Source organism: Pseudochaenichthys georgianus, chromosome 3, assembly GCF_902827115.2.
Source record: "Pseudochaenichthys georgianus chromosome 3, fPseGeo1.2, whole genome shotgun sequence".
NCBI classification, from domain to species: domain Eukaryota; kingdom Metazoa; phylum Chordata; class Actinopteri; order Perciformes; family Channichthyidae; genus Pseudochaenichthys; species Pseudochaenichthys georgianus.
Genome location: NC_047505.1, coordinates 23,621,765 through 23,865,557, shown reverse-complemented (window position 1 = coordinate 23,865,557; position 243,793 = coordinate 23,621,765). Strand labels below are relative to the sequence as shown.

At 40.3% G+C, this 243,793-nt stretch overlaps 4 protein-coding genes across 10 annotated transcripts; 3 read left to right on the top strand and 1 right to left on the bottom strand.

Moving 5' to 3' along the window:
* Positions 1–3,674: 3,674 nt before the first annotated feature.
* On the bottom strand, positions 3,675–5,902 carry senp8 (SUMO peptidase family member, NEDD8 specific). 2 transcript variants are annotated; one of them, XM_034106081.1, is made up of 2 exons: positions 5,813–5,902; positions 3,675–5,034 (listed from the first exon to the last, which is right to left on the bottom strand). In XM_034106081.1, exon 2 carries the CDS (start codon positions 5,011–5,013, stop codon positions 4,348–4,350), a length of 666 nt encoding a protein of 221 aa, XP_033961972.1. In that variant the 5' UTR covers positions 5,014–5,034; positions 5,813–5,902; the 3' UTR covers positions 3,675–4,347. The 2 variants fall into 2 exon arrangements, with proteins under 2 accessions (XP_033961972.1, XP_071058138.1); XM_071202037.1 differs by lacking the exon at positions 5,813–5,902 and adding an exon at positions 5,490–5,805.
* Positions 5,903–7,188: 1,286 nt separating this feature from the next.
* myo9aa (myosin IXAa) lies at positions 7,189–132,126 on the top strand. Of its 6 annotated transcripts, XM_034107031.1 has the most exons (45): positions 7,189–7,503; positions 40,918–41,880; positions 80,770–80,864; positions 80,951–81,013; positions 83,112–83,211; positions 85,122–85,175; positions 86,792–86,889; positions 87,081–87,207; positions 87,660–87,749; positions 91,005–91,121; positions 91,394–91,528; positions 102,232–102,353; positions 103,929–104,070; positions 104,733–104,928; positions 106,106–106,225; positions 107,556–107,631; positions 109,923–110,063; positions 111,501–111,540; positions 111,625–111,747; positions 113,057–113,137; positions 113,338–113,448; positions 116,208–116,330; positions 117,202–117,351; positions 117,834–118,168; positions 118,776–120,494; positions 121,065–121,164; positions 121,382–121,576; positions 122,501–122,598; positions 122,727–122,854; positions 122,972–123,192; positions 123,573–123,689; positions 123,907–124,095; positions 124,216–124,266; positions 124,387–124,498; positions 126,194–126,255; positions 126,519–126,711; positions 127,349–127,477; positions 127,623–127,728; positions 127,820–127,951; positions 128,395–128,518; positions 128,714–128,761; positions 129,370–129,387; positions 129,625–129,833; positions 130,041–130,183; positions 130,591–132,126. In XM_034107031.1, exons 2-45 carry the CDS (start codon positions 41,005–41,007, stop codon positions 131,067–131,069), a joined length of 8,088 nt encoding a protein of 2,695 aa, XP_033962922.1. In that variant the 5' UTR covers positions 7,189–7,503; positions 40,918–41,004; the 3' UTR covers positions 131,070–132,126. The 6 variants fall into 6 exon arrangements, with proteins under 6 accessions (XP_033962922.1, XP_033962935.1, XP_033962953.1 ...); XM_034107044.1 differs by lacking the exon at positions 85,122–85,175; XM_034107062.1 differs by lacking the exon at positions 106,106–106,225.
* Positions 132,127–135,215: 3,089 nt separating this feature from the next.
* Positions 135,216–144,262, top strand: scamp2l (secretory carrier membrane protein 2, like). Its single transcript, XM_034077710.2, has 9 exons — positions 135,216–135,351; positions 136,101–136,178; positions 136,280–136,366; positions 136,993–137,122; positions 137,235–137,363; positions 137,918–138,077; positions 139,068–139,169; positions 140,345–140,462; positions 142,602–144,262. Exons 1-9 carry the CDS (start codon positions 135,295–135,297, stop codon positions 142,743–142,745), a joined length of 1,005 nt encoding a protein of 334 aa, XP_033933601.1. The 5' UTR covers positions 135,216–135,294; the 3' UTR covers positions 142,746–144,262.
* Positions 144,263–144,443: 181 nt separating this feature from the next.
* On the top strand, positions 144,444–160,462 carry bbs4 (Bardet-Biedl syndrome 4). The gene is given in 16 exon segments (XM_034103021.1): positions 144,444–144,503; positions 145,460–145,502; positions 150,192–150,271; positions 151,679–151,742; positions 151,965–152,076; positions 152,331–152,403; positions 152,656–152,709; positions 152,802–152,929; positions 153,835–153,889; positions 154,013–154,081; positions 154,268–154,420; positions 155,504–155,654; positions 155,657–155,729; positions 155,835–155,979; positions 156,653–156,857; positions 159,747–160,462. Coding segments are annotated over 16 exon segments (1,620 nt in total). The 3' UTR covers positions 159,902–160,462.
* The last annotated feature ends 83,331 nt before the right edge of the window (positions 160,463–243,793 follow it).

Here is a 243,793-nt window from a genome sequence, read left to right as displayed (position 1 = left end):
GTGTTTATTAATCAAACAAATAAATAAACACAAGGATAATTATGTGTTATTGTTGAGTAAATGGAGAATTGCACAGGGAAAAATAACGTAGGCTATCTATGCCACAATTTTAGATGCAGATTTTGTTAAACTAATACGTTTGCGCTGTGGACCAACACTATACATTGACGGGGAAGGGGGTAGCAATAACGATAACACCATTAAACATTTACACAACATAACAGAAATAATATCGATAGCAGTTTCCCTAGCAACAAGTAACAAGTAGTTAATAATAATAAAAGACATTAAGAAAAAGGCATTTTAAACAGTCATTAAAAAGCAACACAATCTTCCTGCATTGCATTACTCTAAACGTGCTTTAACCAGTAGGTAGTTTGGGTTAAAAAGCTGTAAAGTTGACAGTGTTAACAAAATTAAATATACTGCTGTTTCTGGTTTAGTTTACGACGGATATATTTAGTTATTGTTTTGATATTTGTAACACAAACGCGATGGAAAAAACCCACAGCAACACAGAAAAGATGGTCTTAACATGACCCAGCGGTCTAGTAGTTAATAAAAAACAATAATATCAAAACAATTGTACTTTCGTATTGTCATACTGATATTCTGTACACACTGTGAAGACCACTGAGACAAATGTAACATTTGTGATATTGGGCTATATAAATAAACATTGATTGATTGATTGAACAAAATATTACTACTAACTTTATTGTGAAATTCAAACTGAACGGTAAAAGAATAGTTTCCGGTCTATTCTGAGCCCGATCTCTGTAGATAAATAAAGAACTACGACAGATGTGTAATATTTAATGCAGCCAAACCATTTATTACAATGCATTCATGTGATGACTTTCAAAGAGTAAAGCAAGCACTGCTGAATAAAGTATGATTTTCTCTTTTACGAAACGTTTTTTCATATGGAATGCAGTTGGAGGTCAACCAATCAAAGAGCTTGAGAACTAATCACGGGGTTTGTCAAACAGAGCACATGGTGTAGTCCTAAATGATAGCTGGGGATTCTGCCATCCTTTACTCTCATCCTTTATATTTGTTTCTCCGAATCGAAAGGGAAAAATACAAAAGCATTGCACACAATTTAAACCAATCAATGTTGTGTAATTAACAAGGATAATCTGGTGTTTTTTAGTCGATGAGTAGTGCAGATATCACTGTAAAATCAATCGACAGTAAGGGGAATACTTACTTCCCGGTGTACAATTCTCCGTTTCAATGGGAATGGACGCTCACATTGCCTTTAAGGGCAGCCGACACAAACAAATGCCGTGCTTCCATGAGCGTCAAATCCCGCTGCAGATGGGAATACATTGCAATCAGTTGAAAGCTATTTGCGTCCCTTTATGAAGCTGAAGGAGCCTAGGAGCGTCACAACTGCACGCCACAGGACCCTGACCAAACGTCGCTCCTGGACGATTATGGAGTGAGAGTGTGTTGCATATAAAGTCAACATTTCACTGTGTTTACTGAGCTCTGTGGGGTTTGTTCAACTTTTAAAAGATGTTTGAATGATGATATACACAGTGATAGATGTTAAGGACTAACGTTTATAATAAATACATTTGTATTTATTTTAAGATATTTTCATAGTTCATACAATCATACGTATTGGGATCATTTGTATTAATGTGGATCGGAGGAAGAGGGTGATGAGCATACGTTTCACTTTCCTTTTTTATTTCAATTCCAATTTTGGTAATGTGTGTGTGTGAGACTGCCGCATAGCCAAGACCGGAAGCTGTGATAACTCTGGTGGCTACCATTAGCAGCTAACTTTTACTCTCCGATTTTTACATAAAAATGGAATTCTCGTTTTAATGCCATTGAACCAGTTTTTTGATCAGATTGACAGCTACGGTGAGACGATCTCCCGTAAAAGCTCCATAAAGGTACGTGTTGTATGTCTGTGTTTGCTTCCCCTGTCAAGAGTTCGGATCACTTAGTGATGATATATATACCTATATAATCTGTGGAACCTCAGCTTTAATCGGATATCTTGTATGTGCAGCTACGATAAGTAATAAGGGTATCTTTTATCTTGAGTTCTGTGCCAAAGTGCGTTAACATTTTTCGCTCAGATGTCATTTAGATGCTTCTTATGAGACTTGTGTTTTGTTTTGGTAAAAATGGTTTGTATCGTCAGTTAGCTGAGATTATTCCCGTTAATCTGGTGTAACACATTAATAGGTTCTTAAATATTAAGATCCCCCTGAGACACAGTGTCGTGAGAAAAAAAAGTACCCACCGGCCGGGACCTTGGGGCTTAGCCCGGGGGAGAAATGCTAACACTAACGCTACATTAGCATCGGCGTACTGTTCTACATCATGCTATCTGCACAAATGGTTGACATTAAACATTACAAATATTAGGCAGTTCAGAGAGATTCAAAGGCAGGCAGGCAACTTTGTATGACATTCTTCTGGACGTGTTTCATTGTGGTGATAGTGAGGGTAGTTAATCACTTTTTTGACAAGACAGTAGTGACGGCCATGTTGGTGACGTGTGTTGTTGTGAGAGTCTGCGAGATCAGAGATGTAGTTCATTCAGCGTTTCACACAAAAAATGGTGTTACTTCACAGTTTTACGACGCATTTTAATTTTTTTGACTTGTAAAATTGTCTTTTAAATTGACAAACATCATATGTGTAATTCGTGGCACAATTCAAACGGGATCGAAAGATAATCTTTCTCTCCCCATTGACTTCAATACATAATTTTTCCGAAATAAGGTCCCATGGAGCTCGACCGGACTTCGCCACTCTATTGACTGTTTTCCCATATGGAGCACAATTACAATGAGTATTCCCAATTAATACTGGTCAATTGATTAATGTATGTTGTAGTATGTCAGATCAGCACACTAGTACATTACAGATTACACAATACAAGACAGGACAATCGTATTAACTCATTCTCACTCCCTCTCCCGTCATTACGAGACATTTCTGTGCATCATAGAGTTCATCCCACTCCCACTGTAGGAGTCATGATCACTATTGATTGGTTGGCTTGGGTCACATGGGTATGGGTGGCACTCATTATAATCCTGTTCACCTGCGTGAGGTGTGGGTGTGTGGAAGAGAGGGTGACACAGGGCCGTTGTACTTTTTTGTTGACCGCAAGATTAAAATTGCTTTGATTATAACAATGTATATGTCTGATCACCGAGTTTTTTCATTAAACTACGAAACAGAGCTTTTGATCTCAGCAAGTACTTTTTTAGCGTGTCATACAACATCAAACAGGCCCGGCCTCAGCCTCTCAGCGACTTTATTTGTTTCATGCTGTCGCTACACCCACGTTGCGATTGGTGCAATTTTGGAGAAATCATCAGAAAACCATTTCAAACATATCTATACCTCCCACAGAATGTTTTCATTTTTAAATAATACCCCCAAAATGTAAAGGTGTCACTTAGGTGGATCAATATTGGTTTATGTCTTTCCTATTGCATTTTGGTTAATAACGGGACCCAACCTGGCTGACTGACTGTTTGACTTTGAATTGCCTTGAAAGGTGCTATATAAATAAACTTGCCTTGCCTAACCTATAAACTACTATCAATTTTAACTGTAAAACACCAACATTAATACTTCTCTGATACAATTAACTATATAAAGAGAGCTGGGACTTCAAACAAAAAAGCAAATTAACAGTTTTGTCATCAAAAATATGACACCAACTTTATTAGACCATCAGACAGTGAATTTGACTTGCTTTTTGTGAGAACATAATATAATACATTCCACCAATCAAAATTATCCTTTGTCCCATAAACAGTCAGAGCACACAGGCACGTCTCACCTGCATACAGCAATTTTCCTAAAAATGTTTCAAAACTAAAAGTTTGTTGTTGTAGACATAGCCTGCTGTGCAAACTGAGAAACCAAATGTGCATGTAACATAAAGTAGGAGCCAAGGTTAAGATTCACATTCTTATCATCAATTCTAGTTCATTTAAAATGACCCTGAGCAATAATCAGTGTAAACATTTCTACATTCGCCGCAAGCTAATACAACAGAGTAAAGAAAATGATTTGACATCCATTCTTAGTAAAAATGTAGATGGAAGTACATTTCCTTATAGGCATGCTGGTGTTCAGGTCCACATATTGTATGTCGCTGTGCATATACAAGGCATAAACATGACACCAAGATTTGTAACATTGCGTTATTTTTTTCTTTTATGGAGTATTATAGAGAGTCTAATAGAAATATACTTCATATGTAGTTTTATACTGTATTGTAGGAGTGCATTCAGTTGCTCCAGCAGTAGATATGTAGAGAGGCTGTTCTTCATATAGTGAGGGCAAGTTGCCAGGCTAAGGAAAGGAAAGAGCGCAGCAGAGGTCATTCTGAGCCAGACTCTGGATCAGTCTGCACCACTCCACCCTCTTCTGAGTGATGTAGGCCGGGGTGATGATTTGCACAGGAAGGCGTGGCGAGCCCTCCACTCTCGCCTTTTCACACAAGGCCTCTGCTATACAGATAACGTACATGCCGCAGTCATAGCTGTTCTTCTGGGATGGGCAGGGCTCCTCCGCAAACTGCGCTTTTCTCCCTGCACCCAAGAAAGGCTCTAGATTGCGGGCGATGCGCTGTGCGTGTGTTGAATTGCTGCCGTTTTGAGAGTCATAATGTGCAAAGTGGTTGGAGTTGTGGTGGTAGACCAGGAGACTCCAGTGGGATCCTCCGGCGGTCTGGTTGGAGTTGTCGTTAACGGCCAGGAATACCCAATGACGAGAAGCAAGATTTAGCGGCTCCAGAAATATTGCTAACTCATTGGGGCAGGAAGCACACTTTATGTACTGGGTGACCTCCGGGCTGATGAAGGTGATGGTCTCCCCCAGGACTCTGAAGCGCTCAGCAGCAAAGTATTCAAAGGCAAAACCAATGACTTGGTCATTGAGCCAGTAAGGTCCTTCCAGCAGCGACACATCAGAGCGTCTCAACAGGCTGTCCTGGTAGTTCACCACCACAGGGTCCATCCCCCAGTTAAGAGTGCCCGTCTGCAAATAAACAAGATTTACAGTGCTGAATGTTTAGCTGATAAAGTTGTGCAAAATAAACACATCACTTATCTGTTTAAATTGTATTATTATCTGTTTTCATTTGTCTTTCCAAAACATGTTATGTGAGTTAATACAAAACAATTACTTAACAAAAAGACTCCACTGTCTCTTACAATTGCAGTTTAATCTTTAGATCTGGTGTATTTTTCTCAAATAAAAAAAGGTTTGTGAAATCATCCTGAAAATGATGATGTAAACCCAATTATTACAAATTCATTTGATGGTTGAAATGATTACTAACTTGCGTCACAGGGATAAGATGTGTGGCTGGGTTAAGGTCGTACAATGTAAATACCACCTTATAAACCCTTAAACTGATGTCTGGAGTTAAAGGGAACATTTCATTTGGGTTCGTTTACGGTTTGTTGCTGTTGGCCGTTAACGTTACTTACTGAGACACGTCAAATGGTTCATCATCTTATTAAGAAATCGCGTTATTACCGAGAAATTACAATAGCGTATGATTGGATATAAACCTCCAAATACTGTAACAGGCTGCCAGTGACCGGTGATGCCACTGCGGAGAGTATCACATTACTACAGTGCGTTTCATTTGACTCCCTGATGATGATCCATTAGCATGAGCTAGTTAGCTAACTGTCACTTCTCCCATCACACGAAGCGAAACAACTCCGCTACACGTTCATTTTATCCTGTATAACTTGAACAGTGTCCTGTAAAACTAACATATATGAACTTAATTAAATGTCCATACCTGTAAAAGACACACTCAAATAAAAAGTAGCAGGAAATCTGCAGTCTCGCACCTCATTGCATTGACTAACGTAAAGCACTACAGGAAGACCTTTAACTTGTTTGCGACAGGGTGTCGCGCAGTACACTCACTGGAAAGATACCAGCTGCTTCGTTACCTCCTGTCATTTAAAAGTTATCTTTTCTTACAGTTTACAGTTATATGATACAAAATACACCAACACATGTACAACATAACACATCTACCGTCACCAGAAATAATAAATACACTCAAAATACACGCTAAAATGTGTTTAAACCATCATTTAAAATCAAGTGGTGCAGTGTGTGTACCTCGCTACCGAGTCATTTAGTGCTTACTTCCTTCCTGTTGTTTCGCTACGTCCGTGGAACGACAACTTTCTTTTTATAAATAGAAACTACAAACTTCCAGTAAAAATACAAGCAACATATTACATTCACTTATAAAAAAAGGAGGGGACGCAAAAGGATATTTTTACCCATAATGATTCTGTATACATTTTAGTGATAGTAGCCTAAATTATGAAACAGATCCTTAATTCTTTATTTTTCCCCAAATTTACTTTTATGTAGCCTATACAGAATGTTCAAAGAATAAAAACTGTTTTGATTTTGCTAAGCCATCTGTTCCACCTGAATGTTAAAATATATATCAATAATCATATGTTTCCATTATAATTACAAATGTTCTTTAGACACAAAACTTTAGAACACATGTTTTTGTGTCAACATTTATTTTTGTTGATATTAACATTGTATATGAATTTCAAACTTTTGACTCTTTTCTTTAAAAGGAAAAGTATGATTTAAACTTGTCTATTTCTGAGAAATAATAAATCCTAAGTATGGTGTAAAAATAAAAATAAAAATATCAAGAAAGATTTTGGGGGAACTACCCACTTGTTTTTTTTTTACTTTTGTTCTTTGTTGGTCTTATATAGCCTATGCCTGGTGATTCCATATATAATTCTACATATTCGCTAATTGATTTCTTCAGTTTTTGGTAAGGTTTATTGATAAATGATACTCTTTAATATGTGTTTAATTCAACATTAAAAAGGCTGCACTCCATTCATGAGAAGTATACACTTCTTCGCACTTAAAGTTGAGAGTTTAGAAAACTGATTAGTCACCTATTTCCCAATAATTGTGTTTTTACCATAGACTGTATATATAAAGGTTTTTACATAAAAGTTTTCCGATTATGACGAACAGGGAAGTTGCAATTCCCCCATGTGGCCACTACGTTCAAATCCCCTCAGCCCGGTAAACTGTTTGGGTCTGTCCTCCCTCTACTTTTTAACCCCGCCCAGGAGCAGCGTGACCGCGCACTACCGCGCGCCCCCGGAGCGGCCGCACTGATTAGCAAAGCAAAGTGTAGTTTCCAGAGCCCGTCAGCGAGCTGCGAAGGACTGCGTTCTAATTACATTTTACAACAGCGGACACGCACGGATAAAATAGCGCTCGGAGTGGAGGTACATTTCGAGGAGTTGTTCGGAGTCGAGCGGCGGGAGAGAGAAGGATACACATGAATTCAGTGGGAATGCGGGGAATTAAATAGATACTTAGGCATTTTGTGGCTACAAGTGTGTGTGGCTCTGCAACCCATACTGAGAGCAGACGGAAAACTTACGTCCCACTTAGGACTGACTTCAGCGTTCACGTCTGGAGGTAAGAGTGTGATGTTTAGTAGTTATCGTGTGTGTGTGTGTGTGTGTGTGTGTGTGTGTGTGTGTGTGTGTGTGTGTGTGTGTGTGTGTGTGTGTGTGTGTGTGTGTGTGTGTGTGTGTGTGTGTGTGTGTGTGTGTGTGTGTGTGTGTGTGTGTGTGTGTGTGTGTGTGTGTGTGTGTGTGTGTGTGTGTGTGTGTGTGTGTGTGTGTGTGTGTGTGTGTGTGTGTGTGTGTGTGTGTGTGTGTGTGTGTGTGTGTGTGTGTGTGTGTGTGTGTGTGTGTGTGTGTGTGTGTGTGTGTGTGTGTGTGTGTGTGTGTGTGTGTGTGTGTGTGTGTGTGTGTGTGGCCCCCCGCAGTGGAAGAGGGGCTTTGGGGCTGCAAGCAACCAATGATTCAAGAAACTTGTTCCTTTAATCTTCACGCATTTGCAGGATGGTTGTCTACGCTTTTAGGTCTGTATGGGCTCAGTTGGTGTTTCTGTTGAATGAATAGTCACACACAGAAATGTTTGTTTGTGTTACTAGGCTATGTGTGTGGTGTGAAAGCTTGACACAAGTTTGAGTTGCAGCTTATTGTCATGTCATCTACAGACTGCCTGAGTCTAGACCTACATATCTGAAGCCACCAAAATGTTCCTTTGGAAACGTGACACCTTGTAAAAATGATGAATCATGGTTCTTGTTTGGTTTTTGTTGCCAAGGATTACACATCAGTTAGCATCAATATGATTGTGATGTGTCAGTTGTTGCCAACAGGTTTATTTTCAACGTCAGACCTTGTGAAGAGGGCTACATTAAAAGATAAAACGAGACATAGAAAATGCAGACATAAAGGATGAATGAAAATCATGGATGATGCAGCATAAATGAAAGGACAGTATTCTGTTTTCATGTTAGTAATGGGATGAAGTTCAGGTTAAATGTTTGTCTGCAGTAGGGTGGGGTAAATGTCTGAATGTATTATTTAGTGGAGGTCATAGAGTATATAATGCAGAGGAGGCAATAAAGACTGCAGTTACATGGAGGTCTAATGGGTTGAGGAAGCTGCTGAATCATGGAGAAGGCTCTGAGCAGTGGACTGAGTTGCCTTCATGACTGCAAACTGACAACCCCATGTACATTATATTTCTGTGCAAGATGACTTTGTCACTTTAGTATTCCCTTGAGGCTTTGGCCTATATTGTGTCTGTGCTGATCATTCTGAGTTTATAGTTGTAGTTTCTGAGGATCTTTTGGGATATGTTGTTCCTTTTTATTATAGAGTTGTCAGTTGAGTGTTGACAGGAAGATGAGAGTGTACCATGCAACAAAGCTTTCCAAGCTGGACCCGAACTGGGGACCTTGCAATTCATGGTCAGTAACTCGTAAACCATGCAAATGCTCCTCGTAATCTTCCATCTCTGTGTCTATGTGAGAATTATATAATATAGGGTTTTATACCAGTTTTTCATGTCCGATCCCGCAACCTTGTATCGTCTCGTCATCTTTTTCTTCTTTTCAAACTAAGCTTTTAATTATACAATAATGAATGCACCTTGTTTAGCTATCTTAAAAACATAACTCTCAAACTCTGAAATAAATACACATCTCCCTTAAAGGAAGACATGCGTACCCACAACAGATATGTCCTATTAGTGCTCTTTTTTGTATTCAAACCTTTTCACACATATCTTTTAAGTCCACAACTAACAACACAATTAACCGCATTTATTTATTGATTTGATCAAAAGTTCTCTAAAACTAAGTTTGTTCACTTATGGTGCATTTTCAATACAGCGCGGAGTTCGCTTTATGCGTGCCGAGCCGTGCGGGGCCCGTTTTTGGTTGCGTTTCCACTCTTCATGTACCGGCTAGCGGGTACTATTTCACAGTTTTTCTGGCCCCATAAAATCGAGGTTCTTTCCGGGCCAACAACCAGAGTCGGGCTGAGCATGCTAAACTAGAGCGAATCGCTGGCAAGGGGGCTACAACTACAACAAGATGAACATATTTGACCGTGATTTAATTGTAATACACGTTTCAAAATGATGCTGAAGTAACAACATACTGATACCGGTTAGTAAAAACCATGAATTAATGCTTTGACAAGTCTGTAGACAAACGACAGGCGAAAAACCTTTTAAAATGCGTGTTGTCTAAATCAGTGATTCACAAATGGGGGTACGTGGACCCCTATGGGTACGTTGGGGTACTGCAGGGGGTATGTGAGATAAACAAAACAAAATGGTTAGAGGAAAATATTCCTAGAACCACCAAGGGAGTCCTCATATAAACATGTCAAATGTGTGTATTGTATTTTATAGTTTTTCATAATATATCATTTTGTTCACTAGTTTGTTAAACATATTTACTTCAATTGAAAAACTCCTTGGAATAATCTGTTTACATTTTTTTTCGTAGTGTTCTTTTTTTTTTCATGCATACAGATGAAAATATCCTTAGTTTGTTGTAATTCATGCATGAAGGAGTTAATAAATCACACACTGATGGAACTATATTGTAATTATTTATATCGGGTTTTTCTATCAAAAATGTTCGGGGTCGGTCAGGGGGTACTTGCTACTAGCTAGGTAGCTAACTTGATCCAGCCAGCCACTCCTGGTCCTTTCATCTGACGTTAGCTCTTATATTTAGTGGAGTAAAACCATTGTGACATCACTTACGCAACTCTGGGATTTGTAGTCTTTCTAGTTGCGTATTTTTCATAGTCTTATATTTAAACAGTTTTAAGACAAACTGACTTTTTTGACATGGAAATTATTTTTTAAGATTGACAAACATCATATGTGTAATTCGTGGCACAATTCAAACGGGATCGAAAGATAAGTTTTCTCTCCCCATTGACTTCAATACATAATTTTTCCGAAATAAGGTTCCATGGGGCGGAAGTAGAAGGGCAGGACTTCGCCTCTCTATACTACCCCAGTTCCTAAACTGTAATGGAAATGCGCCATAAAGTGAGCCAGTCCTAAAAAGGTCTAACGAGGCCTAGCCATACTGAGCGAGGCCGAGCGAGGCCGTGTAGTGGAAATGCGCCATTAGAGCCTACAAAACACCACTTTAAAATGCTGTGAAGCAGTGTTCACCATTTTGAGCCAGTATCAGACCAACATTGAGTATTGAACTAGCACATCCCCAACATAATACCTTTATGTATTAATGACAGTATTTCTGAGAATACTAGGGCTACATATCAACCTCTCATGGGGTTTTCCCTTGCCCACATTTGGTCTTTAGCATTTTTTAAAACCTATTGTGGTTTTCGCTTTAGATCAAAATCCCTCTATCCTTTCATATCAGCAAAATTATACATAAAATGACTTTAATTCAAGTAGCTGTGAAGTTCCCCTGAGAGCTGGTCTTGCCCTCAGATCAGCACAGGTGATGAGGGTAAAGTGGGCCTGTCCTGCAGGAATGTGAGGTCTGAGAAGACACAGCTGCCCTGAGCATGAGAGGCGGACCAGGCCGAGACTCCGGCAACTGGTCCCTGTCGACATCTGACACCCCACAGGCCCCCTCTGTCTGCTATTTCTAAAAGACTGGCCTCAGTTTGTATCACATCAGGGTCTCTCTGTGTCGGGCCATATCAGCGACACCACCTGAAAAACCAAAGCTGTGCCTGGGAAGATTGAAAGCTCAGTCTTGAAGCTTTGCAGTAGTAGATCTGCCCAGCTGCTGAAGATTTTGTGGCTATGAACATTTAGCAAAATGTTCAGTTTTTCAGCTTCACTTCAGTCGGTGTTCCTCTCAGTGTAACAATTTATGATTCAGGTTCCGTCCCCTTGTACATCACGTCCTGTCTGTGTGGCCTTACATTTGTCCTGTACTTGAAGTTTACCTCAAGTTCATACACATTCATGTCTGTCACTTTGAATCTATGGCCATTGCCTGCACTTCCTATAAATCATTCAACAGTAAAGATGGTGGATTTAATGCAAATATGACTTTAGTAAGACTCCCAAGTGGCATGTTTTATAACCTTTCTGTCATTGATTCAGTTATATGTCCTCTCTGAAAAAAGGACGCCTTCTCTGTGTTTGAGTGTGTCATAAATATACTGCAGCACATTTGAAATGCAGACCGGCAGCACGATGGCAGAAAGAGTGAAACCACCACTCTGCAGTTTTAAACCCTCCTGTCATAAGATATTTATCAGCAGTAAAATAACTCTTTATATATAGCCTCGCATTCTTTTGACAATGAAATATGTCTTTGGGTTTTTGCAAATAACTGTACAGATATCCAAATTAGAATGAGGTTAAGAAAGTTATGGCTGCTATGACTACAGCAATACATTTCTATTCTTTATGATCAGAATATCAGCTTTCACTTCCATTTGACATTCATCATCATGTTGGGATCATCTCTGATGTTCTCCTCAAACATTCTGTTTTGCTCTCTTTATAATTGAGGTAACAACCTGCTCTGTGATGCCTTGTTGTACATCCCCAGCAGCTCATGTGAGCTCCTGTGAGCAAAGAGACTCTAACACAATCTGAAAATAATAATGACCCCTTCATCTGCCCCTGAGGTGTTACCTGCTGAACTGAACCGCAGCTTGTGTTTTGGGGGGGAGCACAGGAGTCACGTGGTCCAGGCTCACATGATCGGGATGTCCTGAAAAATATTGCGTCTGCATGATGGGATTGTGTGGTGTAAGTGATTGGCATGCCCATGAAGTCATTAAAGAGGAACCTGCTTGTGTTGCACTGAGCAAAGCTCCCCTTTCTTTAGTAGGCCATTATACGAGGCAGGCTTTGGCCTCAAAGGCTCAGCTTCCCTGCGTTTTGCATTGCCCCTCATTACCTCACTGCTGCTAACAGTAGCTGGAGTGAGATGGAGAGAAGAAAGTGCGTTGTGTTCCTCTTAACAATTTAGTTTGTTACGTGAGCTTAACTTGTGCTTTTTTTTAATGATTCCTTTTAACGTAGGAAACGGATTTTTTTTTAAACAGGAGGGATTTGTTTGCGAGCTCATTTTGTGTTGCCGCCAAGCTTTTGTTTTGGACAGAGATACAAGCCTTCAAAGTCTTGTTTTGTTTAGAGTTCGCTGACCTTTTTAAAACCTACATGTTTTAAATAACTATGTGATTCTATGATTGTAAATGACTTTCTTAATTAAATGATTGTGTTATATCTGTAAATGTGGATCTGGTTAATGGCTTGAATGGTCATGTAAAATCTGATAATCACTGTAAGAGGAATGTTCTTATTTTTTAACTTATTAGGTATTTTCAGGTAAAATAACAGAACAATCCAGATACCAGTTCCCATGTTACTGTAGTGTTTTGGGAGGGGAGCTCTGAAAACTAAAGTTGTGATTTGCAGAATGTGTGTGACACAGCTGTGACAATAGCTCCTGACCCCCTGCAGCCTCATGGTACAGACAGGACAGGGCCTTTGGTAATCCCTAGGCATGTGCTGTTGTGTAATGGTACACAATACTGCCCGTTTGCAGAGCAGTGCTGCTACAGCTTTAACCATCAGTCAAACGTGTTATTGACTTGTTGAAGTCTTCATATGGTAGCATTGCATTGGCCTTAAAGTATATCTTTGTCATCAGAAAGTCGTCATTTGCATTTAACCTTACAGTGCTATTGTTTTTATTTTCCTGCTTAACAACCACTCAGAGCTTTGTATGATATGACATTTGATTTCAGGGGTAAATAGCAACGATCAGCAGTGTGAGAAAAAGATTTTAGAGAGTACTTGTCCATGGACAAGTGAGTTTGGCAATTTACTTGTCCGAATACATTTTCACTTGTCCAGAATGAACAAAAATGTGGGGCCACTGGAATCTTCTTCTTCGCCATCGTATTTTACATTTTCCCACGGTTTTTACGACACCGCTAACGTAAGTGAGCGGTAAGATTTTACTGCATCACACATAGGGTTGGGTATCGTTTGGATTTTAACGATTCCGGTTCTGCTTTTCGATTCCGGTTATTTTTGTTTCTCGATTCCGGTTCTTTGAGAGGGTAAATAAGTCCCATGACAAACTGGGAGAAAAATATATTTATGAAAACATTAAGTCAAATCTGTATTCCTATTTACAAATCACTTCATACTTTTTAATTTCTTTCGGTTATTGAATACAATTATATAAAAATAATCTCTGCATTGTTTAGTTAGTTCTAAGTGGTGCAGTTTGAGAATGTACAGTTGGCCCAGTGTCCTTTGATGTTACACTGCAACCTGCCTGTGAGACAGAGTCCAACCACACATGTCCAACACATAGGACATAACCTAATAATAATAATAATGACACATTAGATGTATAGCCTAGAGGCTTAGCGCTTTTCTACAACTCAAAGACGCTTGCACGCTACACATGTCCTGCAATCAGGGCCGCTATTATTAATAGAAGTTGTTTATTTGCATTAATTATGTTTTAATCTTTTTGAGAATAGTATTTGGCAGGAAATGCAGACGTATTCACCTGTAAACGCATACTGAACGACATACATGCACAACCATTTACCTCACTGCATAAAAAAGTGTTAATAATAATAACAAACAGGAATTATATTTATATTATTATATTAGCCTACTTTGTTTCGAGAAGAAAAGAAAAAAAGTTCACTCCTGTCGGTTGGGGGGGGGGGGGGGCCTCATCTCACAATGTCACTTGGGGCCCCAAGTTTGCCAGGGGCGGCCCTGCCTGCAATACACATGCTGCAGCTGCCCAGCTGCTCACTGTTTGTAAAAGTAAATAAATAGTATTTTCATTTCAATAATGTACTTTCTATACCCTGCTTCATAAACAATACTGACATCCCTGTGCTCCTCCGAGTCTGGGGGTCCGGGGATGTGAGGACAGCGCGAGGACACAGACAGAGAGGCTGCTTTACTTCATAAAGGAAATGGCATCAATATTAACAACATAGGAGTTAAAACGCTTAATAACCTTCATTATGTGTTAGAGAAAGAACATAAGAAAGTTTGACAAAGATTAGGCTGTTAAACGGGCAGCGGATCCGCTGTGTGTAGAAAGAGAGAGAGAGAGACGCTGAGCTGCACCGCGCAGCGATCAGTTGATACGGAGCATAGAGAGAGAGAGCTGCGGTCCGCGGGGCTCAGCCTCGCCTCCTGTCCTCACAACTCTTATTAATCCCGGTACCGGACAATTGTTATTTGTTCCCGCCCCCGTCTAACTGTACAGAAAGCGGCGAGATGCATTTCCTTAGGAATCGACAAGCAGAACCGAAATAACATTTCTAAACGAACAATGGCGGACACGTACAATTTGCGAATGAGTTCTGCCTTTTGTAAACTGAATGTATCAATAATTTGTCAATAAATCAGGCCGAAAAGCGTCACTTGTCTGCCGGACAAGTCAATTGAAAGATCTACTTGTCCGATATTGTAAATAACACGTCCCGGACGGTGGGACGTGTACTTTTTCGCACACTGAATTCAGTTAAAAGTGGACTTTGTTTTCTTCACATTTGGACAAACTGGGTGCATAATACAGAACATTGTTATGATGATTTAGTACGTTTCAAGATGATATCATTTTGATTTTAAAGGCAAGAAAAAACATTGGAGGTAACGCGGCTTTATCTTAAAGTTAACATCCATTGACGTTAAGACTGTCTATTAAAAGAGAGACAAGGGAATGTGCCTGCTAGAAAAGATGAATATTAGGAGTGCATTTTGAATTACTGTCAAGGCTGTAAACAGTGAAACGCAGAGAAATATGTATTAAAACTGTTCTAAAAAGACATAAGATTGCTGTGTCATTTTAAAAAGTGCGAAGCGGACCAGAAAGGACAGATAAGTTAGCGTTGTGTCTCTACAGTACGCTGCCTCTTGTCTTTGAGGAATTCTGTCAGTTTACAGTAGTCTGTGCTCTGTCAGTGAGGCGAGAGGGAGGAAGAGGCAGATAGTTGTGGCTAACTGACAACAACCAGGCTATGATAAGCTGGATTTCAAATGCTGTCTGAGACATGCTCACTGCGAGCTGGAATGCTTCCCCTGTCTAATCCATAATGAAGTTATCAGTTTAGATAATGAGCAGATTACATTGGCTGCCAAGTCTGCAGAATAGTGGTGGATTAAAATATTTAGGTTTATTAAGAAAATGTTGGAAATGTATTTGGTTTCAGCTGTTCCCCAGCTGCCACAATAACCTTGTGTCAATCTCGACCCCTTTTTTATTTGTTTAGGAGGCTAAAAGTGTCTAAAATATATTTAATGGACAGGATCATTTTCTCAAAGGAAGTATTAAGGTCTGATAGTAGTTTTAATTTCATTTTTTTTTATATTTTACGAAAACTTCAGCATCAGATTTGCCGGGAGGAAGTTGATCATACAATGTGTTTTTTGTCTTTTAATTATTTGAATATCTCAATATTTTCAATGCAGATTTTAATAAAATGTTGTGGAGAGTCAACCTTTTATGTCAAATAACAAGTGACATGTCATTGAAGACCTGTACCCAGGCACAGATCCTTGTGTTTTGGAACTAATCTCTTATCAATGATAGATAACATTTCTGTAATTGTACCAGGAAATTATTCACATTACTTTAAAAAACCTCTAGCCCAAGGCTTGACAGTATGACGTTGTGGTCTGTAAAATGACTACATTGTAGCTGAAAATAAGATTGTACAGCTTTGGTTGAAGGTTGTGAGTGCTGAACAAACAGAGCCTTATATAGTCTTACAGGAATAGTTGTTTGATCATTAAAAACCATGTCATAACCTTCCTCATAAGAGAAGGGTTCCTGGAGGCTTCACTTAACTCTGAAGCCGTGTTGTTCGACCATGTTCACTTTAGGGCCTCTGTCCTTTGCCTTTGGCTCCCACCTGCCTTCATCCCGAGTACCACTGATGCTATTCAGAGGGGGCATTCACTGCAGTGACTTAGTAGTCTGGTTGAAAGATTATGGTCAGAGACCTTAGAGTCGATTAGAAGGACCCTTTTGTCTCCACAAGGTCCGAGTCCTCCACTCAGCCTGAAAAGAGTCCACTTAACACTAAAGAAGTCTCAGCTTAGCAAATAGCTTTGCAAATAGCTTTGCTCTACATGTGCCACTGGCTGAGCTGCACTACAGAGCAGGTCAGCTTTGAGAGGACACTCAAATGCTAACTGTAAGGAGTTTTCCTCCTAATCCCAAGTTTGATGGGACTGAGAGTTGGAGCCAGAAGGAGCTTAATATTAAGAGTTCAGATGGAGGGCTGACTGTTCTGACCTTCTGAAGTATTGCTTTGAGGGGGAGTTGACTACGAAGTGTTGTTCTTGATGCTATAAATTCTACGTGGTCTCTGTTGGTGAAATAAGAATGAAGGCTCTGTAGACTGTTGGGGAAAATATATATATATAATCAAACATTACTGTTACTGTATAAATTAGGAAATAATTCAACAATATTCGCTGCCAATAACTTTTAATATATAGAAATGTGCTGATTTTCTTAGTTCTATGTCATCGTCCATATCTATGATTTGAGTGCTATATGGATGGACAAATGACAACATGTTGGAACATGTCACCTCACTTAATGGCACATTTTGATGGGCATTTATAACTATCAGTATCCATAAACAACTTTTGGGCAAAAGGAAAGATTTGAGTAATGGAATAATAGCAGTGCAACCACTTAATCTACTCTAGAACATTTTTGTATGATGTTAAGCTTTTCCCATTATCACAGTTCCAATATGAAGAAAATGAAGCATTTCTCGGACTAAAGGGAGGAATAGGTGATACATATTTAAAGTCTAGTGTCTCCTCCCAGAATAACACATGAAAATCAGATGATTGCGAGGATGGAAGTTTCCTATAACCAAGAAAGCCTAGTTTGTTTCTTTTTGACCACCAAATGCAGCTCTCCACATCCTTGGGTGAGCAGAAAAACCATGAGGTCATAACATTATAAGAAGCCTCCGCAGAGACTCCCTGCCAACAGCTTCCATCATGTCTTTCAAACCGGAAAAACCAAACTTGCCTTATCATCACACTGCAGCTCTTACTGTCTCTCTCTGACTGCAGCACAGGATCACATTTCAAAAAGCCTGCGGTCTGCTGAAGGCAGAGAGAGAGCAGTCGTCCCCCATCCTCAGCGAGAGCCACCGAAACGCTGCCCTGTAATTACAGGTCATGTTTTTTTCCTAATACACTAAACAGATGTGCTTAAAATTATGCTTAACATTCAGACCCCGAGTTAGACATGATGACATGTCATTACTATCAGCTGGTGGAGACGTATTTCTGAGGCCTACATGACTTGTGATCCTAGAGGTGCTTATTGTATTCTCTAAAACTTCAATCAATTTCATCATCACAATAAAAGACACATTTTGCAGAAAAAGCCGTCAACAGAAACAAAAATTAAACAAAAATGTAAGTTATATAAATATATATTTTTAAATAGAATGACTTTTACTCTTTATCAAAATCCGGTTAGGGTTGCTAAGTAGGTATAGACATACAAGAAGATTTTGCTTTGGTGTATAATTGTGCATATGTAAACACAATAAAACAAATGTACGTACAAAATAAGAGCAAACGTTGCAAATGCAAAGAAATGTTAAATAAACTATAAAAAAAGAAGAAGCAAAACCAAAAAGGAATACAAGTCTTAAGTGAACATCATTAATTTAAAAATATAGTTGCATTGGAACAACTGAGCTGGAAACAAAATTGCATAAACCATAGAAGTAATTTGATATGTTGGAAAGACTTGGTCTAAAGTTACATTTTAAAAGGACGCATTGAAATGAATTGGACAGCTTACTGTATCAGGAGGTTGTCAGATTGTGTGCGATGGGTACATACAATACATTCTGATTGGCTAATATGTCCTCCATTCACAACGCGAAATGACTGTAGCATTTTAAATGTTCCTTTGATCACTGGTGCCCACTCATGTATCACATGATTCATAGTGATGTCTTTGAAATATCTGCTCTCGATGTAGGTGGCCTCAAGGTAGAAATCTTCCCTCCAAATCGTTATGCAATGCTTAACAAAAGAAAGCATTTGGCAGCTAATTTGATCAAACACACTGCAGCTAATTGACCATGAAGATGATGAGTCCTTGTACAAAAACATATCCTTGTACAAAAGATGATATAAGAGTTTCAACCTTAGGGTTCAAACTCTTATATCATCTTTTGTCTGTCTCTATGAATGCTTGACCACTTCCCAGGTATTCACAATAAGAAACGGTGATGATCTCTGCACGTTAGAGGACGTGTGTTCATCGTTGTGAGGTTGCAGGCATCTTGGCACTGCGACTGTGTGAGCAGCTACAGTCATTACCGCTCGTCTCCACTCAGCTATGAAAGACGAGATGAGTCCTTTTGGCTCTTGCAGCCTCGCTTGGTCTGAGTTTGTGATTGCAGACAAACCCAACCCCTATTACCTGTTCTGTACGTATAGATCACTTCATACACACATTGATGTTCACACAGCTTCCCTGCTGGTTGGTGTTTTGCATGTTGAATGTTTTCTGGAGGAAACATGTCAGTGTCCTGCTGCTCCTCAGCGCAATCTTCCCCCAGGCCAGGGCCGCCTGAATGGGTCCGTTTGGCCCAACAGACTTCCTTTCTGAGTGGGAAATGGAGTGTGCGTAATCTGGTTCAATGATACCTCCTAGTCCCGCACAGTCTTCCTCTCCTTCTCCACCCTCCTCTTCTTTTATCTACCCTCTCTTCCGATGCTGCTTCATAATACCTCAGTAACTTCTGCCTACATTTGTACCAGTTTGCTTAATTGATACTAAACTTTTTAGTATTGACCAACAGGTTTTGAGACCGGTGGACCCTTGAAAGTGAGACCAAGAAATAATAACCAAGCAAGACATTTCAAAGTTGAAAAATAAACATGTCCCTTCTTTTTGGTGGAAAAACACATATTTGATGACTCTGTAACCCTAATTCTTCATTTATAGTTGGTCAAATACGCCATTACTGATATCTGCATTTGGCTTCAATTGGCTGATATATCGGTAGGACTTCCTAGTGCCTTTAACATTACGAGAAACCATTTATGATGTTTTATTTCCTTTAACATTATTCTCAGAGTCTGATTAAACAACCATGAACTTTAGATGAATCATATTGTTACCAAGGCGTATGACCGAGTTCCCAGGGAGTTACTGTGGGAGGTGCTACGGGAGTATGGGGTGAGGGGGTCTCTACTCAGGGCCATCCAATCTCTGTACTCCCAAAGCGAGAGCTGTGTCCGGGTCCTCGGCAGTAAGTCGGACCCATTTCCGGTGAGGGTTGGCCTCCGCCAGGGCTGCGCTTTGTCACCAATCCTGTTTGTAATATACATGGATCGGATTTCGAGGCGTAGTCGTGGTGGAGGGGGTCTGCAGTTCGGTGGACTAAGGATTGCACCACTGCTTTTTGCAGATGATGTGGTTCTAATGGCTTCATCGGTCTGCGACCTTCAGCACTCACTGGATCGGTTCGCAACCGAGTGTGAAGCGGCTGGGATGAGGATCAGCACCTCCAAATCTGAGGCCATGGTTCTCAGCAGGAAACCGATGGACTGTCCACTCCAAGTAGGGAATGAGTCCTTACCCCAAGTGAAGGAGTTCAAGTATCTTGGGGTCTTGTTCTCGAGTGAGGGAACAATGGAGCGTGAGATTGGCCGGAGAATCGGAGCAGCGGGAGCGGTACTGCAGTCGCTTTACCGCACAGTTGTGACGAAAAGAGAGCTGAGCCAGAAGGCAAAGCTCTCTGTCTACCGGGCCATTTTCGTTCCTACCCTCACCTATGGTCATGAAGGATGGGTCATGACCGAAAGAACGAGATCGCGGATACAAGCGGCCGAGATGGGTTTCCTCCGCCGGGTGGCTGGTGTCTCCCTTAGAGATAAGGTGAGAAGTTCGGTCATCAGGGAGGGACTCGGAGTTGAGCCGCTCCTCCTTCCCGTCGAAAGGAGCCAGTTGAGGTGGTTCGGGCACCTAGTTAGGATGCCACCTGGGCGCCTCCCTAGGGAGGTGTTCCAGGCACGTCCAGCTGGGAAGAGACCAAGGGGTAGACCTAGGACCAGGAGGAGGGATTATATCTCTTCGCTGGCCTGGGAGCGCCTTGGGATCCCCCAGTCAGAGCTGGTTGATGTCGCCAGGGAAAAGAAAGTTTGGGGCTCTCTGCTGGAACTGCTACCCCCGCGACACGACCACGGATAAGCGGGAGAAGATGGATGGATGGATATTGTTACCAAAGTTCACATTTACTTGGGATCAAAGCCCCCCTTTATTTAAATGTTTCTATTCCACACACTGAAAACACGGCGTAAAAACCGCCTGTATGGATTGAATGGACCGTCTGGTTATGTTTCAAGGAAATAGAAGTCATGATTTACATTTCTGGAACCATATCAGAGCGAAACATTAAAGTTAAACACTTAATTCCTCTTTAAAACAACAGATGTTTATGATGTGCCTTCCATTTGCCGTCCTTTTTTATTGCGGGGCGGTGTATTTTTCCAATTCCACTGGCCAAAAGTAGACCGTGCAGCGTCATATTGATATTTCCAGAGTCTGAAAGGAAAAACAAATTTTTCCGCTCTCTAAAACAATACAATTTAAATGTGAGGTCAGTCAAAGAGCAACGGCCTTGTTTTAGACTCAACAGTTTACGTTGTCGTTCAGCAGTCTAACATTACATGATATACACATTTCTCCAATTACAGTAGCTTAATCAGACTCTAATTCAGGCAATGATAGAGTATGAGTAAAGGGAGACACAGGAAAACTGCACACACACTATTCCCCATAAAACAGCAATACATCTGTGAAGATTAATGACGAGAAGTGTTTTTCATGCTTACCAGATTTATTCGGAAAACAACTTTTCTCTTTCTATAATTATGAGATGTATCATGCTCTTGTTCTGTTACGTGCTGAAGCTTTTCATTACAATCACAAGTGGTTTCCTTGAAGCACACTATACAAGATTAGCTTCTGATAGCAGTGAACCAAGCATTAGGTCACATTTCTTTACGTTTTTGGGCTTTAAATAACATTTGGTTTACTCGAGCATTGTCAGTCTTTATATATCTTGCTTTGTGCAAGTGTTATCTTCGTTATTTGGTTGGATAAATATAATTTTATGATATTCAAGAGACTTAGCTGAGAGATCTTACTTTAGAAGTGCGTAATCTAAATAAAGTCTGGGTTGAGCAAAAAAGACGAGTATTTTCGAGCAAGACGGCAGCAGACAGAGGGTGTTTCTCAATATCGAGGACGCTTGCTTGGTAGCACATGTCTTCCGAGTCACTTGTTTCAGAAGCGAGGTAAGAATCCTTCCTAGCCTCCGAAAATGAAGAATTGTGGAACAGGCTAACAGGTGTGCGTCATATGCGAGGCCCCGCCTTAAATGGAGCACGATTTCCTTCACAGATTTGGAAATTGGTTCGTGTGCAAAGCATTGTGGAGTCTAAACATGTGCAGCCTCAACATTTCCCGCAACAAAGTACGCCGGCCTCGGTAGAACTCCAAGTATCCTGGACATTGGAACAGTCCCTCGGCGGGACTCGATGACGTAGTATCCTTTAAATAGTGGCTCTGGAGCAGCTTTCCTCGCAATTGAGAAACAAACAGAGTCGGAGACGGGCAACTGGTTTAGAAGATGTGTTTCAGGATCAGCTGAAATGGACGTATCCTCCGTTGCGTCTGCACCCTAGAAACAGGAAAAACTGTATGAAACCATCCTCAAAGCTCGAAAAACATATTGCAGCTGGATAATTGCTTTGTTTGGGTGTTGGTTTATGATGAAATTGTGTCCTAATTACAGGATTTTACTTTAAGGTTGTAAGCAAGACCAACGTGTACCCTGTGGAGTCGGCAATCCTGTCACACCCGTTTTGTTATTATGTTTCTATTATTTTTGTTCCAGGGGTTTCCACACATAGACTATACTTGGGGGGGCCATTTAGGTATTTTTTAAATTTATTTATTTTGTATAATATTTTATTTTATTTTTTTATTCGACGGTGACCACGACGCCATCTGCGATCGATTAACTTGTGGACAATGATCCCTCGCTCTACGCCTCCTGTACCCAGTCCCGTACTGGCCATCAGGAGGACCGGGGGGTTTCCCGATGGCCTGGCCTGTTAAGTGGCCTGCCTCACACAGGGTGACTGGCTGTCTACATGATGTGGCCTGCCGAGGAAGAGGAGGTGGGGGCCGCATGCGGCCCGCGGGCCGCCATTTGCCCATCCCTGCCCTAGAGGATATGAGGTCCAACCCCACTTAAAATCACATTGATAGGTTCCTAAATACATTTACCATTTTTATTTTTTTTAAATAGTAACCCATGTCCATATGTTTATTTGGGTAGTACCTGCCTGTACCTGTTCGCTCTGCCATCGTGTGAAGGGTCTGCTAACAAGCGATCAACAGAAAGATTAATGTTGTTGCACGTCACCTCAACCCTCCCCCCGCTACCACCACCCCCCCAAGTATATTTCAGATCTGTGGGAAACACTGTGTTCCCTAATGTTTACACTCAGAAGTGAGAGTGCTGCAGTTAAATATATACACATTTGTATTTGGCGCCGTTTCAATGTGGCTCAAGTTTGACTCCATTGTTTGCCTCCAAACTTGGCTGCATGTAAGGTCTTGAATGCCAATTTTATCCAAAACTCATTAGTCATATATGTGTCTCATGCAGAGTTTGTAATCAATGCTGCAAACAAATGCTTTTCATCAAGAAGTCAACTCAACAAACAACATCTATCTTACTTAACAAGAGACTTTAATGATCAATATGACATGGGCGTCTTTTACAAATAGAAATAGAAATGTCTCAACAATGCCATGATGGGGTTGTTATGGTGTTGTTATGTTGAAGCCCCGTGAACTACACTTCCTGTCTCACTCAAAGCTACTGTCATTGTCCTGGGAGTGGACACAGGAAGTGGAATTCTCCATGGCAACAACAGAGGAGTGGTGCAGTTGACTCCCACAGTGTCTAGTGCTCTTTTTTTGTAATAGAAACTCCCAAGTTGCATTGCATAGTCACCATTATTAACCTAAATGAATAATAATAGAAGTACACCGACATGTCCTCATTTCATCCAGCCTCTATCCCTTATTATCCTCCATTTGTCCATTAGCACTAATCTAACGGAGCTTTTTATTTAACCTTGCAACGGTTGGATTTAGAACATTTGTTACTATATTATTCTTCCAGCCCGATCTGTTAAAATACTGCGTCAGACAAAACAAGACACACGTTTTGGGTATTACAGCACATAACAGTAGCATGCAATGTTTTGCAACTTCTTTTAGCAATGTTGTCCTTGGAACTGCTGCCCTGTATTAATTTCCTTCCTCTGCTTTCTCGCTCCACTCTCTCTAGTCCACCTCAGGCAACAACAATGATAGGTCCTACACACCAAAGTTCGCCTATTTATTTAGCGCACACACACGGCACTTCCTCCAGTGTCATATTTTGGTGTGGGTGGAATGTGGAGGGAGTTGGTGTCGGCCCAGCGCTTCATTAAGAGTGACCGGCCACAGTTATCCTCTGCTGAGTGCACAGGCGGGCCGGAGAGGCCTTCAGTCATTTTTAATTATGGTGTGGACAGTGATTCCAGCGAGGACTTGTTCCAGCCAGGCTCACTGACTCTGGGGAACACACCTTCTGTAACCTTAAATACCTGCAGAAAAAAGGGGAACGCGTTGTAATTTACAATTTTTTTTTTCCATGAATCCAACTCGGTAAACATTTCCTTTCATCACCTAATTGGTTTCCTGGTTCCTGTAATAAGCTATGAAGCTATCCACATATCTTACCTATGTTTAAAATGCTGCAGTGATCTTAAACAATGAACTCAAACTGAAGCTAAATAAAGCAATACAGTACACATTTATTTCACCCACCAGAGGCCTGTACTACGAAGCCGGTTCAACATAACCTGATATGTTTGAGTTAGCCGGTTAGCTTAATCCAAAACATATGCGCTAGGGGTGTAACGGTATCCGTATTCGTCCCGTACCGTCACGGTTCGGACGTCACGGTTCGGCACACGCAGTCACACGGCGAATACGCCTTTTTTTTTACGAGTGGGAAAAAAGTCTGTCATTCAGGGCAGCATCCACTACACTATATATAATCCAGGGGGCGGTATTGCGCCTAAAAGCTGTTTGCCAGCCGCCCTTAAACAACAAGTGAAGAACAAGAAGAAACACAACAACAAAACGAACAAAATACAAGAAGAAGAAAAGTTAGTATGGCGATTTCAGATAACAGGAGCTAGAACCCACCTGCTTCTTTTAAATCAGCTGTGTGAGAACATTTCGGGTTCCCTGTGGACTACAATAACGATTAAGTGTGCGAGTGGTGGATCGGACGAGTGGTGGATCGGACAAGGACTGTGTGTCGCCGTTGTTCTACAGCGGTGCGGTATGCTAATGGAACACACGCCAAACATGCTAAATCATATCAGAAGGCATCACCCAGATTTGCCAATCACCGGAGCCCAGCAAAAGACAACAGCAGTTCAACAGCTGATCCCCGCTGTTTTTAAGAAGCCAATAGACATGAGAGCCGAGAGACCAAAATAAATAAATAATAGCTTTTGGCATATGTTTTTCAACGACTTTGCGCTCTTGAAACACTTTCTTATTATTTATGATGTCATATTTTCAAGACATTCTTTTTAGTTTTACAGCTTGATGAAACCTTTTTGTTTGACATCAGCCATTATAGATACTATGGCCATCTGAGTGTGTGTGGTGCTGTTTGTGGTTTGTTTTTAACTGTTTAATACAGTTAATTATTCAAAATGTCAGAGTTCTTTATTTTTAAACTGAAACTTGCAGTACTGTTCAAACATAAATAACAACAAACCTGGAATTATGCATTTGGGACTTTTTTTTGCTTTTTCTTGTTGTACCGAACCGTGACCTCCAAACCGAGGTACGAACCGAACTGTGACTTCTGTGAACCATTATGTCCCGTCCACACTACAGCGTCGACAACTCCAATCTGCCCATTCACTTTGAATGGGGTGACGTCACGTTGCCTCGCTTTTTCGCCGAACTGAATTGTGGGTAGCAGAGCGGTCCGTCTCCGCCGGAGACGGCGGAGTAGCCAGCGCCAGCCAATCAAATCCCGTTTCGGAAAATCTGACAGCTCAAGCCGTAGCCAATCAAACCGTGTCTAAGCTGGGAGAGATATCCCGCCGTTCATTTCTACATTTCAAAAAAAGTTGGAGGAGAAACTAACTAACTATCGCCGTAGCAAATCACCCGGTTTTGTATGACCAGGCCCTCTTCACCTACCGGGATACAAACCGGAGGAACCAGGCATGGAGGGAGGTGGCAGAGACAGTGGGGGAAACTGGTAGGTTTTCGCCTGTTTGGGGAGTTTATATATATATTGCTCCCATACAATCCCCGGGGTTTTTTGCTTTGTATGTCGGGGGCGGGAGATTCATGTGATTGGTTGTTGGTCGTGTTGCTTGAATAAAATCCCCAAGCTCCAGACACGCCCAGCTCCAAGCTTTTTTTGAAGCTGTAGTGTGGACGCTCCGTTACACCCCTAACGGCCCCTACACACGGCGGCGTGCGTTGCCGCTTCAACACTTCTGCCCATTCACTTTGAATGGGGTGACGTCACGATTCGCCGAACTGCATTGTGGGAGCAAAGCGTAGCTTCTCTCGAGGTGCTCGCTGCAAAAGTAGAGCAATGTTCTACTTTTGCCGCCTCGACGGAGGCGTCAGCCAATCAAATCCCTCGTATGTAAATCTGACAGTACAAGCACTAGTCAATCAAACCGGGTGTATGTTGGGAGAGCCAGACCGCAGTTATTTCCCATATGTCAACAAAGGGACATTATCGTGGCGGTAGGGAATCACCCGGTACTCTATGACCCGTCCCTCTTTACATACAGGGATACAAACCGGAGGAGCCAGGCATGGGGGGAGGTGGCAGAGACAGTGGGGGAAACTGGTAGGTTTTCGCTTGTTTGGGGAGTTTATATCCAGTGTACTTCGTTTGAATGGACAGCTAGCAAGCATAGACAGTATATTTAGCCAGCATGGATGTAGCATGAATGCTTTGCTTTGTATGTCCGGGGCGGGACATTCATGTGGTTGGTTGTTGGTCGGGTTGCTCGCGTTGACTCCCCAAGCTCAAGACACGCCCACCGCCAAGCGGCAACGCACGCCACCGTGTGTAGGGGCCATAATACGCGCTCTCGCTAAACGATCCTATGACACAGGTTATCAAGTGGATCGCTCAAGCCAGCAGTGTCCTATCTAGTTAGTTGCACGTTCACATGAAAGGGGTGGTATCTGGAGCATTCAACCAATCACAAACATGGAGAAGCGTACTGACAGCGCAGCGTCATACTTCCTGAATGAAAAGTCAACTATAATATTAGACATATGAAGAAGTTAAACTTTAAACATCCATGACTTAAACACTTTATCCAGGATAAAAGCCACAGAGCTGCACCTGCAAGGTGAATACAGCTGGTAACAGAAAAAGTGTTTGAATGCGTACATTAACAGGTTTATGATATCACTGCCACGACACGATCAACGATCAAGACACGATCTGACTTTAATTACATTTGTCTCGAGTGTTTCGTCAACTTCATGTGTTGCTTAAAATAATACTTCTGCATATGTGACACTGAGTGTTGCACGGCCAGATACGGCTCAAGAAGCTGACTCAGATAAGGAAATATATGATACATTATGATGTGATATGCCGCGGACTGTACTGATATGCCGCGGACTATACTGTTACTTATGTTGTGGCCGATATTTAAGTAAGCTTTCTTAACGCTAATGTTATAATAGTCAGATTGCTCTGAAGATGGGAGGTGATATTCTATTAATGTTCACGTTCACACAGTCTGTGATTTGTGCCGGCCGTCTTTCCTGCAACGGCAGTTTAAACTGTAGGCTATTTCCTTTCTCCTGTAATATGACTTGATCGCTTTAAACTCCGCACACTGAGCTCTGATTGGTCAGCAGGCAGTGTTTTCACTGAGAGTTGAGCTCTTAGCCTGCAACCTAACCTGCTCCGGAGCAGGTTAGCCGCTCGCTCAGCAAAAGTTGCCATGGAGATCTAGCCCGCTAAAAAGAGAACCAGCGTCGTAGGATTGGAAACCCAGAGTTTTCCCTGAAGTTAGCCGGCTAGGCGAAAATCCGGCTTCGTAGTACAGGCCTCTGGTATTCCTCAAGGCTATAGCTCCATAGGCACGGCACGTTTATTTATATTGCACCTTTCAACACAAGGCAATTTGTAAAAGTGCTTTACAAAAATGAAAGACATTAAGAGCATTAAGAAACATATTATAAACACTCATTTAAAAGCAAAGATATAAAATGGCATTTTAAAAACACAAATTTAAAAGCAAAGATAATAAAACATGAATAACAAAGGTACATGAATAAAAGTTACAGTGCGGGGTGAGATACACACACATCTGAAATGTTTAGGTCTGACTCTCAATCATTGCTAACTTTTTAGCAGAAATAGTTTTCTATGACCTCACTTTCTTTTACTTTCTTTTTTAACTCATCCTGTAGTTATTTCAAGTGTTTCATGCTAAACGAACCCCCCTTTGGAAAATTCTAATCTGACCCCATGGTACTGTACTTTTTTAGTTTTCGCCGAAACTATTCCTCTTTCTTAAATGCACATCAGTTAAGTGTATCGGTTCAGTGTACCTTGTCTTCCTAGGTAAAAACCTGTATGTAACCTATTTGCTTTACATTTTTGTTGATCATTTCAAAATTCAGTCTGTAAAATACTGTATAATATTTATACAACATCTGAAACCTAGTAGCATGGGCTGCAAGTGTAATATAAATGTTATCTTGGTTGTTGGGCTACAACCAAGTATTCGTTACATTATCGAATAAAACGTCAACTGTCCTGATGATAAATCAATTCACAGTTTAGTCAAATAGAGTCCAAAACCCAAAGACATTTATTTTATAATGTGATATTTAAAACAAGTCCTTACATTTTGACACACTGAATGTAGCAAATGTCGTGCTCTCCAGAAAGGTTTTATATAAATAATGAAATGTGTTTGGATTGAAAATGTGCTGATGAAGGGGAAATGTATCCTTACATCAGGTAGTCTCCCTTTTGTTTGCATTAAGGTGACCTGTGGTCAGAATGTAGGTGGGAAATGTTGGCTTTTGCTGTGGTTCCTGGACATCTTCTCATAATCTCTCAGCTCTGAGGGTACAACTGATAGCCAACATGGTGGAATAATCTGGTTGTTAGACAAATTGTTGAACATTATATACAGCTATGTCTTGGCCTGCAGCTAGGTTGTCTCAACGTATTTTTCACTCACTTTCCCACGGATCAGATTTCACTAACATCCTCTTTGCTCTGATTTTTTCTTCTTCTTCTGACTCTGACTCTGATTCTGACTCTGACTCTGACTCTGTCTCTTTTCTCACTCTTTGCTGGTGCTCTGAACGTTTCGGTCAGAGCTCATGTTCCACTTCCTACTCATTAGTAGTTAGAGAGAGACCTGAGAGCCGTGTGAGTGCACAACACAGGTAGTAAAGCATGTGAGACTGTATTGCACTGCAGGCCCTGAAACCATGTTACAGTCAGTGCATGAACAAATAAAAAGACAAGTCTTCCTTGTGGGCTTTAATTGTCAACAAACCTAGGAGGGATGCTCACTTCCAGTCCCTTAAAGCTTCCCCTACTCATATCTCTTTAATGGTTCATCAGAGTGGTACATCTAGCTGAGCTACAAATTAGGGCGTTATTGATGTTTTTATTTTCAGGTGATATTGCTCTAATTGTTTGAGGCTTGTCTTAAGAAGCTCTGTTTATTTGTCACTGTGAAATACTCGCTGTGTAGACACTTCCTGTGATATGAGGTCTGGTTATTTTTACACCATGAAAGAAATGCCCAAATTTGCCCAAATACTGTTTCTTTGGAGTGCTTTCAAACATTTGTAATTTTTGTTTTAAATTATAGGAAATGTTAATTTATCAATATTTTATTAAAAGAACAAAATAGATTCCTCTAAGAGTGCACAGAACTTACAGATCAGTTGTCATCATCACTTTAAAATATAATTTCAAGAAGGAGAGCTGCTTTTAAAGACTGTAAAGACTATACTCCGAGAAAGATATTCCCTTGTTGGCAAATCTACTGGTGCGGGGAAAAAAGCCCAGGTTCTGCAATGAGCGTATTCTATACATATGAGCTTTTAAAGAAGCATTAAGTGTAATTTTGAAATGTTAAAGACGCTGACTACAGCGTTGGCATCCTGCACTCCCCGTTTCCATTGACCGATATTAGCGTCAAACATGGTCATTCACCAGTGAGTTAATTACAGGGAGAAGTTACACTTGGCTGCTGTGCCATATCCTCATGTTACAGTCAATTTACCACACAGTCTAGAAAATAAATAACATGTCAACCATCCACTTTGGAGCAGCCTTATTGGTATGGTCCACTAATGGTGTTTACACTTCATCAAAGGAAATGGTTTGAAAACAGTAGGGTCCACAACTATAGTCAGAGCTACAAATAATTAAACGAATCACCTTTACGCTTTATATTTCTGCTTCAATTCAAGGTGACCCTTGGGCTATAAATAACATGTTTTCATTAATTAATGTGTTGATAATTTACTACACCTAACTGATTTTGTCTAACCTATAAAAGGTCAAAACATATTATATCTAAGGTAACCGTCCAATCATGTAGTTATTCACAATACATTAAAACATACAGTAGATAAATTAAAGGTCCCATGACATGCTTTTCTGGTTATTACCCGCCCCCTTGTGTGTTATGTAGCTTTCTGCATGTGAACGGTCTGCAGTCACAAACCCTCTAAGAATACCCTGTAGCGAGTACAACTCTAACACATCTTTTGTCTTCCGGGGCATGCTGACGTAACGCTGCGGAGCTCCACACACACACTCACACTCACACTCACACTCACAATCTCAGTCTTATCTTTTCTCAGCCTCGGTGCTCCGCGGAGCTCCGTACACACACAGGGAGGGGGGGCAGGAGCTCCAACAAGCCGTTTAGGACTAGGGCTGCAACAAACGACTAATTTGATAATCGACTATTCGGACTATTACGCCTTGCACAATTTCTCAAACGCTCTTATTTAGCCATCAACTTTTAGATTTAGCTTGAGGTTGTTTTAGGCATGTGGAAACTAACAATGAAGACAATAAAGATGAATACTTGATTCAAAAATACATATATTATAAATTAACTAAACAAATTGTGAACAAAATTAACATAGGTTTTTATTTAAATTAAATAAATAATATTTCACATCAAAAGAAAGTGTTTTAACAAATCGTATTAAATAATGTGATGACAGAATTGTAAACAGAATAGCTGCAACTTTAACAAAATAAATAACTCAGTTACCTCTAATCATTAACCCATGTTTGTATAATGTAGTTAACTCTGTGTGTTGCTGCTAGCATACATAACACCTGACGTGGAAACTTTACTCGTGGACGGGGCTACAGAGCTTCTAGAAAGACAGTTGAACCCGGTGCATTCCTCCGTCTGGATGTGGAGCACTTTTGCTAAATGTTTAGACAAATTGCTGGTGTTACCACCCTTACATGCTAAAGTCTTATTGCACTTTTGGCAACGAGCATTGTCCACATCGAGACGGGTAAAGTTTAACCACACCTCGGAGCGCTTCTCTCCGCCATCCCCGCAGTGTGTTGCTGCATGTAGCAGCCGCGTGTGTGTAAACTGCCCCGCCCCCTCGCACACAGACGGGGAGAGAGATCTCTCGTCTCGATTGGAAAGATCGAAAATACACCATAGACGTATATTTTTGTCTTTTTGCATATTAGAAACGAGTTGGCGACACTAAGACTGCGATATAATGCTTTTGTAGCAATAATACATGACATATTTTTTTTAAATGTCTCCAGTACCGATAAAAAGACCAATAACGTTGGAGCTTAACGGCGCGTAAAACACACGTGATGACGTCACCAACGAATCGACGACTGAATTAGTTGGCAACTAATTTGGTAATCGATTAAGTCGATTAGTTGTTGCACCCCTATTTAGGACAGAGTGAATACACATGCTATACAGAGATGCTGTATGAGAAACCAATGTGAGTTTGGAAAATTGCACAATATAAATCTATTCTAGTCGACCTCAACAATGGAATTATGATCAGTAGAAATGGCCATGACATGGGACCTTTAAAGCTTTTCATGCCAACAAAGTGACGGTGAAAATAAACGGTGTGTCCTCCTGAAGTGTTTCTTTCTAGAGGCTTACTGACGTTGGAACTTGGCAAACTCCTTTTCATGAGCCAACAGCTAACACGCTAGCAAGCTGGAACAGTAAGTAGCTAGCTTTGAGAGATCTCTCAATCACCTTTGTGGTTTTTCTCACAAAAGTTACTCGTTTCTCAGTTTGTTTATGTAGGCGAACCAAAATAGTCTGTGTTCTTGTTTTGAAGTGACGGCTGTTGCTGTGACCAGGCCAAAAAACAGAAAATCCTCACATTCGAGAAACCTTTTCCTTGGTAAATGTCTTCAACTATCGCAATTGTTAAGGAAAAGTTTGATCTAATAAGCTAACTAGTTGACTAACTCTGTTTCCACAACTATCATCTTGTTACAAGAGGTTCAAAACACGCAGAAGAATTGTAGCTCTTTACTTGACAAGGTCAACGCCGCTCTCTGTCGGCTACAGTGTCGCCTCCAGGCTGAAGGTGAACTCTTTCTGTGGGACATTGCAGCGGCAGAGTTGGGTTACACATTGATACATTCGGGGCTGGGAATGGTGAGCTGTAATTATGTGTGTGTGCGCAGTTGTTGGACATGTTGGTTCTCGTATGGCCCATCCACTGCCACTCATCAATCAGCTGACCTCTCTGTTCCTTTCATAATACAACTGCACTCTGAAGCAATGTCCACACTATAAAGGGATACATCTGAAAATGATGTTAACATGTGAAAACTAGAATGGCACTCAGTCCCAGTTTGCTGTTTTTCTTTATTTCAGTGCGTTCATGGACTTTAAGTCTTAATGTTAAAATGACATGGACACTACAAAGAAGATGGGTGAAATGCCTTTTTTAATGCTCAGAGTACCCTATTCCGAAATGTTAACAAAGATTACATTTGTGCATCAACGCTGTGATTTGGATCCACTCCAAAATGTAATGGGTTCTTTCTTGGCACATGCTTCATCCTTCCACCATGTTTCATGGAAATTAGGCCTGTCATTTTTCCATAATCCTGATAGCAGAAACACAGGTCACAATCCTTCAATGGTTTGTTCAAACTGGATGGAAACACCCTCAACAGTGTTGGCAAAAAGAGAAAAAGACAGTTACTTTTGGCAATCTCACCAGGACTTGAAAGTAAGAAGAAAAGAGGACAAATAGCTAGAAAATACAGACAACATGGTGTCTGTTCTGCAGGAAGTTCAGTTTAAGATGTCAGTTTATCTTCTCTGGTAAGAGTTTTATACATCAACAACTAAATATTGCAGAAATGAAGCCTGATTCTTAAATTAGGGGTACAACCAATCGGACTCAATTCGTCCAAGGAATACCATGTTTTAACCGTCTGCTCTCAACATGTCTTCTTAGTAGATTATGTGAAGTTATTTTACAGGAAATGCTTCAGGCGTCATTTTCTTTTCTTTGTAGCATGTTCAGTATATCTTCCATATGACAATCAAAGTACATTCTTTTTTTCAGCAGCTTGTGTTCGTTCCTTTTTTCTTTACAGTTGTTTTTATGGCTGCTCATACTGTATGTGTTTTATGTGTGAAGTGCAATTTCCTTTGCCTGTAACATTGAGGGGGGTTGGACCTGTTTTTGAAGGCAGTGTAGCCCTATTAAAAGCAGGGAAATTAGTTTCTCTGTGGTATGTGTACTGCATAACATAGTCTGCCTCTCTGTGCCTTATCTGTGTGTTATCTGTGCAGAAATGCACTGCTATAATGAACACCTTCTTTCACACATACAGGTAGACACCAATAAACTAATAAACCAATAAACACACCCTTCTGTTTCTGTTTTACAAAATACTTCCTAAATGAAAAAGAGGTATACAGGAAACAACTTACTCAGCTAGCAATAAAAGCAGCTAAGAACATCAAACACTTCAAAGTTACCTGTAGGGTTTCAAATCATGTTGCTTCATCAAGTGTTCTTAAGTACTTATGGTGTAAATGCCTTATTGTCTAATGGTTGAAATGAAAACCAACAAAATCTACAAACTATTATTCGGAACAAGCTTAAATTGTCTGGCAACTTTGGAAAAATATCGTATCTAGTGTTAGAGCTGTTCGGTGGATGCAGTAATTATAAACAAGTCAAATGAATATGGCCAAACGGGTCTTTAAAAAGTTTTGAACACTCATCCTTGTGTAATTCAAGAAGCACAATAGTGTCAATTATTTAATTAATTATGAACACACCCAGTGAAACTTCAGCTCTGCTAAGTGCCCCGATACACATTCCTGTTTGTCAACTTGCAATATTCTTATTTATATAAATAGTTATCCGCGCAATAAACCATACATTTCATATTCTGCTCTTGTACATATCATATTCCATTCACATGTATATAGACTTTTTGCTCTACTTTTTATTTTGTATTTTTGTATTTTATTATATTGTTTGTAGCCTTTATTTAACCAGGTGAAAGCCCCTTGAGATCAAAAGATCTCTTTTTCAAGGGTGACCTGCAGGACATTAGTTACACATGTAACATAAAAACAACAGAACAACAATAAGGACGACATACAACATAATGTACAGGGTTCAGTTTACAAACTCTATTTACAGTGAAAAACTCTATTTACAGTATATATGTTGGATTGTTGGAGGAGCTCAGGTCATAAGATTGTCATTGCCATTTCTACACTGTAGCTATGTGCATACAGTATGACCATAACACATTTGAATTGAATTTAAGTGGCCTCTAGCTTGGCTGCATTTACCTTTTTTTAATTAATCAAGGTTTATCAAATGAAGCGTATACAACATTCCTGGCACATAAAGACATATTACATTATATATGGTATCCTCTTTATTGGAACTGTTTTGATTGCACCATTTTTGTCTATCAATTAAAAGAATAAATGGAAAAACAAACACTAACTTATTTACTTGTTTTTTGGACTTTGGCTTAAATAGTTGACCTTACAGAAAGGGTTTGTTCAGTCTCTTGTGAATTTCGCATGAATGTTAAACTGTGTGCAGATGGAGTCAAAAGAAGATTATTATAATTACCATTTACCCCGACACCAATGAGGTAGGGTTGCCAGAAACTGACCATGATCAAAATCGATTATTCGGCAGCCCTGGCGAATAATAATCGATTATTCGACCGACCCCCCACCCCCCCCCCCACCCCGCGGGAGAAAAAAAAAAAGGAATTCCGTTGTTTTCTTTACTGGAACATGTTCAACAGTACAAACAACAAACAAGCATGTCATCACAACGACGTGGCCTTGAAGTGAAGTTGGTAATGGCCAGCTGTGCTGCGTCTTTCTCTGTAACCTCTTTGGCGTGCTTCGCACTCAAATGCGAACGCATTGTTGAGGTTGAGCTGTGATAGACCAACGTCTTTTCGCAGAGCTTGCATTTAACTTCCTTTGGACTTGTAAGTTCGAAGTAGTTCCACGAGGAGGAACTCTTTTTACCTGCCGGCTTCCGCTTTGTTCATCTTTAGTCGCACGTGTGAGGGAGAGGGGGGGTGGGGGCGGTGTGTATCTGCTGCAGCAGCAGTCTGTTCTGCACGCAGGCTTCCTCCAAGTTTACAGTAAAACAAACTGGTGGTGTGACCAATGACCATTTACAATTATTAATACTATTACTATTAGCATATATATATTAATATATATTTTGGTTGAAACTAAGCCAGAAAAAAAAACATAAATAAATAAAAAAAATATATAAATAAAATCGATTTTTAAAAATAATATTCGATTATGGAGACTGTAGCGAATATTCGAATAATCGAATAATCGCTGGCATCCCTACAATGAGATCAGATCTGAGCTTCAGCTTTTAGCAACAATTGTTTGCAGACTCATTTCTATAACTGACACAAAGCAAATAGACACAGTAAGAAATGATCTTTGACATATAGCTAATAAACATCAGCTACAAGTGGCTCCACATTTGCAAATGGACCCATACAAACTATGTAGACCAGACGTGAAAGTTCACAGTCCAGTGCCAACTCGCACGCCTTAGTATAACACATTAAAATTCCTTGTAGTTAAAGGTACAATTAAGAGTCACCACAACATTATGAGCCGTGCATGCAAAAGCTCGGCCCTGATGACGCTGACACACAAACATGTGAGGCTTTTCAGAAAGATGACTTCACATCGTAGAAAGCTGACCAAACTTGATCCTTGACTGCTGTGCAACAATGGCAGCCATTGAAGAGTCTGACTCACATGGTCCAACCTGTTTAATGTCACCAATGACAATAATGCAGAGTGTACTTGTCTACATTTGTACATACATTAAAATAAATTAAAATAAAATGTATTTTATTTTCAGAAATCACATTCTCAGACCTACAAAAGCTTTACAATGTGCAGTTGTTGGTTATAACACTTCACAAAGATGATTTGATGAAATGCAGTTTAAAAATCAGTCCACCTGTTTAATGCACACTTTACAAAACCCACTGCATATAAAGAAAAAGGGAGCCTTCCTTATGTATTTCCTAAATACAACACACCATTGTTTCCATGTTTTGCTCAGGCTTCAGGTTTTTTTTCAAGCCACTGATCCCAGTACAGATAAGTTCAAACAACTCGGATAACATGTGACCGAAGTTTAACTCAAAGCAAAAATGCATGTATTGTTTGTTTTACAAATCAGGTATTTGCTTTGTGGGATTTCCAGCTTTGTCATTATCTTAGTTGAGATTGAGCCTGTCCTGATCTGCTGAACAGATTCCTGTTCCGATTACTTGACAGCTATTCCTAATCTCTGAGCGTTCAGGTGATGTAACCAGAGCTGTTTCTGGTTCAGTTGTTCGTGGAGGGCTGAGATGAAGAAGAGGCCGCTGCAGGTCTCTTCCAGCTGTTCCCCCATTCTGCTTTGTCACTTCCCTCCGGACACAAACTTCGAGCTTATCTACTTCAAACCCTTTTCTTTTGAATGCACCGTGCAGACACACATGCACAATGACATCATGCTTCAAACATTTTCTCTTCTTCGTCCACTGTAGCTCTCCGGCTGTAGATTTGCTACTTTAAATAGTTTTTTTCATTGCACAATGTGAGTAATGCTGTTAATAGAGGGTGTGAATGTGGGGGTTTGTGTGTAGGTGCAGAATTATTTGTTTGATTTCCAAAAAGTGCAACAAGTGTGATTTATGGTTGAAAGTTTAGTTTGTCGGTTGCCCTTCACAGTGATAGCCTTTTTTCTAGTCAAGGGCACATATATTGTTTTTGTACATGCAGGCCTGAAGAATATATCTTATCTAGGGAGGCATGTGGCGCAGTGGACTAGTGCGTTGGTATTGGGATCAGGGGGTCACAGGTTCAAACCCCACTGCAGTCAGCATGTCGTTGTGTCCCTGGGCAAGACAGTTCACCCCAAATTGCTCCTGTGGGGATTGCCCACAGTATTGAGTATGTAAGTCGCTTTGGATAAAAGCGTCTAACAATTAACATGTCATCTAATCAAATATATTTCATTCTCGGACACATAATTAGCATTCACAATGACTTTGTACAGGGGCGCCGTAAGGGGGTGAAAACTTAGGACGATTCTAAGGGCCCGTGACTGACGGTAACCTTTCATCAATCCTCAATAATTAACATTAATAGAACGTTATATTGATAAATTACTCACTAAACTTACGATTCATTTAACTTATTTTCTTCCAAAAGTTAATGATCCAAAGCCTCTGTACAGCCCCCTCTATTTACATGTAATGGTTTGGTCCTGCCTCCAAACGCAGTGCAGCACCGGCACTTGCAGAGAGTGAATTGGGGCCCAATGTGATATATGTTCATGGGGCCGCCCAAAATCCCTGGCGGCGCCCCTGACTTTGTATGATTCCCCTGAAGAACGGCTACATTTGGGGCGGTTGTTGTCACTGATAGGACAAACGTTTTGTTGACAGCATGACCTCTTTTTTTCGATACTACAGGAACAACATGATGTATCCTGGCTGATAACCACTCCTTCCTTAATTGTATATCTATTCAAACTAATCCTCCAAATATTTGTCAACAAGGATTAAGTAAAAACACAGTTTGACTGCTCTGTTTGTCTGTCGTCAGAAGAACAGAGCAGCCCATTGCATTTTTCTTCTTGATAATATATATTTGTCGTTGTTGTGGGTGATGCTTTTAGTTCCCTGAATGCAATTTATTTAATAATAAAGTGCATTTGTACAGCATTATTAAATTCACCTAATCATTCAATCGATTTAGTTAAATAAAAATCTACCTTTCCATCACATCATCCCACCCCCAATATGTGCTGGATTTTTCACACATGACCTTCATTCTTGGCTGTAGTTTTATGGTAAAGCATTAACAGACAGATATACTTGATAGTTATCGTGAGATGTTCAGTATTTTCTTTCAGTCAGTTGTTTGTGCTCGTGTGATGGTAAACAGAGAAGCAGCCAGCATGGCCACAACCCTAAATCCCTCCTCCCTATCCTTTAAGCAGCGAGCTGGCCATCTGTTCCCTATAACTCGCTGCTCAAAACACACACATACATACAGACACACACATACATTAATCACAGTCAGTTAATACTTGCCATTGGCTCCAGCTTAATTCAGTCAGTCTGGATGCATTGTTTGAGGTTAAAAGAGGTGATGAGTGTGTTTTTGTCTCACATGGGTGTGTGTCTGTGTGTGAAAAGAGGAGAGGTCCTGTGCATGTGTTTGTGCGCATCATGGTCATACTAAAGTTGCTGAGGCGACACATGGCATGAGAGGTTGGATAAGGGGCGACAGGAAATGACCAGGGGTGCAGGAGCCCTTTGTACTCCACCAACTACGCTAGTCCTTGATCCATTTCCTGTTTTCACCTTTTCTTCTGCTGTGGTCCTGCAGCTCATCCAGTTTGGTAGCAGAAGAGGATAACTATTATGTTTCTTCTTAATACATTCTGATATTCACAATATGTTAATATAATAATGATGCATGTAAAGTAAAAAGGGTTGTTAAAGCTATGAATAATTCAATACGACATATCTATAGAAAGTAGAGGTTGCAATGGGCTTCACTCTTGAACAGACTGTTTGGTAGACTCGGCTCATCCAGCTGTGATGTGTTCAGTCAATCACATTGTGCATTGATCTTCTTGTCAAATTCAGAAAGTAAATCACTCGATGGGATGCCTGTGTTTCATTATTATAAAGAGATGTAGATAAAGGAAACAAAAACTAATAAGACTTCTTAAAGGCCTGGTGAAAGTAAAATTGCCTAATATTTTCTGGTTCCCAACTTCCCTCTTCTCAAATTGTCTTTGTACATGATAGTCAACAAGATATTTGTTGGACTGTTAAGCAGAAGATTTGAAGACACAACCTCAGCTGTGTATACTATAAACAAAACAGGCGTTTTCACGATGTTCTGACATTTTATAGAGGAAAATATAAAATGATTTCCCAGTTATCGACGTATACAGCATCAGCAATTTAATTATTCTTTAAATAATCCGTTTGGAACAGAGGCTCAGAATAAAACAACTTTTAAAAAGAGGGAGGGATACTTAAGACACACATTTAGCTCTTTATAGACCAGGAGGAAATGCCTCCACAACAACGTCTTTCTTTGTTAGGGGAAACTTAGTAACATAGTGTGTTGCCATTACCTACCTAGTACCTACCTTCATGAAAAGGACAGCCAATAGCCACAAGTTAATGCCCATTGTTTGACAATCAGGAGTTGGCGTAGAATTTGACGAGGCGAGTTGACAGAACCCCTTTCTGTCAACTTGTCGTTCAACATAATGACAGCGTGACACACAACAACTCCTGGAATTCATTGAACATTTCATACTACACAAGACTGCAATGCCATCAGGCTTCATCTGTGGTTGACAGACTCGTTTTGGTTTGAATGAACACCAGCCCCTTTTTTATATGTCTTCCTCATCAGGGCATCACATGTGACACAAATCATTATTCTCTCAAAGCAACATTGAGCTTCATTCAATGATAGCCTTACGGCCCGTCCACACTCCAGCTTCAAAAAAAGCTTGGAGCTGGGCGTGTCTGAAGCTCGACCAACAACCAATCACATGAATCTCCCGCCCCCGACACACAAGCAGCGGTTTGATTGGCTAGAGCTTGTACTGGCATATGATTTGATTGGCTGACGCTTCCACCGAAAGCTTCAGAAGCTTCAAAAGTTGAACATTGCTCAACTTTTGCAGCCTGAAACGCCAGGAAAGCTCCGCTCTGCTTCCCACAATGCAGTTCGGCGAAAAGTGACATCACCCCATTCAAAGTGAATGGGCAGACGCGTTGGAAACCGTTTTTGAAGCTGTAGTGTGGACGGGCCGTTACAGAGCCTCCATAATGTTCCACACAGTCAACGGCCCACCTGCAGCCCGGCACTGTGGATTGTTTTTGAGACATTAGATATTTGGTTTAAAGGCTTATTTTTGGGCGTTCTTAGACGCATATGGCCCTAACCTCCACTTTGATTCTATCCAATGCTGAATATAACCGTTATAATTGTTTAAGAGATAATGATGGCCAGTAAAAGTATTTGTGCCCAACCTTTATCGACTGTATGGTTGCGGGTATTGTATGAACATTCCTATTGAATTGAGATTTCAAAAACAACTTTATTTGAATCTTTTCGATGTAGTTCACTGTATGCATAATACAGAACTGTCTAAATGCAGATGAAAGCGTATAAATCACAGAGCAGCAGAGTTTTTTTCTGTCACTCGTCTCTCTCTCTGTGGCCTCTCCTCACCCCGTGACGCCCCTCCACTGTGTATTATAGAGAGTACTTGTGAATGGCGTGATTGTGTCTTCAGTAAAGAGTGTGGCAGCTGCTGTTCTCTGTGTTGGCAAAGGCTTAAGTGTGTGCTTGGGTGTGTGTTTTTGTGTTAATGGTAATCCTGTAGATCCCGTTGACTTATCCTTTATCCTTTATGAGTATGCATGTCGGGGCTCCTGCTAAAAAAGATGTGGCCCTTCCAGTACATTACATAATAGCACATCGAGTCCGTCATAATCTGACATGTTTCGTAATCTGGCAGACTGCAGAAGGTTTGATTCAACAGTTGGTAGAAGTCTGTTTTTGTTGCAGTGTCGGATAAGTCCTGCTAGTGCTTGGATGTGTTTATTTTGTTGGATCTATTTGTGTGGAATCTGGATGCAGTGTTCTTTTAGAAACAAGTGATATTTCTCCCATACTTAAATCCTCAGGGTATTAATCAATCTTTTGTCTTCTGCTTTACAGTGGTAATGTCTTGACTCGGTGGACTCTCCAGCCCAGTAAAGGACGAGTCTGTGCAGAGTTGCTGCTAATGGGAACTCCTGCTCCGCCATGAGTGCTCGTGATGGCGTCGGGGGCATGGGCACCCTGGGCCGGCGGCCGCGCTTCGAGAACTCAGAGTTCACCGTGCGCATCTACCCTGGCTCCCTAGCCGAGGGCACCATCTACTGCCCGATCAGCGCCCGCAAGACCACCACAGCAGCTGAGGCCATCGAACGCGTCATTGAGCGCCTGCAGCTGGACCGCACCAGGTGTTATGTTCTGGCTGAAGTGAAGGAATTTGGTGGGGAAGAATGGATTCTCAACCCCAGCGACTGCCCCGTGCAGCGGATGATGCTCTGGCCCCGAGTGGCACTAGAGCACCGGCCACTGTCTGGTGGAGAAGATTACCGCTTTCTTCTCAGGCAGAAGAACCTGGATGGCTCGATTCACTATGGGGGCAGCCTCCAGATGTGGCTGCAGGTCACAGAGGAGCGCCGGCGCATGGTGGAACGTGGCCTGCTGCCACAGCCCGAGGCTCAGGGGGACCACGCCGACCTTTGCTGCCTGCCGGAGCTCAACGAGCGCTCGCTGCTGGACAACCTGCGCTCGCGCTTCCGCCAAGAAAAGATCTACACGTATGTCGGAAGCATTCTCATCGTCATTAACCCCTTCAAGTTCCTGCCCATCTACAACCCCAAGTATGTAAAAATGTATGACAACCACACGCTGGGAGATTTGGAGCCACATATTTACGCGGTGGCGGATGTGGCGTACCACGCCATGCTGCAGAAGGAGAGAAACCAGTGCATTGTTATATCTGGGGAGAGTGGATCTGGGAAGACGCAAAGCACAAACTTTCTCATCCATCATCTGACCGCTCTCAGCCAGAAGGGTTTTGCCAGTGGAGTGGAGCAGATCATCCTGGGGGCCGGGCCAGTACTAGAGGTAAGTGAAACATGAGCAATCTGGGATTCAATACAAACCTATATGTTGTTTGCTAATATGCTCTGCTGTCAACAAAGCTGGGAGACTTGGCCTCGAGTCCAACCCAAGTTAAACAAATAATGACTTGAGACCTGAGTTATGTGAGACTTCTTGACTGATTGACTCCAAAATTAGACCTTACTTAAAAGGAAAAGCATTTGTGTCAAGACTGTGAGTCTTAGTTTTTGCTCAATTTAACCAAGTGTTAAAAGGACAGAGTATCAACTCCTGTGCGGATTGTAAAGCCCTTTGAGAGAAACATTTGAATTGTGATCTTGGTATGAATGAAATTGACTTGACTTGGGACTGGACTTTGAGTGATCATGTCAGCAGATTAGTTGCCACACCTTATTAAGAAGCTTTCATTACTCAACCCTTGTGTGGTGTTCATATTTTTGTTACTCAGCCAGTGTTTGTGGGTCTGATGGACCCGCTGCCTTTTTGGGTTTCAATTCAACACAATCAAACTATTTTATGTTAAAATACTCAATACAGATGTTTACTTCATCCCAATTACAAGCAATATAAACGGCATGTACGGTATGGTTAATATTTGCCCTTTTACATTTGTCAGATCACATTAATGAATTAAAGTGCTACTTGTTCTTCTGCCCGCTGACTGGCTGGTCCTGTGGCTCGTCTTTTTTTGTAACTAGCTGATGCTCAATCTCATCCTCTTCTTCAAAGTCACTGTCAGACTCAGAATTCTCAGAAATGTGATCCTCACATTCTGAAACCTCTTCCTCTACATCATCATCAAATGGTTCACTCTCTTCCAAAATCATTTGCAAGGCCCTCTGAGCAGAGAATCTTTTGGCCATCTTGATCAGTTGTGATAAGGACCCAAAATGGCAAAGCTTTATTTATTGTGTTCCCCCCAAAATTTGCAGCTGGGATAGAGGTAAAAAAATAAAGATTGGTTCCCGCAAGACAATAATGCGGGAATGTGAGAGCAGACAGGTTTCGGTTCTTGAATTTATCAACAATGTTGCAACCTTGTGTGGGAATGGCAGGGACAGAAACACAAACGTCTCACACACGCACACACACGCACAGTGTGACTGTGAAAAAAGAATTTATGATATAATTTCTTTTGGATAAATAATGAAAATGGGTCCCACAGACCCCAACACCAGACAAGGGTTAAAAAAGGTCTGCTCAAGACTTCATTACCCAGATCCCGTCTCAGATATCTCTGCATGCTTTTAGTTTCAAGTTGGCTGGAACAAAGTTAATTAATACTTGCCTTGAATGACTGGAGACTTGACTTTGATTCACATTAAAACATAGTACACATTAGTTTAACCATAACACAAAGGTGAAGTATTACGTGTGGATACATTTAGGTTGCATCAATGTGTGTGAACCGTAGTGTTGTCCTGTATGAATCGATTGATTCCTTCCACCATACTCAACATGACTCGCTGTGAATGTATTTCCGTGTGGCTTTTAACATCAGTTACACAACACTGCCACAACTGTCTCTATGGTTGACCCCGGGTTGTGTCCCCATACAGAGGTTTCAGTCCAGCTGTGTGGGGATTATGTAGCACACACAGAGGATCTCTCTATCTCCAACTGCCAGTGCTGGCTCAGTGGTTACAGTTGTGGATTCTTGTTTTTGTGATTACAGTCTTTATTTTTGTTGCACAGTGGAAAGGTCGTCTCAAGGTAGACCCTGTAGAGGCCCAGTCAAAGGTTGTGAAGGAAACTGCCTGGTTGTTTTCATATCACTCAAAACATTCCTTTTATATTCTTTTGCCTCTTCAGGGACCTGTCACTTTAAGGCAAGGCAAGGCAGTCAAGAGTCTTTGACAAGTTCACAACCACACATTGTTTTCTCATTTGTCTTTTCAACATCAACTGAATTCCTGACCATTGCATGACACCCTTGAACTGTATGCACAATGCTTCCAGTGTACAGTGTTGTAATTCGTAAGGGTTTGTATCATTCACTGTCAAGTCAACTGACCACCTGCTGTTTGCACTTGTTTAACTAACCAAGAACAGGGCTGGATCACAGAAGTGCATACATTCATTCTGATATTTATTATGGATATAAAACCAGCATTAACAATTGTGTTCAGCCAAAAAATGAATAATATTTGACTTAATGGCAACTCAAGTTTTGTCTGATTTACTATCACAGTCCAAAATCAGATTTTATTTATTTCATTTCCTCCCCATGTAAAGAAATAAAAAGGCTCCCAATTTCCTCTGCATCAGTGTCAAGTTGAAGATGGCAGCTTAGTAAGAAGCCAAGTTCAAAGTGATCTGGCATGAAAGCACCCTTTGCAACAAGTAGCTCTACGCTGCGATTTATTGCCTTCGGTTTAGCAAACACAGTTCTCAGGAATGCCATTCATCGGTGTGACTCCCGGGTTAATGAGTAAGCATATTGGGTTAATCCTCAATGGAGCAACACGAGTGAGTAGTTTTGAGTGCAGAGGAGCAGCCTTTAATTGTTTGCACAGTAAGATTGCGTATCTGCCCGCTGGTGATTAATGCCAAGACTGGAGCTGCGGTGCTACTGAAGATCGAGATAGAGCAAAGGAGAGGAGGAACAGCAGCCAGAATGACCTCATGGGAACAATTAATCTTCATTTCCTTGTAGCTCTTCATTCAGGAAAGTCGACAAGCAGCACAGGAGGAATGACACGCGTCATTTTCAATACATGCTGTTGATTGGTTCTCCTTCTGTAATTGTGTGTAGTTGTATTTCATCACAGAGATTGATGCCCGAGTCGCAGTAGAGAGTTTAACTGGAGTTAATGTTCTTAAATTCTAATGTAAAGAGCTTTCAATTTAACCTTGAACTCTGACATGGGCCATTGGTTTTCAAGAGCTCTGCTTCAGTTGGCTTGAAGAGATTTTTAACGTCAAAGTTGTAGGTGTTTGGGAGAAGAATGTGAAAAAAGTGGATTAAAGCTATTTGTGGCGTCAGAAAGATTCAGGTTCAATATGTTAAGATTCTAGCTTAATGTCAGTGATTTGGTGTTTAATTTAGATTAGAGATGTACAACACGTTTTCTTACATGTTTGTGACTCGGCCAGGTTAACATCCAGAAATGTCTGATATCGAAAACCAGGATAGTGTTGAGCCATCCCCCTAAAGTCAATAGCAGCATAGCAGACAGCCGCTTCCTGCTGACTGTCAGTCGCAGGGCAAGCTCAGCCCAAAGCCTAAAGCGTAGAGAGAGAGGTTTTTTTTTAAACTCCATAGAATATCACTTACAAGAGGTTTTGGTCTTTCTGGAAACCAGCAAACAGCTGCTACTGTTACTTGTTAAGATCCTGACACGCCCTGTCGCTCAAGTGCTTCAATTAATAAAGCTCAGCTTAAAGGAGATGAAAACATAAACCATTGTCTTTATTCCAAATGAAGGAAATCAGAGATGTGGAAGACTTCAATTGTGGGTCAGAGATTGAAGGGGAAAAGACAGATTTGACTGATCCTTCAACACCTTTGAACTTCAATTGACCTTGCACAATGAAGACGAGTACAAACATTTGTGAAATACGACAAATACTTCACCTGATGTTGGTTCAGTGCTTATCTGCTGTCTGTCATTCCTAAAGTTGATTTCCTTCTTGCGCAATATATGATTACAATTGACATTAAGCTTTACATTCCTGTGACTACGTACAGTACTTGCACATTGGAATTTATGGTGTGAAATAGTTTGGCTCTTTTTTGTCTCCATGCCAACATCAAAACATTATATACAGGAAGTTTTGTACACAAAACAAAATGCAGTAACAATATATATAGAAACTCTTTCACCCAATCCATAACCTTGTGTGGTTATATTTTAATTGAACAACACTGGCTTTTACTGTAGTGCAATGGATAATAGACGACTTTGAAGGAAGGCTTTGCAGCATTGCTTCTGTAGCATTAGAGGTGTAAAAGCTGCTTGATTCTCTGCTTGATGTCCATTTGTTTTTGACAGTGCTAATCAGTAATGCTCAGTGCAGATGTTTCATTTCATTTAATCATTTATTTGGCAGGGACAATGCACAGTAATGAACACTTAAAACATTCAAATGTGTCAAGCGTAACAATGCCAGATTTAGCTTTCAGTTTTGTCTTCGCTTCTTTGCCATAATCTCTACAACGACCAAATATCTGTTGGATTGATGCATTTTTGATAAAAAAAGTTGTTATCTTGTGTGGTTCAGGGATGGATTCTTGTTGGTGCACTATAGTTATTTGTAGTTTTCTTGTGCTAGCTAGTCATCATCTAGTGTTTAACTACCACCCAGGCTTTGTATCCAGATGTTAGCCTGTTACATATTTTTGTTTCAGGTGGCTACCTGACATTTAGGAATGATTTAAAGCACAGTCTGGGAATGAATGTCCAAATTAGGTATAATAAAGAGAGATGTGCTTAAAATGGGGCGTCGGGTTGAAGAATAGTTAACATAATGAAACTTTTTCTGCTTTACTGTCTACCAATGTTCGCTGTATATATAAGAATTGACTCGACAAATAGGTAAAACCACCCAAAAACAGTTGTTAAAAAGAATATTACAGCAACTTTTAATAATGTATTTTTATTCTTGAATAGAACACATCAATATTTAAATTCACAGTATTGTATGGTACCAATACAGAGCAATAACATTTAACTATAATAAGAAGGAACTGTCTGAACTTGGTTGTTGACACTGCTGAACAGTGAACACAAAGACTGTTCACAGGAAGTGTGGTCATTTGTTTTTACATGTGAGCCAATTGGCATCTTAATGAGCTCAGCTGTCTCCCCCCCCCCCCCCCCCCCCCCCCTTGGGTCAGAAAGGAGAGTATGGGTTTACCTCACGCTGCTCACTCTGACACTGCATCATCACAATCTGCTCTACAAGACCATAGGCGTCATAAGCCATTAGTGCATGAACAGAGCTAATTGTTCTCTGGTGACTGCTTGGTGTGTCAGGGCCTTGAGGCTACTTTTATTGCTGTGTTTGGCTTCAGTATTCAGTAAATCTCTTAATCAAACGATTAAGAGATTTACTGAATACTTGTAGTTGTTTCTTAGAAGTTCTCATCAGCCCCAGTAGGCGGCTGTTCCAGTTAAAAAGCAGTAAGAAAGAGCTGTACCATCTGGGCGCCAACTTTTTTGGGCATACATTTTTGTTGTTGGCGACTGGCGAGCAAAACACAGCTTTATGGAGAGTTAATGTTCAACATGCATTGATCACGTGACCATAGACTGTGTCAAACTAGAACAACTGTATAAGCCATTATGTTGGCTCTGTCAGTTTGTTTTTATTTTTCCAAACCCTGTTTAAGGTTTGTCTTCTTTAGAAAACAGCATCATAGCAGAGAAAACATGTCAGACATTTTGCAATTCTTGTAGTTCTGTACAACACATCTCGATGATTAATACCACATACTAGTTGTTTCATTCTTATTTTGTGCATGTAAGGGACCTGCAGACCTTGATGGCTCGGTAAGGTCTGGAGCTCAACAGAAACACTCCTTTGAGAGTCTAGGTCTGAAGTTTCACCTCTCAGCATCTCCTTCACTGCTACTCAGAGATGGCAAAAGTACACACATCCTTTACTCAAGTAGAAGTACAGATACTCGTGTTTAAAAATACTCTGGTCAAAGTAGAAGTACTCAATAAACTAAACTTTACTCAAGTAAAACTAAAGAAGTATGGGCTTCGAAATGTACTTAAGTAAAAAGTACCCATAACTACCAACAGTTTTAAAGAGTAAGAGTCTTTGACTATTTCTAGGCAAATCTGGGCATTACGTGAAGTCCGCAAAATCTGCACCGCATTTCGAGTCGATTGTGATTTATAAAGGGAAACCGGCGTAGGAAGTGCTGTACGCACTTTCCTCGCCGGTACGCAATGTTTGGTGAATCGGAAAATGTCGGAACATTTCTGTACCTATTTTTTGGATTTCTACTACGTAAGCAACCTTCCCACGGCGTTATAAATGAGGCCTCAGGAAGTGATGGACACACGGATCGTGTTAAAATCAATAAGCACGCAATGACTCTAAATAATAATGATCACGCCACCAAACACAGATTAAAACTAAAGTAACAAACCTGTTTTGAAAATGTAAGAAGTAGAAAGTACAGGTATTTGCGTACAGGTATAACAGTCGTCAGAAAAATAAGTAGTGGAGTAAAGTACTGATACCAGAAAAATGTACTTAAGTACAGTAACGAAGTATTTGTACTCCACTACATCCCACCTCTGCTGCTACTTCAATACACCCAGAGATAGAAATGCACACACATGTAAAACCATCTCCCCAGACACTCTTACACTATTTAGGATTAGTGTGCATTACTGGGATCTCCACAAATTGGGCGTGGTCGAGAGAGATTTAATGTCCTTTTTCCTTCGGCCGGGGTGGAAAAAGAGACAAGAGACGGGAAATGTTGGAGTGTCATTTATGTGCAGTGTTGAGGACCTATGGTTGAGGATGAGGTGTTAAGCAGCACTGTGTGTTTTAATTTAGATAAAAACTGGTTGGTGTGAAAGCTTATATTGGGGCTCGGCGTATCAGCATTCTCTGATTGAGTAACATGCAGCGTGCAACTTTCGAGAGCCTTGTTATCTGTGCTGTACTGGACTGAGGTAGCCTACGGACATTATTGTTATGAGCAAAACAAACACACAGTAGCAAGTTACTCAAGCAACTCACCACAGGATTGTTTGTGTAGCAACTTGAGGCTAGCGGTGACATTGCAGAATAGTTATATTCGTTTCTATGCTCAAATTGTCCCAGATGATCGAGGGAAGGCTGATCTGTCACAGAAGTTAGTGGTCGGATCAATCTAAGAGATCTTAGTTAATCTTTTTATTATCTGTGTTATTATTTTTCTGTTTAATATATTCTACTATTTGTTGTTTAATTATCTCAGCCAATATGGAGTAAAAGACTTGACACTGAATTTAAGCCCCTGTCCCCCTTGGGTTTACTTTCCCTATGCATCAAATGCATCCCTTTTTATTGGAAGTTATAATATTTGGTATTCAAACCGAGTTAAAGAAATATTTCTTTGTGAAAAAACACGGATAACTACGTTATATCATATAACCATAAAAGCCCCCAAACACCTTCTTTTATGCTTGAAGTTTTTCCATCTTTTTAGTGGTAATCTTTGTTTAAAAACATATTTACTGTTCAGTCCTCATGGTCAGACTGGAACATTTAATCCTGGATTTGTAGTTATTTGTGTTTTTTCAAATGTCAGGAATTTCTGATGAGGTTTCTTGCTACTCTTTAACCAGATGCTAAATAAACTTGTCAAGACTTCACATGCCAACATTGTTTGGCATTTTTCCTTAAAAAGCCACATCTTTCCATCAAATTGAAGCAGTGACTTACATTCTCTAAAACTGTTACTTTGTCATTTTATTTTAGTAAAATCTTACTTCAGCTAGTTTAATCTGGTCAGATCTTTAAGAAGTGTTAACAACACCAGTGTTATTAACTGGAGATGACAAATGCCAACAACAGCTGCTACTTTTCACCGACTATTTATCTCTCCCACCCGGTGCCAAGCTGTTATTCTCCTCTGAAACTGTATACATGAAGCCTGGTAGCACTGTCTGGAAAGAGGAGTACATTCTGTTCCTGCTTTGTCAACTACAGAGCCGAGGCTCGTGTTGATACAGCTTTCTACTCTGACTGTAACAGCTTGAGGTCAGAGGTCAAAGAAAGATTTGGTGAAGCTTCATCAAAGGGTCACTGTGATTGGTTTGACTTCCAAGCTGACGTTTGTTTCAATGTGTAGCCGGTCAAAGCAAACTTCAATTAAACTTTACTTTAATTTAAATACATCTGTTGACACAGACTCTATTACTTAACATCGATGTATAGCTGAGCCAATTCACTTTTAGATGATATAATTTGCAACTATGTTTGTAATCAAATATTTCAATCATTGGTCAAGCAAAAAACCTTGTTTTAGCTTTTCACGTGATACTAAATGCATTTAAATTTCTAGGGTCTTCTCCCTAAACAAGAAACTCCCGCCCGTAGCCCCCGCGGGACACGAAACGGTGTCTCAGCAGGGCTTCTTAACATTTAACAACCTATTAATGTGTCATACCCACTTAACGGGAAGAAACTCAGCTATCAGACAATATTAACAATTTTTACCAAAACACAACCCTAACCCCGAGCCTCTGAATTAGCCTCGAGCGAAAAAATGCTAACGCACTTAGCACAGAACTCACGGTATAAATACTTTATTACTTATCGGATCTGCACAAACAAGATATCAGATTTAAAGATGAGATTCCACAGATTCTAGTGGTGTAAGTATCATCACTGTGCGACCAAAAGTTGCGGCAGCTCAGGCAAACCCAGACAACACACAGCGTAGCTTTACTGAGCCAAAACGGCAAAAATGTCTTACCTTTGCTGTTTTTCTGATCAAAAGTTGTGTTCATTGGCATTAAAACGAGAACACGCTGCTGAAGGTTAATCCAATGTGTCTGTGTCACTTTGAAATTATTAATGATAATCCATCCTTCCATTTTTGACAAAAACGGAGATTTCATATTAGCTGCTATTAGAGCTACAACCCAGCTTCCGGTTTTGGGCAAACTGCGTGGGCATCACTCTCACTCCTCAATGGAAATGTTTAGATGGATTTAGGAACTTCCCCTCAATTCTATTGGCTCTAACGGTTCAAAAGAGGTGTCAATTATCAAAATCGACCAATGGATTCCAGACATATGGCAAATACACCCAAATCATCCCAGAAGTGTTTTTTTTTTCTAAATCTCTCTAAAAAGGTCACATTTCACTTGTTTTGCATCAATCTTGATACACGGTGTTATAGTTTGGATTCCTAAAGCTTTTAGTCTACCATCCCATCATTCAAGGGTGGTTTTCACTATAAGTAATGTTTTTTTTTGTACGGACACTATAATTTACATTTTTTTTACTATGTTCAAACAGGTTTATCATTGCTTTGAGAACAAATATTATTAATTTACCCCTTTTTAGAAGTGAAGATATAGTAATTTGTTCTAGGAATGTCATTTCCGAGCCTGAGGCCTGAAAAACATGCGTGGGTCTTAACAGGTTAACACCTGTGCAGATCTATGTTATCAGCATAATAGTACGGCCGATAAAGTAACCTTTCTTACAGGATGTGAAAGCCTGTCCGTTGTATCTCTCATCACACGTTTTGAGCCAACATTTTTGTCTTCAGCAACAGATGTCTCTGCAGCAGCCCGACAATGAGGCTGTTTGTGTCCCCTCACAGGCTCTTTATTTATGCTGCGCTACGCCAGAGTTTGCAGGTGCCTCATCAGCAACACACACACACACACACACACACACACACACACACACACACACACACACACACACACACACACACACACACACACACACACACACACACACACACACACACACACACACACACACACACACACACACACACACACACACACACACACACACACACACACACACACACACACACACACACACACACACACACACACACACACACACACACACACACACACACACACACACACACACACACATATACACACACACCTGTCTTGTTAATGCCCTCAACTACTGTTTAGATTTTTTGGTTTTTCTGATGATGGGTCTAATTTTTTCTTGTTCAGTCAACAAAATGCTGAATTACATAGGTTCCAGCTTCTTATAAGTATAACAGTGTACGATTTTCTTCAGGGATCATTTTTTTTTTACATTTTGGAGATTTGGACTGTTCATGAGACTAAAGAGGATATCAAGATTTATAAGTTGTGGCTTTAGGTTATTGCGTAACTACTTCTTTAGTTGCAGTCCTCGTAGTATTTAAATTCAGAATGGAAATTCCTGGAAGTAGCAGTAAAAGAGTTGAAGTGAAATTGTTCCGGTTTTCTTTCTCTTTGATGACAACCACACGCGCATTGTCCTCCCTTCTCTTGCTGTGACTTTGTTCATCTGCTGCTGGCCAGATGTTGTCTTCCCGTTGTCCTCCTTCCTGAAACACTCTGATTTTTGAAAGAAGCGGATGTTCAGGGTTGTTAAAAAACCCTCCCCTCTATGGTCCTGGCAACTACAGAAAGAAAACTGTCCACAAAATATTCTTTTGATGCTTTTTGCAAACATATTCTGATTCTGAGATACCAACAGTTCAAATCTGAAACCTCCTCTCCTCACATAGCTTTTCACATTCTCATGATTTTGAGTATCAGTCAAGTATTACATTAATGCTTTAAGCACAGCCTTCACTCTGTGTGTGTGTGTGTGTGTGTGTGTGTGTGTGTGTGTGTGTGTGTGTGTGTGTGTGTGTGTGTGTGTGTGTGTGTGTGTGTGTGTGTGTGTGTGTGTGTGTGTGTGTGTGTGTGTGTGTGTGTGTGTGTGTGTGTGTGTGTGTGTGTGTGTGTGTGTGTGTGTGTGTGTGTGTGTGTGTGTGTGTGTGTGTGTGTGTGTGTGTGTGTGTGTGTGTGTGTGTGTGTGTGTGTGTGTGTGTGTGTGTGTGTGTGTGTGTGTGTGTGTGTGTGTGTGTGTTGTGGTCATCTTGTGTATCTCTTATGACCAGATGTGCTGTAATAAAGCAGAGTGTGAAAAAAGCACACATCTGGAAGAGAGCAGAAAACATGAGGGATGTCGCCCCCAGAGCAATAAGTCGCTGATGGAAAAATCATCCCAGCCGGCCATGTGCTGCTCTGAATGTCTTTCTGCTAGTTTGTCTTTGAGTTGTTGCTGCCACGTTGACGAAAGTTAGATGGCAGGTGGTCACCTCTTCTGGGCATTTTTATCAAAGATAACATTTGACTTTTGTACTCCTGATACGTTATCACTGCAAGAAATAAAAAGCAATTATAAAGTGCCGTTATCATCTTCCTTTATCTGTGTCACTCTATTAATGTCTTCCTCTGTTGGCCCATAGCGACAATAGCGGTCTGTCTATCTCCACTGGCCCATCCCACTGAGAAGATAAGTGTCACGGCTAAGAATACATCTTTGTGCCTGTTGGAGTGTGAATGAACCATTAACTATCCCGGACAAGTGCTCTGAAGAGGCGTTGTGGTGCCTTTTAGGGTACCACTTTACAATAAGACTACCCTTATAAAGGGTTTACGAATAGTTTGTAATTCATTTATTAATTAGGTTGTGAACACTTTATAAATCATTAATAAGCTTTTATAAGACATGAGATAAACAGGGCAACTGTGACCGGTTGCTTGCCAAATAGTGAGCCCACATTTATCTGTACTGCTAAGCCTTATTAGAAACATTACATTACATTACAATGCATTGCATTTAGCTGACGCTTTTATCCAAAGTACATTCGACCAGGAAGACACAACCTTGAAGAAAACACAATCATATAAGTACATCAGGTTTCATAGAGCCAAGCATTTCAAGTGCTACTCAACTGGCTATAGATAAGCCAGTCCTTTATTAGTATATAAGTGAGTAATTCTATCGCTCGAGGTGGAGTCGAAAGAGATGAGTGTTCAGTCTGCGCCGGAAGGTGTGTAAGCTTTCTGCTGTCCTGATTTCAATGGGGAGCTCATTCCACCATCTTGGAGCCAGGATAGCAAACCCACGTGTTTTTGCTGATGGGAACTTGGGTCCCCCTCGCAGCGAGGGTGCAGCGAGTCGTTTGGCTGATGCAGAGCGTAGTGCACGCGCTGGGGTGTACGGTTTAACCATGTCCTGGATGTAGGAAGGGCCAGATCCATTCGCAGCATGGTACGCAAGCACCAGTGTCTTGAAGTGAATTCTAGCAGTTACCGGAAGCCAATGAAGGGAGCGGAGGAGCGGAGTGGTGTGGGAGAATTTAGGAAGGTTGAAGACCAGACGAGCCGCTGCATTCTGGATGCAGAAACGGTAGTAACTCATTAATAAATGGGAATGTGTTTTACACTTTACAACAAGGCTCCCTTTTGGCAACTATAAATGTTAGTAACTCCTCGTAAATAAATGGTCATAAAGAGATGCCAAGAAACATCAAGATGGAAGGGGGGGAAATCAACTCGGTAAACAACAGATACCAAGGATGTGGGCTGATGAAGAAGACGAAGTAAGCTAGGTAGCCAATATAAGGCTCAGTCATCTTGCCAAAACGGTTAGAACTGGTTTATAAATGGTTCTTAATGATTAATAAAGTGTTTACAACCTAATTATAAACCCTTTATGAATCCTTTATAAGGGTAGTCTTATTGTAAAGTGGTACCCCTTTTAGTAAGTGTGGAGACTATTCTTCCCTTCTATCATAAAGCCTTTAACAGCAGGTGACTTGCAGACACCACTGCTTTGCTCAATTAATGCTGACCTTGGGATTAAATCATTAAAGGACAGGATAATGATAAGTACAGTGGCAACCTCTTCATAATGTATATAATGTGACATTTTCACAAGTTACCTTTGCTTGATAATTATATTACATTAATTGAGTTTTGAATTTGTAGGACAGGTAAAGTCAAGATAATTTGAAATATAGTTTCACAAATGGGTAACAATAATGGAAGAAGTGTGATCCCAACGTTGTCCTTGAAGATGCCAAAAAAGGCACAGTTCAGTGTTTTCAGGTCAATCAGCTGTAATATGAGCACCAAGGTTTGGTACACACATTTGGCACTACAGTACATTCCCCTTTAAATAGTCTGTTCTGATCAACTTCACTATCCTCTGCAAACTTGGAGATCATCTTTCTGTGGTCTTATCAATTCAATTCAAAGGAGCTTTATTGGAATTAACATATACAAAACATAGTATTGCCAAAGCATGATGTACAAGGTGTTACAACAACAAAATAATAATAAAGAAATGACATACATGCCACTGACGACAACTTGTCATGGCCACACGTTGCACCCCTTAAGATAACATAAGAAAATATAAGATTTATTTATCCCTATAGGTTTCTTAGCAAAAACATAGAAAATGCTATTTCTAGTTTGGATACGGATCCTTGTTCAGACTTCTGGGCCTTGTATTAAGTGGCTAACAGACCTTCACCTGGCTGATAAAGGGCTTCGACTTGTCTAATTCGCTATTTTTAAATAGACATGATGAAATGGACAAACCTGCACATGTGCGGCTTCTTACACAAAACCACCACCCGATGTAAACAAGACCGGTTTCAAAGTATTCAAAAAATGTGCTTAGCAACTTTTTCATGAGGGAGGAAATTAATTCAACATGCCTGTTAAGCCTCAAGGATACACACTGAATGTAAACTTGACTGTTTGTTTACAAGAAAACACCACAGGGTACCTTCAGAGTACGACTGTGATGTGTGCAGTGTATTCTGACTCGCTGCCGGATATAGACTGTGAATACAGGCCTGCCACCGGCTGTGTATTCAAGGGCAACGTTGCTGCATCCTGTGCAAAACATCCCCCAAACAATTGTGATTGGTATGGAGAAATGCAAAACAACCCAGAGCGCTTCCCCCTGTACCGTAATGATATTGTGTGGAGCCAGACTTTTCTCCAGCGCCAGCTGACACAGCGTTGTGGAAATAAGTCTGGCTATGTGAGACTAAGTGCAGTGTGGTAATTTGCTTGTAGCTTACTTAGCACTACATTCAAGTGAGCTGAGGTCAACGAATGGGGCCGGACAGTTCTGGATTGGATTAGATAATAAACCACTTAATTCCAGCCAATGTATAACAAAACATGTGTTTGTATTTTGACGGTTTACTGACGGTTTTTGGGGGCTGGTTTAACCCATCTTTGTGTAGTGTACACCAGGGAGCTGGAGGGGACGGACATTCCAGGACTGTCATGGGATGGACAGAGCGCCAATGTTTGTCTCTCAGATGTAACTGATTGGATTGACCTCCTTTCTGTTCCGACCACGTGGCGTAGCTTTAGTGTATTGATTGTGCTAAGTCACTCCCTTCACCTGGCTGCATTGTTTGGCCTTAGTGTTAGCCTAGCTCCGGCCAGCTAATGCTTGACATGTGGCCTACATATGGGCGAGTTGCTGATAAGACCACCTGTTCCGACTTTGCTCCACCATGGCTAACTGTGTTGAGGCCGGAGCTTTACAAACATGACCTGGGTGTCGGCTAATGACAGAGGGGTCACAACATGCACACATATACACTCTCTCACACACATAAAGTTTCCTCTGTCAGCTGAAGTTAGAGGTTAACTGAGGCTTACTGTGTGCATGTTCAGTATTTGTCATAGCAAGAGAAAGCTTTCAAAATTGTGATTACCAAAGCTGTAAACTATTATAGGTAACAGTCAGTGTGATGAGCGGGGGTGCAAGTGTAGTTCTTGAAGGATTTTTATCAAATGAATACAAGGGGAATGTGTGTGTACACCTGTGTGTGAAGGACATAAGGATCCAAGGACTTGATAGAGTGGATACAGTAAAATTGGGCCACTAAATATAGTGAGTTTTAAAAATTATGCGAGGAAGATCATATGCCATAAAAAGTGCTGTTTAAAAGAACATTAAAATGTGCAATAAAAAGAACAAAGAAAACATACCTATGACAGTAATTAACATCAGTATTAAAACACAGCATTTGAGACATGATAAGAGATTGAAGGCTACAAATCCTGGATTTAAAAACAGATATGGAAGCAGTACAGCTTTAGGCCCTAGCCACACGGAGACGGTAACAAAAACAAACCAAATTCGATATCAAAAAAGTCTTACGTCCACACGCAATAGGCACCAGAAACGTGTCCGTCCACACAAGACCGCTCGACCCGCTGGAGACGCTGTAGTACATATGCCGGGCCTGTAAGTGCCGCTGTAAGTGCCGCTTTACTTCCGCGACAAAATGCACCACAATCAGCGAAGAAGACTTCCCGTGCATGCATGGTTGCCATTTCATTTCATTTCAAACCTTTATTTATACAGATAAAATCCCATTGAGATCATTGATCTCTTTTCCAAGGGAGACCTGCTCAAGTAGTTCCACATGAAACATAAAAACATAAATAGAACAACAAAAGGACATCATACAGCATCATTTACAAAATTATCCACATAAATAGGTACCAATAGCTTCCGATTGAGTAGCATCCAACCGAGCTTTAAAAAATGGTTGCCATGGTTGCCCTTCTGTTTATTCTCCACGGTGGATTTAGCAGCAGAGGTTTCTCCCTCCCCGAGGCAAGGGTGTTCTCCTGCTGTAAATTTCCCCGGTAGTCCACCAGCAGATGAAAAACACCCACCTCTCCGCCTCTCCCAAGGGACGAGGGGACCGTGCGGCAGAGTTTCAGTTAGATTTGTTTTTGCCGGTCAACATGTCCGTTAAAGTTTAAATCTTCCGGACAAAATTATAAAAGTGCCGGTCAAAGGTCTTCTTTGTTATTTATTGAGCTTTAAAACAAATGAATAATGACTCTATATAATAATAATATAAGATTAATACACGGAGTCTCTCTTTTCTTCCCTCTCTCCTGACAGCCCGTCAGTATTTTCGTTATCAGGAAATGATCGTATAGGGCGTAATCACGGAGCCGTTTGGCCCCCCAGAGCGTTGCGTCCGCAGATCTACCCACCTTGGGACCCGTTATCGTTATCTGTGTTTCCCAGTCGGCCTCATGTGGCCGAACCGTCTATATGATAGAGAACTGTAGCGGATACGACCCGTTTCGTCTCCGTGTGGCTAGGGCATTCATCTAGGGCAGGGGTACTCAAATACAAATCTTAAAGGTCCAAAATAAACGTTTCAATAAGACAAAGGTCCGTTTATTACGGTCATTCAAACTTTTAAACAATTGCAACAAGATTCTTAACACGAGGTTGCAAAAACAAAAATAATCTTTATGCAGCAGTTTTCATTGTTATTGTGTCTGTGCTTGACCCCTCAGAGTCGCAGTGTAAGAACTGTTATGAATAAAGGCAGCTGCACTCTTTTTCATTCAGCATTCCCATTATTGCTTTATAAATGTCTTGCCCCCTTGTGTGTCCACTGAGGTTCGTCAGGCCCAACACATCTTCAACAAACTCCCCCTTTGCCTCATCATAAAAACTCACAAACACCAGCAACTGAGCATTGTCAGTGATGTCAGTGGACTCATCCACAGCTAAGGAAATGCACTGTGCATTTTTTATTCCATCACAAAGCTGATTAATCAAATCACCAGCCAGTATTTATGTTCTTCTGGTTGCTGTGGAATCTGAGAGGGGGATTTGCTTGATTTGACCTGTTATTTTCTCTTTTTGTTTGCCTTCAACATGGTCTCCATCACTTCAGTCATGCATTCTTTTATACTTCAGTTATTATCCAATGGAATGTCCTTACCTACTAACCTAGTTAAATCAAAGTGGTTACTTTTTTTGGCTGGGCAGTGTAGTTTTACACACCGTCTTATTTGACTTTCTCAGGACTTAAAACTGTTTTTGGGGGCAGACCCCCTCAAAGAAAAAAATATATTTACACACGTAAGGTCATCATCTTAATAGTTTTGTATGCTCATCCGTGAGCAGAGCATCAAGTTGACGTGTATTACAGCTGAATGCGGCGATTACCATGTTGTTCAGCAAAACGCCTCACAAACGTATTAAGATCAACAGCTTTAGTGCGTTTTGATTCAATGCTGAGTGCAGCCACACTGACAGTCTCTTCTCTGTCAGTGTAGACCGCAAATACCTCATTCCTTCAGTGCTTGGGTCCGAATGCTTCTCGTTTTACGCCGTCCCATTCAAATGAAATCGCCGCCAATCATATGTCCACGCTCGCGCCAGGACCGGGGGAGGGGTTACATGACGTGCATCTTGTGCTGCATTCACTTGCACTCGGACATTAGAGACTTTCTCTCATAAATGTCCGATGAGCGCTGTTTGCAGTCTATGGACATAGCGGATCATTTTGACTCGTTGCGTTGTGGCGATGTCTCGCAGATAACACAGATAATACAGATAATACATATGAAAAGTATAATTTGCTCAGAGTCCAGAGACAGTTGTGGTTCGGTCCGGATCCGGACCGGAGTCCGTACTTTGAGGATGCCTGATCTAGGGCAACTGGTTCCACAGTTGTTGAACATTGACTGTAAAGGCCATCTCCCCTTTTTTGGTTTTATCGTCACTGCGGGACATTCAAAAGAGTTAAAAAAAAATCAGAGATTCAACAAAGCCTAACCCAAAAAAGGCAAATAATGCTGCATTCAAATGTTTTCTTCTAAAGTCTGTTTCCTTCTTTAGCTTCACAGCTGTTGCTTTCTGGTATTTCTCGATGAACAGATAAATATTGATGATCTCCATTACCAAGTGCACAAGCAGCTTAAACTCAAACAGTGCTGACAGTGTCGGGTACACAGCTCAGATTTATTATTAGAAACATTTTTCTAGATTCTCGAAAGCAAGGCCAAGCCCTCAAAATGAAGGCAAATATTTACAAACCTATCTCAACAAGTTAAATGTTAACTGTCACCCTCCAATGAATTTATTTTAAAGCTAGCATGAATATATTTGAATGTGCTGGTCAGCTTTCTGTCCCCAGAGTCAGAACTAAACATGGAGAAGCAGCGTTCAGTTATTATGTTCCAAATATCTGGAACAAACTCCCAGAAACCTGCAGGTCCGCTGCAACTCTTACTACTTTTAAATCCAGGCTGAAGACTTTATTTTTGTCGCTGCTTTTAATTGAACTATTCATATCTTAGACTGCACTGTAACTTTTATCCATGTATTTTTTCTTTTAATGTTTATTTTATTAGCTTTTCTTTTTAATGACTGATTTTAAATGCCATTTTCTTAATGTCTTTCATTTTTTGTAAAGCACTTTGAATTGCCTTGTGTTGAAAAGTGCTATATAAATAAACTTGCCTTGTAAGATAAGCGATTAGGAATGCTACAGGACTGGATTCCTTCATCTATTAAGTCTGCTCGTGATTTGTAACTTTAAAACCTGCTTTAATCGTCTAGCTCTGTGGAATTTAATAGCCGTTACATGAACAACATGATCATTACAACTAGGGATGCACGATATTGTTTTTTTGAAACCGATACCGATAACTTCCTGCTTCTCAAGACCGATACAGATACCGATAACCGATAATAAAAATGTTACGCCACTAATTATTTTAACGCGATTAACGCATGTGTATTTTTTTTCCTCGGCCTCCCCGTAGTTCAGAGCGCATCGAGTTTAAAATACCATCTACAAGCTGATGCTGACAGCCCCGCTCCTGCTGCCCGCTTGTGGCAGACCACACTTCCACGCTCACCGACTGGCTATTGGGAGGACCAGGAGGGTGTGTGTATGTGTGGCCCGAGCGAGCGAGAGAGAGACCTTACGTGCATTGTTGTTGTTAGCATCTGGTGCTAGCTAGCTGCGCTAACGGATATAAGGAGCCGTTTAAATGAAAACAGAGGAGCGACATTTCGCCACAACTGCGCCGAGCACTTGACTTGATGCAGGAAGCAGACAGTGAGACATTGTATGAAAAGTCAGCACACTCAGCAGCACGGATAGTGCAACATGATTGCAGCGTCCAGGCAGCTCCGGTTCGAGCATATGCCTTGAGTTGCTCCAACGTGCGCGCGCGCGCACACACACACACACACACACATTGTATTATTGTCTTCGTACGCTTTTAACACACCATCGTAGCGATGGCGATGTTTCAGGTGACTGATCAGGTTCGAAGTATTGGGGAGCGCTGGATTTGTGAAGAACTCCCCTCTTCCTAAACCACAGTAGCCTACTGGCAAAACGGGAGGAGCCGAGTGAAAAACAAGCGCCCCTCATCCCAATCCACCTACACCGCAGTATTTTTTTCTTTTTTTTTTACCCAAAAAATATATTGTATATTATCGGGGCTATTAATACTGGTATCGGGTTTATCGGGATGACGTCATAATTCCTAATATCGGACCGATAATTATCGGGCCGATAATTATCGTGCATCCCTAATTAAAATGCATTTAAATATCCCAAGCAAATCATGTTTGTTACTAATTTCCCATCCAGACGGTTCTACTATCCTAAAGGCCCGGACACACCAATCTGACAACAAAGAACTGACACAGATGGACCCCGACTGTTGCGTCGCCTCGCATCTCTGCGTCTTTGCCATGTGTCGCACTGGAACACACCGCAAAGACTTCAGCCGACTATGGGCTCAGAACAGTCTCATAATACACACATGCACACAGAAGGATTCACGCTTGTATTTCAATGCACACACAAATGTGTTCCGTTTCATATACATGTAAATAAAATCCAAATACAGAAAAAAGTTTTACATTATGTATTTTTATCCTCACATATTTGTTTTCCGTTTAAAACCGCTGAACCTGCAAACACAAACCGCTTTCTGTGCCCGGATCGCTGTGCATTCGTGTGTGGGTTTTTTGAGACTCCCCTGACGGTCAGCCGATTCGTACTTGTAATTTTTTCTATCTATAAGATGTCTCCTTCATTCTAAGCCAATCACATGAGCGCGCCCCTACGAGGGTATGATTTCTTGCGTTCATGACACTTCATATGCATTTTGCGCAGTCCGTTCAGCTCGCTAAACAGAGGGCGGAGCTTCAGGTGATCATGCAGAGCAGCGTGTCTCCGTCAGACTCAGCAGCTGATCTGATCTCTCTCGCGTCCGGTTATACTTCACTCGCGTTTATGTCTAGGGATGTCCCGTTCACCTTTTTTTGCTTCCGATCATTTGATTTTGACAATCTGCCGATACCGATTTTTCCCGATCCGATCTTTATGCAATGCATTGAGAGAAAAAAAAGGTAACAGATAACGGCGGGTCATCCAACGCGATGAATTCAGCTATCTTGGCTGTTATTGTGTTGGCCAAAAGGCTGTTCTGGGGCAGTTTCTCTTTCCTTTTAAAAGTCTCTGAAAGTGTCGGTTGTTTCAGTGCCGTTACCTGAGTGGCCGCTGTGTACTCGTCGTGTTGTTGTTGGTGTTTGTTTCTCAGGTAGCGTATTAGATTGGTCGTGTTGAACGTAGCTCTGTTCTTTCCACCACGCGGAACCTCTGCCTTGCAAACATTGCATCTGGCTGTTACACTGCCTTCGCTTTCAATTTTATAATACTTCCAAACTCCTGACATTTTCTCTGTCCCGACTCCCGAGTCACCAGCTGAACGTAGCCTCTCGTTAGCTTACTGCTACTATTAGACACTGCGCCCACTCTGTTGCCAGATTTCAGAGAAATAAGCAACCAGGTCTATGAAAACAAGCCCAAAGAAAGCAACACATACATGATGTTGTGTAATTTTAAACCACAACTAAGTCCTCAGGATGACTTTAAGACGTGAACATGGTCATTTTTGTTTTGTAACATTAAATAAATAAAAAATTATAAATAAAAAAAATCCCGATCCCCGATTTTTTGAAAATCACGTGATCGGCTCCGATCCCCGATCACGTGATCGGATCGGGACATCTCTATTTATGTCCATATCGATCAGATCCAGCTCTCCTGATCGGCCTTTATAGAGAGCACCGATCAAACTATTAAGAGTGAATATCGGCCGATGATGACCGGCGGGGCTCCCCCCCCCCCCCGTTGACAGTTCACTGTCTAGCACTGGCTTCGTAGTGCACTGATCGATTAGGCTAAGCTAACCTGTAGCTGCTCCCTCCACACTCACAACAACTTCATAAAGACATAAATAAAGCAGCTGTATTCGCCACACATTTAAAACGTTTTTTCCTGCCGTTTTTGTGTACACAAGCATTCATCAATGATTCGGAAAGTGGCGCTGTACCTTAATAATATAAAGGCTTGTATTTGCGTGCATTTCCTGTTCGGAAAGTGGCGCTGTACTGAGAGTGGAGGTGTCCTGAGATTAGCGCCTGCAGGCAGGCTCCATGGACCTGTCAGCTCCGGACTGCGCAAAATGTGTACATGAAGTGCTACGTCATGAACGCAAGAAATCTACCCTCGTGGGGGCGTGCTCATGTGATTGGCTTAGAATGAAGGAGACATCTGATTGGCTATAGATAGAAAAAATTACAAGTACGAATCGGCTGACCGTCAGGGGAGTCTCAAAAAACCCACACACGAATGCACAGCGATCCGTGCACAGAAAGCGGTTTGTGTTTGCGGGGTCAGAGCTTTTAAACGGAAAACAAATATGTGAGGATAAAAACTACATATGGAAAACTTTTTTCTGTATTTGGATGTATATGAAACGGAACACATTTGTGTGTGCATTGAAAAACACAAGTGTGGATCTGGAAATACAAGTTTGAATCCTTCTGTGTGCATGTGTGTATTATGAGACTGTTCTGAGCCCATAGCCGACGGCCAAGAAGCACGTACGAACTGCACATGCGTGAGTGGCAATAACTCTCCTTTCCAGCAGGCGGCGGTAGTGTGTATTCGTCATTCAAAAGAGGCAACAACCGGAAGACAGACTGCGTGATAACCGAGAGAAGAAGAACAGACAACAAACAAACAACAATAAACAAACAACAAATAGCGTGTGCGTTCCATTTTCACTCTACAACGAGAAGCTCATGGGGCTTTCCCGAACATGTGTCGAGAGCTGGAGTTAAATGAAATCTCAGATTTGCCTTCTTAATAGTTTGTTTGGGTCCCTCACTTCCGTTTCGCTTCTCATGCACTGATTCGCTAAGCTGAACAGCCAATCAGAGTGATTTATTTTGCCGACTGCCGAAAAGGTGTCGGCCAAATACCAATCTGAGTAGGGCGTGTCGACGCTCATCGTCGGCCTGACGCCCACCGACGCCAATAATCGGCCTGGTGTGTCCGTGCCTTAATATGTAATGGATCCCTCACTTCACTGTGGGAGGCTGTGGCACAGTGACCTAGTGCGTTGGTGCGTTGGTGTTCAGATCAGGGGGGCACAGGTTCAAACCCCACTACAGTCAGCATGTCGTTGTGTCCCTGGGCAAGACACTTCACCCCAAATTGCTCCTGTGGGGATTGTCCACAGTATTGAGTATGTAAGTCGCTTTGGATAAAAGCGTCTAACAAGTAACATGTAATGCTGTACTCATGCTGTGTGCATTCAGCTCTCTGTGATAACTTGAGCAACTGGGAGAGCTGAGGCCCAGCGAGCAGTGACTGATCTGTAATAACAATTAGCAGCAGCTTCACACTGTTAGTGCGAGGAGACTGTTGAGATTATAAATACTTGTAGAGAGTGAGGTTTATGTTTCTGCGGAGGAGTAATCCTCTCTGACCTGCAGTGTAATGCCCGTGGCCATTTTTTACGCAGCTGGTACCGTGTGACTTTCTGCATTTTGTCTGCGTTTCCAGTGTTTTATATTGAGTTTCATCATTTAAAAGATATTAGGGTTATGTTACAGCCGATAGGTACAGGGTGAAAAAAGGAAAACGGGTCTGTGTATTTACCCCTTTAACCTCTATTTGAAGAATACATATTTCTGATGCACATAAACTGGGGTAAGACTGTAACAAATTATAACCAGACATCATACATTGATGAATCATTTGGTCCCTAAAGTTTCAGAAAACTGTGGAAAATACCACATTATATCAACGTTTCATAAAGCCCAAGGAAATGTCATTAGAGTTCATGGTTTTTCTCCAACAACACAATACATTTTAAAATATTTGTTACCCTCTGTGCACTATACGAAGTTGCTTTACCTGCTACTAACTGTACTTGTACTCATACAGATACAGTACTCACATGTCACAGTCAGTATGCAGAGAGTTGGATTAAAGTTTCTAAAATCTGTCAGCACTCTATAAATCCACCCTGTGATCCCTCATGGCACGCCTCCACACCAAGAGACACACAGTGAACACACAACTATGTGTTTGTGCAACACAAAGCGTAGGAGATTTTATATGGGGATGTCTTTTCTTTGTAACCTACAATTGTCTTGAGGTATCTCATTCAACCTCTCCTGCACTCAGTTCTTGATTGGGTTTCTGCTAAGCCTTGCATTTCTCTTCTTCTGTTTCGTGACAAGAGACATGTGGAACAATAAATCATAGACAATTTCAAGTAAAAAATATAACAGACCTAAAAAGCCGGGAAGTTGGTTTTGGTTTCATGCTGCGTCCTATGTCTACTACAATATAGAGTAAAATTGTTTACTTTTGACAGCTGCAATCTTATATATAAGGACGACAAACATCAACATTTCTGATGTTCATCTGGCTTATTTAAACTGCAGTTATTTCGGCGTGTTAAGCGAGTTAACGCTTATTTTCGAGTTTAAAGGTATACATAAAAAGCTTGTATGCATTGTTCAAAGTTAAACCAGTGGTTCACTACTTTTTTTTACGTTGAACCTCTTACAAAAAATCAATAACTGTTCAAGTAATGGAATATTTCACAAACAAATTAAAATAAGAACATTTATTCAGATTTGTAAAGCTTTTGTTTCTTCTTTTTTCCTGCCCCCTCATCTCAGTACCTCTCAGATTTAACTTGTAACTTTGTAGGGGTCCTACTCATAAGTCAGGAACAACTGGACTAAGCTGTATATAAAATTGTTAAAACTAGCTCCACCTCGCATCTGCAACAGTGAAGCGCTGCTTACTCATGTATCGGTAATATCAGTGATAAATCATAGATGATTACTTTAATTTGTTGACTGCAGCACAAGTACTTTGCTTTTGATATTTTTGGGGGTATATTGAGCTGATTTTTATTTTTGAATAAAGGACTTTTACCTCTATTTTTTATAAATATAATACTGCAAGAAGTTAGAGGTGGTAGATATTCCCTCTGAAGCTGCAGCAGGTCGCTCACAACCTGCTGGCAGTGAGAGATTGCATATTGACACAGGCTTCTGGAGTGAGTGGGTTCAGTGTTTGCTCTTACAGATAGGCCTGTTTTCCTAATGGCTGAGCACATTTACTTACCGCTTGTCAAACACATCCTATACGGGGAGGCAAATTGACTCGGGTCACTCCGTCATCGTCAAAGCACAGCGCGGACTGGAATGTTACCAAATCTGCTCCAACTCTGACTCTGTTTTTTAACAATATCCATTTAGTCAAGTGTAACTTTGTGCAACTGTGGAGCATTAGTATGTGACTATTTCTTTTGGGAGACTTAACATGTTAACAGAGAGATATAATTCACCGTTTACTCATTAACTTCAGCTAAAATCTTAATTTGAGGAAATGGGGTTTTAATAACAAAATATCTATAGTAATAATCTCACACAATAAAAAAACTGTTGGAATTGAAATAAGCTAGTAAGCATATCAAGTAGTTAGTCAACCACATTATTAAAATACTCAATAACACATTTTGAAAGCAACTTTTGCAGAATTAGTCATTCTGTGTTTGACTATGTCTTTTGTGTATCAATGGGGAAAAAGAGGCTGTACACTGGAGATGAAATGCCTGGTGCTGGCTCAGTCTTGTACCTCTGTATCACTCGGTACTTTAAGATCGAAATCCTTATTTACATGTTGCAGAAATCAATCATGTAAATCAGTAAAAAGCACTAGTGTGACAGTAACTGACTAACTGACTAAAACGTCCTCTTCCTAAAGTGCACAGCAACACTGTAACCACACGTGATCCCCTCCCATCCATTAAGATAAACAGTTTGAGTGAGGAGGGCATGCAAAGGGACTTCACTGTGGAACGCTATTACATCACCAGAGCTGAGGCTGGAATGATGGTTCCAATACAGAAAGCCACCATGTTATTCCAATGTGTGTGAGATATCAACACGGACATTATCTTTAATGTACTTGTAGGGAACACACCCTTTTCTTATTTGTTGGTGTGACTTGTTGAGCTGATGGGTCGACAATCCGTTATCAGATAGTTATTTAGTTTATGAAATGCAAATAATTATCTAAATTAAAGCCATAAGCATTTAAAATATGAAATGTGCTTGTGACATGAGATGTGTGTTATCAGTGACGGACAGCTGTGTTGTTCAGATGCTAGTTGCCTTCATTCGGCAGGATACCACGACACTTGGATTTGTGTTCGATTTGTATTGATCCTGACTCATAGTGAAACGGAGCATTATGATCAAATATTGTGATGTGATCCTGCTTTTGCAAATTAAAAACCAGACATTGAAGTGAGCCATAAATATGTGCTATTCCATTAAAGTCTGTACAACAGCGTCACATTTATATATATTGATGAAGCGTCTTCAGGTCAGGCGACCACACCCATGTCTGCAGTGCTGCATCGTGCTGGCAGAGATTCAAGCCGAGGTGTGTGTGTGTGTGTGTGTGTGTGTGTGTGTGTGTGTGTGTGTGTGTGTGTGTGTGTGTGTGTGTGTGTGTGTGTGTGTGTGTGTGTGTGTGTGTGTGTGTGTGTGTGTGTGTGTGTGTGTGTGTGTGTGTGTGTGTGTGTGTGTGTGTGTGTGTGTGTGTGTGTGTGTGTGTGTGTGTGTGTGTGTGTGTGTGTGTGTGTGTGTGTGTGTGTGTGTGTGTGTGTGTGTGTGTGTGTGTGTGTGTGTGTGTGTGTGTGTGTGTGTGTGTGTGTGGCCTAGCATTACTATACTTGTGGGGACCTAAATCTGTTTACACAGTCACGTGTGGGGACTCGCTTCCCTTATGGGGACAAATTGGAGGTCCCCATAAGGGGGATCATTCATTTTAGGGTGAAGACTTGGTTAGGATTAGGGTTAGGCATGTGTTGGTTATGGTTACGGTTAGGGTTTGGATAAGTCTCCAGGAAATGCATGTAAGTCAATGTAATGTCCCCTGAAGTGATGTATACACAGTGTGTGTGTGTGTGTGTGTGTGTGTGTGTGTCCACTTGCGCTCTGTTTGCCCACTCAGATAAACTCCTTTTATTTGTTTTTAAGGCCCTAAACGGGCTGGCTCCGGCTTATATAGCTGACTTAATCCAGCGATACACCCCAGCCAGAGCTCTAAGGTCTGCCGACCAAATGCTGCTGGTAGTGCCGAAAACCAGGCTAAAAACTAGAGGGCACCGAGCCTTCGCAGCAGCTGGTCCCAGGCTCTGGAACACTCTGCCCTTACCTGTGAGGTCGGCCCAGACACTAGGGGCTTTTAAATCCTCTCTAAAAACACACTTTTTCTCTCTGGCCTTTTAAAAGTGAGCAGAGCATGACATTTTTCATTTTGTATTTTAACTGTGTCTGCCTTTATATTTGTTGTTTTTAACTTAAATGCTACAAATTGCAATATGTTCCGTATATTTTTTATTCATGTACAGCACTTTGGCGCGACCGAAAGTTGTTTTAAAATGTGCTTTATAAATAAACTTGATTTGATTTGATAGCCTCTGGTTTATTTGTTTGGGTTGAGTTTATGCCAGCTAGATGAGATAAGCACATTGAATTTGATACAAATTGTTATTTTTGAATTTTACATTGATGTGTATTTATAATATATTTAGATCAGCTTCAGTTGTGGGTGCATTTTATGGTGCTTTAGGATTAATTAACATATTAAGAGAATATAAGCCAACGGGAAAATCTATGTCTTGCAGAAGCACAAGGACCACAGATAAATAGATACAAGTAAAAAACAGTCAGTAAAGCTAATTAAACAAACAACAAACTATACTCAATCAATTCAACTTAAAATACAAGACATGCAGTAGCTATAGAATCAGTGTTTTACTTACATTACTTGTAGTAGTCATTATTATTGTCTAACAAGGACTTTAGTCAAGCTTCTAGTTTACTTACAAAAGGGTCTTTTCGATTTCAACTTAACAGTAAGAGCTGCAACTAAGGCTTATTCTCCTTGTTAATTAGTCTGCTTATATTCTCTTTATTCTGGTAAAAGGCAGAATAGACCACAAACAGATCGGGAAATTAAAACCCTCTAACATTTCTGCCTAAACAAGCTCTATTTGTGGTTTCCGTCCCAAATATGAATCTCCTCTCCATTTGGACTGTTGTCGTGGGCGCGTTGGTCACTGTGATATTTGACTCAACAATCAGGGCTTGTGTCTCTATGTGTTAGTGACTCACAGCCCTGAGCTTTAGCCCGTGGGCCGAGTGGAAGGAATGACAGCAGTGTATGACTATCAGACATCAGTTTCCTCCTTCTTTTTGGTAAAACCAAAAGAGAGCTGGTCCGATGGAGGACAGTGAACACATTATGTGACTACTGATCCGGATAGGCTTGGATTTAATATGGGATGGATAGTTGAACTATCAACTGCCCAGGGTTATGAATAAAGCTTTGTTTGTTTGTTCATCTATTTTGGTTTACATAAGTACATTAGGTATACAGATCCATGAAGTATAAACGTGAAACATTTGTGGGATTGATTGTGATTGTGGGATCTTTAACTGCATCCATAAAGTAATATATTTCACTTTACCTTTAAAACCTATATGAAACGTCTCAATCATCTTCAATAACATATGAAGGCCCCTAAATGTCCATCCATCCATCCATCTTCTCCCGCTTATCCGTGGTCGTGTCGCGGGGGTAGCAGTTCCAGCAGAGCCCCAAACTTTCTTTTCCCTGGCGACATCAACCAGCTCTGACTGGGGGATCCCAAGGCGCTCCCAGGCCACAGATATAATCCCTCCACCTTGTCCTAGATCTACCCCTTGGTCTCTTCCCAGCTGGACGTGCCTGGAACACCTCCCTAGGGAGGCGCCCAGGTGGCATCCTAACTAGGTGCCCGAACCACCTCAACTGGCTTCTTTCGACGCGAAGGAGGAGCGGCTCAACTCAGAGTCCCTCCCTGATGACCGAACTTCTCACCTTATCTCTAAGGGAGACACCAGCCACCCGGCGGAGGAAACCCATCTCGGCCGCTTGTATCCGCGATCTCGTTCTTTCGGTCATGACCCATCCTTCATGACCATAGGTGAGGGTAGGAACCAAAATGGCCCGGTAGACAGAGAGCTTTGCCTTCTGGCTCAGCTCCCTTTTCGTCACAACGGTGCGGTAAAGCGACTGCAGTACCGCTCCCGCTGCTCCGATTCTCCGGCCCATCTCACGCTCCATTGATCCCTGACTCGAGAACAAGACCCCGAGATACTTGAACTCCTTCCTTCACCTAAATGTCAAGCCTTCATTTTACAAACTAAGTTAATTTTGTTTCCCTGTGTGTGTAAAATATTAAACATGTGTGTGGTCATAAGGCACAAATACCTTACATGCTCCAGTTATTGATGCAGAGTTAATACCTACAAAGTATATTCTTTTTACTGTCGTTAATATTTACTATATACTATACTATATCATTTTAATAGATGATATGATTTCATACCCCCCCCCCCTCCTCCCCCTTATGAAAAAGTTGTTTACCTGACCTTTCTCTTTGTACAGGAACTGAGCCTGTAAATAAACAGAGTGCCAAATCACTCTCCTTAGAATTGTCGGGATAAATAGTCACATGATATTTGTTTGCAATGAACAAACTGGAACATTGTGATGAGACATTCCCTCTGATCTACATTTCTTTACATATTTGCCTTGTTTTCTCTGCTCTCTGTCCCACTCTCTCTGTCTTCCCCCTCCCTCACTTATGTTTCATCCTTCCCTGTGCCTCTCGTTTACCTCATCCTATTGCCACGAGAAAACACTGCACTATTGTTTTGTTCCGCTGAAGTTGATGCTGAAACAAGAACCTGGTCCGGTTTGTTCCGCCACACTTTGTTCCCCTTATACTGTAAGTTTCAAATAAAAGTACAGATATTCCGTCTTTGGACCACATCCCCTTCTTTCTTTAATAACCAAGCACCCTTATGTAACACTGGGTCAAAAGTTCAGCCGAGGAAAAGTTTTGTTTCTTTGAAATTGTCACATGGCAGAAATAGCTGGAGTAATGAGGTGAATGACTGAAGAACAGAGCAGACTGTGTGCCAGTGTGAGAAATGACATTGCGTCAAAGGCATCTTGACAATGTTTGAAATAAATCCTGTAAGGCAGCTGTGCAGCACCGAAAAGGAACGGGCCGTGGCTACAAATAGTTGCCCCAACAGAAAATAACTGTAAGCAGTCATCCACTGACACAGAGGAAGAATGTGGGTTGACTTCTAAATGAAAGAATGCAGAAAGACCCAACACAGTGAAACCTTTTTTGGTCTTATCTTTGTACTGTAGTATTATTATTTAGGACCTTTTTGAAATTCTTATAATGTGATGGCAACTACCCTGATTTTTGGCATCACCTTTAGGTCAACCACATTAGAACAGTGGCCCGTGGGCCACATCCGGCCCGCCAGACATTCTCATCCGGCCCGCATGGCGGGGGTGACTGTGGCGTTGGCGGAGTGGTTAGTGCGTTTGCCCCCCACTCATGTCACCTCGAGTTACATGGGTTCGAGCCCCACGCTCGTCAAAAAAACGTCGTTGTGTCCTTGATCAAGACACGACATTCCCAAAGTTGCTCTATAGGTGATATATGATATATATATTAGGGTGGTCCTTAAAATTGAAAGTCGGAAAGTCTAAGCTCCAACCCCCAGAATTCATTCTATTAGTCAAGAAAACTCTCCTGCTGAATTTCTTCCTCAATCTGACAACATTTACCCCTCCCTCATCGACCTTGAAGTTTAGCCTCAGTTGCAGGCCGTGGCTGCTGGTTTGGCAGCCCCGGTCGGTTGGAGCTTAGACTTTCCCACTTTCAATCTTAAGGACCACCCTACTGAGGCTAAACTTCAAGTTTGATGAGGGAGGGGTAAATGTTGTTGGAATTTTAATAAAATTCACCAGGAGAGTTTTCTTGACTATCATAACAAATTCCGGTGGTTGGAGCTTAAAATAAAAGAATTCGAAAATGTACATGGCACTAAGAACCACGCTAAAGATGATGATTACTTTTATAAAAAAATAATTTAGAAAAATATGAGGAGAAGTTTATGTTTAATCCGTATATATATATATATATATATATAAATATATATATATATAAAAATATTGACTACAAAAGTAATAATATTGACCTGACTAATAGAAACTTTGAAAACCACCATGTCCAGATTCAAGAGGTGAGAACAAACATTTTTGATTGTAAAGGATAAGTCCTGTAGCTTACCCTTTAGACTAGTTATGACCCCTCTAAATACATCACGGACCACTGTCCAATCTGTTCATCTACATAAATTGGATCAAAAACATTTATATATTTGACTTTATTATCCTAGGATGCTGAGCTTTCAGTTTCCAGTCGTGTGTGAATGTCACCTCCCTGCTTGTGGCTTCACGTACAGCTGAGCCCCGTCATCAACATCTCTAATTTTAGCTGTGTTTTAAAGAACACACACACACGCACACGCACACGCACACGCACACACACTTTTGATTGTATACCTGATTAGAGCTGTACCTCTGTGAGCTGTACAGTATATCTGCTGTAATGAAGCATCTGCTCTTTGTATGTGTTTACTGTCGGGGGAATTCAGTGCCGATGGGAATTTAAAAACAAAGAAGACCTCCAATTTAGCTGAGCTTCATATCTCCCCGCTGCACCTGTATACTAATAATCCAGACTGAATTGGACTGGAACGAAGCAATAAGAGAGCTGAATATGTGGATATCTCTTTGATAAATCTCTATGACCAAGATTTACCAAGACATTTATTCGTATTCGCTTTGTTAACACGTGATGGTATTAAGGACTCTTCTCTGCCTGTGTAACGGAGGTGATCTCTGGGGCCATAGATCTCGGCCTCCGTTACGGATTCTGTAGCTTCATTGGTGGCAAAGTGTATGTAGTTTGTGCATCTGTCTGTGTTTTAGTTTGTCTGTCTCTGTTTCCTGGTTTTATGTTGAAAAGTGTTCCCCTATCCCCATGTCTGTTGCTGATTGTGTGTACCTGGTGCCCGGTGTTGTCTCCTCCCCCCTCACCTGTGTCCTGTTGGTTTGATTAGTGTGGGTGTGTATTTAGGCTCTGTTGCCCTGTCTGTTTGCAGGCTGGTAGTGTGGTGGCTGGTGACTGTGCGCACAGGAGCAGCAGATTGAGGCTGTGTCATATCATATGTGTATGAGTTAATAAATGCCCACACCGGGTTGTATTTTTGGACGTTCTGCCTCCTTGCTTGGTCGGGCCGCTCAATTGTCAGCTTCACAGCCTGTTTTACCCATAAACCTTTGCAACGATTTTTGCAGAGAGTTCAAACTAAAAGTAACAGTAAAAAAACCTGTACCCCAGCAACAACCGGTGTAAATGTCTCGAAATACATCAATCCAGTTTGTTTTAAAAAATCTTATTTTTTTCTTTTACAAACAGATTTTGAAAACCGTTGTGCAGTTCAGTTATGATTAGCCAAAATGTGAATTACTTAGTACTGCAGTCGCATACAACTCATCCATATTCTTGAAACCATGTTAGTTGACTCTTTTTGTGTATACATTTGATCACACTTTTGAAAAAAAATGTGGTTTGCCTTGTAGTCTATATAACAAAAAGGGAAGCAGCAGAAACTGAGTTTTCAAAGGTCATATCAATATTATTATTATATTGCCTACACCAGAGCAATTCAATTCCATTATTTATTTTAACAACTTGCTGTTTTGCATTGCATTTTGCATAGTTAATAATCTATGTGTGGATGCAATGACATGTTTGAAAGTCTTGTAAAGTAAATATTTGTTTAAAATATGTGTTTCTCTGAGGCAGTTGTTCAGTCTGTGTTGAACTGTTCCTGTTCCTGTTTTCTGCAGTGAAACCTTTCACCATGTGCCTGATCACTCCACCACAGAGATAATGTGTTATTATAAGATGTCGTTACAAATATGTTTACGGTCAGGTAGTAGTAATATCTGATCGTGTTTGTTTGTCTGAAGATGTCTATGATGTGTAAGGGAAAGCAAGGGGTAAAGTGAAATCAGAAGACACGCACGCACGCACGCACACACACACACACACACACTGACTGGGCAGCGTACTGCGCTGACTCACTACTAAAGAAAACCAGTAAACATGCTGCCACCCACAAACTGCAGGGAGTTCTTTTGGCCGAATCAGCATTCCCTTATTTCTGATCTTGTGCCATGGAGGACAGATTATGTGAAAGATGTAGTGCTGCAACAGTCCTCTGATTTCTGCACATATTGTTTCATTGACTTAGAGTTATTGTCTGTTTCCAATTCATCTTTAATAGGGTTTCAATGCGGATCAAGAAAAGTTTCCTACCCCTGGGTTTAAAATTCTTTGGAAAATCAAGAACACAAACAACGTTCCTGTGTTCCTGGAAAGTGCTTTCTGCTTTCTGTGTTCCCAACTTTTTAGTCAAAACATATTTATTTATAGAGCACATTTTGAAATAACAAAGACCTAAATGCTCTACAGAGAGATTAAATAAAAACACAGGGATGATCAAATCAAAACACAGCCATTAGTAAGACAATAAGTAAATGAAAGCATAGAGTTTCAGGATAAAATCATAGCACAACAGTGTAAAATGGAAACTAATGTCTTCAGGATGGATTAAGTGATGGCAGGGGGGGGGGAAGTCTGTTTTTGGGCAAATTATTCCACAGTTAAGGTCCAACAACTGAACGTTGGACTTTAGGACGGTCTCTGCCATTTAACTTGACTCCTAGCAGTAATTATTGCAAATATCAACATCTCTTTAGGCGTTGTATCTTGCCTTGAATCTGTGTGTACCTTTCAGATCATTATCAGTAAACATAAGACATGGATTCATTTGGTTGCGTACATCTAATTTCCTTGCTTGTATAGTCTCACTTTTCAAACCCAGTACAATGATGGGGAACTTCTCACGCAGCCTGAGGAAAAGAAAAAAAGGTATTTTCATACGCAGTCATACGGGAAATGAACTCACTAATTTCAGTTTTTGATGAAAGTCTGCTTCTGTCTGAGGGGCTTTTGTAACTAAGGAATGTGGCTTTTTTTCCCACTCATCTTCTCTGAGAGGTTTGTGTTATATGATAGATGCCTCCGATAGCTGAGGAGTACTGCAGATCCGTGATTATATTTCTCTTAGGCCTGGCTTTCATCTCTATCCCTGTAACTAATGTTCACTTCCTTCTTACAAACTCAGGAGCACTTTCTGATTGAGCCAAATACTTTAGTCAGCCATTGGACCAATCAAAAGCCCACTGCTTTTTGTCAACAGGTTTTTCTTATTTTCTTTTGTCTCTGTCTCTGTTGGTCTGTGTCACACACATACTTGACTGCTATAGTGCAGTGATTCACAAACGTTTTCAAAGAGTTATTTTTGAGAAATTCACTCGTTTGCTTTTTGGCTGAGAGTTTGATTAAAATATGAAAACTGTTTTCACATGTGTTTGTGAAATATATGCTACAGCCAGCAGACGGTAAGCATAGCTTTGCATAAACCCGGTAGAGAAAGTAAAACAGCTGGCCTGTCTCTGTCACAACTACATATTTAACTACGTATTATACTTTTTTATTATACCATACCAAATAACTCAACATAATTTAATTCAATAAATTCTTCCTCTTATAACAAACCATTGTCTTGGTAAACAAAACATCTCTTGATCGTGATCAACTTATCAAAAAATCAGGAAACATTCTTTCTTATATCAGCAAGAGATTTAATGTGTTATATGTTATAACATGATGATTTGAAATGTCATTATGTTGTTAAAACATGAACAAAATATCTAGTCAATGCATTATTGTGGTATACATCAGAAAAGAAAATGTTTTATTTTCATGGTTTGAATAAGAAAAGCTGTGTGGGAAGTTTTAGTTCCTTTATTTATTTTCTTCTTAAGGTTGTAGTGTGAGAAATGTCATTTTTGGTACAAATATTCTCACATTGGTGTACAGAATTATGCAGTATAAACAGATGTGACCATCGTTTTATTAAAACCGCCCATCTCATTCAACCGCCCATCTCATTCAACCGTGATGCAAAATGGATCGTCAAGCTTGGCTGCTATGCAACTCTGGTGAGATCACCAGAGTTGCATAGCAGCCAAGCTTGACGTCCATTTTGCTAATTTCACTGGACCATCAGATCTGCTCCCAGGAGTGTTTGAAGCAGAGTAGTGATGAGCTTACTGAGAATTAAGGACAACACCTCTTCTAAGTTCTGACAGTGGGGTTTAGTGCTGTGTTAGAGAAAGCTTGAAGCTTAAACATTGCCGCCTCTTTTTGAATGGCTGAATCACAAAAACAAGCTCACATATGTTCATTCCTTTTTTATGGAGTAGAAAAGCCCCTTTTAATGTTTCAGTTAAACCTGCACACATCCTACCTCAAACAGTGTTTGGCAGAAGCAGCCTCTGCCAGCACCCACATCCCACCATGCTCTCACTATGCTGGGAACCATGACTGCAGATCCCCCACAGTCCACTCTGGTCAGCGCGGCCTGAGGTGTGAGATTACAAAGGGCATGGTCAGGAATTAGCCTCTGGAGAACGTTATTTGCCCACACAAGCTGTGACATAACCATGAAACATCTCGCCCTTTCACTCTATTGTTGACATCCTGTCTGCATACTAACGTGGATGAGTCAGTCTGGTACCAGGCTCAGTAAAGGATATGAATCTACAGAGGTCAAATGAGCAATGCCTCTGAGTAACCATTGAATTGCACAGATGCTCCGTAGCTACTGTCAGGGGAAGGAATGCTAAACATTTAGTGACAATTTCCTAAATCAATTTGCAGGCAGTAGAATGCTGTTTATTATCTCATGGCTCATTTCTCTTAAGTGACTTTGAGATTCCGACAAAGCGTCTCTTTGTGTAGTTTTGGACCATGCTGTCACATGACCTCCAAACACACCCCAGCATGGAAATGCATTTGGAACCCCCAAGCAATAGATGACTTACTGAAAGATAAATCCCTTTGTGAGTTAATCAAGCAGCTTATTGTCTGCACTTTTTTATATGAGCGCATAGCGTGGCCCCTCCATCCGTTTGAAACACTCCCTGCAGGCTCCACACAAGACAACAGCATGTTTTCCTGTTTCCACTCTTCTCCCCTCAAGAAGCTGCTAATGAAGTCATCCTCATATGATAAAAAGCCATGTGTCTCTGAACCACGCTACACGAGTTAGAGAATACAAAGGCAGTTAAAGCCCTAATAACCTCATTACAGACAGAAGCATTTATAGGATCTGAACTGATTACCTCGGTGTGAGGCGGCGCTGGACGTCTAATTGATTTCCAAGAAAAGAAACTTCTCCTGTTAGAGATATATTACCCTGCACATCATATATTCCTCCTTTTTATGCTAAACTAGTTACTGATCTGATTTAGTTCATATAAATACATAGATTTAATAACACTTTTCAACCCTGTAGCATTGATCACGCCCCAGTGGAATTCAGTTTCTTGTTCTATTTCAACTGAAACAAGCTTTCAGCAACTTGTACAAAAAAAAACATCAGCAGTCTTTGATAAAAAAATCAAGTGAGTAAACACTTAGTTAATTACAACTGCCAAAGTGAATTACAGCAACAAAGACTCCTTCCACTGAGCTTAGGTCTGTTACTTGCACTGCACACTGGGAATGACACTTTATGGTGTTGGTGGTTCTAAGAAAACCGAAAACACAATCTGCGATATTAATCAATTCTGTTTTAAATGGAAAGACCTGGTTGTGATGGGCATAAGTCATTACCCTAATGAAGGTATCGGGGTAAAGTTTACTTAAGTTAAAGGTTTTGAAAGACATAACTTAAAGTCATTGGATACAAATGTGTTCTCAGTGACCAGTTGGTGACCAGTCAATCGTCTCATGAGAACATCACATCATTCTCTCTGCCTGTGGTGACTTTGACCGAGCCTGTAGACACATTACGCCCTGAACACACTGGCACCATCTCAAGTCTGTCATTGGTCTGCTTTGGCTTGGGTCTGTGGTCTGGAGCCAAGAATAATGCTTTTGACCTGCCGGAGTGACTGAAGTGGTGTGAATCATGTCTGGACAAACAGTTTTAGCTCTGGTGTCCCTTTCAGTCTTTGTCATCGTTCAAAGGGGGAATAAATCCACCCTCCATCGTCGTGTGTTAGGAATCCTCTTCTTACTTTGGTGACTTAGATTTCCTACAATATCCTTTGATAACTCTCCTTGGAGAAGGCACAAAAACAAATTAGCATTGTCGTAGGTTGAACGTTTTTTTGTTATGTATTGTCTGCCGTTCCAGTACAAAACATTTCTTGTTTGCTCTACACTAAGAAAGTGTTGTGAGGACATAGTGGCAGATTTGACTGTTTTCTTATTTTCCTAAATTTAAATGATACTGTCTTAGTAATCATGACAGTGACAGCAGGTTTTCTAGTGACTTATCTCTATTTATTTAGCATGGAATTATATGTTTTTCTAGCAGGTTTAAAGAAACCATCACCTGGGTACTCCAGAGGTCAGATATGGCATATCACCCATTCTGTTGTGCTTTATTACCGTTAATATGGAGAGAGCCAAGTGTCGAAGGAATACAAACTGTCGGCTGTTAAAATGTCTTCCTTAACTATGCATCTTCTTTACACAGACCAGGTGGACGAATACACGGTGCCTGAACATAAATCAGCTCTCACTATCTTAGATTTTCCACATCCTGCTTCCTGCTAGCCTAACACAACATGTTGAATGTCAAGCAAACACTGAAAGACCTGACCCGAGTTCCTCAACATGTCTGTGAGCAGGTTTTCTTTTTTTGAGTGCTTGCATTTTATTGGCTGTCCCTTCAGGAAGTTCTTGGGGACGATGAGTGATGTTAGTTCGTCCTCGTCTGACCTGTAGTTCCTGAACCAGGTTAGCCAGTTCATAGACGGGATGGAGCAGTGAACAGAGTACCAGCCAATATCGAATGCATCAAGCACTCATTCTGAAACCCACATTTCTAGCTATGTAATTATATCCTCACTGTTCCTTAGTTTGACCTTGTGTGGTCTTTCTTTGTCCAGACAGATGAATTAAATATGTTTTTTCCACCGTGTCTGTTCCATGATTTGTTCAGCTTGGTGAGTCATAACTTAAGAACCGGTTCATTGCTGTGATCCAGCTGTTTGAGCCAGGCTGTGCCGTTAGTAGAGAAGACAAAGATTAAATATTAAAGGTATGATAAACTGACTGAGATCATATAAACCCTCACAATGTTTTTAGAAACTTTTACTTGAACTTTCTTGATTTATTTTCCTTTATAAACACATAAAGATGAAAAATAGTCTCTTTGCTAACTCTTGCACATTTACAGAAATGTTGTTTAATGACTCTCCCTGTTAAATAAATAAATAAAATAAGACTTTTTAACTTTTGTAAATGGCTACCCTACATCTATTGTACATTAAACAATGTATGTTAGGTCTGAAACACACAAAGCTTTCTCTAGCTGTTAAAGAGGACCAAACTAATCATTTGCATTTTTGGCTCGTTGTGTTGTCTCAAGGATTATTAAAAAACAACTGTCCTGTTGAAGGTTACACAAATTATTAACTGTGAATACTAAACATCTGTTGCTGTGTTGTTTAAACGCTATAAATAAGTCATCATTTTCTTAAATAGCTTCCAAGTTGTTTCCACATTATGACTGAAGTTGGCAAAAACACTGACAAGTGAATATGAATGCATCATTGGGCCTTGGCGGAGGTCTGCGCTAGCAGAGTGCCATTCTACTTTCTTCTGTGTTGTTTAAACGCTACCAGCAAATCATGGACTCCCTGAAACAAAATGGCAAGATGTTTTTGAAATTCCAGGGAAATTCAGCGTTTAACAATTGCCCTTAAATGTAGGCTATTAGCTTGGCATTAGCCTTCTCCTAGCATGCTTGTCTGCTAGTAATGGCATTGGTGATGGGTAGGGTCAAGGGGTGTTTCCCATTCCTCAGACGTAGGGCTCGGGCAGCTCTAAGTGATTCAGTGAGGAATTTGTTTACTTGTGGCGTAGCTACAAATAACTGCAGGGTTTATGCAGCCCAAAAAAAGGACTTCCCCTCCAGGCAGCCATACAACATAAACAGAGCTGCGAGGGGAAATACTGGACTGGCTTATTAAAGCACAACCACTACACATGTTCCACACGGCCACATGGATCCCATTACTTACTGAGGAGCTTTTTTCCATCAGGCCTGCTGGCCCCAGCGACTTCATCCCAACTCTGGCAATCTGTTTGACTGACTCAAATAGATCCTGTAGTCATGTTATTAAGCCTTCTCGGACTGACGCCGTTTGAAACTAGTTAACCCTTGTGTTGTCGTGTTCAAAAGCTGTTACCGTTCATGGTGTTCGCGGGTCAATTTTGACCCATGATTTATCTCAGTCCAAAACACACAAAAACAAGACTATCATCCAATATTGTTTTAACTACATCATCACTAACTTATTATGCATTCATAAACGTACACTCCTGTTGTAATTTAATTGTATGGCCCAAAACACATTACACCACATATTGCACACGTGCATATGTGTGTTCAGGTTCAAGTGTTAATGTACATATTCTTTGAGAAAGGTCGAGTTCCCGTGGGGGGAGGGGGGCAGATGGAGGGGAGACCAGGTGCAAGTTGCGAAAAATTATTGTTACAGTTGATGAAGGGGGTGGCGGTGTGGTGTCTAAAGTAAAAATGAATCTTGATTGGGCCAGATTTGACCTCGAGTCACCCAAAACTATTCTGCTGGGTCTCCCCAGACCCGAAAACCAAATGATACACCTTTTTTTTTTCTAGAGACCTTCAGACTTGACAAAAATTGTCAAAATCTGTTTTGTAGTGTTTATATAGTTGTTGTGGAGGATATCATGAAGCCTTTTTCCGATTAAAAAAAACAAAAAACTAGAGCGTAGTTATTATATAATTTTAACTTTAAACGGGTCACGGGAGACCCGAACACAACATAAGGGTTAAGAGGAAAAGCTTGCTGTCCAGGCTGAAAGTGTTTCAAGACAATGTTTGGCACGAGGCCAGAGACTCTGTGAGCTTGACCAACACAAAAATGATCCACACCTAAAGTCGACCCAGAACATGACCTTAAACATCTGTTGCTAAACTGTGTGTTAGATTTGTAATATGTGGCATCTTCCCATGTTTTGTTATTTACCTATCCTTTATTTACCTATCCTTTATTTACCTCCCCTTCAGGCATTTGGGAACGCAAAGACAGCCCATAATAACAACTCGAGTCGCTTTGGCAAGTTCATTCAGGTGAACTACCAGGAGAGCGGCACTGTGAGAGGGTAAGAACCCAGAGACATTTATTTTCAAAAAACAAATAGTTTTTGAGTTGTTTTGATTCCTTTTTTATTGTATTGTCCTTTTTCAGAGCATATGTGGAGAAATACCTGCTGGAGAAGTCGAGGCTGGTCTATCAGGAGCACAATGAGCGGTGAGCACTCAGATAAGCAGAACATAATCATGATTTCAGAAAGCCAAATTGTTTTATTAAGCACAAAGTCACTGCTTTAGGTTTTGAGCAATGACAAAAAGTGCTGTTGTGAGATGCAGTTTCTCAACAAAGATGTTGAGGAAAAATACATACTTAAATAAATACTAAAAGTCAAATGTTTGCCTCCAGATTTCTCAAAAACGTATTCCATAATCTTATCAAAGTTAACACTGCTGCTCTTGAATACACATTCATTTAACACAATTTATATAGCGCTTGTGTGAAATTTGTTTCACAGTATATATTTCAGCATGTTATTACTGTAGTAGTATCTTGTATTTACCTAAAAGTTATAATGGCACACTGTAAAAATATTTAAGTCTTACTTGTTTACGACGATTAGCATCCAAATATACTCAGAGTACTCGTCATGCAGAATGGCCCTTCTCAGAATACCAGTGCATTATTGATGCCTTCATGTGTTCATCAATCTAATCTTGCAGCTGGTAAATCTGAGCCTAATTTAAACTACTGTATATGTAATGTATAAGGTCCCGATCATGGGCAATACGTTCACAAACTAGTTATTCTATTTTGTGTGACATTTGAACTAAAACGTATTGACTTACATATGAGATACATGAAGTTTGAATATTGGCACACAAGTACATCTGAGTGAATTTCCCTCAGTAAGCCACCTGTTGTTTGAGTTTGCCAAAGTGTGATTCATGAGTGTATTGAGCTCTAAGTGGAGCTGACACTGATGTTTTGGTCTGGCTGGACGGCGTAGCGAGGGTTAACCTCACCACGGGGGGCTCACACTGGTCCCCCTGCGTTAGCCACCTCTCATTGAGATGGATTGCTTGTTTGTGTGTGTTTGTGTGTGTCCTCTGGTTACATAGCTGCTGCACACTTTTGACCTTTAACCTTTATTCTGCAGCTAAATGCTGTCAGGGAAGCAGTGCATGCACATGTACATACACATTTACACGCACAAACTAGTTTTTTCTTTGCTTTAGCTGTTAGCTTTGTGGCTTTTATATAATTAGTTAATACATTGGTTAATCAATGAACATTTTAGAAAGCCCCACCAACAGGTCAAACTAACTAATGAGAGGATACCTTTGAAATGTATACTTTCTAATTAGAAATAATAGAAACATTGCATGCTAACGATACCCTACTGACATGCTAGAATATTTTCTTTGGTCACTAAATGCTTAATGTAAGAATTTCACCATAACATCAGCCATAACATTATGACCACCTGCCTAATATTGTGTAGGTCCCCCTTTTGCGGCAAAAACAGCCATGACCCATCGAGGCAAGGACTCCACTAGACCTCTGAAGGTGTGATGTGGTATATGGCACCAAGACATTAGCAGCAGGTCCTGTAAGTTGCGAGTTGGGTCCGCCATTGGATCAGACTTGTTTATCCAGCACCTCCCACAGATGCTCGATTGGATTAAGATCTGGGGAACACCTTGAACTCGTTGTCGTGTTCCTCAAACCATTCTTGAACCGCATTTTTCCTGCTTCCAACATATCAACCTTGAAGTCAAAGTGTTCACTTGCTGCCTAACATATCCCCCCCACTGACAGGTGCCATTCTAGATATTCAATGTTTTTTCACTTCCCCTGTGAGTGGTCATAGGCTGATCGGTGTATACATCTTATGGTTTGTGTGATAACATGCTCAAAATACTGTAAACTGCTAAACCTTACCAGACTGCCAAGCTAAATGGACACATTAATGTCTTGCCGTTGCTAACTTATTGTATTTAAGACCAAATGTGCTGTGATTTTTTTTTTACGTTTTGTTTGTTTTTTTGACTGTACAGCACTTTGGTCTGGAGGTTTTAAAGTGCTTTATAAATTAAGTTGTATTGTAAGACACTTTTAGGTAGTGGTTTTGCTGATAGTTATTCAAGTTACAACATTATAATCAATAGGGAGGATCCTAGAAAGCTGTTTCTCCATTAGCTGTTGTTTCTCTGTGTTATAGTGATGTAACCTTTAATCTTGTTTTGAAATAAAAGTGCAACTGTCTTGTATTTTGGCTAACAGTGAAATAAAATTGTTATCTTTTTATTTTTAGAAACTACCATGTATTTTACTACCTGCTGGCAGGAGCAAGTGAAGAAGAGAGGACATCCTTTCACCTCATGAAGCCTGAAGAATACCATTACCTCAGTCAGGTGAGACCTTCTCAATACGACAATAATATTAAACTCTTTGACAAGTAATGTCGCCCGGGTTTGTCTTTCACTGGTTGTTGTCACTTTCTGTTTAGATTTTTGTGGTGTGTTATGCATGTTCCAAAGTGTTAATTAATGTGTAGAGTTATGTGTGTATGTATTGTTGCGATTTACCACTTGTTAGACCCAAGAAAACCCATAGAAAGTTATTTGTCCCTGCCAACAGGAAAGAGGGAGACATCGGCAAACAAAGGAATCATATTCTCTGGTGGTGGCTTTCAACATAATCTACATGCAATCAATAGTTTTAGAGAAACTTTTATTTTAAACATCTATGTGTATATGTTCAGAACTTTGTGATTTGTGGATGTCACTACATCCAAGTGGTTTTCGCATACATGTTGGTTTCCATTCACCTTTGACTAATGACCTCTCACGTCCTCATTAGTTCACCATCACTAACAACCACAGAGAAAAACATAATGTGTGTCTCTGTTGCTTGTGTTGCCGAAACGAAAAACAGGTTTCACATAACCACGAAGCAAAGCCACTATAAACTCACATTACATGTATGGAATGTGGATGTTGTGTAAAACTTGTTGCAGTCACGCCATGACAACCAGGGAGCCGCCTCCTCCTCATAAATCCTTTCCGCCTACGCAGAAGCAGGCAGGGAATTATTTCTGGCCACTGACGCAAACACACAAACATACAAACACACATGCACACATACATGCATACACTGACCTTGCACTCTGTTGTTATTCTGTCCTTCACTTGTATCTCTTCTTCTCTGTATTCTGTCAAGTTTACATAAAACCGTCCTAAAACCCGGAAGTAAGCTTCTTCCGGTTCCCTCGACAAAAAAGCAATGCAATTTCTCCATAGGATTTTGGAAAATAGCTCGAAATAAGGTCTGTGTTTGTCACACATTTAAGAGACGGATCAGGTTTTGTTCAGTCGGATAATATCCACATTTACTTTTATAATTTTCGAATCATAAATCTAATCGATAGATTTTAAGATTCACTGTGGCACTCTTTAATTAATTTAAACTCGCATTCAACTGAGTTTAAATAACATTTTTGAAGCCTCAAATATGACAACAATTAGATTAGCAATAAGTGCAGAATTAATTAAACATTTTTGTCCAAAGTTATGTTAGTATTGTGTAGTAATGCAGTTATAAGTTGAGACAAAAAGATGGTGTGTTGAAGGACACCCTGACAGAGTCTTGCTGGCTGCTTAAATGCTTTGCTTTGACCAGATAGGATGCTGAGAACATTAAGAAAGGCATGGACGAGCAGACATATGTAATTTATTCCAAATGTTGGTTTCATCAGCAGATTCATAAATCTTACATGGTGTCTTTCTCGCCTTTTTGAACAGGCTTGAAATAAACATGTAAAACAGTCCATCCTTCCAAACTGGAACACCATGCAATCCAATAGTTACCTTTACAGAAAACAGAGTTTTTGCGCTGTGGTAGATTTAATATTTCAAGCATGTTTAACCTTTTAGTTAATAATGAAAACTCATGATATGGGCTAAAAAAATTGTTTCTGAATCCTTTATGTTCATGAGTCTTTCAAACCTGCAGCTTTTAATCCACCATCTCCTCCTGCTTTATCGACTTAATGTTTTTAATCATGACATGTGCTTGTTATAAAGTGATTGCTTTCTCTTTCATTAGTGTCTAAATGCTTGTATATGTTATGTCTGACTGCTGGCCTGTATTTACCGAATAGAGCTGTAACGTCCAGCTAATGCTTATGTCTTAACAGCACGTCCCTCCATTGCTAATAGTTGCATATACGTTTGTGTTTAGTGAACAGTTTGTGTCTTCATTTGAATGCTGCTGTCTAACCGTAACCCTGCTCCCCATGTGAACTCTGCCCTAACATTTCCAGATGCCAAAGTCAACCCACCAACTGCACTGGGACAGTTACTGTGATAGTGAACCGGTCAGTATCTGTGTGTGTGCTGTCAGTGTGTCTGTGTGTCTGTGTGTGTCAGAGAAACCTCAACAAGTAGATGTTCTGATAACCTGAGCACCTTTAGATCAAGCTACATTTTCCATGCACAGTTGCACAATCCTCTCCTCCCCCTTCTGCTCATTTGTTGACATTTCCTGGTTTGGTGTGGATAGTGTTTATTTCAGCTTTGTTTGTTTTTGATGTGTTTTGTTGTTTGACTTTTTTGATCATTGACACTGCAGTGTTTTCTATAAGCAATAGTGACGGAGCAGGTAATGGTTCTCTCTTAATCTAATTTAATTTTAAGTGAATTCAATTTAAATGTTACTGTGAGATGCATTCTGTAGTTAATTTAAACTCTGCCATCATTAGTGAATGATAATAATACACAAAATATGCAGTAACCATACAAGGATTTTTTTTCAATACAGCAAGAACAATACCTGTATAATTACAGGTGGGCAAAGTTTATGTAATTCCAAATTGATATATAATGATTATGGACTTTGTTTGAATATATACATGCTCTTTATTACATTGACAGATGTAGGATAGATTGACAGATTGTTTTCAACTGAGAGAAGAATAAGTCAGAGCAACTTTTCTATTGTAAATGTAGATTTCCCTTCCTAGTATAAAATCAGAGTCAGAGTCACTATTAGGTCAGTGTGAGATTCTGCCATGAGAGCAGAGAGCGAGGGATGCTGAAGGGAGGCACGCTGGGGTAAGTGTAAGTCTCATGTTTGGAGTGTTTGTCTTCCTGAGGCCTCGGTATGTGATAATTATGGCAGCTATAGGGGAATGGGCCCATAAAGCAAAGAGCAGGGCTCACATTACGCAGGGTGTATGTGTAGTGAACTGTGTACTTATGTAGTTACATCAAAGCATGTGGTTCAAGTCTGGGAAAAGCTCTTCCTCTTTTCGTAAACAAATAATCCAGGTCCAGATTTATCTACAAGTATACCCCTTCACGTACTGTGAAGGGGTATACTTGCTAATTTAGTTGCTAATTTTTTTTGGATTATTTTTATAGAGTGACAGTCTAGGATTGGGGTTATTCTCCTGTCTGATGCCCTGCTCTTACTCGTATACTTAAAGGGGGGAAGCCTATACAGTACTGTATGTTACAGAAATGAGCAGGTGTAAGGTTTGCACGGCCTCTCTGCAGACAGCACTCCTGTTTCTCCCCTATGATACTTTAACTTGTTGTCCATCACTCAAACACAGTACAACATATAAACTGCTGCTCCTATCAGCTCCATGAGCAGAACCTGCACAAGCTGCTGTTCACTCCACGCTCTGCACATCAGACTGATGTTTGACCCCATCCCCCGCTCTTCTTAATGAGAGCTCATTTTAGATTGAGTCTTTCATTCTGTCTGCTTCATGCCACTGTGCTGTTTATTTGTTTCAGCTCCAAAGTTAACTAAGAAACAATTGTAAGCGTCGTTGCTGGACTCATCTAAAACATTTGGGCACTATATTATGTCAGCAGACGTACGTGTTTCATAGTAACTGTTCAGCAGCTCCTTTGAGATGGCCGCTGTCATAACAGCTGCTGTAAACCTAATGACACCAGGGTGCCGTTTGCTTTTTAAATGCAGGACTGCTTCAACGTTGAAGGAGAAGACCTGAAGCATGACTTTGAGAGGCTTCAGCAAGCCATGGAGATGGTGGGCTTTCTCCCTTCCACGCGCAAACAGTGAGTGACACACGACCAAAATGAGTGTGTGAAAAGATAAACTGTACTATGAAAGTCCCCACAATGAGAAATTGTTGTGTGTAGAGGAACGTGTTGTTACAGTTCAAACGCAAAAGGATTCCAGCTGCTGACAACCCCACAGTATTTTTCCATTGTGGCATTGCTAAAATATTACCGGAACTTTTGTTTAGGATCTTCTGCCTGCTGTCCGCCATCCTTCACCTGGGAAACATCCGCTACAAGAGGAAAACCTACAGGGAGGACTCGATAGACATCTGTAACCCAGAGGTGCTGCCTGTCGTCTCAGAACTACTGGAGGTACTGCCAAACTGTTATTCCTGCTTATTGTCTAAATGTGTGTTTGCATAAAAGATGGATGGTTCAAAGTCCAACATGATAAGCCTGCTCTGACTGGAGACTGTAGATTTCCATTGCAGCCTGAAGTAGTTAATAAATACATATAGGGGCCTAATGTTTACAGTTTAGAAAAGTTTAATGTAAGTAGTCTTTTAACATAAGTAGTCTTATGAAGAGACAATTTAGTTACTACTGTATATGTTTAACGCACTTTTTCCAGCTGCTAACCTCCACACAAATACTGAAGCACTGTCAGAGACGAAAGGCAACTTTAAAGTAGTGTTGGCCTTTCTCTTAAATTATCCAGGATGCTGTAATCACAGCGCAAACTGTTGCTTTTCTTTAAATAATGATGATGTTTTATCATCAGTTGTGATTAAATGTATTTTACTTTCTCTCGCTTTTCCAATCAGGTGAAAGAAGAGATGCTGTTTGAAGCTCTGACGACACGGAAGACGGTCACTGTCGGAGAGAAGCTGATTGTTCCCTACAAACTTTCAGAGGTGAGACTCTTCTCCTAATAGCAGTGCTAACCTTAAATATCAAACTAGTGTGACGTATTAAACATGGGGACTTTAGGAATGTGGACACAGAAATGCACCAAAACATTCCCTCCCCTTCGTCTCGGTGCTCACAGGCCAGTGGATTTATAAATCCTGATATTCCCTCAGTGATTGGTTGTGCAGTGCTACAGTACTACAATTTTCCAGTTCCCCCAAGTCATGATTAATGTCCATTACTTTCATGCAACATCACTTTCCTACGGTGTAAATAACAGACAACTTTTTAAAGTGATCTGAATACACAAAGTATTTATACTTATGTAAAAGTGTAATTCTATTTTCCCTGTAATGTCCACTATTGTCCCAGAATGCAATGCATATGAGGAAATTACGGAGCTGCTCACACCTGGAAAAAACAAACAAAATTACTGTTTAGTGCATACTGTTTACTGTAGTAGTGAATTGGAGTTAAATATAAGGCCATATGAGTTTTTGTATGACTTTTGATAATTTTTTAAAAGCATATAAAGTAATTATCAGTATTGAAACTGAAGGCAGTTTGCCAAGTCTATGACGTCGCTGCAGCCTTGGGTCTTCAGTCTGACCCGGCTGTGTTTACAGGGCAGCGTGCACCGGGGCCGGATCTCCGCCTGCACTCCTCTCACTCACTGCAGCTTTACAGTCTGTGGCTACACACAGTCACACGCACACATGCACCAAGTCCTTCAGTGTGTTTACAGAGACAGGAATGCATTTCAAGTCCCTCTACAGTTTTCATTGAAAACAAACGCACGTCACGGTCTGCAGATGAGAGCCATCTGAAAGTGAAGAGGGAACATGGATATAGTGCCAGTTTGAATTAAGGGTTTTTACTCAGATACTGTAATGCACAAGTATTTAGTCAACTTTTAAACTTGTCATGGTTGCTATATACATCAAATACCAATCATATCAAAGCTTAATCATTTTCATGATCACATACAGTGAGTTTCTTTAAATCATCTCATTATAATCCAGTACAAATAGCTCACAATGTTCACCAAGATCATCTATCCCAGCTGTTTTTCTTACCACAAACTCTCCTAGAAGATGGTGGTGTGTTACATATACAACCTCATAATGGCATGTTGGATATTTCAGAACCTTTTTATATGAAAAAACAGAGATTGTTTTGGTAGCTCACTGGGTGGTCTCTGTGTAAATATTTCTCTAACAGTCACAACAATCTCATTGCCTGTTAACTAAAATCATACACTTGAAAACCTCAAATAAATCTGTGCGTTTCTGTAATGACTTTTCTCCATTTGCTCAGAGTTATGAGACTGTTTCCCTCTGTGTTTTAAGTCCAGCTTCCTCTAAATAATGAAAAGCTTATGGGTCATTAGACCGCAGTATGTTCCAAATATTATCTGTCCTGACTCATGGAAGGCATGTTTGGTCTGAGTTTTCTAAAAAATATCCTTGTTAATTATTTAGAAACAATGGAATTTTAACATTGAGTAGCCATTTCATGGTTTGTTTTGTTTCTGGAAACCATTGCTCATCTTTGCTGCTGAAAGGTCAAATCTTTCCAGCGGATATGGGGATTAGAACAATTCTTTCAATAATCTCACAAGGATTTTGTCAAATAATCTCCTTGCTTTCAAAAAACACAGAGCATTTATCTAGCACTCTATTCTTTTTCATATCTTCCAAATATCCAAATGTCCTCATTATATGAAAGTGTTATGTCTAGCCCATTAAAGCTAATATTTCCATCAGGCCTGACTGTTTTGGCAGATTTCATAAGAAAAGCTGATTTGCTAATGACAATAATAAAGACCCGGGGACATCCTGCTGTGATAAGTGCAGTCTGCCAGCATGTCTGTGCCAAAAATGTAGTGATGTGTTTGGTTGATAGTGCTGTCCTGTTTTTCATTTCAATCTGAATTGTAGCTTTTTTAGGAACCATTATACATTTTCCAGTAAGAGTTCTGAGTCCAGTGACTGCTGCCAGTGCAGTGAGGAAGTGATTTACACTCAAGCTATAAATGTACAGTTATAAAGGAGAAATAGGACTGTCTGCACATCTTGGCTCTTCAGAAAACCTTTTTTAAACGGGGCCATTGTTGTCTGAGCTTCAAATATAGAACATAACATAAATCTATTTTATTTTCAATTTATCAATGCCTCCATTCACTGTGTTTTTTCTTTATGCTGGACCTGTAGAAAAGGGCATTGTAACAAGACTTAGCCCTGATGTATAATACATATAAATCCTGCTTTTTTAAAATAAGACTATTTGCCAAAACCAAGTCGTATTTATCTTTTAAAGACCTAGAAAGGGTTATTAATGCCTTTGTTACCTGAAGACTGGACTATTGCAATGCTCTGTATGTGGGTATGGACCAGGCCTCAATCAAACGCCTGCAACTAGTCCAAAACGCAGCTGCACGTCTTCTGACTGGCCACAAAAAGCGTGACCACATCACCCCAATTCTGGCCTCACTACTGGCTTCCAATTCGGTTCCGAATTGATTTTAAAATCCTTTTATTTGTTTTTAAAGCACTAAATGGGCTGGCTCCGACCTATATAGCAGAACTCCTCCATCGGGTTTTTAAATCCTCACTAAAAACACACTTCTTCTCCCTGGCCTTCTAGTCAGAGCGGAGCATGACTCCTGACTATTCCCTGTGTTTTTGTTTTTTTATATTTCTGTTTTAAATTATTGTCTTTTATTATGATTGTAGTAATGTGTTTGTATTACATGTACAACACTTTGGCTCGACCATAGATCGCTTTTAAATGTGCTATATAAATAAAACTTGATTTGATACAGATGTGTGGAGCGTTGTGAAACAGGAACGATATCTGGAGTTATCTTTTAATGTTAGATTCTTCAAACTCTTCAAGCTTTGCTCAACTATTCCTCATAAACCTAAAGTTGAAGAATTGTTGGACATGTTGGGTATAACGCTTATTTGCTTTTTGTTGCTGATGGTTAGATGAGGAGTTGACACACTTTTCATGTCCGACAGTATTATAAAGCCAGTAGCCTGTAGCTTAGCATAAATACCAGGAAGCACGGGAGAAAGAGCTCGCCCGGCTTTCTGCACAAGTAACACAACCCACCAACCAGCTCCTCTAAAGCTTACTTGTTATTACAATAGTGTATCTAATTTGTTCAATCAATACTCAAAGATAAATGAAAACATTTGTATTCCTCATTTACCGTTTTCAGTTTTGAATAAGTTGTTGTTTGTGTCTACCTGCAGGCTGGTACGGTGCGAGACTCCATGGCGAAGTCCCTGTACAGTGCTCTGTTTGACTGGATCGTCTTCAGGATCAACCACGCTCTGCTCAACATTAAAGACCTGGAGGAGACCACCAAGGTTGGGCAACACAAACACATCGACTCATGAAATCACCCATGAGTTAAACAAATACATTTTAGTATTGCATATTAAACTCTTGTTGAAAACACAAACACCTCTACACTAAGATGTATAACTTATACCAACGACACAGTGTCTAAGCATGTCTAAGTGTCTAAAAGCGCTATAGAAATATAATTTATTATTATTAAGCTTTTAAAAATCCTAATAATGATAATATTATTATGAGGAAATATTGTTTTCATGCTTTCTTTGTTTTTTCTCCTCAGATCTTGTCAATTGGAGTGCTCGATATCTTTGGATTTGAGGATTATGAAAACAACAGCTTCGAACAGTTCTGCATCAACTTTGCTAACGAACGTCTCCAGCACTACTTCAACCAGCACATCTTCAAGCTTGAACAGGTAAGACATTTCCTAAATATTCTTCTTTCTCAAGGTCCATCATTCCTAGTTAGTGGCTTCCTGTTCAAAGCTTTGACTGGGAGCTGCACTTCTGAACTGCTGTATTAGGCAAGGCAAGTTTATTTATATAGTACTTTTCTGTACGCGACAATTCAAATTGCTTTACAAAACAAATTAAAAGACTTTTTAGGAATAAATACAGTAAAACACATTATATAATGGCATTTTACAACAGGCATTACAAAGCAAAGATAATAAAATTATAAAAATAAACACCACAGGTATACAATACATTAAAAAGGCATACTGTAGTTCGAATATGAGCATCTCAATTAAATTAAAAGCAGCAGCAAAGAGATATGTTTTTAGTCTCGATTTAAAAATAGTAAGCGTTTCTGCGGACGTGCATGATTTGGGTAGTTTGTTCCAGAGTGTCGGGCATAACAGCTAAATGCTGCCTCTCCATGTTTTGTTGTTACTCTCGGAGCCGATGGCAGACCCGTCCCAGAAGACCTGAGGCACCTTGATGGCTCGTAATTATGTAGGAGTTCAACAATATACTTTGGTCCTAAACCATGTAATGATTTAAAAACTAGCAATAGTACTTTAAAATCAATTATTTGGCCGACTGGAAGCCAATGTAGAGATTTCAGAACCGGACTGATGTGATCCACTCTTTTAGTGTTACTGAGGACACGTGCAGCAGCGTTCTGAATCAGCTGCAGTTTTCTGATGGATTTTTTTGTCAGCCCTGTGAATACACTATTGCAGTAGTCGAGTCTACTGAAAATAAAAGCATGGACAAGCTTTACTAAGTCCTGTTGCGACATTAGTTTTTTAATCCTCGATATATTCTTCAGGTGATAATATGCAGACCTAATGACTGTTGTAATGTGGCTGTTGAAATTCAGGTCTGAGTCCATCACTACACCTAGATTTCTGGCTTTATTAGTGGTTTTGTAGTCTGCCGACTGAAGCTCTGTGATTACTTTTAATCGGTCCTTCTTTGCTCCAAAAGCAATGATCTCAGTTTTTTGTTGGTTCAGTTGGAGAAAGTTCTGAGTCATCCAGTCAGTGATGTGCTCAATGCACTTGCTCAGTGTTCTAATCGGAGAATAGTCTCCTGGTGTGATTTTTAAAATAAATCTGGGTGTCGTCTGCATAGATGTGATAGCTTAGATCGCTCTTTTTAATAATTTCAGCCAGAGGAGGATATAAATATTAAAAAGCAAAGGTCCTAAGATGGAGCCTTGAGGAACCCCGCATGACATATTTGTCAAAGTTGATGTGTAGTTGCCTATTGAGACAAAGTTTGTTCTGTGCTTTAAGTAGGTACTAAACCAATTTAGAGCTGTTCCTGAAACTCCCACCCAGTTTTCTAGGCGGTCTAGCAATATGTTGTGGTCAACAGCATCAAAGGCAGCGCTGAGATCTAATAATACTAAAACTGATATTCTGCCACTGTCTGTGTTTAAATTAATGTCATTTAAGACCTTTACAAGTGCAGTTTCAGTGCTGTGGTTAGGTCGAAAGCCCGACTGAAACGCATCAAAACCGTCATTTAAAAACATGAAATTACTCAACTGTTGAAAAACAACTTTTTCAATCAATTTGCTTAAAAAAGGAAGGTTTGATATTGGCCTGTAATTATTCATTACGGTTGTGTCTAAGTTATGCTTTTTTAGGAGCGGTTTAATTACTGCAGTTTTCAGGGCCTGCGGAAATACACCTGATTGAAGAGACTTGTTTACTATGTGTAGTAGATCTGAGGCCATGCAGGGAAAAACAGTTTTGAAAAATCCTGTCGGAATAATATCGAGGCTACAGGAGGAAGATTTCAGATGTTGAATAATGTCTTCCAGGTCTTTAGCATTTATCAGAAGGAATTGTGTCATGATGACTGAATTGGCTGTAGGTGAACACAGGGACAGTACATTTGCTGTACCTGATGCAGAGGCACTGACTGCCTGTCTAATTTGCATGATTTTGTCAGTGAAGAAGGAGGCAAAGTCATTGCAGGCCCTGGTGGATAGAAATTCTGGAGCTACTGACACTGGGGGGTTTGTTAGTCTGTCGACGGTAGCAAACAAAGCACGTGAGTTGTTTTTATTTTTGGTAATGATGTCAGAAAAGAAAGACTGTCGTGCCTTTTTTATTTCCTGATTATAGACAGTCTCTTTTTATATATTTCGAAGTAAACTTGGAGATTTGTTTTTCTCCACCTGCGTTCAGCTTTTCTGCATTCGGTTTTTGCTGTTCTCACAGTCATGTCTTTTCTCCATGGAGATATTTTCTTGCCAGATGCTTCCTTTGTTTTAATGGGAGCGATGGCATCCATGACATTTGTTATTTTAGAATTAAAATGATCAAATAGCTCATTTACTGAGAAGTTAGCATGGGCAATTGAGGGAGTAAAAATCTGAGCAAACATTTCCTCTGTATTTTCAGTTAAGTGACGTCTAGTGGTTACCTCTTTCTTAACAATTGTATGGACGGTAATAGAGCTCTCAAAGAAAACACAGGAATGATCGGAGAGTGCTACATCAGTCACCACAAGCTTTAGAGATGTTCAGACCGTTTGATACAATTAAGTCCAGGGTGTGCCCCTTATTGTGCGTCGGACCCTTGAAATGCTGAGTCAGTCCAGAATTGTCGATAACACAAAACAGTTCTTTAGCCCCTCTGTCCTCAGGGTTGTCAACATGGATATTAAAATCCCCAACAATGATTTGGCGGTCAAAGTCAATACACACTATAGACAACAACTCGCTAAAATCATCAAAAAAGCTTTCACTGTATTTGGGTGGTCTGTAGATGTTTAGGAAAAGAGCTCGAGAGGAGCATTTCAACTGAAGGGCCACATATTCAAAAGAAGCAAAGTTTCTATACATCTGCTTACATTGAAATAAATCATTAAACAAAATAGCTACTCCACCCCCTTTCTTATGCAGTCTTGCCTGACTCATAAAACTAAAGTTGGGAGGAGTTGATTCTATAAGAACAGCTGCACTGTTGTTTTGGTCTAACCAACTTTCAGTTAAAAACATAAAATCCAGATTGTGCTGGGTGATAAAATCATTGATTAAAAATCATTTACCTGCTAAAGACCTGACATTTAATAGAGCCAGTTTAAATGTGTTTGATATACTATCACTCTGACCGCCCGTGATAGACCGTGGAGCACGCGGAACTTCTGTTAAATTCGACAAACTCAAACAGATCCTTTTGGACTTTCTTTTTCCAACCTGAGTCACCAACCTTCTGTGTATGTTGGTTAAAATAGAAATGGGTCGCTGTACTGGCATAGAAGCCTCTGGTCGTTGGGTGGCGACAGAGAGCGAGATGGCAGGCGTCAGCGGCATCGACGAAGAAGAAAAGTTTCTAGCAGTGGAAACGGTGGCCTGAGATGACACGGCTGGAAAGGGGGGTGTGTGGAAATAGTCAGGGAGACGTCTGAACAGTGTGCTGCATGTTCGCCGCTAGCAAGCGGCTACCCAACCTGCTGGGCTGGATTCCATCAGTGTTGAAGAGGCAACTATTACGGCAACTGTTATTGTAACATATTGCAGATTTCTTTTTTTGGCTGTGACTGTGTCCAAGGAAATCCTTCATGCTTCATGCCACCCAGTTTCAATCAATCAATATGTATTTATATAGCCCAATATCACAAATGTTACATTTGTCTCAGTGGTCTTCACAGTGTGTACAGAATATCAGTTTACATACATTACAATGACACTTCCACAATGGAGGAATTCTTCATCACATTATGCAACAGGGTTGCTGACACCCATATGACTCAACTCCCTGTGACCACCCGACTATGATGTATGTTCCTTTAAGTGAGCTGATTGACTTCAAAGGGCTCCTTTAAGTCCTGATCTGTAAGATTTGCCTTTAGGTTAAACATTGTGTTTACTTTGCCATTGACTGAACCAGCAGCCCTGTCCTGACTTGTTTGACAAGCGTCCATGCTGTTCATGAAACACACTGTGACTGAAGGACTGTGTCCCCAAGGTGACGGGTCTTTGTACAAAGGCAGTTGTTCACAAACCCTGTCTAATCTCAATGCCCTAAATATGTCAAGACTTATACGGTAGATATGTCCTGACAAGAGTGTTGAATAACTTCTTTGTTTTGGGGGTTAGGACTACTACATCTGGACTACCTATGTTGCAAATGTATTATCTTTCAATTTACACATCCCTCCTCTGTTGCTCTCCCTGAGGTTTCTCCCATTTTTCCCTTTAAACTGGGTTTTCTTTGGAAGTTTTTCCTTGTACGATGTGAGGGTCTAAGGACAGAGGGTGTCGTATTGTCATACTGATATTCTGTACACACTGTGAAGACCACTGAGACAAATGTAACATTTGTGATATTGGGCTATATAAATAAACATTGATTGATTGATTGATTGATTGATTGATTGATTGATTGATTGATAGGTTAAATGAAAATGTAACACCTAATGATCATTTTTACATCAAGTCCCTTGTTCAAAACGCAATCTATTCTTCCATACCGCCATGATGAACTAAGAATAAGAAAATTGAGAAAAGTCAGGTCAAAAAAAGCCAAGTTTTTGTGAGGATTTCGAGATAACACCGTGTGTGTAACTGTTAAACAAATGTTCATTTTATGGGTTCAAGCATTGCTTTCAGGGAAATGCTGAATTATTGTGTTGACTTGTCAGATTCATCATGTTAAGCTGGTTTGTTCTTAATAAAATGTAAAGGTTTATGAAGCTTCAAATCGCAAACCTGTTGTGAAGCATCCATGTTTAAATGCAACCTCAGCAGAGAAGAAATGTAAACATGCACAGGCTGTGTGTAAAGTTTAAAAAAAATCTATAAACATGCGATGTGCAGAATTTTAAGAATACAATCAATAGGTACTTGGTTTGTCACCAAACTATTTATTTTAATTAAAGCAATTCTACTCATCCCTGTACAATGCTTCTTCCTTATGAAACACATTTGAGATCAGACTGAATATTAGTTGGCTATAACTAGTAGTTCATTGATTTCAATCTTGTACCAGCTTTTCACTTTTCTCTCTTTGAGGCTTCAGCTGCCAGTGTTTGCACATTACTTCCTGTGCTACTGGTTGCAGCATTAACAGGTCAGAGTAGATCCAACCTTGAACAAAACTAAATTGCCCATGGTGTTTGCCCTGATTTTCTCACTGCAGCAAATCATCTTTTTTATTGTGTTTAATGTTGAAGATTAAAATGTGTATTGAGTGGGAGTGGGATTGCGTAACAAACAGTGAACCCTATATAGAAAATGTATAGGGTGATAAGGCCATTTAAATGTTAACAAAACACACTTTAACCTTGAAAAAAAACATAGTTGATTTGGTCTGCTTGTGCGTACACTAGAGTATTGTTTATCATAGGCTCCCATTCAGAATGTGTGCACTTGAGCTGATGTATTGTCACTATGTGTTTTGTCAGAGACTTAAAACCCAGCAGTAAATAACCATTCAAACAAATAATGGCAGAGTTGACCTGATTTACAATATATTGACCCCCACTGCACCCAGCTACTCTGCTGGTGAACAGTAAATGTGTTTTCATATGGATTTCTAATGTTTTCCATGAATCACACTGCAGCCACAGTACTGTTTTCTATCGGACATCATTGATATTATCAGGAAAAGAGAATGATAATGGAGTTTTTACATTATAACATTGATTTAAACTGCTTCACAGTCTTGATCAGAGTATACTGGAGAGCTTATGATTTCGTAATGGTTTACTGTAAACCATTACGAAGTAAAGAATTAGTTGTATGTGGAAATATCGATGTGCACCACTGAAGTGGTCTGAAAGCCAAAATGATTCAACCAAGTGGACCAAGTGCTGGCATGCTTCATATTTCCGCTGAAGCAAGTTTAACACCCTCATCTACGGTTACATACATGCGGTACATTTCCATTCATCTGTCGAACAGTGAGTCTCTGCTGGGAGCACATAGGGGCTAAACGGTCTGCTTAAGGGCACATTGATGGTCATTCTAATGTGGAATAGTAATTATTTTATCACATTAAAAGTGTCATTAACTGACGCCTTTTTTTTAAAACCTTGTTTTTATGTCATTCTTAATTTCTCTATAAAAACAAAAAATGCGTGAAAGAGGATATTTTACATTGCAGAAAAAGAAACAACTATATCAGCCTTCTCTATAAAAGTGAAAGAATAAAGGACTTTTCAATATTTCCAGGAGAGGAACAAGTTCACAGATCCTTTACTTAATACTCCAATAAAATGTAAGATCCTGAATTAAAAATAAAACTAATTAAAAGTATTACCAGCAAAACGAACTTTACTGTAAGTAAGAAAGTAAATACTCATTATGCAGAATGGCTATTTGCACATTGTTGTAATATTTTAGAATATGGTTGTATTGTACATATGTAGGAACCAGTGGCGGCCGGCCCATAGGCCCATTTTTATTTTTATTTTTAATGTACAAGGTAAATATTATATAAATGGTATCAGTAAAATGTATAATCTACAATAAAATCTCGTTTAAAATTGTTTTACGATATCTAAAGTTACTGATAAGTCACATGTTTCCTGCCTGGCCGCAGCGTGTATCATTACCCTCTCTCGTCCGGGCGGTAGAAAGGAGCCCTCAGCCATGGTTTACAGTAAACCATTACGAAGTAAAGAATTAGTTGTATGTGGAAATATCGATGTGCACCACTGAAGTGGTCTGAAAGCCAAAATGATTCAACCAAGTGGACCAAGTGCTGGCATGCTTCATATTTCCGCTGAAGCAAGTTTAACACCCTCATCTACGGTTACATACATGCGGTACATTTCCATTCATCTGTCGAACAGTGAGTCTCTGCTGGGAGCACATAGGGGCTAAACGGTCTGCTTAAGGGCACATTGATGGTCATTCTAATGGGGAATAGTAATTATTTTTCTTCTTTTGCTCTATTTTTAACCTTTTCAAACCACCTCTTTGCCAGTAATCGCATAGTTGGAAGACATGAAATGGAAAAGGAGAATGTTAGTATAATAATACAATAACTATAATATTATTTTATAATCATGACGTGAGTTATCGGCTTTGCATTGCTCTTTACTTTTGGTGTAGGCCATTTTAACAGTCAATAGCTGTTATCCAACCTGTTAATCTGTTACTATGATGGTGAGAAGGAAGATTTCCAATATATATAAGTCCCAACATATATTTAAAAAAAGCATCTGATGAAAGTTGTGATGACTGACAGAGACATATAAAACGGCATTAGGAGGGAATAAGCTATAATTTACATTGTGATTGTTTCAACCAAAACACTATTATTACAAACTGTAAACAATAATATAAACACAATCTGAGATAAAGTTGTGTAGAAGCTGAATCCACACATTCAGGAGACAAGTGTATTGTTGGTTGAGTCAGTATAAGAGTGAATCACAGTAGTTGTTGGAAGATGATTTAAAGGCATGTCCAGGGGGCGGATACAGTATCCTGTACAACGCAATTTAATACAACACCCCCACAAACCGCAGTTTAGCGATTACCAAAGCCTCGAGTCAGCAGCCATCTGACACGCAAATGGGATGTTATAAGCTTCACAAACGTTTATTCCAGAGCTTTTGTATGAAATTATATTGCACAGGTGTTCCTTTTATAGTTTCCAGCCAGTGTGTGTTATTAAAACACACACAAGTAAAAACCTGTCGTTAGTCAAATATCACGATCTGAGATGTTGATATTGTGAAAAGATGAAAAGATGCACGTGTGGTACAGCTTTGACTTACTTATTATACTGAAGGAAAACTGGTTGGCAGCCAGATTAAACTACTAATTGAGTGAGTGAATAGATACAGATAAATAAAAGAATAAGCAATATTAGTTAAAAGTGTCATTAACTGACGCCTTTTTTTTAAAACCTTGTTTTTATGTCATTCTTAATTTCTCTATAAAAACAAAAAATGCGTGAAAGAGGATATTTTACATTGCAGAAAAAGAAACAACTATATCAGCCTTCTCTATAAAAGTGAAAGAATAAAGGACTTTTCAATATTTCCAGGAGAGGAACAAGTTCACAGATCCTTTACTTAATACTCCAATAAAATGTAAGATCCTGAATTAAAAATAAAACTAATTAAAAGTATTACCAGCAAAACGAACTTTACTGTAAGTAAGAAAGTAAATACTCATTATGCAGAATGGCTATTTGCACATTGTTGTAATATTTTAGAATATGGTTGTATTGTACATATGTAGGAACCAGTGGCGGCCGGCCCATAGGCCCATTTTTATTTTTATTTTTAATGTACAAGGTAAATATTATATAAATGGTATCAGTAAAATGTATAATCTACAATAAAATCTCGTTTAAAATTGTTTTACGATATCTAAAGTTACTGATAAGTCACATGTTTCCTGCCTGGCCGCAGCGTGTATCATTACCCTCTCTCGTCCGGGCGGTAGAAAGGAGCCCTCAGCCAGAGCAGCAGCAGCCAACAAGCTGACTGTTGCTATCTGTATACTATGCCGCCGAAACAATTTCAGCCAATCAGCGTCGTCAGATCTGATGCTCAAAGGGCGCCGTGTCAGCGCCCTGGCTTGTCTGTCTGTGAGTTGTTTGGACTCGTAACCAAGGTGACGCTACAGTAGTTGTCGAGGATGGCTGCGTCTCGGTGCTAGTGGATCACCGGAGCTGTAGATTAACATTTACATGCTTATTGTAGTTGTAAGGGCAATGCCTGTGGCACCATGGAGCATATGTGTGGGCTGGACCTGTATTTTACAGGAAAGGAGTGAGCAGAGGGTGGAGTTGTCGATTCTTGTTCAGTTTTCATATTCCTCACCCTCTCAAACTTTGAGTTGTGCGCGCTGCTAAGGAGACGCGCTACCATGGAAACCAAACAATGGTGTAGCTGTATTAAAGTCCGAGTGGAAACAGTCGTGAGTAAATCTGATTTAGTCAGAAATCGGGAGAAATATGACCCCGGGAGGAAACCGGGGAGAGGGCAATGAAACCGGGAGTCTCCCGCGAAAATCGGGAGGGTTGGCAAGTATGACACACACACACACACACACACACACACACACACACACACACACACACACACACACACACACACACACACACACACACACACACACACACACACACACACACACACACACACACACACACACACACACACACACACACACACACACACACACACACACACACACACACACACACACACACACACACACACACACACACACACACACAGTTCATACTTAGTCTCCTGATTTTAAATGGGAATGAAATCATTTGAGTGTTCCCAAAGCACCAGTGTTCTGCAGTGTGTGTGTGGGCCTACTGTACTGTTGCACAGTTTTGGAAGATTCATAGCTAACCACACTGAAGATTATGGATTATCTCATATTTTTAAGCCTCAATTTGCTGGATTAAATGTCATTTTCAAGAATCATCAAAACATTTAAGATGACGTAACTTTGGAAAGAAGAGATGACCGCATTCCTTTTTGCAATCATCCCATAAATGGCCGCTTTAAATGCTTATACAGAATTGGAGGTCAAATTGTTATTTTTTTGTCCACTAAATAAACCATTTAAACGTATCCGTTTTGTTTCTCAAAACCGCTTTAGTTCCTGCATTCGTAATGTCTCCAAAAGGACAGCCAGCTGCACTTTTCAGTGAGCGAGTAACTGCTGCCGTTGAAGGATGTATTTAAAAACAGTTAAATATAACTTTTGTTGATAAGGATGAGTTGGATAGTTTGAGTGGCGATAGCTCAGCACAAACTGCAAATCAGTGCAGAAGAAGAAGTGTTACAGGATGGTTATCTTGGACGGTTGTAATCTCAGTGAAATAAGGTCTACCAGCAATGGATGTCAATCAGACATTTGCTACATTCAAGTCCAGAACTAAAATCTTTACCCGTATATCACACACATGTATTTGTTTCCAAATAATGAAGTTCGAGGATCATCTCACCTTTGTTCTTCGCTCTCCTCTTTATTGTCTACAGTTGTGGAGTAAGCAACAGTAATTAACATGCTTCTGGCTGTAGAGTCACAAGAGAAGAGAAAAGGAGATTCCAGTGTTTTTTATTAAACTTCCCCTGGATTAAGGTCTTTATGGTTAAATCTCTTTCCCAGGAAGACAGGAACATAATAATATATGGGGAGGAATTAATGATAAATGCTCCGAATGAGATCCCAGGAAAAGATCTGAAGAGTGTTTTATAGCACAGGAAGACAACATGAAAGAGGGCAAACCAACAACATTATTGCTTTGTTTAAAATATTTCAAACAGCTTGTCCTGCATACTGTAGGATCTCTTGTCTGCTTTTGATGTCAAGTTAATTATTACATTTTTAGTGAGCATTTTATTAGTCTTTGATGCCACAAGCATCAATAATTCTAACCTAAAACTGAATTTGACTGGACTTGTTAGATGTTTTGTTGCAACAGATCATAAAACTGTATTATATATATATATATATATATATATATATAATTTTGCTTCTTTAACATTAGATATGAATAAATATAGCATATATCATTGTTTTTGTGCAGTAAGTGTTGCTGAAAACTTTTAAAATTCAACCAAAGATAAAGTCCTTACATCCTGTTACATGGCTTGAAAGAGAAGTATTATTATTACAGTATAACTGAAATTGAGCATCTCTCTGTGTATTGTTTTTCTGCAGGAGGAATACAGGGCAGAGGGCATCAGCTGGCACAACATTGACTACATCGACAACACAGGCTGCATCAACCTGATCAGCAAGAAGCCCACAGCGCTGTTCCACCTCCTGGACGAAGAGTGCAAGTGAGTCTTCATGCTGTCTGCTTTCCTGTTGGACCGCTTTGTTTCTTTGGAAGCTCTTTTTATGTTCCTCTGAGTCAAACCATCAAACGTTTCTGGCAGCAAACTTGGCGGGCTTCGTGACAGTTGATTGGTTTGATAATGTCAAAATACATGACAAAACAACAACTACAATTTTGAGGCCTAAAACGTTTTCGCACATGTAAAGAAAGCTGCAGCTAGGTAGTTCTTCCTCTCCGCATATCACTTTTTAAAATGTCTAATGTGGATGAGTAGATTGTAGTGTCACACACGCAGAAAATAGTCAACTAATCTCTTCTCTTCGGCTGCTTTTTCCTCTTCTTTCAGCACATTGTTTTGGTGCTTTGAGCACCAGGAAAAGTGCTATATATTATTAATATTATTATAATGGCACATCACCACGTGGCAGACAGACTAAACGGCTAGCAAAAAATATGAATATTAAGTATCTACAGACCAACATAGAGATAAGCAAACACTTGAAATGCTCTACGTCCGCTTGGCTTTTGACTTATTAGCTAACATGTTAGTCAGGCTTGTTTCAGAATTCCTATTTAGTGGTTTAAATACTAAGTCTTTAACTGGTGGCATTATTAACTTATTAGCGTAATAGCTTACCGGTATATGGAGTAGCTATGGGTCATTTCCATGCATTGCTTATCCAGGCCAAATAATTGCAATTAAAAATGAAATCCTGATTATCAACTCTGGCACTTAAATGGTAAACATACTGGAATCAATTTACTTTACTTTTTTGCCAAGTACAAAATATGGACATACAAACCAATCTAGACTTATTTCCACCCTGATGCAGGCGAGTGACAAATCAGCTTGACCCCCTGCTCATGCTCAAAGTGTGTGAAGAAAAACTATTAAAATCTACTGATAAAACGTAAAGCCTCTAAACAGTACATTTATTCTTGTCAGCTTTAATGGCTTTAATGTGACTATTCTTACAAACAATAAGTCCTTCTGTATTCCCCCCCTCTTCTTTATTTGGACACTGAATCAAATTCCTCCCACTTGGAAAAGCTGGAAGGAGTCTTTGGCTGTGTTGTCTTCATAGCTCAGGTTTCACCCCGCTCCAAAAAACCCTGGTGTCTCCTTCTTTCCCTCTCCTCTTCCTGTAAGCTGCTGATTTTCTGCAGAATCGCTGGCTCTCTATATTAAAGGATGAAAGGGAAATCTGAACCAAGTTCAGTTTAGAGTGATAATCCTCACCCTGTGGCGTCACAGGATAAAATGTCAAAACTGGTTACGGATCAGATGACTTGCCACGTTTCAAGGGTCCACAATAAGTGCTGTTGTTGTGATTTAGAGATTGGTGGAAAAGTTGTGTCTTTAATTGATTTGCTACATGTTGATGAGGAACATTTACAGTGATTTATACTGAAGCATTCATGACGTACTGTAGTTAAGAGCTTTAAAGCAGGTGCATCAACATTGTGATTTCCCCAGCAGAAGTCCTTTCTGGATATGCTTTCATATACAAAAAACAAATGTAAAAAACATAGTGTACTTCGAATTACTGTAAACACTCCTGTTCTGTGATTTCAGTTTCCCTCAGGCCACCAACCAGACCCTGTTGGATAAGTTCAAGCGGCAGCATGAGGGGAACAGCTACATTGAGTTCCCTGCTGTCATGGAGCCCGCCTTCATTATCCGACATTATGCCGGCAAGGTCAAGTACGGGGTCAAGGTCAGTGTCACCCACACTTCCTAATAGTCATTGATTAGACAGGAAGAAATTGGAAAGCGCCCCCAAAACCTTTTCTCAAACACATCGTCATTATTATTTAAAAAACTGATCTTTTGTTTTCTTTTGTTTTTCATACCATTTTAATATTATTGATATGTGTAACAGACTATAATAGCGCGACCCAGATTGTATTCAGTCTGCTTGCTTTCATAAGGAAAGCTATTTTTCTAGGCTTACCTGACTGTTTTTCAGCTCTATTGAAGTACTGGTCAAACACATACATATCCTTCTCTGTACGTATGTGGATTAATACAAATTAGATTAGACTTTATATATACATAGTTACAGTTATGCTTAGGGTTTTTGTGTACATATACCAATCAGTATTAGAGAATCAAAGAGTTCTTCAATTTATAAGTTTTAAATCAGAGAAAATGACATTATATATCTGAATTTATGATGCTTTTCGAATATTGAATAGCCAGATGAATTATTGGATCATCTTTCAATTTAATGATTTGTCCAGTCAAAGGTTATAGCCAAATATCACCAATAACACATTTTTTTCGGGGGGCATGAGCAATTGCTATGGCTGAAGCTAATGTAGATCCACAAAACTAGACCAATAATACAGTTCTTTTTTTTTCCTCTGCCACACACAGGATTTCAGGGAGAAGAACACAGACCACATGCGTCCAGACATTGTGGCTTTACTGAAGAGCAGCAAGAATGCCTTCATCTGCGGGCTGATGGGCATCGAACCCTCTGCCACTTTCCGCTGGGCGGTACTCCGAGCCTACTTCAGGGCCCTGGTGGCTTTCAGAGAGGCCGGGAAGAGACACACGCAGAGAAAGCCTGGTGAGCTCCCTGACTTAGCAAAACTCCACTTATATGCACATTAAAGCGGCGAGGCGGCATTCCCTCTATCTGTCATCAACAAATGTCTTTAACATTTTCAACTAGATTTTTTATTTTTTTTATTTTTCAGCAATCTTTATTAGAATAAATGATATGCTCACTTTGTCAAAGCAGCACTAAAGAATCGACGAAAAGGGAAACGACATTGACTTTAGTTAATGGCATGTGGGCATCTATGACTTTCTAGTACAACAAGAACAACGGTGAACTATCAAACTACTAAAAGAGAATAATGGTTATAGGATTATTTACCATCTCTTGCTACAAGCACATTTGATCCAATCAACAGCATGAAATGACAGTACTGATTATGTTTTAGTTTTCAGAAGCACAGTACTCTCTACTCACATGCCATGCAGACTTGGTTTAATCCTCTCCCTTTAACTTTAGTTAGCTTTATCTCAGCAATATGTGATGTTTCGGTAGTCACTGTTCTGTAGTGTGTGTGCATAGTGCTGCCATGTATTTCTTTCTCTTTGTCCCTCTGACCTTCGGCCTATGAATGCCTTCTTTTCCCTTGGATAAACGTGCCATGCTCTAGATATTACCATTAGATTTTCTTTTAGCACTGCCTTCTAAAGAATCAGACTTTGCACCCTCTTGATCCTTTCCTTAAGTATCACTGTACATGTAGATGTTGTTATGTGAAAATACTGTAGAAGTCTTGTATCCTTTGCTCATCCTTAGATATCTTTTAGAAATCCTTTTAACAGTCACTCGAGGTAACCCGTTACATGTCTTCTCAAACATTTCTGCAAATCAAATTAGTTTTGAAGTGTTTTTATGTATATTTAAATAAGAATGGGCTACTCCTCACTGCCTAAAAGGACTAAATTGTAGTATCAGAAAAAACTTCTTGAAGACATTGTAAGGGAGTGCCTTTGGGGGACGAACCTACTCACAGAACTACAATGACAAACATCTAATGCTGCAGCCAACTGCAGTTGTGAATGTCCATCATCTCCTCTCCAGAAGTCTTGCACAGGTATCTCTCCAGTAGACGACTGCATCTCTTTTTCTTCGCTGTCTAACCTGTCATCTCTCTCTTTCTTCCCCCCCCCTTTCTCTTTCCTTGTGTATTTTTTCTCTTGTTTTTCTTTTGTTTTGCTTCTCCAAGGGCATGATGACGCTGCTCCCTGTGCAGTTTTGAAAAGTGTGGATAGTTTTAGCTTTCTGCAGCACCCTGTGCATCAGAGAAGCTTAGAGATCCTGCAGAGATGCAAAGAGGAGAAGCACAGTAAGGCTGCCAATACAATAAAAACTCCTTCTTACGTTTTAATGTTGGACCATAACCTGGGAAACTGTAGGGACAAGGCTGACCAACATCATCGACTTTACTGCACCGTACTTGAGCAAAAGTCAAGAAAAAAGAGCTCAAAATAATATGAAAACTTTAAACACAGGTCTTATTTTCTGCTTTGTGATTTGATTTGCAACTCTTATTTTCTTTAATTAGACTAGATGCTTGTTGGCCTCCGCTCCCTCTGTTTCCCTCTCCCCCCTCTCTCACTGTATGCACCTGCATGCATTTGTTCTTAGTCTTGTCTTGCATGTTGTTCTTGTTTAGCATGCTTCAACCGATCTGTCTCTTACACTGTGCTAGTAAAAGGCTAGCAGAGAAATGCATGGGTTGTATTGCTCAGTTTACTTTGGTGTGGGGAAACAACACAGTAACACCTGTAGGTGTCCATCACTCTCTGTTTTGTCACACGGCTACATTCTCATGTCCTGTCCAGTATGTAGGGGGGGGGGGGGGCAGTGGGTGAAGTTGCTTGTCCACCACAGCACACATCTGAAATCAACAGGCTTCACCTCTCACTAATACCACGTTCACTGGTGGTGGTGGTGGTGGAAAGACTAAGGGATTTAAAACACTCATTTTCTTACATGTGGTCCAGGACACACACTTCTCTCACAGATCGCTTTTCCTGCACAATTTCATTTCATTACACCCACATGTGTTTGTGTGTTCTTGTTTTGGGCCACCCTGCAGCTCCTGATCAAAGTGAACACGGTATAATGTTCACACTCCAGATAACATATTTATTTTAGGTAGTTTAACATACACAGTAGATATCTGTATCTCTTCACTATGATTGATTGCTTAGGCGTATCACCACCAAAACAAAGCCACAAAAAGCTTTTGAAAACCCATTTGGCTCACAATTTTACCTTTTTTAAATTCTCTTTAGTTCAACTGAAATGTCACCTGCCTGCTTTACATCATTAGATAGCTGACTACTTAACAACATGTGTGTTCAATATTGGTATTTTTAAATAACTTGTGTTAAGCAAACAAACAATCCAGACCCAACTAGCTTCCATAGCATTTTACTATCTTTTAATATGAAATCATCTGCAGCACTTTTTATAAAAAGGCAAATAACACTCACTGGAATAACACTAGAGTGTCACATAGAGGTTATTTACATGGGAAGGGTTTAAGTGTCTTTATGTCTGTTGTGTTTGCGTGTAAGTGTGTGTGTTTGTGTGTAAGTCTTTCTTTGTGTGCGAGTGTGTGTTTTTGTGCTTTTTCACAAAATGCCAACCCGTTTGTTCGTGATCAGGTGTGACCAGAAAGAGTCCTCGAACCCCACTATCAGACCTTCAAGGAAGCAACACCATCAATGAGAACTCACCACGGTAAGATTCTGTTCTTTTTTGTTTAAAATGATTTTTTGTAATTTTGTGTTTTGTGAACCAGATTAGGAGAAATTAGGGGAGAAAGGTTCCCAGTTGAACTCAAACCAGTGCTCTTCCCAGTCCTCACCCCCTTGGCCTCAAGTGATTCTTATAAGCATAATAAAGTATATGATACCCTTTGATTCCCTTCAGCTGCACTAGCCTTCTTTAAATCTTTTTTTATTATCAATAATGTAAGTATATCATCCTCTGGGCATTGAGACACACATGGCATGCCTTGAAAAAAAGGGAGTGATAACTGTGCTGTGACCCGAGCATTTCTCTCACACCTCCCCACTGGTAGACTACCTCCTCTAATTAGCTGTGGACAGTGGGATTAGCAGCCCGCGACAGCGCACCAGTGGTGGCACAGAGCGGCTGGTACAGACAGCTTTTGTTACACAGGAGCTCAGTCTGGGGCTGTTAACCCTCCCACCTCCTTAATTTGATTTGCATCCCCCCCTCTACATGTCTCTTTCTCACACTCGCACACCCATCCTCTACATAGGAGAGTACTAAACCCTCTGCAGCTGCTTCCTCGGTGATGTAAAGTCAGAGCTATGCATCTGAGAGGAGAGCCCAGAGAGCGATAAATATGAAGTCCCTGCAGAGTACTTGTCTGCTGGACAGACAGCGGACAGTGCAATGCTTTATGGGACTCTTAAGAGAGACTATGGAGATAAACACTCACTACAAGAAGCATATTGTAGACCGATGATCAACTGGGGAGTAATTCTAACTCATTTTCTTTATATGGAAGCCCAGATAGAAACTGAGGATTTGTCATTATTCATTAGCTAACATCGTGACGTCAAACATTATTTTATGATGTGGTCATTCACAACAAGCCATTAAATACTTGCAGAAGACTATACAGATGGAGTATAAATCCAAAAACCAATATAAATCCAACAACTTTTATTTACACTTACATATTTGAGCTTTGTGGATCTTCCGCTGTAATATGTATTTAAATGTAATGCAGGCTAGTAGTATAAATCATATACATCTTTAAGACTCCTCTGGGACTCTTGGAAGAATTACCCCGGACTGTGATGAGTACAGTGGAGAAGTGTACAGCCTCCATAGAGAGAAAACTAATGAAGAAGCCAGTCACACATTTGTGCTGTGTTTTTATGTCTCCACAGACACCTGGTTTATTATGTATTTCAAATTCAAAACGCAACATATTTGACCAAAGCATTATGCTTCTTGTGCACAGACGAAGCTTGAAACATGAGCACAATGATCTGTGGTTTATTTCAACAGCAACTCTGAAGAGGAACAAGCATAATCTATGTTTTTTAAAAGCATATTTTCATAATTCAGCTGTGTAAAATGGTTTCCAAATCAAACTGCTGTCCCTGCACTAAAAAGCTGTGGGTCTGTTTTTGTAGAGACTTTCAGTTTCATTAGCCATTAAGAACCTTCCCACTGGCTCGTGTGCCACCTTGTTTTCTCTGTGGGAATGATTCAACCCCCTGCTAATAACAGAGTAGAAGTTAACACATCTCGCTACTGTTGTCTATGTGTCATAGTTTGCGGCTTGCAACTCATCAGGAGGCATTCTTGTACACTCATAAATTATAATACTGGAATCAAAGTGCTTCAGTGGAGCTGAATTAATGATAGGTTGCTACTGCCACAACTACGCTGGGAATTATGTCAATAATGGTGGATATTGTTGGTACCTCAGTTGCCTTTTCTGCTCCGTCCACCCCTGTGGGCTATAAAAGCTTAGACTGGTTAATGGTTTTAACCATAATCTGACCGCACATGTTTTTGTTTGCCTTATGGGACGGTGGTTAGGTTTCACCTTGAGGCTGAGGTTTAAACCCTTTTGAGGCTTCAGTAAACTGAGTTGAATCACTTGTGAGATGAAATACACAGAGGTTACTGCCCCTGCTGGAGAGATTTGTTCCTGCATGGAAAAATAATTCCCTCACAGAGACAAAAGACAAGACACTGTTGATGCTTTTTAAAATATGTCATAGAGGTGAGAAATGTATTATGACCCAGAGTACCAACTGTTTAGTTTAAGGTATAAAGGTTGAAAAGAATTCAGAATATAAATATATTTTGTAATAAAAGTGTCCACAACCATATTTTTATTATCTTTGCATCTATCAAATCATACCTATCAAGAGTTTGCTTCAAAGGTGTTTTGTAAAAGTGACTATACATAATGTATTAAGTCAATTTTCATAAATGAATCACTTTAATTGATCTGTGTGTTATTGTTTTGTCGACAGGAGTTCTCCGGGCCTTGGCTGGAACGGGCGCGTTGGTCGACTCCGATGCCTTTCCTCCAGCAGCTCCACCACAGAAGAAGACGGCATCTTTGTCAACTCCGCCAGTAGCAAACTCCTTGAGAGAGCCCACGACATCCTCATGTCAGTAACTTCTTTCTGAATAAGACAGTACTTAATGTCGTTTTTTGTACTTTCTTTGTGATTGTGATATGCTAAAGAATTGTAGCATCACAGGGCTCGACATTATAAATGGCCCGCTGGCTCGGAAACACTATTGTCCTGTGGTATTGGTGTTTTGACTTGCAATTTTGTTAAATTGTTTCGTTTATCAACGCTACAACATAGCGTTTTGTGAGGCGGTTGTCGTTGTTGGGTGAAAAGCAAACAGCTGTTTGCTGCAGAGCGCAGCGCGAGCAGGCTACTGTGTGGGAGCGCACTCGTTCCCTACAGACTTTCTCGCCACCTAACCATTCGCCAAAATGTTTTTAATACCAGCGGTAACCGGCCAAGCGCCGGGCAAAAAACAATCTTCAAATAAAAGAAAGTCACCGGAGGAGTTAAAGGAGAGTGACAGGGAGCATGAGAAGAAGAGGGAGAGAAAGTTTCAGCCACACATGGCTTGATCGATGGAGTTGGCTTCAATATGATGCCAATATAAACAAGGTCTTTTGTTGGCTCTGTATATCAATGCCGACCTATGCTGAGTGACAAGTAAGTGAAGAGTAGAACATATACAGTAAAGGTATTGGCTATAGGGAAATGTCCCAGCAGTTTAGGATAATGAAGGTTCGAATCTAATCTATTGCATAGCCATTACATGTCTAACTCCGAATGACAGGAAGGCAGAAAGCGCATTATACAAATAATAATACTCATAATAATAGCAGACATTTTTTAACAATGACCACAATATCATTATTTTAATAAACCAAATATGAACAATTGAGGAAAATGAGGAAGAACTGATGATTAAAATGTTGTAGTACAAGTAGTAATGTTGTTAGTGCATAAATGACTATTGCAACAAATGTGTTAATTTTCTTCATTATAAGTCGATTTTGTTGGACGAATGCTCCGGGCCAGTGGTTACAATGGTGGGGCCAGTGATAATAACATTCCACTGGCCCTCAATTTGACCCTTAATGTCTACCCCTGCATCAGTGTTTCTACTGGTATGTACTGATTATGATGATCAGCAGTTTGGCCTCGACACATACCTTAAAAACTGAAAGACTTGAGTTCAAACTCAGTGTCAGAAAACATCTGTCCTGCCTTGTGTCCTTTAGTCATCTACATCTACATTCCTACCAGCTCCAAGGGTGCTGCTCTGCAGCTGACCCTGACCTCTGATCTCCCTCCGGGGGGGAACAAGTGCGCGCAGATTTCCCCACAGGGATGAATAAAGTTTTATTGACAGGAATATGACCCACTTGAGAGGAATGTCTGCTTTTCCTTGACAGTTAAAACATATTCCCTTCTCACCTGTTGAAGAACACAACGAGGCAAATGGTTGCTCTAATACTCAAAATAGATTTGACTCCTGAACTAACTTTTCTTTTCCTTGTTTTTTACTGAAAGGAGGAACAAAAACTACAAATCCAAGCCAGTTCTTCCCAAGGTACAGTCCAGATCATTTTTTTATGGATTCTAACAAAGTAATTAATGATCAACATGTTTAACTGACTATTCATCACATCTGCAGCATTTACTGAACGTCAGGTCACTGAAGTACCTGAGCAACCTGACGCTTCACGACCGCATCACCAAGTCGCTGCTGCACCTCCACAAGAAGAAGAAACCACCCAGTATCAGCGCTCAGTTCCAGGTCAGACACACACACACACACACACACACACACACACACACACACACACACACACACACACACACACACACACACACACACACACACACACACACACCACACACACACACACACACACACACACACACACACACACACACACACACACACACACACACACACACACACACACACACACACACACACACACACACACACACACACACACACAGCCAGTAGCACACTGCAATGCTCAATGATTCGCCATTCAGTGCTCTCACCATACAAATAACACGATTAGCCTGAGCTGCAGAGAGGATAAAAGCTGTGACTGATGAAAACAAGGTGTGTCCTGTTCCAACTGGCTGTGGCTGAAAACATCCCTCCAATTCTCTGGCTCCCCCCCCCAGCCCTCCGCTGTCTTATCCCTGTATTTGTGAATAATGTGTGTGAAGTCTATTGCCTCGTTTTCACACACATACACAAGTCTAACATGTATGACTTCATGTCTGGGAATTTAAGACAAAAAGCTAAATAAATGTCTCATGAAAAATACTTGGGGAGGATTTGTGAGGGAGTAACCACACTCTTTTGAAATGTGTTTCATTGGTGTTAAATTAACACAAATTAAGGAGTTGAGGATTAAGAAAACAAGAATGAACCAATCCCTACCATTTTAAACTGTTAAATGTAGGTGCTCTACTCTTTGTTTTTGCATTTCACAGCAGGTTTTTCTTTTTTCATACACTCAAAAGTGAGATTAATGACACTGACAACTACTGTTAACATACAGAATGACTCGGTTGTCTTTAGGTCAAAAATATCTCTTGTATGCAGTCTGCAATACAAACCAGCTTAGAATAACACTCAACGACTGCAAACAGTTTATTTTTATCCTGATTTCTTTGAACATGTGCTCTGGCTGTTGGAGGTACAGTAGAGAGGAGTGCTGAGGCCCCAGTGTGTGGATGACGTCACTTCCCACATCCTGTGCTGCCCTGATTGCTTTAATCTCCCATGGAGGAGGAGGTGGAGGAAGAGGAGGAGACTGAATTCCTCCTGCCCCTGAATTATCACACACATGTGCATTTGTTTACACACATGCACATGGAAATATTACACATATGTTTCTTTCTTTTCCCTGTCAAAGACTTTAATCTTGCAGAAAAGTGTTTCTCTCACCAGCAGTTATTCACAGCTGACAGATCCACATGACTTTGGCTTCTTCCTGTCAAACAGCTGTGGATCAACACAAGCAATCCGCCTCTGCATGTGCCTTTATGTCCTGGCTTTGTTTAAAATCGGACTTGTTTTGTGTCTCTGTCTGCAGGCCTCCCTCAACAAGCTCATGGAGACTCTGGGTCAGTCTGAGCCTTATTTTGTCAAGTGCATCCGTTCCAATGCTGAGAAGGTACAGTGTGCTCACTCCAGACTGAAGCAGCTTGGTTTAGTTTTCAAAGCGTTTTTCATTTCCTTTTGAAGTTTGAACTTCTTGAAAGCTGTTTATCATTTCCCCCTCTGCTCCTCTGTAACCTCTGCCGCCTGACACTTTTCCTTTTCTGTCATTTTCCCTTTCCTCTCCTCGATAACCTTTTTTTTTCTTTTTCTCAGCTGCCCTTGAGGTTTAATGATAACCTGGTGCTGAGGCAGCTGCGATACACAGGTATGCTGGAGACTGTGCGCATCCGCCAGTCGGGCTACAACATCAAGTACAGCTTCAAGGTAACACACACAGACATTCACACCATGTAGATACTCTTTAAATATCAGTCTATATTTTGGAACTGTCACTTGTATCATTTTAAATTAAGTAATGTACTTTTGACTATGAAAGATTAAGATATTGCAAATGGTTTATTAATATTGTGCTTTGTTAAATATAACTTCCCAACACAGAATCCAAAGTAGTTAAAAGACCACCTTGCTCTTAATCCGCTAATACATATATATAATAAAAGATAATAAATACGTTTATTATGAGAAAAAAGACAAAGAAATGTGTAACAGAAGTAAGAAAAATAAAAGGCAGCTTGTTGTTCCCTTAATATCCAAATATACACCGCTGCAGTTGCAAGGCAGATTTTTGTTAAAAAAAAGGTTTCTCCGAGCCCAGCATTAAAAACAAAAAAAATCAGAAATGACAGAGCTCCTCCAGAGTCACAGAAGACATCATCTAAAAGTTTACACTGGCTGAGTATACTAAACATGACCTTCACGGTATGTGTTGACATTATGCAATTCCCCTTTACATGGTTTTAGTTTCTTGAGAGTTACAACAGACCGTCTTCATTCTTTATCCAGCAATTCAAAGGATCATATCATCGAGGAAGCGAGACTCGATAAGCCAAATGGTAAAAGGAGTTCAGCAGCAGATTACGTGTCCCCTCGGTCGGTGCAGGCGTGTGCAAGCCACAACACTGATGCACTATCTCACTGCTCTCGCCCAAAATATAAAAACGACACTCAGGTTTCCTCAAGTTTTATTGCCAGGGATGAATTCATCTCCGGGAAACATGTCACTGACGTTGTTTGAGCCGCAGATTATTGTGTTTTATGTTGAGAGGAAATGATTTGCGACATGAGGTGGCATAGACCTTAACCAGGCTGGCTCATAAGAATGATGTCAACCCTGTGAGGAATACTGTATGACTTCTAAAGCAGATCATGTTTTAAAGCTGATTGGAAGTGAGTGTTTGGACAGTACATGTTAGGGAGTGGCTCACTCCCACTCTAGTTTTCTCTTACGTTAGTTTCCATGTTGTGGCTTTGAATTTTCAATTGTGCCAATCCTGTGACGTCAAGATTTTTAGGGACTGGGTTAATTTATTAAGAAGTCCATTTAATAAATCAAAGCTTATTTCTTCCACGTAAAACTGAAGACATTTACAATTGTTCACTTACAGTAAGAGTCATTTGAACAACCTTGATTCCATCCAAAAAACTGTGCTAGTTACCAAGGTAATACAAGGTCTGTGAACTATTTTTGATCTTTACTACATTTCTGTGCAAATAATTAAACCTTTATCTTCAAAACATTATCTGATTATTTACAATCAAGAGTTAACAGAAAACCGTGTCATCTTGTAAAATGTAATGCATTATTTGAAATTAAATCTGTGCTTTCCAACCTTTTTGACGTGTTAAAAGTGTCTAGTTGCGGTGTCTTGTCCTGAGTTTTACGCAATTCAAACAGACTAGACATTCGTCTTTTAAACTTTTCAGATGGTTTTATTGGAATATCTGTTCAATAGCCAAGGTAACAGATTACTAAAGGTAACATTTTACAATAAGATTTAAATCTAAAATGTTATGGAGATATGTGAACCAGAACGTTGTTTTCTTTGCTTTTTCCTTCCCCATTGATCATCATTATCATTTGACCTTTTTGAAGGGGTCCGACCCCTAAATTGGGAAACACTTTATTGAAATGGCAAGCTAGTAGAAACTAACAGCACCTTGACAAGCTACAGTAGTAAAACATTGCTTATAACTTACAGCCCATCGAACAAGTGTTTCCTTGTACGATGTGAGGGTCTAAGGACAGAGGGTGTCGTATTGTCATACTGATATTCTGTACACACTGTGAAGTCCACTGAGACAAATGTAACATTTGTGATATTGGGCTATATAAATAAACATTGATTGATCAGTCACAAGCCATTTAGAGTGTTTTCAATTACATAATAATATGATATTATACATTAAATGCATTTTATTTATATTTTTGCATTGTTGTACTTTGTCAACCACTGAAAAAATCGGCCCACTTAGATTCCAAACTAATAAAAAATGGATACAATATTAATTATTTCTGAAGACTTAACTTTTTGGTGAGCTCACTATGATGGTTTAGGTATCGGACATCTTCATTTATTAGAAATACCCCCCAAACATATTTAGTGCTGCGGTCAGCACTAATGAGAAATATCTTGGGCATAGCATCATTTCGGCGGACTCTGCTGTTCCTCCACTCTTCAGGACAGTGGCTCTCCATTGTCCTCAGGTCTCTGAAACACACCCCATGATTGTAATTGTATAAACACAGCATCTGTTTCCCTAACCACCCCCTGCAGCCCTGAGTGTATTGAATTCAGACAATGGACCTCAGTCTGAAGAGTGGGCGTTCAGCATATTTACACCATGATGTTTGAACCCCTGCAAATATGGACATCATGGACTTTTACCTGAAACCACATGTGCCTTAAAAGCTTTTTTTATTTTGCTCGAAGATGCTGCAGGAGGCCGCTTCAGTTTCTGCGGGGTGGTCAACTCTTTTATTTCAAATAGTTTTACCCCATCCAACAACCAATCCTGTACTGGAATCAGTTTTAGAAAAACAGATATTTTTGCAGACTATTCACTTTATTTTTGTTAGTTTGTTGAAATAATTTGCACATATCCTAAACATAACATTCAGAACAGAAATACTGTAGGGTAATGACTACATTTATTACTAACACATGTTCTTGTTTTGTTGGTAGGATTTTGTCCATCACTTCTGTGTGCTGCTCCCAGAGGGCACCAGTGCCACCAGAGAGGGAATCCAGCAGAGCCTGGACCAGCAGGACCTAGAACCAGATGGCTACCAAGTGGGAAAGACAATGGTATTTACTTACTTATTTTTCTTTTTTGCACTTGTCTAAACAAATTCAAACATACTACTGCCCTACTGTGAAAAAACACCTTAAATGTGTTTGTCATTATAAATGATTTTACACAGTGTAGCTATGTTTTGCTCTCAGAAGTTAAGTTTATATTTACACAGTCTGAGTTTGGAACAAGCTAATCTGAAAACATCAGACCAATACTGAAAGAAATGTTTTAGTTCTTCTACATCCGCAGGAAATAAACAGATAAATCAGGGTCCGGCTCAATCATTTAAATAATATAATAGTCCACAAGTAAAATTGAACGGTAGAGCAAAACAGTGGTTTAGAGGTTACGTCATTGTTTGGTGACATTGGATAAATAAATGTGTTGGCTCATTATATTGCATGTGTTTTATGAAATGTTTTATTGCATGTTGAGGCAGTGAGGAATTTGAAAAATTCTGCTTGCATACCCAGAATTACTCAAAAATAATGTGGGGGTTCAATTCCATACACTTTAAATAGTCATAAACAAAGGGAATGGTCAGAGTTGGAGACAACGTCCTTACCGAAGGCCTCTTCCCTCTGGAAAAAGGATATAATGAAGACCCATATTTGGTACGGTATAGGTCCAAAGTATGAATGAGTCATGATGGAGCGGTCCATGCCTCTGAAATGCTGTTTATATAATTAGAGGATCATACCTGACATACTTGTGACTCTTTGTCAAGCCAGGGATGTCTGTGGTGTGTGTGGTTTGAAAGAGTTTGAGTATATTTCTTTGTGCGTAATCAGACAACCCCGTTCTTCATTAAATGTGTCACCCATAGACTGAGTGTATAAAGGTATCACCCTGTGTTGACTGCGTGCTGGTCCCTCCTCTCAGGTGTTTCTGCGGGAGGCTGAGCGTCAGCAGCTGCAAGCCCTGCTCCACACTGAAGTTCTCAGATGCATCGTCACGCTGCAGCGGAGATTCAGAGCCCGGCTGGAGAGGAAGCAGTTTGTCAGAATGAGAGCAGCAGCGATCTGCATCCAGGTACACTTCATCATCACCACTCTACATCAAATCCATTTGAATCTTTCTTTGTTATTTAAATGACTTCTTATTGTTTTGTGGTTTTGTTTCCTGAAAGTGTTTTTTTTTGCTTTTTTATATTATCCTTATCAACTTTCAGTGGAATTAAAATAAAAAAAAGAATGACATTTTATCACAGTTTTGCAAAACTATATTGTACAATTTAAGAATCCAAGTTTATATAAATTGAGCACTAATAATTAAATTGTTTATTCATGATTCTTGTTTTGATGAGATTAAAACATATTGTTGGAACTAATCTAAAACTAAGAGACGTTTCATTTGTGTAAAAGTCAGATCTGAATAAAGTTGAAATCAAGGGAAAAAAGGAAAATGTATATATTTTCAGTAAATATTTTATATTTCTATGCCTTCTGATTAAACTTAAAGACATCCTAGTATCAATAAAATAATAATAAATCATTGCCATCATCCCTTTACAGAAATGGTGGCATCTGTACCGGCCTATAGAAGAGGAGGAGGAGGAGGAGGAGGAGGAGGAGGAGGAGGATTATGACCCTAGCGTCCAGGAGGGGGCAGCTCTGTGTCTGCAGACGAACTGGCGAGGTTACAGGGAGCGTCAGAGGTTCAGGCTGTGGAGGGAGGCAGCTGTGGTGCTGCAGAGGGCCTGGAGGTTATGGCTGTCCCGGCGCTGCACCGCCGCCCTGGTGATCCAGGCGGCCTGGCGCTGTCATCAGGCCAGAGACGCCTATCTGCGTCTGTACGCAGCTGTGAAGCAGCTACAGGCGCTTAGCAGAGGCTTCCTCGCCAGGCAGAGGTAAACAACACCATAACATAACCACAACTTATCCAGAGAGGGAAATAACTTGGAAAGAGTAAAATAACTTCTCCAGAGAGTAGGACCAGTTATTTTCTTTTATACAAAAGTGAGTTATAGTTGACTTTTGTATAAGAGGAAAGACTACAGGTATATATGACACCTATATGTATGTTGGATGTGTTTTTCCACTTTTCTGCAAAACATTTTTAATGGGAGCAAAATAACCCATACTCACAATATTTATACTTGATAAAATGTTCCTCATGGTTGTCTCGAATATGCAAACGTTTAAAAAAATGTATTTTCTTTAACTCTGAAAATAGCTTCTTAGGGTACTGTAGGTGACTGCATGATTTTCGCCCAAGCTTGTGAAAAGCCAGATAATCTTTGCACACAGCTCCTGCAGTGTGTTTGGTCATTGTTCAGTGCGCTTATAGATCAGGCTTCGTAAGAGCATGCCATTACGCAAGCAGACCCTGAGTTTGTAGGTACAGTAGTAATAATTAGTTAACAATACGTTAATTGTGTAGAATAAAGTACTTTGTAGTTTGCAGAAGTACATTGGCATTAGCTAGACTTGTAACCATGCCTTCTTGGTTCACAGCTTCAGAAAACTGAGAGAGGAAAGGCTGAGGGAGAAGAAGGAGCAGCAGGAGAAGCTGCTTCAACTACAGAATGGCCAGGTGAGTCCCTCACAAGAGGAAGAGGAGGACTCCCCTGAGAGGATCATGGGTTTGGACCTCAGCACGTGGGAGGATCGCTCCTACGAGCAGCGAGAAAGGAGCCTGCAGGTCCTCAACAGCCATGAGGGCGCAGTGAAAGAGGAAGAAGAAGGACGAGAACATTCTGGGACCAGCGGGAGTCCCTCTAAAGTGCAAACTGAAGCACCGGACTCGATGCAGACCTCGACTGTGGTGGTGCGAGAGAGGTCCAGAACTATAGACGAGCCCAGCCAGAAAACCACTCGGGCCAAGAGGGAGAGCCGGCGGATGAGAGAGTTGGAGCAGGCCAAGTTCAGCCTGGAGCTCCTGAAGGTCCGGGCGACCAGCGGGGGGGCCTCGTCCCCCTCGGAGGAGCAACGCTGGTCCCTGGAACTGGTGCCTCCTGCGACCCCGCCTCTTCACTCCCCGCAAGGCACGCCCGACAGCCAGAGCTCCAAAGGCAGCTTCGAGCTTCTCAGCATGGAGGACGAGCCACCCAAGGCTGTAGAAGAGATCACAGACAGCGAGGACCTCTGCTCCCCTGTTCTCCCAGTAGCTCCTGTACCTGAATTTAATATGGATATTGTTTCATCAAGCCGAATGCCAGTTGAACCCCACAGGACTGAGGTTTCTGATGCTGCTGTGCATCCAGGAAGCAAGACCAACATGGATCTACCTGCCCCCTCTGCTCCCACACATCCGCCCAAACTCAAGAACTACCTCCCTACCTTTTACGTCCCTGCTAGTGAGGGCAGCACAGTCGTGTCCCGTCGTCCTGCTGAAGAGCCCAAACCAAAAACAGAGGTTGTCTCCACCACCACTGTTACCGGGCCTTTTAAAGAGAGGCGGGAGTCATCGCGTCGACCAGTGGTGGTGGTTATCAGCATGCAGAAAGAAACCCCGATAAGCCAAGAGCTGAGCGATATTGTCCGTCCCCTTGTGGAGGTTCGAGATTCTGCAGCCCAGACGGGGGAGAAATCAGACCCCACCCCTGTCCCTCGAGCTGACCAGGCCATCATAGAGAAGCTAGTGCGACTGAACGAGGAGAAGGAGGTGAGGCAGCGGAATCAGCGGCAGCAGGATGAGAAGGAGATGATGGAGCAGATCAGACAGCAGAAAGAAGCTCTGGAGCAGCAGCGTCTTTTCTTCGCTCAGTATGAGAGAGACATGTTTGAGAAACAGAGAGGAGAAGCTCTGCATAAGATCCAGCAGAGTCGACAGGGCGGAGCAGATGTTGGTGGAGGCGCGACCTCAGTGAAGCCCATTAGACCCAGCTCCCTGCTGATCGAGAAGACCGCGGGGTTAGCTCCTAATGTCAGAACACGCTCAGTCTCCAGCGCCCCATCAGTGCCCTCTCACCCGGTTGTACACCTGCAGAACATTGCCCCTCGCCCTCAGCTGCCCCCTCCACCTGCCTCGGTTTCCAGAGACAAACGCAGGGAGAACAGGCCTGTTGCTGAAGGGTGGGCACCTAAACTCACCCTGGAGTCTAAAGATGGAGGAGGAGGAACCAGAGCGAAGACTGCAGTCAAGAAGCCTCCAATCAATCAAGGCGCTAAAGTTAATATGACGGACAAACCGAACATCTTCTTCTCTCCAAAGGACAAAGTGACCTTTACAAAGTGAGTCATGAAGTAAAGCATTGCACTTTCCTTGCTTGCACTTAGGATGTTTTTTCGGCTATCTAGTTATTTTTCAATCAGAATTCAAGATATTACACAAATGGTAAATGCCTTGGTATTTTGTTTCAAAATAAACAAAGTAAGAACAAAATGAATTAAGAACATTGGTAACTTGAGATAAATAGTTTTAGAATAATACCAATGAATTGCTAAGACGAAGACCCAAAAGAAAAACAAAACACACAAGCATGGCTAAAATAACCTTAAACAAGCAATCAACGGATGCATAAATATACATAATACATTAACACTCAAGGGGTTTATAAAAGAAGTTTCACAAAACAGATTACTGCAAAAAACAGTTAATACATAGAAAGACTAAAACAGTTATGACAGTAAGTGAAGAATGTAGACAAACGCACTGTTGCATGCGCTGCCCTGCAATACAGATTTGACGCAGGGACACTGAGATATAGGAGCTGAAAAGAACCCATAGATGTCACAAACCATCACTGTGATGACATTTAAGTTAATTTACGTTGTTAATAACATCCTCTTTTTGTCCGCCAGGTTTGACCGTGATGCTGTCCCTAAAGTAACACCTGCAGTGATTCCCGGGGAAGGACCCTCACCAGTCCCCAAGCCCTCCAAAGGAGCAAAAGTGCGAGATGTAAGCAACCTCTCTTGTTTTACTCTGTAGAAAACAAACAAATAGCATGTGTTTGCAGGAGTGTCTTTTGTGTTGTGAATTAATTAATGAAGCTCTTAATCCGACACTGAAATGGACACAGGTGACCTTTATGAAGAACAAAATGCACTGAAGCTCTTCTGCAGGTTATTGAAGACCCCTTTTAAACATGCTGTTATCACTCCTGATGAAACTCCAGGTTGGCAGAGCAGGCCAAAAAAAGAAAGTCCGAATGGCACGGACCCGCTCCGACTTCCTCACCCGCGTCCCCATCGTCTCAGTTGGGGACGATTCAGACGAGGATGACACCCCCTGTCATCACTCTCTTCCCCTCTCCAATCCGAGCTCCCCGGAGGCGGGCTTAAGAGAGCCCTGTTTCAGTGACTCAGACATGGTAACAGGCGCACAACAAGCCCAGCAGTGACGCTGTATGCGTCCTTAAAGCTGACTTCTCTTTAACTTTTCTAACCCCCTCGTCAATATAAAGCTGTACTAACTACTTCTATTTCTAAAACTAACCTTTACCATAAGAGTGAAGACATTTTGAAATAGTTTCATAATAAAACATAAAGACTTTGAAAAATGCGTGAAAATGCATGAATTTTATTTATGAGACAAAAATAAATGTCGGTTTTTAAAGACATTTAGTCGAGAAGGTCAAACAAACAAAAATCCAATCGTTTATTGGTTTGACAACCCCTCCAGAAGTAATTAACAACAGTGTTTGATTACATTTGAAATTAATTTGAATACATTTGAAGTGTTTTCTCGTCAAAACTAACCCTTTAAACATGTTTTCTTCTCCAACATGATGTGGCCTCTCTTTCTCTCACAGCTGCAACACTGACTTTTCCCCTTGATTTATTCTTTCCGTTTAATCAAGAATGTTTGCATGCCACTTGGTTATATTTCCTCTGTTAACAAGTAGCATCCGTCATAGGTCAGACCTTGGGAGTCCTTGGAATAAGTCATCATTCACTCTTGACTTTCTTCATCACCTAACAAACTCTTCTTTTGTCTTTTAACAGCTTTTCTGCTGAGAAAAAATGATTTGTTCCTGTGTCATAGGTTTAATTCATATGTTTACATATATTTCAAATGTAGTATTGATTTGCATTTTCATGATTACGATAAAAAGCATTTGCTTCAAATGCTACTAAAAAAGAGATCTGTTAAATGTTGAGTCTAGCTGGTGACGCAGTGATGTGATGCTGCCATCTACTGGCTAAGACTGCTGCTTCGATTGTAATATACACATGAGGCTTTTCTTCAGTGTTGGTTCTACTTTGCCTCATTATCCAACCTGCTGTTGTTCCAGCCTGCCAGCTCTGAGGAGCAGAAGAAGAAACACAAAGCCATGTCGCCAGGAGATCTGGGCAAAGCGGACTCCCTGCGCAAAAACTCACAAGATGGAAGGTTTGTTCTTAAACAAAGCATTGATAGCATCCACAGTTTTGTGTCTTGAACATAATGCAAATCGTTAAGGATGTTTTCTTCCATATGTGAGTAAAAGGTGTTTATATTATAATCTCAATTTGGAACAGGGTTCGTAGGATGCGCTTCTGGGGCAAGACAAAGTATGGGGAAAAGAAGACTTCCAGAGAAAAGCTGATCTGTGGTGGTGACACTTTGGATGGAGACTATGGAGACACTGGGCCATTGCTGGGAGAGGGTGCGTTATTAAAAAGCAACTGCATATATTGCACATTGTCTTCTTTTAGCCTGTCTTTATACATTTTAACTTCACCTGAAGGTTATTCTGACTCATAAATCCTCTTCCACACAGCAGGTCAGGAGAACATGTCGCCGCCCTGCAGTCCTGATATGATGTTAGATCGAGGGTTCAGAGACTTGAAGGAGAACAAGGAGCCGTCTCCCAAGGTGAAGCGGCGGCGCAGCGTTAAGATCAGCAGCGTGGCTCTGGAATCGACTCAGTGGCAGAACGACGCTCTGCAGATCCTCACCTGCACCAACGACTACAGGAGCATGAACGACTTCCTCATGAAGAAGGTGCAGACAAACATGCTCTGATTATAATAATAATTCCTTGCATTTATTATAGCACTTTTCCAGTGCTCATAGCGCTTTACAGATACACATTACACATTTTTTTTAATTTTTTTTTTATTATTATACATGCAACGGTCACTGTGGACAATACCCACAGGAGCAAGTTCAGGTGAAGTGTCTTGCCCAAGGACACAACGACGCTCCTGACGCAGGGGCGGCAGGAGCGGGTTTGTTCCCCAGCACCCCTTGGTCTGATGATCAGATGCACAGACCACTGCGCCACCCGTCCCAAATCTGATCTGCATGTGTACTTCAACATCTAAAATAAAAGAGTTACAGGCAGTCTATATTCATGCTGAGATGATGTTGTTATATTATAGATCAACGACTTGGATACGGAGGACAGTAAGAAGGACACCATGGTGGACGTTGTGTTTAAAAAGGCTTTGAAGGAATTCCGTTTGAATATCTTCAACTCTTACTCCACGGCTCTTGCAGTAAGTGTTGTCAACTCTTTAAATCTTATCTACATATCACTCTTGCATAAAAAAAATCACTCTTCGATAAGAAAAAAAGGGATCAAGAGCGCAAATATGTAATCAAGTCACACTCCTTTTTACAAGGTAGCTTAAAAGAATATTAATTTGTACTACTCTCCTACTCAAGTAGATCAATTCTGTGCGCTTCCCCTGAACCTGTTGTCTTCCTCCCCAGTTGGACGATAATAAGAGCATCCGCTACAAAGACCTCTACGCTCTGTTTGAGCAGATCTTGGAGAAGACCATGCGACAGGAGCAGAGGGACTGGAGAGAGTCTCCTGTCACAGTGTGGGTCAACACCTTTAAAGTGTTCCTGGATGAGTTCATGACTGAGTACAAGCCTCTGGACAGCACAGTCAGCAGGGTAAAGACATGCAAATGCCTCCAGGAAAATAGTATCTAGCTGATGTTTGAAATACTAAAATACATTTCACACTCTATTTTATTTTCACTTTGGGTTTTTCTGTTTCTGTTTTGACTACAGCAGGTACCTAAACCTGAGCGTAAAAAGACGAGGAAGAAGGACACGGATATTGTAAGTCTAACTTCATTCTCTTCAAATCTAAGTAAAAGAAAAATTGCACATTTGTACTTTACTGTATGTAAAGGGACATGTGCAAGTGAACTCCAAATGAACGTGTGCTGCTCTCTGCAGGTGGAGGAGCATAACGGACACATCTTCAAGTCCACCCAGTACAGCATCCCCACATACTGTGAATACTGCTCATCACTCATCTGGATGATGGACCGTGCCTGTGTGTGCAAATGTAAGTATGCATGCAAAATATACCTTATCTTACCAGGAATACAGGACTCCATGAGAATCCCTTAATATCATACAGTAGTTCTAATTAAAAACGGGAAGGGTTATGTAACATATTTTAACTGGTGTCAATAGATGATTAGGTAGAGGTACATTTTCTCTATTAAATGTTGCCAAAGTAATAATTGCAATTTTTTTGACAGAAAACTAAGTAATTCAATTATTTATCATTTCTGAGGGAAAATTCCCGATATTCTCTGTTCCAAGATTTCTAAATGTGAAGGTTTATTATGCTGCATTTGCATATATTTAGCTATTAGTGTTACCTAAGCTCTTGAAACTCTTGATCGCTGTTGTTTTTACACTTTTCTGACAGTCTAATGTTAATATAATCAACAGATTTTACGAAAATTGCAACCTTAAAATATATATGATATTGAATTTGCAATAAATATTTATGTTTGCGCTCATTCTTGAAATGAACATGAGTGAAACAAATCTCTGACTTTCTCCTAAAAATATATTTTGAAAAAGTTTTTGTCTTTGAATTCTATCAAACAAGCTCTTGGTGGGGGCCAAGTCCAAAACATTTAGTGATTGTAATTGATGTCACACATAGAATCACTCACAGACTCACTCACTCATACAGCCACATTATTCTGACTTATATAACTTTTCATGCCAAATCTTATAATATTTTTCATCAATCTCTACCACACAGACATTCACTGAACTTGTTTACACAAACACACACACACACACACACACACACACACACACACACACACACACACACACACACACACACACACACACCAGTCTGGCCTCTGAGAGCTAGCCTCTCGCTCTCGCTCTCGCTCTCGCTCTCGCTCTCGCTCTCGCTCTCGCTCTCGCTCTCGCTCTCTCTCTCTCTCTCTCTCTCTCTCTCTCTCTCTCTCTCTATCTCTCAATTCCATTCAAAAGCTGTATTAGCATGACCATATTTACATACAGTATTGCCAAAGCTATGTATAGTTGTAACATCTATACAAAAATACATACAAATAAACAAATGAACAGTTATAAACAAACTGCAAAGAACATGTTTTTTTACAAGGATTCATTTCAGGACAGATTCATTTCATTCATATAATACATGAGTACAAAATAGAATATGATGTATGTACATAAAATGTGAGACCTGGTGTATCTGCTCAGTCCGGTTCCCTCAGACTGTGGTAGGCAGAGACAAACTGTCCTGCCGCAATGCAGCTCTCTTTATATTCCCCCAGAAGTATTTTTAGTTTTTCATTTTTAAATAATTGAGGATGCTTATGTTTGAGTTTTGGGAAGAATTGTTTCCGTACAGGTTCAAAAGTTGGGCATTGTGTGAGGAAGTGCTGCTCTGTCTCCACAGCAGTTCCTCCACACTCTATCTCTCTCTTTCTCTCTCTCTCTCTCTGTCCTCGGCCATAATCAGATTTTTTTCAACTGGACTCATGGGGTCTGCGGCGCCGTCTCTCCAGAGATTTCCCCCACACAGTTTGTCCTTTATTCCCACAGGATGTTTTTCTCACGCCAGCCAATGCTGCTTTGGTCTCTCAAGCGATAACATTTTTTTTCTTTTGTCCAAACTACTTTTGCTGAATTATGAGGAGGCACTGCCTTTCTGTGGATAATGGTAATGACCTGTTTGATTTCTCTGGTTGTGTTCATCCAGTGTGCCGGTACGCCTGCCACAGAAAGTGCTGCCAGAAGACGACCAACAAATGCAGCAAGAAGGTGAGTCGGCCATATTGTGCTCCCGCAAAACAATGTCCCATGACACTAATTGTTTTAATCCTGGTTTATGAACAGTAGATAGTGTTATTTCTGAAATCAAATAATCTTGCAATGACGAAAGAGACAAAAAAGACAAAAGCAATTTTTTAGATATTATCATTTATTTGGTTCCTTTTCAAATATAAATATGTGTGGTTGTCTGCGTGTGTCTATAGCATGTCTATGTGTTTAACAGATTATGTTGTGTTTGTGTCTGTTAACAGTTTGATCCAGAGCTTTCCTCCAGACAGTTCGGAGTGGAGGTGTCTCGTCTGACTAATGACGAGAGGACGGTGCCCCTGGTAGTGGAGAAGCTTATCAACTACATCGAGATGCATGGCCTCTACACTGAAGGAATATACAGAAAATCTGGCTCCACCAACAAAATCAGGGAACTCAAGCAGGGACTCGACACAGGTGAGAACGTTTGGCTGGCCATTAGAGGGGAGCTCAACTGTTTAATATATCACCATGACACTTTCCCAGCAGATTACTTACATTAATGCAATTATTTTATTGTGATTAAAGTTTTTGAAATTGTTATTCTTAAATATACAGAAAATGTGATGTTATTTAATATGCATTTGCACAAATTGCATCAGTATCAATATAAAAAAAAAACCTGAATTAAAACAATTATAATGTCAAGTTAAAACCCTGTTGGATAAAGCCAGGATAACAAATATGTTTACATTCTATTAACGTATTAGAACAAAAGATTTTGGGAAATTTTGGATAACAGCCGTTTAAAAGAATTAAAAAAAATCTATTTTAGCCATGTTTTTTTATAAAAAATGTTCTATACAGTATATTAGGCTATAATAATAATAATAATACATGGGATTTTTATAGCGCTTTTCCTAATGCTCAAAGATGCTTTACATAAAATAAAATGTATGGTTGATATATGGCTAAATATATCTGCCAAAATAAACTAGCCTTTACTGTTTCGCCTTAAAGCTGAGAAACATGAGATGGATAGGAACAAATGTCATTACTAACTACTGATAAAGTGTTGGTTTGTTTTTTCTTCATTCTCCTTGTGACCACGCAGATGTAGACAGCATGAATCTGGACGAGTACAACATCCACGTCATCGCTAGTGTTTTCAAGCAGTGGCTGAGAGACCTGCCTAATCCTCTGATGACATTTGAGCTGTATGATGAGTTCATACGGACCATGGGTAAGTGATCGACGTCCAACTCCATTGTGTTTTGAAAGCCACCACACTGGAGATTCTGTCACAACTACAATTTATGATTGTGAACAGCAGAAGATATATTTGTTTGCTGCAAAGGTTAATCATGATTTGTCTTGTGCCTCCAAAGTTTTGCAAGATAAAAAGGAATTGATCCGAGGAGTGTATTCAATTATTGACCAGCTAAGCAGAACTCATCTAAACACTCTGGAACGCCTCATATTTCATCTCGTCAGGTAAAAAACTGGTCTTATAGTAGGATTCATGCATTAAACTGCTTTCTGTCCTCCCTGATGGCCTGTTATAATACTAAATTCATGCTTTTAGGGTCTCTTTACAAGAGGACACAAATCGGATGTCTGCTAACGCCTTGGCTATAGTTTTTGCTCCCTGCATCCTGCGCTGTCCTGACACCATCGATCCCATGCAGAGTGTCCAGGACATCGGCAAGACGACAGCGTAAGAATAAACCATCATGTCTATCAAATACCTTCCCTCGAATTGACCGAGACAGCAATTTACAAAGTTTGAAGCAGCAGTGGATCTTAAATGAATGTGTGTCATGTGGGAGCAATTAACAACATCTATTCAAGTCTATCAAGATCCAAAGTGCAATTTTGACAGATAATTGACGAATGATGATGCTCGACAAACACTTTGAGACCAAAGTTAACTGAGGTGATTACCATGTTTCAGCATAACTGACATCATGATGATATTATTTAAACAAAATGGTTTTTAAATTGGATTGTGTTGCTGTGATTTCCTTTTTGTTTCCAACAATTTGAGAACTGCTGACCTGAGGCAAAATACAAGGCCTGCAGAGAGGCTATTGCTTCTCAATTACTTTAACACAACTACCATTTTCCATTCTTCTGAAGTGGTTTTCTTTCCCTCCATAGGTGTGTCGAACTTATCATTTGTGAACAGATGAATAAGTACAGAGTTCGACTAAAGGACATCAACAGCCTGGAGTTTGCAGAGAATAAGGCCAAGTGCAGACTGACCCACATTCGCCGATCGATGGTAAGATCGGATAATATGACAAATATTACTAATCAAACTTTTATAAGATTCGCAGTTACTCATGGCTATATCTTACTGACTGAACCATCCTAAACTCTCCTTCAGTGCTGTACATTTCCTGATTTTCCTCCTTTTGTAAGATTTGTTTCTCCTCTCCTGATCCTCCTCCCTTAACGTGTCCTTTCCTTTACCCAGAAACCTGTACTAATAGCTGTTAGATTTATGAGCATAATGCGCACTATGGTATGTATCCAGTCCCCAAGTCATCATCCAGTGGTTGTTGTGGTGCCAATCACTGCATAGTCTCATGGCTTGAAATATGAACATCTTAATGTCTTCTCCATCCCTTAAGCATGACTCATTATGTGCTTCTGTATTTTCTAGCATTGTCTTGTGGAATGAAGTCAGAAGATAATGCAATCATATAATCATTACTTATTAGATTTACATCGGATTATGGAACACATAAATCAAACGTTTTTCTACATAATGTATGACTTGAAATAATGTATGCAAATACTGCATAAAGAGCTTATGTAGATCTCTTTCTTTTTCATAACGATTCTAGAATGATAAATTGGATACTGGATACCTTGTGGACAGAAATGTCAAAATGAAATGTCATAGTTCATTTCCTGTGCAAGTACTTAATAATAGTTATATTGTGAGTATTAGCTTCACTTCAAAGAACCAAGAAGGATTCCTTCTGACAAATCCTGATCATCTGACCCTTAGCTAGAAAGGCAGCAAATCAGACCTTGATACTGCACATTGAAACCAGAATAACAATGACCGTTCAGAACCTCGCATCACTGATTCTTCTTTCTTTTGCTTTTCACATTTCTGAGCAGACAATTGCAGCTAAAAAGGTAAAGTTTGTTTCACTGTGCTGCATCTACCTTGTTGTTTGATCATCTTCTAGTGCTGCTCTGCTGATTATTTCATTTGGTTTAGTCATTGCCTGTGCTTGTGAGTAGCTGCGTGCTAAAAGTTGTGTGGTGTGCTGTGTATGACTGCATAACTGTTATCATTCATTTCTTTCTGAACCACAAATGTAATATTCACATTAGTAAGAAGACAACATCTGCCCTTGTTTTGTTTCTCAGGGAAAAGGCCATGTACAGCGAATGAGCTACCACACACCCTCGCCTCCAGTTAGTCCGCGGCTGCCATCTGTGGTGGACCCTGTGATAGAGGAGAGTGGCTGTGAAGAGGGAGAGGACTCTTTAACCGAAATCTCCGAGCATCAGCAGGCAGCCATGCAGCAGGAAGAGAGAGTGTTGACAGAGCAAATCGAAAGCCTGCAGAAAGAGAAGTAAACACAGCAAATGCACTTAAAATGTTCTGAAAATGTTGTAACTCCGGATAATGAGACCCTGTGAAGAGTCTGTCACAATACTAAAAACATTAAATATTTGAATTCAGTAAAATAAAATGTTAAATATGCATGTGTTAGAACTATTATGTATTTCACGATGTGTGTTCAGCTAATTTGTTAATCTGGATATATTTTCCTCTGCAGAGAGGAGTTGACTTTTGAGATGCTGTCTCTGGAGCCACGAGCCTCAGATGATGAGACCCTGGAGTCGGAGGCTTCTATCGGTACAGCCGACAGCTCAGAAAACCTCAATGTGGACTCTGAGGGAACCTTCTCGGATTTCTCTGGTATGGCAATATGCACAAAATCAAAATTCATTTTTCAGTTTACTATTTGTATGCTTCCGTGCATGCAACAGCAATGGCCAAATCAAAAAATCAATCATTTTATTTGAAATTGGCACCAACATCTTATTGGACTCAAGAATGAAATGATTCGATTTTGGTTGACTATGGTAAAAGTCACCTTGGCCTGATTAAACACATATTTGGCCTTTACTAAAAAATGAATACCCTAAAAATAATGAAAATGTCATACAAATAGGATACAATTATGACCAGATCAGACATGGACGTAAACTGCAACTTGACTGGTCGGCTGAGGCATACAACTGTAAAGCCGTAATTATAGTTTTTATGTGCAACTGGAGAAAAAATATTTTTCACATAAACGTTGTCTTTACATTTCATTGCAGAGAAAGGTCCAGTGTTGACTTCCCCCTGGCCTCGGAGGTCTGACATGACGAGCCCCCGCCGGCGTGCTCTCCGCAGGCAGCCAGAGTCCCTGGACTCTGTTGACTCCAGTGTTTCCTCCTACTCTTCCTCATCACATTACCAACCATCGTCCTCGTCCTCTTCTGCCACCAGCCGGCGCTTTCGTTTCCACTCCAAGTCTCCCTCTGCAGGCTCAGGTCCAGCACAGGCTCTGAATACATCTGAAGCCTCTCGATCCGACTGCTTAGACATCAGCCCTACAGGAGATCGGGAAGGACATAGCGAAAGACCCCAGTTTACCAGCCGAGGCACATTCAACCCAGAGAGGGGCAAACAGAAACTTAGAGGGGCCAAGCCTTCTTCCCTGAGGCACTCCAGAGGAGGCAGTGGCCATAGCAGGGACCCTCCAGACATACCACAGCAGCTTGTGTTGTATGGCAGTAATGAATTCATGGTATGAAGGTCACTGCGACACCAAAGCACTCCCTTTCCAACTCCCTGGCAAGCGTTTACATTCTCAGTGGGAGGTAACGTAATGGCCACTGATTTCCAATCTTCAAAGCACTCTTGCTTCGCTTTTCCTAAAGTCCGCGATGAAGTGTCCTCAAGTGCAGTGTACAGTGTTTCCATGTTTGAACTGCCACCCATGCTCTCACAGTGCCTTGGCAGCTCTTTACTCGGCGCCAAGAGGAGATGCACTGAGAAGGACAGAGAAAAGGGAACGTTGAATATGCAGGAGACCACTCGGCATCAGGGAATGTTACAGATCCTGGAAAACGGAAGATAAATGAGAAGAAATGAGAAGAAATCCGGCAACATCAGGCGTCACAGATGTTACAGTGAACTTAAAGCTCACAATAATTAGCTGCTTTATGAGTTTACATTTCATAACAATCAGTGTAAGCAGCAGTTGCTCTGTTACTACCAATTCATTTTCCTTATTTAATTAATTGTAATGTCACAGACATTCTTTATAGCATATAATATACAGGTAAAAATACTGTACAAAGCCGGAACACCAGCCTCTGCTGGGTAGTTGAAGTTAAATATTTATCTTTTTATTTTAAAAATTGTTTTGAGTATCTTGGAAAGAGATGTACGGATTTGGGCAGAGGATGATTTGTGTGTGCGTGTGTGTGTGCGGCAGAGCGAGAAAGTATGATTGTATGTATGTGTGTGAAAGAAAAAAACCACTTCATGTGTTTTGAGTTTGTGCTGCTTTTTTCCCCCTTACAAGGGAAATACCGCCATCAAAGGGACCAATCAGCTGGTGCGTATTCCAGCCAAAGGGGATCCCAGCTCTGTAAAGAATGTCGGCTGTGTATAAAATCCCTGCATTCACTGCTTAACAGCCATACAACAATTGTAATTGTACAGTACAGTTCATATGTACAGTATAGTGGACAAATGCCATTCTATTCTTGAAACCTATTGTTTCCCATCCACTCCCAAACCCATCCCCACCCCCTGTCTCTAAAGTGTTTGCTCAATGGCAACCAAGAAAAAACATAAAATCACTATGTCTCTTGTCTTTATTATTGAGAATGTTTATGTTTTCTATTCTGTCTATTTGCACTTTGCAGAACTGTAGATGACCTATTTAAAAACACAGCAGACTGAGGTGAAGCTACATTCCATTATGAGGTAAATGGAATGTAGCCACAATTAATTATATTATTGATACATGTGCTTTTCCTACTGTGACATATTAAAACATCTTCCGTAACAAGAGACACCAAATTACCTAAAAGGGGTCATGTAATATTCATTTTCAGGTTCATACTTTTGTTTTGTGTTTCCGCTACAATAGAACATTTAAATGCTTTGATGTTCAAATATCACTTTATTTTTCCACTGTCTGACTTTTGGAATATTCCCCCTCTGTCTAAAACCCCCCGCTTTAACAACTGTCTATTTTAGCACCACTCCCAAAAAAAGGCTAGTTTGCTCCACCCAAATGTACTGTATGTGCACAAGCACTGAAGAAGTGAGTTGTTCATGATGTATCCCCTTCAACTTATCAAGGTAGTACCACAGCTTTGGGAGAAGTTTACTGGTTTGTTACAATGATACAAAAACAATGTTGTACAATTATTAATATAATATGATATAATTACACATTTTATTTGTATACCACACTTTTAAAACGTCATCTCAAGGTGCTTCACAAGTCGGTGAGAAAAAAAGTGATCTAAGAAACATATTAAAGGTATAGGTGTGGGGACAGACAAGGATGTCTCCAAGTTGCATTGTTTAAGTGATACCATCTATGCTTTCATGGCAGAAATATCAAATTATTTGTCTTTATAGATGAAAAACTAAGTTTATAGATATATTAAAACACCTGTGTTTTGAATAAGTAAACACAATAATAGGTTGACATGGAATGTTCTGTATTTCAATCTCATTGCACCTCTAACTGCACAGTTGAGTTCTTAAGGGGCATATTATAATTATTTTTGGTCAATGAAAAAGGAAATAACACCTACATTTAGTCTTCATCCTGGCAATACAGTATACCCTTTCAGTGCTCCTGTCCAAAGTATTTTAACTGTTCAATTTAGAAAAGCAGCAGTTAGTCCGTTTCATATATTGTTAATTTTAGGGCCTACTTTTCCCTTGAGTGTAACCCGAAATTGTCTTTGCAATTACAAACCTATATTAAACTGCTCCTGGGAAACAGCTATTGAAGCTCTGCATACCTCATGTGTGGTCTTAGGATGGCAGATTTAGTTTTCATTCACATTCTGCAAAGCCCATGTGTTTCATTGCCTTCAGATATAAAAGCAATACATATAAATAAAAGCCATAAGGAGGCATTTTCAACAAGTAAAAGGTCAAACAACATGAAGTGTAATGCAACAATGCTAAGTCCAACAGGTGTTGTTAAAATCCTCCAACACTAATGATGGTGAAGGTTATTGTTTCAGTCGTACTTATACTTTGAAAAAATAGTACATTTGATTTTGTGAGAGCAAAACCAAGCCAAATGTACTCTGTGCAGCAGTTTTAAGTTGATTGCATCCATGAGTACTGTGATGACACTTATGTATGATATGTTTGTCATTTGTGATGTCTAAACATGTATTTACAGACAAACTAGGATAACAGTAGTAGAATGCAACTTTGAACATTAAGTCAAGCACCACACTTAAAATGTTGAGGTATTGTAATATATTGTTCAAATATAGCATGATATGTCCCCTTTAAGTATTTAATTTGTATTGTACTTTTACTACATTTATTTTAAAGTTTTAGTTTATCACAGACTAGGAGCATTAAAGCAATATATGAAAAAAAGTATTTTTTATAAAATATCATTATAGACTGAGAAACCCAGAAATACAGTAATTCAAATGCAGCAATGTGTCATCTGATTCTGAAATGGGCCATTCTGTATAATAGGTTGTTGGTACTATATATGTATATGTGGTACTTTTGCTTGTAACAGAATATGTCTACCCTTGTATTCAGGCCCGGTTCTACGGGGGTGCATAAGGGTGCATTGCACCCTCAGTTGAGTCGTTATGCACCCTCATTTGAAAAATGAAAAGTAAAAAAATGAAAAGTGAAAAATATTACATTTTGCCTACTATTACTAACAATAGTAATAATAATAATAATAATAATAAGAAGAAGAATATAGTTGAAATAAAATAAATTGTAATTGTGGTTGAATAACATTGTCTGCTGCATTTATTTGGTCAATTTTTAAATGGTAAGTAACGTTATGTCAGGTGTGCGTGACCTGTGCCGCTGCACATTCATCATCTGCAAGGTGCTTACACAGCAGTCAATGATGGACATCAGAAAATGGTTAAAACAACCAGCCCTTATCGCCAGCAGTAACACTGCATCTACTGCAGGTAATAACAGTTCAGATCATGGGGACATTACGGCTACAACAACTGGTGCCATGCTCTTATAGGCTACGTGATAAGGGACTGGGAAGGCATAATCAAACAAAGAGCACATAGATCCATAGGTCTCTTAATGTTGCTCTCAAAGTGCACCAGATTGATGGTTTTAACTTCAATATTAAAAAAAAAAATCTTCCCCCAGGGGAGGTGAGGACTGTTAGGTCCACTCCCCACTTGTAAACATAGCACTTTACCACTGCACCCTCTCTAATCTCAGATGCACCCTGAGTCATTTTGTTCTGGAACCGGGCCTGCTTGTATTGCTATATCTGAGTAGCCTTCTTCCACACCTTGAAGTCAACCACTGGACATACACCTTGAAAGGGATGCAAACAATTCAAATAATAAATACATTTGCGTCAAAATAAATAAAACAACCTATAATTGGGCATGCCTTTTAATATCCCTATTTTTCTGTAGGTGACCCTTTACTGCGACATCACCTAAATGCAACAGTATGGCCCGAAACACAAAATCCGGTTTTAAAAATACCTCTTTTTGTACAGTGACCACAAACCATCTACTTTCTTGACACACGTGAGGGGCCTGAATTCATACTCATATTCATAATTGAAAGCAATTGCCATCATTTCTAGAGGTAAAGGTAGTTTAATGTATCAGACCACTCAGGGACAGCCTCCTAGTGACGTCAGCCACGCATGCGCAGACACGCAGCGTCACAGCACCATCCGCAGGAGCAGCAGCCGCCGGGGACACGGGAGCTGTCGTGTTGTTTATTCCACACAACATAAACTTTTATCCACAATGTCGGGATTTGACAGCAATCCTTTCGTGGACCCAATGGATATTGAGCCCTTCCAGGTGAGTGTGTGTGTGTTTTTTTTCTGTGTGAAATCTTTAAGAAGCTGTTTTCGTGTGAAGTGGAGACTGAAAGAGATATGCTACAACACAAACCTGTTTGGTTGGTTGCTGGGTTTGGCCTCAGTATTTCCTGAGTAAGAATGTTAGGTATTAAGCAGGCCACGTTGTATATTTAATATAATCTATTTATAACGTGTATCTGTAAAATAGTGTGGTAACGCTGTACGTGGGCTGCTAGCTCACCTGCGCAGGTAAGCAGAGACACACAGGAGCAGGTGCCTGCTGGTGTTTAGCCATCAACTGTGATCCTTCACTACGCCATTGAAGGAAAAATGTAAATGTTGTAATCCTGATCCTCAAGGGGAAATGTGGAATGTAATGTCGCACCTTTTAGGCTTATAGCAATATTATTTGGTGTGGCATTTGTTTAGTATAATTACCACATCTCTGCGTTTTAGATGTTAAAATTATATTACCCAATGGTTGTAGGTTAACAAGTGACTTAGTGACATGTTTACTTAAAGAAAAAGCACCTTTTATTGTTCAAATAGTTACATTTTAACTAAGACAGATGGGCTCCTGCTTTGGGCTTATAGTACATTTGGTTTGGGACAAATAATTGCTCTTCTTTGACTGGTTGATATTCTGTGGATTACTGCCTACTCCAAACATGGCAGGCATCAAATCTAAAGTGAAGGGTCATGGCTTCTCAGCACCTCATAACATCAAGGTTTGCCCTTTTTTTTCAGGATGCCTCAATCACACAAGTCACCAGCGGAGCCTCTGAAAACACTGGGGAGTTCAACCCATTCTCTACAACTGACATGGTTAGCGCCTCTTCCAATTTTTTATTACGCTGATGTCATTTATAGTTGTTTCATCAATGAAAGAAAATGAAGTTAATAAAAAAGCCATATTTGTTTCAAAGGGAACCCACACTGGTACAACCATCCCCATCTCAGCTGCCTCCTCTCAACCCGCCATCCTACCGACTTCTGTGGAACAGAGCGCACAAGTGAGTCAGACACAAACACATTAACAGATAGAAAAAAACGTTAAATAAGCTGGTGTCAAATCTTATTTCAGCTATTTAGGAATTTCATTTGAGATTTACATAACCAAAGTGCATCCAAATGTTGTATTGTATGTTCCAAACAATAGATTAGGGGAATAATAAAACACAAATCTTTAAGCTAACAAGTGCTTTTTGTCAGCAGTAAGTAGAGCAAACCAATTCTCTTTTTTTAGGCTGATATTGATATAACATTAAACACATATTATAAATTAAGTGGTGGATAAAGCATTCAGATCTTTCACTAGATTAAAGTAGAAATAAGAAATCCTTAACTAAAAGTACATAAGTATTATAAGAATAATCTACCTAAAACATTTCAAAAGTAAACGTACCAGTTATTCAGAATGGCTCATTTCTCAGTCTTACATAGCTCATACATTTTGCATCACTAGATAGAAAAGTCCTGCAGTTGGTTGTAGTGATGCAGTAACTATATTTTTCAAGATTCAAAGGTTTTAATGTCATATGCACATACGCTACAGTGTAGAAATGGCGATGAAAATCTTATGACCCAAGCTCCTCCACTTGCTAGCAGTGTTAATAATAGCTCTTCCTTCACCCACCAGGCTAATGCAGTAGCTGGCCAGGCTAACCTGCTCAAACAGCAGGAGGAGCTGGAGAAGAAAGCTGCAGAGCTGGAGAGGAAGGAGCAGGAGATACAGAACAGGGCTGCAGGCAGAGGGCTCAACACTGGCTGTAAGTATTTATTTAAGAAGTTGCAAGCTAACTTAGCAGTTGTACACGCAAACTATAACACACCACAAGCGCTCACCGTGTTTAACCACTTGTTGTTTTTTTTGTCTGTCAGCTAAAGAAAACAACTGGCCACCGCTTCCCAGTTTTTCCCCTGTAAAGCCGTGCTTCTATCAGGACTTTGAGGAGGACATCCCTGAAGAGTACCGCAGGATCTGCAAGAGAATGTACTACCTCTGGATGTGTACGTGCCCCTGCATGCAGTATTTATCTTTACAACTGTTATCTTTCAATATAAAAGCGTCCTACCTTGATCCATAACACAGTGTGATTCTGAGAGTTTGGTATGTTAACAAGTCTCTCTTGTTTTCAAACGTAAGTGATTTATTCGTTTAATTTACAATGAAGCATATATTTCTAGTTTTCTATAAAGTATGGATCAATTACAGGCCATCTGATGACCCTGACATTTTGTAGAATTGCATGAAGCCTTTAATGTCACAATTATATCGATCATAGACATACTGTTGATGGTATTCGGGACTTTTTCATTATATGATGACATTTGAACAAAAATGTATTCTCATTTTGAACTGGAGCATCTGTAGATAAATGCAGCCTTCTAATGTCTGTCAGACATTGTTGACAAAGGAAATACTGACAAAATGACCTCACACCTATTCATTCCTCTAAAAGGGCACTAAAGGTTTTTTTCTCCCAATTACCAAAAACTCCTAATTTGAGCTTTTCCAAAGTAGAGATGTGTGTTTGACATTGGTTTCCTGTGTGTCCCCACAGTCCACAGTGCCACTCTCTTCCTCAACGTGCTGGCCTGCCTGGCTTACTTCACTGCAGACGCTGAGTACGGGGTTGACTTCGGTCTGTCCATCCTCTGGTTCATCCTCTTCACCCCGGTGTCCTTCATCTGCTGGTACCGGCCCGTCTACAAGGCCTTCAGGTACACTGTTTTGCTTGCCTCGTGCTCACAAGGAAATGTTGATTGTTTTCCGTGACTTACAGGACTTAATGTTTTTATTTCTTTGTACAAGTAGAAACGGCACATGTCGGCGAGCTAATTAGCGGTGTTGTTCTTATCTTTCTCTATTTTACTTTTAAAAAACTTGGCAGCCTCATCATTCAACTCAACTAGAGGGGTTTGAGGTTAATGTGGGCCACCCTGTACTCCATTTAAAATATTAGACGTTGCTAAAATTAGATTCTCTGGTTCATAGCTCATTGCTTTGATTAATAAAAATACTTACAATCTTTTCATAGGATAATCCTCTTAAACAGCATTACATCTTAACAAGATTCCAAAATAACTTCCAATTGGAGAATTATCTGCATTTTTAATTATAATCATTAAAGGTGGGGTAGGTAAGTTTGAGAAACCGGCTCGAGATACACTTTTTGATATATTCCATGGAATGCTCTAAACATCCCGATAGCAATGAATATCTTAAGTGCTTTGACAAAAAATCCATAAAAAAATGTCATCTGTGGAAGCCGTGGTGCTGTAAAAAGCACGACCAATCATCTGAGCCGGCCCGGCTAAAATGACTGGATGGCCTACCTGCCTGTCAGCCTTCCATCTGTGCACAAACTTATCTTGTGCCCTCATTGGTCATGTGCGCGTTCGTGTGTGTTGGAGGAGGGGCTCTGTAAGGAAGTGGCAGATTTTTTCGGCTGTGTATTTTCAAATTCTAGCGCACTCAAGCTGGTTTCTCCAAAATTACCTACCCCACCTTTAAGGTATATCTAATGAAACACAAGTCTTTAATCGGATGCTAAACATTGATGATGCTCTATTGATCATCTTTGTGACTTCTACAGTTGAATGTATTTAAATGGTTTACATCTTTATCGAATATTCTTGCAGCGAACAAACCTCTTGACTTATCATTATCATGAAAACATTTGAATTGTGTTTTCTATTTTCCCTCTCTAGGTCTGACAGCTCCTTCAGCTTCTTTTTCTTCTTTTTTGTCTTCTTCTTCCAAGTGGCAGTGTATATCATCCAGACTGTGGGGATCCCCAAGTGGGGAAACAGGTCAGTGCCAACCTTTATTATTTAAATCATTTTCTGCATGTTTGGTGGAAGTAAAGGTGTGGTGTAAAGTTGTTCAACAGGTTTCTATTCTCATAACTAACCCCCTAATCCCACCAGGAGCGTCTGCGCTGCACTGCGGCTGCGTCGTTTTTAGCGATCGTGGCCACTCTAGTCAATGGGTGCTATTCCACCAGACCCGCTGCGCCGCGGCTCGAAGCGTCCCAGAAGCTCCTCGCCGCAAGGAATTTCTAAAATATAGGATGAATCCTATTTTTGACGCGGCGCAGCGCAGGCAGGAAGTGGAACGGTCATCCTCCTCCGGTTTACAGGCACTGTAAAATATATATATATATATATATATAGAATAATTATGATGATGAATGCATATTTTTTTACCACTAAAATACAGCAACACATCTTTGATTCATGTCGTTTATAACTGGAATATTACAATTATTATTAACTGTGTCTGTAGTCTACAACACAACACAATAAGAAATAACAACAATAAACACGATTTAAAGAGACACAAACCATTTAACTACGTAGCCTACTACTTGTAGAAGTACAAATGTCCAGGAAATATTCCAAAATCAACAACAACTGCGAAGCTGCACACACGACACTCCGCTTCCGCAATGTTTTGAAACGCGCCTGGTGGGTTATGACGCAGGAGGAGGTCGCAGGAGGAGGTCGCAGCGCGGCGCAGCCGCAGCGCAGCGCAGACGCTTCCGGTGGGATCAGGGGGTAAGACTGAGTGTGATTTGGGTAGATCTGTAGTAAATGTGTGTATGCACGGGTCCATCTTCATTCTCGCCTGTGTGTGTGTGTGTGTGTTTTGCCCTGTTTCTCCTCTCTTGCATCTCTTTGACAGATTCCTGCTGCCCTAACTTGTCTGGGTTGCTGCTTTGTAAGTGTGTGGAACTTTTCTCTTTGGGTTTCTTTTCTGTGTCATGTAATATATTAGGCTTTTCAGTTTGTCATTATTCATTTTTTCAAGCTTCTTGCTACTCCATTGGTCACTTGGGCAGGTTACAATGTTGGGTCATTTCTCTTTAATTCAGCCATTTCCAAAACCTTTCAAATGCTTGAAGTTGTTAAATATTTAGTAAATGCTCATTGTAGAGAGAAATGTGAAGTTACACGTGTTTATTGGTTGTCTCTGTTTCTAACAGCGGATGGATCGCATCCATCAACATGATCGGCAAAAACTTGGCTGTGGCTGTGGTTATGATGGTGGTGGCCGGTTTTTTCACAGTGAACTCTGTCCTGGCTGTCATCCTACTGAAAATGGTATGCTAATGTAAAAAGTTTACAAAGGGAAATAAAGCCATGAGCCATTACCCTAAAACAGCACTCTACACTTAGGCTGCGGCCACACGAGGACGAAAACGGCTAAACGCATAGGTTTAACGCAATCGCAAAAAAGCTTCCGTCCACACGCAATAATTATCCGGATAGTGTCTGTCCACACGAGACCGCTCCGTTTAGCTCCAACCGCTGGAGAAGCTGCAGTACATATGCAGGAGCCTGTACGTGGCGCTGTAACTTCCTCCACAAAAGCAGCGAAGAAGCATGGTTGTCATGGTTGCCCTTCTGTTTATTCTCCACGGTGGGGGCCGAGGGAACCGGGCAGAGTTTTTCGCCAGTCAACGTGTCCATCCATCCATCTTCTCCCGCTTATCCGTGGTCGGGTCGCGGGGGTAGCAGTTCCAGCAGTTCCAGCAGAGAGCCCCAAACTTTCTTTTCCCTGGCGACATCAACCAGCTCTGACTGGGGGATCCCAAGGCGCTCCCAGGCCAGCGAAGAGATATAATCCCTCCACCTGGTCCTAGGTCTACCCCTTGGTCTCTTCCCAGCTGGACGTGCCTGGAACACCTCCCTAGGGAGGCGCCCAGGTGGCATCCTAACTAGGTGCAGTCAACGTGTATTAAAGTTTAAATCTTCCGGACAAAATTATAAAAGTGCCGGTCAAAGGTCTTCTTTGTTATTTATTGAGCTTTAAAACAAATGAATAACGACTCTATAATATAATAATAAAATACACGGAGCCTCTCTTTTTCCTCCCTCTCTTCGGACAGCGTCAGTGTCTGTCTCATGCAGCAGCTGATCCAGTAATGAGTGACCCGGCCGACTGTAAAAATAAACATATTTATAACTAGTTTAGGGAGTTTGAGAGGTCATTAAAATAGCTAAGGGTGATGATCTGACTTGAAGTGTGTGTTTTGCTGCAGCGGGAGGAGCTGCAGGTGAGCAGAGCTGCGTGTCTCTGTCCTGTCAGATTAGACTTCACTCGCGTTTAGGTCCATATCGAGAGAAAGATAAATAATCTGAATTCAGTGTGCAGTTTACTTTGACGCGGGGGTGAGCAGCAGAGGTGGGGAGAGGCGGGGCTATTGCCTCATCATTATCAGAAAATGATCGTATAGGGCGTACACACGGAGCCGTTGGACCCCCCAGAGCGTTGCGTATGCCGTTCTATCCACCTTGGGACCCGTTATCGTTTCCTCAGTCGTTTAGTGGCGTATTCGGTCGTCCTCGTGTGGCTGAACGATCTATATGACACTAAACAGTAACGCAAACGACCGTTTTCGTCCTCGTGTGGCCGCAGCCTTACTGTATGTTCGCAGTTAAATAAAAGATGGTAGTGCCTCACAATCAACTGAAGTTGCCTGAAAATAGAGAGTTAAACATGGCGCGCATTACATATATAAATATGTGTATTCCCACTTGGCTTATATTTGTTTTTAGCTCCAACTTAGTGAAGGTGCATGCAGATCAAAGAAAGAAACATAACGAGAGAAACTAAAAATGTAAGTGACACAGATAAACTTGCATTGCAGCTGAAAGTGAAGGGCAAAGAAGGTATCGGAGGGAATGTCAAGATTTAGAAACCCTCGAAGGGGCAAACATTTTCAAAATTATCTAAGCAAATCAGTCAACATTTTATTTTAACACTTATTTAAGAATCAATCAAAAATACCACAATTCATTAGGTGAAGACATGAGAAAATACTGGGAAATACTTATTCACAAACAAACATAATTGTTTTAACAACAGTAGCTATGGCCATGGTACGAGATGTTAATAACTGATTCATTTTCAATCAAAGAAGTACAATTATGATCACTTATTAAAGAAGTTGGCTATTACTTTTATTTTGATGGACTAATTGTTGTAGCTCTATTCTGAAGAAAATGTTACCCTGCAATATTAGTTGCCAATATCTGCCATTGCTTTACACACATGCTAACAATTTTGTCCTCAACATGCATTTTTGGGGGGGAGGGGGCGTGAAATACATTTTCCACTAAATGTCACTGACATTTAAGTTTTTCAACAATTGGGACTGAACACAGGAGCTACTCATCTGTTGACCTCATTTATAACCTGTCACTGCCCTTATCTGTGCCTAATTTCCTATATACTAGGTCCACTCTAAGTACAGAAGGACCGGGGCCAGCTTCACCAAGGCCCAGCAGGAGTTCTCCCACGGAGTCATTACCAACCCCACTGTGCAGACTGCTGCCACCTCCGCTGCACAGGGAGCCTTCAGCAGGAACCAGAGGAATTAGATTGCTTTTCACATCCTTCATGCTACAGGCTAGTCCTAACGTACTTCGACGGGTTTAGGAAATGGGTGTAATTATTTAGTGAAGATGGCAAAAACAATCAACATGAAGAAAAGTATTGTTATTTGAACAGCAGCCTAGTGAAGTGTCCCCATGTTCCACTTTAAATATGCTATGGTGTAGTACAGAAGACATTGGCAACTTCAACATCACAATATAACCAACTTGAATAAACTCAACATTATCTGACTAAAGATATACACGTTAAAGTATACGCAGTGCAATATGCCGTGTACTATTGAACCGGTCTGGGATTTAATGATAATATACAATAATTAAAATCCTGTCACTGTTAAATACGCTGGCGGAAAGTGATAGGATTTGTCTATCTCAAAATTTTGTTTAGAAATAACATGCTGGGGCCTCAAAAATCAACTTTAGAAGAGTTGGAATTATATAAAACGCATACTTGACCAGAGAATGTTTAACCATCATTGAATGATGGATTCACTTAGCTTGTATGTATACATGTTTGCCATTGCAGCAGCATGTAGAGCTTTACGGAGTAACTGGTTTATCATTCTGCTTTATGAGCAACCTTGATACATGCAGTACACATAATATGACTGGATGCCCTGCAAAATGAGATGCATCCTGTTACTATCTTACACTACTGATGAAAACAGCTGCTGTTTGTACTAAATGTTATGTTTTCATTTATATAACACTGTAAAAAATGATGGTTAATGAAGGTGAAGGGATGAAGGTTTTTCTTTTTACTGTTTTAATCACTGGTCTTGACGTGAGAAAAACAAGTTGTTTTTAGTGGAAATTAAGTTGTTGTTTAACTGGGATTGCACATTTTCATTCATGTTGATTTAGGAATACCATTATGTTTTCTTTCACAGTATGGAGCCTTTAAAATTAAACAAATGGTACAGGTTTCTTAATGTAACATTTCTGACATAGTATAGAATTTAGCTAATTTATGTAGTAACATTTATTAATGAGCAGAAAGAACACAATATTTATTTGTTGATTATCCATAATTTTGACTTGTTATCCGTAATAATTATACTGCAGATTAAAGTCATGTTACTGAATAGTCGCATATGGGTTGTAATTTTGAGTTGCTTGTTACCTACTTGTTGGTATTAGCATGTTCACGTTTGCCTGTGAATATATAGAATGTAGGTTACGATGTCCAATTCTGATCTACTGTTACTGTTTCACTGAATCACTTTTAGTGTAACCTCAGTGCCTCTCAGCAGATGTAGTTCAGCCATTTTTCCGTGGGGGTTTAAGCACAAGGCTGTTAGTGTTTTTGTTAAAAATGGTTTGTCTTCATTCTTAATAGAGAAAATTAGTGTTATGTTGAAATGTCCCTTTGCTGATCCGAATGTGTGTTAAGGTGTGTTGTACATATTGGTGACTTATTTAAAACACTTCTCGATACTTGCTAGAAACTGGTTCCCTATAACATTCAATAAACAGTTCTGGCCTATTTCACAAAACGTGGATCTTGTCTAAAATAGCTTGTTTAGTAAAGAATACTATAGGAAAAGTCTTAGCTACATGATGTAAAATACAGGTAGACGAATTAAAACCTTGATGATGAACATTGTATTGGTTCGTTGTAACAGTAAGTAAAATCATTCATAAATCCAGCCAGCCACTCCTCCGCATTCCACCAATGTATCCATGGCAACAGCTTCTGCTGTTGATCATCCCAAGATGGCGGACGAGGAGAATGTCACCGCGGTGAGTGCAATACTAAAGCTACTTAACGTTTTAATGGGTAAACACAAAAAACGCCACTGGGAAAGTGTTATTCTGATACTCCCAAAGTAAACGTAACGATGTGCTTTCGAATACGTGCTTCATAAAAACCCGTTTAATATATGTTAGCTGCCTGGCTAACCGAGTGTAAATCGCAGTTTAGTTAATTAACCTACAGCTAACGCTAACTTTAATCTCACTCCGCCAAGGACAAGCTAAAACAAGAGAGCTAACAGCTACAGCTGGAGGAAGGGAACAACTACAGACATGCCTTACACTAAGAGTGCTGTATCGTTAGCCCACGCTTTGTTTTATCTTAAGTTAGATAAATAAATGTCCAGTTCTGCGCTAACTGAGGCTGGATTTACCACACATACTAGTTGTGGTGTGGCTATAACGTCTAGCGCTTATGACGTGGTGAAGTATAGACAATAGTAATGCACAACACATCAAGAAATTCTTGCAAAGCAGATTTGTCATTGATCAGATCTGTTTGTTTAACATACACTTTTTCTAGTCTGATAAACTGGCTCCATTTGTTTGTTATCTGTTGTATAATGTTTACATTTTAACTATATTTGGCCAATTAATGACATACTTTTAATTAACTTGGCTTGTTAGCACTTTGCAGTCCCTAAGACATATACAACATCAATACATTCCTAGGCTTATCATGTCCAATCAAGAAACAAATGTATTTATATTTGTATATAACAGTGAACACACCTTAACTTTTCAACAGACATTTCAGCCAGTCTAAACTTTGACCTGTATTACCACACAGACTTAACTGTAAGAAACTGGGGGAATCTATTTCCGTGTGGCCACAGCTCATGCTTCCTATGGGAAATCTGATTGATGGTGTCCAGTGTATTTTGGCTGTAATGGAGTGTATTGTGCTTATTACTTATTTGTCTGTTGTATTTTATATATTTCAGCTCCCAGTTGCGACTGAAGCCAAGAAACGTCGGGCACCTAAAGGTACAGACCATTAACACTTGCATATCATATGACACAACGATTCAAAAACACAATTTCTCCCAATATTTAAATTTCTGACAATAAACCTGTAACTGGAACAGGATACTCAAAGAGTGAGTGGAACTAATCGTCCTGCAGAGGTCACCCTCACCCTTCTTTCTGCCATCACCACTATGAACAAGCTTCTTCTTCTGTTCATCAGTATGCTGCTGAATGTGTTCAGGACATTTCTTTGTCTGGAAAATGTTTGTTAATCACATTACACTAGGATATGTTGTCATCATAGATATGGCTTAATGACCCATTAACCAGTTAAGCTGCTATTCATGACTAAGCTTTTTAGTTTTTCTTGTTTGGCAATGTTTGGTAATTAACATCAGCACTGCTCAGAATGCGACCCCTATGACAGCAGTTGAGGAAATGCTTTGGTATTATATTGCACATTATTTTTCCTGCATGGCATTCAAGCCGGTACTGTGGTGTGCTTTCATTTAGTTTAATTTAAGGAGGTTAAACCAAATAAAATTCTAACTACATTACTGTAGTTGAAAAAAAAACATTCAAATATGACACTATTTGCAATAATAATAATAATTAAAGCTGCAAGCAGCGTTGAGCGGGTCTTCGACGCTCCGCAGGCTGTTGTCCGCACGTCGACGTGTGTGTCTAGGTGTCTCGAGGACTCGGCCGTTGGCAAACGTGGGAAGTTTCAGGCCGATCGGACAATGTCTTTGAGTTACAGCAGTAACACAAACATTGTGTTTGATGGCGGGTGATCTGTCGCCATGGCAACGGCATTTGATGACACCCCATAATATGCTTAGTTGTGTTGAGGGCTGCATCGTTATCTAACCTGTGAAGTTTTGGGCCGTTTGGAGCATGTTAACTGGAGTTATGAGAAAACCGTGTTTCACGGCGACCATTTTGTTACCATTGCAACGACATTAGAAGAAATCTCAAAACTGACACATATGTGTCTTGAGGGCTGTACCGTTACCACACATGTGACATTTGAACACTTTTTAACCATTTATACAGGAGTTAGAGCAATATCGTGCTTAACGGCAAGGGAGGCGTTGCCATAGCAACTGCTTTCGAGGAAAACTGACTATTGTCATATTGAGGTGTTGAGGGAAGGACCATTAACTGTCATTTGAAGTCTGGTGCCGTTTGGACCATTTTCCATTGAGTTAAGACAACATTGTATGTTTCATGGCGAGGGATCTGTCGCCATGGCAACGGCATATGATGACATCCCACAATTGGCATAGAGCTGTTGAGGGCCGGACCATTAGCCATAATATGAAGTCTGGTGCCGTTTGGACGATTTTCCATTGAATTACGACAACACCAGGTTTTTTGGCGAGGGATGCGTTGCCATGGCAACGGCATATGATGACATCCCCTAATTGACATAGAGCTGTTGAGGGCCGGACCATTAATGATAGTCTGAAGTCTGGTGCTGTTTGGACGATTTTCCATTGAATTACAACATCGTATTTTTTGGCGAAGGATGCTTTGCCATGGAAACGGCATACGGTGAGATCTCAGATTTCACGTTGAGCTGTTGAGGCATGGACCAGTGATATAAAAGTGAAGATTGGGGGACGATGGGACCGTGTCCATTGGAGTTACAGCGACACCGTTGTTTATGGCGAAGGATCCGTCGCCATGGTAACGCCAAATTAAGTAACGCCAAATTAAGTAACATCAGATTTGACCTAGAGCTGTTCAGGGCCGTAGTGTTAACCATCATGTGAAGTTTGGTGGCGTTCTGAGAATGTCAATTTGAGTTATGACACCGTGTTCCATGGCGAGGGACCGCCAAGCATCGAGCGAACGCAAACTTTGTCGCCAAATCACGGCTACGGCGTGCGAAAGAAAAAAACTGTAGTCGCATGGGCTACCTACTGCCATGATTTAGGCCACTTTAATGGGCTTTTGCCCCTCGTTTTCCCTGTTTTTTGTGGGTTTTGCATGGTTATCGCTCGCATTGCGAGCGACAAAATTGATCGTAACGATATCAATTATGCGAGTTGCAGTCACGTGACTGGGCTCGCGCGGCCTATCAGCCGTCATGATTTCCGAACCTTTTCTGTGCTTTTGCCAGTCGTTTTCCCTGTTTTGGGTGTGTTTCGCAGGTTTATTGGTCACTGCGCGACCGATTTCAATAGGGTCTTCGCCGACCTAGGTCTCAGACCCTAATAATACCTTTGAGTTAATGGTACCTTCCAAAGCACCCAAGGACACCTCACAATTCATAAAATATTCAAAAAACGAGGTTAAAAAATGTACAAAAGGACAATAACAGGGAGTACTACAGTGAGTAGGCTGATCTGAACTGGGGGGTTTTGAGGAGGGACTTGAATGTGGAGATGGTGGCAGACTGTCGATGTGTGGTGGGAGGGAGTTCCATAGTCTTGGAGCAGTGCAGCTGAAAGCCAGAGCACCCATGATGACGAGGCGTGGGGTGGGGACAGATAGTAAACCAGCAGAGGGGAGGAGGAGGTCGGCCAGTGCAGTTGGATGAGGATGGGGTGATATGGTCAGAGGATTTTTTGCGGTGATGATCCAGCAGCAGAGTCCTGAATGGAGTAATCATTTAACACAATACAACTGATTGTTAAATAGAATAATAAGGAAATATAAAGCTTTGAATGTGACGTAGAGACGTATAGGAAATCAAAACATACATTACTTAAAAATATATAATAATTATTTACACAATGTCTTGAGGTACTTGCTGAGTTAACACATTTAAACAATCCACTTAATTAACCTCAGGGATTTTTTACTTAATTGTACTACACTCTGAAAATGTGAAATACTTTTTTTAAAACAACTTAACTCTCAGTTGAATTGTCTCCTTAAGACATTTCTCATTCTCTAACAACCACAAAATGTAATTAGGGTTATAAAATGCACACATAAAATGAATTATGTTAACAATAAGTGTATTATGATATCTTCTTACATCCTTTGTAATTCAGTTCTACATTGTTAGCGGGGAAGACCAAGAAGGTGTTTCAGAAATATGAGCATGCCTCCAAGAAATGCCTTTTTTTTTTGCGACAAATACGCTGCCAATGGCTTTGCTCATTTTATTAATTTAACTCATTTTGACACTAACTTCTGTCACATTTACGGGAAGAATAAGTGTCTGCAGCTGAGTATGAGACTTGACATGACCAAGGGCTCTTAAAAATGTTCGTGTGAAACTTTCCCCCAAAAAAGATTCTCGTATTATTCATTACATTCTCTCCATGTGTCTTTTGATCTCAGCATGCTTCTGCTTTGCTCTTATCCCCTTTAACCAGACAGTTGAAGCACACGGAAGCCAACTCTGCATTAGCATTAGCCAGATCAAATATAACAATGAAAAAAGCCCTCCATGTTTGGGAGGATTTAAAAAAAAAACTTTATTTAGAACACCTCATGCTGTGCTCTTCTTCTGAGCTCCTTTCTACCCTTCTTTCATAGAGTTATTACAGGAATACATCACACATGTATCCCGTCTCTCCTCCACCCTGCTGTGTGTGTGTGTGTGTGGACACTGGAGCGCCACAGGGCCCCGTCTGAAACCCAGAGACAAGAATATTATTGCTGTCTCAGCAGGAAGAAAGCGGATTAGGGTGCTACAAATAGGGCCGTTCCGAATCTTGACGGGGCAAACGTGTCAAACCCATGCCGTTTCACACTCGGCAGTGGAGAGCATCCTCTGAAGTTTTTGGAAGAGGCTCTAGTTCTGGTGGCAAATCAACACAGTACCGCTTGAAGCGCTGACAGAAAAAAACAGAAGGCATCTTTGGTATAATTCACACTGTATTTTTACACAGCCTGATCATTAATGATATCCCCTGATGTCGGTGGCAGACTCAAAGCGGAGAACTTCATTCCACACTGCCTTGAGTCCTATTTTTATCCTAAGAGGAAAGTAGCAGGTCTAAGATAACAGGATTACCAGAATCAAACTCGCTCATTCTTGTGGAATGAAACATTGTATCACGCTGAGAAGTCTTGGAGCATTGTGGCTGGGTTCTTCAGGTTACCTAACCCTTTCTGAAGCTGGCTTTGTATCGTGCTGCTCATTCCTGCAGCCTCGCTCTCTCAGTCTGTCTATGTACCCTCTCTGTTCTGTCACAAGCACCTGGCTTGTGAGATACATTGTTGCCCTGGCAACAGGGAGAAATTCTCAACCTTCCGAGACGAAAAGCAGTGTTTGTAACGAAAAAACTTGCTTACAAGGTGACATTTACAGCGTGGCTGGTGAATTGATTATTGTTTAGCCCGGGGTTTTTGGGTTGAAGTGTTAACATCTATGTTACTGTCAGATCAAAGACCTGCTGGTTGACGGCACAGGGAGGGGGCTCTCAACATTATTTGTTCAGCTGCCAAATACAAACAAGTCTTCATTAATTTAAAAAAGAGTAGACATAGCTCATGAGGCTGAGCTGTCTGATTGTGAATAACAACATTGCAGTTTAATTGGTGAATTGACTTGGATTTACGTTGAACAGTTACATCTGTGTTAACTGTCAGATCAGAGACCTGCTAATGACTGCCAAAGGAGGGAGCTTTCAGGATTAATCATTCAGCTATCCACGAAAGAAGACATTATTTGAACAGTCAAGTGTATCAAGCTTTAACGTGTGCCTGCTTTGTATGTCAATTATAGTCTCTTCCTTTCAGCTCCAGAGCTTCCCATTGTTGAGAGGAGAAACTGGCTCATCCACCAGCACTATATCCGTAAAGACTATGATACCTGTAAGGTAAAGTACCGTCATTCCTCCGCTGTCCCAATGGCTCAGTCTCATTGACCTTTTAAAAATAATGAAGATAATGAATGCCTGGCATGTACAGGGTTCTGTGTAACACTATACTTTATTATGATCCAATTCACTGCATTGACCTGCATATGTGCACATGACGCCCGTAGGTACTCACTTAAGTCTTTGAATACATGTCTCGACTTGTAAGATATATTAATGGGATCCTCTTGCACCAAGCAGTGAGAAGCATCTAGTTGTGAGTCTTGGGTATCCCAGCAAACCTGCTCTTTTGGTTCGCTGTCCGCCAGTCCATCATTAGCAATGAGACTAATGATGCAATCACAATAACATGCAGTGGCAACAAGAGCTCAACACATTCAGAATGTGCCTCCTCAGGAATCATACTGTCGTTTGGATGGTGGGAGCAGCACGGTGTGAGAACACCACACATCTGCAGGCGGATGGTGGGGGTCCAAGGATGATGGAAACTGTTAATAGAAATCTATTTGGTGAAGCGTTTCATATAATCGCAACACTATTACATCATGTCTTAAACTTGGCATAACAGCGTTTGCCTTGTACCCACATTTTTAAAACATTTTTTAAAAGTTTGATGGACGCATGTGATTCTCTGGATTATTAAACCCTGTCAGGCTCATGATCGCTTTCTGATGACCCTGAAGAAGGGCACACGCAGAAACACGGTGGTTTTACAATAAGGTTGTTCTATATTCTACAGCAGATAGCAGGACGTACTCTTTTAATCACAGGCTAAACATTTCTAAACATAAAAAGAGGACCTTCATACTGGATCTGTAATTGGACAACAGAAACTGTAAAATCCCTAATAATAATGTAAAGACAAATGCAGATTGATTTAGCTACTTTCAACAAATTGATGGCCATCTAAATACAACGACTGGCTGGAGAATGTTACATTTTCATATTGTATCTATATTTTAAGCAATATTCTATTATTGAATATAATTTGCTCTAGTATTCTTGCTTTTTTGGACTAAATGATCAGGTTGGCAACCGACCAGAAACAGATCAGAGCTCTGAGACGTCTATTTTCAGCACAAACTCTTAAGCCACATTTGACACCAAAACAGTAACACCAACAGCTCGCTATGCACTGCCTCATTAGGATGAACCTCCCTCCTGTCAGTGACTCTCCTCCCATCTGTGCACCGTGCGCTCTGCACTGGGCACCAAAATAACACACAGCTGGGCAAAACACATTTTAAGGTCAGGAAAATAGCAGAAATAAGGCCCTCAATCTGTTGCAAAGCAGATATACAGGGGTTGGAATACTACGCATTATCCATGCAGGCAAAATAACCTTTCCCTTTTGCAGTAGTCCTATTCACACAAGTTAACATCCACCTCTCGTTCTGTGTCCCGCAGGCAATCATCAAAGAACAGCTGCAGGAGACTAATGGGATGTGTGAATATGCCATCTATGTTCAAGGTGAGCCGTTATTTGATATGAACTCTTTCCTATCACACGTGTGTCACATGTATGATGTTAATTTAGTGCCACACCAAATGAAGGCTCTGTGGTTGTCCTTATAACATATGTTCCTCCAGAATCTGCTCTATCGTGCCTACAGTATGCTGCCTGATTGTTAATGCGATTTTACTTCCTTGTGTTGATGAAGATCCTCTCTTTTTTGTGTTTGAATTACAACAGCACTAATCCTGCGTCTTGAGGGCAAGATCCAGCCGTCCCTGGAGCTGTTTCAGAGCTGCGCCATCCTTAATCCCAGCAGCACTGACAACCTCAAGCAAGTGGCCAGATCACTGTGAGTCCAACAGCCCGAGGCAGGGGAGCCTCGACCCATCTCTATTAGCTCACACGACAGATATACAGTAGGAGATACATACTTAGTGATAAAAGCCCAACTGTGGGCCAGTACTTTTATAACACCGTAGGGAATAGTTAATCGACCCCCGCTGACTATTTATCGATGTTAAATAGCTGTAATAGTTATTCGGCATGCTGTGATAGGATTGATTAAAATCTCATATGGATTATTGTTGTTTAATCTTTCCGCAGATTTCTCCTGGGAAAGCACAAAGCAGCGATTGAATTCTATCATGAAGCTGCAAGGCTCAACGAGAAAGACTGGGTAAAAGAAAAGAAGACTCGTACTGAGTTTCTGCTTTGCCTTAAAGTGGATGTGTTTTTCGGCCTGGTGCCTTTCACTCTCAGTGAAGTTGCCCCTTCTAATTCAAATGACGGAAATACTGCAGAATTTGTTTTCCACAGAGCTGTTGTCTTAAATAGCTTCAATATTTGGAAATTGAATTAGGCACGGCCTTTATCCCGCCCTGTTTAATTAAGCATGCCCCATTTATAATGTGACATTTTCTAACCCCAGGAGATCAATCATAATCTGGGGTTGTGCTATTTCTTCATCAAAGACTTCAAAAATGTGAGGATGCCGATCTTTGTGACATTATACATTACAAACTGTATTTATTCCCAAGTGCTTTGATCCTTGTTTATGTTATCTGTGTCCGTCAGGCTGAGGAGCATCTTAACATAGCTCTCCAGATAAACAAGCACGACAAGAGCTTCATGATGCTCGGAAAAGTGCATCTACTGGCCGGAGAAACGGACAGGGCCATTGAAGTGTACAAGAGGGCAGTGGAGTAAGTTCAAATGTGATATTAAGAAATCAATGAGGATTTAAAGAGAAATCTATAAAGTAGCATTTTTAATCACATTCTAGGCGTTTAGTTCAATAATCTGTGGCTATGGTTCTCTGAATACATGTTTAAACAATTCAGACATACATGTGCATTGATCCATGATAAGTGTTACATTTCTGGTCTAGAATGTTTTTTTCAAGACCAAGCTTTTTTCATTTAACCCAAAACTTAAACTAATCTTTAATGTATCGCTGTTCATACTTGCACAGCCTCAGCGTGACATGTCTCTTTATGTCTCAAGACACTTACAGAGATAACAGACATAAAACATGCTGTTTTAGAGAAGGTTAGTTATTTCCGAGGGGTTTTGTCTTGATGTATCTACAGTACCGCCTCTCCCTCTGTGGAGCTCTTTTTAATAAGTGCCTCTCATCCGACCTCACACAGAGCTCCAGTTTAGCCACAGTTTAACCTGGGGCCTTTTTCTGTTCAGTATGAATTATTTTCATTTCCACTTCTATTCACATGTTGAATATTTAAACATTAGGCCCTGTTGTAAATAGGGAAATGACATTGATGTCTATAATAGAGCTCATTATTGCTACCTCCTGTCGGGGTTAAATGAATTAATCAACCACCCTGATGCTAATATTGCTTTGCATCAGACATACCACTGTGAATCCTATTTTAATGCCTCTTGTCTACCATTTATATTTCCGAGCCCCATCATATCCCCACAGGTCATAATTAATACTCCACAATTATGCTGAATCAAACCATGATTGAATCAGCAGTTTCCTTGAATATCAACTATGTGTGCCTAAGAATAAGTGCAGGAATTACATGTGATTACAGGCATAGATAAAGTGTCATGTTTCATTTCACTAGTCTCCTTCTTTATTCAGCTTCTCTCCAGAGAACACTGAACTCCTGACGACTCTGGGCCTGCTCTTTTTACAGGTAGGTGGATTTGTAATAACCTTTCAAGTGAAATGAAGTGTAAACAAGATAAGAGTGGCATTCACTGTACGACTCAGACTAGAAACATCTAAATGGCGTTTTTTAATGTTGTGTTTTTGCCAGCTCGGAAAATACCAAAAAGCGTTTGAGTACCTTGGAAATGCCCTCACTTTTGACCCCAACAATTATAAGGTATGTGGGTCTTTGTGGGTAAACGCATCATTCTTTGGTATTAAAACGGTTTCCTACTGAGTGCATTAGATTCTTTTAAAGCAGCTCAGTTAAAGTGAAAGGTCAGGTGGCACTGTGTCTCATCATGTGCACGATCAAAGGGTGCATCTTCCTCTAATACCTCCCTAATGACTGTTTTCATGGCAGGCCATCCTGGCTGCAGGCAGCATGATGCAGACCCACGGAGACTTTGATGTGGCCATGAACAAGTACCGAGTGGCGGCCTGTGCCGTGCCTGAGAGCCCGCCCCTCTGGAACAACATCGGCATGTGCTTCTTTGGGAAAAAGAAATACGTAGCTGTGAGTAAGACTGTCTATTGGTTCACTGATGAAGTTAGTTCTCCCAATGAAAAGAGGTTTACTTATGACAGTGCCTATAGAAAATCATCATACCCCGTTGAAATGGCTTCTTTATTTATCGTACAGCCTGAAATAGAAACCCATACAAAAAAAGAGACTTTTCCCACTTCCTTTACAAATGTAGCTTTCCAACATCGAACTAATGAAGAAAGAGGCGACAGTTATGAACATTAACAACATTTAAAACTAGAGCAACAAGGGTGGAAAAGTCATCTGATCCCCTGATGTAATACTTCATGTGGCGTCCTTTTACAGCCATCGATCTATTTGAATACGTCTCTACTAGCTTTGCACACCTAGATTAGGGAATGTTTGCCCGTTCTTCCTTGCAGAATTGTTCGAGTTCAGTCAGATGCCGTGGTGAGCGGCGATGGACTGCACATCCACAGATGTTCTATCAGATTTCCTTCAGGGCTCTGACTTGGCCACTTAAGGACGTTAAAAATATTGAAAGCATTTCCTTTTTAAAGTCTAAACCTGCATTGTTTGTCATCCATATCTTCTAGCGTGCAATATTCTTCTTGTTTTCGCGTTAGTGTGTACCGTATTACTGCCCCCTGTTTTTCACTAGAATAGTATCTAACCCTTATTTTTCTATCACACACATTCATGTGCGTCCTTGTGTGATATGTCAAAGCATTGTTCATATCATTAATAATGGTCACAAACTAAACCTTTGATTAGGATGTTGAATGCAATACTTTAACATTGCATTCATTGTTTTACTTGTTTTATTGAAAGTTATGCTTGCTTACTTTTTCCACCCCATAGTCCATAAAGACAACCAGGAATACATCCCTCCTCTATTGGCCAAATTGAAACACGCTCATCAGCGCTGACCTATATAATTTGTACACCGGCCACAGACTGGGGCTTTATTCTTTGATATACTCTCATAGCATACCCAGCTCAGGCATTTCACACTGTGCTGTAGGTTGGCTCAGGTTCTTCTTGGGATGATATATGATTTAGATGAACATCTGTCAGCTGTTTGATTCCTCTCCTAACTTCATGTTTCCACAGGCCATCAGCTGCCTGAAGCGGGCTCACTACATGTCTCCTTTTGATTGGAAGGTGTTGTACAACCTGGGTCTGGTCCACCTGACCATGCAGCAGTACGCCTCTGCCTTCCACTTCCTCAGCGCAGCCATCAACCTGAACCCACGCATGGGCGAACAGTGGCTCTGACCAACTTGGAGGACGTAGAGAATGCCACCAGAGCGTATGAACAAGCTGTGACCATCGACCAGTGAGTCTAACCCGCCTTCTACTTGAATGTACTGTGAGTCTTCATTTGAGACTTTAATAGTTTCATGTTTTATTTCCTTCTCCCTCTGTGATCATTTATGTACAGATCCAACCCTCTGGTCAACCTGAACTTTGCCATCTTCCTCTATAACCATGGCGATAAGAAGGCCACTCTGGATCAGTACCAGGAGATGGAGAGGAAAGTCAACCTGCTTCGAGACAGCAGTAGCAGCTTTGAATTTGACCCTGAGGTAAGATGAGATAAGATGGACCTTTATTTATCCCTGTGGGGAAATGCAGGCGTTCAGAGGGGCAACCGGGTCAGAGGGAAGAGCAGGATTCACACAAGGTAAAGATCAAATAGAATACAAATGAAAATAATAATAACTCAAATGAAAGTGGTAAAGTGACTGTTGAAACAGATATCACATTTGAATGGACATATACACACATTTGGATTGTAATTTAGATCCTGTTGACATTAAAGGTCCCCTATTGTACTGTTTTCCAATAATATATTATAGGTCTCAGATATATACAAAACATGCCTCTGAAGTGTTTGGCTGGAAAACCAAACAGATCACCCATTGCAGCATTACCCATAATCCCCTCTGTTTCAGCCCGGTTTCAAAAGTGCTGATTCTCTGTCTGTTACTTTGGTTACACGAACCAACAAATCGTTATGACATCATAAAGTGGCCAAAATCTGATCAGCTCATTTTCAGACAGGTTTTTATAGAAATGGATCAGGAGAAAAAGAGAGAATCTTTTTTCCTGAAACCTTCAGAATCTCTTTCCACAGAGGGGACACATGTTGATGTAGAAAAGACAGGAAAAAGAGGATTATGCATAATAGGTGACCTTTAACTTCTGAAAATCAGCAGTAGTTACCCGTACCTTAAGTGGTCTACTTGTCACCAACAGCTGATGGACATGGCTCAGAAGATGGGGGCTGCCCTGCAGGTGACAGAGGGCCTGGTGTGGACTAAACCAGACAAGGAGTCCAAATCTAAACCCAACTCTGCAGCAGCCACCAAAGCCCCCGGAGCTGCTCTTGGAACCAACCAAGCTCTGGGCCAAGCCATGTCTTCTGCTGCGAGCTACAACAAGAACATGCAGCTACCATCAGGTACAAACCACCATTAAGGTTTGTGGAAGGTGTCCGGTAATATTCTGTCAACTCGGTGTCTGGTTACGCGTTTAGATATCTGACAGAACTGCGATGAGCCAGTGCACGACTGAATGTCGTTTTTCTTATCAGAAAAGTCCAGTGCTACACCCTCAGTGCAGGGGGTGAAGAATTGCACAGCCTCCACCTCTCCAATAAACCAAAGCCCAATTTTCATTTGAAATGGAACCATGGACATATCTCTTCTGTGTGAGCTCCCAGCTTCTCCCCTGCACTGCAGCAGAGTGAATATATGGGCTCAGGCCAGATGGAATATGGAAGGGAGAAAAAGCGAACCTCCAGCCAGTATACTCTCTATTATTGGCAACAAAAAGAAAGTCAGCGGGCTGGAAAAAAACAAAACAAAGTTAAGCAAATAAATCCAAGGTTACTCTGAAATGATAGTCGTGGCTTACAGCTCTCAAATGTAATTGGACTGGAGTGTTTTTTAACCCGAGCCTGCAAGCTGTGTTTTCTATAACCTTTATTTAGCTACTAACAGCAGAACCATGCTCAGTGACATTTTACACAGCTCTGATCATCTATCTGCAATTTGTAGGAAAATGTAAATAAAGCCTGTACGTTCACTTTAAACCTAGTTAGTGATTAACAGTTTACTATTAGTGCCAATGAGACTGGATATGTAAAGTGGAGCTTGTATTTACTGGTGTCTGTAATTCATGTTGGCCCGGACAACGTAGAACCTTTCTTTTTAAAGATAGCTGCAGATTTTATTGCTCCACCTCTTACTTCTCTTTTTAACCTCTCCCTCAGCACGAACACAATTCCAAAAGTATGGAAGTCTGCATATGTCTTGCCTTCACTGAAAGGAGGGGAGGCAACTATTTTAAATAACTATAGGCCAATCTCTAAGTTGTCAGTTCTGGCTAAGGTGCTCGAACGCTTAGTGAGTGAACAGGTAAAGGAGTTTTTATGTATAAATGACATCCTGTCTAAACATCAGTCAGGCTTCAGAAAGAAACACAGCACCATCACTGCGACAAAGAAAGTGGTAAATGACATTACTACTATTTTAGATAATAAGCAGAGTTGTGCAGCTCTGTTTATTGACCTTTCCAAAGCGTTTGACACCGTTGATCATCGCATCTTAAAGCAGAGGCTACTCAGTATAGGCATATCCAGCCATGCAGTGGGGTGATTTGTGAACTACCTCTCTGAAAGGTCCCAATGTGTTCACTTTGATGGGCTGTCTTCTGAGTGGTTAAACATTTCTAATGGTGTACCACAAGGTTCTGTTTTAGGACCACTTTTATTCTCCATATATATTAACAGTTTAGGTGATAATGTGGATGAAGCTACTTTACATTTTTATGCGGATGATACCGTGATGCACTGTGCAGGTCCCTCCATTAAGGAGGCTGTTGTTAAATTGCAAGCTGTTTTTAACATTATTCAGACTCAGCTCTCTGAACTAAAGCTTCTTTTAAATGTTGAGAAAACCAAGGTAATGCTCTTTTCAAAAGCTAAAAAGACTCCAGAGCCTGTTTTAGATATTGTAACTACGCAAGGAACAAAACTTGAAGTTGTTGCCTGTTACAAATACCTTGGTATCTGGCTTGATGATTGTCTCTCTTTTAAACTTCATGTCAATAACATGCTAAAAAAACTGAGGGTTAGGCTAGGGTTCTTTTTCAGGAACAAGTCCTGTTTCTCGCTTGAGGCCAGGAAAAGGCTAGTCACTGTGACCTTTTTACCTGTGCTGGACTATGGTGATTTGTTGTATATGAATGCACCTGCCAATTACCTGAGCAAATTGGATGCCGCCTATCACAGTGCTCTGAGATTTGTCACAAATTGTAAAGCGCTTACTCATCACTGTACACTGTATACCAAGGCAGGTTTACCATCACTCTCTGTACGGAGGCTCAGTCATTGGTACACTTTTATCTATAAAGCATTGTTGGGTAAACTCCCGTATTATATCTGCTCGCTGATAACACAGAGAGTTGCAAGCAGCTATTGTCTGAGGTCACATGATGTAGTCTTGTTAGATGTGCCAAGAGCAAGGACTGTCTCAGGTAAGACAGCTTTTATGTGCGCAGCTCCACTTGCTTGGAACAATCTTCAGCAAGAATTGAAACTGAGCAATCTCATTCCTCTGCATGTTTTTAAAGCTAGGGTAAATGAAATGCTTGCTGATACAATGGGCACTTGTAAATGTCTATAACTATGTATCCTGTAAATATAATGTATAATGTCCTTTATTGTTTTATGTTTCATGTGGAACCTATATGCTGCAGGTCTCCCTTGAAAAAGAGATCTATGATCTCAATGGGACCAATTTGGTTAAATAAAGGTTTGAAATGAAATGTTGTGGCAGGATTCCTATATAACTCTACTGTGTCTTTGTGGTTATGAAGATGAACAACTTAACCCTGAAACTTGGTTTGGCTTTGAAAATAAATAGTTGAAGTTATTTGTAATGGTATAAATCTTTTAAAGGGTAACTTCTGGTTGGACATGTTCTTTTTTGCAGGCATTCAAAAGCCCACTACCTCTAACATTTTAATCACCATTTACACTGTTTTTTTACAGATGATTAAAATGTAACTTAGAAAATGATCCTGTCAGAAACTGTTCTTAAGTCTAAAACAAAAATGAGAAAACATTTTAGACTACTGAGAATAAATTCTAAGAATGTATTTTCTTCTGCATAATAGGGTAAATCTACTTAACTCAACTTCACCAAAAGGAGAACTCTGACCTGCGACTTCGAGCTGTTTAAAACAGGAAGTGGAAGTCAGTCACATCTTTAGCTATTTCATCTGTGTAGGTTTTAAGCAACTAAATCATTTTCCGAGCAATGTATCGACTCTTTGTTATTCTCAGGAGTTTCCAAAGGCCCCTCCATGCCCCTGGAGCCAGAGCCCGATGAGGAGTTGGCCCCCAGCCCCCCCGATGATCCTCCAGGATCCCCGCTGCCTGCAGAGTCAGAAAACCCCAAACCCAAAACCTCCAAGAGGAGATCTAAGGTGGAGGAATGAGTGTAGCTGCTATCTGCATCTTACTAGATCTCTTGGTCATAAGATCACGCTGGTTCTAAGGAGGTTCTTAAACAGCACTCAAGCTATTTGTGGTTGTTGTCTAGCTCCTTGTAGTTAGACATGAAGGCTGGGGGGTTGTGCTTCTGGTTTGAATGCCGGCTGCACTGACATTTGTCCTCCTTTACAGTGAAAAGGTCAACTATTATGTGCAATTTGTTCATACTATTTATTGCTGGATTACTGACTGTCAGTAAACCGAAACACCCTGCTTCATGCGCGATGAGGAAATCAAGTTGTTCTTGTAGATGTCGATGTGGTAGGATTGGTGTCAAACACATTTCAATGGAACTTTAGGAACTTCTCTTTTCAACAAAATGGTTATATGAACATTGTTAAGGAACTGCTTCGACAATCACTGAGATCTTAGGACAGAATGGATGTTATGATAGTTACAGGGTTGTCTGTCTGGTATGGCTCTTTTTGAGGGTTGAGTGTAAATAGGGACACGCTTTTATATGTGGATACATGGTATGTTTATAGAGAGTAATGTATTTAATAAAAAACAAGAGACTTTAAAGAGAATGACTGTCGCTTCTTATTCAAAGTCCAGTTTGTGTCTTGTGTCTTGCTTTGCTTTCCATTATTTAGCTTTGCAGACAACAGAGGACAGAGTTGCTTCAGAGCTTCAAAGTGAATCTGTTATCTAACGCCGATACATGTTCTGAACAAGGAGGACACCCTACAAATAAGTAATGAATCCTTCATGCTAAAACTTTCAACATCTTGGGTGAAGGCATACGGTGGAATAGGTGTTGATATATTATTATTATTAAATAAATACATCTGAAACCACTGATGTTTTGGTTTAGAAGTCAAGAGACTGAAGGACTGCTAAAAAAACAAAGAAATATAAATAGAACCATTTCAAAATGTAAGAATTATACCCAACACTTTCAAAATGTGTTATAATAAATACCAAAAGAGCTTTCATAGTAACAACCAGCTCACTGAACTCTGCTGTGAACTGTTTGGAGATCATTAACTGTAAGTTGGGTGTTTTTTTTACAAATATTTATGTTGAATGATTATTGCAACTCAAGTTTATTTCAGAGATTTAAATCAGTTTTGATATAATAGTGCTCACGAGGTTTCATAATTGTGTCTGAGGCATATGGAACAAAGTTAGGACTGCGTCGCACTGCACCATGGGATGTCTGTCATCATGACGCAGTCATGGCTGGAGATTGTGTGCAAAGACATGCTTGTGCTGCAGTGCAATGCTTTGGTTTTGAAAATCTGTGTCATTGTGTATTTTTTGATTACAAACCTTTGGGTCAGGCAAAATGGAATTTGTCATGAGTTATAATATACACCTGGGCCAAAAGTTATTTTGAACAATGGACAATCGTTTCTGCCTCAGTGACGTTCATCAACATCATCAGTAGTTGTTTAAGTATTTTTCCATTGCAAAAGAGCCCACTCAGTTCAGCCTTCCAAAGACTTTGTTTCTGGTTATGTTTTGTATTTGCAAAGGACATGATTTCCCTCAACAATCCATCCTACACAGATATTGAGTTTTGCATCAATTATCTTTCAGTATGTGGCAACTGAGTGTTCCTGTAAAAACACTGCAGTCAGAACCGTGGTAAATGTACTAGTACACACTACTTGTCTGAACTTGGTTTCACTTCTAGATTTCTCTATACATGCTATGGCTGAATGGAGGTACCTGCTGATCAGTAACATGTACTACATTCGAGGATTCTTTTTTTACTAAAATATAAGCTTTTTTCACTTTTACTGATGGATGACACTCATACATGAGTCTGTTCTGACGTGCTGCAAAAGTATACATTTCCCTCGTGGGACACTGAATAGAAAAATTCCAAAACATAATTGCCGTTTATTATGCTTACTGTTTTTGGAATCCCATTTAGTATTTAGACATCAATTTAGTTTCTTCGTTTTTATTCATGTTAGGTTGCACTGAACTTAATTTGATGCCATATTAAACAGAATGGTATTTAAAGCTAAATATATTGTCTTAATCTTTGAATCTTTGCAAGACATTGTGAGAGAAACTTCCTGCTCAGCAATGTTGATGGAAGAAATGGAGGCTGGAGTCCGCTTTATATCAAACACTGAGTTTAATGAGAGCCAACGGCCGTGAGTGAGCTCAAAGCGTTTACACAACATGCTATGAGAAAACCCTCCAACTCACTGAAGCATTACACAGAAAACACAGACGATCTACCGGAGAATCCGGGAGGGGCCTCTATTTCGCGCGTCTTCTGATCGATAATCACAAAAACACATGGATTCAGAGACAAAGTCTGTTAAAGTCCTCTGGCAGTTAGTCACAGTCCCCCAACAGGAAAGCGGAACCTTTAACCCTTTAACCTTTAAACCTTTAAACCCCTGCTCTAAGTTATGGCAGACCTATGTGAAACACAAAATGCTTTTTGGTACAAACACTTAAACAAAATATTTCCCTCACAGATCCACGCTTTTATCAATTCATTGATAACCAATTAACATTAGTCTAAGAATATTTTCAGTCACTACTTGAATCAAATAAAACGTCCTCAGAGTTGGGTGGATTCCTCATTACATTAATCACATCAAAAACAGAATAAGATTGGAACAGCCAATCACAATGGTTGATACAGACAACCATAATAGAAAAATCATCTTTCTTCAGTGTTTGATTTCTTTTGTCAAAAAGCACAATAATAACACATATGCAATACAAAAATATAATAGTAAAATATATGTTTCAAAAACAAGATCTTTTATCATTTATCCCTCAGTTAATCTCATTCATCAAACACAAATTCAAATTCAGCTTACATCTTTAAAGATTTACTTCAAGGCAATTTCATAATTAAAACACAATTGGAATGTAGGATTATAAGAAATCCAATTGAGGTATAAAATCAGAATCATTAGGGATTCAGTTAAAAATTCACAGTTAAGGTATAAATTCACAGTGATGAATCGATCAATCTGTAATCTGTAAAGGTACAGTGTCCTCAATCTTTAGCATTACTTTTCGTTTACTTCAATACACTTATTCAAGAGTAAGGCACTTTACTACATACATTTTATTCAAATACATTTGTTTAACATCTGAAAAGGAAAAGTTAGGCATTTTATTTCAACAACCTGAGGAAAGAAAAGTCAAAAATATCTATTCGTTTGAAACCGTCAGGCAGGTAATTGTATTTACTGTATCAACAATGAGAGAGACTAGGCCCTCGTACTGTTAAGATTGCTCAGAGTCTGTGGGGAAAAGTTGTACCAATCCTCAGCCTCCTCGCTAATTCTGGATGCTATGTCCAGCTAACTAAACCAGCTTTCGTGAAAGGAATTGGGCTAAACATGGGAGAATGCATAGATTCTGGCATATTTTGGCACCGCCAACAGTTGCTAATATTGTGTTCATGTGCGTAGTCTAACATTAAACTTGCTGCAGAATTAGTTTTAGTTCGTTTAAATGGAGTGATTTAAGGCCTTTTTGAAAAATCTACATCACCTGCTGAGTATTTAAGTGGAGTGGATAGAACATTTGTTTTTCTATCTAAATGTAGCATGCAGTAGCACCTGGATTGGGAACCTGGTAATCTGGTTTCCTCGTTGTACATTTTACCTGGTAATGATTAAGGATAGTAACATTGTCTGTTATAATATTAGAAATATCTTATTGTTCAATACATTATCAATCTGAAAATATCAATTAATTTATTTTGTTTAGTGTGAAAGTGTAATCTGATCTGACAAAATATATTTGTCACCACTATGTAACACATATCTGTTCATCGGAAATATAAAAACAATCATTAATTGTACATCTGTAATCATCTGGTCATTAAATTCAAATGTTATCTTTGTACAAGAGCTCGAAGAACATGTCCTCCTGACTCGTTCTCCTCCTCTCTTTATGACACAGAATGTCTGGTGTGTGAAGGCATCCTGATACTGTAGATTAGCACTGAGGTGCTGATTGGCTCAAAACTCTTCTTCCCCAGAGCACCATATTTCAAACCCCCCAATTGCTCTGCTTTTTGTGGCTCATTCAGTGAGCACTTTATGATCTCCCAGTGAACCAGAGGCTCATCTGCCTGCATTCCTTCTGCTATCTGCTTGAGAGCAGAGCCTATTCCAAGTGGCACATCCAGATGCCACCCCCGTGATGGGAGAGGTTAGGAAGAAATCTGCCCTTCCAAGAACCATGGAGCCTCTGAAGCCATCGCTCGTCCTGCAGAGTTGTCTGTTTGCCCCCCCCCCCCCCGAGCAGAAAGATGAAGAAGCATCCCATCCCATCAGAAAGTTGAAGATTAGAATCCTCTCATCTCGAAAGACCTCGTGCCTCCTTGCCCGTGGCTGGGGGTGCTCTCTGCAGCCAGAGGGTGTGACCCTCTCTCTCTGACCCTTGACCTTCAGAGCTGTCCTAGTGATTGGGTTAACACTTGATAGGGATGTTTTCCTGAGTGCAGACAACTCAAAGTAATGGATTAGCACATTATCATTCAATTACAAAAATACGATAGGCCCCTCAGAATTATTTGGGAGCCTTCCTGACACATGCACATGCATACATGTAAGGTTTGTGTTAGTCATTTAACATGCAAGAATCATATACTCATCAGTCCAAAGCAGAGAAATGTTATTTTAAGTTAAATGTGAGCTAGTCCCTGTGGATATAACCCTTTCTCAATGATTCTAAATGTTATATTAATTCACCATTTACCGTTTGATAAAAGATTAGTTTATCAGAAGTACATTTCCTCTTCCATAAACATAGGTTTGAGAAATGAATGTTTCAATATGAGATCAATTACTCAAATATAATTGACTCTCCCCTCCCTTTTCTTACATATGTCACATAATGTAATAACAACGTAGGAGTCTATTTAAACATGGTATCGTCTATAAGCTATTCATCGAGAAAACTCAGTATCAGCACGCAACTTGCAAATAACTCTTCTCTCTTTCCTTATCCTCATCTCTCTATTCTCTCCTCCACATCTCTCTCTATTCTCTCTTTCTATTCTCTCTCTATTGTCTCTTACTTCAGTTAGATATGAAATAAAACATACGAGTCCATGTAAGCATGGTAGAGGTCATAATCCATCACTCGAGAAAACTCAGTATCAGCTGTGCGCAACTAACAAAAACAATTGTGAGAACCATATATTATGCAGGAAATGCATACCTTTGTTGAAAAAAAACAAAAAAAAACAAAGCATCTCTGATTTGGGAGGAACAGCTTCAACCCCCTTAACATCTGAGTCACCACTGAAGGCATAGCATGAATGATAGTGGGCGTCTGAGGGTGTCTTTACTGAGAAATGTCAAACAAATTCAAAACCTTACATTTGAAAACAGGTTTGCATTCCTCCACTTAAGGTGACGTTATCATTGGAAACAATAAGAACAAACTATTTTGATATAGAATCTATAAATTGAATCTTTAGAGCAGAACAGAATGGTTGTATTTTTAGCCTAAGCTCCGTGCAGCCTCATGGTCTATATAATGTGAATATATGTAGTAGACAGTAACAGGCCCCTGACAACAGGCCTATACTAAAAATGGTAGGGGCTTTTCACAGCTTGCCAACCTGCAGGCATCCTCTGCATAGCAGTATGGATAGCCTTAAAAAAACAAACAACCACTCCGTGGTAACGAGAATCATATTTCTGACCCCTGTGCCCAAGTGAAGCCGTTTGACTCATCTGACTGACCCAAGGGTTTGGAGCTGGTGTGACAGGGAGGCTTCCAAGTGTTCAGAGCAGACGTCAAGCTTTCAGTTCATGGCTCGGTGGGGGGAGCAGACCCATGTGAGACAGTATCAACGGCTGTAAAGTTCAGTTTGAGGAATGTCATTCTCTCTGGGAGCAGGAAATGGTGTCCATTCTCGGACCAGACCATTAATGTCATGTAGCGCAGCCCTAGCATCTCTGTGACTGCACTCAGCCGGTCTGTAGTAGGGCAGAGCTGGGTGACTTTTAGTGAAGCCGTCCGAAGCCATAGACAACAAACGGAACACAGGATCATCAATGTCTCTCTTTACCAGTGGCTCAATCATAAAAGAAATTAGTGGGGAAATGTGGAACACTAATCCATCATGTGAAATGTTGAGTTAATTTAAATAATTACTTATGGGATGAAATCAAATTATCATTAATATTAGAAACTAAAGTCAGTTAAAATAGGACTTGCACGGATCAGAATCTAATCAATACACCATTTTCCCAGCTCTGTAATGAAATGGATGACAAGCAGGTATGCAAACTTGTCACCTTTTGAATCCAAACTAGGTCGTTTGTGTGATTCATGTAGATCTGCAATACAAATATTATTTGGGGCATGGGCAAGGTTGCCAACTCTGGGTACCTGGCTGGATTGAGATTTCGATATCATGGGTTTAATTACACACATACGCACAAAATGACTGCTATCGTGTCAGTAGCGGGACCTTAGCATATATGTAGGATATGTATATAATATATATATAAATGCACAATATTGGACACAGACTATAAAAGGGCACCCAGTTTCATTCACTAATGAAAGTCAAACACATGTTTGTTTCCACTGTTTTATTGTGTGCCTGTCATGATAAGCAATTAATTGACTTATCAGCTCCTGAGTATTTTTTTTTTTGGGTAATCTATGGTAGGGCTAACTCATACAGTGGTGGGGCTCAAATCAGTATTTGAAATGTAATTACATATTGATTGATTGATTGAAAAGTTTATTAACAGCTTGTATATTGGGTACAGTACAGCTCAAAAAATACAATTGTCAAGGGGATGCAGACCAGAGAAAGACTTTCGTCTTGTTTACATCAGGGTCCCCCATTTCCAATTCATCATGTCATTTAAGACATATAAGACATATTTGACATACAGATGGCTATATCGCCCCCTTGACGGTGAAACGCCACGCATGAGGTTTGGATTATTTCTCTGTCTCAATCCAAATGGAACTGTATGAAATAAAAAGGCACATTTGTGTGACAAAATTGACATGCTGAAAACCCAACCCCGCAGCGGCGCTGTCTGGGGGGATTTTTTGAAATACTAACATAAAATACACATTCTCTCTTGAGATGAAAAATAAATCCATCGACAGTATTACTACACGACATATTTAAATGAAGCTGAACCTGCTGCTCCTCACAGAGGAAAAAGGCTGTGTGAACTACTTTACATTTGTGGATAAGGGTGGATATCCCCCACTGTCCTGTGTGTGAAAAATGGAAGACAGCCCACACCTATCAATCATCAAACCGTGGGGTCCTATTTCATTTTCAGCATGAAGCGAACTGAAAAACCTTTCCGGCTAACGTTAGCTTTAGTACTCTTGTTCTTGAGTAGAAGTACCAGAGTGTAGGAATACTACGTTACAGCAAGAGTACTGCATTAAAAATGTTACTCAAGTGAAAGTAGAAAAGTATTCTCATCAAAATATAGTGGAAATAGCGACAGTAAAGGTAGTCGTTGTGCAGATTGGTCCATTTCAGAATAATATATGATGTGTTTTATAATGATTGATCTGGTAGACCTGCAGCTAGTCTGAAGTACTTTGTAGACTGCAGGGTAGCTTGTGGATTTACTCCAGGTGGAACTAAAGTCTGATTTAACACTTGATTATATTTCACATAATTCATCCAGATCCGCAAAGTAACTGAAGGTATGAAATACATGTAGCGGAGTAGAAATACACCATGTACCTCTGAACTGTAGAAGTAGAAGAATAAAGTGGCAAAACATTTAAATACTCAACTAAAGTACAAGTATCTCAAAATAGTGCTCAAGTATAGTCCCTGTTGAGTTTATGAACTTAGTTACACCAGTGGCTATACAGATAGAAAGACTAAGCCTTACCCAGAGGCATGAAAACACATCTATGAAAAATGCTCAACAATGCTGCCAGAACCACAAACTGACTGCTACAATTAAAATAAATGCCTCTATCCATCTCCATCAGATGTATATAGCACCTTTCAACGCAAGGCAATTGAAAGTGCCTTACAAAAAATGAAAGACATTAAGCATTAAAAGAAAAGCTAATAAAATAAGCATTAAAAGGACAAATACATGGATAAAAATTACAGTGCGGTCTAAGATATGACTAGTTCAATTAAAAGCATAATAACTGAACGCTGCTTCTCCATGTTTAGTTCTGACTCTGGGGACAGAAAGCTGACCAGTCCCTGAAGACCTGAGAGATCTGGATGGTTCATAGTTTAGCAGGAGGTCAGAAATGTATTTTGGGCCTAAACCATTCAGTGCTTTATAAACCAGCAGCAGTATTTTGAAATCTATTCTTTGACACACAGGAAGCCAGTGTAAAGACTTCAGAACAGGAGTGATGTGATCCACTTTCTTAGTGTTAGTGAGGACTCGAGCAGCGGCGTTCTGAATCAGCTGCAGCTTCCTAATAGATTCTTTAGTGAGACCTGTGAAGACACCATTGCAGTAGTCCAGTCTACTGAAGATAAAAGCATGGACACGTTTTTCCAGATCCTGCTGTGACATTAGTCTTTTAATCGATATATATATATATATATATATAGATATGTTCTTTAGGTGATAGTAGGCTGATTTAGTAACTGTAAATCACTTACACGTGTGTGTGTGTGTGTGTGTGTGTGTGTGTGTGTGTGTGTGTGTGTGTGTGTGTGTGTGTGTGTGTGTGTGTGTGTGTGTGTGTGTGTGTGTGTGTGTGTGTGTGTGTGTGTGTGTGTGTGTGTGTGTGTGTGTGTGTGTGTGTGTGTGTGTGTGTGTGTGTGTGTGTGTGTGTGTGTGTGTGTGTGTGTGTGTGTGTGTGTGTGTGTGTGTGTGTGTGTGTGTGTTTGTTTGGTTGGTTGGGGGTAGCCAGATGTTCCTCTTTGTGCCTTTAGGCCATAAAACCCCCAATGGTCGCTCTGTGGTCTTGCTCAGATTCTCTGCCCCTCCAAAGGTCACGCCTGTGATTGACCTCGGGTGCAGGATTTTAGGAGCAGAGGAAAGGGGAGATTCCGTCCAAAATGCAAACCTCTCCATGACTTGTCTTTAAAACGTTCTTTAAGTCCTGTATTAAGTCTTCTGTTATGTAGCGGAAAATCCCATTTAAAAATGAAGAGCAAAATAGTTTAGTTTACTTGTCTGTCTGTTCGGATTTGGAAATGTTTATGATTTATTTTGTGTGCTCGTGAACGAGAGAAGGAGAAAAAAACATCTACCTTTGAACTGCAATTACTTATCTTAAAAATTGCAACATTATACTCCTTTAAAAAAATTGCTCAATTCATTTAAACACATTTATTATGTGCACAATAAAACCTCAACAAGTATATTGATCCTGGCTTAACCAGCGACCTTTACTCTATTGTTCATAAGCTCAGTATTTGACAACTATTAGGATTGTAGTAATGTCTGTATAGACCAATTGTACTAGAAATAATTTGAAACAGTTTAATAAAGAATGTTAAACTATATTTAAACTGTAATTGAACTTCAACGTATATCAATTATCTGATTCCAGTGGCCAGTTGGAAACAGACAATCAACAAGGTTTTCATTTTGCAGCAACAGCGCAAAAGTTTCAATTACTGTCTGACTACATTGCATTTAGCTGACGCTTTTATCCAAAGCGACTTACATTAAGTACATTCGACTAGGAAGACACAACCTTGAAGAAAACAGAACCCTATAAGTACATCAGGCCTCACAGAGCCAAGCACCTCAAGTGCTTCTCAACTGGCTATAGATAAGCCAGTCCTCATGTCTGAGTCTGGTTCTGTCTTATCTTCTTTGTTTTGGAATGTGTTCAATACATTACGTTTTTTTATTATTCATTATTACCATATAATACATAGATTTAAGAATAAATGAAACAAATAATACAACATTGAGCTGTTTGAGCTTTTCATCTTTACATTATTGTTTTATTTCTCTCAAGTAATTTAATTTTGGTGAAATAACTGAAGTTTTAGTTCATTTTACCCTGGCTGTGGACTGATTCATTATGAGTTGTTACAACGCATGCACAAGACGGCGGGTAGACAAACAAACACGAAACAATTATACAAACAAACACTGCAGTTAGACAAACAAACATAAAAACTCTCAACAACTCAGCCTGACAAAAACTCTTCCAGCCTATTTTAATCCGAATTAGGGAGACTTTCAGAGGGGCCATTAATTATGAGAGCCCTCAATACTCATAATTCTCGTGTATCAGCAAACACAGCCAAATTCAGCAATTCATACAACATTCTCAAACCACACATTGAGCACTTTCTTTAGTTCAAAAGTGTCAATAATCGCGGATAATGCTGTATGCTCCTTTTTTCTGCATGCAGCTCTCCCCAGGGGGCGGAGAATCGGCACCTCAGCAGAAATGCTATTTATCCTCTGAAAACTCCTAAATTCGGCGATTTGTTTAACTACAAATCTTGCGACATTGCTTCTAATTCAGAAAATCCACTTTGCTGGTGCATCTCTCAAAAGTTTCTCTGAATATTTGTTGTGTGTAATTGCCTGGTGAGTTAATTCCAAGAAGCACACACAGAGGAGATCGATGAAATTCGATATTCCTAGGTTATCATTAGCCCCAAATATTCTCATAGTTTTCACATAGGCCGTGTTTGCTCGTAGACACCTGTCCCAGCAACAAACACGGGGAAATCGGCCAGGACAATATCCCCTTGACACCGATTCCCGAGGTTATAGATTAGCCTCCAGATGTAAATGAGTAGAGAAACCCAAAAAAAATGCAGCAGCTCAGTTCTCTCAGGTAATTTTAATACACCGTTGATCTCAAACGCTGGCGAGTCAATCTCAAAATAGAAATGTACTCACCAATGTTTCAAAGATCTGAAGGTGCCTGTTCGTGACGCCAATCTGTGAGAGAAACTTCCTGCTCAGCAATGTTGATGGAAGAAATGGAGGCTGGAGTCCGCTTTATATCAAACACTGAGTTTAATGAGAGCCAACGGCCGTGAGTGAGCTCAAAGCGTTTACACAACATGCTATGAGAAAACCCTCCAACTCACTGAAGCATTACACAGAAAACACAGACGATCTACCGGAGAATCCGGGAGGGGCCTCTATTTCGCGCGTCTTCTGATCGATAATCACAAAAACACATGGATTCAGAGACAAAGACAGTCTGTTAAAGTCCTCTGGCAGTTAGTCACAGTCCCCCAACAGGAAAGCGGAACCTTTAACCCTTTAACCTTTAAACCTTTAAACCCCTGCTCTAAGTTATGGCAGACCTATGTGAAACACAAAATGCTTTTTGGTACAAACACTTAAACCAAATATTTCCCTCACAGATCCACGCTTTTATCAATTCATTGATAACCAATTAACATTAGTCTAAGAATATTTTCAGTCACTACTTGAATCAAATAAAACGTCCTCAGAGTTGGGTGGATTCCTCATTACATTAATCACATCAAAAGCAGAATAAGATTGGAACAGCCAATCACAATGGTTGATACAGACAACCATAATAGAAAAATCATCTTTCTTCAGTGTTTGATTTCTTTTGTCAAAAAGCACAATAATAACACATATGCAATACAAAAATATAATAGTAAAATATATGTTTCAAAAACAAGATCTTTTATCATTTATCCCTCAGTTAATCTCATTCATCAAACACAAATTCAAATTCAGCTTACATCTTTAAAGATTTACTTCAAGGCAATTTCATAATTAAAACACAATTAGAATGTAGGATTATAAGAAATCCAATTGAGGTATAAAATCAGAATCATTAGGGATTCAGTTAAAACACTTAAACAAAATATTTCCCTCACAGACATACTTTTCTGTTTTGACATATTCATTTGATACTTTATATGATGTTCGTATCTAAAACAGGAATCTTATTGGAGGCTGATAGTAATACAGTCTTCCTTACAGTTACCTTTTGTCATTCAGGATTAAATGCAGCCATCATTTGACCCTGACGCTGACGCACAGCAGCGGTCTAGATCTACCTTCCTCATCATTCACACTTTTCTGATGGAAAATAGAATTGACATGTGTTGCTATTATCCCCAAAACACTGTCGTTTTTCATTAGGTTCTTGTTAAACTGTGCATGCCCGATTTGCCTGTGTTCATAACTTTTAGAGGCCAGCTGATGGCTGCCGATTTACTGCTGCAGCAGATGTGGAAAATAGCTTTTCACTTTCTCGTCTCCAAGAGGCTTGTGGAAGCCTCAGTCTCAATACTTTGAATATGAATAAAGGTCAGTACACTGTGGCTCCCTTAAGTGTGATTTATTGACAAATCAACATGTTTTGTTTTGATCTGAATACATTTTTCAAGTTTCTTTCAAGTCATCATGGATCCAGGGAATAAGTAGTACTATTGTTTTATTTATGTTTTTTGCCTTTCAGATTTGACTGTGTTAGGTATATATCGACAGCTCTAAATAATACACTATTCACCAGGTTTGTTTTTTTATAACTTTAAATGTATGATAAGGCCATATGTTTGTTTTGTTGCAGCACAAAGCTGACGGATGCCTTACTTGGACAAAGACGTCATTTTTATTTCCACAGTCTTTCTTATTTGAGTTACAGTGACATGTGGTGATTTGATATTTGAGGATTCTGGATTTCATATAAGCTATAGCAGTTAACCTTAACCTCATTTTCCTACTTTGCAGATCTACCATATAACCTTTTAGCTTTTAACTTGTACATCCCATACTGTAATTCTGTCCGCACCTCCTCATACAGTGTCTGCCTCTCGTCTGGCCCTTTTAAATAGTTCCCCAGATAATCGTAAGCTCTCAAGTATCTAGCTCAGCACCGGCCACTGAAAGTCCTTCACACGCTCCTCATCATCTTTCCTTCCTACTTACCTCAGCTACATATCATGTGTGTCCAGTTTCCCCTGAACTCAGCACAGTCTGGCCTGCCTCCAGACTTTCAGGTCCATACTGAATGTTAAGAGTAAAGAGTGTATTCTCATCTTTATAGATTCAGTCATAAATATGCATATTTAACTGTTTTGTACTAGGAAAGTATTCAATGTGTGCAAATACAATCCAACTTCAACTTTAGAATGCCACTAATTAAACCTCAAACAGAGACAAGTAAAAAACTAAATCCTAAATACATTAGTTATTTCTTGTGTTACCTGAGGTCTAATTGGGGCTGTTATTTTTACCAACATCCACAATTATTTTTTTCCAGCTGTGAGCATCTCTTTGATTTCCTTTGTGCATTACGTTTGGTAGAATAGCGTCTATCAACAGTGCACTCAAAAACAGTTTCTAGTAGCCTATGATTCCTGTCCTTTATCCATGCTAGCAGCGGGGTCAGTCAGTCAACGATTGGTCCAGACCAATGTTCTCAACAAACCTATTTCCTCCTTAACTGACTTCCCTGAGGTTTCCCTATAACCCCACCATGAGCTTCTCATTTGTGTTTTTGTTGTGAAATGTCTCAACAATTATTGGAAACTTCCCCTCTCAGGAGCATGAGCTCAAACATTTCCAATATCTGGCTTTTAACTACTATCCTGTTAAACGAAAATCCTAAAGACAGTGCCTTCATTCTTAACTTCGATATATTTGGAGTGCTTTTTAGCGTTTATTTGCATGTGAACTAAACTAAAATGGTGAAAGCCCCTCTGTGCCAAACCACAGCCGCATGCACTAACGCAGCTGTAGACTCTAAGTCTTGTTTGAATAGCCTGTATGTGTTTTGTCATTTATCCATTGTGAACACATTACAAAACCTGCTGAGGATTAGCGTATAGTATAATGTTGGGATGCAACTATGCAGTGCAAATCTTTGTTTGTAGCTCTTGAAAGGCAAATAACAGTGCTCATGTCACAAAAGCTGCCTCAGTGGCGGGTTTTCCATTAACTAATAGCAGTCAGGGCCACTCCACTCCCTGCCTGAAGATCTGAGACTCATCATCGCTTCTCCAACTCATCTTTTGGATTCAAGCAAGCAACTACATTTCCAGCATGTCCTACATTTTGGCAGCCCTGAAAGATATTAAAGCCTCAGTTGGTTTTAACTTTTCTTCTGATAAATAATGTGCCTGTTTAAGCAGTGAAATTATTATTATCATTATTGTTATTATTATTACCCTGAGACCTTCCAATCGCTCCCAGTCACCTCACTCTCTTTCACCTTCTCACCAGTGTTCTCTTTACTCATCAGCCCTGCCTGCATTATAATATTCCCATTTCTTCTCATTCCATGCACGATTGTGTTGCGCTGTGCCTTGTTTACAGCTACCTCAACCCTGACATCTGAGACTTGTTTCTGCCTGCCTGTACAGTATACACGTAAGTAATTCCACTTGCTTATTAAATCACTAAACTCACGGATGATGAGAGTCAGAGGTTTGAGGATGCTGGGAAGAATGAAAGAAGTGGGCAAGTTGACATCAGTGTGAAGGTCACATGGTTCCTTTCTACTTCATCGTAAGCATCTCTGAGCTCCCTCTTTTAAGTAATTCTGTCCACCTGTATCACGGAGTGATTTATCAATATCTCAATAGAAGCATTCTGACCTTAATCTTATTATATATGCTGAATTCACGTTCTGAAAGCTGATATGTGCACAAATGACCTGCACCCTCATTCATAACAATCGGGACACTAATGAATCTGTATTGGTATCTTAAAATCATTTTTCAGTTGGTTCGTTTGATTTATGAAATCATCTGAATGAAGCTGAGTCCGCCCATTTTGTTTTCACCTGTATCATTAAACCATCCTGCGGACCGTAAAAAAATGATATATTCCTTGGAGATACATTTTGTATGTGGCACCATTGGCATCTGTAATGTGTAGAAACTGAGATTCAATCATGAGCCCATCAACTCTATTTAAAGAATGAACTTGTTTTGAAAAGTAATACTAGCACCATTAAAAATGTAGGGCACTGTGTATCAAAATATGTACGCAGCCCGCATGCAGCTCACCGCGGGGGGTCACATGTGGCTCTCCCCCCTGAAGAACCCTCAGCACAGCACGCAAACAGTGTGCTACAGTATGTCAGATCTAAACCTTTTGGGATTGATGCGTGTCAAAATGATGTTTTACAGTCTTTAACACTACTCGAGCATTGTGTGAATGGATACCTTTAATTGTATTGCAGAGTTATCGGCTCAAAGGCATTATTATCAGTCATGTTGACTGAATTGTCAGAAATCAAAAGTGTTTTCAATTAGGCCTAGTTAAACACAGAGTCTTAAACAGGCGAGACGCCCTGTTGTTTAAACATGGGGATAACGTTCCAAAACGGCACTATCTCCTGGGATTCAACAATGTAAAAATACAAATCCTGGCTACTTTCTTACCTCTGCACAGCGTCTCAGATTGTTTTACCTAAAATAAAAGACATTTGCAAACTCATCCCTGCAAATTATATTTTACGCTACCTGTTTTTAAGACTTGTGAATCAGTTGGACCAATCAGGCTTGGACATAGTGACAAAGAGTAGGTGAGTTGGAAAGTATTCAGAAATGGACGTTGATGCAACAAAAATACAGAAAAAGCCAGCAATCTTTATACCAATGTTTGGTAACACTTGGTACACAAATTAACCATCAACTAGTTGTTAATTAACATGCATATTAGCAGTATATTGGCTCTTTATTAGTCATTATAAAACACTTATTAATGCCTTATTCTACATGACCATGATCTACAAGTAATAAGCCATTAGTTGAGTTTTTCCTCAATAACCCTCTAATTAGTGCTTTTTTTATTGCAAATAAGGAAGTTGTTGTGCATGAGTTTTGGTCTTAATATGCGCTGCTCAATATGGGCCTAATAAGGCAGTAGTACCACAAGAATAGTTATTCTCCCATAATAACACTTAACAAATATGATCTATTTTTACGTAATAAGACATGAAACTATAAGTGTTAATTATGTCTAAATAACTCAAAATTAGGTATTTCTATCTAAGAATATGTTCCCTATTTTAAAGTGAAGTCTTGTTCATAACCAATAAGCTAGTTTGACTCTAATTAGGTATTTCTATCTAAGAATATGTTCCCTATTTTAAAAATGAAGTCTTGTTCAGGGAACTCACGCAGTGTCAGAAAACAAAACCCTCTCTCTTTTCCTCCTTACCCACATCTCTAAAAACGGGGCTACAACGGAGCTGATCCAGATGTGCTGCCGATATGACGTAATATCGGAGAACACTCAGAGCTAACCTGTACTGGAGAGATGTGCACAAAAGCAGGGTATAAAAAGATACTCACCTTGTGGTTAACCCGCAGGAGAAAAAGTTTTTCAGCTCCATACTGTTTCAGAAATAATCCTTTATGTGGTTTGGAACATAATATGCTGTTTAATCCAACCCAGTCTCACGGCATTTCGCGTTCACCAACACGATTTTTAATCTATTGATTCGTGTTCACCATCACGATTTGCCCCTTTTTTTCGTGTTGCACAGCACGATTTTAAAAGCAATGTATTTCTACTGGTAACGTGTTTCGTGCCTGCAGGCTGCAGCACGTCTTTTTCTCCGGTCGGGTCGAGGAAGACCGGAAGCTGTGTGGTTCATAAAAACATGTTCTTACTCAATATCAAGCCACAATTATTGCTTTTATTTTAAATCCTATAATTTCGGACTTTTGTTGCCGTCTGTGAGGAAAATAAATGGGGCTCAGAGTCTCAGGATACTGAAATCTATATTTTTAAATATTTTTTTCCTTCTAATTTGTTATTCTTTTCAAAAATAACACACTGTTATTTACTCACCAATAACACAATTATCCTTGCTTTTATTTATTGGTTTAATTCCATAATCTCGGGCTTTTTTGGCGTCCGTCAGGAACTGAATTTCAAAATAAAAATAACCGGAAACAGACGTAGGCCTATAAGGGACATTTCGAGCATCATTGCGATTTTCAACATTTCTGAGTTTAGGATGGCCGAAGACACTACACTACCCATAATCCCCAGCTATCGTTTAGGACTACAGTCCCCGTCAAACAGCTGTGTGAAATGGAACGAAACCACGCCAGACTATCCAAAACTGGAATCGAACACCCCCCCCAGAACTACACATGCTGGCTATTGTGTTTCGCAAAATGTTCTATGGGACGTCTCTACTGACTATTTTCCCACAATTAGAAGTTGCCAGTATTAAACACATTGGTGTTATCAAATGTAAAACATATAATTAATAAATGGGTTAAAATCACTTGTGTCCATAATGCGCAGCATTATATTAATGCTGTATACCCACAGCTCATTGCTACTTTGTAATTCTACTCCACTACAATTCAGAGGTTAACCTGGTATTTTTACTCCACTGCATTTATTTGAGTTACTTTGCAGATTCTGATTAATTATGTGAAATATAAACAACCCTTAAATCAGACTTTAGTTACACCTGAGTGAAATTCAGGTAAGGTGATTGTCAAGTGCCAACAATCAGGCGAGATATTTGATAGTTGGTGCTTGAGAAGACTAAACATGTATCTGCAATTGACATGAATGGAAACAAGTAATAAAGTATATTCATTACTCGTTATTCTCTACTAATAGTTCATTAAAGACTGTATATTATGGCTATTTTGCACATCGCTTTCAAGATTTTCAAAGGTTTATTGACATATCATACACAACTACGGTGTAATATGCAATGAATGAAAAACTTGGGTCACAGGTTCCTCAACAGTGCATTACAAGACATCTATTAATATGTGTGTACCTCCACCATTAAACTGTCATATTCTGCACATGTCTTATTCTATCTACATACATAAGAGTATAATTAATGTGTATAATATCAGTTAAAATAAGTGCTTCAACATAGTTAACATTGCAGGAAAGCAATATATTAGACGTTAATTACTTTGTCAGGCTTAATATTTAATGTTTAAATAAAGGTTAATCCGTTGTTCTGTTTTGCACCTCCTCCTATTAATATCTTTGTACATCCTGCACTAAACTGTTTTATTGTAGAGATCACTTATAGTATCTTCTTGATTTTTTATATTCTATATTTCTATATTTATACTTTCCCCCTATGAAAGTATGTATTTTTTTAATCAAATATAACACATAAAAACAATAATTCAATAACGTGCTTTAACCACTAGGAGGTGCACACAAGGTACACACAGCCATAATAACTTTGTATTATTAGTGTGTATGTACAACATCTGAAGATGTATAGTTTTATGCATGCTTTCACATCATTTTACAGCATATTGCTATACTATTTCAGACTCAGTATTGACATTCTTACATTCAAAGAAAATCAGTAATATCTTTAAAAACTACAGTCCTTTTCTATCAGCTGTGCACCGTTATGGTGTAAATATAACCTATCTATGAATTATATCAAATGTAAAAGTCAGCCGAATTAGTGTTGATACTGCAAGGAGACGTATTGTGTGAAGAGAAATTGAAGATGTTGTTTAATTGTTGATATATTTATGATCCACGTCAAGTATTCAGTTTCGGCGCCATTTCTTCCAGTTTTTCCAAAGGTCTTCTCATCAGGGCTCTCTAAATAAAGAACTACGGCAGATCTGTAATATGTAATGCAGCCGAACCGTGTATTACAATGCCGTTATGTGATGACTTTCAAAGAGAAAAGCAAGAGCACTCGGAATTAAGTATTATTTTATACTTTTAAAATGTTTTCCGGATTTCATATAATATAAAAACCAAATCCCAGCATGCATTGCGGCTAACACATCCAATCAGCGAGCTTAAAACCATAGCTGAGGATCTTGGGTAATCGCTCGAAATGCCTACGTCTGTTTCCGGTTATATTTATTTTGAAATTCAGTTCCTGACGGACGCCAAAAAAGCCCGAGATTATGGAATTAAACCAATAAATAAAAGCAAGGATAATTGTGTGTTATTGGTGAGTAAATAACAGTGTGTTATTTTGAAAAGAATAACAAATTAGAAGGAAAAAAAGATTTTAAAAATACAGATTTCAGTATCCTGAGGCTCTGAGCCCCATTTATTTTCCTCACAGACGGCAACAAAAGTCCGAAATTATACGATTTAAAATAAAAGCAATAACTGTGGCTTGATATTGAGTAAGAACATGTTTTTATGAACCACACAGCTTCCGGTCTTCCACGACCCGACCGGAGAAAAAGACGTGCTGCAGCCTGCAGGCACGAAACACATTACCAGTAGAAATACATTGCCTTTAAAATCGTGCTGTGCAACACGACAAAAAGGGGCAAATCGTGTTGGTGAACACGAATCAATAGATTAAAAATCGTGTTGGTGAACACGAAATGCCGTGAGACTGGGTTGTTTAATCACAGCAGCATTTAGCGAGTCGTTTTTCTTTTTTTTTGTTAAAGCTACGGACCCAGATCAGCACTTCTCTAACAAGGCTGAAACATAGGGATATGAGGCATGGCTAGAATGGGTGATCTTTCTAATAGTTTGACCAAATATACATGTTTTTTTATATATCTGAGACCTACAATATATGCCAAAAAATTGTATAATAGGAGACCTTTAATGCTGTTTGTTTCATCATCATGAACAATATGGTATTTATGCATTTTCCATGAGATTGTTGGTTTTTACCAAGCGGCAAACTCTGGGGAAGAGCCGGGAAGCCAATACGGAAGTGCCACACACTGCAGTTCATATATTGGCCGATAGGCGATGGCTGCAGAAAGGAGCAATTTCCATAGACCCCCATGTTAAAATGCCCAACTTTACAGCGGAAAAAAACATGTTTCTCTCCCTGGCTCCATACATTTTATTATCGATATAGTTAGATTCCACCTTCATGATTATGGATCTGTGAGTGAATTGTTTTCTAACGCGACCCTTTTATTTATATTAGGTCTTAAAGTTTGTGCATACATTAGGGCGTGGTCACTTTGATTGACAGATACGTGCCTCACTGTCAGCTAACAGCAACTTGTCCACTCTGCTAGGCTACAACCATAGAGGCTACAACGTTAGTTAGTCATAGTACTTGACCCTTTAGCTTTAGCCGTGTTCGTGGTGATATACCAGACAATTAAGATGTCGTGCTGTGCGCTTGAATGTACTAACAGAACTTCCAAGAAGTCTGCTCTCAGCTCTTTTCGGTGAGTAAAATGATAATATTATACATGTTAACCCCGTTAGCAGGTGTTTGTGTGCTTGTTAGCTTAGCTTGTTATGTAGCTAGCTAAGGACGTAACCCTTTATGCATGTGTATATATATATACAGTTTAGTTTATGATTCAGCCTTGGGTAAGACTTTTATAGTCTATGGCTATGACGCCCATAATGCTAAATGGGAGCAAATGTTAAAAGGGGACCCAATTATCCCAGTGGTGGCCGCCGGAGTCCGCCGCCGAAGCTAACCGGAGCCGTAGCTAGCCCTTTGCGGCTCCGTTAGCTTCGGCCAGCGGCGGAGCCCGGCGTTATAACTGGAGATCAAGGAATGCAGCGAAACGCGGACTTGGTTCGCCTGCAGCCCGCTATAGTATTAGCTAAAGAAATGATGTTGAACAAGTCTTATTAAGCTGAACATCGCCACAATTGTTCTGCTATGTATCGGTACTTATTTTTATTTTATTAACGTGTGAATGACAAGCATTAAGAATAACAACAAATAGCTATTTATCTTGCATATTATCTCGTTTAATTATGAATGTAACGTTTATATAGTGGAACTACACTGTTTTATCAAAACCAAAGTGCCACGCAGTAACTTGGTAGGCCCATGCATGTATTTCAGCAGGAAATGTGCAACCTAGATTACATTTACCAACACAGACTATATAGAAATATTTGTAAAAGTTGTTCATGCGTTACTAAGTGAATATGGCATTAACCCTCCTGTTGTCTTTGGGTCGGTTTTCATGTATTTTTGAATAAAGGTTTCCTTTCGGTGATCCAGACAGGCTGGACCAGTGAGTGCTGAACATCCGGAGGAATACATGGACCCCCAACGTTTCTTCTCGCCTGTGCAGTGCACACTTTGAGAGTCATCCCTTCAGCACGGACTCATGGGTACAGATCCTTTTTTAAAAACAAAATAACTTGGTTCCATTTGTGAGTGTAAATTGTTGTTACTAATTAAATACATGTTATACATTATACAATGCTAAATAATTGTTATGGCACAGCTTGCACATCAGTGATGAGTAATGTTCTTTTTATTAAAGGCCAAATTAAGATTTTGCCAGTTAAGTAAAGAAAAATAGAAATCGATTTGTTTGCAAACCATCACATTTCTCTTCAATTTATGCAAAGACTCTTTATCATAGATAGAGAATTGCCATTTCCCCCCACATACTCTATGTTAAAAACAGATGAATTATATTACCTTTTTTTTACATTATTTTAATAGCAACATTCATTCATCTGTTGTCATCTTATAACTTATTTATCTTAACAGCTATCACTGTAAAAAAAAAATGATTTAATTTAATTTTACTATACAATATTTATCTTTACATTCTGTTCTTGCATATGTCTTATTATATTTACGTGTATATAGATTTCTGCCTGCACTAATTTATTATTCTTAATTTAATTTTGAATTTCTTTTATTGTTTTATGTCTTATATAACTGTTGCATTGTTGGAGGAGCTCGGGACAGATGATTTTCATTGCCATTCCCACACTGTAGCCTATGTGCTATGACATAAATCCTTTGAATCTGAATCTTGGAAACACGTAATTGTTGAATGGATTAACTGCATAGTTAACATGTTGGCCCTCTATTGTCTTTTATAATGCACTCTTACATTTAAAACAACATTATTCAAAAGAAAGTTGAATATCTACAGACCTCAAAAAGTTATTTTATGTGTTTTTGTTTATTATTTTTATTAGGGAAGGAGATGCCTGAAAAACACTGCAGTGCCCACCATTTTCTATTTCACCAATGGCAAAGAACAACAGCCTGGAAGGAAAAGCAGGGTGAGTAACAATGACGAGGTAAGTGACACTCCTAGTTCGACTGTTAATAGCAATGAGGAGGTTGCAGATGTAGACCATGGTAGTGGTGAAAACAGTCTTGCTGCTGATCAGAGCAATATCATTATGATACAAGGCATGCCTGAAGAAGCCTTTGTTGTTCCACATGTGGAGCATAATGACATTCCAACAGTCAATGCTTGTGAGGATGTTGGTTTGGGCAGCAGCAGCAAACAAACAAAACAAATTGGAAAACAGGCAGACTCCGCCTCTGTTCACTCTTACACTTGGGCTTTAAACTAAGACGGGTCATACTGAATAGTTTGTGCACACATTTCTAACATGTGATCTTTCTTTCATGTAGGACGCTTGAGGGAAGTTGCAACGCCTCGGCCAATGGGATGTCTTCTCCACGTGAAAGAGATTGAAGGCATAATTTATAACTTGAGACAATTTTCCAAAAGTGATGACTTGTATTGGCTTGGATAGTAATGGATTACATCGAACACGAATCAAGATCGTATAGAAAAAAATGAAAGTGTAATCCTTAGTTACATAGGAAGAGATGTAATCGGATTAGTTTTACTTTTTTTAATAATAGGGAAACTCAGGATTACAATCTTATTCAAAACCTAAAAAGAGCAGATAGTGGTTGTTGTAAAATGATCAAATGGTATCTCTTCTCTGGAAGCCGTACTGTTCTGAATCTCTACACCTACTGCCTGAATCTGCTTTATGGTATTATATTATACATTTTAAGTAAAAAAATCATATTCATATTTCTTCTCTCCTGTGTTTATTTGCATTACATTTGATATTGAAGTAATCCAAAACAAAAAGAAAGTTATCAGGTTACATTACTTTTATATCTTGATACTCACATGAAGTTACTGGTTGTGTTTTTGGCAAGTAGCCCTCCCAACCCTGTACATAAGTTATATCATTTTAATTACTGATACAGTTGTTGCACATCTTTAATTTATTTTGTAGTGTACTTAAGTCATACAATGATTCGAAACCTTTACTTTTCATAAAATGCAAGATGTAACTTTCAATGTGGCTTTATCACATTTTCAATGTAAATAGATCTGATTTAAATAAAGAGTAAAAGCACAATCTTAAATGTTGACAGTTATCATTTTCCTATGCTTATTGTTAATGTAGTGGTGTTATGAACAAAATGTTGTCCTAAAGGAAATTAAGATGTTTTTTATTTGTTGACAAAAGATTTAAAGTAGATGCTCACAACATGTGGGAACATTTATAGAGAAAAAATGTTCTATTGTAAAACAAATATTTATCTGCATACTGAACAATTTAGAAACTCTCTAAAAGGTATTATCTTCTGTGACGGTACGACCCTGTAGGGATTGTGGGTATTGCACTTCATAATTACATTCTATGGTATGCTTATGACATTGATGCCAACATACATGGGACAAGGGGAGACCTTCCTGTTGTTTGCATTGTCACTGACAAATGACAGTGTAGTATTCATTGTCAAGATTTTGTGTTTTTAAACTTGGGACTCTTTTCAGACTGCTCCGGCTTGGGAAAAGATTTGAGCCTTAATGTGTAATGTTTTCTGTATTGTATGGTAAGCTTATCCTTTCATTTGATAGTCCCATTTGGATGTGATAGCTAACATTTTCAGTAAGCAGTAGACAAAAGAAGTGAAAATATGAATGTAATTTATTTTCAATATTTACATAAATACATAATTATTTTAACAAATAAAATAACAAAAAATATCATAACAAATACAAAATAAAAGGTTTGACAGACAGCCATGCCCAGCATGGGCCTGGAGAGCTGCAGAGTCCATTGGGGGAAGAGGAGGGGGGGTGGGATGTGGGGAAGAGGAAGAGCAGCCATGTTAACAGTGTTATGGCTACAGATGTAATATCTAACTCAACATTAGCCATGACAGTCTGGGCTTAGCAAGGGCCTTAGAATACATACTCTAAAGGCCAAATCCAAAAACAGTGATACTGACATTTTAGCAGTTCACAGTCTTTGGAGGTGGTCTTTCAGGCAATTGGCTGGTGACTTTACAAAAAATATCATTTCCCCAAGGGGTGAAATTAACTCCATCTCGCAAAAACAGCCCAGGACTGTCATGTCTAATGTTGGAGTGGTCAACAATGGCACCATTTAGGCTATGAACAAAAGTAGCCATAACACTGTTAACAAACTTCCGGGCCTTGTCCATTTTGACAGGATTTGCACCAGCCCTCCACCGGCGCCTCTGGTTCATCTGGGAGAGCATGATCTTCATGCCAGGGTGCCGATGGTGAAGCTGGTGCAGGTCCTCCTTCATCTGGTTCAGCAACTGAACACTGGGCACATCCCCCAAGTCATTGCCGCCACAGTGGATGAGGAGGACATCCGGGACTGCTCTTCCTCGCAGGGAGTAGGAAAAGAAAGGGAGGACACCTCTCCAGCGCAGTCCACCCCAACCGAACCAGCACACCCTCAGGTCGAGGCCAAGGTTGCTGCCGATGGTCTCTGTAGCTTTCTGGGCTCCATGCCGGACATAGCTGTCTCCGATTATCCATACAGTCACTATGGGAGGAAAATAAATGAGAGCAACAAATGCTTCAGATCATGAGGAATATCAAATTAAGTATAAAGGGTTGCTCATTTTGTTCCTTTGACAATAACATGCAAAATAACTATGAAATCACACCTGTATGATTAAAAGTAACAAGAGAGCAAAACCTCAAAAAACAGATTAACAGCACACAGTTTATATATATATATTTATATACTGTGTGCTGTTTATCTACAATTGTGCACACATGTATATGTATAGTATGTGTGTGTGTAATGTCAACCATCTGAAGTCATGTATAAAGTAAGCCAGGACCATCAACTTACAGGTTGTGCAGTTTGGCGTGGAGGAGGTTGCCATCTTCTTTTTTCTTAATGCTGAAATAAATAAAAATGGTTTAATCAATATAAAAGCACCTTTCTTTTTCTACAGTCATATTTCATTAATCACATTTAATTCACGCAACACTGGCCATATCTCTGCTAGTTTACAAAGTTTAGTTACAAATGACATTTATATTTGAAAAACGGTGAAGCACTTAAAAAACAATTGTATAGTGTAGGTTCAAGAACATTTAAATCAAAAGAACAAGTTTTGTAAAGTTACAGGGGTATCTATTATTACCTTCAGAACATGCCGGGAACGAGGAGCAGTGACCGCAAGCTGGGTTGTTAGCATAGGTTGTTAGCTTAATACTGAATAGAGCCTGTTAGCTTAGCTTCTTAGCCTGAGCTAGGTCTGGAACGTCACGCTCGGTGGCAGCAGGTCCCGCCCTGTCCCACCTCGGCTCCGCCTCAGCACCGCCTCTTTGCCCTTATTTGGAGCAGGCGGGAGAAGGCGGGAGTTAGACTCTGACGTCGCTGTCGAGCCGTTAGTGGTCGACTCCGCCTACCAAGGGCTTCACGGCAACTCTGCAGAATCCTATGGGTGACGTCACGGACCCTACGTCCATTTATATATACAGTCTATGGTTTTTACAGATGAAATGCTACAGAACAGAGTGTACAAATAACATGTAAACCCTCTGCAGAGAGTGTTGGCAGTAACCAGATATCTGAAGTATCTTTTTATCATCAGTACATATTTCCAGAGGTGGAAAAAGTACTCAGATCTTGTAATTAAGTAAAAGTGTATGAATACTCTGTTAGAAGTAAAAGTTCTGCATTCTAAATGTTACTCAAGTAAAATTACAAAAGTAATATATCAGAATATACTGAAAGTACCAAAAGTAAAATTAGTTATTGTGCAGATTGGTCCATTTCTGAATAATACATCATGTTTTGATTATAATTATAGATATATTAAAGTGTTTATCAAAGCTGGTAAAGGTGAAGCTAGTTTTAATTACTTTGTATACTGCAGGGTAACTAAAGTCTTATTTAAGAGTTGTTTATAATTCACATTATTAATCAAATTCTGAAAAGTAACTAAAGGTATTAAATAGGTTGTGGAATTAAAGAACACTATTTACCTCTGCAATGTGGTGGAGTAGAAGTACAAAGTAGCAAAACATGTAAAGACTCAAGTAAAGTACCTGTACCTAAAAATGTTACTTAAGTACAGTACTTGAGTAAACCTACTTAGTTACTTTACACCACTTCATATTTTATAATCCGCAGCGTCCTTGAACAGTAAAGTAACCTCTAACCAACACATTGCCCTGACCAGAGGCTGAATAGGGTATTTTCCTATGAGATATTATTAAGTCATGAAACACTATATCACTAGAACACTATATTTAAACACTGAACATCCCCAGTGACATTATTTATGGAAGATCGAATGCCACTAAAGGAAAGAGAACTTTATTTCAGTATTTCTTTAATAATTCAATATGTTTGATTTTTTTCGTTTTTAGGATTTGTAAGTCTTGTCAATCCTATCCAAGGGCAAGCACAGACTCTTTGCTGCACTACGAATGATTTATTTATTAGTAGAAGCACAAGTAACTATGTGTAAGGTTGCTTGAAGTGATAAACCTCAGACATCTCACCCAACTTACACGCTATTGAGCATTTTAGTGTGTTTAAATTCTTTTTTGGTATTACAGCCCTAAGTTTGATTGTTTTTGTTCACTCTTAAGACTCTCATCAACTTCATTAGACAGATGATGGAAAGAGTTAGCGAGAAGGTGATTATACTTCAATATTTAGCAGCCCAGATGCAGATATTTCTCTTTGGAGTTTGCGGAGAACAAAGCTGGACTGACATTAGTAACAGCTTGTTGTGAACTTCTGTTTCCAAGTGGCAACAGAAATGAATGCAGATGTATGTAATGTAACATTGTATACTATGCACCTCATTTCATCTCCTGCACATTTCTAAAAGAACGGCCTTGACTTCCAAGAGCTGTATTCTATCTCTCTGCTTCACTCTCTTATGTGTCAACATCCAGAAACTCCACAGTATCTCTGAGGTTTGTATTATTAATTTATTACAGCTCTCTGTAACCTTCAGTCCTGTTTCAGAGGAACATGGGCTTGTGCCTGGGTGAGACTTCAAAGCAGCAGGGGCCATAAAACAGTTTGCTCAAGGGGAAATACAAAGGGCTGTAATCAAAAACCTAATAGCACAGCAAATCAAGACTTAATTAATCAAAACCCACATCATCTCTGCACATTTGTGATCAAAAGATAATTAAAACCACTGAATCAAGCATGTTTAAGTTCTTCATGAAAAGCCCTTCCTGATTACCATTTGTTATGACCCGGCTCAAAAGGCAACAACAAAAAGGAGACACACCATGTTGACGGTTAGCAAAATATGTTTATTTAGGACAAACAAATCAAATTAAGTCAAAACCAGTAAAGTATGAGGTGTGGATGTCAGTGGTATCAGTAATGTAAATGCAGGGTGAGGATTGTATGGACATGTATGTGTGTGAGAGTGTTGAAGTCCACAAAGTAAAGCAACTGAAGAAACTCATAGTATACTCAACAAAACCGGAGTGCCTGCAGGGAGAAGCAGAGCCACAGACAGGAGCAGAGAGGCTTTAAAATAGCTGCAGAGCACCAGACCCAGGTGCCCTGAGTTACTGCAATCAGTGCAATCAGTGCAGCCAATGCAGCACAGACAGACCAGCCACACCCTCTCTACTGATGGACCCACAGGGGCATCACAGCCCCCCCCCTTAAGACGGGGCCCCAAAGGGGTCCACGACAACCCAACATCCTTCTTCTTAACTCCAGCCTTGCGACTTCATATTGCTTCTTCGCCTCCACTGCCTTTATGTCCCACTCCTCCTTGGGTTGGCTGGCGTTGAGCCACAGCATGTAGGCGCTCATCGGCCTCGCCGACCTCCTTCGGCCTTCTCTTCTTCGGCCTTCTCTTCTTCGGCCTCCTCTCCTTCGGCCTCCTCTCCTTTGCTTTGCGGGGTTTCCTCTCTTTCTTCTCCTTCACCACTTTGACTGTCTTCTCCTTCTTCTTTGCCTTGATCTCAAAGTCAAAGGACCGTGCTGGACCACTTTTTCCAGACTCCGAAACAGATAGGTCAGTGGACATCCTACGGCTCTGTACACGTGCAATATTATAAACTGGAGACACACCTGGAAATTGCAAACCACTCTCATCTGACTCCCCAGATGCCACCGGCCTGGAAACCACCACAGGCGGTGGCACACCAGCCCACACAGCACTACCAGCGAGATCGTTGCCCAAAATCATAAGTATCCCATCAAGTGGCAACGCGGGACGCACGCCGATAGACAACTCCCCGTACCAGCTCACAATCCAGCACTACTGTATGACGTCGCACAGGAATCAAGCCCATCTCCATGCCCCTCATCAGCATTTCTGTCTCTGACGAAAAAGGCAACACTGACTCAACAATGAATGAGTATCTAGCCGCTGTATCACGCAACACTTTAATCGGCACATATTTGTCACTACCGACTACTGATACAACAGCTTCAGTGATGAACGGCTCAAAACCAGAACCCGCATCCGGGTCGGCACAAACCGGCTTCCTATCAGGCACCATGCCCGAGCCTACACCCAACAGGGTTTTTTTTCAACACGGCAGAACAACACATGGCTGGAGCCTGTGGTGACAAACGAGGCTTCCCCTTAGTTTCCAGCAACGGACACTGCTCCTTCCAATGACCCTCTCCTCTGCAATAATGACATAGGTCCACTTTGGCCCCCTCGGGTCGCCCTGTACCTACAAACCTACGGGAGGAGCCTGGTGAAAACTTTGCACCACCGCAGGCATAGCCATCGTCTTCTCCACGTTTCCAATCACCCCTAGAATACTTCTCAGTAAAACTGCCCTTATGTGTCAACACAAAATCGTCTGCTAATTCAGCAGCTCTAAACGCGGTGGAAGGTTTCTGTTCATTCACAGAAGTGGCCACACGCTGAGGGAGAATGTTTTTAAATTGTTCCAAGACAATGAGCTCACAAAGACCGTCAAAACTTGCAACCTTTGCTGCCGCGCACCACCGCTGAAAATGAGATGTTAAATCACGGATAAACTCCACATGTGTCTGCTTATCTCCCTTGACCCAATTTCTGAACCTTTGACGATACGCTTCAGGCACTAGTTCGTAAGACTTCAACACCGCTGATTTTACTCTATCATAGTCCAAAGCCTTTTCGCCACAAACAGCTGAATCAACCTGATCTCACCAGAATGCGTGACTCCACCACGACTTCTTAACACCACAATGCGTGGTGGAGTCACGAACTGTGTTACATTTACGTGTCGGCACCACGCAAACAACCCCTATGTAAAGTGAATGAGGCTCCTTTGTCGTGGTGCACACACGCATTTCTACAACGTCCCGCAGTGAGCTTTTATTCTATAAAACGTTTTTTTAAATCTACTTTATAGCTTTTAGTAACTCACGGGAGGCTTCTTTTATTTTATTTGTATTCATAATCATTTTTATTTTTCGTCAGAATGTAAAAATTACATTAGTTACGAATTTGTGTTCTCAAAAAACAGTGCATTGTGTGTAATGCAACTGTGATTTTTATTAAATTAGTTAGTTTTTAAGGAAGGCCAGAGCTTCAGCTGTGTCAAATAGATTGTTCCCTTTAGTTAACGTCATTTAAAAGATAATTATCATGTCACCTGTATTGTATTACGAGCGTCCATTCCCATTGGATAACGGAGAATTTTACACACGGAAGTAAGTATTCTCCTTACTGTCGATTGATTTTACAGTGATATCTGCACTACTCATCGACTAAAAAACACCAGATTATCCTTGTTAATTACACAACATTGATTGGTTTGAATTGTGTACAATGCTTTTGTATTTTCCCCCTTCGATTCGGAGAAACAAAGATTTTTTCGGAGTTTTTAGATGGCAGAAGACACTACACTACCCAGAATCCTCAGCTATCGTTTGGGACTACACCATGTGCTTAGCTTGACAAACCCCGTGATCAGTCCTCAAGCTCTTTGATTGGTTGACCTCCAACTGCATTCCGTATGAAAAAAAAGGTTTCGTAAAAGAGAAAATCATACTTTATTCAGCAGTGCTTGCTTTACTCTTTGATAGTCATCACATGAATGCATTGTAATAAATGGTTTGGCTGCATTAAATATTACACATCTGTCGTAGTTCTTTATTTATCTACATAGATCGGGCTCAGAATAGACCGGAAACTATTCTTTTACCGTTCTGTTTTAATTTCACAATAAAGTTAGTCATATTTTGTTTTGATATTATTGTTTTTTATTAACTACTAGACCACTGGGTCATGTTAAGACCATCTTTTCTGTGTTGCTGTGGGGTTTTTCCATCGCTTTTGTGTTACAAATATCAAAACAATAACAAGATAATATTCGTCGTAAACTAAACCGGAAACAGCAGTATATTTTATTTTGTTAACACTGTAAACTTTACAGCTTTTTAACCCAAACCACCTACTGGTTAAAGCACGTTATTGCACGTTTAGAGTAATTGCAATGCAGGAAGATTGTGTTGCTTTTTAATGACTGTTTAAAATGCCTTTTTCTTAATGTCTTTCATTTTTGTAAAGCACTTTTGAATGTGTTATATTTTATGAAAACATTTAAATATTAAGAGTACATACAAAATAGTGGGAAAGTAGAAGGTCAATGATATAAATATAGAATAGAAAATATCAAGAAGATACTCAAATGATATCTAGAATAAACTTTCCTGCAATGTTAACTATGTTGAAGCACTTATTTTAACTGATATTATACACATTAATTATAATCTTATGTATGTAGATAGTATAAGAAATGTGCAGAATATGACCGTTTAAGGGTGGAAGTATACACACATTGATAGATGTCTTGTAATGCACTGTTGAGGAACCTGTGACCCAAGTTTTTCATTCATTGCATAACTACACTGTTGTGTATTTGATATGTCAATAAACCTTAGAACATCTTGAAAGGCATGTGCAAAATAGCAATTATATACAGTCTTTAATTAACTATTAGAGAATAACGAATAATGAATATATGCAGATAAATATTTAGTCTTCTCAAGCACCAACTATCAAATATCTCGCCTGATTGTTGGCACTTGACAATCACCGTCACTGAATTTCACTCAGGTGTAGCTAAAGTCTGATTTAAGGGTTGTTTATATTTCACATTATTAATCCAAATCTGTGGAGTAAAAACACCACATTAACCTTAAAGAAAGCCCTCAGGATTATAAAAGACCCCCATCACCCCAGCCACAAACTGTTCTGTCTGCTGCCATCTGGCAGGACACGTTCGATTCCTGTTTTGAATAGTGTGCCGTCGATGGGTTTCATTCCATTTCAAAGTCCTTTTTGACGCTCTGTGTAAACTTCGCACACACTCCAACATCCAATCACAGAGGTTAAAGTTAAAAGCCTTTTATTTTCACTATACACAGAGTATAACGAGATGCAGAGTGCAACTCTGTCCCGGTGTGCAAAAAATATACAAACAAATACATAACACCAAAAAACACAGCAATAAGACATACAATCATATGGGGGAATAAATAGTTACAAATATTGACATAAAAAATAGTATATAAAGTGCATTAAAAGTGTGTGTATGTGTTGAGGACTGATCACGGGTTTGTCAAGCTAAGCACATGTAGTCCCAAACGATAGCTGAGGATTCTGGGTAGTGTAGTGTCTTCGGCCATCCTAAAACTCTGAAAAAACATTTGTTTCTCCGAATCGAAGGGGGAAAATACAAAAGCATTGCACACAATTCAAACCAATCAATGTTGTGTAATTAACAAGGATAATCTGGTGTTTTTTAGTCGATGAGTAGTGCAGATATCACTGTAAAATCAATCGACAGTAAGGAGAATACTTACTTCCGGGTGTACAATTCTCCGTTATCCAATGGACGCTCGTAATACAATAAAGGGGACATGATCATTATCTTTTAAATAACGTTAACTAAAGGGAACAATCTATTTGACACGGCTGAAGCTCTGGCCTTCCTTAAAAACTAACTAATTTAATAAAAATCACAGTTGTATTACACACATGCAGTTTTTTGAGAACAACAATTCGTAACTAATGTAATTTTTACATTCTGACGATTTTTTTTTTTTTTTTATTATGAATACAAATAAAATAAAAGAAGCCTCCCGTGAGTTACTACAAGCTATAAAGTAGATTTAAAAAAACGTTTTATAGAATAAAAGCTCACTGCTGGACGTTGTAGCCTCATTCACTTTACATTGGGGTTGTTTGCGTGGTGACGACACGTAAATGTAACAAAGTTCGTGACTCCACCACGCATTGTGGTGTTAAGGAGTCGTGGTGGAGTCACGCATTCTGGTGAGATCAGGTTGGCTGAATAGGCTTCCTGTGCTCGCCCAGTGAGTATACACACTGAAGTAACAGCACTCTGTCCGAATCTGACCAGTTTCTTGCCTCTGCTATGCGTTCAAATTGGTTCAAATAGAGTGAAAAAAATGTCCGGGTCACGCTCATTGAACTTTGGCACTAATCGCAAGTAAGAAATGATATCGCCACTGCCTGATGCCGACCTACCACCATCCTCCCCTGGAGAAAACTTGCCCTCTCCCATCAGCCGTAATCTAGCATATTCCACCTCACATGTCATCCTTTCCACCTCCAACCTCATCTCCAAATGCAACTTTTCCTGCTCCAACTGCATGGCCAAAAGCTCCTTTTGCTGCTCGAACGTCAAACCAACTGTCTGAAACACTACCGGCACGAACCCTGCCGCACCAGACTCACTCTTCTGCAACACCCCCTGCTCAAACAAAGATGACACAATGACAGTTGTAATGTCATGTTTCCGCTTGCTCCCCACCACAGCAATGTCATAGTGCTCTGCTATTTCGATCAACTGCGCCTTCTGGCAATCATCTAATAAAGACACTGAGGGCGCATCCACAAACGCTGACAAAGAAGTCATAATAGCCAATCAGAAAGCAAAGTATTAAACTGCCAACACGCATGGGCATAAGATTAACCCAACAGAGAACTTCCCCGTAACTGCCTAAACAAAATCTTCCTAATCTCCCCTAGTCTTCATGTGGCTTGCGGTGGGTAATTACGCACTGGAACCCGGCGGAGTTATGGAGCGACCTGCACGCAGGTAACACCAAGAACTCAGGCGGACGTGCCCCCGAGACAGCTGTCCGAAAACAGCTGACACTAACCACGTCGCCACAACACTATGAAAAAAACAAACAGACGCAACCCAAGGGGAAACGCCATGCCTAGCGGGGAAAACTCTTTACAAAAGCGTAACATGCAGCAACATCTTACCTTCCGATTGGCACACAAAACCTGACGACATGTCAAACACTAAAGCTTCCTGAAACCCAAAAAAACATGTGTCCCCCAAATAGCAGCGCCGAGCCAGCACACAGCTGGACCACATCAACTAATCAGCTGCTCAAATGACGCCATGTGCTCTGAGCACTCCACAAACTTTTAACCAAATAACCGTAGGACGAGCCCCCATTTGTTATGACCCGGCTCAAAAGGCCACAACAAAAAGGAGACACACCATGTTGACGGTTAACAAAATATGTTTATTAAGGACAAACAAATCAAATTAAGTCAAAACCAGTAAAGTATGAGGTGTGGATGTCAGTGGTATCAGTAATGTAAATGCAGGGTGAGGATTGTATGGACATGTATGTGTGTGAGAGTGTTGAAGTGCACAAAGTAAAGCAACTGAAGAAACTCATAGTATACTCAACAAAACCGGAGTGCCTGCAGGGAGAAGCAGAGCCACAGACAGGAGCAGAGAGGCTTTAAAATAGCTGCAGAGCACCAGACCCAGGTGCCCTGAGTTACTGCAATCAGTGCAATCAATGCAGCCAATGCAGCACAGACAGACCAGCCACACCCTCTCTACTGATGGACCCACAGGGGCATCACACTGTCCAACTGTAGCCGGTTGTTTTTCCTTCCAATAAGACATGTTTATAGTGTGGGCTGAATTGCTTTGCCTCCTCTGGATGCATGCATCATGTCTGTGATCTAAGACAACAAAAACAATTTCCCAGTGAGTGCTTCTTCTTTTCTCAGCACCTTGGTGGAGATCTGGCAGGCTGTAAAGAACTGAGAAGAATCTGAGCCAACAAGAAATTAAATAAGAGCTCAGTGCTGAGACTTTAGAAACAATATATCGTTCACGGTGATGATGTGAAGCAGATGTGCTAAATGTTCTTATCTCGGAGTAATACTGTGTTGGTGTTGTGTTTCAGCTTGTGTGAGCGGCGCCTGGAGATCTGACCTGATTACACTTTACTAACGGCATCAAAGGAAGGGATCAACCTAAATAGTAAATAAGTCTAAAACTGCAGTATTGTATTTCAGTGAAAAGCAGTGAGGACAGCTATTTTATTTAGCTATACCTATTTATCTGTAAGAAGTATTTAACTTCTGGTTGTTTAATTGGTTGGAATCTTTCTACGCTATTGTTTGTGTAACGTTTACATGTCAGCCCCTTTGGAGTTAAGCAGTTTAATGAGTTGTTCACAAGTTTGAAAAATATGTTTACTTGCTTTGTTGATGAGAGTTTACCCGGCCTCAAATGATAAGAGTTCTGCTCTTTGCTCACCGCAAAGAAGGGTTCAGAGTTTTCGGATAGAAACAGATAGTTAGTTTCATTTCTATAGTTAACTCAAGTTAATAAGATGTTTACCTTTGTGTTCACTAATTAAACCATATTCAAACAAAATGTGTTGTTCTGCAACACTTTTTATTGACGGTGAGCAGGGCGTTCCTGGAGTCTTGTTGTCGCTGTCAGAATCAACACCATACAGTGGTGCTTGTTGGCTAATTGTGTAACATTTGTGCAAAGCCAGGCTAGCTTTCCCCCCCCCCATTTCCCTTCTAAGCTATGCTAAGAGGCCGCTGGCTTTAGCCTATTTAATGTATTTCATTAATAGTTAATCGTGTCCCTGAAAGAGTTTGTCAGGATGGACAGTAACGACGCTTTACAGCATTTAAAAATAAAATGCTTCTAAATTCTACTTGATATTGTCTTGCTACTTTCCCTTCAGTGGTTGCCCTTTTATAATTCCACTTGGATTGACTCAAAGCAGTGTTTGGGATTTGGAGTGGCAATACAGTAGATGGATTAGACCGGAAAGAGAGAGCGAGGCGTCAGAGCCAGTGTGCCTTTGAGGTGCTGTTTCATAATCTGCCTGGCTTCAATACACTCTCTCCATTTTTCACGATGACACTAATAATGCCTAATTATATGATGTTGTTCAATCTTAGTTGGTGTTTAAACATGTAATTTAGGTGGAGTAATGGAGCATATAATGTATTTAACTTTTAATCACTGGGTTTTTCGTGAGGAACTGAAGGAGTGAGGCTTTGCATTTCAATAAAGCCACTTGATTAGGGAGTATGGTTGTTGCTGTTGTTGTTTTTCCGCAGATACTGTAAGCTCTGCCTCCCAAAATTCCCCCCCTCCACCCATCTCCAGGAGACGGCTCAAAGACCCCCTGCTGGCAGCTCAGCGGAGCAGCTTTATCCGGGTCCTCCGCTCTGCCGTATTTCCACAAGCCTCGTCTCAATGTGTCAGCCACAGGCTTCAAGTCACAATCACATGCTGCATCTCTGGGATGCCATTCATTAGAGCATCAGCACCCCCCCCCTCAACAAAGGTTCACTGTTTTATTTCCCATCACTCCATGTGCATGTAAATTAATATGAATAAAGAGGCAGTAAAGAGGATGCTTTGTTAACAACGGTTAAGGGACTTAATGTTCGGAGCAACAGAGAGAATTTTTAAACGGATCTCTTCAAAAGGATATTCAAATGCTGTGCACTTGCAAAGCTAGAATGATATTTATCCTGATAGCAAAATATGTGCAATATGACCACTAACAGTTAAAAATGCATGAAGCTAAAGCCAGCGAATCACATCGACTTGTGTTTCAATGTCACCTTAGCTTTAAATGTTCAGATTAACGCTAAATGGGCTGTGTTAATGCCTTTTCAGATCTTTGTTTCCAACATAATACAGATTTCAGTGGCTCAGAGGAGAAGTTATTGCCTTAGGTTATTGTAGAGTTTGCCTTTGAAGAGTGTTCACAGATAACTAAGATTGCAATGCTATAACAACAGGCTGCTGTGTCCAGGGAAACTGATCAGAAGCATTATATGAGGAAAGACAAATTAAAAGGAAACTTTATTTGAACCCTCCTGAACTATGTAGCTTTATAGAAGACTTGAAATTGCTGATGTAATTTCTCCTTTTAAAACACCGCACAACAGGAGATGTGCACATTAACTAACCCTTTGTCAGGACCCTTAAAAAACACACAACTGCAACTTCTGTAAGGGTTATACAAAGTAATTACAAATGTGTGAATGCTGCGTATTTCACCCAAATTCTATAATTGAACATTACTTTTGAACAGCTTCGTACTACAATTTTAAAATGTTTCAAGGTTATCTTGGATAAAGTGCATTTTGCATTCAAAGCCCATCTTTGCTGAACACAGAGCCAAAACAAACCACGTTCACTAGTCATAAAAATGTGTGGAATCTTTTTTTTTAAATGGGTAAAGGAATCACAGGGGATTTATCATATTTCAGTTATTTATTTCCTCGGGTGCCATTTTTTATGGCGTGTGATTTATTAGAAATACGTGAAATGTGAGAAAAGTTCCGGCCGGTTTCTTTTCATTATAATGTGATTTTTTTTCCTCAAACATGCTGAACCAAACTACTTCTTCAAAAGTAGACATTTGAGCTTGGTGTTAAGTTATGAGCGCATGACTTGACCATCTGATTTATGTTTTACTGCCAAAGAAAAAACGCTTCCTTTCATAAACTGGTTGCAGAATAATATACTGTTCTTTTTGTGAATTAAGCTGGTTTGCCGAGTCATATAAAAGGAGTCAAACATATATCACTAGCTCACCCCTTCCTTCCTAAACCCCCATTTTGTCTGTATTTCCCTACATTTTTACGAGGTATGTTATTGCCCTACATGAGCCCACTCACACTCTCCAATTTATTGTTCCCCATCCCTCTCACAAGCAGACGGTGAGAATTAATTTTACTCATGTAAGCAAAATTCTGTCACTGCAGTAATCTGGTAAAAAACGATGTACTTCCTTCCGGCAGTATTAATCTGTGGAGCTATCTGAGACCTGTGGTGAGATTGTGTTCCACGCAGAGTCCACGCAGGCAGGTAGGCAGGACAACTGCAGTGTAAACCAACATGTCAGCCATCCTGTCATCCAATAAACCCACATGAGCACATTAAGAATAGATTCAAACACAATACTTCCTGTCACGGATGTTTACCTGCTGTATTTGATAACTGGGTTAAAGATTTTAAACACTGACCCCCTGTATTCTCACCGGATGAAACTGTCCGAGACCACATTAAAGTGTTTGCTGATTCATTGTGTTCCAACAAGGATGAATGCGAGCAGGACAATGATGAACAAATGTTCATACCTAGAAGTGACCTGTAAATCAGGCGCTAGGTTAAAAGTGGCAAGGATTAGGACTTTTGTGAAAGACGTGCAACTAATATTGAACAGATTTTCATCCTAGCATTGACAAGAGTGTCATGCCATGCTAGTGGCTCTGTGAGGCTGTAGTAGACAGATATTCAAAATAAAGAGCACGTTAGAATTGTATCTGGGAAGCCAAATATAAGGTTGCAACCCGGTATCACGGCACGGCAAGACGTGAACATGTGACGATTTACCATGCTGGGAGACGTGAAGATGTCACGATTTCGTCCCTTCAAATGTGACAGTTACATGGTATTGTTAACCCATGTTAACCAGTGGAGAAATACCCGGAAATGCCAAGCAAATGCTACCCCCGACGGTCGGTTGTTATTGTCAATATTAATATAATGATGATTTATTTTTTAATAGTCACACTCGATTACGCCGATTTTCTTGTTACCCCAGCTGGTCGACACCTCTTTTAGCAGAAACAAAGGCTACATTAATGTATTAAATCGATGTTAATCCATGCGTGTGGATGTGGAATTAACGGACGTGACGTTGTGCGATTGCGTTGCCAGGCAACAGCTTCGGTTCATGTTCATTTACAAACTCTTCAACTACAACCGTAGTTATATTTAAAAACATGTTAGAAGGCCTCACGAAATACTTTGATGTAAATTTAAATTTGAATGTGAAGGAATGTGTGTATAACAAAATACATCCGTCATAAACTAAACCGGAAACAGACGTAGGCAAGATCCTCAGCTCGATGATTGGATGGTTTAGCCGCAATGCACGCTGGGATTTGGTGTTTATGCTATGTGAAATCCGAAAACATTTAAAAAAAATAAAGTAATACTTTATTCCGAGTGTGCTTGTTTTTCTCTTTGAAAGTCATCACATAACGGCATTGTAATACACGGTCCGGCTGCATTAATTATTACATATCTGCCGTAGATATTTATTTATAGAGCCCTGATCAGAAGACTTCTAGACAAACAGGAAGAACTGCCGCCAAAATTGAAAATGTGACGTGGATCATAAATATATAAGCAATTAAACAATATCTTACATTTCTTCTCACACAATACGTCTCCGTGCAGTATCAACACTAATTCGGCTGACTTTTATATTTGATCCAATTGGTAGATAGGCTGTATTTACACCATAACGGTGCACAGCTGATATAAAGGGACACCTAGTGGTTAAAGCACGTTATTGAATTTTATTATTTGTATTATTAGATATTAATAGGATACCCTATAAAATATATTCATTACTCGTTATTCTCTACTAATAGTTAATTGAAGACTGTATATAATGACTATTTTGCACATCCCTTTCAAGATTTCAAGATTTTCTAAGGTTTATTGACATATCATACACAACTACGGTGTAGTTATGCAATGAATGAAAAACTTGGGTCGCAGGTTCCTCAACAGTGCATTACAAGACATCTATCAATATGTGTGTATACCTCCACCCTTAAACTGTCATATTCTGCACATTTCTTATACTATCTACATACATCTTATAAGAGTATAATGCATATGTATAATATCAGTTAAAATAAGTGCTTCAACATAGTTAACATTGCAGGAAAGCAATATATTAGACGTTAAGTACTTTGTTAGGCTTAATATGTATCCGTAGATACAAATGTCACTGTGTGTGCTGTGTGCTCTGCATGTGTGACCATTAAAGAGGGTTTCATCCCTCCATATTCTTCTTCTATACCCCCAAAGCTTTTTTTTTATTCAAAAGAAGACCTTAACCTAAAGTATTCTTTAATGTTTAAATTAAGCCTTATTAGTTTGTCTGTTTTGCCGATCCTCCTATTAATATCTGATAATAAAAATAATAAAATTCAATAACGTGCTTTAACCACCAGGTGTCCCTTTCTATCAGCTGTGCACCGTTATGGTGTAAATACAGCCTATCTACCAATTGGATCAAATATAAAAGTCAGCAGAATTAGTGTTGATACTGCAAGGAGACGTATTGTGTGAAAAGAAATGTAAGATGTTGTTTAATTGCTTATATATTTATGATCCACGTCACGTTTTCAGTTTTGGCGGCAGTTCCTCATGTTTGTCAAGAAGTCTTCTCAGCAGGGCTCTATAAATAGAGAACTACGCCAGATATGTAATATTTAATGCAGCCGAACCGTGTATTACAATGCCGGTATATGATGACTTTCAAAGAGAAACAAGCACACTCGGAATAAAGTATTACTTTATTTTTTTTAAATGTTTTCGGATTTCACATCGCATAAACACCAAATCCCAGCGTGCATTGCGGCTAAACCATCCAATCATCGAGCTGAGGATCTTGCCTACGTCTGTTTCCGGTTTAGTTTATGACGGATGTATTTTGTTATACACACATTTCTTCACATTTAAATGTACATCAAAGTATTTCGTGAGGCCTTCTAACATGTTTTTAAATATAACTACGGTTGTAGTTGAAGAGTTTGTAAATGAACATGAACCGAAGCTGTTGCCTGGCAACGCAATCGCACAACGTCACGTCCGTTAATTCCACATCCACACGCATGGATTAACATCGATTTAATACATTAATGTAGCCTTTGTTTCTACTAAAAGAGGTGTCGACCAGCTGGGGCAACAAGAAAATCGGCGTAATCGAGTGTGACTATTAAAAAATAAATCATCATGTAGTATTTGCTTGGCATTTCCGGGTATTTCTCCACTGGTTAACATGGGTTAACAATACCGTGTAACTGTCACGTTTGAAGGGACGAAATCGTGACATCTTCACGTCTCCCAGCATGGTAAATCGTCACATGTTCACGTCTTGCCGTGATACCGGGTTGAATATAAGTATCAGATTGATGTGTTTAAAGGTTTGTGGGATGCCAAAAGTCAGCAAAGATTTATAGGATCGTACAACTCTGTTAAAGTTATCACAGCATGTTGTGTTATGATAGTTGTTAGGTTAGCAGTTAGTAAAATTGCGGTGTCCACATTACAAAGTAATCCACTGTCAGAGCCCTGCTGAAAAAACCAGCATAGACCAGCATGGTGTTGACCAGCAAAACCAGCATATGTTGTGTTTTGGTCACTTGTATGCTGGTCTATGCTGGTATGCTGGTCACCAGCATAGACCAGCATACTAGCATAGACCAGCATAGACCAGCATAAGTGACCAAAACACAACATATGCTGGTCTATGCTGAGTAAAAGTACCAGAGTGTAGGAATACTCTGTTACAGTCTATGGTTACAAGTAAAGGTCCTGCAATCAAATGTTACTCAAGTAAAATTATAAAAGTATTGATGTCTTAATATACTTAAAATACCAAAAGTAAAAGTATTCATTCCGCAAAACAGTAACTAAACGTGTTAATTAAATGTCAAAGAGTAAAAGTACACAATTTACCTCAGAATATAGTGGAGTAGAAGTACAAAGTAGCTAAAAAATTGAAAATGTCAAGTATCTCAATTTTTTTTCTGTACTGTCCTGTTTTTCACTCTAACTCTGTTGCTGCTTTATCTCCTGAATTTCCCCACGGGATGAATAAAGGTCCATCTTATATTAATTTATCTTATCTTAAAGTACAAGCATCTCAAAATAGTACTTAAGTACTTGAGTAAATGTATTTACCGGTAGTTACTTTACGCCACTGTCCACTGATAATAATAGCTAGCCAGTATGTAATTGGCCAACGCAGGGTTGTGTTGTGTATGAGGTTGTGTTGCATTGCAGAGAAACTCGAACCGGCTTCAACTTTTTTTTTGTTGCTGGATTACCCTGCATTGTTAACTTGACCTGGCTCCAATGCTGCGTTTACAGATTGGTACATTTGGAATGAAACATAATCAAATTGGTCAAAGTGCAGCCTTAGGCACAGCAGAACTAAACACATTCAACATTTCAGTTTACAGTGTTAGCATGCATTCTGTATGATATGATAACTACCACCAGCAGCAGGCTTCAATGAATCTTTGATGGAGTTAGCTCTGTAAAGTTAGTTAACTTAAGTTGGAAAGATGGATCAAAGCAGCAGCTCTTCAAAGCTTTAGCACTTGTCATTATAGAAATGTGAATCGGTGATCAGAGACTAAAATGTCCTCGAATGCAGTGTAGTGAGACTTGAAGGTAGAGTGAGAGCCAAATCAAAGGCTGAAGTAGCTTTTGCTGAGATTTCAGACTCAAGATTTTACACACAAAACTCAGGAGTTACAGTGTGTTAAAATTGCCCTGCAATAACAGCTTTGTTGTAGCTTAACACAACAGGAGTTATCTCAAAGAGTAAAGCAGCATTTGGTTTGCAGAGAGATAGCACATCAAAATAAACTTCTGTGATTTAGAGATTGCATAGATGATTTTCAACCTGAGTACATCAAAGTTGAAACATTCACTTTCAGCGGCAGGGTTACATTTTAAATGTTTTTGAACACAAGAGGAAGGCTTCCTACATAGCCATCGGACTTGGGAAAGCTATTAAATAGAGCTTGTAATCAGGCAGCTCAGATGGAGTGTTCACGGCTCCACAGCCTCGTTTCACTCCCAAGGGGAAACTCCAGCAAAGAGAGGATGTTAAGTCATATGGAAAGAAACCTTTGAAACCGCAAGATGTGAAACATGTTTTTCTCAGTGATATCATGGATGCAGCAGAGAAATGTCTGCTCACTCAAATGAGTATCAGTTTTAAAAAATCACTTAAACAACTTAATTATGATGAGTAACAAACTACAGCAGTTCTATGACCATTCAGCACTTACACATGTACTGTAGGTGTTGTTGGCTTCAGAATTCCAGAAAAGACAGACAACTTTTAAGTTTAACTATTTATTGTAAAGAGAGCAAAACATATATATTACTTGGCCAAGGACTCATCACGTCTTTGGGAATCACCGGCAGCAAAGCTGTAATCTGTAACCACCAAATCCGTCAAGAGCCTCGAACCTCGTGCGACAATACATTTTATTACACAGGGCGTTGCCCGTACATTTATGATTGGTCAAGACTAGTTGAAGAGATATCACGGTTTAGACTTGGTTCTCTTTGGTTAGTGTGCAGACTCAGATAGAGTCTCTTGGCAACACGATCCTCCAATCAGCAGTCGGCGATGTGCTGTTCTGACTACCTCTTTGTGTTCTCTCAGTCTCTGCACTCGACCTTGCTACTTTCAATATTGCAAGCTAAACACTTTCTCATGTAACGTTACTTTTCCCTTCGTTCCTCACAGCCGCAGAAAATGAGCACAATAAGCTTATTGTAATAATAAGAATCAGTCTTTCTAATGTTATATACACAATTAGACTCCACAGTGTGATGGATTTAATATCCTCAATGAGTTTATTGCATAAATCCTGCTGCCTGCATGCAATATGCCACTTAAAAGGGCCTTGATCAGTCTGTCCGGTCTGTCCTAATATTTTGCAAACTGGCTGCAGGAATTTGCTAGAATCATCCATAAGTAAGATCCGAAAATGACATAAGGAGATATAAGATCTGGCCATATAAGTTCTTCAACCCAAAACCCTGAAAACAATCAATACAAAGTACATGTCATTGCATGTTGTAGCATTACACCTACATGTATGTAAATGTAAAATACCGAAATGATACCAAAATGGTTTTATTGCTACACTGACTTCTATTAGGGAGAACAGTCTCTCTGTCAGTCCCACTCTGTGCCCTGAATGCCTTTTCTCGCACTCTGAAACTTTGTTGAGTGATTCGTAGAATCTAGCAAGGGGAAATTAGTTTTAGGTTGGATATTTGACAGACATTCCCTCCAGTGGTGTCTTCATACTCAGTTTCACAGACTGTCTATTCATCAGAGCCCTCGCTTCCTAAACACAGGATTTCACTTATAGGGATCATCAAAAAATAACTGTTTGAATGACAGGCTTAATATTAAAATAGAAAATATATCATATTCTTTTCAATAGAGAAAGCGACTCTAAATCCATACCAGAGACTATAACTACACTTTACAAATAATAAACACCTATTATTATTCTATTTCATTGGGATTCTTATTCTAGTGTCTAACTTATACAAATATTGTTTTTGAAAATTCTGCTTATTTTTTATTTAGGACTCTTGACGTTTTAAATAGTTTCTGTATCATGTGACCCATTGTTACACATGGCAGTGTGCTACTAATACCCTGGATGAGTAAAACGCAAACATATTTGTATTGGATTGTAGTGCTACTTAAGATAATAAGATAAGATTAGATGTACTTTATTGATCTCAAATTGGGAAATGTTTTCGTTGCAGCAGCATGTAAGACAAAGTATTGCACATAATTAGATATTAAAAAAAAGAGTAGAAAATAAACAATTATACAATATTAAACATCTCAAAATAGAAGATAAAACATAACTAAATCAGTGAAAATATAAAAGTTAACCTTGAAGATAAAAAACTGTAAACTATCAGACAAATAAAACACTATTGAAGAATATTATATGAATATTGTTATTGTCGAAAATCCAGGTTAGTCATTTTGGATTGCTATGTCTGTGATGTTGCACTGGCCAAGATAATGATATAATTAATAATACACCCTAGGTCAGAGTAAAACAGAAAAAAGATGGGTTGAATTATTTTTATAAAAGTATAGTTTAGTATTAGTATAGTCCTTCATACCTTGATCAGGACTGAGAGCGAGAGGCTATTGATGATTGCTTCTCCGACGAGTGGTACCGAAAAGATTTTACACTTTGTGAAGTGAATTCTGTGAAGGTGGATCACACTTCCTCCATGTTTTTAAATTCATGAATACAGCGCGTGATGAGGTATTTAGAGAGCAGCAGTAAAAAGAGTTGAATTGCCTCAGGCCAAGGGCCAGATCCGGTGAATAATTGAAAAAGCCCTGCCAGCCTGGGTCAGGCTGTTTCCTCTGCTGGGATCAAGAGTGACACCATGTTCAGGTCGAGTGATGAAGGGTGGCTCTTTGGGATGCAGATTGTGATAGGTGTGCTGACGTTCTGTTTGATGGTAACGTTGTTAAAGGATTAGTTCATATTTTCTTTCAAATCTGTCTTAAAAACAATATTCACCTGCTTGTTTGCACATTTAAACTGTTTTTGTTCCTTATAATAACTATTTAGTGTCAACAATTATTTGTTAAATGTATTTAAATAGCCATCATCTCCAGTGCTATACTTATTTCTGCTACTGTCATGTTCAAACATATAAACAAGATGCTGTGTTTTGTTTGTTTACTGTTAAAAGGTTAAAATGTGAAGCTGTTAGCTTTATGCAGCTAACAGCTTCACATTTTGGATGGATAATGATAAGCATGAAGTGTGCCATGCCCTAAAAATACATACAAAAACTAATAAGTATCTATTCTTTTAGTGGCAAAGTCTCAGTTTTTCTTCCTATCCCTCCTATGTAGCTAAACTAGAAATAATGTAGTATTCTTGAGTGTTTAAGCCTATAATAAAAACAAAATTATGCTGTGTTGCTGTTTTAATAACTTTTAAATGTTATTTTATCATGTTCTTATACATTTTTAAATTCTATTTTATCATGTTTTATCACCACTGTAAAGCGTCTTTGAGCACCTGGAAAAGCGCTTCGAAATGAAATGTATTATTATTATTATTATTATTAATAATTTACGCATGTAAGAACAAGGATGTTTTGTCCCCCATTCCTCGTATTGAAATGGATTTTTATGAAGGATATATTAATGGCAAGTATACGGAAAGAAACAATTACAACGACCCTCATTTCTTTCAATTTTTTATATAGGCAAGAAAACATGAACCCGTCCTTTAACAGCAAATGCCTCCAGCAGCTAGTGTTTACGAGCAGCTCTCCTACAGGATTAATTGGCCTTGGTAAACACAATGTTAGTGAGGAAATGTCAATGATAGCCTCTCTGTATTGGTGTGTGTATGGGCTTGCAGACATACCAACTACTGCGTTTGTCATGTCATTCATACGGGTCATAATTCAGCCCTGACCTGGGTTTAATTGCTCCCTGAGCAGCTGTTTATTGTTTTAAATGCCTCTCCACCATTGCATGGCAGCACAATAACTTTTTGCTCTACGGTTTTTTTAGACAACCTAGTAAAAAATGCCACCAGTGGTGCTGGAATTGCTTTCTTGAGACAAGCTAAACAACCAAGCATAGCATATGCTTCTTCACAGAATCGATCCGTGCGAAAGGATGTTACTTAAATTAGGCGTCTTGCTTGGAGACTGTTTCTAAGCACTCGAATGGTCCAATGTTTATTCATCAGCCTGGGCTCTTTGTCTGGGGGATAGGAATCAATGAATGAAAAAGAACGGGTCCATTATCAAGAATACTCTTATTTGCTTAATTAGTTTTTCCAGCCAGGCAAACTACAACATCTTAAAAACGTTTACACTTTTATGTAATCCCTGCACCTCCTTTACTCCTTATAAGACCTGAGTAAATATTGGTTCACAAATCCTGACCTAATGAATAGTTAACATGCATGGCAAAAATCTAACTGGACCAGCATAATTTAACCCTAACCCTTATAATATACTATACAATTACAATATAGTCAAAATAATATACATTTTAATAAAAAGGGAGGAGTTTTATGTACGCGTGCAGTTGAGGTTAGTTTGTAATGTAAAAAAATAGGGACAGCAAGACTAGGAATGTGATTTTTTTGAAAATGCATAAGTTTAAATCTGCTATAATAATTTTTTGTATTAACAATTGATGAAGTAACTTTGTGTAATATGAATGGTGTGGCTTGTGTTAGATTTTCAGCATCTTTTAGCTTTGTATTTTCTGTATAAAAACCATTGTTCTCTACCTGCACAGCTACATACATCAGACGCAGCAAGAGACTAGCTAGTGAACAGCGTGGAGCTTTTATCAGTTAAAGAGACAGATATTTTTCTCAGGAATGAATGGAAACCAAAACCAGAGTTAAAGGGCCATACATTCTCACAGTCATCAGGTGGAGCCCAGGAAGGTTTCTCATTTCTCTAATTCCCCTCCTCGACTCCTATCCTCATGTCTTAGGGCTCTTCTCACTTCGGTTAAATGGATTCCTTGCGTCCCTCACTTACGTCGTTTCCCTGCGACTAGTCCCTCCCACCAGGGAAGCATGGAGAGATGCAAGGAAACCACGAGAAGCAGGGAAATGAGTTTTAAGAGCAATGGTACGTCCTTTCCTCCGGAGTGTCACGTGAAGCGACGTCCGTTTGTGATGACGCTGGACAGCTGATCGTCTGACAGCAGCCAGCTCTGTCCCCGTTATTTCCACACAGACCCCCGCCTCTGTTAGTACACATTTACTGACACAAACATTTGTATCATCTATTATAGACCCAAATACATTAAATAAAATAAGAACTCATTCTCAAAAAAGACACCATTCTTAAAATATATAAACGAAAAAAGCGATCATGAAAATGTTTCCAAAAAATGAAGAAAATAATTTTTGACCACTTTGGTGTTCAGATATATCACATATTTGTAACTAAATTATAAATTAATTGAAACAAAACACAGTATAAACTGAGGAGTGACTCCCGTGAGGTTCATGTATTTTCTTCACTCCGCTGGGAAACTGCTCTCATGTCAAGCATCAGATCAGTGGATGCACTGCCTCGTCCAATCAGTGAGCGATACACAGTAAGGGGGCGGGGCGAGTGTCTGAGGATTTCATCGAAGGATGGTCTGGTGGTTCCTCGGTTATAGCTCCTCCATTATCGCTCCTCGCTCCTCCGGCAAAAATAAGGCCATAGAGAGGCGAAGTCACGCCCATCTACTTCCGGTCCATGGGACCCGGAAGCGAAAAATTATACATTGAATTCAATGGAGAGAGAAAACGTATCTTTTGATCCCGTTTGAATTGTGCCACGAATGACACATATGATGTTTGTCAATCTTAAACAATCATTTCCATGTAAAAAAAGTCACAGTTTGTCGTAAAACTGTTGAGATATAAGACTATGAAAAATACGCAACTAGAAAGACTACAAATCCCAAATCCCAGTCTGGGTCGCGTAAGTGATGTCATAGGCGATAATGCTCCAAGACTGGTTGCGACTCGCAATTAAAGCAAAGAAGAAGATCTCATAACTGATTTATTCCCTCCAATAAATATAAGAGATTGCTCCAATAAATTCACTTTTACAAGATGCCTGTGTGCTTTGTACCAGGTTGGAATCACAAAAGTGATCATACCACTTGCTCGTTCTATCGCTTCCCGTCTGATGAAAGGACCAGGAGTCGTTGGACCAAACATATCAGGTAATATACATGTTTTGCATGGAACATAGTCAAGTTAGCTACATAGCTAGTAGCGAGCACGTTAGTTAGCATTACATTACATTACTTAGCCTTGTCATTTGTATTAGCCTTAACATGAAGTAAACCCAAATGTTAAACAGTAAGAGTAGTCATGATGGTAAGTATTTTGTGAAACATTTGAAGAGTAGCCTATCGCCCCCTCCACCAGGTGCTAAGGGGGCGGGAGGTAGGCTAACGGTACATTAGCATCGGCGATCTTTTCTACTTAATGCTATCTGCTCAAATGGTTAACATTGAACATTAAAAGATCAGGCAGCTTTGCATGACATTCTTCTGGACGTGTTTCATTGTGATGATAGTGAGTCAATCTGTTTGTTGGAAAGACAGTAGTTGAGTGATTACTGATAGAACATTATTAAAAGAGATAATTATTCAAAGTGTTACTGACCTTTTTCTCTTTTGTTTCCTTTCCCTCACCTGTAACTGCTGAGACCCTGAGGAACATGCACACTGGACTGACCTGCTCTGGCAACCTGATTTCCACTGTACGTAATAGTAATTTGGTTATGGTATATTATTTATATACATCAAAGGCACAATGCACCCCCCAGAGACACACATGTATTGAGTGTGATATTGTGCATAGGTCAAGTGAAATCATCTTTACACACTAGAAAACTGTAGGAGTGGCAACTTGTTTTGAAATTGAATTTTTAATATCCGATAATAAAGTTGATCTGTTTTCTTTATTCTTCTCTCTTCCCAGCTCCATACATCACCATGCTCTGTTCCTGCAGGTCCTGCTTGCTAACCAATGCTCATATGTTTTTACACAATTACAAACAAAGTCAATGTATTGTATGACATGAAGTTGTGCTTCATTCGGAGTCAATAATAAATTCATTCTGCCTTCAACTGCACACTGACTGTGGACTGCACCGACATCCATGTAGCTGCCCCCCAGTAAGATGAACCAAGCAAAGAGGGTCACCATCATGCCTAAGGACATCCAGCTGCATCCGCGAGAGAGGGCTTAGACTGACCTGAGACCAGCACACCCAAATACAACGGCTCTTTTAAGAGCCACCTACAGTTTCAAAGAGTTGCAATCCTACGTTATTATAATTATTAAACGGGTTCATGTGTCACTTAGTTTACTGAACCGTGATGAATGAAAGAAATTAGTGAGGTAGTGCTTTACTGAAGTTACAAAGACATTAATATATGAGTAACAGGTCAGTGTAAACACAAGCTTCTGTCAATTATGGATCATTCAAACTATTTATATAAAAATATGTAATAAAGTTCTAAAACAAGTATTCGGTATATTCCTTGATAGCTTTTGGAGAAGGTTGTTTTTAAGTTTACTAAAATCTATTGTTTCAACTGTTTCACTTTATAAAAAGGAACAGGTGAGTAGAGCATTATTGAGTTTCTTATTCTGTCAGTAAATTATCCAAATGAAATGTTTATCATTATTTTATTCAACCCTAAACAAATTGATTGTACCTTTTTAATAATGACCTTACATGGTCGGCAAAGTTAAATTAACTTCAGAAAATCAAATCTGTTCTGAGAAAATGTCCTGTTTTCCTCACCTCTGCATAACACCCCATCACACATACGAATCACAACGCAGAGTCTGAGGGTGTTAAGAGTATGTTTATTTAAATGTCCTCCTCTCTACTGGCCAACACAGGGAGCATATGCTGGGTGTAGAATTTTTCCAGGAGGAGGAGATTTCCATGCCATGCAGGGTCTTTGGGGATGAGGATGATGATCGCCTCCTTCTGGTCCACACAACAAAGTAGCAGAGACTCCGGTCTGTGATGTGCAGCTGCCCTTGGACCTGGTGCCAGTATGGGTGATTCTCCTTGAGAATATAGGACCCACCCTCCGCACAGAGACAGAAGGATGGTAACTGGACTGACTCCGCGATGGTCATGTTCATGTCACCAAAATCCTTGAATCTGCACACAGCAAATAAACTCAAATGACACAACGAGATGTAAAAGGAGATCACACATACAGTATAGACTATACAGTATAGTCGATATAAAACTGGCCGCTTCAATCTGAAGAGCAACTAAAACAAAACACGGGAGTGTACCTTGTTCTTGTGAACACTAATGTTATCCACAGCATACACAGAGACCACGAAGTTCTTAAGGAGAAAACTAGTTACTAAAACAAAACACGTTAGTGTACCTTGTTAGCTAATGTTAGCTAGCTGACATTAACGTTACACATTGCACTCATATTACTCACCGAAACCTTGTAAAGGCGGTCCCGCATGCTGGCTCTTACAGAACCGACTAACTCCCCTTTCGTGTATGTATGTACAGCTCTCAACGTGCCCAGACTTGTAGTGATTTTCACCTCATTTTATACTTTTCGCCTCATTCTGAAAGAAACAGGTGAAATGTGCTAACGTGACGGCCGTCCTTGTGATGGTGACACGTATTGTGCGAGACCAGAGACCTGTAGTTCACTGAGCGGTTTCACACAAAAAAATGTGTAACTTCACAGTTTTACGACACATTTTTATTTTTTTGACTTGCAAAATGTTCTTTTAAATTGACAAACATCATATGTGTCATTCGTGGCACAATTCAAACGGGATCAAAAGATAACTTTTCTCTCTCCATTGACTTCAATGTATCATTTTCCGCTTCCGTCCCATGGAGGCTCCCGGAAAGGGAGGGACTTCGCCTCTCTATTGGGACGCTACTCAAGATGGCGCAGACAAATCAACTTCCGGTGAGACCGAGACCGAGGAGCGAGGAAATGAAAAATAAGAGAAGTGAGAAGGGCCCATAGTCCCGCCCACAGGAGATGCGAGCGGAGGAGTCGAGGAGGGGAACCGAGGAGAGAGGAGTGGAAGCAGCAGGCGTTTAGAGAAATGAGAAATCCTTTCCTCTGAGCGGTCATTTTAAAGAGACGTCCATTAATGATGACAGGAGGCACAGCAGCCCTCTGTCTGATGGACAGAACTGTGTTCATATATTTACTTTTAATTCATTCCATTCACAGTGCGGTATAATGAGACAATAACAGGCTACAGATGCGGACATATACACACACATATAGTTATATAAATATTAGGGCCGGGACTTTAACGCGTTAATTAAGATTAATTAATTTCACAAAAATGAACGCGTTAAAAAAATTGGCGCATTTTAATCGCACTTTAATCGCACTTATTTTTGCACAGCGGAACGTTTCTCACTGGATGAGTTTCAGGCGTCCCGAATATACTGGAGCACCAACTAACGTTCATGACTTCAGCATGGGACTTCAAACAACAACAAACCACGGTGAACAATAGTCAAACATGAACGGACAAGCTGATGAGACCGCTTTGGTCGGCCCCGTGGATGGGAAATTTTGTTTTAAAAAACGGACGGATGGAAGCGTCGATAAGAGCACGGTTGTGTGCAAATTATGCAAAAAAGAATTTGCATATCACCGCAGCACATCAAGCCTAAAGTATCACGTAAATGCAAAGCATGTAGCAGCTAGCGTGGACGTTAGCCCGACTCCGAGTGCAAGGAACCACACCCTGACCCAACCCACACTCAACCAGATGACTGGTTTCAGGGCCAGGATAAGTAAGTCCATGTCTGAGACCAACTCCCTGGCTCACTGGATTGCACTCGACTGTAGACCACTTGGAGTAAGATCCATGTGAAAATTGCTTCTCACTGTTCTCAGGTCAAATATGTATATTTGATTAAAAATGCGATTAATTTCGATTAATTAATTACAAAGCCTCTAATTAGATTAATTAATTACAATTTCAGAATCAAACAAGTATGAGTTTCCGGGTCACTACTGGAGGACCATGAGGAGTCGAGGAGGGGATATTAGAGAATTGAGAAACCTTCTAAGTGTACACAGATGTTGCTCCTCATCTGCTAGATGTCTAGCAAAACTTTGCTGTTTGTCATATCAAAATGAAAGCGAAATCTCTTATTTTAATACAAAATGTGCTCTTGGACTGAAACATCAGCTCCCAGTGTGACAGTCTATATAACACTGAAGGGCATTAGACTAATTATTGATGGTAAAATGGTTACATATTCTCTTTAATAATGTTGCAGCAGAGAACAAAAAAGAACGAGCAGCCAAGAATGAACCCAGCACTGAGGTCACCTATTTCAGGGGAAGTGCTGCAGTAACTTTCCAAAGCCAGACCCCCTGGTGTGTATTTTCTCTCTGCCAGCCTCCAGCAGCTATAGATGAGCTGTCTGGGAAGAGAGGCCAATGCAGCGCTTCTCGTCTCATCTCCTGCTAATCCGGCAGCCCCCCCACCGGCCCTCCACCACCATCCACACCCCGCTCAGTGACACTTTGCACTGGACAGTTCTTCCAATATATTCCACATCCCATTTCACCTCTGTCTAATTGGAAACCTGGAGTCTCTGTGTTTTTTCTGTCATGATTTCCTTTTGTTAATTTTTTCGCTCCCCTCGGTGCATGCTGTCTCTTTTTCTCTCTCCATCATCTCAATATGAGAGACAGACAGTAAACTACCCCCTCAGTTGTCTGTGTAGCAGAGAAATGAGAGTAACCTGTGAAGCCAAGCGCGCCCTTTATATTGGTTCATCTGCATGCAAGAAGGAAGCCGGGAGACTGGAGGCTTCATTGGAACAGATGACCGTGGGTCTATGTTTCATGCATCATTCTCACAAAGCCAATCTCACTCTGTCTTTTAGATCTACGCATCTACAAGCACGCACACAAACACACTTCATTTCAATCTTCATTATTCACATACACACAAAGTGAAGGAAGGACAATGTGCCATAAGGCGTTTTAGTCCAGGGACTGGTGGTAGTGCACTTAGACTAACAGCAATTACCTGATGTGCAGCAAAGACCATGTGGAGAGTCCTGGGGAAATCCATCAAAAGGCAGTAAACCCAGTGGGCCTGTAATGAACTGGTGCCCTCACTGCTTCTGTGCGGCGCAGTGAGGATCCATGTATTAGTCATGACAAATGACTGACTGAGCCACGCTTGTTTGTATTTAAGACTGGCTAATGCAGAAAGTGCATTCAGATCTGGTGGAGGTTTAAGCCATTAGTTAATGTTCAAGCACTACACTTGATCTATACAGATCTACTCACAGGAGCTTTTTGTCATTAAGAAGAAAGTAGATTTTTTTTTACACTTAACGAGTTAAACCCCACGGTGGGCAGGGGCAAAACGCAACATCTTGCAAGAAACAGCATCTGAGGGCTTCTTAATATACAAACTATGAATGTGTCATACCCACTTAACGGGAAGAAACTCAGCTATCAGACAATATTAACCGTTTTTAGCTAAACGAAACAAAAGGGTAATAACAAAGGCTCTGAATTAGCCCTGAGCGAAAAAATGCTTACGCACTTAGCACAGAACTCAAGGTAAAATACCCTTATTACTTATCGGATCTGCACATAAAAAAAGATATCGATTAGCGAGCTGAGATTCCACAGATTCCAGACCTATAAATATCATCACTGAGCGATCAGAACTCGCGGCCAAACGACAAGAAACAACAACAAAGAAATGTGCTTTACGGAGCAAACGGCTAAAAACGTCTTACCTTAGCTGTTGTTCTGATCAAAAGTTGTGTTCAATGGCATTACAGCGAGAAAAACGCTGCTGAAGGTTAATCCAGAGGTTAATCCATCATCATATTTATGGCAATAAACGTAGTTTTCTATAGAGTGTAACATAGCTTTCGGTTTGGGCAAACTGTGTGCGCATCACTCTCAATCCTCAATGGTAATGTTTAGATGGATTTAGGAACCCCCCCTCGATTCTATTGGCTCTAACGGTTCAAAAGAGGTGTCAATCACCAAAATCGACCAATGGGTTTGTTGGACTCGGGAGGCCTGTTAATTTATTCCAGCAATTACTCAGACCTACTAATTGACCTAACAGAAGCTATTGAGTCTATGTAAGTTTACTGCCAGACTCGGATCCACCTGGATCAGCAAGGTCTCACCTCTACTAACTCCTGAAGAACCAGGTTCAATTAACTGCTGTTTCAATTCAGACGACGAACTAAATCTGTATAAGCGATCCCGAAGGATTCTGGTATCAGTAATGAGGTGTGGCCCTGCAAGTGTGAGTGTGGCAGTTGTGCAATCGTACCTTTAAGCAGGAGAGGAGAGCCCAGATTTCTTTTAAGTTATCTCAATCCAAAAAGTTGGGATGATTTTATTTGAAGAAAATGGTCCACACTTTTACAGGGTTTACCGTCATTAAGCCTGACACTGGCTGGTCAGCCAGTGGAACAGGTAAACGAGACTAAGTTGCTTGGCATTGTTCTTGATTCTGGTTTACGGTGGACAAAGCAAATTGACAGTATCGTAACTAAAATGGGAAGGAGCATAGCTGTGGCGAGAAAATGTACAAAGTATGTAACACCAACCACTTTGAAACAAGTCATTCAGTCTCTGGTTTTGTCACATCTTGAGTACTGTCCGGTCATATGGTCGTCAGCAGAAAAAACACATTTACAGAAATTACAAATAGCTCAAAACAAGGCTGCCAGACTAGCTCTCCACTGTTCGAAGCGCACTCATATTGGAGTTATGCATAGAAGCCTATCATGGCTTCCAGTTGAGAAATGTCTGCAATCTTGTGTTATCACTTTTCTAAAAAATGTCCAATTTAGCAAAAAACCACTGTATTTTTATGATCAAATAGTTTACACAAGAGACGAGCATGACCATAAGACTAGACAAGCTACATCAGGCCATCTACTGGCACCTAAACCCAGGACACATCTTCTGAAATCTTCTGTGTCTTATAGAGCTATAAAGGAATGGAACTCATTGCCAAACTACCTTACTGAAATAGAGTCCAGAGCCTCTTTCAAGAAGAGATTAAAGGGCCATCTACTAATGACCATGTACCCTTGTGAGCTGTGAACCCTAATTTAATTTAATCGCATGTTGTTGATGATATTGGTGATGTTTTTAATGTTGTTAATGATGTCAGGACTTATGTCCTAAATGTTGCTGTATTATTGTTGTATTGTTTTAACCCCAGGAAGAGTAGCTTTTGTCGAGAGCAAAAGCTAATTGGGATCCTTAATAAACATAAACCTTCTCTCGTTACAATGTGACAATCATACAAATATATCATGCTGTGGTCCTTTTCTAATATAAAACTTCAATTCACAGTTTTACATTTCTTACATTACATTCTAACTTCAACTGGCCCACTTCAGTTCTGACATTTAAATTATAACCTCAACTGGCCCACTTCAGTTGTGACATTTAAATGATAACTTCAACTGGCCCACTTCAGTTGTGACATTTAAATGATAACTTCAACTGGCCCACTTCAGTTGTGACATTTAAATTCTAACTTCAACTGGCCCACCTCAGTTGTGACATTTAAATTGTACCTTTTAAATTCTTCCGACAGAATTTAGAGGAATATCCTCATAAATGGTCGGTGATAAAAAACACATTACAACTTTCATTCAACAATACATTCAAAATCAAAGTCAATTTCAGAGAACTTACGAAGGAAAACCCCCGCTCTGGAGCTTTCTCCCTCTCAACCAGTGCTTTTATGCTCCACACAGGGACAGAAAACCAAAGACAGGTCATGGCCAGTGCAGGACTGGACATGTCCAGACATATTCTCCTATGGTATGGCCTAAACCCATTTTGGGGCTTCAGTACTTTTCCATTGAGTCAGGGGTCTCCTGTGCACAGCTTGCTGTGAGTGAAGACAACTGTCTCCCCTCTCTAAATCTCTCTAAAAAGGTCAAATGTTACTTGTTTTGCATCAATCTTGATACAGGGTACTTATTATATGTTTTAGTTTGGATTCCTAAAGCTTTTAGTCTACCATCTCATCATTCAAAGGTGGTTTTCACTACAAGTAATGGGTTGTCTTTGGACGGAAACTATAATTTACAGTTTTTTACTATATGTTCAATCTGAATTTACTTTAAAATAAAAACATCTATATTGATTCTGACTTTTCTACATCCAACTCACAGGTTTATCATTGCTTTGAGAAAAAAGATTATTAATGTACCCCTTTTTAGAAGTGAAGATATAGTCATTTGTTCTGGGCATGTCATTTTCAAGCCTGAAACCTGAAAAACATGCTTGGGGCTTAACAGGTTAAAATCTTTTTTTATATTAAATCTTTCAATAGTCTGATCTATAATATTTTTTTAAAGTATTCATAGTAACAGGGATATAAGTGAAGAATGTTTGACCCACCACTCTTACTTAACTTAGTTTTAATATTTTAATGTAACCGTATATGTTTTTCTTTGCCATGAAATGTAGGAAGTGTAAATAATATTGCTAATAATAATGTTAATATTGTTTTTGATACATATGTATCTCTAGGTGTCGGATCCATCTATTTTCAAACGTTCATTCATATTCTACCACGTATTTAATTGTATAATACTATTGGTTTGTGTTATTATTAAATATAGAAGTCCATCTCTTTGGAACTGGTTGAAATCATACATAAAACCATCCCCTTTGTCACTGAAAAGTAGGGCTTTGTATCCCTCATATGCATGTTTATCTATTTAGTGTTGTTATTATTATGTATCATTAACCTCAGTTTTAATTCGTCAAAGAAACAAGGAACCAAGAAAAACGGCAGTATTTCCTTTCGCTGTTGGACTTTTCATTTGACTGTCAGTTGTTATTTTTTTGGGTTAAATGGAGAAGACAAGAACATGATTTAAATATGACTTCTCCACGTAAAACATCACAGTTCTGTTTTTGTGCATTGTGTGGCAGGTCACCTCTAAATCACATTCAACACTTTGACAAGTTTTGCGGATTCATTTTCTCTTCATGACATCCCATTTTAGGATTACCTCGGGGGGTATTGTGTTGCCATGGAAAAGTATCCTCCTTTACTAATCTGTCACCAGACTGAAATGGATTTCTGTTTGGGCTAAAATGATCTGTTTAGGCTGTCCGTCAAAATCTTGTCAGACATTGTGATACCCTTAAGGTAAGAAAACTTAATATTCTCTAAGCACAGCAGTAAAATGTCCTCATATTTTCATGTAGTTGAAACCAGACGTTGAAATGCTAAATATTCCCAAAAATCTGTTTTAAATGCAAAGATACGTAATTAAGACCAAAACAAAGCCCACTATGAGATGGTGCGTACCTTCAAACATCATCAACATTGTGTGTGGTATATATAGTAAGAGTGGAGAGACTGTGTAAACACAGAAAGAAAAGAATAAGACTTTAAAACATGAATAAACCTTCATCTCACACTATCCTCACAGTGTTTCCATTTGTTTTGCTTTTTTTTTTTAAAAGACACTTTAGACACTATAACGACTGTTTGCATATTCCTTTTTCTATTGTTTGATATCAATTATATAAATATAATAATAATAATTTATAGACATATAAATGTCCTCTAACACAGAGGTTTTCAAAGTGTGACGCTGTGTAAGCTGAATTAGCTATGAGTAGTTCCTTATTGCAAATTTGTACAGAACAGACAGTTGTCACTGGAGTAACTTGTTATTGATACTATAATTCTAATGCAAGTTTTGGATGTGTTAGGAGTGTCTTTTGCTGTGATTGCTTATCAGAATCTGAAAAAGTGTCACTAACATTGAATGTTAAAATATAACATCATGTATGTGTTTTCAGATTTCACTGAATTAAAATGTAGAATGTATAGGAAATCCTCTGCTCTAATATTATCAACAAACACAGAAGAAAAATATTGGCTCATAACGCCTTCTTTGCTCTCTTTCTATGTCAAAGATTGGTCAAATTTCTTTCTTCGGTACATGCAGTTATAGGTTGAATAGGTACACAAAGTATGTACAATTTGCCTAATAGCATACTGAATTAATTTGGTTGGATTCTAAAGCTATATTGTCTTGTATAACTTCTAACAAAAAATATGATATACTTGAGGTTTTTACCCACTAATGCAGAGTAAAAGAGAATCATGGACTTGTATTCTGCTAACTAACATGGAAGGAAATCCTTTTACTTAACAAGACCCTGCAAGACACTCAGATCCTCCAATGCATTTCTTTCAGAAGTACCGAAAATATCACACAAGAGATCTGGGGAGGCTGCTTTCTGTTTGTATGGCCCCAAACGGTGGAACATCCTCCCATTGGATCTTAAAACAGCAAACTCCATTGAAGTTTTTATAAGTAAACTGAAGACCATCCATCCATCTTCTCCCGCTTATCCGTGGTCAGGTCGCGGGGGTAGCAGTTCCAGCAGAGAGCCCCAAACTTTCCTTTCCCTGGCGACATCAACCAGCTCTGACTGGGGGATCCCAAGGCGCTCCCCGGCCAGCGAAGAGATATAATCCCTCCACCTGGTCCTAGGTCTACCCCTTGGTCTCTTCCCAGCTGGACGTACCTGGAACACCTCCCTAGGGAGGCGCCCAGGTGGCATCCTAACTAGGTGCCGAACCACCTCAACTGGCTCCTTTTGACGCGAAGGAGGAGCGGTTCAACTCCGAGCCCCTCCCCGATGACCGAACTTCTCACCTTATGCCTAAGGGAGACACCATGCAGCCACCTGCGGAGAAAACCCATCTCGGCCGCTTGTATCCGCGATCTCATTCTTTCGGTCATGAGGTGAGGGTAGGAACGAAAATGGCCCGGTAGACAGAGAGCTTTGCCTTCTGGCTCAGCTCCAGGGTCGGCGTCATGGGGGGTATTTTGCGGGCCATGCACCCCCAAATGAGTCACTGTGGCCCCCCAACGCAGGGTGGGCAAGCCTTGCCACTTTGCCGTTTTTAAAAAAAAAATCATATAAGTGAAAACGTTTCCACTAAAGGTTTTTTTGTTTTTTTGTGTGAAATAATAAAGAATACAAATATAAAACACAGCCTGAGCTGTGCTCACTGCTGCTCTCTGATTGGTGTGTTGCTTGACCAATGACCCCCGACCTTTGTTTTGTTATCATTACGTGGCTGTGTGTTTAGATGAAAGCCCGGTGGCGATCTGTTCATCTGCTACACTGATTATACAGTAAAGCCATCGAAAATAATATGATATACAGTACAGTACAAGTCAACACATCCTCACTCCCAGGTCGGCCTATGTTGACGTTATGTCAAGTACCCTGTGTCGGCTTTTTCCAACGCAAGGGGGGGGGGGCCTTAGCGTCCATTTTCAACGCAAGGGGGGGGCCCTTAGCGTCCATTTTCAGCTTTCCGGGATGTCCATATGCTTCTATGGACGCTCATGGAAGCACGCCATTCGTTTGTGTCGGCTGCCCTTAAAGGCAATGTGAGCGTCCATTCTCATTGGATAACGGCGAATTGTACACCCGGAAGTAAGTATTCCCCTTACTGTCGATTGATTTTACAGTGATATCTGCACTACTCATCGACTAAAAAACACCAGATTATCCTTGTTAATTACACAACATTGATTGGTTTAAATTGTGTGCAATGCTTTTGTATTTTTCCCCTTCGATTCGGAGAAACAAATATTTTTTCGGAGTAAAGGATGGCAGAAGACACTACACTACCCAGAATCCCCAGCTATCGTTTGGACTACATCACGTGATCTTCAAATTTCTCCCTGCAGAAAAAGAAAACATGGCCAAACTTCGTTTTATTCTCGGTGGAAAATGCCTATTTTAAAGTTAGTTTGGCCATTAAAATGCGTTTTGATGTCATTTGATGCGAGAAATATGAGTTGTTATTTCAGATGATGTGTGCAGTGGATGTACATGATCTTTAGTTTGCTAGTTATTACGAAGATTACTTCAGGAAATTGCGTCCATAACGTTTTCATTGTTACCAAGGTGGTTGCTAGGGACGCTGCTATCGATATTATTTCTGTTATATTGTGTAACTGTTTAATGGTGTTATCTTTATTGCTACCCCCTTCCCCGTCAATGTATAGTGTTGGTCCACAGCGCAAACATATTAGTTTAACAAAATCCGCATCTAAAGATAGCCTACGTTATTTTCCCCTGTGCAATTCCAGTCTCACATCTCAGAGCACATCGTCATTAACAAATACCGGAAATAGACCGAAAACATTTTTTAAAAATAAAATAATACTTTATTCCGAGTGTGCTTGCTTTTCTCTTTGAAAGTCATCACATACCGGCATTGTAATACACGGTTCAGCTGCATTAAATATTACATATCTGCCGTAGTTCTGTATCTATAGAGCCCTGATGAGAAGACTTCTAGACAAACATGAGGAACTGAAAACGTGATGTGGATCATAAATATATCAGTCATTAAACAACATCTTACATTTCTTTTCACACAATACGTCTCCTTGCAGTATCAACACTAATTCGGCTGACTTTTATATTTGATCCAATTGGTAGATAGGCTGTACACCATAAAGGTGCACAGCTGATATAAAGGGACACCTAGTGGTTAAAGCATGTTATTGAATTTCATTATTTTTATTATTAGATATTAATAGGATCCCGTATAAAGTATATTCATTACTCGTTATTCTCTACTAATAGTTAATTAAAGACTGTATGTAATGACTATTTTGCACATCCCTTTCAAGATTTCAAGATTTTCTAAGGTTTATTGACATATCATATAGGCCTACACAACTACGGTGTAGTTCTGCATTGAATGAAAAACTTGGGTCGCAGGTTCCTCAATAGTGCATTACAAGACATCTATCAATATTTGTGCATACCTGTTGAAGCACTTATTTTAACTGATATTATACATAATGTATTATACTCTTATAAGATGTATGTAGATATTTCATCTCAGGTATTGAACAATCAATAAATAAAGAACAATTGTTGAATATAAAACACAGAATTTGTGTGATTATACTAAATGATTTACAAATAAACACCACTGCATATATAACTGTTACACATGCTGATGTAACGCAAATGTTCCAACTTGGGATCAATAAAGTATATCTTATCTTAAGCTGATCGATGGCTACTGCCATATTTGGTTTGTCAAACAGAGCACATGGTGTAGTCCAAACGATAGCTGGTTATTCTGGGTAGTGTAGTGTCTTCAGCCATCCTTTACTCCGAAAAAATATTTGTTTCTCCGAATCGAAGGGGAAAAATACAAAAGCATTGCACACAATTTAAACCAATCAATGTTGTGTAATTAACAAGGATAATCTGGTGTTTTTTAGTCGATGAATAGTGCAGATATCACTGTAAAATCAATCGACAGTAAGGGGAATACTTACTTCCGGGTGTACAATTCTCCGTTATCCAATGAGAATGGACGCTCACATTGCCTTTAAAGGAATGGTCCACTCATTAGATAATTAATCAAAACTTCAGTATTTAGTGAAACGTTATGTTTAAACCATACCCTGAAGAAATCAGCGATATTCCCCGGTAAATAATGATTTTATAGCTCTTTTTTATCAAGACCTGTATATTCCGTCTGGCCGCCGCCATGTTTGCCATTTTCAGTAGTCACGTGATGGTCGTGACGTCATCCATGCGTTCACTTTGTCAACACACGGAGTATTTCAGTTCGAACTCGTCAGCAGAGGAACAAGTTTTGACCAATGTGAAGAGATTGGATGGGGGAATTCAGCCATACATATCAGTATGACAATACGACACCCTCTGTCCGTAGACCCTCACATCGTACAAGGAAAAACTTCCGAAGAAAACCCCCAGTTTAAAGGGAACATGGGAGAAACCTCAGGGAGAGCAACAGAGGAGGGATCCCTCTCCCAGGACGGACAGACGTGCAATAGATGCCGTGTGTAAATTGAAAAGATAATACATTTGCAACATAGGTAGTCCAAATGTTTGGAAATGCATGTGTGTATAATGGGAAGATTATATAAGATACTATATGTATGCATGTAGTACCACCCTTGCTAGCGATTCCCTCTCTAGTTTAGCATACTCAGCTTCGTTGTCCCTGGCCATAGAATCACGATTTTATGGAGCCGGAAAAACTGGGGGGAAATACACACTAGCCGGTACTACGCTATATGGAAAGGCCACCAAAAACTGTCCTGGCCTGGACGTTAAAACGGGGCTAGCCGCTGCAATGGAAATGCGCTATAACATACCTTATTCTTACTCCGAGCACTACTTCTGCTCCTCCGTCGCTTCACACTTGCAGAGGGCGATTTCTCTACTGGCCGAACTGGTGTCCTGGTCGGTGATGACACCAGAAAGACCGATGGTACTGCATCTCCATTGAGTAATGGTTGTTCTTTAAATCCCATGTTATGTTTGATCATACTCTCAGAGTAGTCGTCCGGAAATGTGAAATGTTCGCTGCATACATGAGCCTGTAAATCTCTCGGTTCGGGCCGGCCACATTTCGCTAGCCACTGCCTCCGAATGTACTTCTTATGCTTACCTTTTGGCAACAGATGGAACCGAGCATTCCGTGGATTGTTCCTATCAGAATTATGGCAATATTTCGCGATACAGTGAGGCATATTTGAATAGAGAAACTACAGTAAATAACATGGAGATCAACGTGTCTTCGAAAACCAAACGCATGGATTACGTCACGTCCGGGAAATGGCGGCGCCCACAGTGTTGATGTTATTTCGGTATATAATCAGTTTAAAATCACTGATAATGTCATCAGATTAAAAAAAAAAACGAGAGACTGGCAGAGACTGGTCTGTTTTATCGGATGATAATTTTTAAAAAATGAGTGTCATGAGCATACCATTCCTTTAAGGGCAGCCGACACAAACGAATGCCGTGCTTCCATGAGCGTCCATAGAAGCATATGGACATCCCGGAAAGCTGAAAATGGACGCTAAGGGCCCCCCCCTTGCGTTGAAAATGGACGCTAAGGCCCCCCCCCCCCCCTTGCGTTGGAAAAAGCCGACACAGAGGACTTGACATGACGTCAACATAGGCCGACCTGGGAGTGAGGATGTGTTGTACAAATAGCCTCCTTCTGCGCAAGCGGTAACGTGGAATGTTGTTGTTAGCATCTGGTTAGCTAGCTATGCTAACAGATATAAAGAGCTGTTTCTACACCAAGGTGGAGGAGAGTCCTCTCCTGTCAGACTGAGAGGATCGTATAACCTCAGCTCAGTGAGGTAAGGACTCTCTCAGTGTTTAGATAGTTCACTTTAGTGTAGGTTATCTCAGTGGGTCTCAAACGGTTTGGTCACCATTTATGTAAACAAGTAGTTGCGAGGAATACCTTTATATGATCATTATAGTTATTAAAGAATAAGAGAATAAATAAAACACGGGTATGAAATACTATAGGACAGTAACACAAGAATACAGTTTAAAAGGGATAGGAGTGATTAGTAAAATATCCATAAAGAAAAAGTTAATCTGTTTACATTTCTGTTTCATATGGGTGCTGAGAGATGTAGACTATCCATAGATCTCCTAATGTTGCTCTCAAAATGCACCAGATTGATGCATTTAACTTCAATATTTTTAAAATAATCTTCCTGGGGGAGCATGCCCCCAGACCCTCCTAGAGGAGGTTAGGTCCACCCCCACCTAAAACATGTTCACATGGATAGGATACTAAATACATTTGCACCCTTTTCATATGGTGGCCTATGTCCATATATTTCTGTTTTGGTGGTCGTGCCACAACCGTGCATGTATGCACAGGTCATAGGTGCGCTATACAATAGCACTACACCCCTGCAATGTGTGTGAAAGACAATAGACTTTACAGCATGTTTTTTGAAGTTGCGTTGGTGTTTGTGTGTTGGTTGTTGACGGCAGTGTGTGCCCCCCCTTTGTAAATGATTGCCCCCCCATTCGATTTGTTCTAGAGCCGACCCTGCTCAGCTCCCTTTTCGTCACAATGGTGTGGTAAAGTGACTGCAGTACTGTATAAACTGAAGACCTATCTTCTTAATTTGGCTTTTAATTTGGGGTAATTTTGGTGGTATCACTGTTCATGTTTAATTGTTTTATGGTTCTGTGGTATAACTCTTTCTGTTTTTTTATAACTTGTTTTTAATTGTGTTCCTCCATCTTAATATTGTATCGATCATCTTTATTTTGTATCTGTGAAGCACTTTGGGCTGTATCTTGCATGAAAGGTGCTATATAAGAGTCTACAGCATTGCTTGCTAACATGCTAACAGGGACAATGTTAACATGCTGATGCTTTAGTTAGTGAAATCTTTGCATGCTTACCTTCATCTTTAGACTGTCAGCATGCTTACGTATGATAATTAATTAGAACTACAGTGTACACTTCCTGTATACACGTGACAAGGTACAACGGAAGGTGAATGTCAGTTTTAAGGAGGTCATAAAGTATTGGACAATTAAAAACATTGACCCTGATGATGATGCTTGAGAAAAAGTCAGGGGATCACCAAAATCTAGGGATGTCCCGATCACCTTTTTTTGCTCCCGATCCGATTCCGATCATTTGATTTTGACAATCTGCCGATACCGATTTTTCCCGATCCGATCTTTATGCAATGCATTAAGAGAAAAAAAAGGAAAAAAGCATTCAAGTTGTCCCTTAAGGTTATTTTTTTTATTTAAATGACAGTACCCAGCTATCCATTCTATCCAACATGGATATAGCTTCTTTTTTTCACAGCAGCATTGGATCAGTTCAGTTCTGCAGCATTGGATCAAAACAAAATAAAGCTTATCAGTGGTCCACCACAAAATAACCATGTAAACAAATTGAGTGCAGATAGTGCAGTAACAAAACAAAAATAACTACTGGAAAGAGGTAGCTTGACTAACTTCACAAGTTCACATTCAGTCACAAATAATAAAATAAAATAAAAATGTGGCTTAGTGCAGAATTCTAGCCTTAAGAGTCTAGTAATAATGCAATGAACAACAGCAGCTTAACATAACATGAATAAACAAAGTATTATATTTCCATCTTACTGGAGTAACACAATTCAATAGTAATCAGCAGCGAACCACTTCAACACGTGTGTTTCGGTGTATTTACGGCATTAATTTAGTTATTCTACAGTATTGTTGTTTTATTGTTATTTGTTAATGTAACCCAATTTGTGTTCTTTGAAATTGAAAAGGATATTGCATTGTGTTACTTTCGTTGCAGTTGTATATGTCTTAAGTGTAATTTGGCTTGGCTTCCTAATTGTGGACATACTTTTATTTTGAAGGAGAGGTAGCGCTGTTGACAGGAAGTTGTTGTTGCTTTGGAAACAAAGTGACGGAGATTAACGGAGAAAAGTAATATCTACATATAAAGACGGCGAAAGTAAACGATAACGTTTATGGTTACGTGTTAGCACCCCCCAAAGAGGCACAAGCTCTTACGTTGATATTGGAGATTTCAATAAATTCAATTTGAAAAAAAAACGGGGGGGAAAATGAAAAAACAAACAATCGTATTAGATTGGTTGTGTTGAACGTAGCTCTGTTCTTTCCGCCACGCGGAACCTCCTTCTTGCAAACATTGCATCTGGCTGTTACACTGCCTTCGCTTTCAATTTTATAATACTTCCAAACTCCTGACATTTGCTCTGTCTCGAGTCACCAGCTAAACGTAGCCTCTCGTTAGCTTACTGCTACTATTAGTCACTAGGGTTACGTATTGTAACCCAGCTTCTATGAGTATAGGCACAGCCCTCTAAGGCTATCGCTATTGGGTAATCTCTCTGCACGTGTGCAGCACTGACAGACTTATTCCACGCCCACCTACGACGTGGGCCCCACCTCCGGGCTCACTTCCGTATAAATAGGAAGTAGGCCCTACAATCCGCTCCCACAGCTTTTCTTCAGCTATTCGCGGCACCAGTGGGGCCCGAACCTTAGAGGGCTGCGCCTATACTCATAGAAGCTGGGTTACAATACGTAACCCTAGTTCTATTTCGTATAAGGCTTCGCCCTCTAAGGCTATCGCTATTGGGTTAAGGGCGAAGCAGGATGTAGTCCACGCCCCACTGGTTCCGTCCGTTACCAGAAGCACAAAACACACCTACTCAGTTAATAACCCATGCCCATTTCGCCGTGCGTAAATGGAGCATCACGTTCCCAGGGAATATAGCATTTCCAAAATGAATATTTCCCCATCAAGGAACGAAGGTAGGCTTACTCGGGCTACCTGTCGTTTAAAAAGTAGAGTTTTTTAAGTCTTACTTGTTAAAAACGATCAAGAGAGGGGAGCAACGGCCGCTTTCTACATGCCGACAGGCAGGAGAGAGAGGCCTGCAATTTGGAAAATCCCCAATATTCCTCAATCTGGCAGACTATTCAGTACTGAGTGTGTCAGAGCATGCTACCCTGGGAATGAGAGCAGCGTTCGCATGCTCTAATCCCAGGCAGGACTCACACTGTGAGTGCCTGTCAAAGCTCATGATGTAGCCCGACCCGCACACGAGGCAATCCCTGACACAGCCTTGACTTTCCTGTCCAGTCTCCATGTTAGAAAAACAAAGCTTTTTAGGAGGAATCTTTGTTTTTCAGAGGTAGCTCTCAAAATAACCGTTTTTGCCTGTCAATGCTTCTGCAACAGAGTGCTGAAGAAAAGTAGGAGCGGATTGTAGGGCTTACTTCCTATTTATACGGAAGTGAGCCCGGAGGTGGGGCCCACGTCGTAGGTGGGCGTGGAATAAGTCTGTCAGTGCTGCACACGTGCAGTGGGGTTTACCCAATAGCGATAGCCTTAGAGGGCGAAGCCTTATACGAAATAGAACTGCGCCCTGCCCACTCGGTTGCCAGATTTGAGAGAAATAAGCAACCAGGTCTATGAAAACAAGCCCAAAAGAAGCAACACATACATGATGTTGTGTAATTTTAAACCAAAACTAAGGCCTCAGGATGACTTTAAGACGTGAACATGGTCATTTTTGTTTTGTAACATTAAATAAAATAATTTTTTTAAGGATTCCCTATCCCCGATCTTTTTCTCCCGATTCCGATCTTTTAAAAATCACGTGATCGTCTCTGATCCCCGATCACGTGATTGGATCGGGACATCTCTACCAAAATCCATGTGGTTCATCCACTGGGGCCCATGAATGTGTGTACTAAATTGAATGGCAATCCAGTCAATAGTAGTTAAGCTATTTCATTCTGGACCAAAGTGGTGGACCTAGAAAGGTTGTTATCCACAGAGCCATGGTCCATGGCTTAAAATATATGGCCTCCATTTACAGAAAAATCAATTTTCAGTCCAACTATGTTCCAATTACATGTGAATCTGACAGGAATGTAGATAATAAACTTAATCCCACAATTCTGTGACAGGCAAAGAAAATGAATCAGCCTTCATGAAAGTCAAGCACATCAAACACAAAGAGGAGTCACATGTCAAAGCGTTCCTTTAATTTCCCAATGATTTAAATTCCCACTCTGAAACTAGCTTTCGATTTGAGAACAGTAATTAAAATTTCACCCAGATATAATGATCAGCAGCATGGGGGTTGACTGCTTCTGGCTAAAGCAAGGCCACAAAGCATGATAATTCATTGTTAAATGGACACATGGCCAAAACCACATGTGTCCAGGATCCTCGGGTACCTGCGGGATATTAGTGCTGGACGGGGGGGGTGGGGGGGTCTGAGCAGGATGCTGGGTAGAGAGGTGGTGACACTTGGCTGCAGGAAGCGGAGACTCACGAGCTGCTGCACGCACGCACGCACACGCACACACACACACACGAATATACATATGCACACTTAGATTAAGCCAGGCTTTTAGGGTGGAGGGGGAGGGCATGACCGGTGTCTGGTGGGACAGCTGCGGACATCTCGCCTCCTCACCGCCTCACACCGCCTCACACCTGTTACACATCATGTCCGCTACAACACACACAGCATCTTCGGTGAACCCCAGCATGCGCCATGCACTCAGAGAATTATCAACCTCACACACATTTTTAAATATGGGAGACGTCCAATGTTTCTTCTTTATTCCCATTTGTTAAACTTATAATAAAAAAAGCATTGTCTCAGATTTAAATACGTTTCATGCATGTCATTTGCACTGCGTGTGAATAATGAGTATACTGAAAATATATCAGGACATTCATTAAAAGCACGGAATAACCATGAATGCCCTGAAATAAGAAATTCCTCATAATTGACTGAGCCACGTCCAGAATGCCTTTATCTCGTTGTGAATTCACCACTGACTCATTTCATTCTTTATTTCCAAATATTTCTCTGTAGGCAGCTTTAAAAAGAAGCGCTTTCCAATATTCTTTATCTCCTTGAGTCTTCAAATTAATTCATGAAAGCGAAATGGAAATTCTTGGTCTTGTTTTAGATCCCCCCCACATTGTTATGGGCATGGTGTGCAACAAATAAGTCTCAATGGATTATTCTCTTAAATTACATGTTGCATTTTCTGCTGGAGCACTTTTATATTTTAGTTAGTTCTCCGTCTTTGTAGAAGCAGAATGGTTTATTGTCAAGTTGATTATTAAATAGAAAAATTATTTTCCTTTGCTATTTCAGCATATAGCGATAAACATGGCTGCAGACAAAAAAGATAAATAAAAAGTACTACGAAAGTTAAGAAACACAGATTAAAACAATCGACAATTACATTTGGAAAAATATTTGACCAAATAAGTGCAAAATATCTAAAACAAAAGAGACTATTATTAGTATTTGTTACATTTATACAAAGTCAGTTAGCTATTTCCAGTCTTTCTGCTAAGCTAACACGCTGATTGTCCCATCTACATATGTATCGTCTTTGTTACGATGTGTGAAGCAGGCAGGACCCAAATGCAGATTATAGTGAAAATTCCTTTATTTCAAGGCTATAACAAAAACAGAACACTCACCGGAGACTTACTCACTAAACAAGACGAACCGACAAAGACAGACAGAAAAACCAGAACTTAAATACACACAAGACTAATCATACAAACAAGACACAGGTGAGGAGGGAGGCGAAAACACAGGGACACCAGGTGAACACAATCGGGTAAATTAGACACACCAGGGAAACTAACAACATGGAACCACAGACAGATTTAAACAAGACAAAACGCAGACAGAAAACCAAAAACAGATCTAGACAAGACACCATAAAGACAGATCATGACAGTACCCCCCCCTCAAGGGACGGATCCCAGACGTCCCAAAAAAAACAACACAAAAGTCCAAAACCTCAAGCAGGGTGGGTGGAGGGGGTCCGGAGGACGGGACTGAGCTGACCTCCCAGGAGCACAGCAGAGGACCAGGAAGGGATCTCGGGCGGACCGGCCCGGGGGCAAGGCAAAGTTCACAAAGGGGGACTCGGGCGGACGGCCCGGGGGCAAGGCAGAGTTCAAGGAGGGGTTCTCGGGCGGACGGCCCGGGGGCAAGGCAGAGTTCGAGGAGGGGCGAAGAGCACAGCTCTCAGGGGACCGGGCAGGAGCCGGTGTTGACCGGACAGTAACCAGAGCCGGTGGAACAGGTGTCGGCAAGATTCCCCACGGAAGAGGACAAGGAGTTGGCAGGACCCCCGGCGAGACATGTGATGTCGAGGCCTCCAACAAAACAGAACATGGGGTTGGTAGGACACCCGGTAGAGGAGTAGTCGGCGGGGCCTCCAACGGCACAGGACACAGGGTTGACAGGACCCTCGGCAGGAGAGTAGTCGGCGGGGCCTCCAACGGCACAGGACATAGGATTGGCAGGACCCCCGGCAAGGGAGTAGACGGCGGGACCTCCAACGAGACAGGACAAAGGGTTGGCAGGACCCCCGGCAGGAGAGTAGTCGGCGGGGCCTCCAACGGCACAGGACATAGGATTGGCAGGACCCCCGGTAGGGGAGTAGACGGCGGGACCTCCAACGAGACAGGACAAAGGATTGGCAGGACCCCCGGCAGGAGAGTAGACGGCGGGACCTCCAACGAGACAGGACAAAGGGTTGGCAGGACCCCCGGCAGGAGAGTAGTCGGCGGGACCCCCAACGGGACAGGACATAGGGTTGGCAGGACCCCCGGCAGGAGAGTAGTCGGCGGGACCCCCAACGGGACAGGACAAGGAGCAGGGAACTCGAGAGGGGATTTGAGAAGTGTCTTGAACAGGGACTCGAGAGGTAACTCGAGAGGATATTTGAGAGATGACTTGAAAGGGAACTCTAGAGGATACTTGAGAGGGAACTTGAGAGGGAACTCGAGAGGAGACTTGAGAGGTGACTCGAGAGGATACTTGAGAGGGAACTCTAGAGGAGACTTGAGAGATGACTCGAGAGGGGACTCGAGAGGGAACTGGAGGGGTGACTTGAGAGGGGACTCGAGAGGGAACTTGAGAAGTGTCTTGAAAGGGGACTCGAGAGGGAACTCGAGAGGAGACTTGAGAGGGAACTGGAGGGGTGACTTGAGAGGGGACTTGAGAAGAGACTCGGAGGGGTGACTTGAGAGGGGACTTGAGAAGAGACTCGAAAGGGGACCTGAGAAGGAACTTGAGAGGGGACTCGAGAGGAGACTAGAGGAAACTTGAGAGGGGACTCGGGTAGGAACTCGAGAGGGGACTTGAGAGGGAACTCGAGAGGGGACTGGAGAGGGGACTGGAGAAGGGACTCAGGAAGGGACCAGAGGAGTTACTAGAGAGGTGACTTGAGAAGTGTCTTGAAAGGGGACTCGAGATGGGACTCGAGAGGGGACTTGAGAAGTGTCTTGAAAGGGGACTAGAGAGGAGACTTGAGAGGGAATTGGAGGGGTGACTTGAGGAGACTCGAGAGGGGACTTGAGAAGAGACTCGAAAGGGGACCTGAGAAGGAACTTGAGAGGGGACTCGAGAGGAAACTTGAGAGGGGACCCGGGTAGGAACTTGAGAGGGGACTTGAGAGGGAACTCGAGAGGGGACTGGAGAAGGGACTAGAGGAGGGACTCGGGAAGGGACTAGAGAGGTGACTTGAGAAGTGTCTTGAAAGGGGATCGAGAGGTAGCTCGAGAGGAGACTTGAGAGGGAACTGGAGAGGAGACTTGAGAGAGTTGGTTCGCCAACAGAACACGGGGGGCTGGAGTTGGCCGGTATGCTGACAGGACTCGGAGAGCTGGCGTCGGCTGGAGAGCCAGCAGGAGATGAGGTGCTGGAGTCGGCCGGTACGCCGACAGGACACAGGGAGCTGGCGTCGGACGGAGACGAGGGGCTGGAGTCGAAACCATGGCTGCTGGGGCCAGAACTGGGGCCGGAACCATGGCCAGCAGGAGACGAGGTGCTGGAGTCGGCCAGTACGCCGACAGGACACGGGGAGCTGGTGTCGGACGGACAGCCAACAGGAGACGAGGTGCTGGAGTCGGCCGGTACGCCGGCAGGACACGGGGAGCTGGCGTCGGCCGGAGACGAGGGGCTGAAGTCGAAACCATGGCTGCTGGGGCCAGGACTGAGGCCGGAACCATGGCTGCTGGGGCCGGAACCATGGCTGCTGGGGCCAGAACTGGGGCTGGAACCATGGCTGCTGGGGCCAGAACTGGGGCCGGAACCATGGCTGTGTGGGCCGGTTTCTGTAGCCGGAACCATGGCTGCTGGGGCTCGGGCTGCTAGCCTGGCCTTGCGACGACTCCTCTTAGCAGCCGCCTGAATACTCCGTGGACCTCCATAAGCCAGACGAGTTCCGGAATACGACTCCTGGACAGGAGCAGGAACTGGGGCAGAAGCGCGGGTTGACTTCAGGCGGAACCCACCAAGGCGTATGGTGCCAGGTTGGGAATTGGGAGACATGGAGCTAGCATGCCTGGGGCTAGCAGGCCGGGAATCACATGTTTCAAGGAAGTCCAAAATCCAGTCAGGTAAGAATTCAACAAAACATAGTTTCTCTGCTGCCAACCGGTGCGCCTCTACCAGAGCGGCCCTCTTCTGCCGAACACTGGACGCTCCCTTCCACCAATCGAAGCAGCAAGCCAGATAGAAGGTTAAATGTAGTGATGTTACGTATTGCGCCGAGGCTTCGGAGCGTGTGTCGAGTAATCCCCGAAGCTTTTTGTGAAGCATGTATCGAGGCTTGTATCGTTTTGGGCCAGTGACGTCATCGATGACAAACGAAGCCTCGCTGCCTGTCGATACCACGTGACTGCTTCAGGAAGCAATTCAGATCGGTTGAACCGTTGAACCACAACGCTCATAATACCCATGGATGTATAATAAGAACCATATTACCCCTCCTGTACCCGGCGGGCCCGGGGACACAATGGAATCAAGAGCGCTCAGACCCTCACTTATAGAGGTCGGAACATGTCATAATAAATAGATACAAGCATAAATAAATGTAGGAATAAAAACATCAATAATACAGGAATAGATATCTTACAGTGTTTTCAAGGAGATTCAGCATGTGTGCTGTGGCTCAGCTGGAAAGCTGTTGACTCATGACGCAGGGTCCCTGGTTCAAGGCTGAACAATACTTATTTTTTGTTGTTTATAAAAGCTACAGCTAAATGAGATAATGTACTTAATAAATGTATTCTTTGATATGGTTTAGCCTCTCAGGCTACAACATGGTTAAGTTTATGAATATTATTAAAGAATACAAATCCCTCTTTGCAATGTGTACCAGCCTCCTTAGGCTTTTCAATCACAATCATTCAACTGGAATACATACAATATTGTTAACATGAAAATATGATTTAATGTTCGTTGTTTAGAGTTATTCTAAGGCTTTACTCATTGGGAACTCGGTATGAGATAGAGCACACTGTTGAGATGTCCAACCTGCCTGTTTTACACACTTTGACCAACAGGGGGTTTGTGTTCAAATGAAGCCCATGATGAAGCCTCATGAGATGAACCCTTTTGCGAACCAATTGGCTGGAAAGCTTCAAAGCTTCATAAGGCTTCATCTCGCCATCACTAGTTAAATGCTGTAATTCTACCTCCCATGGATCATCTGCTGGGTCCATTTGTTGGTCGGTTCGTAATGTTACGATGTGTGAAGCAGGCAGGACCCAAATGCAGATTAAAGTGAAAATTCCTTTATTTCAAGGCTATAACAGAACACTCACCGGAGACTTACTCACTAAACAAGACGAACCGACAAAGACAGACATAAAAACCAGAACTTAAATACACACAAGACAAATCATACAAACAAGACACAGGTGAGGAGGGAGGCGAAAACACAGGGACACCAGGTGAACACAATCGGGTAAATTAGACACACCAGGGAAACTAACGACAGGGAACCACAGACAGATTTAAACAAGACACAACGCAGACAGAAAACCAAAAACAGATCTAGACAAGACAAAACACTAGTGATGGCAAAATGAAGCTTTGAATGAAGCATCGAACCACTTGGACAATTGTGTCGGAAATAGGTTCATTTCTCGAAGCTTCAGTTACATCGACCTCTCCTGGCGAAGTGCAAGGCTGCAGTGGGTTTAACGTATCTTTGCCTTGAAAAATATTCTATGCACACACACACTAAGACTGAATATCATGTTCTATTTGCAATTAAAGATTGATAATTGTGTGTATTGGGTTATTGAGAAGAGACTAGAGAGTGCTGGACATTTTGTTGGGAGGAGAGGGCCTTTTATCAGTTATTAAAGTTGAAAAGCAATGATTAAAATACATCCATTCCGGACTTTGAACCAGCTGCGCGGAGGACATCGCCGCATTTGGGCCGCCGGCTCTACCCACTCGGCTATCTATTCCTTAAAATATTGAACTGTTTTTATATTACTGATAATTGTCTTTTTGTTCACAACTTCTCCACATTTCGAAGTGTTTCCCGAGCCAGAACGACCTATCTTTCTTCCTGGTTTGCTCTATAATGATACTACAATTCAAATGCAATACCAACAACAACTCAACAGCAACAACACAAACTACGACAACAACCCACCCATTGTGCATTGTTTAGAGCGGTCATAAAGTGTTGAAGCGCTCAAATTCGAAACTGTTTCAACCTGTCACCTGTCAGAATCGAGACGAGGCAGTGCATTGAATCGCGTGAATGGACCGCGAACCAGTCAAGTGATTTATTCAGGAAATGAAGCAGTTGCTGCTTCGGACGTCACATGTCACGTGATTTGAAGCAGTTGCTGCTTCGGACGTCACATGTCACGTGATTTGAAGCAAGCTTCGAAGCACTGCTTCTATGGAATAGGAAGTCCAGGGTTGAAGCTCCGTTCGAAGCTTCAGTGTCAAACTGCCATCACTACAAAACACCATAAAGACAGATCGTGACGGTATTATTCTGAGATTGTCATCGATCTTTCATCTAACTCTTGGCAGTAGGTATAATCATTTCCTAAAATGCCCGATATCATTCCCAATTTTGTTTGTAATATTATTTTCTCAACGCATTCCTTATTTGCTTAAATACATGTAAGTTGTTACTCAAAGCAACCTTTGCCTTGACAGGAGGATTTCTAGGAAGAATAAACATGGGGGGGTTGGATGAGTCATGCTGTTCGAAGCTCTTGAATGCTCTCCGAGTGAGCCTCAGTTTGTTCTGTATTGATGGAGAAAAAGCAGCTCACCCTTGAAAAGCTGTCTTTCATTAGTCTATAGGAGACTGGTGTAAACAGGAAGCTCATCACTAAAAGGTAGAGGGCAACCAGAGGTCGGGTCAGAGAGAAGAGAGGGGTCAAATGAGAGAGGGAGTCAAGGCTTCCTCCAAAGTATTTAGTTACATCTTAGATATAGTGCACATTATGAAAGCATTTACCTTTTGGAAAGATGAAATAAGCTCTTGTTATCAACCGAAGAAAAACTATTAATTGGCATGAAAATATTACGAAGACCAAAATCGATAACCTGACTCTGCAAAGATGTCTCTGTTTGTTTTTATCTTTAACAGGTACTAACAAAGGATTTCTCTCTCACAGTCCATAGCTTGGAGCTCCAGGCCTAAACAGATGGCCGGACAGAACATGTTTGTTGAAATGATGTCACTAGTTTTAACTGTGTTCCCATTACCTTACATAGTGCTGTAGAGGAAGTCCGATTTTTCCTCTGCCGTCCAGGGCAAAGCCGGAGCAGAGGTAAGGCCAAAGCAACCTGCAGAGAGGTGTAAATTATTGAGAGGTTTGAAAAGTTATTTTCATAAAACATTACGCCTAAGGAAAGTCATTTGGAATTTGGTCCTGTGTGCCTTCAATATTTACAGCCCTTTTTTTCTGAAAAGAGAAGATGGTTCAGGTTTATTTATGCATATTACAGTCATGTATTAAAACATATGAAGCACATGCTCAATCTTGCAGATGCTGAAGACATTTTAAATGTTCACAATAGTCAAAAGTGTGAATTATAAATGAAGGAGGGCAGAACGCAGCATAGACTCAGAAATCCTATGTATTTAATGTGTTGCTGTATAGGCTGTATAATATGCTGCTGTTTCTTAGCACCTTTTGTCAGTTATACTCTTTCCCTTTGCCACAGTGTCACACTGATTCCCCAGCAGACTCCAGCAGGCTGCAGCTCCTCTAGTTAACAGTGCCAGCTGCCCTGAGGCAAGTTTAACCTGAGAGGAGAGAAGCACCTGTACAGCATTAAACTGGGAATGTGGCACTCGAGCTTGCTAAATCTGTGTCCACTCAACAGGTATTAAACCCCAACAGTGAAGTGCCACACAGGGGGCTGCACACTTCTCTCCTCCCTGCTGATGAGCCTTTGCTTCCCCATCCTGCCTGCTAGTGTTGTCAGTAGTCGTGCAAAGAAAACTGGTGGTGCAGCAAGTCAGCAAGCAAACGATTGCCAGGGTAGTGTTGTTAAGGGCACGAGTTGTCAACGCTGTATGTCTCCCAACATCTCTAGCATAAATCAACTGAACATGTTTTTAAATCTCCTTCCTCCTCACTTCTAAACATTACATTGTTTGTTTGAGCTGAGCATACGTATTTAGGTGAACCAGGCATGGCGTGATTGTGGTGACTGAGCTAAATCTATACACCAGAGAATAATGTATACCCTGCACACTGAATGGTTTTGATTATGAAGCAATCTGTTACTCACGTTGCATGGTTCATGGCAAAACCCTGCAAACATCCTGCCATATATCAAACAACCCTCAGAATCCGTTTGGCCGGTCGCAGATGTCCAAATAGCTTTTTCATCCTGTTTATCTGGAAATGTATCTCTGATTTACTCTGGTGGCTAAATTATAGGCACATATGTTTATATCCACAAGCTGTGATTGATTATTTTTGTTAAGCGTTTTGTCCCTGAGGCAATTCGAGGAAAATGGCAATGTTTTGCAGCAGCGCAATGCAATTCCGTTATCTTATGTTTATTCTGAAACCTTTATGTTTAAAAACCTTAGCACAAGCTTGGTAAAACATTCAAATTACACTGCACAGTATTGTTGCACACTTTCCTATACATATTTTTTGTATTGCTGTTTTGCTGTGCAGCTTTCATCAGTGTTCAGGATGCTGATATGTAGATAGTGATTGATGGTGTGTTTTGGTCATGATGAAAGGAGGTCAAAGCCCCAAGGGTCACATTCTTCTCTCTTTGTCTGTGGCCGTTTATCTTATCACCTTTCCTCCAATATGCACGTGCACACACACACACACACACACACACACACACACACACGCGCGCACGCACGCACGCACACACACACTTTACTTACTCCCTTTTGGCCTTCACAATAGTTTACAAATCAACACAATATGAAATGGAAGTTGTGGCTGTTTAGATTATCAAATCAAATCAAATCAAATTTTATTTGTAGAGCACATTTAAAAACGATTTTGGTCGAGCCAAAGTGCTGTACTGTAGATTAAGTCATCTATTGAAAGTAAATACAGTTTGTAGACAGTGAGAAAAAACACTGTTGATTCCTTTACTAGATTAGAAAGGAGATACAAGGACTGTTTGGAAGACAAGATGAGAACACAGTGTTCAACATATCCAGAGAAAGTCTGGATATTTGTTTTATTTACAGAACATGATTCAGATATCTCAACAAACATATATTTTCCATCATGTTTGAGGACACAAAACATCACAAAGATGAAATGGGAACAGAGCTAAATACCACATCCCTTGTTCACATTCATATACACCCGCAGCTCATTACAGCCCATATGGTTGAGTGAAAAGGTTTGGAGGCAGCCAGCAGCAATAGGCCATGCAGCTTTCCTGAGGGGCATTTCCTTAACCATGGCAAAGGCATCGTAACCTGAGGTACCTTGGCAGGTACGTTGATTGTGTGTGTGTGTGTGTGTGCGTGTGTGTGTGTGTGTGTGTGTGTGTGTGTGTGTGTGTGTGTGTGTGTGTGTGTGTGTGTGTGTGTGTGTGTGTGTGTGTGTGTGTGTGCGTGCGTGCGTGCGTGCGTGCGTGCGTGCGTGCGTGCGTGCGTGCGTGCGTGCGTGTGTGTGTGTGTGTGTGTGTGTGTGTGTGTGTGTGTGTGTGTGTGTGTGTGTGTGTGTGTGTGTGTGTGTGTGTGTGTGTGTGTGTGTGTGTGTGATTACTATACTTGTGGGGGGCTAAATCTGTTTACACAGTCACGTGTGGGGACTCGCCTCCCTTATGGGGACAAATTGGAGGTCCCCATGAGGGGGATCATTCATTTTAGGGTGAAGACTTGGTTAGGATTAGGGTTAGGTTAAGGGTAAGGGTTAGGCATGTGTTGGTTATGGTTAAGGTTAGGATAAGTCTGGTGTAAACAAACATTGCAAACTACCATTCTTACCTGAGAGAGAAAAATAAAAGCACAAAGTCAGAGTGATAACACATAAATAATGTTTGATTTGACACGATCATCAGCAGGTGATCTTTTAATAAAGAATTGACAGAGAGAGCAGCAGGAAAAAGACCGTAAGGACGTTTGGCTTCGGTAATTAGCCGATGAGCGATGACAGAGCTAATAGAGTCTCAGAGGGGCGTTGATAGTGTATAGTGCTCACTGCTGTTAACACGGGCGGGCCTAATGCCTGATATCTTACATTAGAGTTTAGTAGTGCAGGAATACACGCATCATTAAAACCAGAAAGCTGTTTACTGTCAAGCTCATAGAGAAGTTACGAGCAGCAGCGGGGAGTCCCTTAGGGCTCTCTTCTTGGACCTCTTCACTTTGTGAATAGTTGCAGACTGGAAAAATTGGAATTTATTTAGAGACTTTCTTGCATTAATACTGCTCATTAATCATATTCTGCCTATTACACATAAGCCTCCGCCAGCAAGCAAGCCTTTGGAAACGTATCTGGAGCTTGCATAGCTCCACAGGTTGCTGTCATTGTGACAGCAGGGAAGCGTAAGTGCAGAAAAAAGCGGCAGATAGAGGGAAAGGGGATCCAAAAATCACCTGCCAGAAATTAGATGATATGAAGCTGTTCACATGAATGATTAATGGGTACATAATGTGCTTCTAATGACCAGCTTTAATGAGCAAAATTAGGTTTTGTTCTCTCAAACTGAAATGGTGTGAATGGAGGAACAATATCAAAAAAGAGCCATTCAGAACCGAGCAGATGTTCGTTTTATCCTTTTACATTTCCACATGAGAAAGCAGAAGTAAGCCACACTGAAATGTGCTTGACTGTGAAACTCTTTTATCAGTTTAAAGCAGAGAGCCACCGTTGTTATAGGAACTGTATTTCTGATGTGGATGTGTCAATCGTATCATTGATTAAGAGCCAGGTAATCCATCTGACGTGGAGATTATTGGATCAGTGCAGCACCTGCTTCAGGCTGATCCCCACATATAAAATGTGTTAATCCTTATAGGTAGAGGCAGTCCTTCAGGCTGAAGGAAAGGACAGGCAGCGCTGCATCCAGGGGAAAGGCTGTTGGAGATATTGAGAGGCTGTCTGAGTTGGAGCTGCTTCCTCTCAGCTCATATTTGTTTTTTTTGTTGAGGAATGGGGGTTTGGAATGAGAGTCAGTTATACAAGGTAATTTAAGCCAGATTTAGGTGGGCTTTCGTCAAAGTTGTAGCAAATAGAGGTGCTGGGAAAAGTAGAGGTCAGCAGTGTTGGCCTGGGAAAGGAAGTCAATGTGACAAATGTACAATGTATGCTGTGGTGACTCGTGAAATATTACAGCAGCCCTCAGTATGTTACTTTTACCATTTTGAGCAGCATAATGAAAAAGGCATGCTGCTTTGACTTGTTAGAGATATAAAGTTTCCATGAGGGACAGTTGTTAAGTGTTTGCTTTACCACTTTAAACTGCTAGAATAAACACCAACGTTCATTAGTGCACAGCCATTACTTCCAGCTATGTCATTCAGGAGATCCGGAGTCAAATCTCTCAGGTTGCTTTGCTACTGTCAAATGTCATGTTTTACAACCGCCAAGTTTTATTATGGGCCCTGTGGCTTCTATACAATGGGCCCCACTGTGGAATGCGCCATAACACCCTCACCGCTCTATGTATGTGCACTCACATACATAGAGCGGTGAGCCGTATGACACGTTGTGTAATGGAGACAGTTATATCAGGAGCAATGCTCTTTGGCAGAGCGTATATGCCACTATATGAGTGTATGTTGTTATTGGAAAAAGCAGAGAGCTGAGCGGGGTCATGGCTGCTACGTAGCACCTCATCAGTCAGCCACACAGCCCAGAGGAGGGATTGTTTAAATGTGGCTCTGCGCCTCATCTTGAGTTACGTCCAGATGGTGGATGAAAAGTTGAGAGACGGGTTCTTGCTTGGTCAAGCGCTTGGCCAGTTGCGGCTTCAATTCCGAACTGCGAGTCATTTCACATGACATCCAATAAGGTTGTCCTTTGAAACAATGAAATAAAAAAGAACGCTGCTAGTGCTCATACATTCACTGCATGTTTTTGAGTTCACTGCACAAGGTCAAAAACATGTCCTATGTCTTATTTCATCAGAACTGCAATGTGTCTTGCTCCAGATGGCCTTGAACACTACATTGAAAGTGGTTTCACCTGCTCGGCAATCAGACATTGGCTCCATAGTCCGTGAAGAAAATTGACATGATGATGGTCATGTGTTATATCACTAAACATTCACTAAATGTTTCCATATGCTTTTTTTGGTTTCTTACAGTTCTCTGTATTCGGTGCTCACTAATGATGTGCTCATCTGTTGAGCCCAGTTCAGCCAAGGCAATTTTATTTATACAGCACTGTATTGCAAATCTCAAATTTCCCTCAAGAGGTTTTACAATCTGTACAGCATGTGGCACCCTGTGTCCTTTGACCATTCATTAAGATAAGGTATCCCCTTAAAAAAAAGGTCCCGGGACGGACAAACATGCGTTGATGTTTTGTGTACAGCGTAGAGTAGACCAACATAGAATAATTACAGCATGGACAATCAGGATGCCAAAAGTATATTCATATAGTAAACAAATATGATGAATATGGATCCCAAGACATTGAGAACCCTCCAGATGCCGCTACATAAATAGGACAGAACCTACTTTCCACCATGGAGACCTGGGAAGATGACAGACTACACAAACACACAAGGGGCAAAGCTTAAGCACTTCTTTCAAATGAAGCAGCAAACACAAAGAGGGGAAAACAGACAAAGACAGGGGAGACAGAAGCTATAGGAGAGGCTGAATCTCCTGAAGGACGAAGATCCAGATATAAACATCTGGAACAAGGCACCAACATAAAGGGGGAAAGGAGGAGAGAGAACCCAGGAAAGCCAATGGTCCCATTCTGAGTGAAGGGAGAGGAAAAGGAAGAACAAATAGGTAGAAAGAGAGAGGTAGGAGCCGAGGATGGATGGACACTGAGTGTCAGAGAGATGCAGGGTTTTTAGAAAATATACAGTATTTTCATCTGAAGGACAAACATGCTTTATGTAGTATAGGCTTAATAATTAATTATGGCTGGGACAGACCAGTCAAACCAAAAATGTTAAAAGTAAATGAAAGGGGTCACTCATAGTGTAGGGCTTCTAATAATCACATACATCTGTAGCTCTGTGGAGCTTTTTTAGCCCCTTTTACCTTATTGATTTTGTTTGTTTTCTATGGCCCACACATATTTCTCTTCCACCTAGAAGCAGCAGCTAGCTGAATTACTGAACTGTCCTGCACCAAACATTAGACAACATTAGCAGTTAAAGACTCTGCTATTTGTATCAGTTGTTCGAAGCGACCAGGATGTTAATATTGGATTTATATGCTTTCACTTAAATTACATTTACATCTCTACACTCGCACTACTGTGCAAACAGACATTTTTCTTCTAACATGTTTGCATGGGAATGTATGAGATGGTCTGAGTGGGAATAGGGCAATCTGCTAAAAACATAATAAGGCAATTATGTGTGGAATGTGTGTTCAGCTGTAAAAGGGACACAAATAATGTAGCTGTAAGAAATAGTGTTGCATTTACAGTACACTGTGATTTACCAGGAAAATAACTGAGATGACGTTGCTATGCTGATATGAGATAGGAAATTAAAATGTGGGTTGTGTCTATATATGGGTTGTTCTTTGAGGATTTGCATGCAAGTGTTTTAATAATTTCACGCAAGTCTCAGTCTTTATTATTGGTGTGGATGTGGTAGGTAATTTCTCTGCACTCGCTGATGAATTAATAAGCATGCGAGGACAGATTACCTGCAGCTGTGCCTCTTTCCTCCCTGGCAGTGATGGGTCAGTACCTGCTGTAAGGGCAGAGGGAAGGCAGACAAAGAGCCACACAGCCGTCTGACACAGTGGAGAGCTGTGCTCAGAAATATGAGGTCAAGAAGCCTCCAGGATGCTGCAGGTGGTGAACCAGATGACACACATGATGAGGATGTTGATAATGATGATAATAATAGGGGGCGTAAGAGTCTTGTGTAAAAAAGACGAGAGAAAGAATAAAGAGACAGATAGAGGAGACAAAGGATTAAAATACTCTGTAGAACAACAGGAGGCTGGGGACAGCAGACCCCAGAGGAAAGAGAAGAAAACCACATGAGAGCAGCCATATTGATATAAGAGATGACAGATGATAGTGAAAACTGAGATGAAGCCAGACAGAGAAGAATTGCGATGGGCCTGGAGAAGACTGTGTTAAGATCAAACAGAAAGTTAAGGAAGAAAGATTAGTTCTAAGGGGGGAAAGGGGTGTCGCTCATAAATGTAGGAGCTCTAATACCTGTATAATCACCCTACTCTGCTGCTTTTGGAGAATGTTTTGCCTTTTACCTTATTTCGTGTTTTTCTATGGCCAACACATCTATTTCTCTTCCACCAGAAAGCTGCAGGTTGCTGAATGTAGAAAACAACCAGCACCAAAAAACAACAGCATTAGTAAACAGCTGATGAAGAAAGATCAGGTTGATGAACATCAAGCAGGGTGTCTAGTTTAATGATAAATCAAAGATGATCTTCGAAAGCAAACACAAAAAACAGATCATTTGTTTATTGGAAAACATTTAGCACTCTCCTTTTTAGATCATATTCACAGTGGCATTGTCTGTCACTGCACATACAGTATTGCATACTTTCATGATTAAAGTATCAAAATATATGCAATGAAAATAAGTATTATAGTCCATACTGTATTTGGTATGAAATTGGGACACAATGTGCTTTTGACCGAGCAGACATGAGTGTCTATAACAAGCAGTGGCGGCGCCAGGGTATGGCTGGGGTAGGCTACAGCCATACCAAGAAATGGCTTAGCCCCACCTTGAAAAATGATGTTAAAGTAAGCAAAATAAAGTCCGCCAACTCGCGCGGAGTAAATTGCACAGACAGCAGTTAGTACGATTGATTTCAGCAGCCACTTGTCTGGAAATACCGAAGACTAGAAACGGTTTTGAAAACTTTTGTCACGTAGTGATAGTCTTCTCAATAGAACATCTTTGATAATGTCTTCTGGCCAATCAGAATCAAGATAACGGCGTTGCAGGTGTTGTTGCAGGAAATCCCAACGGAGAATACTTTTGCGGTAGTACATCTCTATATACATCGATACAACATTACGTGTTGATAGAAATCAACCCGTAATGAAATAAGACCCCATGGTTTGATGATTGATAGGTGTGTGGGCTGTCTTTCATTTTGACACACAGAACAATGGGGGCTATCAACCCTTATCCACAATGTAAAGTCATTCACAGCCTCTTCCCTCTTCTCTCTGTGAGGAGCAGCAGGTTCAGCTTTCAGAACAAAGTAACACAAAACTAAAATGGCATTCATTTTTTTAAATATGTCGTGTAGTAATATATTTATTTATTTTTCTTCTCAAGAGAGTACCAGAATGTGTATTTTATGTTTATATTTCCAAAAATCTCCTGGGGGAGAATCCCCCCAGACCCCCCTGCAGGGGTTGGGTTTTCAGCATGTCAACTCTTTAACTTGTGGGAAAATTGCAGGATTGGCTCCAGGTCGCCCTTTTTATTTACTACAAGACAAATGTGCCTTTTTATTTCGTACAGTTCAATTTGGATTGAGACAGGGAAATAATCTAAACCTCACGCGTGGCGTTTCACTGTCAAGGGGGGAAATATAGCGTGTATGTAATTACATTGCAAATACTGACTTGAGCCCCACCACTGTATGGGTTAGCCCTACCATAGATTACCCAACAAAAATACTCTGACGCCGCCACTGATAACAAGTGACTACAAACGGGCTGTTTTCTTAATCAGTTAAAACCAAGAGGCTTACTTACTCAGACAGTCATTGTACAACTTGACCAACTGAGCTAGAATAGTGTAATGACATTTCATTTATAAACCCATAATCATTAATTCATCCGCAGACTATCATATGAAAATAGCACACTAGCTACACCCTTCATCCACACAGTCTCACAGAGTCCTATTCATCATCATGGCTGTCTTTAGTGGAGAGGCGGACATTTCCCCTTCCACTTCTGTCTGTGAGATGAACAGCTCCCCTGGCCCAGCTCCGGCTCGCTCTCCTTTTATCTCTCTGTACTCTCAGCGTCTCTGTGTTGTTGGAGGACTCCACTGATGGCTCTACAATTTCAAGCTGGTGGGTTTTAGCTTGAAGTGTTTGCATTGTTGCAGAGGGATTAATGCTGATGGCCAGTATGATGTTCAGACATAGATTAAAGAAGCATTGCCAAGCTTCTATTTTTAAAAGTAACCCTTTTAATCCGCCAAAGTGAGCACCATTCTTTGAAAAATGGAAATCATGTCAACTTCCCTTCAGCACCACATATTTCATGTTAATGTTGATGGTACACAACCATTTTTTTCTCTTTTTTTCCCTGAAGAGTGTGCATCTCTAAAGTGTTTGTAGTAATCCATGTGTTTATTCTCAACAATGTAATCTGGCAACAGTGGTGGAAAACAATGGTAAGCAAAGTAAGTGCAGATAAGCCAGTGTTGTCTTGTTTGACAAGGTTTAACTTTAAAGGTGTCCTTTAATATAAAAAACTATTAACTTAGATTAAAACATATATTTGAAAGTGTTCCCATTTAATACATAATGTATAGGAAACAAATATATATATAATGGAATAGCAGATCATTATACTACAACATATAAATGTTATACATTTCATGTGCA

Excerpts from the sequence above, each read along its gene's own strand:
- senp8 (XM_034106081.1), bottom strand. The coding sequence starts at position 5,013 with ATGGACCCTGTGGTGGTGAACTACCAGGACAGCCTGTTGAGACGCTCT.
- myo9aa (XM_034107031.1), top strand. The coding sequence starts at position 41,005 with ATGAGTGCTCGTGATGGCGTCGGGGGCATGGGCACCCTGGGCCGGCGG. Across the intron at positions 107,632-109,922 it reads ATCAATGAGAACTCACCACG|GAGTTCTCCGGGCCTTGGCT; the intron begins GTAAGATTCTGT and ends TTTTGTCGACAG. Across the intron at positions 127,952-128,394 it reads GACATCGGCAAGACGACAGC|GTGTGTCGAACTTATCATTT; the intron begins GTAAGAATAAAC and ends TTCCCTCCATAG.
- scamp2l (XM_034077710.2), top strand. The coding sequence starts at position 135,295 with ATGTCGGGATTTGACAGCAATCCTTTCGTGGACCCAATGGATATTGAG. Across the intron at positions 136,179-136,279 it reads CATTCTCTACAACTGACATG|GGAACCCACACTGGTACAAC; the intron begins GTTAGCGCCTCT and ends TTTGTTTCAAAG. Across the intron at positions 139,170-140,344 it reads ATCCCCAAGTGGGGAAACAG|CGGATGGATCGCATCCATCA; the intron begins GTCAGTGCCAAC and ends TGTTTCTAACAG.